The sequence below is a fragment of the Prionailurus bengalensis genome, chromosome D3, assembly GCF_016509475.1.
Source record: "Prionailurus bengalensis isolate Pbe53 chromosome D3, Fcat_Pben_1.1_paternal_pri, whole genome shotgun sequence".
Lineage (NCBI taxonomy): Eukaryota > Metazoa > Chordata > Mammalia > Carnivora > Felidae > Prionailurus > Prionailurus bengalensis.
The window spans coordinates 94,128,281-94,382,655 of record NC_057356.1 but is presented as its reverse complement, the minus strand read 5'-3'; the positions used below and the strand labels follow the sequence as shown (position 1 = coordinate 94,382,655).

The window sequence follows — 254,375 nt, the reverse complement described above, 5'->3', positions numbered from 1 at the left end:
CAGTTCGCAACATAAATGTACAAAGCATACAAAGAAACAATGCAAGCATGAGCAGGGGAGGGGCAGAGAAAGAGGAAGAAAGAAATTCCCAAGCAAGGTCATGCTGTCAGCACAGAGCCTGACATGGGGCTAGATCTCAGAAACAGTGATATCATGACCTGAGCCAAAATTAAGAGTCAGATTCTTAACCAACTGAGCCACCCAGGTGCCCCAAGTTTAAGTGTCTTAAATGTTCACAGGGAGCTGAAGGAAACCATAAACAAGGAACTAAAGGCAATCAGGAGAATGAGCATGAACAGTAGGGAATATCAAAATAAAGGGATAGAAATTATAAAAGGAACCAAACAGAAATTCTGGATCTGAAAAGTATAGTAGCTGAAATTAAAAATTCATGAGAGAAGTCCAGCAGCAGATTTGTTCAGATCTTTCTGAAAGGATTGACAAACTTCACTATAGGGCAACTGAAACTACCCTGTCTGAGGGGCAGAAAGAAAAAGAATGAAGCAAAAAGAACAGAGTCAAGGAACTTACAGGACATTATTAAATGTATCAATATACACATTATGGGAATCCCATAAGAACAGAGAGAGAAGGGGAGAGGAAAATATTTGAAGAAATAAAGGCCAAAACCTTCCCAGATGTGATGAAAGACATGAATCTACACATCTAAGAAATTCAATGAACTCCAAGCCAGATAAACTGAAAGAGATGTACAATCTACAAACTATCAAAAGACCAAAGAGAAAATCTTGAAAGCAGCAAGAGAGAAACAACCTGTAACATACAAATGATCTTTGAGAAGGCTAACGGCCAATTTCTCATCAAAAACCATGGAAGCCAGAAAGCAGTGGGATAACATTTAAATAATGTCAGCTAAGAACTTTATAGCCAGCAAAATTATCCTTCAAGAATGAAAGAGAAATTAAGACATTCTCAAATAAGCAAAAGCTAAAAGAATTCATCACTAGTAGACCCATCCTACAAAAGAAACCTAAAGAGAATTCAGTGTAAAACAAAAGGAACCTAGATGGTAACACAAAGCCATACAAAGACATAAGACCTCTGTAAACATACAAATAAATAAAAGCTGGTATAATTGTATTATTGGGCTATAACTCCTCTTTTTGTTTCCTAAATGATTTAGAAGGCACAGGCATAAAACAATAATTATATATTTATATAATGGGCACACAACATATAAAGATGTAATTAGTGACAATGACAGCATAAAGGGGGAGATGATGCTTGATAGGAGCAGAGTTGAAGTATGCTGTTGAAGCTAAGTTTGTTTCTATCCCATCTAGAGTCATAAATTTAGGATTTAACTCTAATCCCCAGTTTCACTAAAAAAATAACAAAAAATTATATAGAAAAAAATGAAATAAAAATCAATCTAATATAAAAGGAGACAGCATTGGAGGAATTAAAAAACAAAAAAATAATAAATATAGAAAACCAAATAGCAAATGGACAGATCTGGAGAGCCTAGCTGGCTCACTAGGTACAGCATGTCACTTGATCTCGGGGTTGTGAGTTCAAGTCCCACGTTGGGGGTAGAGATTACTTAAAAATGAAATCTTTTTCAAAAAATTGACAGAACTTGGGTGCCTGGGTGGCTCAGTTGGTTAAGTGTCTGACTTCAGCTCAGCTCATGATATCACAGTCCGTGAGTTTAAGCCCCATGTCGGGCTCTATGCTGACAGCTCAGAGCCTAGAGTCTGCTTTGGATTATGTGTCCCCACCTCCCTCTCTGCCCTCCCCTACTCACATTATGTCTCTCTCTCTCTATCTCTCTCTGTCTCTCTCTTGAAAATAAACATAAAACAAATTTAATTGACCGAACTAAGTCCTTCATCATCCATAATCACTTTAAATGTAAATGGATTAATCTCACCAATTAAAAGGCAGATATTGGCAGAATGGATTTAAAAACATGATTCAACTATATAAGAGACTCAATTTAGACCCAAAGACAAATAAGTTGAAAGTGAAATGATGAGGAAAGATATTCCATTCAAATAGTTACCAGAAGAGCTGAAGTGGCTATACTAATATTAGACAAAGTAGACTTAAGTTAAAAAATTGTTATAAGAGAGAAACAAGGGCATTACATATTGATAAAAGGGTCAATTCATCAAGAATATATAACAATTATAAACATATATGCACTAAAAAGGTGGAGCCCCAAAACATAAGTAAATATTGATAGAATTGGAGGTAAAATAAACAGTTCTGCATTAACAGTTGAAGACTTCAATGCTCCACTTCAATAATGGATAGACCATCTATACAAAAGATCAACAAGGAAACAGAATTTGAACGATATTAAAACTGAAGCATCTGACTTCAGTTCCGGTCATGATCTCACAGTTTGTGAGTTCGAGCCCCACATCGGGCTCTGTGCTGACAGCTCAGAGCCTGGAGCCTGCTTCAGATTCTGTGTCTCCCTGTCTCTCTGCCCCTCCCCCACTCATGCTCTGTCTCTGTCTCTCAAAAATAAATAAACCCTAAGAAAAAAATTTTTTATCAATTAAAGCTAATAGACATATACAGACCACTCCACTCACCAACAGCAAAATACACATTCTGAAGTGTACATGGATCATAAAATTTTAAATCAACAATTGAATGCCTGCTCTTTTGATCAGTTGGCTGTTGGTAAGAAAAAAATAGACTTATTTGGGTCTTTGCAACTATGGGCAGTCCTTATTTCTAATACTTCCAATGTGCTTTGAAGACAGCCTACAGTACAACATCAAGCACAAACAAGCATTTCCTTGGGTGTGCAGTTTCTTGATGTGCATGAAATCATGTAGAATGATTGTTGATAAGTGTAACATTGTATTTGAACTAAAATTATACTGCTGTTTTCCCACTTGCCGACTTTTTCAGAGGGAGAGACATACTTCTCACATTAGGAACGTGAAAATTCAGTCTTTGACAAGTCCACTGTCTCTACTGATACCAGCATAATAAAGAGGTCATGAGGTGGGCATCCCTGATCCATCATTCCAGAGTCAAGCCTAGTTAGTGCTTTCTCCTTGAATACCAGGAATTCTGGAGAAGGTGCTCATTTCAGGTATAACTAAAAGGAGGTAAAGCTCTTCTGCACGCATGAAAAGGAGAAAAAATCACTTTCTTTTTTGTTAACATTTATTTATTACTTAGAGATAGAGACAAAACACAAGCATGGGAGGGGCAGAGAGAGGGGGACACAGAATCTGAAGCAGAATCCAGGCTCTGAGCTGTCAGCACAGACCCCGACGTGGGACTCGAACCCAGAGACTGTGAGATCATGACCTGAGCCAAAGCCGGACACTTAACCAACTGAGCCACCCAGGCGCCCCCAAAATTAATTTTATTTATTGACATGGAGGTGAACTTGAAAATCTAGGGAACTGACACTATGGTGATGCATGAGGGATCTCACTCCAATCCATTATTATCATAAATCTATTTGTTCATTTCTAACTCCTTAGGCCTGGAGATTTCTTCCTGTATGCTAAATCAAGGAAGTTATGGATCTCAAATTCATTTATTGTGGCCACCAATTACTCCAGCTATTAGTCAACCAACAAAGCAAACTGTAGGAGTCACAACCAGCTGCTCATGCTAACAACAAATCCAGAATATTTGCTTAGTACCTCTATATCAATACATTCAGCTCAATCCAACATTGCTCTACTCCTTATTATCAATAAAATCACTTTCAAACATTTTACTCAGGATTCTTCTGACAATAACTACAAAAAAAAATCTTCATATATGCCTTTTTACCTAGGTTAGACTTTGTATTCTTTTTCCATGATGTGCAGGTAATGAGTTTAGAGGCAACAAAACGTGGTGGGATGGGAATAGCATTCTCTTGCAAACTAATTACCTTAGTGAGAACATACAAAGTCTGCAACAGGGAGGCAGAAGTTCATTGTTCTCATATTCATCAGAATCCACTCAAAGATCCCCATTCCAATTCTTAGGGCTCCACGTTTCCCCAGTCAATGTCCTAACTTTTGGTAAAATGTCTGGAGAGGCTGTAGTGTTCTCCAACAACTTGAGGGGCTCCTGGCCAACAACTTGAGGGGCACCTGGGTGGCTCGGTGGGTTAAGCGTCTGACTTCGGCTCAGGTCGTGATCTCATGGTCCATGAGTTCGAGCCCCGTGTCGGGTTCTGTGCTGACCGCTCAGAGCCTGGAGCCTGTTTCAGATTCTGTGTCTCCCTCTCTCTCTGCCCCTCCCCTGTTCATGCTCTGTCTCTCTCTGTCTCAAAAATAAATAAACGTTAGAAAAAAATTAAAAAAAAAAAACAACTTGAAAGATAAGATTTGGGTCAAACAAAGAAGTGCGCTCTTTTATAGCTTGGGGTCCAGCCCACTTGCTGGAACAGCTTATGAAAGTTTAATCAACTTGGTGTCCTTGGAACTCTGTGCATACGAAATCCCTGCCTAGCCTACGGAGCCCCTTTACCCATTAGCACTTGCAAGGCTCTGTCTCCCCAGGGTACTCTCTGGTTCCCTCTCAGCCCCTTTCAAGAACCCCTGACAGCAAAAATAAGCTGGAACATGTGAAAAATAATAAGCAAAAATAAGCATGGAACAGTTCTTAAAAAGCCTGGAGCAGGCTTGAGGTTAAGAGAAGAAGCAAATTTAAAGAAGCAGAGTGCAGTCACTCGTGTTCCTTGTAGCCTTATTTTGTCGGGTTTGTTTTGCTTACAAATAGAAAGTTAAAACATGCTATCATCTGAGGAAGATTTTTATCAGTGACATATTCAGCGCTCATCTTTCCTGGGCCACCCCAGGCAGCAGCTCAGAGAACAGCACCCTATGTAGTCCCCAGGAGGGAGTATCTGGCTCAGTATTTGACACACCTGCAAACTTCACGCCCTGTGATACCAGTGGCTAGTTTCGGAGCACCCACCATCTGCCACACCATGCCAACCACAGTGCTTGAGGCACCCGGCCCTGCTGAGGTTGAACAGGGAATGTTCTGCTTTCTCGTTTCAGCTCCTATCATAAGTGTGTCCTTTCTGTGGCCCATTCGGTGCCACATTTTTTTGTTGTTATTGTTGCTATTGCATTTTTGTGCTTTTTCTTGGTGTTTTCAGTGTTTAAAAAGTCCCCAAGCGTAGTGCTGAAGTGCTTTCTTAGTGTTCTTACATGCAAGAAGGCTGTGATGTGCCGTATGGAGGAAATGTACGCGTTAGATGGGCTTCATTCAGGATGGGTTAGAGCACTGCTGGCTGTGAGTTCAATGTTAATGAATCAACAATATATATTAAATAGGGTGTCTTTAAACACACACACACATAGAACAAGGTTTTGTATTGATCGGTTGCTGAAAATGTTGTGACCAGAGGCTTGTAGGAACCTAACACTGTATTTCCTGAAGAGCGATGGTCCATATTCACTAATTCAGTGCTGGCAGCAGCCTGACAGAGTGCAGATATGACTCCTGACAGACAGCACCAGCAGGAGGGAGCCAACCAAGCAGTTAGCCACCTTGAGCCTGATAGCAACAAGTTCACATTAAAGACTTCTCGGGGGGCGCCTGGGTGGCCCAGTCGGTTAAGCGGCCGACTTCGGCTCAGGTCATGATCTCGCGGTCCGTGAGTTCGAGCCCCGTGTCAGGCTCTGTGCTGACAGCTCGGAGCCTGGAGCCTGTTTCAGATTCTGTGTCTCCCTCTCTCTCTCTGGCCTTCCCCCATTTATGCTCTCTCTCTCTGTCTCAAAAATAAATAAATGTTAAAAAAAAAATTAAAAAAAAAAAGACTTCTCGGTCTCATTTTTGGTCATCTTCCTCTGTATCTAATTTTTCCTCATTTTCCGGGTTTTGTGTGTTCACATCACCACTGAGTAACATCGGGACTTGGTCACCAAAACCTTTCTCCTTATTCTTCCCTCTCCAAGATGCTCTCTTCTCTCCTTGCCATATATATTTTTACATCATGATGCAGTCTTTCAAAATCACCCTCCGTAATTTCAATAACTTTTAGCTTCCTGGCTACTCCAACTCCCTCCTCTCTGCCTTTTCTACCAGCTTCCTTTCCTTCCATAAAGTGCTGGCTCCAGGCGGCTGAAATGGGGGTGATTTCTCTCCATTTACACATCAGGACATACTCCGCATTTGTTTTAAAACACACAAGAAAACGGATTTCTAAATTATTTAGGAGGAAAGTTGATGATTTTCTTTTAAAATAAACTATAGGTGAGGCTCACTTTGAGAACTCAGACTCTGAACCTCAGCTAAGTGTGTGGCTTTCCACGTGAGACACTCCCAGATTCATCCACATCCATTTCTGCTCTGCAGCGCACGCCCGGTGAGGAGGGCAATGACCTTCGGGAACCTTTGAAATTAGTTATTTACCAAAAAGTAAACATTTTGTATGGAGAACTGCATAATACCTAGTTCAGAATTTGTCCATTATCATAATTGTCATGTTTTAATAAATCTTACTGCTTTTCCTTTTATAAAAGCAGAATGCTCACATACTTCAAATAGGTGCCAAGCTTAAAACTTACCCTTTAAGACAGAAACCATTTCCCCATATCTGTCTCCATCATTACGTATCTCACACACAATCCTGTCTGCACCATGCAATGTAATTTTATATGTGTCTGCTCATTTCTTTTTGCTTTTAGTGATTTTATCTTACACTTCTCTTTTGGCTTTACTGTCCTTTATCCAACTCCAGATTATAAGATTAGAAGTGAACATTTTTTCTGGCCTTGCCCTGGTACACGGCCAACGCTCAAAAATAACAAACACGAGAGGCGCCTGGGTGGCTCAGTCGTCAAGCGTCTGACTTCAGCTCAGGTCACAAGCTCGCGGTTCATGAGTTCCAGCCCCATAGCTCAGAGCCTGCTTTGGATCCTCTCCCTACCTCTCTCTCTCTCTCTCTCTCTCTGCCCCTCCCCCACTCATGCGCTCTCGCGCTCTCTGTCTCTCTCTCTCTCTCTCTCTCTGCCCCTCCCCCACTCATGCGCTCTCGCGCTCTCTGTCTCTCTCTCTCTCTCTCTCTTTCAAAAATGAATAGACGTGGGGCGCCTGGGTGGCTCAACCGGTTGAGCATCTGACTTCGGCTCAGGTCATGATCTCACGACTCATGACTTCACACCCCGCATCCGGCTCTGGGCTGACAGATCAGAGCCTGGAGCCTGCTTTGGATCCTATCTGTCTCTCTGTGCCCCTCACCCCCTCTCAAATATGAAGAAACATTAACAAAAAAGTTTAATGAATAAACATGTTTTAAAAATAAAAAATAATCAACATGAACAGTCCACCCCTTGTAAGGTTGGGTTTGTACCACGATTCTTAGCCATTCTGGAACACAGCTGCACAGGCACGGGCAGCCGCGTGCCCGGTGAGGGGTCCTCTCTTGAGGGTGTGGCCGTGGAGGCGCAGAAAACAGGCAACCGGAGTCGCTAGTCCCGTCTTAGGTCATCCGACAGTGCCGCTGAATGGACAGACTGCGACAGACCCAAACCCCGTACCGTGGAAAGACCCGGGGCTTTCTTTCCCTCCGCCACCACGTGAACAGTGTGTGACTACACAGTGTCAGCTTTAAAACTGTCAGAGCTTGCCCTGTGCCGTTGTAAGGCCTGATCTTGTCCTGGACGTTGAGTCCGTTCTCTTGGAAGATGCAGAGGGGCCCTGCAAGGGTGGGGTCAGAAGACGACGGCCGCGAGCGAGGTGTGAGGGTCGCACCTGCCCCCCGCCGGACCCTCCCTTCTTCTCACGGCACTTCGGGCCCCCGGGTGGACACCCACACTCCATTTCTTGGGCCCGTCCTGGCAACTCCACTCTGCGTCCAGTGGGTCGAAATAAGGCGGGGCCTCCCGGAGCTGCCCGCCGTCACACACCCGTCCCACCTGCGAGGGAAACCGGGAAAGAGCCGGGCTTGCGGTCAGAGGGGGTCGGACGGGGCATGCGCGGCGGGGCGCCCGTGCTAACAAGGACGCTGGCACGTTCAGCCCACGCACTGTATCTCCTCTGGCGATAAAAACTCGGGGGCAGGGGAGGGGTGGAGGAAGGCCTACCTGGCTCCATGGGGCAGGAGGACCAAAACAGCCCCAAGAAACGCGGAGTGCTCTGACCTACCCCAAGAGGTTCCCAGGTCCGCCTCCACGGCTGCCTTTGCTGTCTACACCCCTCACTTCCCTGGCGGGTGGACTCTGCTCCGGGCCTCGCCCTGAGCTTTCACTGCGCCAGGGAGGCCGGGCATAGATCGGGGGTGCCCGCCACGGCCGGGCTGCACTGCCGGGCTCCCTCTGTGTGGGAGCCACCGCTGCGGTGCTGAAGGCCACTCACAGGTGAGCCACTGAAAGGAGTCCTTGACGCCTGCTAACCAGAAAGTAGGGAACCCACACACGCCACGCCACTCCAGGGGAGCAAGTATGGAATGCCTAGAAACCAACACGTCAGGAAAACCACCTCATGAGCAAAAGAGAACATTCGGGTCAAGAAAAATTGCTGCAAATCTCTGAAATGCTAAATGTTCCGGTTTTCTCTAAGAGACCCCTTCCAAATAGAGATTGGAACATTTCAAAAGTAATGGTTTGTGTCAAAAGACATGCATTTTGCGATGCCTGCCTGGCTCAGGGTTGGGCACACGGATCTTGATCTCAGGGTCGTGAGTTCAAGCCCCACTTTGGGTGTGGAGCTCACTTAAAAAAAAAAAAAGAAAGACAGTCATATTTTTTGCAGATAACAAACAATAAAAAGGACGGATGCCCAACTATGATCGACTTGGCCTTGGAATAATTGTCATCGACATTCTTATTAACAAGCTTTCATCTGTAAAGAAGGTCACGGGTCACATGATTATCAGGTATGTGGGGCCAGGATCTAAGCCGGAGGACTGGGGACATCCCATCACAAAGGAGGTGGAGCCATCGCAGAGAAGAGCCCCACGTCTGGTCCAACAGAGGTATGGGCGATAAATGCCTTCCCTGTGCAAGCAGCCGACCCAGCCCGATGCAGAGTGAGGCCACGATGGATGGAACAAAACACGTGTAGTTTAGGAATGTTTCCATTCTCAGGGGCTCAGATTAAAAAAAAAAAAAAAAGGCATGATGCACTGACTGTATCACTGGAAGACGGTCATTACGATGTTCTGTGTATACAGCGAGTCTAAATCACAATGTCTAATCTCTGTAGAATCCCTCCCCAAGCATTCAGACACAAAACTTACCAATATACTTATTTCACCCCTGCCTAATGATTTTAAGGAACAAATTTTCATTTAGAAAGCCCAAAACTCAATACTCACATAATTCTCTTCAGAGAATACAAATTTGGAGAATCCTGAAAAATAAAGAACACTGTCCTATCCAAAATCTCCCCACACTTCTTTGACAACAGATATCGTTCGCTAGGGTTGGGCGAATTACATAAGCTGTTTTCACTTCTGACCCGTCTTGGAGGAAGGACAGGTAGGAACAACGTTCTCCCTGCTTAAAGAAGCAACTGAAACGCGGTCCTGCATTGTTTCCTCCTCTGACTCAGGGGCTGCGGAGGTGGTGGCCGGGCCTCACTAGATGCTGTGTGCCCCGCAGGCCCAATTTGCACAGCTGCAGATCCCTAGCATGACCAAAAGGAGACCACGTCCCAAGGAAACACCAGCGTACACTAAGTAATGGCGTGTAATGCAAATGTTTGGTTTGCACCTGGCTCCGGCCTGCTTCCCCAAAGGCGAAAGATCAAACTGCAAACCCTCAACTCCACATATGCCATTAGCAATACATTTCCAGAGGTTTCAGACCAGACTTCTTGCTTTTTCATTTAAATTTAAGACTTAGGATGTTTATGGTATCATAATACAAAGTTTTAGTCTTGTGAAATTTTACCATTTTCGGAAGTATCCCTTTGAAGTATTTTTTATGTGTATTTATTTATTCTGAGAGAGAGAAAGAGACAGTACCAGCAGGGGAAAAGCAGACAGAGAGAGAAAGAGAGAGAGAGAGAGAGAGAGAGAGATACCATGAGCAGGGGGGAGGGACAGAGAGACAGAATCCCAAGCAGGCCTGCCTGTCAGCACAGACCCTGACCAGGGGCTCGAACTCACACACTGTGAGATCACAAGCTGAGCCGAAATCAAGAGTCAGACGCTCAACCTCTGAGCTGCCCAGGTGCCCCATTTTGAAGTATTAAAATTATATGTTCAACGCAATAGTGGGGTTGGCTCAACGCAATGCCAAGAGAGAACATGACACGTTTTTGGGAGGAAACACGTTCACATCTTCCACTATCCGAAGTGCAGAGCCCACGCTGTGTCAGCGGTCATGCCACAGATGTCCTGAGCCACAGAAACTACCTGGTCAGAATCAACTGCTTGGCCAGCTAATTTCTGACTGAACACAAAATGGGAGCCCTCTAAGCAGAAAACTTAGTTTCAAAACATGATATTTCTTTAGAGGTTTTGGGAGTTTTTCTATGACCACAAGATTAGGAAAACTTGCTTATTCCAGGTTACCTTGTTAGGTACCATCATATTTCTTGATATTCCTGATGATTTTTTTTATTTTGAAGTGTATTCATTTTGAAAGAGAGAGCATTCGCGCGCATGGGTGGGGGAGGGGCAGAGAGAGGGGGAGAGAGAGAGAGAGAGAGAGAGAGAAGATTCCCAAGGAGGCTCCACACTATCACCGCAGAGCCCAACGCACGGCTCAAACTGAATGGTGAGATCACGACCTGAGTCAAAACCAAGAGTCAGACACTCAATCGACTGAGCCCCCCAGGCGCCACCCCCGCCACTGGATCGTTTTCTTCAGACCCATCTTTGTAAGGTGTGAGTTTACACAGCACTATTTTCTTCTCTCCTACTTATTAGAAAACCAAAAAAGCAGAAATTTTTCTGATCACACACATAGTTTTGGAGAACCCGCCAGGAACGCCACCCCCTCAGCTGTCATTGCATGTTGTTTCTATGAAACTGTCCCTTCCCCTTTATTTATTGAACTACTCCCAGGCAAAAAGGAAAACAAAAACAAAAGTGCTGTGCTCCTTGCATTTTTCTTAAGTCAAGCCAAACTGGTAGCAGCATGAAGAGCCCACGTACAAAGCAGGCAGTGAAACTTACAGGAAGCCACTCAAAATATCACCAGGGCAAGTCCACCTGTGATTCAAGTTCTTCAGAACAAATAACCGGAGAAACTGAATAAACATCCCCTCCTCTTCTACCTTCAAAAAGAAAAACAGAAGGAGACTTAGCCCCTGTGTCACAAACGCGCCCGACCCAGCGGTCGCAGGACACGGAGCCACCACCAGAAAGCTTGTGTGTGTGTGTGTGTGTGTGTGTGGCCACCCTGCCTCCATCCGCTCTGCTTTGCAGCTTGAGAGCTGTTTCTCATTTTGATAGAAAAAACTCTTCCGGGAATTTTCTGTACCGGGTCCGTCGGTCCAAAGGACACAACCAAGTCCGTATTGGGCCCCCAGAGAATTCGGCCCTGGCTGGATATCAGCTCTCATTAATGCTGGTTTTAGAGCCGACTCTTGGATGTTACGGAGCACACACACTGATTTTAAAACCGTGTTGAAGAAATTCATCTTCGCAATGACCATGCTGCTCACCACGGTGACTCTTCCTCACTGCCCCTCGACGCTGGGACTCAGACGCCGGGCACACTGCCACACGTGGCGTGGGGGCCACGGAGAACGCACTGTGACTCCAGCAGACGCCGGTGAGCTGCTCCCCGTGAGGACGCCCACCTGCACCCCACGACCACCTCAGTGTGGGAGAGCACATCACCGACAAAGGTGCTTCCACTCACTTTGATCGTCACCCATCCCACAGGAGAAAAACAATTCCGTTTCCTTTTCTTTGACTACAGTCGCCTCCTGGAGCATTTGCTTGCGAAGACCAAGTCCCCCACGGGCACCCCAGGGGCTCTCTGGCTCCCGGTCCTCAGTGAGCATCACTCTGGGCCGCAGGGGGGCTGCCCAGGATCTGAAGGATCAGCCAGGACGGTCACAGGGTAGGGCCACCCCCACAGGCTCCAGAGAGCCTCTGACCTGGACAAGGGCATGGGGCTCAAAAAATCAGTCCGCGAAGACACTGCCCACTTTAACACCAGGGGGAGTGTGAGGTTGGCACGGAGGAGGGTGCCTCCACCTGCGATTGCCAGGAGACTCGACGTGCAAACATGTGACTGCCCCCCTTCAGTTCCCCGCAAGCGCGTCAGGATGGATTGTTGTATCCCGACTGATGGTCGCGGGATGTGATGGCATGGGGATTTTTTTGAATGTCATGTTCCGATAGGAGGAAAATATTTTCGATATTTGGGTTTTAGGGGCGCCTGGGTGGCTCAGTCAGTTGAGCATCTGACTCTTGATTTTGGCTCAGGTCGTGATCCCCAGGTCATGGGATGGAACCCCGAGTTGGGCTCCATGTTGGGTATGGAGCCTGCTTGGGATTCTCTCTCCCCCTCAGGCCCTCTCCCCTGTTTGTGCGCGCACTCTCTCTCTCAAAATAAATAAAATAAAATGAAATGAAATAAAACAAAATAAAACAAAACAAAATAAAAATTTGAGTTTTAGTTAAATGAGTATGTATTTAACTTAACTTAAAACAACAATACAATACCCAAGGCCAAGCACCCATATCCCATTGACTTTTTAATCCCTCAAAGGGAACTCCTTTACATTATAAAAACTTTCTTGAAAACTTTAATCTCTGAGCTTCCAGAACTTGAACCTCCCCTGCCCCACACCCTCCACAACCTCCTCCTCCAGAAACAGGCCCCGGGGGCTTCCTGTGTCTCCCTCCGGACCTCGGGACCCTCGTGTCTCTAGGGGAAAGAGCTGGGGCTCAGTGGGCCTGTCTGAGGCAGCCCCTCCCTCTGACCTTCCTGCACCCCGCGAGCAGACACCCACTTTCCAGGCCAACGGCGCCGACTGACTGCAGAGAAGCCGCTCCTGCACCTCCCGCTGCGGAAGGAAACACACAGGCCGCTGTGCTTGCTCTGCGGGAACCCTAGGTTTCTCATTCCCAGATCCTAGGGTTTCTCATTCCCAGATCGTAGGCTACACAACGACAAAATAGGTTTCAAATAAACAATAAAAGAGAAGGAAAAAGGAACCGTTTCCCATCTTAAGAGGATTATGTAAAAAATCAGTCTTTAAAATGTTGACTTTCAGAACTTCAGCCACAGCAAAACTGGAAACCAAACACATCCTGTTTCCACACAGTCCCCAAGCCTGACGGTGCCACCTCCAAGAGAGGGGCTGCCTGACTCCACGGGTCGGAAGCCACCGAGGTCCCTGGGTGTGCGCCTGCGGGGGGAGGGGGGGCTGCCACCCCCACCCGCCCCACCCCCACCCCTCTAGTTGGCCCCGTCCGCCCAGAATTCCAGGTCTTCCCCCTGCCCAACACCTGGGAAACCCTTCAGGTTCCGCATGGCCTTCAGGGCCCGGCGCTCGGCGCTGGCATCCTGGTCAGGGCGGCCTCGGCTGGGCTGACCCCCGCCTGCACCCCCGAGGCCCCGTGGGCCTGTGTTCTGGGGGGCAGGAGCGCAGGTCGGTCTCGCAGTTCGTCCTTCCTGTCCAGCCCCCCGGGGCGCCCCCTTCACGGCCCAGTCCTCACGGCCTACCCTCCACCACTTTCTCCCCTTTCCAAAGTAATGGAGAATCATCACCGAAGACAGAAAAACAAGAGAAAACAGAATCGCCTGAGCCTACCTCCCAACCCTGCGGTGTGTGATTTGTACCACCTGCCCGTGAGTTCTGCACGGACCGGAACTTTCTGTGGCTCCCACGTGCCTGCGCGGGCGTCTGCCGTCGGCATTCCGGCTGGTGAAGTTCGTCCCTTCAAAGCCGTGCCCGTCCAGGTTCCAACTTTGACCAATTCTTGGGAGCTGCAGACACCGGTGAATTCACGAACAGCGAGGCCCATGTGGCTGCTGGCCTGCTGTCCCCGCACAAAAGGCACAAACGCCCTTCTGCCTCTTGTCTCGTGGGCCCTCCCCATGTCTGAGGCATTTTAAAAGCCAGTTCTATCATCAGAGTGATTCAGTACACCCACACTACAGAAGGCACTAACTCGGCAGGCAGCCTTGGCCACAGGGGGAGGGCGCCGGCTCGGGGTCCGTCAGAGCTGATGGAGGCCCCGGGTCAGGGCCCAGCTGAAGGAGAGGCACTGAGCAGATCATGTTCACAGACCCGCAGCAACTCAAGGTGTGGGGACAGGAAGGACTGCAGACAAACACGGCCTTTTCTGCCCCACGGAGGCCGGCCGGCTGGGAGATCACCTGCAGACGGGCCTCCAAAGTCACCAGTTACAAGGACGAAGCTCGGAGGTGATCACCAGGGATGGGGGCTAGAGGGACCCCTGAGAGACTCACAGGTCCAGAAGACACTGCCAGGCTGCCATGTCCCTTGGAAAAACACGTCCCCCCACGCTGGCCGGGACCGCCACAGGGAAGCTGTGTGAGCCGGGGGTGGGGAGGCTCTGGCTCCTGGGAAGACCTGGTGAGGCTGGGAGGTGCAAAAGCACACCGACCCTCACCTCACACAGGAGCCAGGCATAGAGAAGGAGCACCCCGGCGGTACATGCCCCCGGCCCCCGCTCAGCAACACGGCTCCCCCGGGCCCAGAGCAGGGTCCCGCCCCCGCTTGGCAGCCATGTCCCCTTAGTTTAGTCACCTCTCCAATAACTTTCTGCACAAAGTCCCACACTTTCGATGCTTCACTGAAGATTTAGATAATTGTATTTTTTATTTTTATTTTTTTTGAGAAAGAGAGAGAGAACAAGGAGGGGAGGGGCAGAGAGAGAGAGAGAGAGAGAGAGAGAGAGAAAACCCCAAGCGGGTTCCGCACTGTCTGCGCAGAGCCCGATGCAGGCTCCATCCGAGGAACCATGAGATCATGACCTGAGCCAAAATCAAGAGTCAGGCACTCAACCGACCTAGCCACCCAGGCATGCCTGAGATTTAGATAATTTTAAAAGCATCACATACTAGGAGCATCATCCTGGGTAAAGGACAAATGTAAAATGTCACTCCCGAAGTGCAATAACCTCCCTCAAAATCAGCGTCCCCTGGAGAGGGTTCCCGACGAGTGTAACTCAGGTCTGAGGCTCCTGTCTGCTCTGTGGCCGAGGGGCTGGAGGTCGCGGTGGTGGCGCTCCTGGTGCTGGGGGGAGGGGGGAGGGGGCTCACCGCGCCCGGGGGGGCCCGCTCTGACAGCGTGAACGCGAACGCAGGCGAGCGGGACAGCCCCTCCGCAGCTGGGGCCACCCAGGCGCCCCGTGCACACTCACACCCGTCTGCACCCTGCCGGGGACGCGCCAGCTCCAGCGGCCAACGTGCCTGGAACCCACCACCTCCACGACAGGCGGCTCCCGGTTGGCCACGCGGCTTTCACACTTCCGATAACCTATTCTCCACGAGGCAACCAAACTGCCCCGTCAACCACCACCAGGGAGCCACAGCTCCCACCACCAGGGCCCGGGGCCTGGCAAGGCCGACAAGACCCCGCCCGCCACGACTGCCTTGAACGGAGGCTCTTCTCTCAGCAGGGGCACCGTGGGCAGCCTTGGGGGGGGGGGGGAACACGATGCAGGGGTGGAGTCCCGGGTCTGAGCTCGGGCCTGAGCTCGCCACGAGGGGGCCGGGGATCCGTGGGGGAGGACTGTCCCGTGGGGACCCCCACGCTGCAACCCTACGGGGTTAGGAACCTGAGAGCCTGGGACTAAAGGCGTTGTGCGCCTGCTGCGCAGACCCACCCACGGCTTCCCGAAGCTGCTCTCCCTCCCTGGACGTTCTGCAGTGGGGAAGAGGGAGAAAAAGCCGACTGAGTTCTAAGAGCTGGGTGGCCACGGAAGGGCTAGGGAGGGGCCGCGGGGACACGCACACGACCTACGAGCAGGGGTCCCGGTGTCAGCACAATGTGGGTTGGCCAGACACAGGAAGAAACAGCTTTGGGAAGATGATTCCTTCCAAGCCCCCACCCCCCTCTGCCTTCTGCGTTCCTCCTGCCGGGCTTGGACTCCTGCAACCCCAGAACGACCCACCTGGCTTCACCCTAGCCCCTTGGCCTGGTGCTCTGGGTCCAGGAACCCTGAAGCTGGGTGTTTATGGGTCTTTTGGGAGAAGCGGACCCCAGCTCACAAGGCATTCCCAAGGGCCTGACCGAAGACAGACTCAGAATTCTGCAGCTGTACCCAGCCTGGCTCTGGCAGACGCGGTGGTCCAGAACCCTGGGGTGGGGCACCTCCTCCCACAAGTCTGCCCCCAACTTCAAACCATCCCCTTCCTCCTCCTTTACACAATGGACCCCGCCTGGCCCTAGCCCAGAGCTTCGGCTTCTGGATGGGGCTGGTCACCAGAGCCCAGCCAGAGCAGACGCCTGGGGCCTGCAGCCCCGCACCCGTCCTCAGGGAGGGGAGGGGGCTAAAGACTGAGTTCATGACCCATCACGCCTCCTCCACAAAGATCCCCAAAGTGCGGGGTGCGGGGAGCTCCTGGGTTGGCGAACGCACCCACGTCCCGGCAGGGTGGCCCGCTCCCAACTCCACGGGGACAGAAGCTCCTACGCTCAGGACCCGCTGGGACCTCACCCCATGTGGCTCTTCATCTGGCCGTTCCCCTGTGTCCTGTCAAATCCTTTATGACACGGTAAGCCACTCAGCGTAAGCAAGAGTGTCCCTGACTTCCGGAGCTGCCCTATCAAATGATGGAACCCCAATCGCAGCCGGTCGGTCACAAGTACGGGGGACAACCTGGGACACCCCCCCCCCCCCGTGCCTGAGGGTCTGTGTGTGGGGTCTGCACGAATCCCAATGGTCAGTGTGAGTTCTGAAGTGAACTCAAAGACTGCCGGCTGGTCAGAGAGCTGCAGGATTGGTTGGTGGGGTGCGTCCCACACATCTGATGTCAGCAGAGCTGTGAGTGGCTTTTGCTTTAAGTGCTGGGGTCCACAACTCTGCCCTCCGTCACTGCCGCCCCTGCGTGCATGGAGCTGGTCCCGTGTCTACTTCTCCTCAGCTCAGGCTGGGAGCCTTACCACCCTCCTGCCCTCCTGCACCCCTCTGTGTCCCCCGCAAGGCCGGGGGCCTGCATCCACCAACACCACCTGCCGCACCCGAGGCCGGAGCTGACCGCGTCACCTGCACTGCCCAGCAGGCGGCTGCCCCAGCTCAGCTCCAGGCTTCAGGGGGCTCCGGGGCCCCTACCTCAAGTCAAGCCCCGCAGACTCAGAACTGGAGCCTCCGCTGCACTTGCAGGAGGCCTTGTGCCTCCCCACCGGGTCCTGGGCAGACAGATGCCTAGTGGGGCACCTCCCTGGCCTCCCCTGTCTCAACCAAGGGCCCCTCTGCCCTCCCAGGCACAGGAAACCTGCTGTGTCATCTGTTCTGTCACACCCGGCACCCAATCCAGCCACAGGTCCTGCTTCAAAGTTCATCCTGGATGGCCAGCTGCAGAATCTAGGGCACGAGAACCCCCAGAGTTGCGCTGTCCGATGAGGCAGGCTGCTTTACCAGTGCTGTCTGAGTTCCAGTTAACTCAATAGGATACAACTTAAAGTTCAGTCCCTCAGGGACAGTAGCCATATTCCAAGTGTCCAGAGATAACATACGGCCAGGGGCTGCCTGGCTGGACACAGAACATTCCTGTGGTGCAGAAAGTCCACAATGGATGGGTTGTTCCAGAAGCCACATCTCCAGCCTTTTCAAAGTAAATTTCAATTCAAAAAATAGGGAACCTAGGGGCACCTGGAGGGCTCAGTTGGCTAAGCATCAGACTCTTGATTTCGGCTCAGATCATGATCTCATGGTTCATGGATCTGGCCCCACGTCATTCTCTGTGCTGACAGTGCAGAGCCTCCTTGGGATTGTCTCTCTCTCCCTCTGCCCCTCCCCTGCTCTCTCTCAAAATTAAAAAAAAAAAAAAAAAAGCATTAAAAAAAATAGGAACCGGGGTGCCTGGGTGGCTCAGTCGTTTGAGCATCCGACTTCAGCTCAGGTCATGATCTCGTGGTTTGTGGGTTCGAGCCCCGCATCGGGCTCTGTGCTGACAGCTCAGAGCCTGGAGCCTGCTTCAGATTCTGTGTCTCCTTCTCTCTCTGCCCCTCCCCCACTGGTGCTCTGTCTCTGTCTCTCAAAAATAAATAAATGTAAAAAAAAAAGATTAAAAAAAATAGGAACCTGGAAACTAACAGATTTAAGAAGCATCGACTAATTGCAATATCTGAACCTTTTTTGGATCTCATTCTGGTAAACAAACTTCTTAAAAAGCCTCATAGGCATCCCTGTTCATGTTCCTGACCTTACGGGGGAAGCTCTCGGGTTTTCCTGGGAAATGGATGAGGTCAGCTGGGGGTCTTTCAGATATGACCTTTATGACGTTGAGGTATGTCCCATCTATCCCTGCTTTGTTGACGGTTTTTATCAAGAAAGGATGCTGTATTTTGCCAAATGCTTTTTCTGCATCTATTGACAGGATCAGATGGGTCTTATCCTTTCTTGTATTAATGTGGTGTATCACATTGATTGATTTGTGAATAGTGAACCAGCCCTGCAGCCCAGGAATAAATCCCACTTAACATGGAGAATTATTATTTTAATACGCTGTTCAATTCGATTTGCTCCAATCTCGTTGAGAAATTTTGCATCCACGTCCAGGGGTATTGGCCTATAGTTCTCCTTTTGAGTGGGGTATTTGTCTGGTTTTGGAATCACGGTAATGCTGGCCTCATAGAATGAGTTTGGAAGTTTTCCTTCCATTTCTTTTTTTGGGACAGTTTGAGAAGAATAGGTATTAACTCTTCTTTAAATGTTTGGTAGAGGGGCGCCTGGGTGGCGCAGTCGGTTAAGCGTCCGACTTCAGCCAGGTCACGATCTCCCGGTCCAGGAGTTCGAGCCCCGCGTCGGGCTCTGGGCTGATGGCTCAAAGCCTGGAGCCTGTTTCCGATTCTGTGTCTCCCTCTCTCTCTGCCCCTCCCCCGTTCATGCTCTGTCTCTCTCTGTCCCAAAAATAAATAAACGTTGAAAAAAAAAAAATTTAAATGTTTGGTAGAATTCCCCTGGGAAGCCATCTGGCCCAGGACTCCCCTTTTTTGGGAGATTTTTGAGAACTGATTCCATTTCTTTGCTGCTTACGGGCCTGTTCAAATTTTCTATTTCTTCCTGTTTCAATTCTGGTAGTTTAGATGTTTCTAGGAATTTGTCCATTTCTTCCAGATTGCCCAGTTTGTTGGCACATAATTTTTCATAGTATTCTCTTATACTATTATGAATATAATACTATGAATAGGGAATTGGAGTATTTCTGTGGTGTTGGTTGTGATCTCTCCTCTTTAATTTGTAATTTTATCTATTTTGGTCTTCTGTCTTTTCTCTTTGTTAAGTCTAGCCAGGGGGTTATCAATTTTCTTTATTCTTTCAGACAGCCAGCATTTAGTTTTGTTGACTTGTTCTGTTTTTTGTTGTTGTTGTTTCTATATCATTTATTTCTGCTCTAGTCTTTATTATTTCCCTTCTTCTGCTGGCTTAGGCTTCATTTGCTGCTCCTTTTCTAGTTCCTTCAGGTAGGAACTAGAAAGGGTAGTTGTGTATTTGGGATCTTTCTTGCTTCTTGAGATCGGCCTGCATTGCAATGTATTTTCCTCTTAGGACTGCCCTTGCTGCATCCAAAGTGTTTGCACTGTCATGTTCTCACTTTCATTTGTTTCCATGTATTCTTTTATTTCTTCTTTGATTTCCTGGTTAACCTATTCATTCTTTAGTAGGATGTTCTTTAACCTCCATGTATTTGAGGGCTTCCCAGTAATATACAATGAAACATTATTCAGCAATCTAAAGGAATGACATCGTGCCATTTACAACAATGTGGATGGAACTGGAGTGTATTATGCTAAGCAAAATTAGTCAGAGAAAGACAAGTATCATGATTTCACTCATATGTGGAATTTGAGAAACACAACAGATGAACATAGGGGAAGGGAAGGAAAAATAAGATAAAAAAGAGAGGGAGGAAAACCACAAGAGACTCTTAACTACAGAGAACGAACTGAGGGTGGCTGGCGGGGAGGCGGGTGGGGGAGGGGCCGGATGGGTGACGGGCACTGAGGAGGGTGAGGCTGGGATGAGCACCGGGTGTGGCACGTAAGTGACGAATCACCGGAGTCTACTCCTGAGACCAATACCGCACTGTGTGTTTACTGACTTGAATTTAAATAAATAATGTAGTCTTAAAAAAAAAAAAAGCCTCCTAGGAAGTAACCACGTGTGGAGATTTCACACTAATTAGCTTGACTGCAGTAATCATTTCACTGTGAAAGTCGCAGGCGAAATGTTATGATGTCCGGGGTTCGCTTCAGAGCAGGTCAGGGTGAGGGAGGGACACGGGAGTGGGGAGGTGGTGGGTGCCAGTGACCAGGAGTCGTTAGTAGTTAAAGCTGCTGGCGGGAAGGTGCGGACCCGCTGAGCTGTTCTACTTATCCGAGCGTCAGATGACAAACAGAATGGACGGTAAAATATACAGAGCTAAGTAAACACAGCGGGAACCCTGTGCAACCGCTTCTCGGTCCCTCCACGCCCCACCCCTCCCACCTGGGTCCCTGTAACAAGCGCGTCACCCACCCCTGCACCCCTTGGCCCTCCCCATTTTCCAATCACAAACAAAGATCGTTCCAAACAAAAATGTGCATCGACACAGTGCTGTCCTTCTGAGCGTTCTACGAACACCTCCCTTCTGTCAGAGCCAGTGCAGAAACTCCTCCACACCCCAGCTGGTGGCTTCTAGACATGGCCTTTGGAGGGCCCCTCTGGGGGGCCAGAAGCTTTAAGTACTTCACCGGTGAGGGAAGGGAAAGGACAGTCCCTGCCGGGAGTCAGCGTCCCTACAATGCTGGAAGAGGAGACATTGGGGGGGGGGCCCTTCCTGCCAGCCGTGTCTGGTCTTATGTAGGTCCCTACACCTGCTGTGGGTGACCCTGAGCCTCAAGCCCAGGAAGGGACCACAGAAATCCCAGGGCTGTGCAGAAGGTACGGATCTCGAACAGAAAGGCTGCACTTGGGGAAGCTGAGGAGACGTGCTCCAGAGCGTCCCCGCAAACCTTTTTATATAGCTGCAAGAGGCCCTGAAGGGGCAAAACAGAGGGGCCACGGGCTCTTGAGGCCAGACTCGAGGTGCATCCCAAGCCCTAGAGCTGATTCGGATCCAACAGGATGGTGGGGGGGGGGCACCACCTCACCAGCGCCACGGAGCAGAGCAGGACGCCTCGCTCTGAGACCCACTGGTTGGATGGGCTCTCTTGGGACGGAGAGACTGGATGAGTTAAAGGAAGGCAGACTCTTAGAAGGGTGGCGAGTCGACAATGTTACCCAGGCCCAACGAGAAAACCTGGGGAGTTTTAAAAAGGATGCACTGGGGAGAAATCGTTCAAGCTGAGAACTGTTTCACCCCCCACTTTTTCATTTCATTAGGGGATGGTTTCATGGGTACTTTAATGGACTTTAACGGACTTTAATGGACTTCCCAACGCAGCAGTGGCCACCAGTGGAGCTGCTGCCCTGTCAGCTCTGGGCGACCAGGGTCCCAAGGCCTGGAAGAGAGCTGCCCAGGGTGGGGGCCAAGTTCACTCTTCTTGGCCCGAAGGGTGTTCATCTGATGCGCTTACCTTGGCGTCTGCGGGTTGGGACACGTTATATGTTAAAATGTCGCGGAGCTGACATGGTTTCCCCTTCAAGGGAAACAGCTGATGAGTCCCAGCTGCCTCTCAGACTCCATGTTCCTAAAACAAGGTGCGCAATTCTCATCCCCTCATCCCATTAGAAAACCACAAAACTAAAATATACACAGATGCCAATACCATGATTTTCCCAAACTAAAAAAATAAGGATTGAGTTTAGGAAGCTTGGAGCCCTCTCATTTTATGCGTCCCTCCCGTGCCAGTTCAAGTGCAACAGGGTCCACGGAACCCAGATCATGCCTGCGGTCTGTGCTGACCAGCAGGGAGAAGAAAGGACCGCACCGCGTGCAAGGTGACGCCTATGAGGACAGTGGCCGGCTTGCTCCCGTCAGCGTCACAGTGCTGATGACGGACACGGACGAGCTGGCTTCGGCTTGCTCCCACACAGGGATCGCAGCCAGTTTACTCAAAGACTTGGTGCCGATGGTAAAAGGCTAACAGGCAAGCTCGGGGGGCGGCGGGGCGGGGGGGTGCTCCATTTTCTCCAACAGGCTGTCAGAACTGCAGACCAGCAACCAGTTCTGTGCCAATTCACCAGAACCCCAGGGCCTGGAGGCCCCACACAGGAATCACCAAAGGTGACCAAGGTCCAGAGGGTGTTGAGGAAGAACGGTTAGCAGGAGAGGGCCGGGAAGAGGTTTGACTGCCTGCCAGTACTGAGGAGTTGGCAGAAAGACATGAAACTGAAGGAGAAGTTCCGGAACACAGGGACGGCCACCATCTTTTTCAAGGATCAGAAATACGGATGTGAGTGAGGCTCACGTCCGGGACCTACTTGTCCAAGGCAAATCTGGAAACTAGAAATGGAAGCATTCAGCAAACACTTGAAGCTCCTCTAATTAAGGGAATGCACTGATGCGTTCAGGGTCTCTAATCCACAAATCCAAACTGCAGAAAGCTCTGGAAACCGCAAGTCCTTAACTGACAGCAAGACACGTCCCACCGAGAAACCAGTGTTATTATTTATACGTTCAAGGGTCTCTTCGTGTTGCGCTACAGAAATTGTATCACGTTTGATAACGGGTTCGCCTGGAGCCTGCTACATAATGTCCAGTCTATGTGCACATCCCTGTTTTAAAATCCAAAACATTCCAAAGTCTAAAATGCACCTGGGTCTGGGCTCCAGGTGAGGGAGGATGGGTCTCCATGATATCTAGGGGGTGAGAATTGCACAAATCCACTAATGCATCAGGAGGCCATGAAAGTTGGTGGTAAGGGAGTATGTGACCACTATTTCCCTAATCCCAACAAGCACCCAGACATAAACACGACCTGAGGAATCCCCTTAAAACATCCCGGAAGCACTCTGAGGGGCTAAGATCAGGGGGCCCGCCCACCTTTAGGGCTCACACACAGTAAGCCGCATGACGCATGACGTTTTCCGCAAGAATGGAACTGCCACTTACCCCGGGGGAGGAGCTGTGAGGTAATCTGGGGTACGCCGGTGTTGAGGTGCCTATTCCTACCCTGGGGAGAGGTCCTCCTGGAGCATTAGGGAAGCATCTTTCAACCATCAGCTAAAATTTTAATAAAGGCTACAGTGAGATCATTGTGTAATTGGAAAAGGCTTTATGTTGAGTTAGTGAAACCAATTATTTATTATCCTTGATGGTGTTTTTTTTTAGTTTTTTTAAGTTTTCGTTTTCTTAGTTTTTTTCAATGTTTATTTATTATTTTTTAGTTTTTTTAATGTTTATTTATTATTGAGAGAGAGAGAGCACGAGCAGGGGAAGGGCAGACACAGAATCTGAAGGAGGCTCCAGGCACAGAGCCCGAGGCGGGGCTCGAACTCACAAACCACGAGATCACGCCCCAGCCGAAGTCGGATGCTCAACCGACTGAGCCAACCAGGCGCCCCAGATGAAGACATTTTCTATAAAAGTGTCTTCTATATAATTTAGAAGATATTTTCTGGAAGTTTCTATCTCAATGTAAATTCCTAACCGGGAATTCTCCAGGTGGATTTTAATCCCCAATGCAGGGTGGGAGGGCGCCTAGCAGAAGGAAAAAGGAAAAAGCCTTAGTCTACTCGGTCCCGCCCTGGCCTGGGGGTGGGGGGGGGGCCTCACCGGGAGTCCAGGCACCGGCATCAGGAGCTGGAAGGTGAGGCCCTCTGAGGAATGACCCCACACCGCGGGGTAAGAACCCTGAGACCCAACAGAGATCAGCCACCCACGCACAAAGCTGGCGCGAGCAGAGGCACCGACCCCCACCCCCCCCGCCCCCCGCAGGGTCGAGCGTGGACGCGCGCACGGTGGGCGACCCAGGCCGCCCCGCAGGGCCTCTGCCAAGGGACCGAGCGGCACCCGCGATCTGAACAGGCAGGCTCAGGGCTCGCTGACCTGACCTGGGGCGAGCCCCTTACCCTTCGGAACCTCCAGCTCTGGCTGGTGTCGCGGGGACTAGCCCGCGCCCGCACGGACCCGCACGGCCGAGGCTGCGGGACCGCGGGAACCCCCCAGCGTCTTCCAGGACTCGCGGTGTGGCCGGAACAACCAGCCCCGGGAGAGCGCAGCCCTGCGCGCCAGGCCTGCACCTCCTCCTCTCCGGCCGCCGCCACTGACCCCGGCCCTTCCCCCGCTTCCCAAGCCCCTGCCCCGCATCCCCCGCCCCTCGGCCACCCACAGCGACCCCGCCCCTTCCCCGCCCCGTCCGCGCCCACACCCGCACACCCACCCACCCCCTCCGTCCGCCCCCTCACGACCCCGCCCCTTTCACGTCCCGGGCCCGCACCCCCGCCCCTCTGGCCGCCCCCACCGACCCCGCCCCTTCCCCGCCCCTCTCGCGCCCCGGGCCCGCATTTCCCCCCCCCTCCCCGCCCCCCGCGCGCCCCTCCGGCCACCCCCACCGACCCCGCCCCTCCCCCGCCCCGTCCGCGTCCCGGGCTCACATCCCCCGCCCCTCCGGCCGCCCCAGCGATCGACCCCGGCTCTTCCTCCCACTCCTGCTCCCCGGGCCGGGGTCGCTCTGCAATTTTGAAACAAACGGCTGGAACCCCAAAGCCACGCCTGCTCCCAAGTGGACTGGGGGGGTCCCAAACAGCCGAGCCGAGCGGACGACCTTCACCTCAGCCCCTGGGCGCCCGCAGCGCCCGCCCGAAGCTCACGCGGGCCGGGGCGGCCTTGGGGGGGGGGGCGTTGCCCCGAGGTTCCAGCTTTGCGCAGCCGGTGCGCGGACTTGGGTGACTGGGGTCGGATGGAGTCTTCTCGGACCCGAGGGCAGCGAGAGCGGCCGGAGGGGACGCTGGTCCGGAATGTCCCGACCCGGGGTTGCGCACGCCCGGCTCCGGGGGCGCCAGGTACGAAAACGTCGGTAAACGTCCCTCTGCAGCTCGTGGGGCACAACGTGGGCGTGAGGGTGATGGAAACACAGGAGTTTCTTGCTACTGAATCGTTTTCTCCTGCCTTTTGTAAACGTCAGCAAAGGGGGTGGGACTGGAAGCCGCTGCGGGACAACCTCGTTCTGGGGGCGCCTGGGTGGCTCAGGTCGTGATCTCAAGATTCCTGAGCTGAAGCCTTGCATCGGGCTCTGCGCTGACAGCTCGGAGCCTGCTAGGGTTCTCCGTCTCAGAATAAAATAAATATTAGGAAGGAAGGGAGGGAGGAAGGAGGGGAGGGAGGAGGGAAGGGGAGGGAGGGAGGCAGGAGGGGAGGAGAGGGAGGAGGGGAGGAGAGAAAGGGAGGGAGGGAGGCAGGAGGGGAGGAGAGGGAGGGAGGGAGGAAGGACGGGAGGGAGGGAGGGAACTTCGTTTTGGTTCTCTGACCTGATTCCTGAAGAAGCCCTTTAAAAGGGCTGGTATCACAAGCAAGGAAGGCAGGCCCCAGAGGGCCAGCCAGGGTGGGCTTCTCTGAACTGGCGGTTGTGAATCCAAACCATCCACTGTACGCTCTGGTCTGAGCTGTAAAAGCCAGGAGCCCTTTGCTTGGCTTTACTCCCGTATCCCCTGAAATGGTGAGGCCGCGTATCCAGGTGAAAACTGTGTGTTGCGAGGAATGCCTCATGTGGATCTTTGCCGTGAGCTGAAGCCTGGTGAGAGTAACATCCGACGGGTGTAGACATCAGTCCTCACAGGCTCGAGTTTTGCCTGACGCCAGGGGCCGCGATCTGGGGCTGGGAAGGGTCAGGGCGCCCTTCCTTTTAGGTTGGGTCTGAAGGGGAGGGGAGGGTGGGTGAACCCACCCACAACAAGAACCGTGAAGAAGGAGAGAGAATGGGGCTGTCTTCCACACTCTCGAGGAAAACAGATATGGAACCAGAGTACAAGACTCTCAGGACTTTACGGTTTTCTAATTCCTCACATTTACAAGTATTAATTCCTTGTCTTCCCATAATAATTAGCAGTAAACCCCTTATACCGGAGGATCTTGGGAGGAGGAGGGACCTGTTTTGTTTGTCAGGAGCTAAATGCCCAGAGGGGGTGGGGGTGTCGGCAGCCTGTGCGGGAGGTGGTCCAGCCCCAGGCCCCCAGGACAGCAGCTGAGAAACAGTGAGTTACCATATCCAGAAAAATCCACGAGAAACTGGCATCTGTGGTCTGGATGCCATTTTAACAGGCCATGAACAGGGGGAAAGGGGTTTATGGATGCAAAACGAACAAGACTTTTTTTAAATTAAAACAAAAACAAAAAGTTTTATTGGAGCCCAGGTGAGGACAGCTCCCGGGGACACACAACCTCCACAGAGAAGCCAGTAAGTGCTCCGGGGAAGGAACGTTTGCTGCAGGGTCATACGTGTGTTTTACATAAAGAGTTCCAAATCATCAGGAAGAAAGACATTCTGGAAAGTTACAGACAGGTTTTTACTATGTGCACTATGTTCGGGGCTGTGTGATTTTAATCTCACGGGAACCAAGGAGGTTTTTTTCCTCTTACTTACTTTATGTTGGATGCTATTTTGATAACGAAGCACACGTGCAGTGTGTGCCCAGGGCAGAAATACAGCCACAAATCTGAGGTTTTGCCAAGTCTTTCTGACCTTGGTAAATGTTACAGTGTAGCTTCTCTGGGAGCCCAGGAGCAGGTCCCACAAATAGGAAAACTTGGAAACTTCCCTGATCAGGTCTGAGGTGGGAGTGCCACGGGCAGGGCTGCAGGATCTCAAGGCCCCCTCATGCTTTGAACCAGCCCTGGGAGGCCTCTGCTCCCTTACCTGGACCTGTGTGGGCATCTGTGCCTTCCTCCTCAAACCCCTCCTCCTGATCCTGTATTTCTGTCCCTATTCTTACCCCTTGTCCCAGGTAATTGCCCCTCATTCATTGACGTAAATACACCTGTGCCCCCTCCCTTTCAAGGCAGCGGACAGCTTTAAAAGGACCTGTGATTTTTTTTTTTTTTGTCTTTGAGAGAGAGAGCACACACGTAGGGGAGGGGAAGAGAGAGAGGGAGACCCAGAATCCGAAGCAGGCTCCAGGCTCTGCGCTGTCAGCATAGAGCTCGACCCGGGGCTTGAACCCATGAACCGGGAGATCATGACCTGAGCCGAAGTTGGACACTTAACTGACTGAGCCACCCAGGCGCCCAAGGACCTGTGATTTCTCATCTAACACCTAGACTTTCCTTCCTGGACATGAGAGTAAGCTACAAAGCTAGACTTCTGTTCCTTCGAGGGGGTCCGGGTCCTTGGAGGAGCCAGCGACTGTACCACACGGGACACTGGAAGACTTGGCCAAGGGAAGTCACCCACAGAGCAGGGACTCTCCACGCCAGCCTCTCACTGGAGCCACTAGGACCTTTGTCCAGGCAGGACCTGGCCCCACGCTGCAGATGCACTGGTGTGGGAGGGGCCTGGGACAGGGGTCTTCGGCAAGCACCCTGGGGGCTTGGGTGTGCGGCTGAGGTTGAAAGTGGCTGTTGGCCGTGGCTTCCCTTCTTGTGGGCGCGTCCAGAGGACAGCGAAGCTCCCCTCCTCTCCCTCGAGGTGCCCTCGTGGTTTGCACAGCGTGCTTCCTGAGCTGGCAGCGTGGGCACCACCAGGCAACGGAAAGGCAGCCGCGCAGCTCGCGGCCGCTGAATCGGGAAGGCCGGGGCGGGCCAGGGTCTGGTTTAGAAGCCCCCCCGGAGACGTGCACTGAAGCTGGACAACCTGCCCTGCCCCAACAAAGTCACGGGTGGCGAGACAGGCGAGTCCGTCGGATTGCACTGAGCAAAGCGAGCGCCCACAGAGCGGCAGCCTCACACCCAAAGGCAGCTGTAGGAAGTCAGAATGCGGACGAGCTCACTAGCCTGCTCCCGGGGCTGGTGTGAGGGTTTCGCTGGGCCAGTGCTTCCCAGCCTCCTCGTGCGGGACGTGCGCGTGAGGCATCTGTGGAGCCTGGACGACCCCCAGGTGCGGACTCGCCCTGGGAATGGGGCTCTAGCTCCCGCGCTTCTACTGGGGCCACCCTGCGAGCGGCGAGGGTCTAGGGAAACTTTCTCCGAAACGTGCCCGTGCGTTGTCTCTTTGGAGGCACCGGCATCCACTGTTACGGGCACGGGCTCTGACCTGGGCGCCCGGCGAGCTCACCTCTGCCTGGGCCTCAGTTTCCGTGTTCGTAAGATGAGCACTGGTCTTGCAAGCCCGCACCCCGGCATGGCGAGTGGCCTGGGGCTCGCCGGCCAGGCCGCCTTTCTGCCTCCCCCCATCACCCCCCCCCCGCCCCCTTTTGTCTTTTCCCCGATTTTCTCTAGTGTCCCCACTACCCCAGACACACTGAGCCTGTCACATACTGGAGGGGACCTCCAAGAAAACACGAGGGCGACGACCTCTTTCGGCAACCGGAAAATTGCCAGAATGTAGTAACCGGCTGGCCTGTGGGCTAAGTGCGTATCGGATGCAAGGTTGCACAGTTCCGGCCACGGCCTGGGCTCTTCCCCTTGCCGGGAGCCCTCGCCCCATCCCAGTGGGGCTGGCCCGGTGGCCAAGCTCTCTCTACCCTGGCAGGAGGCGGGTGTGGGAGCCGCGGCCTCTCGCGCTGAGGGGCTCCCCTGCCCACAAATAAGGGGTGCAGCAGAGAAGCGCGGCTGCAGGCTGACTCTGGCTCTGTGATGGGTTACGTCGCCTCTGCCTCCCAGGATTAAATGAATACAAAGTGCTTCCAGTCATGCCAGAAGAACACACGGAGCGTCGTTGCCAATCCTCTGGCGACATAGGCTCCTCTTTGCGCTTCAAGATGGCAGGTGGTTGCCCAAGTGACTCATTAGCACTGAGGTGTTAATGGCGAATAATGGGCTGGCCCACACCCCTTCCCGGCCACAATTCCATTTCAGTTGGGGAATCAGGATGCTTTTAAGGGCAATTAACAGGACTAAGTGAATTTGTTTTAACAACACAGATACTTCTCATTTCGCCCAAGAGGAGGACAGAGACAGGACAGTGAAGGAAGTTCACTCGCAGCTCAGACAAGCCCAGGCCATGGTTTCCTATGCGGTCACGTCTGCCCGGCACATCTCCGATCAAGTGTCCAGAGGCGGGCAAAGGGGCCTCTCCTCTTGCCCCCTCGCCTCTCACTGGCCAAGTGCCCATTTCTAAACCTGGCGCTGGCGGGGACGGGGCCGCCTCGATGCCTTGGCTTTGAGGAGGTCCACGTGTTGCCTCAGCCGGATTCTGGAAGCCTGGGCAGAGGTAGGGGACCCCATCGTCGCCTTGCTGTAATGCCTCAACCCCAAGGAAGGCATCGGGACCAGTGGAGCCTCAGTTGAGCTGGAGGACGATCCCAGAGCCGCTCGGAACCTCCGCATCTTCCTCTGTACCACGGGCTGCCGGCACCCGCAGGCGGCTGTGAGGGGTACGGGGCTGTGTCCACACAAAGCACAGTTTGCACCGTTCGAGCCTTCAGTCAGCGTGTGGTGAATGTCAACTATCACGATTATCATTACCTCCTTTTCCCCCAAAGTCCTTCCTCTGGTGAAGCTACTCAATGTGAACGTTTAAACGTTTAACAATGTTTTTGATACAATGTGCTGCTTCAGACCCTAAGGATTTCAGGTAAGGGTTTGCAGACCTGTGTATGTTTTTCACAAGTATTACAAATGTAAATCAGATAAAACTTTACCTCTTTCTTGAATCTTTGAGCGATATTTGTACTTTTTTTCCCATTTCATTTTCTTCTGATTTTTTTTTTTTTTTTTTTTTAATTTTTTTTCAACGTTTTTTATTTATTTTGGGGACAGAGAGAGACAGAGCATGAACGGGGGAGGGTCAGAGAGAGAGGGAGACACAGAACCGGAAACAGGCTCCAGGCTCCGAGCCATCAGCCCAGAGCCCGACGCGGGGCTCGAACTCACGGACCGCAAGATCGTGACCTGGCTGAAGTCGGACGCTTAACCGACTGCGCCACCCAGGCGCCCCTCTTCTGATTTTTTAATTGTGGTAAAATACACACAACAGAAACTTCACTGTCTAAACCATGGAAACATACATTTCAGTGTAACGGACTGACGTGCAGCTGTGACCACCATCCATCCGCCCCTGTAATCGCTTCCGTCTTGGAAAACCGAACCTCTCTGCCCACTGACACTAGCTCCCTGCTCCCCCAGCCCCTGGCACCACCACAGGTATGACGGCGACTGCTCTAAACACCCAGTGTAAGTGGAATTCTCTAGGATATGTGTTTTTGTGACTGGCTTATTTCACTTAACATGGCCGTATCCTTGCCAATACTTGGATTTATTTTTTAATTAAAAAAAAATAACCTGTATTTTATCACATTTAGCAGAAACTATGGTTCCAAATGACCTGGTGCCATTTTAAAAAGTTTTTTTTTTATTACATTTATTTATTTTTGAGAGACAGAGTGAGACAGAGCACGAGCAGGGGAGAGGCAGAGAGAGGAGACACAGAATCTGAAGCAGGCTCCAGACTCTGAGCTGTCAGCACAGAGCTCGACGCAGGGCTCGAACCTACAAACCGTGAGATCATGTCCTGAGCCGAAGTTGGTCACTTAACCGACTGAGCCACCCGGGCGCCCAGACCTGACACCACTTCTTCTAACATGTATGAGTTTTCTATTGTATGGGTGCAGTTTTTTGTTTGTTTTTTGTTTTGAGTAAACTGTACCTCCAATGTGGAGCTAGAACTCACGACCCCAAGACCAAAAGTCACTCGCTCATCAATAAAACCATCAGGGACAGGGCTTTTCTCTGTAGAGAGTTTTGGTTACTGAGTCAATCTTATTTAAGTCTACTCAGATTTTCTAATTTTTTGTAACTTAGTCTTAACAGGTTTGTGTCTCTAGGAATTTGTCCATTTCATCTAGGTCATCCAATTTATTGGTGTACAAATGCTCATAGTGAAAGGGCGGGCCTACGCCGGCCGACTCCATCTTGTTCTGTGTTCTCCACCTTGAGTGACTTTTTCCCCACATGACCCCTTTTCCGGGAAAATCGCAGAAACCTCAGATCGCGCCTCCTCCCCTTGAGTAACCTCCCGCTCACCTGGTCAAACTTGCTGATCAAAACACGCCCAGCGACCTGCGTAACAGGACTCTGACCCTTCCCCAGCCAATCGGCCGAGGCCACGACCCTTCCCCAGCCAATCGGCTGCCCCTAGACCCCTATAAAACCTTTGCGCTTTTGAAACTCGCTCTCTCTCCCCGGTATCTCACCGCTGCGGCGGTGCAGGTAGGGGACTGAGCTCGAGCTAGCTCGAATAAAGGCTCTTTTGCTTTTGCATCGGACTCGGCTCCCTGGTGGTCTTTGGGGATCACGAATTCTGGGCATAACAATAGTACTCTTAATAATCCTTTTTCTTTTCTTTAGAACTGATAATTTCTCCATTTTCATTTCTGATTTTAGAAATTTCAGTCTTCTTTTGTTCATCTAGAGTTTTGAGGGGGCCTGGGTGGCTCACTTAAGCGTCTCTTGAGCTCAGGGTCCTGAGTTCAAGCCCTACATTGGGCTCCGTGCTGGGTGTGAGGCCTACTTTAGAAATAAAATAAAGTTTTGTCAATTTTGTTATCTTTTCGAAGAACTAACATTTATTGGTATTCTCTACTTCATTCGTCACCGCTCTAGACTTCATTTCCTTCCTTCTCCTAGCTTTGGGTTTTTTCTGCACGTCCTTAAATTGTAAACTTAGGTGGTTGATTTTCTGCAATCTTGACTTTTTTAAGGTCAGCATTTACACCTATAACCATCCGTTTAGCACTGCTTTTGCCGCATCCCGTAAGTTTTGATGTGTTGTTTTCATTTTCATTCATCTCAAAGTCTTTTTTAATCTCCCTGTGATGACTTCTCTGTTGGTTACTTAAGACTGTGTTGGTGTAATCTCCAATTTTATTTGTTACTGATTTTGAACTTCATCCCATTATGGTGATAGATTGCAGGACAGCCTTGTTTTTAAATTCTTGAAACTTGATCTGTGGCCTGACATACGGAAAATGTCCCACGTGCCCCTGAGAGCAACGCACGTGCTCTTGTTGGCTGGTGTCTGGTACGTGTTCGCTCCAGTTGGCTTATCGTGTTAAGTCCTCGATTTCCCTGCTTCTGTCTGGTTCATGTGCCCACGGTTATGAGAGGAGTATTAAGGTCTCCGACTATCATTGTAGAACTGTTTCTCCATTCAGTTGTGTCAAGTTTTGCTTCACGCATTTCAGTGGCCTACCATTAGATGTGTAAATGTTTATAATTGTTATGTATTGTTTCACTGAAATTTGTATTTATAGTGCCCTCCCTTATCTCTTGTAATTTTTGAAAATTTAAACACATTTTTATCTGATATTAGTGTAGCCACTCCTGCTATCATTGGTTATTATTTGCATGGAACATCTTTTCACATCCTCTCGCTTTTCACTATTTATAGCTTTGGATCTAGAGTCTCTTGGAGACAGCATGTTATTTGGATGATGGCTTTTTATCCATTCTGGCAATCTCTGTCTTTACATTGAAGAGTTTAATCCACTTGTAATCCACATGTAAGATAACTACAGAGAAGGACTTTTGTCATTTTTCTATTTGTTATGTGCCTTCAGCTTCTTTTTGTCCCTCATTCCCTGCATTACTGTCTTCTTTTGTGTTTAGTTTGTTATTGCCGTTGTTTAGTAGTGAAACATTTAAATTCCTTTCCCATTTCCTTTTGTATATATACACTACAGCTGTCTCCTTTGTGGTTACCGTGAGGATTACATTCGACACCCTGTATTTATACCAGCTTGATTTCGGTAACACACACACACTCTCCTTTAACGTCTCTGTCCCCAGCCCTCTCAGTTGTTGTCACAAAACATAAATTAACAAGTATTCCGAACGCACTAGTCTCTTAAATTACGTAGAAATCAAAATGTGGAGTTACAAACTGTCCTAAAAATACTAGTTTTTATCATTGGCCATATATTTTTCTTTACTGAGATCTTTATTTCTCCATACAGCTTTAAGTTACGCTCCACTGTCTTTCATTTCACCTGCAGGACTTAAGCATCGCTTCAAGGGCAGGTCTAATAGTAATGCCACTCCCTCAGCTTTTATTTACCTAAAAATGTCTTAATTTCTCCCTCACCTTTGAAGGACATTTGCTGAATACAGAATTCCTGGTTGAAAGTTTTTCTTTTCAGCATTCTGCATATGTCAACCCACTGCCTCCTGACCTCTGGTTTCTGATGGAAATCTGTTAATCTTACCTGGGATTCCCTTATATGTATTGACTTACTTCTCTCTTGCTGCTTCAAGATGCTTTGTTTGGCTTTTCGCATGTTTATGTGTCTGGGGCGCCTGGGGGGCTCAGTCGATTAAGTGTCTGACTCTTTTTTTTTTTTTTTTATAAATTTTTTTTTTTTTCAACGTTTATTTATTTTTGGGACAGAGAGAGACAGAGCATGAACGGGGGGAGGGGCAGAGAGAGAGGGAGACACAGAATCAGAAACAGGCTCCAGGCTCCGAGCCATCAGCCCAGAGCCTGACGCGGGGCTCGAACTCCTGGACCGCGAGATCGTGACCTGGCTGAAGTTGGACGCTTAACCGACTGCGCCACCCAGGCGCCCCATTAAGTGTCTGACTCTTGATTTCTGCTCAGGTCGTGACCGGGCTCTGGGCTGGCAGCACAGCACCTGCTTGGGACTCTCTCTCTCTCCCCTTCTCTGACTGCCCCTTCCCCACTAATGCTGTCTGCCTCTCTCAAATAAACTTAAAAAAGGGGGGGGGGCACTCCTGGGTGGCTCAGTCGGTTAAGCATCCGACTTCAGCTCAGGTCATGATCTCACAGTCTGTGGGTTTGAGCCCCACGTCAGGATCTGTGCTGACAGCTCGGAGCCTGCTTCGGATTGTGTCTCCCTCTCTCTCTCTGCCCCTCCCTCACTCACACTCTGTCTCTCTCCAAAATAAACATTTTAAAAAAATTAAAAAACAAAAAGTTTATGTGTTTTAGTGTGGGTCTCTGAGTTCATCTTGAGAGTTCACTGAGATTCCTGGGTGTTTCCTCAAACTTGGGAAACGTTCAGCCATTGTTTCTTCCAATACTTTCTCTCTCTCTCTCTCTCTCTCTCTCTCTCTCTCTCTCGTCTCCTTCTGGGACGCCCACAATGCATACGTTGGTCTGCTTGGTGGGATCCCACAGGTCCCTTAGGTCCCATTAACTTTAACTTTTTTTTTCTTTCTGTTCCTCAAACTCAGCTTCCTAGAGCTGTACAGTATTCAAATTAATGCTAACAAGTCGCACAGGCGCGTGCTCACATTCTTCAAGATAAACCTGAGGCCGGAACGCTGAGCCTCTGTTCTCACAGCAGGATTTTAGGGTCCTAGAGGGACGTCTTCACCTATGAAGCTCTGTGTTTGTTGCTGGCAGACACATGTGACTTCCAATAGAACAGACTTTGCTCTCCTATCATCTTGGCGTGTCACCAAGACATGAAAACCTAGCCGTGTCCGTGGGGCCACACTGCAGAGGGCCACCGGGCCTCCAGTGCGAGCACGTGCTCTGCGCGTCCTCGTGAGGTAGGCCGTGCACACCCTCCACCAGACACTGAATGAACGCTTCCCCTCGATCCCTTTGCTCGTCAATAAAACCAAGCTCCTAAGCAGAAGGGGAATACAAAGCACGTGCCAGGCTCCACTAAGTCGGCGTTCACGCATTTCAGTATACCCTCACTGACCTTTGAAGCGGATGCCGTTCTCCCCACGGACACCGAGGGTGCTGAGCACGGAGGTCGCTGCTGGCGGACTGAGTACTGAGCCCAGAGCGGCAGGCTTCAGAGCCAAGCGGACGGAAAGTCCTTCCCTGCAGCACGAGGCCGGCATCTGTTCTCCCTGAATATACAAAAGCTGCACCTTGCCTTCTTCCTGTTTCTTTTAACCCGAAGCCCTGGTTTTCTGCTGCAATCTGGTCACAGGTGGCTCTTTCTCAGTCTTCCTTTTGGCCGTACGTTCTGCTTTGCCTCAGCTTTTCTCAGGCCCAGGGTGAAAAAGGGCCTCAGGCCACGCCTGCATCTACTGCCCACGTTCTCCTCTGAGCCAGCGCTAACACCTACCCCTGACTCGAAGCAGACCCCGCCGGTCCATTAGTCGATCAACACGTATTATACTCTGGCCTGGGAAACCTCATGCAAGAGGCAGACAAGACGCTGACTCAGCAATCAGTGCAGTGAGGTCGTAGCTATGGGAATTTAGGGCACCGCAACCGAAATTGGGCATTCACAGAAGGCTCCCCAAAGGTGGCCCCCTCCCCGAGGTGAGGCAGAAAGGGGGAAAAAGCACGTGCAAACATGACGTCACAGGAACGGGGGGGGGGGGGCAGGTGACGGGTGGTGCCAAGTGAGGCTCTGTTACAAGTGATGCCACCAGGGTCCTGAGAGAAGGGAGCCCGGAGGCTGGTGTGGGTGGGGGCTGGGCTCATGACTGCAGGGGAAAAGGGCTTAAGTGAAAGTGGAAGGATGCTTAGCAAGAAGCTCTGGCTCCCAAGGCAAACCTACAGACGCAAGGCCGACTCTGACTTGGAGGGGGTGCGGGTGGTGTCCAGGCTGGGAGTTCAGGGTCGAGGGCACTTTGAATCTGCCTCGTACTTAGTGTCTGCTGTCGGGTCCGTCTGCTGTCGGGTCCCGGCCGGGGTGCCCCGCTGCTACGGGATCACCGCACCACTTCTGGAGGCTGCCTCCCCCTCCCCCTCCCCTCTGGCCCTTCCCACTACGGAAGTCCTAGGTTCCAGGAACTGAACGTTAGACGACAGCTGTGTAGACTGTGTAGACGAGTACAAGGCAGGGCCGGCCTCCCTCCATGGCCTCCTGCCACCACCTCCCCCCTGCCTCCGCAGCCACACCGGCCACAGACTGGTTAGGACACATGCTGCAACCACCAGACTGCTTTCACTGACGGTGCAATGCTGCAGTTGAATAATATTTTAAATCTTAATCACAAGAATTTACATATAGCCCTATCAAGCTTCACTTGATTAACTTTGGTTCTACATCTCAACCTACCGAAAGGCTATTGTGAGTTCTATTTTGTCACATGACACATTCTTCCCAGTTCTACACTTTATGTAATTTCGATAGCCTTTAAGTAAGAACTGAGCAAATCCTGGGACACGGGATCTCAGAAACAGGTCTCCACACCTCAACAGGAGGGCGTGGAACACAAGGGAAGTAAGGGCCGGAGGAGCACAGGCTTTTCTCCCTCCCACGGGGTGACAGGGAGCAAATGGATCATTTATTTCACTCTAGAGCTTACATGTGTCATAGACTTAACTCAGGCACGTTGAATATGCTTTATTCTAAGCACTTTTCAGTTTCAAAAAAACAATGCATGTATCACAAACTCTTGAACAGAAAAGGTGCCGTAAAAAAGTTGGAGATATCCTCGGGGCGCCTGGGTGGCTCAGTCGGTTGAGCATCTGACTTCAGCTCAGGTCATGATCTTGCCATTCATGGGTTCAAGCGCCACGTCGGGCTCTGTGCTGACGGCTCGGAGCCTGGAGCCTGCTTCCAATTCTGCGTCTCCCTCTCTCTCTGCCCCGCCCCTGCTCATGCTCTGTCTCTCTCAAAAGTAAATAAACATTAAAAAAATTTTTTTAAAAAGTTGGAGATATCCTGAACCTTACTGATAGGACCTAAAAGGCCAAGACGTCAGAGGGAAGACTCGAGGGAGGAAACCCTTCCGAGCATGAAGTGAGCGTTCAAAGACTGAAAACGATGGTCTTCCGGGCAGTCTTCCCATGGAAGCCTGTCAAATTTTCTGTCCTGTTCGGTGTTTCAGCTGCTTGACATGTGGTTATTTTCAGTTCTGTTCTCAGGCTACTCAGTCCTTTCCAGGGTGGGACTGCTGGCTGCCAGCTGAAGCTCCCCCGTAGACGCCCGGCTTGTACGAGAGGGAGTGGCCTGGGATGAGGCAGAAGAAGGCGGCGCCAGGAAGGCACAGAGCTGCCAGGCCCACCCCAAACCTCCACACGACAACCCAGAAGCTCCGTGAACACTGTGTACCTGAAGTTCCAAGTCCTTCTAACAAACGCCAAGGTGAAGTAGGAAGCACTCTCTGCACTCAGAGGTCCTGTGCTTAGTGAGGGTTCTTTCCACCCCAAAGAGAAGATGAACCCTTACAAAGGTACAGAGTACCAAAAGCCAGCAGCTAACAGAGATGCTGTTAGCGTGACCTTTAACCCTGTAAAACCAGTCCACACCACCAGGCAGCCCCTCGGTCTCCGATCTAGTCTTGGCCCCGTTTCTGGTCTCCAACTGTACTTACAGGGAGAACCTAAGACAATCGGTAGGAGTACGGAGCACAGAATTTCCCGGTCTGAAAACACACCTTTTTCCTGCCGTTTGTTGACTTTTGGAAGCACAGGTGGAAAAGAGGAAAGAAAAGAGCAGGCCAGCACCCTGCACCGGCCTCTCCCAGTGCCCGTTACTTGACACACAACACACGTCCACGGCACACTGAGCTCACAATCCAGGAATCCAGGCTTGTTCCCGCTGCTCCGCACGGACGTCTGGACACCTTCGGCAGTGGAGACCAGATCTACGGTCAGCAGAACGGGCTGCCTGGTGCTGCAGGGTCCTGTATCAGTCAGGGTTTTTATACCGTGTATTTGTGATGTTATGACATCACGGGGGCCTTGCTGGCTGCGGAGACACTGCCCCTCCCAGGGCTAATTCCTACAGACAGTGAACCATTCCCCTGTAAACTCACATTTTATGTACAGACCCACAGATCCAGAGCCCACACTCCCAACCACCTCCTTCATCTGGCTCTTGCACACCAGCCAGTATTTCCTCTGCCGCACATCCCCCAGGGCCAGGACTCAACATGCAGAAAGCACTCCTATAGCCCAGAGCCTGCTGAAACTACTCACACTATCCAGCCTCGGCCATTCATTCCTGCAGAAGCCACACGTTCTCCTCTCCCTCAGCCTCCCGACCGATCCTGGAGCTTCCCCAAGTGGCCCTGCACGGCATGTCCCCACCTCCCGGGAATGTGGTGAATGAACTCCTCTTTCCGGACAGCAGGCTCAAGGTGTGTCTTCCCACTCCTGGTTAGAGCAAAGCACGTACATTTTCACAAGCTGACAGTTTGCATGCCAGCAACCGCACTCCCAGGTGAAATGCTCCACACACGCGGCTACGAGCACCTTCCGGGGCAGATGGGATCACCTGAGTGCCACCTGGGCAGCTACATGCCTAGAGCTTCCCAGTGGTCCGCCCGTGTCCCATGACAGGTCCCTTCAACAGGGGCTGCTGTGCCCACAAAGGCGGCATTGCCGGTGCCGCCTGCCTGCTGGGCACCGGCCCTGGTACCAGATGCCAGAAGGTGCCCAGGGGACAGCAGTGCTTCCTTCCTGACACTGTTTACAAAAGCCAAGTCCCGAGCCTCCTTGCTCCACCTCACTAGCGCCCGTCTCATCATCCAAGCCACGCTGATGCCGTCCTCAGCATCTCGACACTGATGGCACTGGGGAAACGGAGGTGCCCCTCGTCCGGGAGCAGCTGCTCTAGGTCACACGTGGAGCAGGGTTTCTTTCACTTCCTTCCAACAGTGCTGTGACGCCCCTGACCCACACTCCCTGCATGGCAGCGGTCCTGCCTGGGGGAAAACTAGACGTGGGGCCATTCCAAGTCCGCCAGGAGGACAGCGATTAGGGAATGAGCGGGATCACACACAAGGCGACGCTCCGCCTTGCTTGCTGGGAGCCCACGAGGGGTGAAAAGCGGGACAAAGACGCCTGACTGTCCCCACAGGCCCCCTTCCTTCTCAGGCTAAGGCACAAGGCTGCCCGGGCGGTGGGACCGTGGTTCCGCCCAGCAGAGCCTCACACCTCACCCCCTCTCCGCCCCTCAGTCACCTCCGCCCTTCCTGCCGCCCCTCGGAAGCCATCCAGGTCAGGGTCCGGGTGGCTGCTCGCTGCCCCCGACAGGTGGTTCTCGCAGGAGAGGTCGCCATCTGCGCAGGGTGTGGCTGCCACGTTTCCCTCTCGTGTGTGTGTCAGTGGAGACTCCGCGGGGCTCTCGCTCCTGCACCCTCGCTCTTTCCTCCTCTTATATTCCATGATCTGTTTGTTGAGCGCCTCGTGATCAATCCCACACAGACTTGAGCAGGCGGCAGGGCCCTGGGTGCTGCATGAAGGGGCGTCCAGGGCCCCACAGCCCCTGGAGGGGAGAAGAGACGTCAGGTGAAGCGTGGGTGAAGCCGGGCGGTGTGGGGGCTCCTGGCCACCTCCTGGTGGACCCACTGATGTCCGAGGGAGGCTGGGGGATATGGCACGGGGAAGGGGCTCCGCCCCCGTGTATGGTGCAGCCCAGGACAGCTTGGACACAGCCCTCCCGTCAGATGCCCTCTCAGTTGCTTTTCCCCAAATACAGCCAGCGTGCTAGGCCCGTCAGGCAGAATTATGGGTATGGTGCTTTACATGTGCCACTCAGGGTATTTGTCAAAACCCAAACATGGCCGTGTCCTGCCTCTGACCCCCCTCCTGCTCAGCTACGGAAGGCTCAACTCCCTACTGGTCCGGGATGTGGGCACTCACTGCTGCCAGGGGCCCTCGGGGCGCAGCGTCCCCTCCCCTGGCAAGCAGGTCTCTGGGGGCCCCACCCAAGTCCTGACAGTGCTGCCCCTGACGCTGATGCGCCTGCTCTGAGAACACAGGCTCAGGACCTGCTGAAGCTCTTCCGGAACCCGGAACGGGGCCCCTCCACATACAGCTCACGTCTCTTTCTCAGCTGCAGCACCGCCCCCACCTCCTGACCCCCCCCCCCCACCGGAAGGGGTGTCCTACATGCCCTTCTTGACACACAATCATCTGTGGATTCACTGCTCCCTGTGGGTCTCCGCCAGCAAAATGCAAGCTCCAAAGACCCCAATGTCTGTTCTATTCACATACGTATTGTACATGCTAGAACAGAGCCACAGGACATGCTCAGTAAAAATGTGCCGGGTGGAAAAACAGGGCGAGGGAGAGACACCTGTCCCCTCTCCTGGAGTTACCGTGGCGATGGCAGATGCCATGGGCTCCAGCACTGTCGGGCAGACCACCGAGGCACTCCGAGCAGCCTTGCTGAGTACTCAGAACCACTGCAGACTGCCCCCAGGACCCGCCACAGGTCACTGCCAGGCTGCTGGGGCAGTGCACGGCCAGGGGTGCAGAACTGGGCAGCTGCCGTGGGAATCACACCAGGGCATTTGCCCAGGACAATCAAAACCATGTCCACGTGTACCTGGCATCACTTTGCACACGGTCTTCTCTTTCCTCTGGGGGCCCAAAATCAGCATTTGCCAGTAACCAATCAACCTGGAAAGGGGCATAGAGAGCAATTCAGTAAGCCACACCTCTGTGCCACCTGCACCACGGCCCAGCTCAGACACAGGCCTTCCAACTGTCCTCCGTGCCCCTCCGGTGACATCCCCCAGGGATGAGGCCATTCACCAGTCTGTGTTTTCAAACACCTGTTACTTAACAATCACATTTTCTCTAATAACGAACCGAGACTTTCCTAAAACTACACTTAAAACTTGTAAATTTCAGTCAAATTTATGAAGAAACCAGTTAACTATTAGCTCAATTAAGTAACATTTCCTGATTCCGAATGAAGTTGTATAAAACACTTAAACTGAACTTTGCCACAGAACTTGTGTGTTTGGGAAAAGAAAGCCTCCTGGCATAGCAACAAAGCCACAGTCAGGGGCGTGGCATGCGAATCCAGCTCCAAGGTGTCTGAGGGGCCCAATCTGGAAACAAGAGCTCCCCTCGGTGGGGGCACGCACACCACTGCTGAGCCCAGGGCGCTACACAGGCCCCTGCTCCCCGGATACCGGGGGCGGCTCCCACCTCTACCTGCGTGCCCAGGACACACACCTGGACCCTACCTGGCCACAGTGCCGGCCCGGGACGGCCCAGATCCGGGACCAGGGCCCGGCGTTCTGCAGCAACAGACTGCATCATCGCAAACCAACGGCAGAACCGAGGGAAAAGTCAGTCCACAGAAAATACCAGAAACAGCACTAACGATGCCACAACACGAGGACCAAGCGTGGGTCTCCCAAGCTGGCTGGGAGAACGTGTGCTCGCACCCGACAAGGACAGGACGCGTGGCCATCCTGTGAAGGTCCACCCTGAGCACAACTCACAAGACTGGGCAAAAGACCTGGTGGGACCTGACGAAACAAGGAAAGGCCACCAGGCACAGGGGAAGGTGCTCGACTAGCCATCGAGAAGACACACGTGAGCCACGCCACGGCGCCCCGCTCACCTGCAACCGGCGGCTTCCTCACAATTAGACACTTGCCACTCCTACGTGCTGACCTAAGAGACACAGAAACGTCCATCCACACAAAAACGTGTACACACATGTTCACAACAGCTTCACTCAGAGCAACCGAGAATTAGAAAGACAGACAAACGTCCGTGAGAAGGTGAACAAATGAAACATAGCGTATTCGTATAATGACCCCACTTACCAAGAAAAAAGGAACCACTCACACCGAAACAACGTGAATCTCGAAAACAGTGCTGAGCAAAAGCAGCCAGGTGCCAAGACAACGTTCTAGGTGTGAAATTGCAGAAATCTAACAAGGAAAACTTGGGGCACCCGGTTGGCTGGGTCGGAAGAGCATCCAACTCCTGACCTCAGGGTCATGAGTTCAAGTCCCACGTTGGGTGTAGAGATATAGAACTTAAAAAAAAAAAAAAAAAAGATGGGTGGTGGGAAGGGTGAGGACGGGGCGGGCCTCTGGGTAAATCCTGCCGCACCAAAGCTTTCGTTAAAAGTCTTAACAAAGAACCAATGCAGACACCACAAAACCCTAACACGTCAACACAGGCTGCAGGGCTGAGTCCCAGCCGAACTCCGCATGCACAGAACCTCGGGCGAGGACGGAAGCGGCTCAGTGCCCACCCCAAGGAGAAGTCCAGGCTCTAGCATGAGGCCCGTGGGGCGAGGCGAGCACGGCCCAGCCACGCCTGCTCTCAGAAGCGGGGAGACCAGCAAATGTGAAATAAATCCCAATGCTGGGAACACAGTTTATGTATTTTCTTTAAAAATCTATTTTTCGTCCTTTGTAAATATGACAAAATCGACATTGTACAAACCCTTTGACTGAAATGTAATACACGGGAAAAGCGCAAGGACATCAAGGCATACGGCTCAATGACATGTCACAAAGGGACTGTGCCTGTGGACATCCCCCTGACGTTTAAGGAGATGAACCCCAGGAAACTTCGAGCCCCTCCTGCCCACTCCCTGCCCAAAGACAGGCACTATTGACTTCCGTCACCACAGACCGGTCGCACGTGTCCCTGCACGTCCCACAGACAGAATCACAGGGACCACGGCCTCGCCTGGGGCTCCGCATTCACCCCTCCACGGCTGAATCAGAGCTAGGCACTACAAGAAACCCCAACACCAGCACCCGCACACCTCTGGCGGACACGCGTTTCCGTGGGCCCCCCCGCGGGAGCTCTGGGTCACAGGATGTGCGTGCGCGGCTTCCACGGGACCACGGGGTGGCAGGGCCGCAGCCCCGTGATTCCTCCACTGCTCGGTATGGTCACCGTTTAATGTCAACCGCTGCGGGGGAAGGGCACGTGCCGTACCTCCCTGTGGTTTCCGTTCCCGCTTTCTTCCCGACACCAGTGACGTCGGGGCCTACCGGCAGTGACGGCAGCGAAGCCAAGTGCCCCTCGGGGCTCGGCCTGGACGGAGCTGGTGCCTCTCTGCTTCCTGACACCGCAAAGTACGCGCTGCGACCACCGCCGGCCGCTACCACTTCCCACCACCCGCGACGCCTCCACGCATGCAGCCCACACGACACACACGTACGCTGAGGGTACGAGACTCCAAGTTTCACCCACAAACCCCAACTTCAAATCTGCGTGTCTATCCAGATTACTTTGCCACTGGCTGACTTCAACTCTCTTACAAACAGACATAAGGGTCTCAAAACCCCCGCACTGACTTCCGCAAGAGCCAGCCAATAATGACCGTGATGACCGTGCACTCGGCTAGCCACCTGCCCCCCTCAGAGACCCCTCGGTCGGGCCCCTGCTTGCTTCTAACTACAGTGACAGCGAGCCTGGCAGAAGCCTAACTCTGCCCCCGGCACAGGAAGGGCACAGAGGACAGACGCGGGGCCTCCACCGCGAATACCCAGCAGCAGCATCTCTAGAGAAAGAACCGCTCCAGGATGCTTCGAGCACTGTCTGCGCCTCCCTCCTTCCAATCACTTTTTCTAGAAAGGAGCCCACGGAGCCAGGTAGGACCTCACTGGCGAGAGAGGGACAAGCCTGGGATGGTGAGAGCAGAGGTACTTCCTTCCACCAACTCAACCGGACGTGCACGCGTGAGCTCCCTGCTGCACTCTCCCCGGCAAACGCCTAACCTATGCTCTCCCGGGTTCTCTAAAGCTGGCACTGGTCACTTCACTCCTCTGTCTCCTTTTGTCGCTAGGAAAAGCCCCTACCTATCAAGGTTATTGTTTGTATAAGGTTTTCAGTGTTGCTTGTATAATGAATAACAAAGATAAAAATGTCCGACTAGACTTGTTTTCCTCTGTGGCTCTAAAAACTACCTAGTCCTGCAGTGAATAACAGCTACCTAATTATAATCATAAGTGCTACTTACTGGGGGTTTTGTAAACTTTTAAAAAGTATGACGTATCTTAATGACCACCAGGTAACACCACACAGATACAAATACATACACGCATATACTTACACACAGGTTTTAGACCTCATAATTCACAGTATTTAAAGTAAGGGAAATTATACAAAACGGTTACAGAAGTAACCTCTGGTGTAAAGTAACTGCAGACGGTCAGATCCAGGGAGGGAGGCAGCTTTGCCTGCATCAACTTTGTAAGACAAGAAACAGAGACTTGGTGTCCTGGTGAGAGATACAGTGGTAAGCAGTTAAAATTTGAAGCCTGAAGAGTGGTTCCTTCTGGGGAGTCTGGCCGGGACAGAGGCATGGGAGCCTCACTTTTCATTTGTACCCGCCAAGGGTTGCTTCCTTTAACTGTACACATCATCTGAATCTCTCAAAATTAAATCTAAAATCTTACTCATATAAAAGCTCATTATGGAAAGTCACTTAGCCTTACCTCAGCTAGAGCCGCATTTCCTTTGTCCTGAAGAAACACTATCGGCGGCATGTTCCTCAGGGTCTGCTGGGACATCAAAATGTGCCTGGAGAGAGACAAGGCACACTGTGTGTTGCAGGTGACACTTAGCGGACAGAAAAATATACAGTAACCTCACGGAGAGGTAAGACAGAAGATCTGCTTATCACGTTACTCAAAACACCAACACGTCAGCCCAGGAAAGTCTTCCGCAGGCAACCGCCACATCACAAAAGGGATACAAAACACATCATCACAACTATTTTTAGCTGCCTGAATGCAACTCTTGAGATCCTAACGAATAATCTAATCTTCGCTTAGACGCCTCCCGGGCAGCACCGTGGCAGTGGGCTGCGTGGTCTGGGCACCGACAACCCGCCTCGGCTTCGTTCCAGTGGACATCCACTGGCACCAAGGCCACACAAGTGCACCGAGGTCCTCAGCCATCCTCAGGCACATGTCATTCTCTGCATCGGTCACTGATACAAGCAGACTAAGGTGAACTGGCTGCAGCCAGTCCGCGGCGAAAACACTGGTGAGCACAGCCTCTCTGCACACAGTGACAGCAGGTCCTGGCCCGTGATTACAGGAGAGCCTCTACACCAAACCTCAGGTGAGCAGAAGAGCTGCAGAAAGGGACGGTCTGTTCGGTTGGATTTTCTGATTACCCAGAAACTCATCAGAAAGCAATGCTGTTAGTACAACACTTGTCAGAAATCTTTTTCTTGTTTCTGTTAACAAGAGAAAAGTGAAATTAACTGAGCACTCCTTGATACACAATTAATACTCTCCTCTAAAGAGACTCCTAGGGCCTCCTGGGAATGATGTCAGCTGAGCTGAAGCAGACGGTATGTGCAAACCCTAGTTCCACATAGGATTCCATCCCCCTCTCCTAAAAGTGAAGTGTGAGGTACAAGGGAGAGGCGAGAGGAACAGAGAGAGGAAGGAAGCGGGAAGGAGGGAATCCAGTTCTGAGTGCTGCTTGGTTAGGTTTCTGCATTTCTTAAGACTGGGGAGAAAACACAGTAACTCCTTTCCTAGCACCCACCTCGGTAGTTCTCAACTTTTTAGTCTCAAGACCTCTTTATACTCTTAAAACTTACTGAGCACACCCAAGAGCTTTCGTTGATGAGTGCTGTATCTATCTGTATCTACTACACTATAAATTAAAAGTGAGAATTTGAAAAACAGACATTCATTCATTCAAGATAACAAACCTATTAAATGTTTACGTGGGATTTTTAATGAAAAATAACTAAACCATTGAAGATAATTATTCCCAAAAAAATGATTGAGAAACGTGGCCCTGTTTACATAGTCACGAATCTCTCTAATGCCCAGCTTAATGGGAGACATTCTACCCGCTGCACCCAAGCTGCTCTGTTATTCTGGCTGGACTGGAAGATCCGGCCTCACACTGCCCTGTAACTGGAAAAGGAGCAAATGAACACCACTCCAGAAAAGAATGGATCTTCTCCGACACTCCACAAAAACTCAACAAAGGATACTGTTAAAGTTAGTTGCAGCGTGGAATCTGAAACCAGATCAATGAGTGTCACTGTCATATTAAAATCCACTGGTGTATCTTGACCTCGAACGGCTCTTTCCCTATGCTTGAGTTTGTAACTTCAGGCGTTAGTCATTTGGAAAACACTGGCTCACCAAATTACCCAGATTTGCAGAATGCTGACACACTGAACAGTATGACACTGCATTTGTCAACATGACCAACGTTCTCATCGAGAGTCTTTAAGTATCAGAAAGCTACCAAAATCATGGTGGTGGATACAGGTTTTCTAAAATCAATTTTCACTTGAAAGCTTGAATTTTATCACTGGCAACAAGTACAGTCAGTTGTTTTCCCTGAAGGGACAGGTTCACTTTGCTCATTTTAGAGAAAATGTGTCAAATACCCAAATCTGAAAAAACCACAGCTTGTGGTTCACTTGTCATTTCCAGTGAACAGTGTCTATTTCAGCTCACAATCAACTGTGTGTTTCCCAGACAACCACATCAGCACAGGTTATTTTAGGCTTCCTTCCCACCACACAGAACATTACAACGACAGGTACCCAAGACTTAGGATTTAATAAAATTAGTAACTTTTGCTTATTCATCATGGATAGTTTTTTGTGTTTTTTTTAATGTTTATCTATTTTTGAGACAGAGAGAGACAGAGCATGAACAGGGGAGGGGCAGAGAGAGAGAGAGACACAGAATCCGAAGCAGGCTCCAGGCTGTCAGCACAGAGCCCGACGCTCACAGACCGTGAGATCATGACCTGAGCCGAAGTCAGAGGCTTAACCGAATGAGCCACCCAGGCGCCCCATCACAGATATCCTTAAACCGAAGTGGCATTGTGTTTTACTGGGAGCACATGGCATGAAGCTACAATGACCACAGGGACACCTGGGTGTCAGCAGTCCCCAGAAGTCTGGGGCCACACTGTGAGAACTGCTGTCCAAGATGACGTCTCACGTGCAGATGTAAACTACATCTTGAAATTTAAGAAAATGCGTCCAAAATTTTCCTTCAAAGCAAAAAAACTTAATGCAACAAGAGGGAAACACAAGGTGCGTGCGGAAGCAGACACGAAGAGCGCGGTCACCTCATGTGCGCGGCGCTCCTCCGCAGGACGGCTTCCGTGTGCGCGTTCTGCTCGGCTGAGACGGTCGTCCTCCAGTACACACGGCAGGCCGAGAAGTCTGAAGTCAGAGACACCTGAGTCCCACCCACCCCAGCCTCAAGTCACTGTCCGCTTCCGTGGGCTTCCGCGGACCACAGGCCGCGGCTGAAGACCAGCTCATCGGCAGTCTTCAGCTCCAGGCACCCACCACCCAGAAGCAGGCGCTCCCGCGGGCACCGCGACAGGCCACCATCTCCGGCCACACACTCACGAGGGGTGAAGCTGGGCCCGGAATCCAAACCCTCATCGTCCCTGACCCCAAGCCCACAGCGCACATCAGAACCGCCGGAACTACCACTTATTTCCCCATTTTCCTCCAGCTCAGCTCGCTCTAGGGACAGGGAGACTGCAGGGAGGCACCTGCTGTCTTCTCACCAAGACAAACGCACACGCGTCCACCCATCGTGCTTCCTGGGCATCTGACGACGCCCTCAGGGCTTGCACACCACACACACATGTGCACACGTACCCTCCGTCTTCACAACTCGAACGGTCCCACTTGGCATCACTACAGAACTTCAAAGACCCTGAGTCTCGCACGGCGTCTTTCTAACCACTAGACGCAGGCCTGCGGGCCTCACCCCGATTCCTCCCACCCGGGCCCAGTCTACCTTGGAGAGCTGCACATTCAGGTCACAGATCTCCTGGCTCACTTCAGGGGTGCACAGCAGATCAGTCAGCGCTTTGTAGAGGAGGCCGTTCAGGGCCCTCAGGCGCACCTGGTCGTCCTTCCTGGTTTTCTTTGAGGTGGTCTTCGTTAGGAATTCCAACTGGGACGGCTTGTACATCTCCATCAAGAAGAACAGACAGAAAGGCCACCGTTACAACTGTATGTTAAACTTGTCCTAATCTACAAAAAGGGAGCTGGGAAGGACTTAGCACCTTGAAAAACAAAAACCAACGTTACCCTCAACCATCTCAGCTTGATTCATTAAGATACAATTTACAGACCTGGATCCTTCATAGATTTTACCTAGCGCCCCTCCAAAATTAAAAGTACTGTCAGTATATATTTTTTCCTCCCCAAAAATCTCATTGAAACATAATCCACATACCATAAAATTCTCCCTCTCTAAAGATACACAATTCAGTGGTTTTTAACACACAATGTAATTTTTCTAACAAGAACCATTTATTATATAAACTTTTACAGCACATCTACACGTGTCATGCACACACACTAAAGACCACTGTTAGTATCTGATAACAGAGACAACATTCCAGAAAACTTTAGTATGACTTTTTTTTTTTTTTTTTTTTAAGTCAAAATTCACTCTACCAGTGTATCTAGTCCCAGCCTGCAGACCTTGTGCATTCAAACTTGGAAATGGAAGGATGGCCAGGCTGGAGTTTTGCCGACTTCTGGAACCTCACGCCCACCAGAGTCTACAGCAGCTGCTACTCTGGACTTACCAAGTGAGAGCCCAAGGAAGGACCTTCATACCAAAACTTCTTTCTGTGGGGAGAAAGTAAGAACTATAACACTGAAGGCAAATGAAAGAAAAAAATATACACACCAACTCAATACTATGATACAAAAATTCTTTTTTTATATTTGCTTAATGTTTATATATTTTTGAGAGAGAGAAAGAGACAGAGCACGAGCGGAGGAGGGGCAGAGAAAGAGGGAGACACAGAATCAGAAGCAGCTCCAGGCTCTGAGCTGTCAGCACAGTGCCCAACATGGGGCTCAAACCCACGAACCGTGAGATCATGACCTGAGCTGAAGTCAGATGCTTAATCGACCGAGCCACCCAGGCGCCCCAATACCAAAATTCTTTTTAAGGGGCTAAACTTGGGCACAGAAATTATGTCACTGGGATGCTAAGGAATTTAGAATCTAATCAACAAGGGTTGTAGGGGAGACAAGACAGTTTTCATTCAACCTTCTGATGTTTACTTAAGGTCTACTTCCAATCCCGAAGGTGCAGAAAGAGAATCTTAAAAAATGTCTACCAAGCTGCACTGAGCCCCGTACCACACTTGAGAAAGCAGTTTCCCAGGGCCGCGCGGCCATGCACGTGCTGGGGTTGGACGAGTAACAGGGTGGTGGAGGGGAGGCCGGCCACCTGCTGCAGGGGGAGGTTACAGATAAGCGAGGAAAGGGCGCCAGATGAGCCATGTGGACATCAGTATGGGCTCGTCTCTCTGTGTACCAACACGGTGGTCACGTATAGAAACGTTTACAGGCAAGCGTATATACAGAGTTAAAGTTAACGTACGTTCTCCTTTGTCAGCTGAAAAAGTCTAACAGACAGGCCAGCTCTCAAACCATCGTTTCTGATGGCGTTCTGCACTAACAGCAACCAGAGCCCCTTGGAGCAATGGCTGATTCTTGGGCCCAGAAAGGATGTGCCAGGAAAAAAGGGCACAAAAGAAAACTTTTTTTTAAACCCACCACAAAACCCACAATGATGAGTGTGTCTAAATGAAAGAGCTAAAACAATCTGAGCAAAATAAAGTAGTATTAGTTAACACCTGTTAAGTCCACACTGACATAAATTAGTAAACGCAGGACAAGAAACGCATCTCTCACAGAATTCCAAACAATTCAAGAGTATGACTCCCCCTCCTGAGGTGTGGGTTGCACACGGTGAGGTCCCCCTAAAGAAAATAATATGGGGGGGGACACCTGGGTGACTCGGTTGAACGTCTGACTTCAGCTCAGGTCATGATCTCACGGTTTGTGAGTTCGAGCCCCACGTCGGGTTCTGCTCTCAGCCTGGAGCCTGCTTTGGATCCTCTGCCTGCCCCCCTCAGAAATGTACAAACACTGCAAAAAACAATAGTATGGAATGGGGAGTAGGTCTTTCCTTCTACGGTCTTCCGCCCAAGAACCCACAATGCCAACATAATCGTTAGAAGAAAAAAAAATCACACAAATCCAAAGAGAGGAGCAGAAAATATCTAGAAATATGTAGAAAATATCTAACCGTAACTCCTTGAACCCATCAAGGTCACAAAACAGACAGTCAAGAGCAGTGGCTAAATGTAATGGGGTCCTTGGATAGGCTCCTGGGACAGAAAAAGGGTGTTTTTACTAAGGAAACTGAGGGGCACCCAGGTGGCTCAGTCGGTTCAGCACCCAACTTTGGTTCAGGTCACGATCTCGCGGTTCATGGGTTCGAGCCCCGCGTCGGGCTCTGTGCTGCCGGCTCGGAGCCTGGAGCCTGCTTCCGATTCTGTGTCTCCCCCTCTCTCTCTCTCTCTCTCTCAAAAATAAATAAACATTACAAAATTAAAAACAAAAAAGTTAACTGGAACAAGGCATATGCTTCAGTTAATAATCACGTATCAGTACTGGCTCCTTAAGGTGACAAATGTGCCCCGCTAACATGTTAACGTAAGAGACGTGGGGTGTGGTTACGCGGGAACTAACTGTACTCTGCCAAGTTTTCTGAAAATGTTTTTAAAAATTAATCTATTAAAATAAAACAAGCACACAACCCTATCTACCACAGTCAGAACTGAAAGCGTGCGACGAAAACCAACACACTGTATTCTACTTCTCTCACGGTAAGAAAACTATCCTCAAATTAGGCCAACAAAGGAAGCAGTAACATGGGAAGAAAACGCGCGCGCTTTCTTCCTTCCCTCTGATGAATCTACAAGAACCACCAGAAATGTCCGCACCACTTTGCTTCGTACGTTCCTGACGAAGCGGGCTGAGTGGGGACACGAGCAAATGCTAACCAGTGAGTGCGACTGCCTGCGAGTCTTCCGTAAGCATCGGTCTAACGGGCCGACCGCAGCGAGGGCCCCAGGGCAAGGCCTGTGCGTGAAGCCCCGCCCCGTGGACCCATCTCCGTGGGCACCAACCCCCGCCCCACTGACCCATCCCCGTGGGGACCGACTCCGCCCCGTCGCCCCCCCCCCGCCCCCTACCCACCCCAGGGACTCCCCCCCCGTAGACACTGCCCCCTGCCCCCTGACTCGAGAGCGTCGCCTCGGCTGCATGGGCACCGCCCCCACCCCGGAGCCCCTCAACCAGACTCGGTGCGCATTACTTGGTTTTCGAAGCAAACTTCTTGAGTAGGTTCTTGCCACACGGGACTGGTGAGCTGTGCACGCCTCGGACACCGCCCGGAAGGAGAGCCGCTTGCCGTCCACCGAACGGCGCCCGAAACCTCTCGCGAAGCCCCCACACTCGGAGGGCCGAAGCCCACATGGCTGCCGGGAGAGCGCCGGGGCGGGGCGACGTGGGGCGGGGCGACGTGGGGCGGGGCGACGTGGGGCGGGGCGACGTGGGGCGGGGCGACGTGGGGCGCGCGTGGGTCTGAGCGGAAGCGAGCTGAGTGTGGCGAGTTTGAGAACGCGGTGTCACCTGGAGGGGGCGACCCGCTTGTAGAGCGACATGGGGCGGGGCGACGCGCCTCCGGGGACACTAGGGGAGCGTGGTCTGCGTGCATAGCGGGGCGGGGTCTAGAGGCCGGGGAGAGGCGCTGTGAGGCGACGGCCCGCCCCCGAGCGCGGCTGGCGGCGTTCGTGGTGGTGAGCACTGGGGCGGGCCGGGAGCGCGGTTCACGCTCCCTCACGGAGCTGGGGAGGGCGCATCGCAAGGCCCGTGCCCCTTCCCCGCCCTGTCGCGTGAGGAAGGCAGGGGGGCGGCTTGAGCGGCCTCGGGCGCCGGCAGTGGAGCCCCTGCCGCCTCGCGGGTCTCCCCTCCGCTCCAGAAAGGAGGCGCGCCCATTCCGGGGCCTGCCCGCAGACCCCGGCTTAGTGCCCCGCGCTCCTGTCGCCCCCACCAGCGGGCCAGCCCCCCATTCCGGGACGCCGTTCCCGCGGAAGCCCCGGAGCTTCGAACCGCACGCGCGCGCGGCACTCAGACGGTGCTCAAAAACTGCCGGTGGAATAACGGAAAAAAACGAGGGGTTCGGGCTCCAAGTGTCACGGGTACTGGGGTCCGAGGAGCTACGAGAGTTTAACGGGACGGAAGGCAGCGTGGCCCACTGGGAAACGCGCAGACCTGGCCCAGGGTTTTCATCCAAGACCGAGTATTTGCAGGCTGCCGGGACCTCAGACAGGGAATTCTCGGTGCTTCATTATGAAAACGGGGGGACTTCGCTCAGAGCGGCCTGGAGGCTGCGGCGGGAATGGAAGAGAAGCGCCTGCCAAGTTCTCAACAAATGTTACCGCTGTTCTTAAGGCTTTTCGCCCAAAAGAGTATTAATCTGCATGATGGGCTTTAACGTAGATACACAAAACTAGATTTTTTTTTTCCATTTAATCTGCCACGTGTCATTTAATCTGCCACGGAATTATCCCAGTTCAGTCGCACTTCATTAGGAATGGGAAGGCCGTGGAGAGAAGCCAGGATGCTTGCAACCAAATTTTCCATCACCTGTCGCCTGGCTTGATGAGTAGCACTCCCAGCGTGAGGTGTCAGAGTAACGTTCTCCAACTTCAATAAAGGATGATCTCTGAAATGCAGATTAATGAAAACTATTCCACATTGTCTGCTCTAATTCCATACTCTGGGTTTCTAGCCCCACGCTGAGAAGGGGCCTTATGGCATATTCTAAATTATACCTAGGTATGACCACCACTCATCTAACCCCACTATGGGGGGCCCAGCATTTTTTGGGTGCAAAACATGTATCCTAATGGCACCCCGGCCATTAGCACACAATAGCACAACATATGTGGTGGTTTAGACAACACTGGTCCACAAAAATGAAAAGGCTCCCGGGGATATGGGTGCTAGTCTAGGCATCATGCGATAAGCTGAATGTGCCTTTAGTGAGTGGTGACATTCAGAGGGAAAATATTTATGACCTAGAATTAGATGAGAGGGAGTTCTCTCCCAGGAAGAAGGGAGAGGATGGGAGTCAGCCTGGGAACATAAGGAAGTGTTAGTGAAGTGATCCACCAGACTGAAACGATGGAAAACGCTAGAAACCAGCATGATGAAAGGGCAGTCACCTGCCCAAACAGGACCTCTTGACTTTTAATTCAAAGCCCAAAGCAGACAGGCAGCAGTAACCCTTAATCGTACCTGAGGCTCAAGGAGCACACCTCTGGGACTTCCCCCCAAACCTGTGGAAGTTCCTTGGGGCACTTGTAATTTATACCAACACTCTGTCCTTGCCCCCAGAATTGACTGAAATTAAGATACAGCCTAGAACACAGCAAGGATAGGAGCTATTCTGAAAAAAAAAAAAAAAAAACAAAAAAACCCCACTTCTGTCCTCCTAATAGGAAGGAGGTGCGCCCTACTATAACAGCACATATTGAAAACCAGTCTCAGTATGACACAGTGAATTGAGACAGGGTGACTGGTTTTGTCTCTCAACTGACTTGGAACTCAGAAATAACTGAATCATGGCCAATTGTAACAACACCTGTCCATAATATGAGGCGTATAGGCAAGAGCCAACTCTGTTAAGAAGGCGTAGCAAATACCTCTGTAACTGTCACTGGTTTGTTATATAATAAAACTGAAAACTAGTGAATGAAGCGAATAAAATCTCATCTTGGCAGACTAGCCAACAGGTGAGCATTAGACTTCTAGGTTTCTAAGTTGACAACTGTCTAAAATGCTCAAGTTTCTTAATTTACATTGAAAAAAATTTCTATTCTACGTTAGTGGTTCCCAAACATTTGGTTTTAGGACCTCTTTACACTCTTAAAATTGAGAACCACAAAGAACATTTGTTTACATGGGTTGTATCTATCAACATGCACTATGTTAGAGATTAAAAATAAAAAAATTTTAATACAATAACCTTGAAGCACACATTTCATTAGTTGTCAGAGTGATAATCACATGTCATTAGTCTCTGGAAAACTCCACTGTACAATGTACCGAAACATGAGTGAAAAGGTAAATAACATCTTACAATATTGTGAAAATAATTTTGACTTCACATAATAATAATTTTGACCCCTTGAAAGGGTCTCCAGACCATGTTTTGAGAAAGGCTGTTCTAGATAAACTATCGTTTTTCTCAGAAATGTAAGTTCTATGGTCAATCTTGATAAACTTAGATATTAAATTTGGTTGTAATGGCAAACATTCAGACAGTAATTTGTTTACCAGACAAATCAAAGCTGGAGGAATCAAACCTGGGAATCGCTAGCTTAACGAATGACAGAATCAAGACTGTAGTCCTAATGGGCTGGATCAATGGGTCAAAACACACAAGCAAATGGCATTAAATGCACAGAAGTGTAAAGCTCCACACATGTACTTAAAGAACAATTGGAAGAATAATTTAAGTTCTTGCTGACTAAAAACGTAATGAACTAAGGGTGCAATGAGGCTGCTGATACAACTTCTGAGCAAGTTTTCTGCGTGGTCAGGCCACAATGTGGACACTATGCTCCATTCCTGAGAGCACATTTTCAAAGGCCCTTTAAAACTGCAGTGCCAGAAGGCAACAATAATGACCAGGTGTCTGGAAATGCTATCATTTAGGCTGTGATTGAAGGATATTTAGGGGGGAATAAAAGAAGAAACAGGGGTGCCAGGGTGGCTCAGTCAGTTAGCCATCTGACTTCAGCTCAGCTCATGATCTCACGCACGATTCATGGGTATGAGCCCCGTGCTGGGCTCTGTGCTGACAGCCTGGAGTCTGCTGCATATTTTGGGTCTCCCTCTCTCTCTGCCCCTTCCCTGCTCACAGTCTGTTTCTCTCTCTCAAAAATAAAGAAACGTTAAAAAAAATTGTTTTTAAAGTAAGATGAAACACAGTGGTTTCATCACACAGAAGGTGTGTAAGAGAGGAGAATGATCAGGGGCAAACTGGAGTCAGTGGGTAAGGGAAGGACTATTTTGGTTTGATCTGAGCAAGAATATTCTGTACAGTCTCCATCCATGGGGACTGCTGCCTGTGGGCCTGGAGCTCCCTGTCCATGGAGGTGTTGAAACAGACATCTGATGATCTGCAGGACTGGACAGGCCACCAGAGCCCTTCTCCGGCCCCTGCATGGCCAAGACTCGACTACAGGTCTGTGACAACACATCTGAAAAAGCCCAAAGCAGTGACTATTTGAGGACACCCTACGTGGACCAGGAGGAATGACCGTTGGGGACTGCCCTGCGTGGACCAGGAGGAATGACCACTGAGGACAGCCCTACGTGGACCAGAGGATGTAGATTCTGTCCAGCTTTCTTACCTGGGCAGGGGCTCCGGGTGCGTCACGTCCAGTGCTGCTCCTTTAATAACCCCAGTCTGAAGAGCCTGCACCAGGGCGTCCTGATCGACTAACAGACCTGTGTCAACAAGACAGTTCCTCTGCAGTCGCCACCATTAAGAGTACATGGGATAGATGCTTTGGTCACATTAGCTGCTATTCCAAACACATCCTGATCTTGTCAAAGGTCTGACAAAGAGCACGTGAGTGTCATTCTGCCAGTTCATCATCAGACATTGTGAGCCCACCACATACTAGGCAGCGCACTCAGGCCTTCACCGAATCCTCCACTAACCTGGCAAAGTCAATATTCATTTTATACTTGAGGAAACTGAGGCCCTTAGGTTACAAACACCCAAAGTCACACAGCTTCTAACATATAGACTCAGATCTGAGCCCAGGTTTGTTTGACCTCAAGCCGGGGCCCGTCTCATTTTATTACACCACCTCCCAGCACCACCTAGGAGTTCAGGCTGAGGACACAGCCCCCAGATAGCTGTATATGCACACGAAAAAACTAAGCCACAAGCACGATCCTGTAACTGTCATTTCAAATACAGAAAAGCAGGACATGTTTGAGTAGAAGCTGAGAAGAAAGCCCTTTCCTTCCAGCAGAGCCCTGCAAGGGGCCCAAAGACTGAGGGTGCCTCCTTTCTGCTGATGGGCTGGGAGCGGCCGGCCCGCCGGTCGGGACACAGCCCTGTTATGCTGGTGCTGCTGGGGGAGAAGCCCAGTCCCCGAGGCTTTCCTGGGGCGTTTGCTTCTCCAGAATCTGTAGTGTGCTCGCCAGCCTCTGACATTCCTGAAGGTACCTAATACGCACTGGTCCTTCCTGCTCACCTAGATGGCCTGAATTTTCAGAGAACTCTGAAGCATATTATCTCTGAAGCATATTGTTGGTCTTTCAACAATTGTTTTAGAGTTCTTGGACCCGGTTCCAAAGTCGGGGTAGGGAGGGTCCCACACACACAAGCTCAGGCAGTTCTCGGGACACCTGCAGGGTGCCTGCGGATTCTGACACTGTCCACCCGGAGGCGGCATCAGATCCTGCGCAGTAAGGGCTCAGTCCTGTAAGATGCCCCCACCCCGACTTCGGACACCGGTCGGAAGTCCCAGGCTGTTTGTTACTCGTGCTTCTGACCAACTGGCAACTTGCTGCCGCGGCTCACAGAACTCAGGGGAACACTGCCGCTCACCTGGTGGCTCAAGGAGGTGACAAAGGCTAAGAATCAACCGCCAGAGGAAGAGATCATAGGGACAGGTCTGGGGAAAGGCTGTGGGGCTTCCATCCCTCCCCGCACAGCACTCTTCCCGATCTCCAGAAGCTTCTGAACCCGGTCCTTTGGCATTTTTACCGAGGCTTCTTTGTATTGCCACAGTTGATTAGATCTTTGCCCATTGGCTGATTCAGCCTCCAGCCCCTCCCCTCCCTGGGAGTCGGGGGTGTGACCGGAAGTTCCCATTGGCTGATTCAGCCTCCAGCCCTTCCCCTCTCCACAGAGGTCGGGGGTGGGGCTGGAAGGGCCAACCTTCTTTTTTTTTTTTCAACTTTTTAAATTTATTTTTGGGACAGAGAGAGACAGAGCATGAACGGGGGAGGGGCAGAGAGAGGGAGACACAGAATCGGAAACAGGCTCCAGGCTCCGAGCCATCAGCCCTGAGCCTGACGCGGGGCTCGAACTCACGGACCGCGAGATCGTGACCTGGCTGAAGTCGGACGCTTAACCGACTGCGCCACCCAGGCGCCCCAGGAAGGGCCAACCTTCTGATCACATGGTTGGTCATCCTGGCAACAGCCCCGCCCTTGAGTGGGGTCCAGCCGACTCCATTAACAAAAGACACCTTTATCACTCTCAACACTTAGTCAATTTGGTGAGGAAAGAGCCAGGAATTATGGATGAAAACCACAACTGAATGACCAAATATGTATTTCTTACAAATTACACTATCTCATGTGGCAAGCATTGTTTTCCTTGTTTTACAGATGATACACGGGTGGCTGTTGTTAGTCATATGTACTCTGGCCCCCCACCCCACAAAGGTGAGTGGCCTGGATGTCTGATGTCAGCACTGATCCTCTACTCTTTATAAATGTCACACCAGCCCACAATATTTGGTATCAGCACAGGGCCAACTCCCTCTTGCCTGTAAACACAGAGCACTACATAAATGCCAAATAACCAAACTAACACTGTTATTTATTTTTTAAAGTAAAGTATCAGAGGGGCACCTGGGTGGATCAGTTGGTTAAGCGTCCAACTCTTGATTTCAGCTCAGGTCATGATTTCTCAGTTCCTGAGTTCCAGCCCCGAGTCGGGCTGTGTGCTTGTGCTAACAGTGTGGAGCCGTTTGGGTTTCTCTCTCTCCCTCTCTCTCTCTCTCCCTGTCCCTCCCCTGCTTATGTGTTCTCGCTCTCACTCTCTCTAAAAATAAATAAACTTAAAACCAAAAGTGAAGGGGTACCTGGGTGACTCAGTTGGTTAAGCATCTGACTATTGGTTTTGGCTCAGGCCACACTGGGCTTCACGCTGACAGTGCAAAGCCTGCTTGGGGTTTTCTCTCTCCCTCTCTCTGCCCCTCCCCGCCTCGTTCTCACACTTAAAAGAAATTTTTTTAAAGTGAAGGCTCAGAAACTGTATCCCCATAAATTTTGCTTAATCACACCTAGAAGACCAAACTGTGATGCCCCAAAGTAGATGCCCTAATTGGGATGTGAAAACCCCATACTGTACTATTCTCATCCTTTTTGTTACTAATTTGAGGCTCGAAATGATGTGAAAACAAAAATCAGAAATATTTCTAAATAGACACTCCCTTGAGCTCATCACCCGCCAGTGCACACGGACTCTCTGGGCCCACAGCTGTCCAGGAGAAAGTCGAGCTGGGCCGACTTTGCAGACTTTGCAGCCCTGCGGGCCTCCGCACAGACCGTGGTGCAGGCAAGTACCTCTGCCGATGTTGACGAGAATGGCAGTGGGCTTCATCAGATTCAGCTCCCTCTTCCCAATCAGCCTCTGGGTCTGGGGCGTCAGGCTCACGGCCAACAGCACAAAGTCCGATCGCTGAAGCAGGTCATCCAGACTCTCACAGTAAGTGGCCCCAACAGCCTCCTCCTCCTCTAATTTTCTATGAAGGGGACAAGGAAGAAACACCATGTTCTCCAGTCAGGACTTCATCACGGCACCTCAGGAAGGAGTTTCTGAGGGGAGCCAAAGACTGGGCGTGTTGCTGCTGGGTCCAGGATCCTCTCCCACCATGGAAACACTGGGGGCCCCTCGGGACCTCTGAGGCGAGGCCTCTGGGTCTGCAGAATTGCACCCCACATTGAAGCTCCTTGCGGCCAGGAGCTTCTTCTCATTTGAGCCCCCAGAGACAGGTGTGAGCCTGACTGTGCATCGGACATGCACTCAGCAACGACAGAATATTACTGGCAGGAAGTGGGTCCCACTCCCAAGTAAGAGCAGGAGTGTGTACTTCTGTGACCACAGAGCATTGCTGAATGCAGCAAACCCATCACAGTCTCTAGAAAACAAACAAAACAGGAGAGGGCCTTGGAACGTTGCCTATGAAATGCAAAGCAAAGACCCAAGGGTCCGATGCAGGCAGGATTTGTTTAACTCCTGCTCTGGCCATCCCAAACAACTGATTATTCAACAGAAATTCCAAGATCCCGGAGGCCACAGCATGCCGGGTAACCTCCACTGCTATGCAAATATGGAATACATATATGGAATACAAAACACATGTTTGGGTCAGGGGACAGCCCAAAGGAAAGATGAATACGTTGCCCACACCACACACCTTGTCCTGGGAGAACCCTGGCCTCTGTGCCTGCGTGTTCATCACAAGGAAAGTCGTCACATCTACCTAAGTCCCTCCACTGCCCATGGTGCAAACAGTGACTGAAAAACGGGCACAGTTCTAATACACAATCTCTCAGCTCCCCGTACATCCACAAACTGCTCACCGGCCGGAAATGTGTTCCATGTGCAGTGGGAAGCCAGTAAAGGTTGTAAACAATGGCCATCATCTGGCTGGTTTGCAAGGAGAGTGGGAGGTTCAAGAGCAGATGTGAGCAGACTGTTAGGAGAATATGTATTTCAGGTGAGAAAGGACGGGGCCTGAGCCCAGTGGCATCGATGAGGTGAGAGAGAACAGGCAGGTCTGAAGGCTATTTGGAGACAGAATCAGTAAGACCGGGTGTCAGGCTGAGGGAGGAAGTGCACATAAAGGAACCAAATTGCTCAGTGGGTATGGAAAGCTTCCTTGAAAAAAAACACTTTAGAAATTAAAAAAACAAAAAACAAAGCTGTGAGTTAAAATCTCTTTTTTGGTGAAAATTTTCAATAAAAAAGTCACAGTCACATTCCTAGGTAATCATAAAAATATCACAATTTTTGTGACAATCAGTCTTTTTTTTTCTTTTTCTTTTTCTTGACAATCAGTCCTATTTTTTGGAGAGAAAGAGTAGGAGAGTCTTATGAAAAACAGAGGGCTCCTATATCCAAGCCATTTTAAGGCAGTGATGGTATACGTTCTGCTCAGTTAATTTCAAGTCCATTTTCCGAATGTTTACCTGCGTTTCCTATTGTGATACAGAATCTTCATTTCGAATGCTCTGGCCCTCTGAGCAATCTTATAGCCAATGCTGCCCATGCCGATGATTCCCAGAGTGGCCCCTGTAACTTCTTGACCCATCCAGTATGTAGAAAAGTTCTCTGTATCCGGTGCAATAGCCAACCTATGACCTAAAATATACAAGGGACAGAGTGGTCAGAGCGGATGTCACCAGACACAGAAATCCACAACCTTACTGGGGCAGAGTAGTGAGTTAGTGGGTGCCTGTGGCAGACACAGCCCTCATGCATCTCTTGACAGAAGACAAGGGTTTCTGCAAGGGGTGAAGGAAAGGGACAAAGACGGTTTCCTCATAACAAAACCAGAGCGTCCTGGTGCAAAGCTTTGAAATACCAACTTCTTTTACATTACGGCAGGATTTCTGGTTAAAACTTGCTGGTGTTGGTATGTTGGTGTGTGTGCATGTGCGTGAACCTGCAACCAGAATCCGAACCAGAGCCTGATTCCTGTCTCCTCTTTCCTCAAGCCTCTTCGTCAAAGCTTCATCTTCCTCTTTGCTCAGAGCTCCATCAGGAGGATTGGGGGACTGAGGGGTGTTGAACTGCTGCCCTGCCTTTCCTGGGGATATTCCCAGAGATGTCCCCTGTGTGGAGAGGTCAGATTCTGCCTATTCGCTCATGGGTCTTTAACCAAGAGTAGCATGCTGACTGACCAAAGAATCACCCCAAGGGCATTTCCATAGTAATTTCGATGTTGAAATTACTCCACACACACGTTTACTGCCTGTGAATGAGAGGAATCTGGTGGGGGAGAAAATAGCCGATATGTGCTGGGAAGCTGGGCTCAGGCACTAAGTACGCGGCAAAAGACTGAAAGTGACCAATTCTCAAGTGCAACAAAGTCCTGGAAGAAATCAGGGCCCAGGAAAGACCTGTAGTTTGAAGATAACATTATGTAATCATCTGTGTTAAGTATCTGTCATCTGCTCTCTTTGGAAAACCAGCATCTCCAAGGCCTGGGTACCTTCCACGACTCTGCGAGCTGCGGCCAGCAGTAAGGCCATCCCCATGTCTGCTGTGGGACTGGAAACCGCCTGTGGTGTGTTGGCCACCTTCACACCACAGCTGGCAATGAGCTTCAGGTCCAGGTGATCTAGACATGCTCCTGCACTGGCAATTATCTTCAAGGAGGGCAGACTCTGCAGGAGCTCCTGGGTAACGGCTGGCTTTCCGCCCCAGACGTATACAGCTTGGACCTTTGGACCGAATCGTGTGTTATTTTCCAAAAATTCTTGCAGAGTAATGAGAGTAAAGTGTTTCTGCAGTTCTCCAATGTGATCCTCACATATACCATGAGGTCCTTCCAATCCAGACACCAAAATGCCAGGTAAGTCCTGATCCCCCATGGCCTGCAGGAAGAGAAGCACAATTTCTGCTGTCAAAGACAGTCTTTAAGAGACAATCAATATGCTCCTCTGTTGCTCTTTTAAGGTTCTGAGCACCAATTTCCAAGTCCCCCACCCGCAACTCCAAGCAGTTCTCAGGATCCCAGCAGCGTGTCCCAGAATTCAATTCAATTCTGACACTATCTACCAGAGACACCATCACATCCTACGGGTTAAGGACTCTGTCCTATAAGATGCCCCCTCCCAGCCCCCACCTTCAGACTCTAGTCACAGGTACCAGGTACCTGTGCCTCTGACCAACCGGCAGCCGATTCTGCAGAATCCTTGGATTCTGTTAACTTGTCGAGAGTCTCACAGAGCTCAGGGGAAGGCTGACCTGTGCTTACCGGTTCCTTAAAGATACAAAGAGTGTGTAGCAACTCGCAGATGGGAGAGATCCACAGAGCGAGGTGCCCAACTCGAGTTTCAGCCCTTATGGAGCCTGGGGCCCGGCCCACCGGCACACGGAAGAGTTCGGGTGCCGAAGTGTGGGCCGTCTCCAGAAAAGGCTTTTATAGAGGCTTCTTTGTATCCCCACCATTTATTAAATCATTGGCCATTGGCCGATTCAGCCTCTAGCCCCTCCCCTCTCCAGGAGGTCGGGGGTGGGGCTGGAAGTTTCCATTGGTTGATTCAGCTTCCAGCCCCTCCCCTCTATGCAGGCGTCTGGGGTGGGTCTGGAAGTTTCCATTGGCCAATTCAGCCTCCAGCCCCTCCCCTCTCCGCAGGGGTGGGGGGTTGTGCCGGAAGTTCCAACCCTCTGATCACCTGCTTGGTCGTCCTGGCAATAGCCCCGCCCTTGAGTGGGGTCCAGAAGTCTCCTTCATTAAGACATCCTTGTCACCTTTCTGGCTCTGAAGTGTTCCCAGGAACTATGGATGAAGACCAAATATATCTGAGAAGTAGTTTGGTCCTCTGAACGATGAAATATGTATTTCTCATAAATCATTATATTGCAGTTACTCTAGATTTTCTAAATTACATCAACACTGGGATTCATTTTATTTCCTGGACAAGTCCCTAAAAAACCTGAAGGACAAGAGACCCACCCCTCTGAAGTTACCAATGTCTCCATCACACCCACTTTCCTCCCTATTCTGCCTGAGTCTTTATTTCTGCCCTTCAGCTGTGATGGCAGCCTCTCAGGTGGCCTCCAAAGTCCTCCTCCTGTTAATCACACCTTTGTGGGACCCCCAACCCCGGTGCTTCTAGTGAAGAGAATATGGCAGAAGCCACGGGAGGTCACAGCTTGGGCTCTCTTCCTCCCTCTCCAGGGGGGAGCCAGGGCCAGGCCGGAGGCTTCCCTGTGCAGAGGCCTACATGAATGAGCTTGGAAGCTGATCTGAAGAGGCCTGACACCAGCCTGGCGAGCCTTGAGGTGACCACAGCCCTGGCCAACCCTCAATTAAAGTTTCATAAGATCTGGGCAGAACCACCTGGACAAGCTACTCCTGGATTCCTGACCCAAAAACCTGGGAGGTCATAGAGTTTGTTTTTACAGCCACTGGAATTTAGGAAAATTTGTTATGTATGCAGCAATAACTAATACAATTGGCCATTTTTTACTGTGAAAGTAAAAGATGTATGTTATTGTCTGCAAAATGGACTAAAGGTTTTATTTATTTTTATTAAGATGACTATTTATTTTATTTTTTTTAGTTTTCTTTAGTTTTGAGAGGCAGAGAGAGACAGAGTGTGTGTGTGGGAGGGGCAGAGAGGGAGACACAGAATTTGAAGCGGGCTCCAGGCTCTGAGCTGTCAGCACAGAGCCCGACACGGGGCTCAAACTCACGAACCATGAGATCATGACCTGAACTGAAGTCAAATGCTTAACTGACTAAGCCACACAGATGCCCCAAGTTTCACTATTTCTACCTCAAGAGCATAAAAAAGCTCTTAACCACTGACTTGCAAAAAGTGAGTATTACCAGTAGTCACAAAAGATTATTTTAAGTTTTATTACTGTCCAACCTACCCAGGGTGCTCCATCAAATTCAGCCCAGCAAGAATCCAAATTGCCAGAATCTCTGCTGTATTCAGTTGGAAGTTACTGTATTAAAAAAATAAGAATTTGATAAAACTGGATTTAATTTTTAATTAAATTTATAACACATTTAAGTTATAAATGTTATTTAATTATTTATAACACATGCAAGTTATAAAAATAATAATAAAATGAGCCCATTAAGTGCCGCCAAGCTTAATAAATGTACCACTACCATTACCACTCCCTGCTGCTCAAGAGGTATCCCCTACTTGGAATTTAATGATCTCCAAGCACACCTTGGAGATATTGCAAGTCTGGTTCCAAACAAACCACTGCAATAAAGTGAATATCGCAATACAGCAAGTCAAGTGATTTTTATTTCCCAGTGCATATAAAAATTATGTTTACACTATACTGTAGCCTATTAAGTACGCAAGAGCATTATGTCTAAAAAAAGTTCATACCTCAATTTGAAAAGCTTATTGCTAAAAAATGTTAACCATCACTGAGCTTTCTGTGAGTCATCATCTTTTTGCTGGTGGAGGGTCTTGCCTCGGGGTTGACGGCTGCTGACTGATCAGGGTGGTGGTTGCTGAAGACTGAGACAACCACGACAATTTCTTAAAACGAGACAGCAGTGAAGTTTGCCACACCACCTGACTCTTCCTTTCACAAACGATTTCTTTGTAGCCTACAATGCTATTTGATAGCATTTTACCCACAGTAGAACTTCTTTCAAAATTGGAGCTAATCCTCTCAAATCCTGCTACTGCCCTATCAACTAAAGGTATGTCATCATATTCTAAATCCTTTGTTGTCATTTCAACAATTTTCACAGCACCTTCACCAGCAGTAGATTCCATCTTGAAAAACCAACATCTTTGCTCATCTGTAAGAAGCAGCTCTCCACTGGTTCAAGTTTCACCATGAGATGGCAGCAGTCCCGTCTGCAGGCTCTACTTCTCGTTCTAATGCTATTTCCACCACATCTGCAGTTACTTCCTCCACTGAAGTCCTGGACCTCTCAGTGTCATCCATGAGAGCTGGAGTCAGTGGCTTCCAAACCCCTGCTAATGTTGATATTTTGACCTCTTTCATGAATTATGGATTTTTTAAAAATGCTAATTCCAGTGTAGTTAACATACAGTGGTCTATCAGTTTCAGGTGTACAATATAGTGATCCAACGGTTCCATACAGTACTCAGTGCTCATCAAGTGTTTTTATCCCCTTCACCTATTTCACCCATCACCCCATCCAACTCTTCTCTGGTCACCACCAGCATGTTCTCTATAGTTAAGAGTGTTTGGGGCACCTGGCTGGTTCAGTTGAAAGAGCATGTGACCCTTGATATCGGGGTTCTGAGTTTGAGCTCCATGTTGGGTGTAGAGACTACTTAAACAGACAAACTTTTTTTAACTTTTTTTTAAAAAAGGAGTATTTTGGTTTGTCTTTTTTTCCCTTTGTTCATTTGTTTTGTTTCTTAAGTTCCACATTTGAGTGAAGTTATTATATGGTATTTGTGTTTCTCTGACTAGTTTATTTCACTTAGCTTTATACTTTCTAGATCCATCCATGTTGTTGCAAATGGCAACATTTTGTTCTTCTTAATGGCTGAAAAATATTCATATATATATGAATATGTGATATATATATATCATATCTTCTTTATCCATTCACTTATCAATGGACACTTGGACACTTGGATTACTTTCATAGTTTGGCTATTGTACATAATGTTGCAATAAACATAGGACAAATCCCTTTGAATTAGTGTTTTTGTATTCTTTGGGCAAATACCCACTAGAGCAATTCCTGAATCATAAGGTTTCAGTAATTAATTTTTTGAGGAACCTCCATTCTGTCTTCCCTAGTGGCTGCACCAGTTTGCATTCTCACCAACAGTGCACAAGGGTTCCTTTTTCTCCACCTCCTCACCAATACCTGTTGTTAAGTCTTGTTTTTGATCTAGTCATTCTGACAGGTATGAGGTGATACCTCATTGTGGTTCTGATTTGCATTTCCCTCATAATGAGTGATGTTGAACCTCTTTTCATGTGTGTGTTGGCCATCTGGATATCTTCTTTGGAGAAATGTCTGTTTATGTCTTCTCATTTTTTAATTGGATTGTTTTTTGGGTGTTGAGTTTTGTGTGAGTTCCTTATATATTTTGGATACTAACCCTTTATTGGACATGTCGTTTGCAAATATCTTCTCCCATTCAGTAGGTTGTCTTTTAGTTTTGTTGGTTGTTTCCTTTGCTGTGCAGAAGCTTTTTGTTTTGATGTAATCCCAACAGTTTATTTTTGCTTTTGTTTCCCTCGCCTCCGGAAACGTATCTAGAAAGATGTTGCTGTGACCAATATTGGAGAAATTACTGCCTGTGTTCTCTTCTACGATTTTTATAGTTTCAGGTCTCACATTTAGGTCTTTAATCCATATTGAGTTTATATTCGTGTATGGTGTAAGAAAGTGGTCCAGTTTTCCCAGCACCATTTCCCAACACCAAAGAAGAGACTGTCTTTTTTCCCATTGCATATTCTTTCCTCCTTTGTTGAAGATTAACTGACCATATAAATGCGGGCTTACTTCTGGACTTTCTATTCTGTTCCATTGATCTATGTGTCTATTTTTGTGTCGGTAACATGCTGTTTTGATTACTACAGCTTTGTCATATAACTTGAAGCCTGGAGTTTTGATACCTCCAGTTTTCTTTTTCTTTTTCAAAATTGCTTTGGCTATCTATTCAGAGTCTTTTGTGGTTCCATACAAATTTTAGGATTGTTTATTCTAGTTCTGTGAAACATGCTGTTGGTATTTTCGTAGGGATTGATTTAGATTTGTAGATTGCTTTAGGCAGTGTAGACATTTAACAGTATTTGTTCTTCCAATCCACAAGCACAAAATGTCTATTTCTTATGCATCATCTTCAATTTCTTTTATCAATGTTCTATAGTTTTCAGAGTAGAGGTCTTTCACCTCTTAGGGTAAGTTTATTCCTAGGTATTTTATTTGGGGGGGGGGAACACGAATTTTTTTAAATTTTTTATTCAGTTTTGAGAGAGTGCAAGCAGGGGAGGGGCAGAGAGAGGGAGACAGAGGATTTGAGGTGGGCTCTTTGCTGACAGCAGCAAGACCAATGTGGGGCTCGAACTCATCGTCTGTGAGATGGTGACCTAAGCCGGAGTCGGAAGTTCAACGGACTAAGCCACCCAGGTGCCCCGAATCATAAATGTTCTCAATGGCATCTAGAATATTAAATCCTTTCCAGAAGGTTTTCTATTTACTTTGCCCACATCCATCAGAAGAATCACTATCTATGGCAGGTATAGCCATACAAAATGTATTTCTTTTTTTTTTTTTAACATTTATTTATTTTTGAGACAGAGAGAGACAGAGCATGAGCAGGGGAGGGTCAGAGAGAGAGGGAGACACAGAATCCGAAACAGGCTCCAGGCTCTGAACTGTCAGCACACAGCCCGACGCGAGGCTCGAACTCACGGACCGCGAGATCATGACCTGAGCCGAAGTCGGACGCCCAACTGACTGAACCCAGGCGCCCCAAAATGTATTTCTTAAAAAGATCTGAAAGTTGAAATTATCCTTGATCCGTGGTCTACAGAATGGATGTTGTGTTCGCAGTCAGGAAAACAACACTAATCTCATCGCACATAGCCATCAGGGCTCTTGGGTGACCAGGTGCATTGTCAATGAGCAGCAATGTTTTAGAAGGAATCTTTTTTTTCTGAGTGGTAGGTCTCAACAGTGGATTTAAACTATTTAGTGAACCATTTTGTAAACAGGTGTGTTGTCATCCAGGCTTTGTTGTTGCATTTCTAGAGCAGGCAGAGTACATACAGCATAATACTTAATGATTTTCAGAAAGGACAATGAGCACTGGCTTCAACTTAAAAGTCACCGGGGACTTTAGCCCCTAACAAGAGAGCGAGTCTGCCTTTTGAAGTGTGAAGCCAGGCATTGACTTCTCTCCAGCTTAAAGTCCTAGATGGCATGTTCTTCCAACAGACGACTGCTTCATCTACATTGAAAATCTGTTGGTTAGTAGCCACCTTTGTAAATTATCTTCACTAGATCTTCTGGAGAATTTTCTGCAGCTTCTACATCAGCACTCGCTGCTTCACCTTATACTTGTATGTTATCGAGATGACTTCTTTCCTTAAGCCTCAGAGCCAGCCTCTGCTAGCTCCAAATTTTTCTTCCGCAGCTTCCTCACCTCTCTCAGCCTCCACAGAACTGACAAGAGTTAGGACCTTGCTCTGGATTAGGCTTTGGCTTAAGGGAATGTCATGGCTGGTTTCACTTCTATCCAGACCAAGCTTTCTCTGTATCGGCAATAAGGCTGTTTTGCTTGCTTAACATTTGTGAGTTCACTGGAGCAGAACTTTTTAACTTCCTTCAAAAACTTTCCTTTGCATTCACAACTGGACTGTTTGGCACAAAGACGCCTAACTTTTGGTCTACCTCAGCTTTCGAAACGCCTTCCTCACTAACCTTAGTCATCTCTAACTTTTGATTTAAAGTGAGAGTCGTGCGACTCTTCCTTTCACTTGAACACTGAGAGGCCAGAGTGTTATTAACGGGCCTAAGCTCAATATTGTGGTGTCTCAGGGAATAGGGAGGCCGGTGGAGACGGAGAGAAATGGGGAATGGCCAGAGGGCGGAAGAGTCAGGGTACACACTTTCGCCAACGAAGTTCACCACCTTATACTGTAATGGAACCCACGTGTCTGCCCAGCACACAGCAGACACAAACACTGAGACACCAAGTATGCAGCCAGGAAAGAGTTTGCCGGAGGGGCAGCCAAACAAAGACGTGGAGGACAGCCTCCCCGTCCGTCTCCCCAAAGGAGGGGTCGGAGACATGTAAAGGCACACAAAAAGGTCTGGGCGCAAAGTTGCCTCTGTGCGGATTATCCGCAGTCTCCCTTTGGTTACTGGGTTCAATACGGGCACAGATCACGGTGCTCCAAAACATTACAAAAGTAGCATCAAAGATCACTAATCACAGATCACCACGACAAATACAATAATGAAACAATCTGGACTATTGCGAGAATTACCAAAACACGAAAGACTGGAAGTGAGCAAACGCTGTTGGAAAAATGGCACCGACAGACTTGCCACAGACCTTCCATGTGTACAAAATGCAACATCTGTGGGGCGCCTGGGTGGCGCAGTCGGTTAAGCGTCCGACTTCAGCCGGGTCACGATCTCGCGGTCCGGGAGTTCAAGCCCCGCGTCGGGCTCTGGGCTGATGGCTCGGAGCCTGGAGCCTGTTTCCGATTCTGTGTCTCCCTCTCTCTCTGCCCCTCCCCCGTTCATGCTCTGTCTCTCTCTGTCCCAAAAATAAATAAACGTTGAAAAAAAAATTAAAAAAAAAAAAAAAAAAGAGAGAGAGAGAGGTAAAAGTAGCCTAAACAGCATGTGGCTTGGTTTGGCATATTTTTGCATTTTATGTTCACGGAATTACACCTTGTGTAGCCTTTGGTGATCTGCTTCTTCTAAGTTTATTAGTCTGTGAGATTCATGCCTGTTTATATGTGGAGGTACACTCTTTCCTCTTTACAGCTATATGTGCCAATAAGTACGCCTCAGTTTATCCATTTTCCTGCAATGGGATAATTGCATTTCTCTTAGTATAAGGTTGAGCATTGGCCACTTTCATAGAGAACATACTCTATAAATTGGAGAGTTTCTCCCAAGAGTTCAACTCGGGTCCCTTCAGCAGGTCTGGACATAGAGATTTCTACAGCTAAGCAAACTTTCGCTACTAGGTGACAGGGTCTTTCCCTCCTGACCATCTCCTACCCAAAGTGAGGAGGTCTTGGGGCACCTGCGTGGCTCAGTAGGTTAAGCATCTGCCTTCAGCTCGGGTCATGACCTCACAGTTCCTGAGTTCGAGCCCTGCGTTGGGCTCTCTGCTGTAGCACAGAGCCTGCTTCAGATCCTCTGTCTCCCTCTCTCTCTCTCTCTCTGTCCCTCCCCAATTCTCTCTTTCTCTCAAAAATAAGTAAATAAAAGCTTTAGAGGGGCACCTGGGTGGCTCAGTTGGTTGAGCGTCTGACTTCGGCTCAGGTCATAATCTTGCTATTGGTGAGTTCGAGCCCCGCGTCAGGCTCTGTGCTGACAGCTCAGAGCCTGGAGCCTGCTTTGGATTCTGTGTGTCTCTCTCTCTGCCCCTCCCCTGCTCCTTCCCTCTCTCAAGAAAAATAAACATTAAAAAATTTTTTTAAAGTGAGGGATTCTTTTGGGGCTCCTTTGCTTGGCTTGAGGTGGGGTGGAATACCCCTTTCTTTTCCAAAGGGAAGAGAATGCACATGGCAATACACATGTGCACAGCTTCCTCCAAAGAAATGATGTCACACTGTTCCCCAAAACATTTTTGCACTTCCTCTTATGTATCCTAAGGAGTGATGGACAAACAATATGCAAATTATTCTTTCCTCTGCAAGATATGGAGAAAGCCAGTGTGGCCTCTTGCTCTGAAACATGTAAGCATTTTATTTTATTTAAAAAATTTTTAAGTTTATTTATTTTGAGAGAGAAAGCACAAGGGGGGAGTGGCAGAGAGAACCCCAAGCAGGCTCCACGCTGTCAGTGAAGAGCCTGATGTGGGGCTGGAACCCACAGACTGTAGGATCATGACCTGAGCCGAAATCAAGAGTCAGATGCTCAGCCGACTGAGCCACCAAGGAGCCCCTGAAACGTGTAAGCATTTTAAATCATTTATTTTCAGTTTGGGGCCTCTGCTGAAATTTGAGAGAGAGGAAAGTCTCACTTTAACATTGTCTTACATCTGACTTAAAACATTTTTTCTTTTAAAAATGCAAATTCCTCTGGGAGGGTTATAAGGCTCTCCAGTCACTTCTCATCAGTAACAATTAGTTCTCTTCCTCAACTTAGGCCAGTTGCTCTGAAGGAAGGGGCACTCTGTTTAGACACATGTATCCTTTCACAATTCGACACACAGGGACACCTGCTCCTTCCAAATATCTGTCTTGCTCTTGAGAATTCCAGAAAGCAATACTTAATGCTTATGTTTAGTCATTTTTTAAATGAAGAATTCAATTTCTAACGATAAGATGTAATTCAAGCAGTCTGATTCACTCAGAATGATTTAGCCTACTTATTTCCATTTTCTAGATGATCGGATATGTTGTGAATGAATGGAAGGAAAGATGAGGAGCTTTGGCCAAATAACCAATTTTTCTTGCCTATATTGTTGGCTTTTCAATTCAGTCTATGGGGCCACTATCAGCAAAATCAAACAAAGACAACAAGAAAACTACACACTGATATGTCTTACGAATTAGACACAAAATCTTCAAAAAACACTAGCAAACTTATTCCAGCAATATATTGTTAAAAGTTAATGTGACCTAATAGGATTTTTCCAGGAATGCAAATTTGATTTAACATACAAACGTCAATGGAATACTCCATATTAAGGGAATAAAAGACAAAACCCACATGATCATCTCAACAGAGGCATAAAAAGCATTTCACAAAACCTAACAACTTTTCATAAGAAACAAGACAAAAAACTCTCAACAAAATAAGAACAGAATGTCCTCAACCTCATAAATGGCATTTGTGAAAAACCCGTAGCAAGCCTCATACTTAATAGTGAAAGTCTCAATGCTTTCCCCCTAAAATCAGGAACAAGAGATGCTTGCTGTCGCCACTTCTATTCAACATTGTACTGCACGTCCCAGCCAGGGCAGTTAGGCAACGAAAAAAAAAAAAAACATCCAGACTGAAAAACAAGAAGTAAAACTGTGCTTATCTCCAGATGGCAAGATCTTATATAGGGAAAATCCTAAGGAATGCAAATAAAGAACTTTTCCAAGTAATGAATGGTTCACCAAGATTGCAGAATGCAAGATCAGTATACAAAAACCAATCGTATTTCTGGGGCGCCTGGGTGGTTCAGTTGGTTAAGCCCCCGACTTCAGCTCAGGTCATGACCTCATGATTCTTGAGTTCCAGCCCCACATCGGGCTCTCTGCTTTCAGCACAGAGCCCACTTTGGATCCTCTGTACCCGTCTCTCTGCCCCTTCCCTGCTCTCAAGCACATGCGAGCTCTTTCTCAAAAATAAACAGGAGAAAATAATAATAATAAATTGTATTTCTATACACTACTCATGAATAATCTGAAAATATTTAAAATAACAATTCCATTTAAATATCATCAAAAAGAATACTTAGGGATAAATTTTACCTCCTCCTAAAAAAAAGTGCAAGATGTGAACACTGGAAAATATAAAAGTTGTAGAAATAAAGAAGACCTACATAAATGGAAAGACATCCTATAACCATGGAAGACTTAACATCATTAGGATGGTAATATGGTATTCTCTAAATGGTGTACAGAGTTAGCACAATCCCTATCAAAATCCTAGGTACCTTTTTTTTGCAGAAATTGACAAGCTAATCCTAAAGTTCATATGGAAATGCAAGGGACCCAGAACAGCCAAACCAATCATGAAAAGGAATAAAGTTGGAGGACTCACATGTCCTAATTTCAAGACTTACCACAAAGCTACACTAATCAAGACAGTGTGGTACTGACATAAGGCTAGACATATAAACCAATGGAATAGAACTGAGAATCCAGAAATATATCCTTACATTTAAAGTCAATTGATATTCTGGAATGGAACAAAAAAACCCAGAAATGGACCCACAACAGTATGGTCAATCAATCTTTGACAAAGCAGGAGAGTATCTAATGGAAAAAAGACATCTCTTCAGCAAATGGAAATGGGAAAACTGGACAGCAACATGCAGAAGAATGAAACTGTACTGACAGGGAGAAGTCTGTTATAAGACGGCTGACAGGACAGGGGGATTCCAGTCCCTGCCTAAAGACTCCCCTTCCAGGTTTTTCTTCCCATCCCACTTGCCACACTCCAACAGATTATAAATCATCCGGCTGCTGATGCTCTGGGCTCAGACCTCTGGAGAATGATCTCCTCTGAGCCCACCGGTGTAAAACTAAACCTCCTGCCTTCCAAGATCTCCGAGTGCTGCTTGGTTCTTCTGCCGGGTGATCCAGACCAGTTTCCAAAACAGTACCACTTTCTTACACCATACACGAAAGTAAATTCAAAATGGAAGAAAGACCTAAATGTGAGACAGGAAACCATCAAAATCCTAGAGGAGAAAACAGGAAAAAATCTTTGTGACCTCAGCCAGAGCAACTTCTTTCTAGACACATCGACAGAGGCAAGGGAAACCAAAGCAAAAATGAACTATTGGGACCTCATCAAGATAAAAAGCTTTTGCACAGCAAAGGAAACAACAAAACTAAAAGGCAGCCTATGGAATGAGAGCAGATATTTGCAAATGACATATCTGATAAAGGGTTAGTATCCAAAATATATAAAGAACTTATCAAACTCAGGGCGCCTGGGTGGCTCAGTTGGTTAGGTGTCCAGCTTCAGCTCAGGTCATGATCTCACGGCTTGTGAGTTCGAGCCCCACGTCAGGCTCTGTGCTGACAGCTCAGAGCCTGCAGCCTGCTTTGGATTCTGTGTCTCCCTCCCTCTCTACCCTACCCCTGCTCATGCTGTCTCTGTCTCTTTCTCAAAAATAAATAAGCATTAAAAAAAATACCAAAAAAAAAAAAAAACCCATATCAAACTTAAAACCCAAAAAACAAACAATCCAGTTAAGAAATGGGCAGAAGACACAAATAGACTTTTTTTCCAAAGAAGACATCCAGATGGCTAACAGACACATGAAAAGATGTTCACATCACACCTGTCAGAATGGCTAAAATTAACAACACAAGGCACAACAGATGTTGATAGGGATGCAGAGAAAGGGGAACCCTCTTGCACTGTTGGTGGGAATGCAAACTGGTGCAGCCGCTCTGGAGAACAGTACGGAGGGTCCTCACAAAGTTAAAAACAGAACTACCCCATGACCCAGCAATTGCACTACTAGGTATTTACCCAAAGGATACAAAAATGATGATTCGAAGAAGACACATGCACCTCAATGTTTATAGCAGCATTATTAACAATAGCCAAACTATGGAAGGAGCCCAAATGTCTATCAACTGATGAACGGATAAAGATGTGGTGGGATGCATCTCAAGGTTCATGAGACCGAACCCCACGTTGGGCTCCATGTTGACAGTGTGGAGCCTCCTTGGGATTCTCTCTCCCCCTCTCTCTGCCCTTCCCCCAGTCATACATATGCATGTGTGTGCATGCTCTAAGTGAAAAAAAAAAAAAAAAAGACGTGATGTATGTATATACAGTAGAATATTGCTCAGCTGTCAAAAGGAATGAAATCTTGCCATTTGCAATGATGTGGATGGAGCTAGAGTGTATTATGCTAAGTGAAATAAGTCAGAGAAACACTAATACCATGATTTAACTCATATGTGCAATTTAAGAAACAAAACATATGAACATATGGGAAGGGGGAAGAAAAGAGAAGGAAACAAACCATAAGAGACTCTTAAATAGAACAAACAGGATTGCTGGAGGGACATGGGTGGGGGATGGGCGAGATGGGTGATTGGCATTAAGGAGGGCACTTGTCATGTTGAGCAGTGGGTGTTACATGTACGTGACAAATCACTAAATTATACTCTTGAAAACAGTATTACACCATATGTTAATTAACCAGAATTTAAGTAAAAATTTGAAGACAAAATATAATATTTAAAACTATTTTCAATTAGGGCCACCCACTGGTGGTGGCAAATGAAAATTTTGATGATCAAGCTTAAAACCTATGAACATGGTTCATACCATGTTCAAATAAAGAAAACAATGGAAATTTTTAAAACAGCAAAGAGGTTCAAACCTGCTTTGCCATTTACTAGCTGGTTATCTTGGAAAAGATACGGAAACACTTGGGGGTCTGGTTTCTCCATGCAGTCATTTCATCTGGGGATGATAACCATAGCACAATTATCTTATAGGGCTGTTGTGTGGGTTCCATGTTCCCACACAGAGTTCCCCTATAGAGTACTGTGAAGAGTGCCTGGCACATCATATTGTGTTTGTTAGCATGGAAAATAAAAATATTTAAAAATTTAAAAATAATATAAAACAATAAAGTCAATTGATTTTCAATAAGGGTGCCAAAGCAATTTCATAGGGAAAGAATAATCTTTCCAAAAAATGGTACCAGAACAACTGGATGGCCACATGCAAAAGAATGAAGTTGGACACCTTATACATAAAAGTTAACTCAAAGTGATCATAGACCTAAATGTAAAAGTTAACGGGGGCACCTGGCTGGCTCAGTCTGTGGAGCATACAACCCTTGATCTCCAGGTCTCGAGTTCAAGTTCCACATTGGCCTAGAGCTTACTTAAAAAAAAAGGTTAAAATTATAACACTCTCAGAAGAATGCAGGAGGAAATGTTCACAACCTTAAGTGAGGCAATGGTTTCTTAGATATGATACCAAATGCACAAACAACTAAATAGACGAATTGGACCTCATGAAAATTTAAAACTTTTGTGCTGCAAATGATAGCAATAAAAAGTGAAGTCAATCAACAGAATGGGAAGAAATATTTTTAAATCATATACCTAATGAAACTCTTAAAACTCAATAATAAGGGAGGCTCAGTCTGTTAAGCATGCGACTCTTGGTTTCAACTCAGGTCATGATCTCATAGTTCATGAGAGGTGGAGCCCCTTGTTGGGATCTGCACTGAGTGCACACAGCCTCCCTGGGATTCTCTCTGTGTGCCCCTCTCCCTCCTCTCTCTCACAAAATAAACAAATAAACTTTAAAAAAACTCAATAATAAACATAAGTAATCCATATTTTTATTGGGCAAAGGATATGAACAGACATTTCTCCAAATGGAGAAAAAGTACATGAAAAATGCTCTCTATATTGCTAACCATCAGGGAAATGCAAGTCAAACAACAGTATCACTTCATATCTACCAGGATGTCATAATAAAAAATACACAAATAACAAGTGTACGTAAAGATGTGGAGACATCAAACCCCTCACACATTGCTGTTGGAAACGTTAAAAGGTGCAGCCACTTTTGAAAACAACTTGCAATGCCACAAAATGTTAAACGTACTCGCTATAAGACAAAATGATTCCACTCATATATAGTCAGAGAAATAAAGCTTATATCCATACAAAAATTTATACACATTGTTCATAGCAGCATTATTCATAATAGCCAAGAAATGGAAACAACCCAAATGTTAATTAGCTGATAAATAAAATGCAGTGTATCCATACAATGGAATGTTAACCATCAATAAAAAGGAACTAAGTCCTGACGGCTGCTACAATATGAACCTTAAGATCATTATGCTAAATGAAAGTAGTCACGGGGGCGCCTGGGTGGCTCAGTTAATCACCCCACTTCAGTTCAGGTCATGATCTCATGCTTCCTGGGTTCGAGTGCTCAGGGATTCAGCTGTGCTGACATCTTGGGGCCTGGAGCCTGCTTCCGATTCTGTGTCTCCCTCTCAAAAACAAATAAACATTAAAAAAAAAATTTTAATTAAAGACTACATACATTTCCATTCGACCCCTTGAGATGTCTAGAATAGGCAAATCTGCAGAGATGGAAACAGGTTAGTGGTCATGAGGGAAATGGCAATGATGCCAAATGGGTACAAGATTTTTTTCAGGATGATGAAAAAGTTCTAAAAATAGATCATAATGTTGGTCCCACACTTTTTTATTTTTTTGAGAGCGAGACAGAGAATGAGAATCCCAAGCAGGCTCCATGCTCAGCAGGGAGCCCCCACACAGGGCTGAATCCCATGATCTGGGGTCATGACCTAAGCCAAAATCAAGAGTCCAAGGTTCTAGGTTCCACGTTCCACCAGCTGAGCCACCCAGGCCTCAAGGTTCCACAACTCTGGAGAAAAACCACCTTAACTTGAATGAATGAAATCTTGTAGCATGCAAATGAGATTGCAGCAGAATTTGTTAACAAAGAATTATTATCTGGAGGTGGATGTTGCACCACAACACGAAGGGGCTTAGTGCCGCCGAGCTACAAGCTCAGCTCAGGTGGTGCGGTCGGAAGGGTAACTTCCACGTTGGCTCTATCTCACTGCAGGATCTGACCCTCCGCGGGGAGTGCTCTTCTGAACACATCGGTTTCACATGTCAATCAACTGCATTTATGTCCAGAAAGCAGGATCGCCCTGATTAATTTGGGGACCTGGTGTGGGAGTGAACAGGACAAGCCTTTCTCCCGATGTCATCCTCTGTGTCCAGCGGTCCTCCAACCCCCAGTCACGGGGGTCATCTCTGTCCATCCCGTCCCCCCTCCCCCCCGAGTCACGGGGATCCTCAGTCCAGCTCCCATTCCCACACCTCAGGTCAAGTGGTCCTCTCTGTCCAGTCCCTCCCCCGCAGTCACGGGGATCCTCAGTTCAGTACCCCCTGCCCACCCACCCCCCCCCCCCCCCCGCCCGCCCGCCCGCCCAGCGTAGCGGGCGTCCTCTCCGTCCAGACCCGAACCCTTCTCGTTGGTCCGGTCGGCCCCCTCCCACCCCCGGGGTCACCGTGGCGGCGCGGTGAAGTTGGGTCTCTGACGGGACCGACAGCAGGTCTGGTAAAGACAGGCTCCTCTCAACCGCGGCGGCTCCCCGGGAAAACCCCGCTAGCGCGGCCCACGCGGAGACCACCTACCCGCCCGCGCACCGCCAGCGCGCAAACTCCAGACCCCCGGCTCCGGACGTCGCGCCCAGCTGCGCCGGACGCGCGCCGCACGTCGGCGGGCACGCGCACGCTCACGTCGGCGCGCACGCACTGTCCGGCGCGGGTCCACGCCCGGAAGGACCGCAGCGCGGGACTCTCTAGGTGTCAGAGGTGCGTGCGGTTGGAGCGGGAGTGGACGGGGGTCCGGGGAGGCAGGGGGTGGGGAACTGAGGTGGGGGGAGACCCCCTCGGGGCCCCGCTCCCGGGCGGTGGCCCGCCGGGCGTCCCCTCGGTCCAGGCCCCCTTCCGAGGGTCTCGTGCTGGCCCTTGCGCCCTCCCCGCGGCGGGACCGAGGGGTGAGGGCGGGGGCGACGCGTGGCCCCCCTGCCTGCAGTGCGGTCTGGCCTGAAGGAGCGGGTGCGTGGAATTCCTGTCCCGCAGGTACCCGAGCGACCCTGAAGATGTCGTACATGCTCCCGCACTTGCACAACGGCTGGCAGGTGGACCAGGCCATCCTTTCGGAGGAAGACCGGGTGGTCGTCATCCGGTTTGGACACGACTGGGACCCCACTTGCATGAAGATGGACGAGGTCCTGTACAGTATAGCCGAAAAGGTAACGCAGCTCCGCCGCTTCGTGTTGCGTTCCGTGATCAGCTTGCTCATTTCACCGGCATTGCTTTTGCTTGTCTGTTTGGCGGTAGAATTTAAAAGTGAGGTTAGAATCCGTCCAGTGCTCCTTCCTCGTGCCTTTATTCCTGGCGTGCAACACATTCGCTAGATTAGCACACGGATTCTTACCTTGTGGTGGGAGGCTGTGGTCCTGAAAGTATACAGGATAGGTCCTGTGGTTTTTCTGGGAGAAGTTTCCGCAGATTTTCAAATTTTAAAAATGATTCATGATTCCTTCTCTATAGTGCCATGAACAAACGCCTACAGATTTTGGCAAGAACGATCGAGTTTACTTAAATAGTTTAGTTTAAAGGGTTGTCCATTTTTGCTACCTTGTTTATTGTACTCGTAAAGCAGAACTTTCATGTTAATCTGGTTTTCTTCTAGTCTTTTTTCCTCTTTACTCCACGATGCTCTTTGTAAGTCACTTGATTTATAGCTTAGAGTGATTCATTTGCAGGAGATGTTAGGAGAGAATAGAATTGTGCTTTGTGGTACTAGTTTTCTTGATGTTTAGTGTCAGTCCCCTGGCTATTCAGTCTTGCTTGATAACAGAAGTGCAGTCATTGGCACTATTGTATAACGGGGGGCTGAGCGCTTTTCTAAATTTCCGCATGGCGATTTTTTTTAAAGGTATGTTTATTTTTGAGAGAGAGAGAGAGGGAGAGACCGAGTGTGAGCGGGGGAAGAGCAGAGAGAGAGGGAGACAGAATCCGAAGCAGTTCCAGGCTCTGAGCTGTCAGCACAGAGCCCATCGTGGGGCTCCCCGCCAACTGCCAACTGAGAGTAAAAGTAATGGAAGCGTTGAAGCCATCTTTTCTTAGGGATAAGGGGTTAAAACAACACCTTTTAGTAGATAGCAAAGATGTGAGGATGTATTTTGTATTTAGGAAAGGAAAAACTATCTGACCTTCAGAACGCCTGGCTGGCTCAGTAGAGCATGCGACTCTTGATCTTGGGGTCATTAGTTCGAGCTCACAATTGGGTATAGTTTACTTAAAAAAAAAAAAAAAACGACTATCTGGAGGCACCTGGGTGGTTCAGTGGTTTGAGCAGCTGACTTTGGCTCAGGTCATGATCTCACAGTCTGTGGGTTCGAGCCCCGTGTTGGGCTCTGTGCTGACAGCTCAGAGCCTGGAGCTGCTTCGGATTCTGTGTCTCCCTCTCTCTCTGCCCCTCCCCCACTCACACTCTGTCTTTCTCTCTCTCTCAAAAATAAATAAACATTAAAAAAAACTATCTGATCTTCTATTGCTAATTTTTACTGTTTCCTATTTGGTAAGAGAGGCAAAGTGAGATGGGGTGATGGCATTGGGGACATTAGGGACCATTCCTGTGTGTGTCAGTCATCATGAGTGTCACTTGGGATACTTCCCCAAGTGCATCTCAGATATTCTGATTCTTTTGATCTGGGGTGAGGTCCAGAAACAGGCCCAGCTCCCCTGGGAATTCTGATGTCACTTTCAAAAACCCCTCAACAAGGGCAGGATCAGAATATGGGTGCTGTGATTAGCAGTCATTCCCCTCCTCTTCCCCAAGGAGCTTGAGGAGGTGCCTGGGGAGCTCAGGAGAGCGGCAGTTTTCTGACGCTGGGGGTCCTCCCATTTGGGGTCAGAGGGCATAAATGAGGTGGTGCCAGGGGGTCACGCCTCGCTTAGGCTATGGTGGTCAGGGGCAGACACTAGCCAGTTGAGTCGAGAATTGCCTAAGGGCACTTTTCTGAGAAGCAAAGTGTCGCTCTGATGGCTTTGAAATAACTTCGGGTGTGTGCCCCGAATTCTGTGTTGCGGGCGACCGTGTGAACACCAGGCGACGTCCAGCTCTCGCCGCCCTCAGTGCGGGGGTACGGTAATTAGAGATGTGAGGCTCGTTTGGCTTCTCATATCTGAGCAAAACCCAGCAAAATGCTTTTAGCTAGGAGACAGATTTTGTGTGTGAATGTAAGTTTTTAGGGACTTTTACCAGAGCTGTTCTTTTCTCATCCGTTTCTGTCAGTTACAGACGGAATCACTGTCGCTGGTGGACGTCCTCTTTCTGGTATTGAACCTGTTGATAAGAATGGCTTAATTGGGCTCATTTTGAGTATTTTTCTTTGTTTTTTTTTAAGGTATTTTTTCTTTTGTCCCAAAATTTGGATTTCTGTCCTAATAAACTTTTAATATAATGTTATAGTATAGTTATTAAAAATGCAAACTTGAAATGCATCACAAGATTATTGTTTTATTTTTTTCTTGGTATAAAGGCAAAGTATGAGTTTAGAATTCTGGAAGCCCTTTTTGGGGAATCTCAACAGGAATATTTGAAATTTAAAGTTTTAGTATAAAGAACAACTTAACTCTCTATTTAAAAATCTCCCTCTGCAGAAATGGCAGATAGTGGGGGATCTTCCTCATCTTGTTACGAGCCCTGTTTGGATACCCCAGCTGTTTTAAAGTGAGTAAAAGTTGCGCCGTTTAGGCTGGACTTGATTAGATGGTTCTCCTGGAATGTAGTGTGTTGACTTGATGCTTTGACGTTGCCGACCTCCCGACCCCACCTCATGCCGGAGTGGTCTGGAGCTGCTCTGAAGACGTAAGAGATGTGCTGAACGATTTGACAGATGTCTGGAGCTTGCTGGGGTGGTAATAAGCAAAGCTTCCTGATTAACAGCTGATTTTATGCACAGCTTCAAAGAGAGACTGTTTGGTGTGTCTCTGAGCTGTCTTGAGCTGTCTTGCCGTTTTGTAGGAAGTTTGTGACAGCTCGCTGTTACCGAAATCCCATAATGGGGAAGAATAAACGGGACATTTCATTTTTGTGTGTTAAAAGCCCAAATAAGTAGTTTAAAATACGCAAAACTTCGGGGCGCCTGGGTGGCGCAGTCGGTTAAGCGTCCGACTTCAGCCGGGTCACGATCTCGCGGTCCGGGAGTTCGAGCCCCGCGTCGGGCTCTGGGCTGATGGCTCAGAGCCTGGAGCCTGTTTCCGATTCTGTGTCTCCCTCTCTCTCTGCCCCTCCCCCGTTCATGCTCTGTCTCTCTCTGTCCCAAAAATAAATAAACGTTGAAAAAAAAATTAAAAAAAAGTATGCAAAACTTCAATGATATCATTGACTCATGAGCATACATTCTCATTAAATTGTATATAAGACAAATATATGTATGGAACATTTTAGAAATGACTTTAGAGAAGAGCATTTTTTTTTTTAATGTTTATTTTTGAGAGAGAGCATGAGCGGGGGAGGGGCAGAGAGCAAGGGAGACACAGAATCCGAAGCAGGCTCCAGGCTCTGAGCTGGCAGCACAGAGCCCGACGCGGGGCTTGAACCCACGAACCACGAGATCATGACCCGAGCCAAAGTCAGCCGCTCAACCGACTGAGCCCCCCAGGCACCCTTAGGGGGATCATTCTTAAACCTCGCATAAAGTAAGTTGAACTCTACTGGAAGTTGATGTTCTCATAAGAGCCAACAAAATGTGTATGTTTGCTCTGGATTTGTGTTTCTGGAAATAACAGTCTTGCAGCTAGGAGCAAGCTATGGGGGGCAGTAAGGGTAGAGACCAAGCTTGTTCCTGCTGCTTACTACCCGTATGACCTTAAATAACTTGTCTGTGTGCCTCATTTTACTCATCTGTGGGAAAGGGGTGGTAGTGCGTAACCCAGAGGGCAGTCATGAGGATAGAATTAATATAAAAGACTTCCAGAACACTTCTTCTCTCAGGTAAGCAGTATGTTCCATAATTCTTAGCCACTGTCGTTAGTATCGTTACCACTCACATCGCAGAGTTTGCGAGAGTTGTTGTTGAGCTAATCGGGCAAATGGTAGTGGGGGAAAATAAAGTTATCGCGCAGTTTTTTGATGGCTTTGACATGAATTATCTAAAAATTGACTTATAAATAAAATACATAGTGCCGGTTGGCAGCCCATAAGATTTTTTCCAGCATTTTAGTGGGTTCTTAGCCAGAGGAGGGGTCCCGTACAAGAGGGTGGAGTGGTGGCTGGGGTCATGTGCCAGCCTCAGTCTCAGTGATGTGCAGGAGTTACTTTTTGGAGGCAAGTTGAGTGGCTTGTAGAAGGCTACCGAACAGTTTAATCAGCGACTCGGTGACGAAGGAGGGGTGCTTATAAAACGTGTAGGCAGTCGGGTTGGAAATCATAGTTACTGTTGTAGACAATCAAAAGAATGTGTACAGTAGGAAACAACCTGATAATAGAAATGAAATTTGTACATAGAGTCGTTGGTTTTTAAAAGACACTGTCGAACAGCCAATTAAAATTACCGCAAATATAGCAGGCAAAATACTATTTTAGACATAGTAGACTTGAGCGAATCAGTTTAAAGTGCCATTTAAAAAGATGACTCCTGGGGCGCCTGGGTGGCGCAGTCGGTTAAGCATCCGACATCAGCCAGGTCACGATCTCACGGTCCGTGAGTTCGAGCCCCGCGTCAGGCTCTGGGCTGATGGCTCGGAGCCTGGAGCCTGTTTCCGATTCTGTGTCTCCCTCTCTCTCTGCCCCTCCCCCGTTCATGCTCTGTCTCTCTCTGTCCCAAAAATAAATAAACATTAAAAAAAAAAAATTTAAAAAGATGACTCCTAAAAAATGAAATAAATAAATAAATCCTGTGGGTAGAGAGGCAAGGAACCTAAAAAACAGGAAATTCTCATGGTTAAGGAAACTTCAGAGACACACACATTAAAATAGTGTGCTATCGTTTCTTAGATAGAGCAGAGCTAAAAAGGTGAAAGTTAATACTGAGGTACCTGTAGAACGGATCTCCTTGCAGGAGGCAGTTTGGCATCGTGTAAAAAGCCTTGAGAATAGTCATACCTTATGCCCAGTAACCCCGCGTCTTCAATAGACGAAGTTTTATGCTCCGCAAGACCTTTGCCATAACTTCTGTCATACCTGGAAACAACAGCAGTGTCTCATGATAGGAGAACATGGTGATGACCGTGAGCTCTAGCGTTTGAACCCTGAGACGCATCCTGTTGCCAGGTGGGAAACAGACCTGTCCTGTGGTCCTCACGATGGCTCCCAGAGGTAGGTGCTGGCACGTAGTTTGTCCAGGCTCAGAAACAGACGGTTGGGATTTAAACTGGGAATGTCCTGTTCACGGGATGGAATGTTATGTGGCTGTTAGAAGTTATCTTCTAAGAGCTTCTTCAATAACATGGGCATCGGTTAATGACGTCAGCTGGAGAAAGCAGAATGTATATGATTTCCTCACAAGTGAGCTTGTGGGTCTGGGGAAAGGGAAACACTTTTTGCTTTAAGACACCCATACTATTGATTTTTTGACTGTCCTATATTTTTAAGTTTGGGGTTTTTTTTTCCTTTTAGGTAGCCTGTATACCCCACATGGGCCTGAACTCCCACCCTCAAGATTAAGAGTTGCACGCCGTTCTGACTGAGCCAGCCATGTGCTCCAGCCCAGTGTTTTTTAAACAAGTTGTATAACTTAAGGGCATCTGGCTGGCTCAGTGCGAAGAGGATGCAACTGTTGATCTCAGGGTTATGAGTTCAAGGCCCACATTTGGGGTAGAGTTTGCTTAAAAATACGGGACTGGACACATAGTAGTGGTTTTTCTTTCTTTTTTCTTTTTTAAAAAAAATTTTTTTTTTTATTAATTTTTTTTTTTTTTTTAACATTTATTTATTTTTGAGACAGAGAGAGACAGAGCATGAACGGGGGAGGGGCAGAGAGAGAGGGAGACACAGAATCGGAAACAGGCTCCAGGCTCCGAGCCATCAGCCCAGAGCCTGACGCGGGGCTCGAACTCACGGACCGCGAGATCGTGACCTGGCTGAAGTCGGACGCTTAACCGACTGCGCCACCCAGGCGCCCCTAAAAAATTTTTTTAATGTTTATTTATTTTTGAGAGGGAGAGAGACAGGGTGTGGGCAGGGGAGGGGCAGGAAGAGAGAGGGAGACACAGAATCCAAAGCGGGCTCCAGGCTCTGAGCTGTCAGCACAGAGCCCGACGCGGGGCTCAAACCCACGAACCGTGAGATCATGACCTGAGCCAAAGTCGGACGCCCAACTGACTGAGCCACCCAGGCGCCCCAGTAGTGGTTTTTCCACTCCATGTCTATACTTTCAAAATGAACATTATTTGTTTATGTGTATTTTATTTTTGAGAGAGTGGGAGTGAGGGAGGAGCAGAGAGAGAGGGAGACAGAGGATCTGAAGCAGGCTCAGTGCTGAGAGCATAGGGCCCGACGCGGGTCTCCAACCCACAAACCCCAAGACCACCACCTGAGCCAAAGTCGGACACTTAACTTGCTGAAGCACCCAGGCACCCCAAAATGAACATTTAAAAAAAATTTTTTTTAACGTTTTATTTATTTTTGAGACAGAGAGAGACAGAGCATGAACGGGGGAGGGGCAGAGAGAGAGGGAGACAGAGAATCGGAAGCAGGCTCCAGGCTCTGAGCCATCAGCCCAGAGCCCGACACGGGGCTCGAACCCATGGACCGTGAGATCGTGACCTGAGCTGAAGTCGGACGCTTAACCGACTGAGCCACCCAGGCACCCCTGAACATTTTTTTAAATGGAGAAAATACAGTAGACTCCTAGCTTCATTTCACTTTTATAAAACATACACAGACTTTTAGTTAACTGTAGGTTCGTCGGTGGGTGTGAAACGTTCAGACCATGTGGAAAGCATCACGACAATTCATGTAACCCGCATTAGAAGCAGCTTGGATAAATGGTAGCTTTTCCAGGGGAAAGACTGGGTAGGTTGCACAGGTTTCTAGGAAGGCCCCTTGGTGCCGCGGGCGGTTCTCATCTGGCCGCCCAGATGGGTGAGCAGCCCCTTGCTTTCTGCAGGTGTTTGAGCTGCAGGGGCTTGAGAGCCTCCCGTCAGACAGAAGTGGCACCCCACCAACCCTGAGGGCAGGTCTGTTTGAACTCAGCGTTACGTGATTAAGCTCACACTGTCCAAAAACACATTTTTAGTGACATTAATGTGTTTCCTGTATTTCAGAATACAAGCTTATTGTTCAAATTCACTCGATAAGCATTTACTGGTCCCGTGTATGAGTCAGGTACTGCTTGGCTCTGAGGACACATCAGTAAAGAGAACAGACGTGGTTCCTAGCCTCGGGAAGCCTTAGATTTCTCTGGAGAACGATAGTGTACTGTACATAGAGGGGAAGAGAAGAATTAAGTACTGTGCTGTCGTTAGTTGTTTTACTTCTGAACGAGCTACCGTTTTCTTCCTCCTCATTGAAGGCAAAGGGAAGTAGGGCCTGCTCTCAAAGTCTTGCTGTAAAAACCAACGTTTATAGTGAAGATTATATCGTTGAGTTTGGGTAATTGAATATCTTCATGTATAAAACAGGTGGTATATTTTGATCACTTTAGGAGGACGTGGTTTCTTGTGTCAGTTTCTGCTTTAACTTGGGAGATGTGGAGGTTCTAGGAACTGGAGCCAACTGGCTAAATAATTCACGTTGAATCCGAAAGGCATCTTGGGCTCTCACTGCATTGGCAGTTTACGCTTTAGGGGACAAGTGGACGTGTTTGTTTGGTTTTACTGTAAGGTTAACATCTGTCAGTGTAAGTTGTGATAGCTCTGTTGTATTACATGGAAAGCAATAACGGAATAATGATAGAGTGAAACGTAGGGGTAGGCAGCACCTACGGATGCACAGGGTCCCTTTTGCCGGAAAGCTCTGCAGAGGCGTGTGCTGTGCTCCGGCCCTGCCGTCTGAGGGCCGCGGCAGTATGAAAAGAACACTTGCCACAGAGGCCATCTGGACACGCGGAGTGTGGCACACTCGATTCCACAGCCGCCTTGTCTCTGTCACCAGGAAAGAGGGAATTGGGGGGTGGCCAGGAGGGGCCCCAGCCCCATGCCTGGGTCCCTCAGTAACTTCCCTCCTTCCGCAGCCAGGCTCTTTGTGGGACATGTGCATATTTAATGCCTTCTGTTGGTCAGACCTCAGCCCTGCGCCGTCTTGCACTGTTTATTTTGAGAGAGAGAGAGAGAGAGAGAGAGAGAATGAATGAATCCGAAGCAGGCTCCACGCTGTCACCCTAAACACATGAACCATGAGCTCATGACCTGAGCTGAAAGCAAGAGTCGGACCCTCAACCAACTGAGCCACCCAGGCGCCCCTATAGGGGCCATTAAAATGTCATGTCTTTTGTTGGGGAGATTCTATTTTGGGAATTTGTTCTTTGGAAATAACGACATATGTACATAGATTTAAAGGTAAGAATGTTCACAGGTGAATAATTGGTACTAATGAAAAATCTGAATTATTTATTTTCAGGAAAAATCAGAAAATAATGGAAGAATGATAAACTAATGACATAGCTGTTTGATGAAGTATTATGTAGCCCTGAAAATTGTGCTTTGGGAAAGCATGTAATTTGTATAAGAGAATGCTCATAATGAAAGCAGGATATAAAACACTGTGGCATGGAATGATCACATTTTGTTAAAACAGTATAAACAGATTTATATGTGTGTGTGTATGCCAGAAAAAATGGGAAAGAGTTTACCAAAAATATATTTGTAGCAGGGCGCCTGGGTGGCTCAGTGCGTTGAGTGTCTGACTTAACTCAGGTCATAGTCGCATGGTTCGTGGGTTCACACCCCACGTTGGGCTTTGTGCTGACAGCTCAGAGCCTGGAGCCTGCTTCAGATTTCTGTCTGCCTCTCTCTCCCGGTCCCCCACTTGCACACACACACTCTCTCTCAATAATAAACATTAAAAAAAAAATACATTTGTAGCAATTCTGGTGGTTGGGACTGGAGGTGATTCTGTCTTATTTACAGTTTTCTGAGTTTTCTAAATCTGCTATGATGAATCTGCAATTAGAGAAAAAAATGAAAGAAAATTTGTTGTGTATAGTGTTATTTGGAGTAGTAGTCTTAGTATCTGCATGTGTGCACCCCTGAATCAAAAAGGCAGGTGTGCAGCAGATTCTAGCAGTGGGTTTTAAAATAGTGGTTTCCTGTGTGCAATTAAGTATTTGTAGAAGTACAAATCTGGAAAAGTTGAGACAGGTTATTACTAGGTCAGCATGAATAACGTACCTGTGGACGTTTTCTGTGGGACTCTCATAACTTGCTGTTGTGAAGATGGTAAGGCGAGGTGTAAGCGGCCAGTTGTCAGGAGCCCGAACGTGCTGAATCATCTCCCTGTGTACTAGCTCTGCTGGGAAAGAATGTTGGGGACTCGGTTTGAAAATTGTCCGCTTACGTACAAATTCTCGTGTTTGTTTTTAACGTGCTTTTGCAGAATAAAAAAATGGTGTGTTACTGTACAGGGTTGTTTCAATCTCTCCTAGGTGAAAAATTTTGCAGTTATCTATCTTGTGGATATTACAGAAGTGCCTGACTTCAACAAAATGTATGAGTTATACGATCCATGCACCGTCATGTTTTTCTTCAGGTATGTTCTCTTAAACTTGTCATTTCAGTTGAATATCGTTGGTCTGGAAGTTTGACGTAATCAGGAGATCTTTATATTTGATGGTACTTAGGTAGTAAAGTCAAGTAACGTCGTGAATTTTAAAAAAGTTCTGTCGTGGAGATTTAATTTAGAAAGGAATCACCATTTGATGTTTGGTCAAAATTTCTTACTGTTTATTGTTAATACAGAAGTTGGTAAATAGCAGTGTTAAGCCTCAGACCATGCTCCGAAAGTAGAGCTCCCTGGCTGGCAAGGAATGTTTGCGTGGATTGTATAGGGTGTGGATTAGCTTTATAGTCTGTGTAACAAACGAGCACAAGTTGAGTAGCTAACACAGCACCACTTATGAGCTCAGTGCTGTGTCAAGGTTCGGGCAGGCTCAGTGGGTTCCCGCTCAGGGTCTCACCAAGTCAGAATCAGGGGCTGGGCCCTTACCTGGACCATCAGCCTGGGAAGAAGCCACTTGGCTCACTTGGGTTGTTGGCTGAATGCAGTTCCTGGTGCTCACGGGTCTGAGGTCTCTGACTCCTTGCTGGCTGTACGCCGGGACCCCTCCCTGCTCCTGGAGGCCCTTCCGCCTTTGAAGTCTGCACAGTCTCTGAGATTTCCTGTTCTGCTTTTAAGGGCTGTGATTGGAATAGACTCATCCAGATAATCCAGGATTATCTCCTTATTTTAAAGGCAATCGATCAGAAACTTTTGGGACATCTGTCAGAGTCTTTATGCCCCATCATATCACAGTCCCAGGGGATCGGGTGGGAAATTCACAGGGTTTAATGTAGGATTTTGCCTACCAGTCTGCCCTCTGGCTCCGAAAACTCACATCCTTCTCATGTGCAAAATCAGGTATGGACAAGGCTTCTTAGGCTCCTGGACACCACTTGTCTGTGGCCCCAGCTCTCCCAGCACACAGTGTGGGACAGCATAGGAAACAGGTCTGGTTTCCCAAGGGGACATGAGGAGGAAGGGGGCCGACGCCCCAGCCCTGGGAGGGTGCTTGCCTGGATTTTCCTCCCTTTTTCATGAAAGGTATTCGCAGCTGGGCCATTTTCCAGCCTCCTTCAGCCAGCAGCACATTGGGTTCTGTCATCTCCTTCCGCTCTACCCTCTGTCCCTTGCAGCCGAGTCCCTGGCCTGGGCATCGGGGAAGACCTCTCTGGTGACTGAACGTTTTGGCCTTTAGGGCTTTCCTGGGCCTCAGCAGTAGGTCGTGTGGCTTCCTTTTCCCTGTACCCCCCATTCTGCGGCCGTTTCTGGATTTCAGCACCTTCTGCCATCCGGAGAGGCTGAGAATTGAGTCTTTGTTCGCAATTCTCACACTAGGTTGTCTCTCTCATTTTGCTGTGAGCACCAGGGAGAAACCAGACAGCACCTTCAAGACTTTGCTTGGCTTTCCTTCAGCTGAATATCCAAGGGCATCAGTCATTGCAAGTCCTTCCCACAGAACCGCAGGATCCCATCGCGATGTCCTGCCAAGTAACAGGGTCCCTTTCCTCCACCCCCAGCAACGCGAGGTCCTCCCTTCCTTTGGAGCCGGCACCAGCTGTGCTCTCCAAGTCCGTGTTTCTTCTCACGGGCTCTTGGAGGCAGTCTAGGCCTTTTCTGTCGTGCTCTTCGAAATTCTCCCCTAGCCCTTCAGGTGGGAGTGAGGCTGAAAAAAAGAAGCCCCCCGCCGTCTGTGCACATGGGTGTTTTAGGACGGAGGCTGCACCAGAGAAGACAGAACGTCTCTTTCCGCCACCCAGAGTTCTAAGACGAGGCGTGGTGGCACTTCAGTTAATGTTTTCACTAAATGTATATATACTGAGTCCTGCCAGGTTTTGTGGTCTAGTGCTGGGACACGGATCCTGCCATCAGGGAACTTTGTAGGTTGGGAACAGCTGAGTAAATTAGCAGAGGGAAACAGGTGCCAGAGGGCGGGTATTTATAGGCACACAAATAACTGAGTCAGGGTGGCGGGAGCTAAGTGGCAGCTGGGGCAGGTTTGGGATGAGCTCCAGCTTTCTGGGGGACGGGCACACGGCATGAGCTTCATGCTATGTTTGGGAGCCCGAGAAGACACGGAGTGGCTGGTGGGTGATGGTGGGAGACTGGTGGGGGAGGGGGCGGGAGGGAAGGGTCCAGACACCCAGATCCCCCCCGCCAGGGAGGGGGAGGGGCAGGGTCCAGACCCCCAGATTCCTGGGCCAGAGTGAGGATGTGGAATGTTATCCTAGAAGTGAAATTTTGTGGCAGAAAAGGAACATCGGATTTGCCTTTTGGAGGCTCACTCTGGTTAAAAGGTGGCCAAAGACTGCAGGGTGAATGGAGCACTTCATTCTTAGGGAAGTGAGAAGTTAAAGTAATGAAAACTAATCAGTCTTCAGCAAACCTGGAAAAATTAGTGCATCAGGGACAACCAGGGTAAATATCTTCTATAAAGTGCACATATAAATCATTGTTAAAAGTAGCCTCTTAAGAAATACATTTGTAAAGAATTGTCTATGTCTCTAATCATAAAAATCCAAAACATTATTAATTTCACAGTTAGTAGGATTTTTAATGAAATGTATACTAGGTGCTCACAAGAGCACCGTGAAAACTCATCCATTGTGTTTCCTGAGTAAATTAGTACAACCCTCTGGGTCCAAGTGACAAAAACTGTGTCCTTTGAGCTTTCGACTACCCTGTAGGGTATTTGTCCTAAGGAGACAGAGAAGAGTACAGAAAGAGCTTGCTCCCCACGCAAGCTGTGCGTTTTTAAATAGCATTTAGGTTGTTTTCATCTTCTCCTGAATCATGGTGGATCCTCTTGACTGTGTGTTCTTCTCTTAAATGATGTTTAACGAGAGTTTGTAAAGGTGCAAAACAGAAGGCCTCTTCATGGAACTCTTTTTTAGAAGGATTTTTGTGAGCATTGACCCCCCTGTTTCCTCTTTGCAGGAACAAGCACATCATGATTGACCTGGGTACTGGGAACAACAACAAGATCAACTGGGCCATGGAAGACAAGCAGGAAATGATAGACATAATCGAGACCGTGTACCGAGGCGCCCGGAAAGGTCGGGGCCTGGTGGTGTCTCCAAAGGACTACTCCACAAAATACAGATACTGAGCTCTCAGCCCATTCTCTGTGCATATAAATGTTGTGGAGTCCTTTTCATGTGGAAATACCTTGAACTATTTAAAGCCTTAGAGCATTTGGACACGAAGAAGTAAGGGTTGCATGGCCTCAACTTTCCGGCCGCCGGGCCATTGTATTTTTATATTAGCAAATATCTGTAAATACCTAGCTGAGATAAATAAAATACGCAGTGATGGAAAGCCACGATTGCTTCTTTCTTGAGAAACTTGATATACAGATCACTGATCTTGGTAGTCAGAAATTCATCGTAATCTTTACCGTTGGGAGCGGAATTCGGGCGCATGTCCTATGGGGCCGCCGTGTTTTATACGCCTGGCCGTGGGCGTCTCTGAGGCCTGCCGTAACAAAGTACGCAGACGGGGTGACAACGGAAGCGAGTGGGCTCGCACATCCTGCCGGCTAGGACTCCAGATCCAGGCGTGCTCGGGCTGGGGTCTTTGGGGCTGTGATGGAGAATCTGTTCCCTGCCCTTCCCCCGGATTCTGTAGTTTCTGGCAATCTTTGGCTTGACGCTTCACCCGGATCTTCACGGGGCCTCCTTCCTGTGTGCGGGTCTGTGTCCAGATTTCCCCTTCTTACAGGGACACTGGTCATTGGATGAGGGCCACCCTTCCCCAGCACGACCTCATCTTAACTAATTACACCTGTGATGACCCCATCTCCAACTAAGGGCACATTGTACTGGGGGTAGAACTCATAGGAATTTATGGGGGTCACAATTCAACCCACAACAGAGTCCAAAGGCTTGAGTTGAGAAAGAATAGACACTTGGGGGAAAAAGTATTTTTTAGTCTTCTGGCTATAAAAGCAGTGCAATAAAATAATGAGTCTTATTTTCCTTTTAAATATAAAGAGTAAGAAGTCGTTTCTTTTTTTTTTTTAATTTTTTTTTTTAACATTTTTATTTTTGAGACAGAGAGAGAGCATGAACAGGGGAGGGGCAGAGAGAGGGAGACACAAAATCTGAAACGGGCTCCAGGCTCTGAGCGGTCAGCACAGAGCCCGACGTGGGGCTTGAACTCACAGATCGTGAGATCATGACCTGAGCCGAAGTCAGACGCCCAACCGACTGAGCCACCCAGGCGCCCCAAGAAGTCGTTTCTTATTCCTCCAAACATCGTATCTAACGAACTTAAGCAGGCTGTATTTTCTGTAGAAACCACGCTCTTCAGTACATGCAGCTGGTTTCCTTATCACAGTGTTGAGTGTCTCTCACCCCAGCAGCATGTTGATGGGTGGGTGGTTAGGATCTTCCCAGGAACATCTTGTGGGGAGCCGGGGCCACACCCTGCAGCCCTGTCTGGTTTCACCGCCAGGCTCTGCCGCTTACTGTGGCAAGTGGCCTCCTGGAGCTCCGTTGTCTCTGGAGTGTGGGGGTGGTAGTGTCTGCTGTCCCATGTCTTGGAATAGTGTCTTTGGATGGTGCCTGCTGGGCCCTCACTGCTGTGACCAGATTGACTGTGGTTGGAACACAAGTACAAAGGAGGTGTGCTTTAAATGGATTTAAAACTCAAATGCAGGGGCGCCTGGGTGGTGCAGTCGGTTAAGCGTCCGACTTCAGCCAGGTCACGATCTCGCGGTCCGTGAGTTCGAGCCTCGCGTCAGGCTCTGGGCTGATGGCTCAGAGCCTGGAGCCTGTTTCCGATTCTGTGTCTCCCTCTCTCTCTGCCCCTCCCCTGTTCATGCTCTGTCTCTCTCTGTCCCAAAAATAAATAAACGTTGAAAAAAAAAAAAAAAAACTCAAATGCAAATCCTCAGCTTCATTCCTCCAGCCTAAACTTGCCCATTTGCAGAATAGGGCGTATGATCCCATATCAAATGAGAGGCTAGTGGGAACATCAGCACGACCCCAAGTACCTGACATAATAGACAGTATTCTACTTCAGACGTGTATCCAAGATAGAACAGCCAACAATCCTAGGAAGAGCTCGCTGTCATTACTCATCAAGGAAATGCAAATCAAAGCCAGGAGATGCCACTTCACGCCCACTAGGATGGCTGTGAGTAGATTCAAAGGGTCAGATTACTACATGTGTGGTCAAGGACGAGTAGATTCAAGGTCAAGGACATGGAGGCGTTGGAGCCCTCGTGCACTGCTGGTGGAGAGGTGGAACGCTGCAGCCACTTTGGAAACCAGTCTGACAGTTCCCCAATAAAATCGGGAATTACCGTTTGACCCAGAAATATCAGTCTTGCCTATATGCCCAAGAGAACGAACACGTATGTCCACACAGGACCTTGGACAGAACATTGGTGGCAGCGTTATTCATGATCGCCAAAATGGGGAAACAACTTGTGTGGCCATCAACTGAAGAACGGATAGACAAAATATGGCACAGCCATGCAATGGAGTATTAGTTGGTCACAAGTAAACTACTGATGTGGGCTACAACATGGTGAACCCTGAAAACGTCAGGGTAAGGGAAAGAGGCTAGATGCTACGTATTGTGTGATTCCATTCATAGGAAATATCCAGACTAGGCGTAGGGACAGAAAGTAGATTAGTGGTTGCTTGAGACTAGGAGGAGGGGAGGGGGTGCGGTGGTAGCTAATGGGAATGGGGTTTCTTCTTGAGATGATGAAAGCGTTCTAAAACTGTGATGGTTGTACACATCTGTGAATATAGCAAAACCAATGAAGTGTGTGTGTTGACTGGGTGAATTGCATAACATGTGAATTATATCTTATTGATAAAGCTTTATTGCTATTAACAAAAAAATAAGCAAAAAAAATTACACTCCACATTTGTAAACTTACTCTGTACTTGCTGTAAACTTGTATTTATAAGTTGTAATAAGTTCATTCACATTTGACTTTAATAACTATCTTTTTCACTGGAAGTGCTTTGTGACTGCAATATAGTTGAATTTATAATAGTTTGGCCTCTTCATTCCAAGTTTATGTCTTATCATTATGTACCTACTGTTTACCTTGCCCAGAGCTAAGTGATTTGCAAACCATTTGCAAACCACCTGCGAGGTGGATAGTTTGTAGAGAAGGAAATTAAAGCTTAGGTTGCCCAAAGTTACAACTCCTTACACAGGGCACGAATTCAAACCTAGATCTGCATGGCTCCCGAAACGTGCCTCATCACTGCACCAGGTTGTTTTATTCAAGTTGAAATTAGCTAGTGCAGAAAGTATACCAGTACCCTTGGTTCTCTGAATCTGAATGATTTCTGTTTCCCATCCTCCCCAGGATGGTTTTTATGCAAAGCCCAGGAATTAGTCGTGGCAGCTGACACAGAGGCAACAAGCCTAGAAGGTACAGAATATATTCAGGGACCCAGTAAGTAATCAAGTACCCCAGGGAAACTGACACAGAGGAGATACGCAAGAGTGTTTATTGCAGTATAATTTGGAAACAGTACTGTCCAGTGCAAAACAATTCAGAAGGCTATTACACAGCAGTTAGTGACTCAAGTAGAGCTACACACATCAACATAGATGAATTTGAAACTACTGACTGGAGAAGCTGGGCACAGGATACTATGGTATGATGTCATTTACATACAGTCCTCAGACATTCCAAACAAAGATCCGAAACATTAAAACAACCAGCAACCTTGTGTGTTTGCGGTAGATTGTTACGTGTGGGTCCCCAGACTGCCTTTTTCTAACTTCTGATCCTATGCAGAGGAGAGAGGAGTTGCTCAGAGCACTGACAAAATCAAAGCTACAACTACTCTAAAACCACACCACTGATATTTCTAAAATCTGCACCCTAAATGTCGTTTCTCAAGCTGCTCAGTTAAAATATAGGATGTGTTCGTGGCCTCACCAGGTTTCGTTTCGTTTCGTTTCGTTTCGTTTCTTTTCTTTTCTTTTTAATTTTTTTAAGGTCTGTTTATTTTTGAGAGAGACAGAGCCTTTTTCAGATCCTCTGAGTCCCTCTGTCTCCCCCCCTTCTGTGCTCTCTCTCAAATATAAACATTTTAAAAAATATTTAGGGGCGCCTGGGTAGCTCAGTCGGTTAAGCGTCCAACTTCAGCTCAGGTCATGATCTCACAGTTCGTGGGGTCAGGCCCCGCATCCGGCTCTGTGCTGACAGCTCAGAGCCTGGAGCCTGCTTCAGATTCTGTGTTTCCCTCTCTCTGCCCCTCCCCGACTCTGCTCTATCTCTCAAAAATAAATAAAAATTTTAAAAATATATGTTTAAAAAGTCTATGGTGATAGGTCAGGCAAGAGACCATAGTTGTAAAGAAAGGATATTAGGGGCGCCTGGGTGGCTCGGTGAGTTCAGCTTCTGACTTTGGTTCAGGTCATGATCACATGGTTTGTGTGTTTGAGCCCCGAATCCACCTCAGTGCTGACAGCAGAGAGCCTGCTTGGGATTGTCTCTCTTCCTCCCTCTCTGCCCCTCCCCCACTTGTGCTTTCTCTCTCTCAAAAATAAGTAAATAAACTTTAAAAAACAAAAAGGAAATTAAATGTGAGAATTAAACCTTCAGACAATTGCATCCGGAAATGCTGCCTTACAAAGTTAGCCCTTTGTTATTAAGCTTGGTGTTCTCATAAGTTCAAAAATGTTGTGTTAAATGAGTTTTAAATTGCAAGTATATGAATACAGCATTTGATACTGAATTCGCAACATTTCACTTAAGTATCCTGTGAATAAACTGCTTGCTACTGAAGTTCCGTATCAATCAAGTTTAGATTGGAATAAGCATGGCTAAGCACGTGGAAACCCATGTGCTACGTCCCCCTTTTTCCTTATGGAAGCATTTGATTTCTTTTTAATTTTTTTTCAATGTTTTTATTTATTTTTGGGACAGAGAGAGACAGAGCATGAACGGGGGAGGGGCAGAGAGAGAGGGAGACACAGAATCGGAAGCAGGCTCCAGGCTCTGAGCCATCAGCCCAGAGCCCGACGCGGGGCTCGAACTCACGGACCACGAGATCGTGACCTGGCTGAAGTCGGACGCTAAACCGACTGCGCCACCCAGGCGCCCCTTGATTTCTTTTAAATATATGTAACAGGGTGCTGGAGAATAGCAATCCTTTATAAAAATGTTAGGAACACGTTGAAACAGGTATGATATTCTAAAATGTCAAATAATCTCTCTAAAGGTTTGAATGAATCATTGCGATGTTTAATGTCAGACTGTTAAAGAGGATCCACAAAGAAGTTAGTATTTTTTGGACAGTATTACTGTTTTTATTTTATTTTTTAAGTAGGCTCCATGCCCAATGTAGAGCTTGAACTCACGACCTCGAGGTCAAGAGTCACACGCTTTACCAAATGAGCCAGTCAGGTGCCCCTAGTGTTTTTATTTAGTTAATAACTAACAGAAGTTTTCTTTTCTACCTACTTTAATCTCTTAAAAATCCTGGATTTTAATTGTGATCTATGTTATTAATGAGGACTCAAATCTGGTTTACTTCAAATATCTACTATAGTTTCTGCTAAAATTATAATAGCAGCTAAAATGCTTTGAGATTTTTCACATAATCCAATAGAACTATCCTGATTTTAAGTCTCCAAGAATACTCAATTAAAATTTTTTTTTAAATGTTTATTTATTTTTGAGACAGAGGGAGACAGAGCGCGAGTGGGGAGGGGCAGAGAGAGAAGGAGACATAGAAGCTGAAACGGGCTCCAGGCTCCGAGCTGTCAGCACAGAGCCCGACGTGGGGCTCAAACCCACGAACCGTGAGATCATGACCTGAGCTGAAGTCGGACGCTTAACCGACAGCCACCCAGGCGCTCCAGAATACTGAATTTAAATGATGCCATTTTTAAACTTTGGATTAAAAAAGGAAAGACATACACCACTGTTGGGAGTATAAAATGATGCTTCATTTCTTAAATGCATTTGACGAATGTACTCGGTCTTCAGTCACACTTCTGACCCTAATGAAACATGCAGAGAATTCACGGTAACAGTGTTCCTTACAGCATTATTTATAGTAGCAAGATGGTGGGAAATATCGTCAATGTCCAAGGAACAGTCAAGGAAATGGTTAAATTATTACATCCATATGATAGAATAGCAGTCAGCCATAAAAAAAAATATAAGAAGTGTGTGAAATTTTCAGATGGAAAAATGTTTATGATATGAAGAGAACAGGATATGAGATTATAAACATCATCAACTGTATATAGAATTGTATGTACAGAAAAATGTTTACAGTGGCTAATTCAATTTAAATTGTAGAATTATGGGTGGTTTTGACTTTTGTATGAAGAATAAAATCTATCTCATATGCAGGAATCGTGTTATTTTTACAATGAGAGCCTATTACCGACCCTGTTCTGCTTTACTTGGGCTCAGAGAGGCAAATTGGATAATTATTTGAAAACGTCTCTACATAACCTGCAGAATAAGCTGAGCTGTGATCTTTGTGCTTCTTCTTGGTGACCACCTCCTTAGGAGCAGAGTGGGCAAGGGTGACCTGGGACGAGGCGGGCTGTTTTCCTGGGTTTTGTTTGGTCTGGAGAACATTGCTGTCAGAATGTGTTTGGACTAGACAGAGAACCATATGACTGGAAAAGCTGAGTTAGAATGCACGTATTGAAAAAGAAATCTCAATCACAAAACAGCTTATGATGTTTTTACAAAGATCTATCTAGAACTTAATTCAGGAAAAAGAGCTGACCTGATATAGCTTATGCTTCCCTCCCATGACTTGTAAATACTAGGTATGCGTTGAAAGATGTTCTGCCATTTTAGAACCATCTGGGTCAAGTGGTTAATCGCCTTCTAAACTATGTTCTTATTGCATTGTTCTTTTAATCTTTCACTTCATTAAAATGAATTTTTAAATTAAACAGTAAAAACCAGAACACATACTATGCAAATTGTCATTCAAAAAGTACAACTTTGACTTTATCATATTTTCAAGTCTTCAGGTCTGTAAGAAAAAATTTGAAAGAGGTAATGGTTGATTTATATACCAATTAATGCACAGTTAAATTACCTGGAATCCAAAGCTTTCAATAAAATACCTTAATTTCCTGTAATTAAAAAAAATTTAATGTTTATTTATTTTTGAGAGAGAGAGACAGAGAGAGCACAAGTAGGGGAGAGGCAGAGAGAGAGGGAGACACAGAATCCAAAGCAGGCTCCAGGCTCTGAGCTGTCAGCACAGAGACCCGCATGGGGCTCAAACTAACAAACTGTGAGATCATGACCTGAGCCGAAGTCAGGGGCTCAACTGACTGAGCCACCCAGGTGCCCCAATTTCCCTTAATTATTAAAACATTTCGCGGATAGGAAAAATTGAGTGTATAGAAAACCACAAATTTTTCATGTTTGACAGATGGAGTCAGTGTGGATTCACAACTGCAGGTGAATAAGCGGCACGTTCTCTTACCGAAACGTGACTCCTGTATCCGTATTCCACCGCGGTGACTGAGCACACAGTACCCCAGAGGGAAGCGCCCTGCTCCCTCCACCCACACACTCACCGCCTATCTGTGCCTAAGTAATTGCGGGAAAGGTGTTACAACGTCATTTAATGGGGAGACCGACAAAGTACCAGATCTATCGGAATACAGAACAGTAGTTTTTAACATCTTGGGTTCCCCACAACTGGAACACAGGTTTGAGGGGTGTGCACGATCCCCTGAGATTTACAGCACAAGCCAGCCCCGTGTTAACCCTGACCTAGTGTGACCAAGCACAACCAACAAGTACAGATTTGTGCAAACATCTCAGTTTGTTTAGGTCTTTTCATTTAGAAGGCAGTACCACTTTGAAACACACTTGGAGATCTGACCTTCTCTCAGGCTGCGTGCACATCACGTAGTGAGGTTTCCACACCCACTTGATCATTTAACTTGATGCCTAATATTTAGTGGTTTCGACCAAATTTAAAACGGCAGCTAGCTCTGAGTGATGGAGGGCAGGGACCTGGTCACCTGGCTGCATCCCATGCCTGCAGTGTGCCAGATCTCTTCTGGGCACTGGGGCTTCCTGCCCTGAGGCTCTCCTCTTCTCACTCAGCCCTGCAGGGGGGCAGGGGAGGGCTTGCTCGCCCGCTTCAGGACTGGTTGGCCCTGATGGGAGCCTGATGGAAGCTATGTCTTCACCTCAGAGACAGAGCGTCCTCTGCAGCGTTTTACGGTGGCAGCGGGACGCAGGTTACGATAACCTTTGTTACCAGGATACCAGATGTGGGTATTTGTAAGTCGCTGATAGGTGAACTGGCCTTGATTTAGCAGGATTAAGTGGGGATCATTTGCCAGCTGACTTAGGATAATTATAAAAGAGACAGTGAAACTAGGGAAACAAAGACACCTAATCGTTCAATGAGAATAATCTATTATTCTTATCTATCAGAATAAAATAGACATAAGTATCTTAATGAAGTTGTGAACCTCCACATATAGCACATGGATACAGATCCAGTCTGAGACCTGAAGCCAAGCATTTACTTGCATCTTCAAGATTAAATGCAACATTCCACTGGAAAGGTTTGCATTGTGGGAGGCCAGGATGGACGGCCCATGAACCACTGAGAAACGGGTTGAGGGCTTAATGCCCGTATGTCTTCTTCAAATGGTTATATAAATATATTGTCTGAAACAGAAACTACGTTATAATCCCCAGTCTCCAATTCATCATGATTTGTGTTTTGATAGAAGACTAATTTGCGGGGTGGTTGTGAAAAGCACTTTAATAACATCCATTTTTTTAAATAGTAGAGCTTGTCATTTAAACTGTACACTTTTTGGGGCGCCTGGGTGACTCAGTCAGTTGGGTGTCCGACTTCGGCTCAGGTCATGATCTTGCAGTCTGTGGGTTCGAGCCCTGCGTTGGGCTCTGTGCTGATGGCTCCGAGCCTGGAGCCTGCTTCAGGTTCTGTGTCTTTCTTTGCCCCTCCCCTTGTGCTCTGTCTCTATCTCTCAAGAATAGATAAACATTAAAGAAATTTTTTTAAATAAATAAACTGTACACTTTTTAAGGAACTATGACGAGGAGTGTTTCTCTTAGTCTATTTTTAAAAAAAAATTTTTTTTTCAACGTTTATTTATTTTTGGGACAGAGAGAGACAGAGCATGAACGGGGGAGGGGCAGAGAGAGAGGGAGACACAGAATCGGAAACAGCTCCAGGCTCTGAGCCATCAGCCCAGAGCCCGACGCGGGGCTCGAACTCAGGACCGCGAGATCATGACCTGGCTGAAGTCGGATGCTTAACCGACTGCGCCACCCAGGCGCCCCTCTCTTAGTCTATTTAGAAAAGAGCATTTGTAAATGTCTTATTATTCCTGAAGACTTTCCATGAAGTACAGAGGCAATAATCCCCACAGTGAACAAATACGGGATTGTATTTTTCAAGATGAAAGCAATCAAAAGATATGCAAAAGACAAACATATTTAGTTTCCTAATAATGGCCTTACCATTTGTTCTTTAATAGAATTTTCAATCCCAGCTTGCACCATTAAGTCATTCACATTCTTCTGTAAATCTTCGATGCGATTTCCCATTTCTTCCAGTACAATGTTAAGGAGAATTTTACACAGGGTACAGAGCACCAGCCAGAAGGTCCTGAGAGATCCTTCAGATTGCAGCTACTCGTCGAGCCTATTGATGAAATGCCCCGGCAGTGCAACACTTAAAACGAGGGATTCAAAGACTACGCATATTGGGGCGCCTGGGTGGCGCAGTCGGTTAAGCGTCCGACTTCAGCCAGGTCACGATCTCGCGGTCCGTGAGTTCGAGCCCCGCGTCAGGCTCTGGGCTGATGGCTCAGAGCCTGGAGCCTGTTTCCGATTCTGTGTCTCCCTCTCTCTCTGCCCCTCCCCCGTTCATGCTCTGTCTCTGTCCCAAAAATAAATAAACGTTGAAAAAAAAAAAAAAAAAAAGACTACGCGTACTAATACCTTAAGGTCAGTGCAAATTAACTATTCCCCTGAGGTTTTTGGAGCGTGTCTTTAACCTCTGAATTGTAAGCTCAGTTCTTTTTTCTTTTTTAATTTTTTAAAATGTTTATTTTTGAGACAGAGAGAGGGAGATACAGAATCCGAAGCAGGCTCCAGGCTCCGAGCTGTCAGCACAGAGCCCCACAGGGGGCTTGAACCTACAGACGTGAGATCATGACCTGAGCCGCAAGCGGATGCTGAACCGACTGAGCCACCCAGGCGCCCCTTTTTTTAAACAATTTCTATGGAATGAATTCAATTAGTAAAGTGAGCTCTAGCGCTCTAAGTCTTAGGACCGATATTACAGCTTATCTGGATTTGCTCAAACTGGAAACAAACATTTTACTCTAATTCTGTTTGAATTCATGTCTTAAAACGGCTGCTGAAGTTGCAAAACCAAACAAAACAAAGGTCAGGAGAGCCATATATAGTATCCTCGGTTGAAGACATTCCATGTGATGTTTGCAAGTTTCTGATTCCGTGGAAGTGCATGCATGGTATTCAGCAGACTACTCAGATTTAGTAGTCCGTAGGCTCAGAAAGCCCCACTGGGTAGTATTGTGCATTGCGTCCTCGTATCGTATTGCTCTCGTACAAAATGCCCTGTATGGCTGGCCAGGCAGGAAGTAATTACCTGTGGGTGGTAGTTAATGCACCAGGGTATCATGGAAAGGCACAGTGTAAACACCAGGACATCGTAGGTCAACAATTATCCGCTAATAGCAGACAAAAGATGTTCCTTGATAATATTACAGTTCAAAAGCATTATAGTATTTGTTATAAGATAGAAAGGATATTTCTGAGGTTCAGAGTTGCAGTTAGAGCTTGAAAATGTTCTTGAAGTTCCTGAAATAGGTTTTCTGCCTGAAAAAAATGAACCATAAGACAATTGAATATAGTATTTACTCTTGATGTAGGGCCTTTTAGCATCATGCAATAGAACCTCCATATAAATATATAGTTAGTTAGTTAGTTAGTTAATTAGTTAGATTTTGGACAAGGTGCCCAGAGCTTTCTATTCAAAGGCGAAGGAAAATCTTTTGAAAACAGTGCTGGGACAATGAGATAGCCAAACACATAACTAACTAAATAAGCAGAGGTACTTCACACCATACCCCAAAATTAACTCCAAATCATCATACACCTGAATGTAAGCACTGAAACTATCAAATGTCCAAGAGAAAGTATAGGAGAATGCCTTAATAACCTTGAGGCCCTCAAAGAATTCCTAACTAGAGCTGAACCAGCCATCCAGAGCACACGTGGGCCTCACGTCTCCCCTGCACTCTGGGGTAGTTACCAGCTGCGGTGGGATGGCAGGATTTGTTGACCAGGCCATATCGGTATTGTTGGTGACGGCAAGCCATATTTGCATATTGCCTCCTTGTGGCTTACCAAGTGAAATCTGGAACCAGGGATAATTGCCTCCCCGCACCTGTCTCTGTCCCCATTTCGGAGACGAGAATACAGAGACGGGTGTCAGTGCGCAACCCGCACGTGCGTATGAAGGTGCTGCGGCCTCTATCGGGAGCAGTTTCCCTTCAGAGGGTTTGGTGTTTCTGTTTCACTTTTGTCAAGAAAATGTAGCCTCAAGTATGTATAACGTCTAACAAATTCTTTTCAAGAAGACAGACTAGCGTTTGAAGTCGCTTCCTGACCCGCAGCCTGGCGCTCCTGCTCCGGGAGCTCCTCCCGGCGAAGGGGGGTGGCGCGAAGGGTTTGCGCCCCATGGGGGGTGGGGGACGCACAGTCCGGGAGGAGGTGCGGCTCCCAGACGGTGAGGAGGGTGAGGAGGGACGCGGAAGAGGGGAGGGGGGCCCCACTCACCGCGTCCCGCAGCGCGTCCCCGCCCGGGGCTTTGGGGCTCCGCGCGTCCATGTCGGGTGATCCGGGTGGTCCTGGTGGGTCGGCGTCCCGGTGGTCCAGGTGGGTCGTGGGGGGGAGGGGGGCAGGTGGTCCAGGTGGGTCGTGGGGGGGAGGGGGGCAGGTGGTCCAGGTGGGAGGGGGGGCAGGGGGGGGAAGGTGGCTGTGGCGGATGGGCCGCACCTCACCCACGCAGATCCCGGCGGCGATGACGGCGGCGGCTGCAGAGATGCTCGGGCTTCGGAGGCAAATACTGGAAGAGCCTGGATGTTCGTACTCCTGACCCCCGGACGCTGGAAAAGGGCCCAGAAGGGAATCCCTGGGCAGGGCGTGGCTGTCCGCGCCCGGCACCCTGGGTACCGGCGTCAGGTCCTGGGAGGAGGCCCGGGGAGGTGAGGGCTTGGGGAGGTGGCCGCTCCAGCCCGGCAGTCAGCCCCCACCCCCGGGGGAGGGAGGGGAGACCCCGTGCAGGGAAAAGGTAGCTCGTCCAGTTTGACGGCTTCCCCTGCGCAGGACTGGTTTGCTGTGCTTTCATTGCGTCAGAGACGGAAGAGGGTAGCTAGAGAGTGAGCATCATCCTTTTACTATTATGACAAAGCATACACAGTATAAAATTTACCATCTTTAATTTTTTACTTTGAGGGGCGCCTGGGTGGCGCAGTCGGTTAAGCGTCCGACTTCAGCCAGGTCACGATCTCGCGGTCCGTGAGTTCGAGCCCTGCGTCGGGCTCTGGGCTGATGGCCCAGAGCCTGGAGCCTGTTTTCGATTCTGTGTCTCCCTCTCTCTCTGCCCCTCCCCCGTTCATGCTCTGTCTCTCTCTGTCCCAAAAATAAATAAAAAACGTTGAAAAAAAAATTAAAAAAAAATTTTTTTTTTTTACTTTGAGAGAGAGAGTGCGAGCAGGGGAGGGGAAGAGAGAGAATCCCCAGCAGACTCCCCTCTGTCAACAGAGCCCCACGAGGGGCCAAACCCACAAAACCCGTGAGATCATGACCTGAGCTGAAATCAAGAGCCTGACGCTTCACCAACTGCGCCCCCCCCAAGCGCCCCTGACATTTATCATCTTAGCCCATAACCATGTGCAGGGTGCAGGGGCAGGGAGCACCTCACGTTGTGTCACCAGCACGCACCTGCACAGCCCCTCCCCAGCCCCTGGCACCCGTTGTCCTGCCTTCTGCCTTTAGGTTTCCTCCGTTTTTATGCAGTGTGGTCACTTCTCTAGTGAGATCACGGAGACCCTGGGTGACTTAGCTGCAGCCTGCACGTGGCCTCTTGTGCATCCCCGTCCTGGGCCCATAACCACCCAACCACCAGACAGCCAGCTCTTTAAATCTCCGCCATTTCTACGGTCAACTTTAAACCTAAGGACATGATCAAGTCCTGGCACACCGCCAACACTTGTGTCCCCGTTCTGATTTTACTGAAGCCCTGGAAGGAAGGTCTCATAACCCATTTCTCTCCTGGCACCCTTCAGGCCTGTCTGGATTGTGGCTCGTGGGTCACTTCATGGTGACCCCCAGGACCCTGTTTTTAGCAGGTACCTGTTTTGGTTATGTGTCTGTACCCTTCTGGACTCAGAGCTCTGTGGGGCGGGGCTGTGTCTGTCTGGGTCACCCCCGTGTCCCAGGGCCCCGCCTCATCAGGAGAATGCACATCAAAACCGCAATGAGATCCTACCTCACACCCGCTACGATGGCTAGAATCAAAAGACAGACAATGAGAGTGTTGGCAAGGGTGTGGCAAAGTTAGAGCTCTTACACACTGCGGGTGGGATGTAACATGGCCCAGCCAGTATGGAGAACCTCTGGCAACTCCACGGAAAGCTACACATGAAGTCGCCGTATAGCCAGACATAGACACGAGAGAAGTGACAGCATACACGTGACACAGATGTTCACGGCAGCACCGTTAACAATAGCTAAGGGGTGGAAGCAGCCCAGGAGGCCACCAATAGACAAATGCAAAGAAAATGTGGTCCATCCATCCGGTGGAACGTTACTCAGCCATAAGGAAGGAAGGAAGCACTGAGGGGCGCTATGACGTGGGTGAACTTGGGAACTTCATGCTAAGAGAGGGAAGCCAGTCACAAAACTCCACATATTGTGACTGGCTTCCAGTTACATGAAACGTCCAGAATTGGCGAATCCATAGGGGAGGAAAGCAGAGTGGTGGTTGCTGGGTGTTGTGGGAGGAAGGGTATAGGGAGAGACTGCTCAATCGTTAAGGGGTTTCTTTGGGGGGCAAAATAGTCAAAAATTAGGTTATGATGATGGGTGCACGACCCTGTGAATAAAGTAAAAATCATTGAATTGTATGCTTTAAAGGGCGGATTTGTGGTATGTGAATTATATCTCAATAAAGCTGTTAAAATACCTTTTTAAGGGTGCCTGTGGCTCAGTCGGTTAAACGTCCGGCTTCGGCTCAGGTCGTGACCTCACAGTTTGTGGGTTGGAGCCACGTCTGGCTCTGCAGGGATTCTCTCCCTCTCCCTCTCTCTGCCCCTTCCCCCACTTAAACACGGGTGTGCGCGTTCTCTCTCTCTCTCTCTGTCTCTCAAAATAAATAAACTTAATAGCTTTTTTAAAGCATGGCCGTGTTGCCACTTTTCGTGTCTTTTTAAGGATCTTTCAGGGACTGAGGAGGAAGCCTTGCAGTAGGGACCTTGGCCCAGGGAGAGGGGGGTGGCAGGAGGTGCACTGGCTAAGCCCTGAGCTTCAGTCTCCTCTCCAAGGATGGTTCTCAGGTGAGGAATCCTGTCCTTCTGGTTTCTCTTTGAAGGATGTGGAGGTGGAGAGGCCTCATGCTGGGTGATCTCCGGGTTCTCCCTCAGCCACTAAGGACTCAGGGAAAACCTGCTCGGCCAGAGGGCCCAGCCCGGATTCTCTCAAGACCGGACCCACCTTGTCTGCAAGGGCAGGTTCCCTTGTGGAAGCAAACGGCTCCCCAGACGCTCCTTCACACAGGGCAGGGCTGCGTGGTGCTGGACACTTCTGACATTCTGTGCAGAGCTAGGCTGGGGTGGGCCTTGGGAGCACGCTGGGAAGCACGGATTCCCGAGAGGACTCCCGGTGCTAACAGCTGATCCTAGCTGAAGGGCCGCGTTAATGTGCACGCTCACACCCCACGCAGGCTATGCCTTCCTTGTTTTTAATTACAGACAGTAGACAGCAGGCAGGGAGCACGGCCTGGCCCACGGGAGCCTGGAACTAGACACACAGAAGAGCAGAGGCTCTTGTCTCTGAGGCCACGGGCCTCTCTTCTGCCTGTGTTTCTCTCCTCCAAGGAGCCTCTGTGAGGCTGCCCAGCCTGGCCTCGAGTGGTCTTCAGCCCGAGCTTCCAGGAACAGCTTGACCAAGGCAATTGGAACCTGCTGCGCCCAGCAGGCCACTGGGACATGAGTCTGAGAAAACAAAGACAGGCCCCCAGCTCAGAGGGTGGCTGGAGGTCCGGGTGGGTGATGGGCTTCTCTCCAGGTAGATCTGGTAGAGGCGGCCCGGCACTACCCTTGAGGGGACAGAGCCTCTGAAACTCCCACCAGAATCTGAGGCCTGGGGGCTCCCTAAGAAGGGAGGGGGCTCGGACCCAGTTCCCTCACTCAGTTGGGAATGATAAGCAAGCAGAGGCAGTGTGATGTGAGGGCTCATGCGGTCACCAAGAAACAGAACCTGTAAGGTATGTAGGAAGATTCTAGAAGACCAGCTGTTAGGGGCTCAGGTGGCAAAGATCTTGATGTGGTCATGGAAATAGGTGGTTGTCCTGGAACAGAGGCAGAAGTCACCGGAGGTGGGATGTTCAGGGTCTGGGTGGTTAAAACGGCGCATCCTAGCGGGGTTCTCAAGCCACAGCATCCATGTCACTCGGTGCCCTTCCCGAGCCCAAGAATCTACTTTTTTTTTTTTCAGTTTGAGACAGAGAGAGAAAGAGAGAATGCATGTTCAGGTGAGGGGGGCAGAGGGAGAGAGAATCTTGAGCAGCCTGTTGTAGGGCTCAATCCTATGACCCTGGGATCATGACCTGAGGCAAAATCAAGAGTCGGATGTTCAACCGACTGAGCCACCCCAAGAATCTGCATTTGGACAAGCACATCATGTAATACCTTTGCTCACCCATGATGCTTGATAGTGTTGGGCCAGAGTGAAAGTGAGCTCGATGACTTTAGGGGAGAGGAAAAGAAAGGCCTAGTCCCGTGTTTGGGGTTGCAAGCACTTCCAAGTTCCCAGGTACTCTAGGGGTACGGAACTGGGAGACAGACAAGGTGTGTCAGCTGACTGGGAAGGGCAGGAAAAGTGTTATAGAAAGGGGCATACCCAAATGCTATTTCTGGAAGAGGGGCTCATACTTTTTATTTCCACTTTCTCATTCATCTCCACAATAACACACGCAAGGCAAATATTATTGCCTTGCCACTTCACACACGGGGCCCTAAACTTCACTAAGTTGTTTGAGATTATAGTACAGGGCCAGGAGTGGGGTGTAGCACCGAGAAAGTCCATCAAAGGATACTATCAACAGAATGAAAAGGCAACCTTCAGAATGGGCGAAAATATTTCCAAGTCATCTATCAGATAAGGAATTGATACCAGAATATATAGAGAATTCCTAAAACTCAACAACAACAAAAAATAAACAACCTGATTAAAAACGGGCAAAGGACTTGAACAGACATCTCTCCAAAGAAGACGTACAAGTGGCCAACAAGCACGTGAAAGGATGCTCAACATCACTGGTCACCAGGGACATGTAAATCCAAACCACAGTGAGATACCCTTTCACATTCATGATGACGGTTATTATCAGAAACACAGAAACAACAGGTGTGGGTGAGGATGTGGAGAAACTGGAACTCGGGTGTACTGCTGGCCAGAACTTAAAAGGGAGCAGTTGTTGTGGACGGTGAGGCAGCGGGTCCTCAAAAAATTACAAATAGAATCACCATGTGAATCAGCGACTCCCCTTCTGGGCACATGCCCCCAAAAGTGAAAGCGGGGTGGGGGGGTGCCTGGGGGCTCAGTGGGTTAAGCATCTGATTTTTTTTAAATTTTTTTTCAACGTTTATTTATTTTTGGGACAGAGAGAGACAGAGCATGAACGGGGGAGGGGCAGAGAGAGAGGGAGACACAGAATCTGAAACAGGCTCCAGGCTCTGAGCTGTCAGCACAGAGCCCGACGCGGGGCTCGAACTCACGGACCGCGAGATCATGACCTGAGCCAAGGTCGGCTGCTTAACCAACTGAGCCACCCAGGCGCCCCAGCATCTGACTTTTGATTTCAGCTTAGGTCATGATCCCAATATCATGGGATCGAGCCCTGCATCGGCTCTGTGCTGATTGTAGAGCCTGCATGGGATTCTCTCTCTTTCTCTCTCTCTCTCTGCCCCTCCCCTGCTCTCTCTCTCAAAAAAAGTTAAAAAAAAAAAAGTTGTTTAAAGTATATTTTTTCCAGCTTCAAACTCTAGGCCAACAATTCCAGGACCAAAATGAACAAACAAACAAAAAAACATACAGTTTCAACTTAAAAAAAAAAAAAAAAAGAATTGCAGGAGCTGGGAAACCTGTGATTCTCTTTCGCCTTTGTGTTTTTAAACACACGTTTTATGTTTCTGAAGTGTAATCTCTCTGGTCCAGTGAGAACCTACTCAGAGAGTCTCTGAGAACCACCCCCCTCCCGCCGGAGATATAGGATCTGTCTACATCTAGCACCCGGGGGGTTTTCACCTATGCCGGTTAGTTAGGGAGCAAAGTCTTACTCCTGCATCCGTGTGAGACAAATTCATTAATACGGAGGCAAGCATCACTTAATAGAAACCCACTTTAGGAATATTACATTTAAGGAACTAGGTTTGGGGAGAAGAATCCTCTAATGTAGCTCAGGTGGGGCATCCACAACATGAGAACCCTGAAGTGTGCCAGGAAACTGCAGACATCAGATGCTGTGGGTGACGTCTCGCTGGTCCAAGGCTAGATGGATCGGAAAAGAAAAGAGGCAGCAGAACATATTTATGGAACCAAGGACGTGTCCATTTAGCTTCCTTTACAAGCTAAAAAGGAAGCAAAGCTTTATCTCAGTTGGAAACTAAAATTTTGAGAGATGAGAGCATCACTGTCTGACCAAATGTGAGAGGCAGTTCTGTGCCCGAAGCGTCAAGGCCAGGGAAGGCTCAGGTGCCCCGGGCTCCATGTGGGGCCTTCACCGCAGGGCCTCACCTGTGCAGGCTGCGGACCCAGGCGCCTGCAGCCGCTGCGTCAGGACAGGTCAGAGTGCTCTCTTTCGTCCTTGTCTCGTGTTCGTTAAAAGGGCTCTTTTATAGGTACCGATGCAGAACGCGGGATATGGGGCTCCCAGTCTCCCGTCTCTACCTTTGATATGTTTGCAGATTCTCATTTATAAAATCTGTTAGAAAAGGGGTTCTTTTGGGGTACAGATTTGGATACACAGATTTGAGTAGAAGGTTTCTTGCTTTTTATTCTAAAATAGTGGCAACATTTTCATAATTTTGAATACTGTTTATAATTATTTTAGTTTCATAACTTTTTCATGTTTTAATGCAACATTATCCACTATTTTGTAATCCACTAATTATTTACTGTGCCATCTGGCCCCCTTTGTTTAAGTGTCCTCTCCTGGAAGCAATTCTCCTAAGCCATGAGGACTTCCTGCACTGGGTGTGAATTTGAAAAGAGTGGCTCTCCAACCTGGCTGCACGGTGACCAGACTCAGCACTGTCCTATTTGTCAGTGCTCTGGGGTGGCTTTAAATGTTTTTTGTTTTTTGGTTTTTTTTGAGAGAGAGATCGAGCACGTGCGTGAGCAGGGGAGGGGCAGAGTGAGAGGGAGAGAGAGAATCCTAAGCAGGCTCTGCACCGTCAGCCCAGAGCCTGACCCGGGGCTCCATCCCACAACGTTGAGATCATGACCTGGGTGGAAACCAAGAGTCAATGCTTAACAGACTAAGCCCCCGGGTGCCCCTGGGGTGGCTGTAAAGCCTCCAGGGTTTCAGTGTGTGACCAAGTGTGCAAAAGCTGTGAGTGAGCAAAGACCTGGGGAAACAGGAGAGAAGGAATTGAGTTTAAGCCCTGCCCCCGCCCCCCCAAGCAAAAAGACCTTCACTGTCTCTGATTTGGATACAGACTAATGAGCCACTGTGAGTTGTCTACAATTTGAAACAGGACAGATTTTCAAAATATTGTCTCCTTTGTGTGCTCAAATCTGCCTTTGATTTATCTGGTGAATTTTTCATTTCAGGTGCTGTAATTTCAGCTCCAGAATGTCTTTTGGTGTTAGGTTTTCTTTCTTGTTGTCAGTAGTTCACACACTGTCTTCTTGACTTGGTCACTCTCCAGCTCTTTGAGCATCTTTAAGACAGTTGCTTTAAAGTCTCTCAAGTAGATCTGACACCGGGTCCTTTTTAGGGACAGATTCTGTTGAATTATCTTTTTCCTTTCAATGGGCCGAAGTCCCCTGTTTCTCTGTGTGCCTTGCGATTTGCTGAGCGCTGGACATTCGAATCTCATGATGCGGTTACTCTGGAAATCAGATTCTCCCCCTTCCCCAGGGTTTGCTGTTTCGTTGTCGTCGTTCTTTTCTTGGTTGCAGGCTCTGTGCCGGGGGTCAACCTGAGGTGTCCATTGAATGTCTTCCCCGGTCTTTTCTGAGCCTTTCCTTGGACATGTGCCGTCGCTTCCTAACTTCCCCCAAATAGGCAGCTGTTTTTCAGTGTCCTAGTCTTTAACGTGTGGCTCCCAAAAGGGGAAAAGCGGAAAACAAAAGGGGGATAAGAGGGCACTTACCCCCTTGAAGTCACTCGAGCTGGAGCTGGAGGGGTGACAGCAATGGCCGCCAGCCTCTGAGTCCGCACCCGTGTGGTCAGAGCATGGCCTCCTGCCGTTTGGGGGACGGGGTCCTTTTCGTCCACCTGGCTTCTGCGGGCTGCTCCAGAAACACGTGCCCGCTGCCTGCCACATGGCTGGGGCGCGGGACGGGTAGGTGCTGCCGTGCTGCGAGCTGGAACGGACCAAAATCGACGACTTCTCCCGGACACGTGGCAGGCCTCGGGCAGAGTCCACAGTCCCAAAGCAGTCCCATCACACAGGTTCCGCCCCTGCTGTTGTCATCTGGGGGGGAGAGATTCCCGGGGCCCCTGCTCTGCCGTCTTCCCTGAATCCTCTCCAAGGTTATAAGCACCTTAAAAAGAGTGAGATACATAATTCCAAATGGCCCCGACAAAGGCTTCCTCATTTCGCACCTTGACCAGCCTCGTGTCTGGTTTTTATTCTGGACTGGGCACCACCAGTGTGGCTGCAGTCTCCTCTCAAAAGCCGCCCCGAGGAGAATACAATAAAAAAGTAGCACTCTTGGTTTTTTTTTGTAATGTTTATTTATTTTTGAGAGAGAGAGCATGAGTGGGGGCGGGGCAGAGAGAGAGGGAGACACAGAATCCGAAGCAGGCTCCAGGCCCTCAGCTGTCAGCACGGAGCTGGATGCGGGGCCTGAACCCACGAACCGTGAGATCATGACCTGGGCCGAAGTCGGACGCTTAACCGGCTGAGCCACCCAGGTGCCCCTAAAAAGTTGCATTCTGTGTAGAGTAGAAATAAAATCAGTTCTGCTGTTTCTGTGGATCAAACACGGTGACACGGTGCTCAGGAAACTCAGCATCTCGGGGTGCCTGGGGGCTTAGTCGAAGCACCTGGGGACTCAGTCGGTTAAGCGTCCAACTCTTGGTTTCGGTTCAGGTCCTGATCTCGGGGTTTCGTGGGTTTGAGCCCTGCATTGGGCTCTGCTCTGACAGCCTGCTCAAGATTCTCTCTCTCTCTCTCTCTCTCTCTCTCTCTCTCTCTCTCCTTCTCTTTCTGCTCCTCCCTTACTTACTCCCTGTATCTCTCAAAATAAATAAGCTTAAGAAAGAAAAACCAGTGTCTTCCCATTAATCTCTTTAGGTGGAAACTCTGGAGCTTTGGCCTGGCTCTTGGCCATCAGTCCCTCTCCCCTTAAGTACCTCCTCCCTGTCCGTGGGTCACAAGTGTCTTGGGGACAAAACCCCAAACCTGAGGAAAACAGTTCTTTTCTTTCAGATGAACAATTCATCAAGTCACAGCCTTAATGAGGAGAGCCAAGGAAGCAATCACACGGGCTGGGGCCGGAGGGCACGTGTTCAGCTCCCGGGGGGCTGGGGTGCCGGTTCCAGGCAGAGCAGGGGGACCCCAGGAACGGCTCTAGCACACTGAGTGGGAGGGAGGGAGAGAAACCTGTAAGAAGGAAGAGTCTCGGGGACTTGGTAGCCAGTCGATGTGCATTTGGATTAAAGTATTCTCTTCAGTTCAATTTATTTTCCTTTCCTGAACGGTTTTGCAAACGTAAGAATTGTGCTACTTTTTGTCACTGCTCAGACCAAGATCATAGGATTTAAAATACTTTAAGGCGTGTGAATAAAAACAGAAAACTAAAGCTGCCTGAAGCTTTTCTGGAGCCCACCCAGGAAGGCGAGTAGGAGGGAGGCTCTCAGGGGGCTGGAGCTGGGCTTCCCTGGGCAGCGGGCGGGGGACGGACCGGCCTCCTGCTCCCGCAGGTTTCAGCGGTCACATGACCCCCATGCGAGAGGCCACATACCAAAGGTCACATGTCCTATGATTCCGTTCATAGGAAACAGCCAGAAAAGGTAAATCCCCAGAAACAGAGAGCAGATTGGTGGTTTCCAGGGGCTGGAGGGAGGGGCTTGGGGAGGAGCGAGGTTTTACTTTGTGGCGATGAAATGTGTGGGAACTGGACAGAAATGTGCGGGCAGAGCAGCGTGACTGCGCTGACTGCCGCCGAACTGTGTGCTTTAACAGTGCCGATTCTGTGTCGCACGAATTGTGCCTCAATTTAAAAAGAAAAGGGGAAGGTTCATAAGCGAAACCGCGTGCTTCTAGAGCTAGAAAGCCCCTTGTGCGTGGTGTGCACGCGTGCGTGTGCACGCGTGCGCATGTACGTGGCTTGGACAGGCACTGGCTTCCTCGGTTCGCTCTGGTCGTGTCTCCCCCGGGCGCGCTGCTTCTCCCCAGCAGGGGCTCTTCCGGCCCAGGGAGCTTCCCTGGGTCACACGGAGTCCGCACAGACCGGTCGGCTTCCGCACACCTTCCTCCCTGTCTTGACTGCTCTGTGACTTCTCGTTTCCTTCGCTGCTAATGCCTTGGGCTCACTCTGTTGTCATCCCTACTGTCCCGAAACAGCTCCCTTTGCAGAGTCCCATATTTCTGCTAAATAAGCTCATGGGGCATCTTTTTCTTTCTTTCTTTTTTTTGGTACAAGATCTCACATTCATTTTCCAGTGGATTCTTAGCCAAAGACCGTAAATGAGAGTCATGTTACAATTTCTTTATTTGTTCGTCTCGTGTGTGGCTGCCATCTTATTACCCAGTTTTTGTTTGAAACGGTCTCTATTCCAGTTATTTAACGGAGAGTTTTGCTCGCGAGACGGCCTGGTGTATCTTCTCTCTCTTATCCTTCCTGCTGATGACCCTCCGGCCAGGCAGCAGGACAAGCCAAGGATGCGGAATTTCCATTTCACTTTTTGAAAAGTAAGTAAAGCCCTTCCTGGGTCTTTGAGGATTTCTTCTTTAAAGTAATCTCTACACCTCACATGGGGCGCAAACTCACGACCCCAGTATCCAGAGTCACATACCCCACTGACGGAGCCAGCTGGGCGCCCCGGTCTTGGGACTCCTGATATGAGCTCACCGGTGCTTTGAGCTCCGCATGTGCCGTGTCTGGACTCAGCTTCTGCGGGTAACTGTACCCGCTCCTTCTGGTCTTTTTAGATTCGGTCAAATTCTGGCTGTCTTCTCTCAGTTTAATTTCGTAATGGGTTATTTTTCTCTCTGAACGTTTCATAAAATAATTCCTTGAAAAAATTTATAATCATTCCGTAGAACTCTCTCGAGCTTTTCTCTAGCAGATGGCCCACCCGTGTAGGGTTAGTTTCTTCGAACTGCAGTTACACCCTCGAGCCCAGCCTCTTTCTCAGAGAGTGCCTTGTTGGGTAGACAGTTCCCGTGTCCTTCACCCAGCCTCCCCTAAAAACGTCTTCCACAACCACAGGGCGCTGTCACCACCGGGGACCCAGGACACCAGGACATGGGGCACTGCTGTCAGCTACACTGCACACTTCATCCAGACTTCCCTCCTTCCCTCCCTCCCTTCCACGTTATATACTATCATCATCTGACAAATTTTAAGAATTGCGTGTGTTTCTCTGAAATATTTCATCTATTTTAGTGTTTATTTATTTTTGAGAGAGACAGGGAATGAGCAGGAGAGGGGCAGAGGGAGAGGGAGACGCCGAATCCGAAGCAGGCTCCAGGCTTCCACTGTCAGCACAGAGCCTGACGTGGGGCTCAAACCCACGGACCGGGAGATCGTGACCTGATCCAAAGTCGGAGGCTTAACCGAGGGAGCCCCCCAGGCGCCCCTGAAGATATTTTAAAACAACACACACCCTCTGCTGCCCGGTCACTGATGTATCTGTCACACTCTCGGGACAGTTAGGTTTGCATAAGAAAGGTGGCGAGGTCCCAACAAGGCGGTGGTGGCTGTCAAGCTCCCAGGTGCTTCATGAAAACCAGGCTCTGGCCTGAGCCCCGTGGGGCGTCACCAGGCACCTCTGCTCTCCCCCCCGGTGAGGCTCACAGATGCTTCCGAAGTAGGATTCACGAAGATCTCCTACACTGTTTTGGGCTGTTGTTTTCTATTTTCTCTTTGTTGACTAGTTCTGGAATGTTCCTAGCAGCAGCCTGTCAACCTTGTTCCCCTGCTGCAAGTTAGGGGTTTCATTTTTGCAGCTCAGATGCCCCGCAGCTGGTGTTACCCTGACTCTCTCTGGACCTGGGTCCTCACTTCCTCCTCTCTATGGCCCGTGCAGGTGGCCTGTCTCCACACCCCAGCGGCTCGGAGCTCCCGCTTTCTCCTGGTCTCACTGCAGGAGGACTTTCCATTTCTGCTACTGTTCTCACGGATTTGGGGAAAGGGGAAATACTTGTCACGGGCTGGTGGCTCTGCCTGGACTGGGTTAGTGCCTTCTCACCAGGAAAAGCCATGCAGCTTCGTGAACAGGAGCTGATCGGGGCACCTCTTAGGGCCCACCCCTTTTCTTTCCTGTTTTTCTGAATATTTCCTCCCTTTTGTTGTCCTTTTATCTATCTTCATGATTTTGATGTTCAAAACTAAAGCGGTAACAATGTTCCTGCGTGGGGTCTCAGCAATCTGTCAGCCACCTGGACATTCCTGCCCCAATGGCTGAGCAGGTCCTTGCAAACTCAAGTAGGGTTGAGAAGGGTGGTAATACCCTTGACCTCTGGATGCCAGGGGCCTTTCCTGAGTCCATAAGAGGCCAGAGAAGGCCTGGAAGGTCGGACCACCGTTCCCACGGCCCAGGGAAACGGGACAGGCAGTAGGTCTGTGGTGCTGGAGTGTGGTTCTGTCCTCCCCGTAGGCGATCTGCATTTTAAGAGCCATCTTTTAGGGGTGCCTGGAGGGCTTGGTCCATTAGGCGAAACTCTGGGTTTCAGCTCAGGTCATGACCTCGCAGTTTGGTGGGTTTGAGCCCCGCATCGGGCTCTGCTCTGGCAGGTGGGGAGCCTGCTTGGGATTCTCTGTCTGCCCCTCCCCCACTCATGCTGGCTTTCTCAAAAAGAAACAAACTTAAAAAAAAAGAGCCATCGTTTATGAAATTTAAAATCGTTGCAGAGCTGCTCTGCTGGTGGAGTCTTAGTGGGAGGTGCCAACCAGGTGGGAGCTGCGTTTGGTCCACGTCGGGCTGGGCAGACGCTGCAGGGCTCACAGTGGCTCCTTTACGTAACAATATGGGTGTCGGCTTGAAAGATTAGAAGTGGGCTCAATTGGGTTTTTAAGAGTCCTCAGTCTGGGGCTTTGTGCAGTGTGTGCGAGTGTGGTTAAATGCCATTTGGGAAGTGGTAAGGTGGTGGACATTTCAGAATTCGATTGTATGTTACAGGAAGTAATGCTCATCTGTAATGAACAATCCCAGATTCCAGTGGTTGAGCCCAGTGAAACTCATCGATGTCACAGTCCGACATGGGGGCTCTGCCTCACGTTGTCAGTCAAGCGTCACGTTCCATCTAGCCGGGAGCCACATCCTAGGCCACATCCCAGTGGATTCTCCACTGTCTTGTTTGCACCTGGTCAGCAGGTGAAGGCAAGCAAGGAGGGTCCGGTGGAGGCCCAAGGGGTCAGGCCTGCAGGTGGGGTGAGTCAGTGCCCCTACCCTCATAGGCTAGAGCTCGGCCACTCGGCACCAGTGCAGGGTGAGGACACAGAGGCCGGTGGTGGGCCCAGCCTCGGCCACGGGTGGTGAGCTGCCCGAAGGAAAGGCTGAGCTCAGAGCACGGGCACACAGACGTTCTTTGCCCCACTCCACCAGGCGAGGGCTACGGCTGGGTCGACGAAGAAAGCCGGGGTGGGGGTGACAGTCATCGGGGGACCAGCACCAAGTGCTCTGGGGCTGGCGCTGGAAGTCCGTGTTCCGGAACTTTACAACCCAAGTTCCTTGAGCGAAGCCTCCGATCTGTCTCCTTGCAGGTTTCCTGGACACGGGGGCAGGCACAGCAGCGGAGGGGGGCAGCCCCGCCTCTTCTCTGCCCCTGACGCTGACCATCTTGTTAGTCCCTCCCTGGGGACTTCTAGATTCGCTTCCGGTGGTGGCTGTCACCACACACTGCCTGGCGGAAAAAGCAGACATGTGTTCTCTCGCAGTTTTGAAGGCTAGAAGTCCAAAATCCATTTTACAGGCCCAGGTCAGGGTCCTGGCAGGGCTGTGCTCTTTCCGGAGGCTCCTGGGGACAGTCCCTCCGGTGCCTCCAGCCTCTGTGAGCTGCCTGTGTCCCTTGGCCTGTGGTGGCCTCTGCTCCTTTGTCTTGTCTCCCGCCTTCTTCTTGTAGAGACACAGGAGATGGCATTTAGAGCCCACCTGGGTAATCTAGGGTGATCTCCCTACCTCAAGATCCTTTTTGCAAAAAAAAAAAATTATTTATTTTGAGAGAGAGAGAGAGAGAGAGAGCATGAGTGGGGAGGGGCAGAGAGAGAGGGAGAGAGAGAATCCCAGGCAGGCTCCGTGCTGTCAGCACAGAGCCCAACACAATGCTTGATGTCACGGACCATGACACCGTGACCTGAGCTGAAATCAAGAGTCAGATGCTTAACCAACTGAGCCACGCAGGCGCCCTGCTGTCTCAAGATCCTTAATGTAATCACATCTGTATTTTTAAAAAATAGTTTATTTTGGGATGCCTGGGTGGCTCAGTCGTTTAAGTGTCCAACTTCAGCTCAGGTCATGATCTCGAGATTCTTGAGCTCGAGCCCCGCGTCGGGCTCTGTGCTGACAGGTGGGAGCCTGAAACCTGCTTCCGATTCTGTGTCTCCCTCTCTCTCTGCCCCTCCCCTGCTCATGATCTGTGTGTGTGTGTGTGTCTCAAAAATGAATGTTAAAAAATATTCAAAAAATTTTATTTATTTTTATTTTTTAAAAGGTTTCATTTTTTGAGTAATCTCTACACCCAACATGGGGCTCAGCCTCCTCAACCCTGAGATCAAGAGTCACACACTCCACCAACTGAGCCAGCCAATGCCCTGCATTTCTTGTCCTCCTCCTCCTCCTCCTCCTTCTTCTTTTTTAATAAGGTAACATTCACAGGTTTCTGGGGATTAGGGTGCTATACTTGGGGGCCATTTTCTGGCCTAGCACAATTTGGCTTCTTTTGTTTGCGGGAAGTCATGTAACACATTCACCATCTCAGATGAGCTGTCCTCCCTTCTCCTGACTGACCGACGGTTCTAGACCAGAGAGTGCCACTCGGATTCCAGACAGTTGGTGTTTAAAACGATTACAAGCCCACTCTCGGTCATCAGCTCACTTTCGGGGTGAAGTCCTGGGCCAAGAACGCAGGATTGTATCCACTTAGCAGGCTCTGAGACGCGCCCTGATGGATCCAGGGGAGTGGGCGGCTGGGGGCGGGTGAGCAATCTGCCCGCCTTTGCCAGCATGAACGGGACCAGTGGACGTGACTCCACGTGATCCCGTGAGAGTAGGAGGGGAGTCTGTCACTCCACCCCAGCCTCCAGGACAGAGTGGAACGCTCTCGGGCCTGCAGGGTTCAGGAGAGGCAGTTAAGTAGGAACGCCTACTTCTCTCCTCCCAGTCTTGCCGCCACTTCCCTCTGTGTGTGTGTTTTCCTTTCCCTGTACATTCCTGCTGCTGTGTTCTCAGTTGTTCCCTGTGGATCCTCTGAGTAGCTGTGACTCAGAAAACCTAACAACAGCCTGGGACACTGGGGGAGGTAAGCACGACCCTGTGCTTTAAGGAGGCCCTTCTCATCACACCAGGCTTGTTTGGGACTTAGTCTCAGTGAGGTCCGTGCTGTTCCCATGATTTCTCACAAAATCTTCCCGGTAGGAAGCAGGAGACCGGGTCAGACCTGCAGGCGGGAAAGCTGGCCGGCCGGGTGTGTGCCCCCAGGGCCACCTGCTCTCATCCACCGGGCCTTCCCTTTTGGGGTGTTTCAGGTCCCACCGCACTGAGATGGGAGCGGAACCCTGAGGCCCTGCAGTTCTCTGCCCTGAGTCCCTCCTGCAAGAGGCCTGGGCCCACAGGGCTCGCTGGCTTCTCACAAGGGTCCTCACGGCTCACCATCCCACGGGGCATAGGGCTCCATGCACACCCAGACCGCCAGCATGCAGGCGCGGTGCACCTGCTAGGGCCCGTGGGGGCTCACCTCGGTCGGGGAAGAGCTCTGTGAATGGGCCGAGGCTGGGAAGCACTTGGCAAGTCAGGGAGCGGCATGTCCAGCACGTCCTTCGGTCCTTCGGTCACGATGTGTCTGAGAGACTGCGCCCCGACCAGAAGTCCCGGCTGCCGCCCTGGGCCTGGGGTACCTGCGGTGGGAGCGGAAGGCGGGCCTGCGGAGGCTTCGGGCACACGGTGGGCCTGTTTCCGCCTCACCGGAGACCAGGTGAGGTTCCTGGCACGGCTCACTTCTGCACCCTGCTCCTCAGGGCCCCGCCCTTATCGGGACGGGCAGCCCCCACCCCCACCCCCCGACTCCCCAGGTCGTCGGAAAACGAAGGTGCGGAGGGACCGCCGGCATCCCCGGGGGCGGGGGGAGGGCAGACCCAACCCGGGCCCCCACGAGGGGGGTCCCCAGGCCTCGCGCAGACCTCGGCCGTGGACGGCACCCTGTCCTCTGCTCTCCGTGGAGGCGCACCGCGTCCACACGGCCCCTCGCCCAGGCACAGGTCGGGGGACGCGTCTGGTGCGTCCCTGGCTCTCGAGGAGCGGTCTCGCCACGCAGGTGTTTCCTAACCGGGGAGGGGCGGGCCGGGCCGGCGGAGCAGCATCGCCGCGGCGACCCCCAACCCACGACTTCGTTCTCGGTCTAGCTCCGACCCCTCCCTGACGGACAGCCGCGCTCTAGGACCCAGCGCCTCTCGGCCTGCCGCCTGGGTGGGCGGGTCCCCTGTATTGTGACGTCACTCGGAGGCGGGGCTGCGGCGCTGGGACGGACAGACGGAAGGTGCACGCAGAACTGACCGGGCGGGGCCGGCGCGGGCGCGGGTGCGGGCGCGGAGGGTAAGGGCCGGGCCCCGGATCCGCAGGCCGCGTGTGGACGCGGGCGCGGCGCGGGGACCGCCCTCCCCTGGCTCGGGGCTCGGGACTCGGGGCGGGCGGTGGGTCCCAGGACTGAGTGTGTCTCCCCACCCCCGGGCCGTGCGTCCCACCCCAGACCGAGCCACCTCACTCTCCTGCTGGGCGCGCCCCCCGGGCCTGAGCGCGCCCCCGGGGCCGAGCGCGACCGCAGGGCTGAGCGCGCCCCGGGGCCGAGCGCGTCCCCAGGGCTGAGCGCGCCCCCGGGGCCGAGCGCCCCACCAGGGCTGAGCGCGCCTCCAGGACTGAGCGCCCCACCGGGGCTGAGCGCGCCCCCGGGAGTGAGCGCGCTCCGCCCCACCCCGGCCGCGTGTTCCCGCTGGGACGCAGCCATCGCCCGCCCCCGGACTGAGCGTGCTTCCCAGGCCCGCGTCCACCGCCGTGCGCCCCGCGCCTCTTTCCCCCCGCGGGTGCCGGTTCGCGTGCGCAGGGCTCCCGGAGGCGCCGGTGTCTGAGGAGGGGGTGGTGCCGCCGCCGTGAGCCTCCGCGGGCTTCCGCGAGCGCCCTGGGAGCGCGCCCCTCGCTTTGCCTCCAGGGCCCTGCGCCGGAGTTCACCTCCTTTCCTCTCTCGCCAGGCCCCGATGGTGGAGGACTGCACAAGGTAGCGGCGGCGATGTGGGGGTGACCGTCAGCGCGCGTTCCAGGACCGTGAGAGCGGAGGGCCCCCGGGCCAGGTGGACGTCAGTCGGGATGGAAGCAGAAGGCTTGGATTGGCTTTTGGTCCCCTTGCACCAGCTGGTGTCCTGGGGGGCAGCCGGGGCCATGGTGTTCGGAGGGGTCGTGCCCTATATCCCACAGTACAGGGACATCCGGAGGACTCAGAATGCTGAGGGCTTCTCTACCTACGTGTGTCTGGTGCTCCTGGTGGCTAACATTTTACGGATCCTTTTCTGGTAAGTTGGGAGCTTTCTGGGGGGGTACTTCCAGGGTGATGGCTTTCTCTTTTTGGGGTTTCGGAGTGGGGTGGTGGTGCAGGCGGCTGTACTTCCTAGGAGGGAGCTGGTGAAGTGGGCGGGACTGTTCCCCGGGGAAAATGGTGGGATTGGAGTGGAGAAACTTACTGTAGTCTCACGTCCGCGTCTTCATTTTCTGTCCTTCTTACGTTGTCACGTATTTTCCCACGGACTTCTGTGTGCTGGATAAGGTCCTAGACCTGGGTCCCTGTCCTTAGAATTTGCATGGGAGTGGGAAAGAGAAAACAAGGAATGAGTAAGTGATTAAGATGAAGAAAAAGGGATGAGCTGCAGGAAGGGGACCTCACAGCCTGACCACTGACCACTGGAGCCCCTTAGGAGGGGACATCACAGCCTGACAGGAAAGAGCATTCAGGGGTCATGTACAGGGACGGTGGTCCCCTCAGCCTTCCTGTTGTGTGTACGGTTTTGTTTTGTTTTGTTTTGTTTTGTTTTGTTTTAATAGGAAAGTCAACTTTCTGGATAATACTTAAGAGACTATTTTTTCTTGCCACTCCCAGCCCAGCTTCCTCTTATTATCATTTGCATTCGGGTAAGGAACCGGAAATTAATTTTAACAGTTGCTAAAGCGAGACATGTTTGGGAGGGGGAGTTTTTAGAGGAAATGAAATGAGATCTTGGAGCCTCATTCTAAGACTAAAAAGGTCTGGAGCTTTCCTTTCTACTTGGTGGCATCCGGACCCTCTGTGAGCACAGATAGTGAGGAAAGTTGCTCCGGAGGGTGGGTGGGTATGGAGGCCGGATAAGGGCACCAGGCGGGGGTGTCCAGAGCTCTGCTTCTGGCCCTTCCTTCTGACTTGTTCGTTACTGAGTAATCACGTTTTTTGCTAGTTCTTTTTCTTAAGTTTATTATTTATTTTGAGAGAGAGAGAAAGAGAGCGATCAGGGGAGAGGCAGAGAGAGGGAGAGAGAGAGAGAGTCCTAAGCAGGTTCCACACTGTCGGCTCAGAGCCTGGTGCGGGGCTTGAACTCACAAACTGAGAGGTCATGACCTGAGCTGAAATCAAAAGTCAGACTCTTAACCGACTGAGCCACCCTGGCTCCCCAGCTAATTCATGTTTGAGTCCGCCTTAGGGAGGTACGATTTTCGTGGAATAAAAGCATCCATTGTAAGCGTCCAGTTCGATGAGTTTTGACAACGCCCCCTTCCCGTCACCATCACAACCGAGAGATGACTGTTCTGAGTCCCGAAGTTCTCTCCTCTGTGTTCCATCCAGCCGTGGCCCCATGCCTTTGATTTGTGTCCACTGTGTGTTAGTTTTGCCCTCGTCCGGGGCTTTTAAAAGGTGAGCTGGTAAGTTGGCTCCTCCCCGGAGAATGTGTCACACCGCCAGGTTTGTCTCTGGGCCAGGCTGCTTTGAAAGGAGGGCCAGTGGGTGCGTAGTTTTTTTCTTTGGCACGAGTTGAAGAACCCCATTTTGGAGATTCCTCTTTCTCCTTTGGGGACAGAGCTCACTCACTTCAGGGTGACACGTGGCTTCCCTTTTCTAAAATGGCCTTAATCCAGTCTAAGGTTGAGCGGAAGCAGGTCCCAAAATGCAGTTGCCTCTGACACAGTTGTTAACCCTGAGTGCACTGGAGGGCGCTCAGGGAGCCCCTGGCCTGCCACCTGCCTGGTGTCACAGCGTTGGCCAGGAAGGGCACTTCATTAGGCGCTGGAGTGAGTTTTCTCTGGCAGCGGAGGGGAAGTGCCCGAAACTGGCTTCCCCTATGGGAAGGGGGGGGCGGGACGGAGAGCAGTTGAGACATCTTTTCCTTAAGAATACTCATCCTTTGGGGCGCCTGGGTGGCTCAGTTGGTTGAGGGACCGACTTCGGCTCAGGTCGTGATCTCGCGGTCTGTGAGTTCGAGCCCTGTGTCGGGCTCTGTGTTGACAGTTCAGAGCCTGGAACCTGCTTCGGATTCCGTGTCTCCCTGTCTCTCTGCCCCTGCCCCATTCATACTCTCTCTCTGTCTCAGAAATAAATAAACATAAAAAAAAAAAGAGTACTTATCTTTTACGATTGCAGAGAAGAGAATAGGGTATCTAATCTATGTCCAAATACCTGGTTTGGAGAAGGCAGAAGTTAAACTAATTTCTTGAAAGCCAAGTCACCAGGGCGTCTGGATTTAACTGGCATTTAATGCGTTTGGACTAGAAGTTCTCCCTTCACTGCCGGGCCTGGGACTTTGAGAACGAGTGTGTGCTCTCTCCTAATTCAGCACAGGGGGCCTTTAGTGATTCTCAGTTTTGTCCATGGGCCAGCGTATTTCTGTGCATCTGATTGGTCCTTCCCCGGAGTCTGCACCCTGAACCGTCCTGGGTCACTTCAGGGGTCCTGTGGCTGCCGTGTGAACCCCAGCGCTGCCTTCAGGCAGTATTCTGGGATGAAGGGGGGCTGGCAGAGGGCACTGGTCCCTCCTCAGGAGTCTCTCTGGCCTGGGCATTTGCTTCTCACATAGGGCAGTACTTGGATTTCACGGGGTGAACCCCAGCAGGCAGGCTGGGCTCCGCCTGTGGCTTGTGACTAACATGTACCTCTCTGCCCACCTAGTCCTAAGACCCCACTCCTGGGCCTCCTCCAGGCTTCATGGGTTAGTGGCCCACATGATTTAATAGGTTTTAGAGGGTTTCCCATGTTCCAGACGCTGCAGATGCCGCAGGGTTTACGCTTCAGCAGAAGCATTGTGTGGAACGTACCATTTACACACATACGGGTCATGGCGGGCGCCCCCTGAGGGGGAAGCAGGGTCTACACTGGAACAGTGGTGAAGTTAGAACTGAAGAGTGTGTTTCCTAGAGCTGGCTGAGAGCGTGGTCCTCAGAGCTCCAGGCTGGGAAGCCCCCTGCAGACTCGTGGAATGAGCTCGTGGGTGGCCCTGCCGCCCAGGGAGGCCAGCGGAGCTTGTGAACCCCAGGTTCCTGAAACTCGTGAGACCCTAGCGCTTTATTTCTTACAATTCTTTTTTTTTTATGTTTATTTGTTTTTGAGAAGAGAGAGAGAGTGAGCAGGGGAAGGGCAGAGAGAGGGGTACAGAGTTTCTGAAGCCAGCTCTGTGCTGACAGCAGAGAGCCCAACGCGGGGCTCGAACTCATGAACCGGGAGATCATGACCTGAGCTGAAGTCAGATGCTCAGCGGACCGAGCCACGCAGGCGCCCTGATTTCTTGCGATTCTTATCATCCTTTTGCAAAACTAGCATTCAGCAGATTATATTCTATAAAATGCTGATGTATAGGATTTTGCCTCTGTGGTGTCAGGAGAAGCCAAGAGAAAGGCTAAATGATGCCTCGTAGCTCATATTTGCAAGCTTGTGATTTTGTAGAAGGGACGAGGGGGGAGGGGCCACGGTGCACGGATGATGTTGCAAGCCCCCCCCCCCCCCCCCCCAGAACTTTGTGCCTTGGTAGAGGTAGTTCTCAAGCTCCATTTGTATTGGATGAACACACTGCATCAGAGATACGGTAACGTTGGATCAGATGCGTAATAACATTGTATTGGATGCAGTGACGTTGTATCAGGAATGTGGGCACACTTCAGCCATGTAGTGACACTGTATCAGATGTGGTAAGGTAGCATCATCTATCAGAGATGTAGTAGGGCTGTATCAGAGATGTATTAACACTGTATCAGACATGCAGTAAACAAAGTAACTGAGATGTGATAACACCGCATTGGAGACCTGCCTTAGCGCTGCACTGGATACGGCAACGTTGTGTCAGCGACGCCGTAAGCTGTTTCCGAGGTGTGGTAACACTGTATTTGGACATGCAGCCTGACACTGGATGGGAGATACAGGAACACTGCCAGAGATACCACACCGTTGAGGACGTAGTAACATTTTGCTAAGGGTGTAGCCACAGGGAAGTAGATACACAACTTCTTTCCGCTTGAGCTTTACTCTGTAACTTTGAAGACTCGGAGAAGGTGATCTCTGTGGAAACTTTGGATGAAATGTTGCCTGTCCCCTCGTCGGTGTGTACCTTCCTGGGGGGTGAGACCTAGGGACACTGCAGTTAAGGGAGAACTTTTTTTATTTTACTGTATTTTTTTTTTTTAGTTAAAAAATTTTTTTTGATGTTTTTATTTGCTTTTGAGACATGAGCTGGGGAGGGGCAGAGAGAGAGGGCGACAGGAACTGAAGTGGGCTCCGTGCTGACAGCAGAGAGCCTGACATGGGGCTCGAACTCCAGCCGTGAGATCATGACCTGAGCCGAAGTCGGATGCTTCGCTGACTGAGCCTCCCAGGCGCCCCGAACCCTTTCAGAGTGGCTGTGTGAGCGGCAGGCCCTTCACCTGTCCCATCATTTGTTCTAAGAAAAAGTTGTGCCAACCCATATCGTCAGGGACAGGAGAGGGGAAAGTGCTGTCACGACATCCCCGTCGGTACAGATTATTAGCATCAAAGGAAGAAAAGCTTAACTAATTTGACAAGTAAAAAATGGTATCTTTGTATTTTAATTAGTTTATGAAATTACTAATGACCTTGAACCTTGTTTCATATTTATTTTGTCTCTTGTGTATCTTTTGTGGAAAGTTGTGCTTTTTGAAATTTTGTGTCTCAGCCTGTCTTCACCCTAAGTACTCACCTCTGCTCCCTCTCACTTCACTTTAAATGGTCTTGTTTTTACTATAAATATTGAGTTCATCTGGATTCGATTTTTGGTGGTTTTTTTTTTTTTTTTTTGGATGTTTGTTTACTTTTGAGAGAGAGAGAGAGCATGTGCGATGGGGGAGGGGCAGCGAGAGGGGGACAGAGGATCCCAAGCAGGCCTGTGCTGACAGCAGCAAGCCTGATGTGGGGCTTGAACTCTCAAACCATGAGATCGTGACCTGAGCCCAAGTCGGACGTTTAACCCACTGAGGCACCCGGGCGCCTCTTTAGGTGTGTGGTTTAAGGAGAAGTGCAAACCTTGATTTCTTTGCCCAGTTTTTCCAGTCATTGTTTCTGTTGAGTATTTAAAACGTGAAAGTGGCCTTTCTCGCTTGATGAGCTTGGTGCGAGAGGCCCCAGAGCAGCTTATTTATTGTGGTTCTTCCCGGCCTGCTTGGGAAGGAAGCATCTCCAGTCTTAGTAGGCTGACATCTAGCTTCTGCTGGCCCCTTGTCTGACCTTCACCTATAGATGAGTTGACCCCTGGGGTCAGCTGGGTAACCGTGGGATCCAGTTCCTAGAAATGACTGGAAACGTCCTTAGATAGTCCCCGGTGTTATAGTCTCCCTCTACAGCAGAGACGAGGTGCAAGGGCAGTGGCTCACGGGTGCCAAGGGCCTGGAGACCGTGTGAGCCTACGGAAGCGCCCCCAGCCTGTGCCTCTGACCTAGAAAGCCCCAGGGCACTGTCACCTCTTTCTTCTCGTACCTTCTCTTCACCCAGGCCTGGCTCATCAACCCTTTCTTGCTCCAGTCACTTAGCATTTCCTTTGCAATTCCTGAGGCACCTCAGGAGAGGCCTGACGAAGCAGCGGGGTCCCAGGTGAGCCGAAGTGACATTTCCTGGGGAGGCAGGAAGAAGCTGGTGGTCATGGAGCCGTCTGCTGTGTCCTGGCCCCTCTGCCCTTCCTGGACCCAGGTGGCATGGGCCTGAGCCTCTGTGACCTCAGGCCTGCTCTGTCCTTTGCTCAGAGGACATGGGCCTTGGCGTCAGGAACCAGTACAGAATGCCGGTCCTGGAACCGGTGTCTGGAACCCCCACTCCGCAGGGAACATCTGTTTTTTCCTGGTTGCTTGACCTCCTGTCGGAGCCTCAGCTAGTGTGGCTCCCCTCCAGGTGGCACATTCTCACCTGCTAGGCCGGCTCACCGTGGCTGTGGTCGTGGCAAATCCTCATCGGAGGTGCTGTCTGCTCTCTCCTGAGAGGCAGGTGATCCGAGCTTGGCGGTGAGGTGCTCACAGACGTGGGCTTGAAGACGCCGAGTCGGCCCTGGAGCGGGTGCAGGGGTCAGTGTCTCTACCTTGGGGACATCGCTGTTTCTTTACCTTGTAGGTAAGACTTGTTAGCATAGGCACAGCTTCCAAAGACATGCCCTGGCCGGCGGGGAGGGGCTGCCTCTGGTCTCGTCCTTTACCACGAGCCCGGCCGCTGAGTTTTTGTCCCGATTTCTCATTGATTTGGTGCAGTCCCAGGGGTGGCCCCTCAGGGAGCTCTGCCCCAGCTCTGTGTTGTGGGCGTGGTTGGCCCCCCCGGTGAGCCCTCTCTGCAGGGGGAGCTGGGTGTAGGTTCAGGCCTGAGGGAGTGAGAGGACATGGGAGGTGGGGCCTGGGTGGTGGTCTCTGTGTTTTCTTGTTTTCGGGAGCAGCTGGGAAATCAGACTGCAGGCTCTCCTGACTTAGAGGTGCTGACCGCCAGCCCCAGTTTTGGGAATACCCTTCAGGCCATGTTGTAGGCAGACCTAGCGGGGTTCCTTCTCCAGAGCAGCTGGGCTAGAATTGGGGCTGGGCCTTGAAAGAGCACGGTGCTGTGCCCTGGCCTCGTCGATGGTAGTCCCGCAGGCCTGCGTGGCCCGACCAACGGGTCATGGCTCTGGTGGTTCTGGTGGCCGTGGCGGAGACCCCGAGCTGCCCCATGAAGGGCCGGGCTGTTCTCAGCCCCTGGGGTTCGGGTTCTGCCGACAGGCCCAGCCTGTGCTAGTCACTAGATTGCGGTCTTACCTCCTCGAGCTTGTGGCCGAGTTGGTGAGAAGTTCTGCCCCTGGAGGGAAAACCAGCAGGGAGGATGTGAGAGCCGGGCGGGGTCGGGGCCCGGACAAGAGCGCGAGCCACAAGGCCTCGGCTGGGGGTCAGCGAGACTTGGGTGGGGAGGGAGATTGGGCAGAGTGGGTCGGGGGGGGGGGGGTGTCAGGGCCTCAGGTCGGGAGGGGGTTGTGCCTTCAGCTGCCTTCTCCTCTCTGGGGTGGGGGGGGGGTGCCCTGGCCCCCTTCACTGGTCTGCTCACAGCGTGGGCTGCTCTGGCCTGCTGACCCCACTCGTCTTCGTCGGGGGGCAGGGCTTCCTGTCATTCCTGGACTCCGGAATGCATCTTCCCAGGGCATCAGGTGGTCTAGGTGCCTCTGCAGGTGCCTCTGCAGGTGGGGTGTTGGGCACCTGGCTGTGAGGCGAGGGAACGGGGAGTCCCGTCCACACCCTCATCAGCGGCTCCTGGGGAGGTGAGTGTGGCTTTTGAGGAGCCGTGCACATGATTCTGAGAGGTGTCCCCGCGCCCAGCCGTCCAGGAGTGTCCCTGCTCACCCAGCTCTGTGCACCGTGGAGCCCGAGGCCGAGGCAGTCGGTGCCAGAGGCTGTGACGGATGTGAGAGGCCCTCTGGGGGCTGCTCAGGATGTGGCCGTGGGGGCCTTGGTCGGGACCTGGGCAGGGAGAGGCGGTGAGGCCCCTGGTGTGCGGGGGCCCTCCTGATGCCGTGGTCTCTTTACCTCCCCAGGTTTGGAAGGCATTTTGAGTCGCCGCTCCTCTGGCAAAGCATAGTCATGATCTTGACCATGTTACTGATGTTGAAACTCTGCACCGAAGTCCGCGTGACAAATGAGCTGAACGTAAAACGCCGTTTCTTTGCAGGTTGGTGATCTGCAACTTTGGGAATAAAGCACTAAATCAGCAAGCAAAATCATCCTGTGCTCGTGGGTGAAGTAGGGAGCCGCGTTAGTGTTACCCGAGCAGCTTTGAATCCACCAAATGCTCGGTTGTGTGTAACCGATGTCCGTGTTTTCAGCACGTTAAATGTTTACTAACTAATCTCAGTGTGCCAGCCTCCTCTGTGATGATTACGAGGGGATTCTGAATTGGGACAGGGTCAGGTCACAGAAAGATGCTGTCTGAGGAGGCAGTTTGATCTGTGTGTGTGGCTTGTACATGAGACATGCCCTTCACTTGTACCATTTACCTGTGGCCGGGGTAGCGGGGATCTTCTCACACACCTTACTGAACATTCACCCAGAGTCATGCTGCTGTGGGGCCAGGTGGGTTGTCCCCTGGAGCGTGGGCAGGACGGGTTACATGCTCGGCCCGCGCTGCTCCGTGACTGTTTGTGGCTCAGCAAAGAGAAAATTCTTCTCGTTTTTGCCTTTTCCTTTGAAAAAGCTCTTCCTCAGCTGATGTTCTGTGTTTGAACACGCAGGGGGTTAATGCCTTACTTCTGGTTTTCTTCTAGTTACTAAATTGAAGACAGCTCTCGCTTTGATTTTGTCTGAAATAGTGTGTGTTTATCTCCACTGTTGCTCAGAGAAGCGTTTTTGCTAGTCTGTTTACTTTGGGGACTCCTGTGGACTCGAGGTCTCGCCCCTGAATTTTATTCCTGTCGGTGATTTTCTTTCCGTTTGAGCGGACCCTTTCCCCCTGTAGCTTCTGTCTTTAGAGACGAAGGTATGCTAATTTCAGTCTTTGTAGAAAATAGGTCAGCCTCCAGCTCTGACGGGTGGCCTGGACCGATTAGTGTCACGTCAGCTGTAGAGATCAGCACCGTGTGCTTCTGTTGTGTGTTTGTTCTTTCTTGTCTCTCCCTCTTGTGACCTGGGAAATCGCACCGGAGGCGGGGCTGCTTGTATCGCTGGTCCTTCCTTGAGAGCGGGCGTGTCCGGCCGGTCCCTTAAGAGGCGAGGGGCTGGGCCCTTTACTTGCTCTTACCTAGCAGTTTTCTCTGCTGGCACCGCTCCCGCCCGCTTCTGTCTGTGACCTGGGAACCCCACCTTTCGTGTGCGCGGGGTCTCAAGGGCGGCTGCAGAGCGCCGGTGTGGGGGGGCGTCGGTAACGGTCCTCCTGCCCCAGGGACAGAGGAGCGCCGGGAGCAGGCACGCGGTGCCCACAGTTGCTTGGTGTCCTGAGCCTCAGGCTTTGAATCATGAGCCTGGGTTTTGTGATCTTGTGTGAGATGGGGTGTAAGCTCGGATGAAGTGGGGTGCCGGATATCCTGCAGGTGTGCGAGCGTCCGGGCCCTGGACAGGCCTGGAGTTTAACATTTATGTGACCTTGCTGAAATACGGGAATGTAGGTACAGTGAGGGTGAGGCGGGGGCTGACCTTGTCAGCGGGAAGCCGGGCCTCTCCTCTCCTGTCCCGGGGGTTCGTTCTGTCTTGATTTCCAGTGCTCTGTGTAGATTCTTCCAAAAGCAGCATTTCTGTTCTGGTTAACTAGAATGGATTGGGTTAAGACCGTGAATCCCGGTTTCCAGGGATAGGGCTGCCGTCTGAACTTTGGCAAGTAACCCTCTCTGTGATGAGCCAATAATGGATCCCGCTTCACCCACACTTGGCAACCGTGGTGCCACCTCGCGGGGCACAGGGGCTGCAGGCAAGGTGAGTGTGAGGCCTCGGAGGCGGGGGGAGGTTGGCCTGGACTGTCTGGGTGGACCCAGGGTCCGCCGGGCCCGTGGAGTGGAAGAGGAGAGCCCGTCAGGGATGGACGTCAAGAGGATGTGGTTCTGGCCTTGGACGTGGGGGAAGGGCTAGGGGCCAAAAGCACAGCAGGCCTTTGAGGCTGGAACAGCCTTCATCTTCCAGCAGCAGGGACATGGGGGCCTCGGCCTCCGGGATCCAAATTCTGCCAACAGGTTGGATGCACGGGAGGACCTGGGTTCTTGCCTGGAAACTTCAGAAGGAATATGCCCTGACTTTAGCCCAGTGAGACCCATGTCAGACTTCTGGTCTCCCAAATAGTGAGGTGATAAGTCTGTGTTGTCGGCCGCCGAGTTTGGGGTAACCTGTTATGGCAGCTGTGAGGTCTGCAGCGTCTGGCGGGTGTCTGTTGGCGGGCGTTGGCAGCTGGCCAAAGGGCTGGCTGGAAATCCGCAGACGTACAGGTGGGCGGGGCTGCAGGGGCTTTGACCTTGCAGCAGGGAGCAGCCGTCTGCTGGTGAGGGCCAGGACTGTGGGGGCAGTTGGCCTGCCCTGCCGGCCTCCGCTTTGCCGGGGCTCTGGTGGGGTACGGAGGGCCAGGCTCCTGACCCCTGGGCTCCCTGCTGGGCCCCAGATGGCCTCAGGGGGAGAATCTACCCTAAACTCCGCATCCTGGGATCGTATCCTGGGATCCGGGATACAGTGTTTGAGAGATCTTGAGATTCATACTTAATTGTTTTTTTTTTTTTTAATGTTTATTTATTTTTGAGACAGAGAGAGACAGAGCGTGAGTGGGAGAGGGTCAGAGAGAGAGGGAGACAGAGAATCTGAAACAGGCTCCAGGCTCTGAGTTGTCAGCACAGAGCCAGACACGGGGCTCGAACTCACAGACCGTGAGATCTTGACCTGAGCCAAAGTCGGAAGCTCAACCGACTGAGCCACCCAGGCGCCCCTACTTAATTCTTGAATGGAATCAGGGTTACATCTATTTGCGTCTACCGTGTGTGAGGTACACAGCACACTCATCAGGAAGCTTTTAAGAAACCTAGGGGCACCTGGGTGGCGCAGTCGGTTAAGCGTCCGACTTCAGCCAGGTCACGATCTCGCGGCCCGTGAGTTCGAGCCCCGCGTCAGGCTCTGTGCTGATGGCTCAGAGCCTGGAGCCTGTTTCCGATTCTGTGTCTCCCTCTCTCTCTGCCCCTCCCCCGTTCATGCTCTGTCTCTCTCTGTCCCAAAAATAAATAAATGTTGAAAAAAAAAAAAAAAAAAAGAAACCTGTGGGCTTATTTCCTCTCCTTTGCCAGAAGTGGGAGGGTGGGGTATGAAAACACCAACCAGTTCGGGCTGGAAAGCTCTGAGGTCGCAGGAGCGGCTGCGCCCTGGGCCTTGCCGGGGAAGGCCTGCGGTCCCCGCTTCCTGGAGGCTGTCAGTGGGGCGTTGGGGAGGGTGCTGGAGGCACACCGAGCAGGCACATTCAAGTAACTTACGAAGACACGTTCAACAGCCACATTTCAGGGTTTCCATAGGACAGTCAGTCTAAAAAATAAAATAAAAGCTTAAATGTTTTACAGCTGTCTTTTATAAAGGTTTTTAATTTTGAAGGTCATCAGTTCAGCTCAGAAGTTAAGGTTAAAGAAACAACTGGAATTAAAGGAGAAAAAGCCGGTTGCTTATCAAATTAACACGTGATCTGTTATCTGATTACGAAGAGCAGTACATGGTCATTTTTTTTTTTAAAGATTGTATAATTTTTATTTATTTATTTTTAATTTTTTTTTTAACGTTTATTTATTTTTGAGACAGAGACAGAGCATGAACGGGGGAGGGTCAGAGAGAGGGAGACACAGAATCTGAAACAGGCTCCAGGCTCTGAGCTGTCAGCACAGAGCCCGATGTGGGGCTCGAACTCACGGACCGTGAGATCATGACCTGAGCCGAAGTCAGCCGCTTAACCGACTGAGCCACCCAGGCGCCCCAGTACATGGTCACTGTCGACATTTTGGGGACGAGAGGAACGTGAAGTAAAAGCAAAGAGCTTTCCACCCAGCCGTCCAGAGGTGACATCGGGGGTTCCTTCCGTGCCCTCGCTCATACCCGGGGGAGGTCAGACTGGGCTGTGAGTCCGAGGGGGCCAGGCCCACAGGCTTCAGGGGGAGATCTCCAGAAGCTGCTGTGGACTCTCCGTGTGGCCGCACAGAGGGCGTGAGGTCCAAAGTGGCTTGCGTGTGCTGTATGTTTCCTTTTCGTCCCTCGTGTTTTTTCGTGGAGAACCTCAAACACACATGGAGTCGGGGAGAGCGTGTCCGAGCCCCCCCCACCAGTGATCACACCCGCCTCCAGCTGTCCCGAGACACATCGCCTGCCTGCAGTTTTTGAAGCAAATTCCAGACATAGTCTGTATATAGTTCATAACGGATCTCTAATAGATAAGGACTTGAAAAACTATCCATAATACCATTCTCAGCCGTAAAAAAGTAACCCCTTAATTGTCAAAGACCCAGTATTTGTGTAAGTGTGCGGCTTCCTCCTCACTTCCCGATTCGGGGCTGGTTTCTGTCCGCGGGCCGCAGTCGAGGCGGCACGCCGAGGTCAGCTGCAGGTTCTCCCTGATGTCCCTTGTTCCTCGAAACGTGTCTGCTGTGTCTGCCCTGCACGTGGTGCCTGCTGTGCACCGGCCCTCCGTCCGTGGCCTGAGCGGTACACGCGGGGAGTGTGGGGATGCGGAATTGAGACCCCGGCCCTGCCGCCAAGCCACGCCTGCGTGTGGACCAGACTCCCACGGCTGCACGGAGGTGGCCCCGCCTGGCTTCTGCCACACCCCGCGGTGGTGCGTTGAGGCTTCCTGTCTCCGGGACGCCCTGTGAAACACGTTTTGAGAAGCTAATTGGATCCAGAGGTCTGGTCAGATCTAGGTCTGGCTCCTTTTTGCCGGACTGTTGTTTCTTCCACAAGGGGCACATCCCGTCACCTTGGCTGACTTTGGCTGTGGGTGGTGGAGGGTGCCCACCTTGGCTGACTTTGGCTGTGGGTGGTGGAGGGTGCCCCGTGCCTAAACCCATCAGCCGTGGGGCTGCAGAACACCGAAGCCCCGTCAGCCTTCGCTCGGCTGTTAGCCACGGGGCTTCTCCGAAGAGGAACTTCCCTGGAAATGCTGTTCTAGCGGTGCAGTTATCCAGGGTGTAATTTATAAATTAAAGGCAGGGCGCTGCTTCCTTCTCTTTATCTGCCAGTTCTCAGAATTGGTCCCTCACATCCTGCAGCTGCGTTCACGTTTGTCTTTCCACTCTTCCGAGGTGTGGATGTGAACATACTTGATGTGTTCGCCTGATTGCCATTGTCGTGTCCCTTCAAGGCCCCGCGGACCCGCCCGTCTGCCAGCGGGAGCCTCTCCGGTCAGCTCTTGACTTTTCGGCAGAGACGAGTGGTCCCTCGGAGCCGTGTCCCTGGTGTGACAGGGTGCTCTGGGCGCGTCATCTTCTGTTCCTGCCCCAGACCTGGACTCGGCCGTTTCTCCCAGGAGCGCTTGTGGCACTGGGCTGTGGCATGTGGAGACCACGGTCTGGCCCCTGGGACAGCTGTGGATTGGGGTGGGTTTTGGCTTTTTCAGTGGGTGGAGCTGGGAGATTCGTGGCAGACGAAATAGTTCAGGTGTGCGTGCTGACGCGTCCTGTGACCCTTCACCGAGCTCTTCGGTCGTGGCTCTGATCTTCCACGGGCCCAGAATGAAAGAGCCACTTGCTTTGTCCCTGCTCGCAGGGGTCTCGGTGAGGAGGCTCCTGGAACGCTGTTTTGTCGGGGGTCCCGGGATGACATGTTCTTACCGCCAGATGACGTGGCTTATCGGCTCTGGGAATGGTACCTACCACCAGCGGCACACAGGGGCTCACTTGTTCCTTCTTCAAGAGAGAGAAATTGTCTGCGACTCAGTCACATTCACTCGACGTTTGTCCCAAGTCTCAACAGTCCGCTTCCAGAATGGAGTTGGCTGGGGAGGCGGGTGGGGGCACGGGGGGTGCTGCTCACGGAGACGGGGCTCTGTTGTGGGGGACGGAAGTGTTCCAAGACTGCGGTGGTGGTCGTACAGGTCCGAACATGCTAAAAACCACTTGATTGTACACGTTCAACGAGTGAATCCTTTATGATATGTGGTTACGTCTGCATTAAAGTAAAAACTTGGGCGGGGAGGGTCACATTCCATTCCGACAATGAAAGCTGAGGACCCCACTCCCACTCAGTACAATGTTTGTCTGTAAACCATTCTGTATTTTCGAGGGCTTATTGATGCCCTTGGACGTGAGGCTACAAATCCTGACCTGCCCTGTCCACAGCCACGACCCTGACGTAGGTCTTGTCTCTCCTTGCCCGGACCTCCGCCCGGTCCCCTGGTCTCTAGGGCATCGTGTGAGCCACCTGTGGCCATCGCCCCCCCAACCCTCGCACACTGCAGCGGCTCTCACACTGTGACAAAGCCCAGAAGCCCCTGGGAGCGGTTGATGGTCTGGCCTCTGGTCAGCTCACCGGCCCTCCCTCCTGCTGTCCCGTGGCATCCAGGACGGCCACTTCTCCTGTCTGAGCTCGTCCCAGACTTCTGTCCCGTCAGGTTCTGTTCCAGTCTCTGTGGCTGCTCCACAAGTAACCCCAGGCTTGGTGATTTGCAAGGACGCAGTGACGCTCACGAGTCTGGCTGGACAGCGACAGTATGGTTGGCCGTTTGCTGGGGCCCTGCCTCCCTCCCTCTTTCTGTGTCTTTCACCCTCTAGGTCCCTCCCTTTCTCTCAGTTGCTCCCGTGTTGGGGGGTCTTCTGGGAGATCTTCACGTGGCCTTCTTGTGTGGCCTAAGCTTCCTAGCTTCCTCGCGGCATGGCAACCAGGTCGCAAGGGGAGCGTGAGAGGGAACCAGGTGGAAGCCGTGTCTGTGCTCTGGTCTTGGGAAGCATGCGTCGCTTCTGCAGAATGGAGTGGTCACAGGCCCCCTGTAATCAAGGGGCGAGGACATGCACGCCGCCTCCGATGGGGACGATGTGGACACGTTGCTGAGGCTGTTTCTGGACCTTGGTGCCTGGAGTGGGTGTTCACAGATGCCTGAAAGTATGTGATTGTGGACGATGCCCCTGGTCTCTCAGCCTGGGGACTGGCCCTCCTCCCGTCTGTCCTGCGCAAAGATGATTCTCTAAGGTGTAGGCCTGATCTCACTACTTTCTAGCCGAGAAGCCTTAGGTGGCTTGACTCTGTCCTCTGGAAAGTCTGACACAGGGCAGACTTCCCACCCTGACCCACACCCCCTACCAGCTGCTGCCTTTCCTTCCCCCATCATTGTGACCCGAGAGGCCCCCGGCCGCACTCTCCCGCTTCGGGCCTCCACCCTGGCCTTGCCCTGCTGCCTGGCGTGTTTCCAGCTTGTGTGCCGGGCACGATCAGGCCCGAGGCGAGAGGGGAGACGGCATGGGTGTGTCTGAACTGCACCAGAGCCACGGTGAGCAGTCCCTCCCGCGTCCCCTTCCTTCCCTCCCCTTCCACTTTGGGACCCTGATCTTTAGAGGAAGTGTCGGTGAGCAGTAAACTTGGCCTCAATCAAGAAACAGATGCAGGAAGCTGAGGAAGTCCAGCTGAGTCTGGCTATTCAGAGCCCAGCGGTTCCCGGAGGTGGTGCTGCTGGGTCAAGAAACCCTCAGGTGGGAGGGGCAGCGACTCCTGGTCAGCAGGGTCTGTGGGCATGTGCCGTCCCCAAGCCCACATAGCCAGTCTGGCATTTTCTTTTAGCCGTTTACTTGCAAAATGTCCATTTGTAGGCGGAGCCTGCCTCGCTTGGGGCGGATGACACACACCTGCCCCCCGTTCTGTGGCCAGGTCCAGTGCCTGCCTGAGTCTCACTCTTCCCACCGTGGAGGGACTCTTCAAGGGCCACGGACTGCGTCCTGGGCAGTGCGGAGCGGCAGGGGGGACTCGGGTGGGGCTGGGCTCCCTCTGAACGGAGGCCTCGCGTGCTTGTCTTGGGTGCTGCGGCGGGGCTCAGGGAGCGGTCAGGGTACCGCGGTACCCCCGATGTAACGGGCCGTCGCCTCTGAGCCGCACGCTTGGCCAGTTCACATGCTGCACTAGCTGCCTGTTCCCAGAGGGCATTTTGTTGAGTGTCCTCTGAAAACGGCTTTATCAGGCAGCCTTCTGAAGAGCTTTGACCTGGGACAGCTGTCTTGCAGTCAGAGCTTGTGTATGGACGAGCTTTTAGGGGAAATGGGGGTACCGGCTGCTGTCTCTGTCAGCAGAGCAGGCAAGCCGTGGGCTTTATGCCATCTCTGACCTTAGAAGTTCAGTGAAAATGTGGTGACTTTTCGTTTTGGCCCGAGAGTTCCTCCTCCTTCCCCGGGGACTTACATTGGAAGAGGGTAGGTTTGGAGGAAAATCATTCAGAAAGTAAACTTCCTCAAACTCAGACACCAAGATCTTGTCCTTCTTTTCCGGTGTTTCTTAAAAAAGGAAATGCAAAATGGACTGGGAGACACAGCCGCTTGCCCGTGTTAAAATCGGTCTGTTTTTCTTTTCTCTTCCTCCTTTCTGTTTTTCTCTCTTTTTAAATGTAGCTGCGGATACCCAGGATGAAGCAATCAAGCCCCCGCCCCGGCGGTCATATCTGGGTACGTACCACACCGCACCAGGCTGCCCGCCCGCTGGAGCCCCTGCTTCGTTCATTCTGTGCGGCTCTGTCCCCGCTCAGCCCTCACGGCCATGCTTGCCCCGCGCGTGCGCCTCATGGTACCAGCGCGCCCACGTCCCCAGCAAACTAACCAACACACAGCCTGCTACTGTTAAGCATGAACTAGTTCCTAGAAACCTGCCCATCGTGTGTGTGTGAGTGTGAGAGAAAGAGGGAGGGAGGGTAGGAGAGAGGCGGGTACAAGGAGGTGGTCGGAGTTCAGGTTTCCGAACGCTTTTAAGTCTGTTCTTTTTGCTGCCGTGGCGAACGGGATTGTTTTCTTGATTTCATTTCGCATTGCATGTGGCTATCTCCTAGAAATAAAATAGATTTTCATACGTCGATCTCGTATCCTGCAGCTTCGTGCGTCTCGTTTATTGGTGCTGTTAGCTTTTTAGTGGATACTTTAGGACTTCTGTATGTAAGATTACATCATCCGCAAATAGAGATACGCTTACTTGTTCCTTCCCAGTCTGGATACTTTTTCTTTTTCTTGCCTAATTACCCTAGAGTCCGAAATGGCTACAACGGTGAGCCTGGCCGAGCTGGTCTTGCTCCCTAGTTGAGTGAGACGGCATCCCTTCGCCACTACGTGTGATGTCAGCCGTGGGTTCTCACAGATGCCTCAGATTAGCAGAAGCAAGAACCTTTCTGTTCTGAGTTTGTTGTTTCGTTTGTTTGTTGTAGTCCTGAAACAACGTTGAAGTTTGTCTACTGCTTTTCTGTGTCTGTTGAGATGATCATGTGGTTTTTGTCCTTTATTCTACATTGACTGATTTTTGTATGTTGAACCAATATTGCGTTCTTGGGATACGTCCCACCTGACCATGATGTGTAACCCTTTTTATAAGATGCTGGATTCTGTTTGCTAGTATTGTGTTAAAGATTTTTGTGTCCATGTTCACAAGAGATATTGGTGTGCGTGCGTGTGCGTGTGTGTGTGTGTGTGTGTGTGTGTGTGTGATGACTGTGGTTTTAATATCAGGACAGTACTGGCCTCGTAAGGCAGGTTGGGGATGGGAAGTGTTCCCTCCTCTTCCATTTTCAGTTGTGAAAAATTGGTATCAATTCTTTATTAATTAAAATTTTTTGAGGTGTAATCGATATATGACATCACTTTCAGGTGTATGTTATTGGACGCTCGTATGTACTGTATATGTGGTGAAGTATGTTGTGAAATGCGTGTGTTGTGCATCGTGAGTCTAGTTGACGTCAGTCATCTGACATGGTTACAAGATATTTTCTTCTTAGGATGAGGACTTTTTTTTTTTTTAATTTTTTTTTCAACGTTTTATTTTATTTTTGGGACAGAGAGAGACAGAGCATGAACGGGGGAGGGGCAGAGAGAGAGGGAGACACAGAATCGGAAACAGGCTCCAGGCTCTGAGCGGTCAGCACAGAGCCCAATGTGGGGCTCCAACTCACGGACCGCGAGATCACGGCCTAAGCCGGAGTCGGATGCTTAACCGACTGAGCCACCCAGGCGCCCCCACAGTATCGTTAACTATAGGCACCATTCTGTCAACTACATCCCCATGGCGGACTTATTTTGTAACCGGAAGCTTGTACCTTTTGACCACCTTCACCCATTTTACCCATCCTGAACCCCCACCTCTGGCAACCACCAGTCTGTTCTCTGCGTCCATGGGCTTATTGTGGCTTTGTGTTGTTGTTGTTGTTGTTGTTAGAGTTCCACATATAAATAAGCTCATAGGGTATTTTTGTCTTTTTCTGTCTGACTTCTTTCACTGACAATGCCCTCAAGGTCCATCCTTGTTCCAGTGGCAGAACTTCCTTCTTTTTTCTGGCCGAATAATATTCCACCGTACATATTTACATCACATCTTCTTAACCGACTGAGCCACCCAGGCGCCCCCACACCACATCTTCTTCATCCATTCACCTGTTGGTGGACACTTGGGCTGCACCCCCATCTAGGGTACTGCAAATAATGCTGCCGTAAACACAGGGGTGCACACATCGTTTTGAATTATCGTTCTTGTTTTCTTTGGATAAATACCTAGTAGTGGAATTGCTGGGTCATGTGGAGTTCTAGTTTTAATTTTTTTAAGATTATTTATTTATTTGGTGGGGGGGCGTGCAGAGAGAGAGAGAGAATCCCAAGAAGGTTCCTCACTGTTAGCACAGAGCCCGACATGGGGCTCAATCCCATGAACTGTGAGATCATGACCTGAGCTGAAATCAAGAGTTGGACGCTGAACTGACCTAGCCACCCAGGCACCCCTGCCCTCCTTTATCCTTTATGATTGATTTCCTTTAGTTCTTTGAACGTATTTATAATAACTGTTTTGAAGTCATTTCTGGTAAGTCTGGTAGCTGTTCCCTTTCAAAAGCAATTTTGTTTTTTATTTTATTTTTATTTTTCTTCTGTGTGCAGGCCACTTTCCCATTTCTTTGCATTTCTCAATGTTTTGTTGAAAACTGTATTGCAAAATACTGTAGCAACTCTAGTTACTGATCCCTGACCCTGGCTGCGGGGAGGCTTGTTGGCTTATTTGTTTCGTGACCTGGCTGGATGAGCGCTGTCTCTGCACCTCTCCTCCCCCAGGTGAGGCTGTGGTTGGTTGATGTACTTGGTCCCCTCCAAGCCCCTGGGTGATCTGCCTCCACTGCTGTCACACTCACCTGTTAGCCTCCTCTAATGGCTAGCTGGTTGCTCTGTTGGTTTTGATGACACGCTGGGGCGTGCACAGGTCTGGTCCAGTTGAGGCCAGGCAGGGGGTCAGGGGGTGTCTTGAGGGCAGTCTTTGAGAACTGCTGTGTCCCCAGGACGACTCTCCTTGGCTGTTTGTGTCTGGTAAACGTCGACCGGGTCTGTTGCCCTTGTTGCCATAGTGGAGCTTCCAACTTCCTGTAATTGCTCAGGTACCGGATTCCTCACTGTTCTGTCAGCGCCCTTAGGCTTGAACTTGTTCATACTGTGTTCTAAGCAGAGGTTCTCCCTTTCGGGAGAGCTGCAGAACTGGCTGTTCTCACCCCCCCCCCCCCCCGCTTCCGGGACAGAACCTCTGAACCCCTGCTCTGGCACCCGTGCTGGGGCGGCGTGCTGCTCCTCCCACCGTGGGACCCGTAAACCCCGTGAGCTGGGTCGGGACGGTGCTCTCTGCTGGCTGCGCCCGGGGTGGAGTGTCTGTCCCGGTGGGCAGGGAGCCCTGACTTGTCTGCCCTTCTTGCCAGGAGGAGAGCGGGAGCCCAGCCAGAGGTGAGAAGTGTCTGTGCCCGCACTGGGAGCGCTGGCCGCCCCACCCGGGGTGGAGCTCTCGTCACGCGGGGTCATGTCTCAAACCCTCTTTTCTTAAGTAGATGTTTCTTCGTTGCTGCACGGCCATAGGACACTTTCCAGAGATTGTCAATGGTGGTGTTTTAGAGTTCACAGGGGTTCTCTTATTCTGCCGGGGAGAGCGTCTGCAGAGACCCTCACGTCGCCACTCTGTCCCATTCACTGGGTTACCCGACTGGAGCCCTGGCAGCCGGGATTACACGGGATGTTTCGGGCCAGGAGAGCACGGTCTGTTCTTATTTGGAGCTTCCCTGAAGGCTGGACTCGGGGCCTGGCCGCTTCTTGGTTGGTTTCGTGTTCATGTGAATAGGACATGTCCTCCGTTAAGTTTTTAGAGGTAGCCTTCAAACTGTAATTGTAAGTGAAGGTGCTGTTTTGACTTCGGGTAAAACTATGTCCCCATCCCTCTGTGTCAAGGCCTCCCTTGCTCTTTCCGCCGAGTCCAGGGTGCTCGTGTGGAGAGTCACTGCTCAAGCACTTGTCTGCGGGGCTGTTGGCCGGGATGACCGGCCTCCTGCTGGACTGTTGGTGCAGGGCACGGGGGGGCCTCAGCCTGTGGCCTCTTGACCAGTGTAGGATGCCCACTAACCAGAAATTAGCAGCAAAAGAAAGAGCCAGAAATGCAGTAGGATAAAAGGAAAAGGCTGCTGCAGTTGAGGGGTGCCAGAAAGGCCAGCCTGCCACGGAACCCAAGACAGGCTCATCTCTGCTGAGGGGTCAGCCACGAGGACGTGATGGGCTTACTCTCTGAGAGCATTTTGCAGTGAGGGCCAGTGCTCTGGCTCACTGCTCAGTCGTGCTCAGCTCCCTCGGGTGGGTTGGGGCCTCTGGACCCCTGGATCTGTGTCTCACAGCAGCGGCCCGCTGGTCCCCTGGCCCGCCTGGTAGGGGTGGGTGTGGGCGGACGGGGCAAAGGTGGCTCAGTACAGTGAACCCTGGCTCTGAAGGCTGACGAGGGCGTTTGCAGTCCTACAGCCAGATGGCGCTGTTGTCTCTGCTAATCCTGTTTCCCTGTCCAGGCAGAGTGGTTGCAAGCCACCTCCTCCCCTGCCCTGTGGCTTCCCTCCTGCACAGCAGGAGCCCCGCAGACCCCTGTCCTGAGCTTTCTCTGGTGGCCCCACAGGCGCCACATGCCCCCCCAGAGCCTGGCGTCCCCCTATTCCTTGTTGGAGTGTGAGCTCGGGGACGTGGGGTCGTAGGTCAGGGCTGTGTCCCTGTGTCCCTGGATTGAGCAGGCACTCGGCAGGGTCACAGAGACAAGCACAGGTGCTTGGGCAGGGGCGGGGGACGGGGAGCTTCCAGGAGAGCAGTGTGGTGAGAGCTGAGTGTCTCTTTGACCCGGGGTGGTTTTGTTTTCACGGAGAGTTGATTTTTAAATATTTAAAATTTTTTTGAGAGACCGTAGAGTTAAGGTGGGAATCTGGTAGTGTGTTTTCGAGCTGTTGGAGAACAAGTTGCTGACTCAGTGCTTGGTGACACCCACGTCCTCCAGTGTTCCCTCTGGAAGGCAGGACCTTGCCTCCACGGCCACAGCGCGGCCTGGCCCCACGAGCCTGGCGCCCGCGGCCTCACCACGCCAGAGCCGCCCTCGCTGTTGGCCGTCCGCTCCCAGGGCTCAGTTCTGGACCTTTGTCCTGGGGGTCCTGGGGCAGCTTGGCTGAAGGTCCCCCGTGCTTCCAGTGCTGGGGGCCACACGGCGCTGTTCCACCGGCCCCCACGCCTCTGCGGGTGGTTTGTACCCTTTGGTTTGGGGGACACTTTGAAAGGATGTAAAGAGCCCGTTCCCCCTCAGTCTTTCATCCTGTTCCCGTGTGTGATGGCCATGACAGGGATGCGTGGCCTTGTGCCTCATTCACTGACCAAACCCCGTATCTGGTTGGCCTGCTGCTGAGTCCCCACGTCCCGTCACCTCAGGGTGCCGCGGGTGTGTCTGGACTCTGCCAGTGGGGAGCCGGCTGGGAGGGGGCGCCGAGGGAGCGGGGACCTGAGTGCAGGGAGAGGCCTGGGCTGGCCCCGAGCCCCACCAATTTCTGTTCTCTTCATCAGAAACTGGTGATGGGCAGGTCCCCTGCTGGGCTCGGTGGGGTGGGGGGTTGGTGAGCTTTTAATCTCAGGAAGCGGCACAGCACGACTGCCATTGGATGGAGCTACGAGGGGTGAGGGGTGAGGGGTGAAGGCCACCTGCTGCCTGGAAAGTGGCCCCTGGCCGCGGGGATTTTGTTTGGTAGACCACGTAGCTGATGTTCAGTGCTCAGTAGGTGCCAGACGCCGTTTTAAGTCTTTTACGGGAATCGGTCGTTTAATTTTCGTGCCGGCCTGTGCACAGTGTGCTGTGCTTCCCCCCTTTACAGGCACAGAGAGGTTGGATCGCTAGCCAGGAAGGCACACAGCAGTAAGAGGCCGGCTGGGGCCCCAGAGCCGTGTTCACAGCAGGACCACGCGCCCCCCCCTTCTTCGCTGGCAGCCTTGTGTGTGTTTGCTCCTGGGTCACCCTGGGGCCCTGCACTCTCCGATGGGTGGGCTCTCACCGCAGGTGCAGCCCCCCCCCCCCCCCCCCCCCGCCCCGTCTGCGTGTTACTTCTGCCCTCGGTGGTTCTCCTGCCGGCTGTGCCCCCTTCCCACTCCCGCGGGGACCCCAGCCTGTGGACCCCGGCCTGCCGCACACACCGGGGCGGAAACCGTACAGTGTGGAGCCACAGCCTGTCTGCGGGATGGGGGCGGGGGGTTGTGTGCCCAGGCGCGGGGGACACCAATGGACCAGGCAGTGGGAGGGCCCACAGAGTGACCGCGACAAGTGGGGCGCTCGGCTCTGTTCCTGGCGCCCACCGCGTGCAGCGTGTTGTCTCTGTGGCTGCTGTACGAGGCCCTCTGGGAACCTGCCTTCCCCCCTTGGGCAATGGCCCTGCTCGCTCTGTAGCTGCCTGCCTCGCGGGATCAGGGCGTCCTCTCCTGTAGGACAGAGCTAGCAGCCCCGGCCCGCCCAGCAGCTCAGCCCTGGCTGGCCCGCTTTACTTTGTCACGGTGTGTGTCGCGGACCCTGGGAGCGCCCCTGTCCCCTGGAGGGCAGCCCTCCGTTCACGGCCTCCCCTTGGTTTGTGGGCATCTGGGGGCAGGGGCCGGGGAGGCCGGGAGCTGGGGTCCGGGACCGGCCACGGTGGCCAGAGCCCCCAGCATTGTCCATGCCGCTCGGGGCACGTGGGGGTCTTTTGAACGTGGCTCGTGTGGAGAGCCCGTGGCTGTGTGGTTCACAAGACTTTCTCCAACAGCTTCTGGTTGTGGTTGTGGCCTCTGGTGCTGGGCCTCCCTCCACCTGCGGCGCCCAGGCCTGAACCCTGGGCCCCGGGGTCTCTTGCAGTGTTTTTCCAGCAGGAAGGACTTTGCCTGCACCGGCGGGGACAGGCCACACGGGGGTGCTGGCGGGCTTCGAGGTCTGGGAGGCGCAGGGACTGCTCCAGGTTACGTAACTGTTCCGTCATTAATGGGGTCTGCGATGGACCCCTAAGAGGTGACCCGAGAGGGCGGGGGTCTCCTCCTCAGGGAAGGCTGGGGTCTCTGCTGCCCTCGTTCCCTGGGGTGGAATGAGACAGCTGACGAGGCACTGGTTCTCTCAGCAGCCTGACCACCAGCTGCCTCCCTGGGGTCAGGCCACAAGCTGCGGGGCTGCACTTGGCCTTGGTCCCTGCCTGGCCAGGCCCCCTGTGACCCCACGAGGCCCGGGGCTGTGTGGAGGGGCACCCGGCTCCCTCGGTGGCACGCTGGCTTTCCTCAGCCCTTGGCTGAGAGACAGGAGGTGAAGCTGCATTGGCAGGATCCCGTGACAGCACGTGGTCTCTGGGCCACCATGGAGTCCCTCAGCCATGCGGAGGCCGGTGGCTGCCCCTGCCCCACCGGGGCACAGAGGAGGGGCGCCCTGCCCCAGTGGGGATACAGAGGAGGGTCCCCTGCCCCGCCGGGACACAGAGGAGGGGCCCCCTGCCCCAGTGGGGATACAGAGGAGGGTCCCCTGCCCCAGTGGGGGTGCAGAGGAGGGGTCCCCTGCCCTGACGGGGATGCAGAGGAGGGGCCCCCTGCCCCGACGGGGACGCAGAGGAGGGGCCCCCTGCCCTGGCGGGGACGCAGAGGAGGGGCCCCCCTGCCCCAACGGGGATGCAGAGGAGGGGCCCCCTGCCCTGGTGGGGGTGCAGAGGAGCCCCCCCCCCCCGCAGTTTGTTCAGTGGGAACTCCCACGGCAGCTGTAACAACCTCCTTTTCTCTGTGAAATGTGTCTTCGTGATCTGAGAGTGGAGTTAGTGCATGGAGGTTGAAGAAGGGGGTCTGTTATTTAAAAAACGTCTCCATGTACAGTTTACATACAAGAAAATGCTCCCTTCTAGGTGCGCATGCCCATCAGGGTGGTCACTGGGGGCACTAGAAGGGGGTTTTGTTTGGTCGGTGGGGGTGGTCCCTGGCGCCTGCCCCTCCCGTGTGCCGTGAGCCTGTCTGCCCCTGGGGAGTGTAGACCGCGGGGGCCAGATGCTGTTCCTGGTTTCTCGTCGTCAGAGGAGCATCGGGGCAACTCCTGCTTCTATCGGCCAGTGAGGTGTTGGGATTCGAGGTTCTTGGGGTCCCATCCAGCTCGAGGGACTGTAATTCCCATGTGGTGGGTCAGAGGGCCCAGGGCCAGAAGGACACTGACCGGCCTCCTCGTCCTTGTGCTGGGCCCACTGGACTGTGTGGTGAGGGAGATGAGGTGCCATACCGCACACACCCCCATGCCGGTGCCCAGGGCCCCCTGGGTCCCTCTGAGACCGCGGCCTCCTGGCCGAGCACCTAAGTGCATGTCTCGGGAAGAAGGCGTGTGGGTGGCTTCACCACGAGGGCTGCCGAGGGTGGGCCGAGCTCGTTCTGTGCCCGTGGGTCTTAATTACCAGACGGCGTGACCTCGTGGGGCGGCGTGGCATCCTGAGGCGCTGTGAGGTTAGGCCCTTGTCTCAAGGTCACACAGCTGGGGTGTGTGCATGCCCGATGCTGGCGTGGTGTCAGCACTTGGGAGGGACTGGCCGTGACCCCAGCAGCAGGGGCTCCTCCCCGGAGCACCTTTTCACTGGAGCTGGCTGTGCGCGACCCTGGCTGTCCCCTGGGGACGTGGCCAGGTCTGTAGGCCTGCGGGGGGGCTGTGGCGAGGAGAGGGCACCCGTGTAAAGGACTTGCCTGGTGAGGAAGAGGAAGGGGTCGGTAGAAAGGGCTAGAGTTTGCTCTTTGGAAAAGTTCACGGGTTCAGGGTCAGCAGAGGGGAAAAGGAGCTGGGGGGTTCCTTCCACCTCTCGTACCGTCTGTGGCTCGTGTGGCCACTGCACGGGGCAGGCTCCTGCAGTGACTCTGGGCCAGCTGTGGTCGCCTCGGCCAAGGCGATGCTTCCATCATCAGGGTGACCGTCCGGGCTGCGGAGGGAGTCCGCTCCCGCAGTCAGAACAGAACCGACTCTAATTCTGGCGCCCTCGGCTGTAAAAAATAGCTTCTGTGCCTTCTCACACCACACTTGATGGATGGTGGTTAGAGTCAGTCCCTGGGAAGCCTTCTCTAACCTGATCTCCTGCCTCAGGGGAGGCCAGTAGAGACAGGGGGCTGGGGACAGAGGGGGGACTAGGGGACAGAGGGGGGACTGGGAGACAGGGAGGGAGGCTGGGGACAAAGAGGGGGCTGGGGGACAGAGGACTGGGGTCGGGGGGAAAGCGAAGACAGATGTGGTGAGGCCGGTGATGGGGGGGCTTGGGTCTGTCTGAGCTGGCCTTGGGGGAGGGGCTGCCTGGGTGAGGGTAGGGAGGTGGTCTGGTGTGGCTGAAGCGTGTAGTGTGTGGGGCACGTGGGGTGGGGGTGTGACAGTTGAGGGAAGGCTTTACCACTCAGCCTGTCTTCTGGGGGGGGTCCGCTGGGGGCTTGTGAGGCAGTTAGTGTCACCACGGCCCCTTCGGGCTCCGGGCTCCGGTGGGAAACAGCTTCCGGGTACAGCTGTCTGTTCGCATCTGGAGCCAGCATTGCGGTGTTTTTCGTGCACTTTCCTCCTGACTCACGAGCTTCCTCAAAGTGCCTGCTCTTTTCACGTGCGGCTTGCTCAGCATCCTCTTAGAAAGACCAGATCTCTTTCGTCGCCTTTGGAGCATCAGAACGCCGGCGGGTGAGAAATCGGGTCCCTGTGCCCATCAGGACGCCGTCTCCTGGTGCAGATTCCCTGTCCGCGTTCCCCAGACGGTGAACCTGGAGGGGGTGAGGCTGAATGGGAATTCTCGTGGGCTGCGGGCAAGGAAGGGGTCAGTCTGCCAACCCAGGGAAGCCGCTGCCCTGACAGGTAGGGACTTCCAGACGTTTAAGTAATGAGGAATCCCTCGTGGCTATCGGCCGTTCTCTGAGCAGCAGTTAAGGGGCAGGGAGGGCTGACCTGTGGCTGGGAGGAGGCTGGCCTGTCCCTCGCCCTGCACACATCTGTTCAGCGCTAAACTCCTTGCTTTCAAGTCTTGTCTAGAAAACACCCTGTGGGACCTAACACATCCCATCTTGGTCGGTGTGCTCGGTGTGCAGGTTGTGAAAATGCTGAGGGGGTGTGACTCGGGTTGGCCCTCCCGTGTCGTGTCCCGGCGCCTGGAGCGCAGGCTCCTTACCCGCACCTCTCCCGGGACACTCACTGCAGGTGCAGGGGTCACCTCGGGGGCTCCTTTTGAAGAGTGGGGCTGCCTTCCCCTGTGCCCGGGTACAGCACCTGCTTTTCCTGAGAGGGAAGCCAGAACTCTCTTTAAGTTTATTTTAAAATTTATTTTAGTATTTATTAATGAAATTGTGTGGACATAGGAATCTCTCAGAAGTGTAGAAAAAGTTTGGTTCTATCTGATACAGATCAGGAATCTGTACTTTTTAAAAAGCATCTTCTGTGTTCCTCATTGCAAATCTCATTTCGTGCTTTCTGTATTTACCCAGTATTATCCTCGGCTGACATTTTTGCTTATCTAGTTCCCACTTTTCTCTTCCTACCGCTTGGTTTAATTCACTGCTATGTATCAGTTACACCTGATGGGTTCATGGGTTGCTGAATTTATTTTAAATGATCCGGGATACAAAGGACAGCACCTTATACTTGAAGTTTAAAAGAAGTATTTTAACTCCAGCATTAGAAAATATACTTACTAACATGGCTGTTTATATCTGTATTTCTCTCTATAAAATATCATATACGTTAAAACTATTTTGTTCATTAAAATTTGTCTTTTGGGGTATAATTCACATACCATAAAATTTACCCTTGAAATTTTCTTGAGATAAAATTCACAGCAAATTCACCATTTTAATCACCTTAGAGTACACAATTCAATGGTTTTTAGTACCTTCACAATGTTGTATTATCATCGCCACTATCTAATTACAGAACATTTCTTGGGGCACCTGGTTGGTTCATTCAGAAGAGCATGTGACTTTGGAGTTTGAGTTCAAGCCCCATGTTGGGTGTAGAAATCACTTTAAAAAAAAAAAGGTTTAATTATGGAACGTTTCCATCACCCCAAAAAGAAACCCCATCCCTCCCAATTTCCCCCTGACCCCAACCTTGGGAAACCACTCCTCTGTTTTCTGTCTCTGGATTTGCCTGTTCTGGATATTTCACACAAGAGAGTCTTACCAGATGCAGTCTTTTGTGACTGGCTTCTCAGCGCCCTGTTTTCCAGATTCATCCATGCGGTAGCCGGCCTCAGGGCTTCGTTCCTTCCCAAGGCCAAGCCAGATCCGTTATATGGATAGACCGCGTGTTGCTTATCCATTCATCCATCGAAAGACACTTGGATTCTTTCTACCTTCAGGGATAATGCAGCTGTGAATACTCGTGTACGAGTCTGTACACGATGCATGGTTCAGTTCTTTGGGCACGCACATGGGAGTGTTGCTGGCCACAGGCAGCTCCGTGTTCAGTCATTTGAGGCACTTCCAGAACGTTTTCCGATATTCCCACCAGCTGCACATTACATTCCCAGTTTCTCCATGTCCTCACCAAAAGTTTTTATTGTCTTGTTTCGTTCCCGTCGTAGACGCTGTGAAGTGGAATCTCAGTGACGCTGTGATTGCACTTCCCTGACGACCTGTGATGCTGAGCATCTTTCCATGAGCTTCTTGGTCATTTGTGCGTCGTCCTTGGAAAAATGTCTACTTAGGTCCCTTGCCGTTTTCTAAATTGTGTTGTCATTTTATTGTAAATCATATATATTCAGAAGGAATATTTCTTCTTCAACTGTCCTGGGAATGCTGAATGATGTTTATTTTATAGATCGTTAAAAGTGTTCAGTTTTTATTGGTGCTGCTGTCTTAGGAGATAAACCTGGGGACGTGTGCGTTTTCCCCGGCAGCAGCCCTCAGTCTTCCCCGGGGTCTCAGGATAACTGCCTTGGGACCGGCTCGGTGCCAGGAGGGGTCAGGTGGTGGAGACTGAGCTGCTCTCTGGGGTCCCCTGGTGACGGCCGTCACACTGAGGAGGTGCTGAGGACACGCCCAAAGGAGGCTCTGCTAACTTCTGGAATCCAGAAGGCAGAGGCAGTGGACGAGGCCCCTCTGGCCTCAGGTCCCTCACTGGGGAGTCGGGCCCAGGGGCCTGATGAGCTCCAGAGCTTGGCACTCTGTGCACACCCCACTCCCCTTGCCCTTTGCGGGAGCTCTGGCCCCGGAGGGGCTGACACACGTGGCCATCGGGCTGGCCCTGCCGGGCCTTGCCGCGTGCCCGTGATTGAGGCTCTGCGGCGGAGCCCTTTGCCGCCGAGCGGTTCGTGTGTTTGCAGGTGGGTGACGCTGTGGTGAGAGCACTAGGGCGCTACCAGACCTCCAGGTCGGCTCGTGTGCACTGTGCGCACGCTGCTGGGTGTACTAGTGCCCGGGGCCGCTGCCCTCATCGCGGCTTCCGTGGGTGCCATTTTTATGTTCCTTCAAGCTTCGGCTGTCTTGTTTTGTGTCCTTAATGACGTTCAAAAGCGTGTTTGTCTCACACTCTTGGGTAAAATTACTGGTTGGGCTTAGAAACGATCCTTCTCAGGTCGCTTCTGCTGCAGATGGAAATTCGATCCTATCTGGTGGTCTGCCTTCATCTGGTGGTACAGGTGCAGGCAAAGTAAGCCAGTCCTGCCGGGGGCTGCTGATCTGCAAAGTTTAGCGCAGGCAAGCTGGTCTGCACGGGGGCTGAGATCTGTGGAAACCTTCAGAGCTGCAGTTCTGTTGAAGAAGGAGGCTTTAGGGAAAATCCAGCCTTAATCTAAGAAGAGACTGCTGTGTCCTTCGAGTGCCGTTTTCCTTGTTAAAGACGTTTGTGCGCAGAAGGGTCTGGGACAGCCCTTGGTAATCGGCGTTCTGCACTGAAGTACCTCCTGGCTGCTGTTGGCAGAGACTTGTCACTGGTGAGGATTGTCATGCAGGGTCCCCAGGTCGTGTGGGACAGTCCCCTCCTGCACTGTGTGTGGGGAAGGACGCGGGGCACTAGGGGTGCAGAATTTCTTGGTGGGGAAGAATCGGGAAGGATGGTGCTGCTGGGGGCCAGGCGCGCAGAGGGGCTGTGGTGGTGGGAGCGGCGTCAGGGGCGGTGTCCTCGGGGCCAGGGGCCACCCTGGGCTGCTTCTCATGTGTCCCTGTTATGTGCTCCGTGGACACGCTGTTTGAGTGCTCTGCCCGTGAGCACAGAGGCCGGAGTCGGGAAAAACCGGGAAGCCCTCCGTGTCCTCGGCTGTCCCTGCAGATGTCCGAGTTGCTTGGAGGACCCGCTGCCTTACCGGGGGGGGGGACGTGTGCGTGGGCCGTGATGCCTCCCCCTGTAACTCCAGGTTAGGAAATGGTCCCACAGAAAAGGCGAGGTCCCCCACGTGTGAGGGACAAGGAACGTGAGCCCAGAGGCTCTGATGGCTGTTTCCCACAGAGGTGGACGTGTGTCCTGTGGTCTGGGGAACGTGGCTCCTAAGAGCCCCATGGCGGCAGGAGAGCAGCAAACTTGAAAGTCCTAGGCTGTGGAGGTGATGCTGCTGGGCCCCCTCGGGTGGCTGTGCGGCCTGGGGTGGGTGTCACCATCACCATCACGTCACTGTCGCTGTGGGAACGACATGGGCCCCCACACAGCGCTCCTGCCCGCAGGCACTCGCCGCGGGGAGCAGAGGGGGCAGGCTCGCATGGCAGGGTGCATGCGAGGGGCGCCTGTGGGCTCGGGTCCCCCGCGGGCTGGAGCGTGTCCCTCCAGCCACCCAAGGAAAGTGCCGTGACCTGCGGAGGTAAGGCCTGGGACCCGGCAGTAGCCTGGGTCTCATCTTGGAGGGGGATAAAGCTTCGGCAAAGCTTCGGGGAAAACTGCCGTCATATTCGGTTGACCGTGGGCAGGGCTCAGGAGGCTTGGGGCTGCTGTCACGGGCGGACGGGCGCCCCGCCGCGGTGCCTGAGGACTGGGGGGCCCTGTCGTCCTGGTTGTGTGGCTCTGGTGCGCCCTCGGCCCCTGGAACCTTCTCCCTGAGCTTCGGGCAGCTCAGCTGGCTTTTCGCAGCTTTTCTGCGGTGTGATCAGTGCGAGGTGAACACGTGTTTAAAGTGTGCGGTTTGGGTAGGTTTTGACACGTGTTCACCATGGAACCTTCACCCGTGATCTGAGACAACGTGCTTCTCACCCCCCAAAATTTCCTCTTTGTAACCCCCACCCCCCCAAGCAGGCAGCTCCCGTCTGCTCTCCATCCCTACACATTCGTCGCCTTTACTAGAATTGGGCGTAAATGAAATCACACGGTGTGTACTCTGTTTTGTCTGCCTTCTTTCACGCGGCAGAATTATCCTGAAATTTGTCCACGTTGCAGCGCGCGTCAGTGGGTCCTTCCTCGTTAGTCCGTCTTGATTGTGCTGCCGTTTTTCTGCTTACTCACTGGGGGCGGACATTTAGGTCACTTCCAGTTTTTGGCTGTTACAGATGAAGCTGCCGTGGCCATGTGGGTACAGGTCTCTATGTGAACGTATGCTTTCTTTTCTCGGGTGTGTACCTAGGAGTGCACGGGCTGGATCCTGTGGTAAGTGCGTGTTTAACTTTTTAAGAAACCGTCCGCCGTCTCCCCAGCAGTGTGTGGGTTCCTGCTGCCCCACCCCCTCGTCTACACCGTGTAAACCTGTCTTTGGTTTTAGTCGTCTGTGGTGGGTAGTGGCAATCTCATTGCGGTCTTCGTCTCACGAAGGATGTTGAGCATCTTGTCCTGTGCTTGTCTGTCATCCTGTGTCTTCACGGTGAAGTGTCCACGTCTGCCAACTCAAAAATCGTTCGTCCTGAGTTTTGAGTTTCTTTATTAGTTTGGACGTAGGTCCTCCGTCAGACGTGTGGTCGGCAGTATTTTCGGTCGGTGCTCTTTTTGTTCCCTTAACATTACCTTTGGCGAGCAGAAGTCTTTCAGCTTTTAAGAAGTCTGCTTTATCAGTCTGCTCTTTTGTGGGATTGGGCTTTTGGTGTCCTAGCGGAGATGTTTGTACGACTGTAGTTTCAGGTTTTACGTTCAGATCTGTGATCCACTTTGGGTTAATTTTGTCTGATGTGGGCACAGGCCCAGCTTTGTTCTTGCGTGTGGTCGTCCAAAGACTATCTTTTCTCCACCAAGTTGCCTTTGTGTGCTTGTCGGGGATGAGCTTCTGTGGTGGGGGGACTCTGTTCTGTTGCACTGATTGGCTTCTCTAGCCCTGGGCACTGCCACATGTCTTGATTACTGTCGCCTGGTAATAAGTCTTCGGATCGGGCAGCGTTAGTCTTCCAACTTTGCTCTAGACGCTGTGCGTTTCTGTATGGCTTTTAGAATCAATCTGTCAATTTCTACAAAAAACATGCTAGGATTTTGATTAGGATTATCTTGGATCTTAGATTAGTTTGGGTAAAGTTACGATTATGCAGAAAGTGTTAACACAGCAGCCTCATAACTGTGGTCTCTGGAGAGGCCCGCTTGCAAAGGTGGCCCCTGGCTGGTGTCCGGGAACTTGCATGTAGGAGACTTTGCTTCATTCCCAGAACCGGTGGAGTGGCTCTCTGTGCCGGGACTGTTGGCCCGACATGGTAGACAGTGGACACCTGCTTCCCTTCTGGAAGTCTGGGATTTTGGTATGTGCCAGGCAGAGAGCATCTACATGGCTGGCGCCCAATGAAAACTCCGGACCTTGAGTCTCTAATGAGCTTCCTTGGTCGACAACGTTTCACACGTTGTCAATAGTTCTTTGCTGGAGGAATTAAGCTCATCCTGTGTGAGTCCTTCTAGAACAATCGTCAGACCTGGGGATGCTCTGGGAACTCTTACACATACAACATTGAGACTTCTGGACATGAGCACTGTATGTGTCTCCGTTTATTTACGTTTTTTAAAATGTCACCACTGCTTCCCTCCCAGTCTTCACGTACTGGTATTGCACATTGTCAGATTTATCCCTAAGTATTTCATACTTTTTGAGGGTATCATATATGGTATTGTTTTCTAAATTTCCGTCTCTTTTCTCTTGCTTACTCGCCACAATGAGGCGGGTGTGGCGTCGGGCAGAAGGTGGCACATGCACTTGCCCTGTGTCTGATCTTGGGGAAGGGCATTCGCTGCTCCCCACGAGGACGATCGTTGCCTGCAGGTTCTGTGTGGGGTTGTTTTTTCACAGGTTGGGGATGTTCCCTTTTATTCTTCAGTTGTTGAGGATTTTTATCAGGACCGAATGTTGAATTTTGTCAGATGCTTTTTTTCTACATCCGCTGATGTGATCCTGTGTTTTTCTTCTTTAGTTTAGTATGATATAGTGCATTACATTGGTTGATTTATGGACATTGGCACAGCCTTGCGTTCCTGGGACAAACCCTACTTGGTCATGATATACTAACCCTCTTACATATTGTTAGGTTTTATTTGCTGAAGTCTGTTCAGAGTTTTTACATCTATGATCATGAGTGATATTGGTCTGTAGTTTCCTTGTAGCACCTTTATTTGGTTTCTGTGTCAGAGCAGTGCTGGCTTCATGGAATGAGTTGGGAATTATCCCATACTTTTCAATTTACTAGATGAGTTTTTGGAGGATTGTTATTTTTTCTTCTTCAAATATTCGATAAAATTCCCAAGGAAAGCCCTCTGTGCCTGACGTTATCTTTGTGGGAAGTTTTTAATTCAAATTCAGCGTCTTAATGGATATAGGGTCATTTGTATTACCTTTTTCATTGGGAGCGCATTCACACCTTTTTTGTTTTTCCTAATCATTCTGGCTGGAGGTTGATCCATTGTATTGATCTTTTCCAAGCACCAGCTTTGGTTTCATTGATTTTCTCTATTTTTCTGTCTTCTGTATATTGGTTTCTGTTATCCTTCTTATTTCCCTTTATCTGTTTCCTCTGGGTTTACTTTGTTCTCTGCTCACCCCACAGTGTGCTTGCCCTCCAGTGTGGGCATCGAGGGCCATGCGTGCGGCCGCGAGTCTTTCCCAGCACTGCATTCAACTTGATGTAGCTTTTTTGTTTCAGTCGGTTCAAAATATGTTCTAATTTCTCTTTCCTAATTTCTTTTTGAGTTCTCCTTCTAACACATTTATCTATCTATCTACTATCTATCTATTATTTGAGAGACCATGCAAGTGGGAGAGAGGGGTGGAGGGAGAGAGAGAATCTTAAGCAGGCTCTCTGCTCAGTGTGGAGCCTGATGGGGCTTGATCCCATGACCCTGAGATCATGACCTAAGCCAAAATCAAGAGCAGATGCTCGACTGACTGAACCACCCAGGTACTCCCTAATTTTTTAAAAACATTTATTTATTTATTTAGAGAGTGATCAAGCACGAGTGGGAGAGAGGCAGAGAGATTGGGAGAGAGAAAATCCTAAGCAGGCTTCACAGTGTCAGCTCAGAGCCCAATGTGGTGTTTGATCTCACGAACCGTGACATCATGACCTGAGCCAAAATCAAGAGTCAGACACTTAACTGACTGAGCCACTCAGGTGCCCCTCTCTTTCCTAATTTTAAGTTTTCTTTCTTTATTCACGTGTTGATGGGCATTTGCTGTGGGTTTATGGTCCACCCTTACCTTTGTCTGCCTCAAGTGACGTCCTGCCACCTGCACATGCTGCTGAGAACCTCACCTGCAGGGCGTCACTGACCCTTCCTGTGCCTGTGATTGTTTGGCATATCTAGCTTTATATATGCTAAAACTCTACTGTTTCTTATATTTGTTTGGTAGTCAATTGTGTATCAAAGAGATTTAAGTTACAAGAAGAAAAATCAAATACATTTACCCATTTAGTTACCATATCTTAAATTTTTTTTTTAATGTTTATTTATTTTTGAGAGAGAGAGAGACAGAATGTGAGCAGGGGAGGGGGAGAGAGAGAGACACACACACACACACAGAATCTGAAGCAGGCTCCAGGCTCTGAACTGTTAGCACAGAACCCAGCACGGGGCTCGAACTCATGAACTGCGAGATCATGACCTGAGCTGAAGTCAGATGCTTAACTGACTGAGCCACCCAGGTGCCCCAATCCATTTAGTTACCATATCTAAACTGAAGATGTTAGATCTGTATTTCCATCTGGTGTCGCTTTCCTTCTGTCCAAAGGACTTCGTTTAACATTATACAGAGTCTTTAATTATCAAAAATATCTATATCATATAAACAGTTAATTTTGGTTCATAAAGATATAAAATAGCCATACCTTTGAGTGAAGAAATCCTAACTCTGGTGAAGCCTTAAAATAGCAACAGGAAGTTAAAAAAAAAAAAAAAAACTCATGCATTTGAATTAAAGAAGGTATCTAATAGGTATTATTTGGTAAATGTGAATAATGTTATTTAAAGCCTGCTATCTATTATATACTTCGCTGAAATACTTAAATATCTATGTATATGATTTAAGTGTGCATAAAAGACTTGGGCATTTTTCTTCCAGACTCTCTACATCATTCAGCACACAATTCAAAGTATTATGATGTATCCGAAACATTCTCAATTATAAAACTTTCAGATTATTGCTTTCAGCGCTAAGGAATAATTTTTCTTTTCTTTACAAGAACATTTAATGGTTGTGATTTCTGGAATACCGTTTTCAATATCTCAAAAATTAGAGTAACAAAATTTATTTTTAAATTAGGATTATGATTTAGAGGCAAAGTAGAAATTACTACTTATTTAAATTATAAAATAGAAAATAATAAAATCATTTCAAGATAATGGTGAAAGAGTTCTTGCCTAAGAGTCTCCGACTTATTATTTGGCTCTGGTTGTTATTTCAGGTTGAAACGGCATCACTAGTATTGCTGTCTTAGAGCATTTTGCTTCTGGGAAAAGCCTTCCCAGATTCATAGGTGTTGATCATAATGGCCCAAGCAGGAAGAGGTTTAATTAAACGGGGAATGAGTCCTGTAAATAATCCTGCAAACCCATTCTTAGCAACAGTGTTCTTCATGATAGTTCACGTTGACATATGCAGAGGCATAGAAATTTTATGACATTCACATATCCAAAGTTGTGTCTGCTTTTGTGTTTTTGCCACGTCAAAGGGCAAAGCTGCAATAGCTGCAGAAAAACCAGACGATGCCCCAGAAGTATAACCAGACAATGCCCCGGAAGTATAACCAGACAATGCCCCGGAAGTATAACCAGACAGTGCCCCGGAAGTATAACAAAGACTACCCCAGAAGTAAAGTGGATCATAAATGTTGGTTCATATAAACCAGATTTCACACACAGCGGCTTCTTTAAGACTTCATAATTATACCAGTTGATCTGGCAACAATTCCAGCAACAGTTGATATATGACTTTTATTTTCTCCTAATTTTGATTTCAGAAAATTAATTGATCATAGCAGGTAAACTAAATGACTGTGGCAGGAACTGCCATCACTAAAGTAGGGGGAAAGCCACTCCACAGGGATTTAATGCCCTCATTTCGAATGGTTTTCAAAAAGGCATCCAATGGGAACGTCCTGGCTTCTTATACCATGCTTTGTTGCCTTCCGCTTCACAAACACATAAATGATCCATAAGTCCATTACTCTACACAAAACATTTTCCTTTGGAGAATGGGTTGCATTGGGCTTGGAGTTGAAACTTCACAACATCCAGAGGAGTTACCATTAGTGATGTCAAGATAGCTCCAGCACGAGAGGCAAACACTTGTTGAAGAGGTGTCACTTTGATAATCTGTGGTCCCTGTGATTCAGGATCCATATTTTTAACTGACTGAAGAAAAATCTGGTTTAAGTCTTTTCCTCAACTCTGTGCTCCATTATTTTATTGTTTGTAACATCAGTAGCTGAAAATCTGGTGAAGGAGGGCAAGAGGTCCCGGCAACCCTAGTAGGCGGGAATGACCCTTGTAGCGGGTTGGGCTAGCCTCCTGGGCTAACTGTATTCACTATGTTAGGTCAACAAGGAGCCACAAGGACTCTTCACGGTAGTGGAGGGACCCGAAGCCACCGGCCTTTTTAAGCTGTTAAATGTGAAAAAAATCTTCATTATCTGCCTTCATGTTGAACAATAGTTTCATTAGGTATAAAATTCCAAGCTGACACATTTTTTTTTCAGTCTGTTCAAGACGTTGCTCCCTTGCTGTCTTGTCTTCTACTGATGAGCAACTTGACATTATTCTTCTTTGTTCCTCTGTATGTAATATATCCTTTTTTCTTGCTGCCTTTATAATTTTCTTCTTATTACTGGTTTTGGTGAGAAGTTTGATTATGTTGTGCCCTGGTGTAGTTTTCTTCATGTTTCTTGTGCTTGGGATCCGTTGCACTTCTTAGACTTACGACTTAACGTTTCCATAAAATTTGGGAAGATTTTGGCCCTTTTTTTCCTCCAGCAATTTTTTCTGCCTTCCCCCAACCCTGAAATTCAGGGACTCTAATCACACAAATATTATGTGCCTTGAAGTTGCTCCACAGCTTACTAATGCTCGGTTGATTTAAAAAATTCTTTTCTCTTGGGGCGCCTGGGTGGCGCAGTCGGTTAAGCGTCCGACTTCAGCCAGGTCACAATCTCGCGCTCCGTGAGTTCGAGCCCCGCGTCAGGCTCTGGGCTGATGGCTCGGAGCCTGGAGCCTGTTTCCAATTCTGTGTCTCCCTCTCTCTCTGCCCCTCCCCCGTTCATGCTCTGTCTCTCTCTGTCCCAAAAATAAATAAACATTGAAAAAAAAAATTTTTCTTTTAAATTCTTTTCTCTTTTTTTTTAAATTTATTTTTATTTTTAAAAATTATTTATTTGTTTGTTTATTTATTTATTTATGTATTTATTTTTATTTTTTTTATTTTTTTATTTTTTTATTTTTTAAAAAATTCTCTTTTCTCTTATATTTTGCAATTTCTCTTCCTATGTCTTCAAGTTTCCTAATCTTTTCTTCTCCATCTAATCTGATATTAACCCCATCCATATATTCATTTTTCATCTCAGATGTTGTGATTTTTATCCCTAGATGGGAGGGAGTAGAGTCTAAAAATATGTATATAATTTTCTGTATCCCAACCTAACTTTTGAACAAATGGAATATAGTTATAATAACTGTTTTGATGCTCTTGTCAGTTCTAACATTCATGTTGGTTCCAATTTTTTTGTTGTTGTTGTTTTTTCCGGTTGGTCTATTTGTCTCTTCATTATAGATCACATTTTCCTGTTTCTTTACATGCTTGGTAATTTTTGAGTGGATGTCAGACATTGTGAGTTTTACCTTGCTATCTGCTGAATATTTTTAAGTTTCTATAAATATTTGTGAGCTTTGTTCTGGGGATGTGGTTAAGTAACTTGGAAACAGTGTGATCCTTTTAGATCTTGCTTTTAAGATGAGTTCGGTGGGAGCATTGCTCAGCCTGGGCTAGTTACTCCCCACTGCTGAAGCAATGTTCTACCCAAAGCCCTGTGAATTTCGAGGTTTCCCATTCTGGCTGAAAGGAAGACACTGCTCCTGGCCCTTTGGGAATGCTGCACCCTGTGAATGCTTACCTTTTTCGGTGGTTCTTTGCCCGGTCTTGTGATCGGTGCTTGCTTTGTCCTGCAAACTCCAGCCGCCTCATGTCCTAGACCCAGCTCCATCTTCCCCACTGTGGGTTTCTGGGGGCTTGGCCTGGTTCTCACTTCATTTTCTGCGCCCTGGAAACTCCAGGCCGAACCTGGGACAGTTTGGGGCTCACTTCACCTGTATTGCATCTCCTAGAGATCCCTGTCCTTTACTGCCTCGTGTCCAGTGTTTTGCAGACATCTATTTTGCCCAGTTTGTGGCTATTTGGACAGTAAGTCTGGTCTCTGTTGTTCCATCTTGACCGGAAAAAGAGTGGCAGCTCAGTTTTCATTTTCCTGACTTTTGTATTCCCTTAACCGCTCCTAGCTGCTTGTATGTGTGACTACCCATCTGATGTGGGTTTTTCTTCCTCGTCTCGACACTGGACTTTGCCCAGAGTGGAAGGATGCCTCACCCTTCCTTTGGGAAGCAGTGGTGACCGATTGGCTGTTCCTTTTGCCACCTTTGCTTTGTTAGAATCGCTGTCCTGGGCAGCATTAGGGGTCTGCTTTCCCTTCTTTCTTGTACCTGTCTTATTTCACTCAGTATCATGCTCTCAGTTCATCCAGGTTTTAGCACGTTGCAGAATTTTCTTCCATTTTAAGGCTGAATAATTCTCCACTGAATGTACAGACCACATTTCGCTTATGCATTTACCTGTTGGTGGACCCTGAATTGCTTCTGTGTTTCAGCTATTGCCAATAACGCCGCCGTGAACATGGTTGTACGAATATCTGTTTGAGTCCCTGCTTTCAGTTCTTTTGGGTGTATCCCCAGAAGTGGAACTGCTGGGTCATGTGATTCTGTGTTGAATTTTGTGAGGACCCTCTCTCTATACTGTTTTCCACAGCGGCTGCACCATTTCACATACGCGCCAGCAGTGCACAGGGTTCCAGTTTCTCCCCGTCCTTCCCAACAATTGCTTCTGTTTTTTTGTTTTTAATTTATTTTGAGAGAGAGAGAGAGTACACGAGCACGAGCCAGGGAGGGGCAGAGAGAGAGGGAGAGAGAGAATCCCAAGCAGGCTCCAGGCTCAGTGCAGAGCCCGACGTGGGGCTCGATCTCACAAACTGGGAGAGCACGACCTGGCCGAAATCAAGAGTCGGATGCTCAAGTGACTGAGCTGCCCAGGTGCCCTGTGTTGTTTTGTTTTGTTTTTAAAAGCAGCTGTCCTAATGGTTGTGAAGTTGTGTCTCATTTTGGTTTTGATTTTCATTTCCCTAATGATTGATAACATTGAGTATCTTTTCATGTGCTTATTGGGCATCTATAGATGTCCTTTGGAGAGATGTCTGTTCAACTACGTTGCCCCTTAAAAAAAATTTTTTTTGAGTTGTAAGCATTCTTTATATATTCTGGATACAAGTTCCTTATTGGATATCTGATTCACAAATATTTTCTCCCATTGCATGGGTTACCTTCTTACTCTGTTGATTATTATTTGAAACAGAACTATTTAAAAAATTTCATTTTTTCAGCTTTATTGAGGTATTATTGACATATAACCTATTTAAGATGTACAAGGTGATGACTTAATACGCTTGTATTTGTGGTATAAGCACCACAGTAAGGTTCATTAATACTTCCATCCCTTCACATTATTTATTTATTTTTTTTTTTTTGGTGGAGGTAACATTTAAGATCTACTTTTTTTTTTTAATGTTTATTTATTTTTGAGGGAGAGGGAGAGCATGAGTAGGGGAGGGGCAGAGAGAGAGGAGGACAGAGGATCCGAAGCAGGCTCTGTGCTGACAGCAGCGAGCCTGTGGGGCTCGAACTCCCGAATCGTGAGATCATGACCTGAGCTGAAATCAGGTGGTGAGCTGACTGAGCCACCCGGGCACCCCAGGATCTACTCTCTTAACACCTTTCTTTTTTTCCTTTTTTCTTCTTGAAGTAAACTCTGCACCCAACATGGGGCTTAAACTCATGACCCCGAAATCAAGAGTCGCACACTCCACCGACTGAGCCAGCCAGGTGCCTCAGCCACGTTCAAGTGTGTAATACAATATTGTTGATTATAGTTACCATTCTGTACATTAGATGCCAGAACTTATTCATCTTACAGCTGGAAGTCTGTGCCCTTTGACCAACATCGCCCTACCTCCCCCACCCCCAGTGCTGGCAACCGCCATTCTGCCGTTTCTACAAGTTTGGCTTTTTTGGATTCTACATATGAGTGAGAATACACAGTGTTTGTCTTTCTCTGACTGATTTTACTTAGCATTATGCTCAAGGTTCTCAAGGTCTATCTATATTGTCACAAAAGCAAGATTTCCCTTTTTTATGGCTAAATAATAGTCTATTATATATATATACACCAGTCGTCTTTCTCCATTCATCTCTTGGTGTGGACGCTTAGGTTGTTTCCATGTTTTGGAATAAATAGCGCTGCTGTGAACGTGGGGTGCAGATGTCTCTTCAAGATAGTGATTTCATTTCCTTTGGATAAATGCCCAAAGGGGAATTGCTGGATCATGTGGTGTTTCTATTTTTAATATTTTGAGGAACCTCCATGTTGTTCTGCACAGCGGCTGCCCCAGTTAGCGTTGCCTTTTCTCCACATCCTCACCAACGCTGATCCCTTTTTTTTTTTTTTTTATTCTAGCCATTCTGACAGGTGTGAGATCGTATCTCATTGTGTTTTGATTTGCATTTCCCTGATGTGTGATGTGGGGCATCTTTTCATGTGTCTGTTGGCCATTTGTATGTCTTCTTTGGAAAAATACGTGTTCTAGTCCTCTATTTTTTAATTGGATTGTTTTGTTTCGTTTTTGTTTTTTGGTGCGGCTACTGAGTTGTATGAGTTTTGCATATATTTGGGGTATAAACCCCTTATAACATGACAGTCTGCAAACATTGTCTCCCATTGTGTTGGTCTCCTTTCATTTTGCTGGTCGTTTCTTTTGTTCTGCAGAAGCCTTTCAGTTTGATGCAGTTCTCCTTGTTTATTTTTGCTTTGCATTGTTGGTGTCCTATCCAAAAATCGTTGCCAAGACCAATAATTTCAAAGAGTTTTTTTTTCCTAGAAACACAGAAGTTTATAATTTTGATACAGTCAAATTGGTCTATTTTCTCTTCTGTTGCTGTGTTTTTGTTCTCATATCTAAGGAGCTGTTGACAAATCCACTGTCCTGATGCTCTCCCTCTGTGTTCTCTGCTGAGAGTCTTACCGTTTTCTCTCTCATGTTTAGGTCTTTTTGAGATAATTTTTGTGTCTGCTAAGGTAAGGGTCCGGTCTCAGTCTTTTCTCAGAAATTTTGTAATAAAGGTATTCTGTTAGTCATTTGCCAGTTGACCTGCTCCTTGAGAACCTAAAATAGACTTGTGACCGATTGACCTCAGACCCTGTTTCCTAAAGCCCCCTGGACCTCACCTGGTGTCCTCAGCTCGTCTGTTCGTAGTCCATCCCTGTCCTGGCCCAGGTTCTCGGTTCTGACCCTGTTTTTCCACTCCTTGGGCACAAAGTCAGGAACTTCATCCGGGTCTGAGATCCGCCCCCTTGTCACATCCTCTCATGACTTCATATTCTCTGTAGGGAACACCTCAGTGTTTGCCCCCAGCTCCCCTGCACGCTCAGGCCACCCCCGTGTTACAGCTGGGGTTTGTTCCTGAAGCGAGCCTGGCTCATACCCTGCCCTGCTCTAGGAGGTGACCCCCACTCTGGTGTGACGTCACACCTGCAAACCATGCCCCGCCTCCTGCCTGCGCTCCCCCTTTCTAGCTCAGACTCTGGGCAGTGTTCTCACGCAGAGTGAGGGAATGGAGCCTGAAAGGGGGGGGGGGGGGCGGGGCTGGCAGGACAGGCACATGTGTGCAGGTTGACTATTTCCCTGCCGGCACTTCCCGGGCCCTGGAGGGCCGGACCCGCCACCCCGTACTGGCGCCCATGCCTGCAGCCCTTGCTGGGTCAGTTTCCTGGCAAGGCGCCCTGGCTCCAGATCCTGCCATTCTAAGGGCTGGGCCAGGATCGGGTGCATCCTGCACCCTCAAGCTCTCTTTCTATTTATCCCCATTTCCCTGACCTGCCCTGACGCCGCTGCTGTCCCCAGGACCTCCTGTGTTTATCTGCCAAAGCCCAAGAACTTCACGTAGTTTGCCGATTTGTGAGTGCTTATGGATTTGGTTTCGGCAGGACACATCTATCTGTCAGGCGAACGATAACATTGTATCAACTGTGTAGTGATGATAAGTACATACTTTTATTGGCCCTTATTATGGGCTGGGCACTTTATTGGGTTTGTAAGATTAACTCACGTAACCGTTAGAATAACCGTAGGAGGTAGGTTACCTTATTCCTTTCACACCTGAAGACACCGAGACACCTGGTTAACTGATCCACTTGTGGAGGAAGGGGTGAGGATTCTAACCCAGGGAAGAGACTTCAGAGGCTCCGGTACAACCCCTGCACTATACTATCACAGGATTTAAGGATTTTAACGTCTTTACGGTGACTAATATCAAAGCTCCCTCACAAGGGCCCTGCCAAGAGCACACGGAGCCCCACGGCCCACGTCCATCTCACGTCCATTGACTTTGACCTCCTCGCTCCGCTCACGTCCTCTCCTCACGGCACCCTGACCCGTACGCCTGGCTTACCTTTGTCTCGCCTCTCGCCCTAGACTTTGACCCTCGCCACTTCTGGCACTGGAGCAGCTTCGGGGACTACGTGCAGTGTGTCGTGGCCTTCACGGGCGTGGCGGGCTACATCACGTACCTGTCCATCGACTCGGCCCTGTTTGTGGAGACCCTGGGCTTCCTGGCCGTGCTGACCGAGGCCATGCTGGGTGTCCCGCAGCTCTACCGCAACTACCGCCACCAGTCCACTGAGGGAATGAGGTAGGCGGCCCCTGCGGCTCTCGCTGGACCCAGTGGTGGGTGCCAGTGCCTCCAAGTTGGTAAGAACGGAATGTGCACGCACACGGCTGCCGTGTTTTCGGTCACGCTTGTGAAACCGCCGGGTAAAGAGCGGTGTAGGTTTGAGCACGTTGGCCCTTGATGTCTGGGTGTGTGAGCAGAGACGTGAGCGTGGGACGGGTTGGGGGAGGCCACGGCCCTCTCGCGAGGCAGGTGTGCGGTGCGGGCTCTGAGCGCCGCTCTTTCAGGCTGGCCCTGAAGCATGACGGTGGGAGGGACGTGCCGAGTGCAGAAGGGGGGGCGAGGGGACAGCGCTCTGGCTGCAGAGCACAGAGGTGCACTCAGCGGTGGGGGCCCTGTGTCATGGGATTCACTCTTGTCACGGCGGAGCAGGTGTGCCGATGCCATCCGTGACTTCAGATGTCCTCCGAGTAACGGGAGGCCGGTGGGGCGCAAGTCTTGAAGGCGTTGGGTAGGGCCCTCCCCTGGCCTGGCCCGATGAGAGTCACCTGTGCCATTGGACGGGGTGTCCGTTGGAATCCCAGGGGCCCCCCGGATTGGCTGGTTCAGAATCTTTGCCATTCCTACTGGTTGTTCCTCTGGCACTTGCTCGCTTCCTGCGATGGGGAGCTCCCTCCCCGTGCAGCACTTACAGCTGTGCAGGGCTCTCTTCGAAGCCTATAGTAGTACCCGAACCTCTCATGCATTCTTGCCTAGATCCATGCAGAACCTCAGCCCCTCCCAGGATGGTTGTGTGTGTGTGAAGGCAGCATCGTGACCCTACCTCCCTGGGGGCCTCTTCTCACCCTCCTCAGGTGCATTGGCTCCCTCTCCCGTGATATGGCTTACAGGCCCTTCCCTCCCCATTTCTCCCTGGATGGATGTCTATTCCACTGAAGCATGACAGAAGACGACTAGTGTGCACTTTCAGATACGAATGTGCGGCGGGAGGCCTGTCCGGTGGCTGGGGCATGGTGCCCCCTCCTCTGGGGACCCTTGGCACCTGCGGACTCACTGAGGCTGACCACCTGATTTGTGGCCACAGCGTGCCTAAAGTGGGCTCATGTTGATCCCACACCTGCTGCTTCCAAGCCCACCTGCCTGTATCTGTGTGGTTGCTGCACCTGCACTGTCACTGTTTGCTGGTCAGATCCTGTAGGCAACTTACCGTATCCGGCATGTAGGGGATACCCGGGCAGTTGAATCCAACATTGTCTCAATTTTCCAAGTTCAACTTCTGTGATGGGAAAGAACTCTTCATGGGTCAGAGGCAGGCCAGAGTGGAGGCTGCCAGCGCCCAAGGTTGGAGGCCGTGATCCACGGAGAGGAAGCTGGGTCCACAGACATCGCCAGAGGCAGGAGATTCAAGCTTCTTAATGTGGGAAATGACACGACGGCTTAATTCCCCCAGTGCCACCAAGAGCAGCTTGCAGGACGCTCGGGAAATTACAAAAACAATTCTAGTTATGGTAATATTAAGAGTGTAAAATACTTAGAAATTAACTTAACCAAGGAGGGGCGCCTGGGTGGCTCAGTCGGTTGAGTGTACGACTTGGGCTCAGGTCATGATCTCACGGTGCGTGAGCTCGAGCCCCACATCGGGCTCTGGGCTGACGGCTCAGAGCCTGGAGCCTGCTTCGGATTCTGTGTCCCCCCACCTCTCTCCGTCCCACCCCTGCTTGTGCTCCGTCTCTCTCTGTCTTTCAAAAATGAGTAAACCTAAAAAAATTTTTTTTTCTGAAAAAAAATTAACTTAACCAAGGAGATAAAAGACTTGTACAATGAAAACTACAAAACAGTCTGCTGAAAGAAATTTAAGACATAAGTAAATGGAAAGACATCCCATGTTCATGGACTGGAAGACTCAATATTGTTATAATGTCAGTATTACCCAAAGCAATCTCAGACTTAATGGAATCCCTGTCGAAATCCCAGTGATTTTTTTTTTTTTTTGCAGATATAGAAAAACCAGGCCTAAAATTCATATGGAACATTAAGGGACCCCCAAATAGTCAAAACAATCTCGAACAAAACTAGAAGACTCATACTTTCAGATTTCAAAAATAACTAAAAAGTACAATAACCAAGACAGTGTGTTATTGGCATAAAGACAAATAGACCAGGGGTCTAGAGAGTCCCGAAATGACATTTACATATATGGTTAAGTGATTTTCGGAAAGGGTGCCAAGACCATTCAGTGGAGAAAGGACAGTCTTTTCAACAAATGGTTCTGAGAAATGGCATATCCACATGCAAAAGAATGACATTAGACTCTTACCTGGCACCGTATACAAAAATTAACTCAAAATTGATCAAAGATCTGAATGTAAGACCTAAAGCAATGGAATTCTTAGAAGAAAACAGGAGAAAAGCATCATGACATTGGATTTGGCAGTGATTTCTTGGATGTGACCCCAAAGGCACAGGAAACAACATAAAAAATACATGTTGGGCTTTATAAAATCTAAAAGTTTTGGGGCACTTGGGTGGCTCACTCGGTCGAGTGTCTGACTTTGGCTCAGGTCATGATCTCACAGTTCGTGAATTTGAGTCCCACGTCGGGCTCGCTGCTGTCAGCCTGTCAATGCAGAGCCTGCTTTGGATCTTCTGTCCCTCTCTCTCTGCCCCTCCCCTGCTTGCACTCTCCCCCACGTCCCCCCTATCCTGGTGGGTGTCACGTGGGATCTTGTTGTGGTTTTGATTTACATTTCCCTAATGACTAATGATGTTGAACATCCTTTCATGTGCTTCTTGACCATTTATACGTCTATGGAGAGATGTCTGTTCAGACCTTTTGTCTGTTTTTAAATTTGGTTGTTTGTCTTTTTATTACTGAGTTGTAGATTTCTTTATCTACACTGGATGCTGGAACTCTGTCAGGTATATGATTTGCAAGTTTTTTCTCCCATCCTGTGGATCGTCTTCACTTTCCTGATATTTCCCTTTTCAGCACAAAAGATTTTTAGATTGAATGAAGTCCAGCGTGTTTGTGTGTGTGTGTGTGTGTGTGTGTGTGTGTGTGCGTGTGTGTGTGTGTTGCTTATGCTTTAGTTGTCATGCCCAAGAAACCATTGTCTGACCTAAGGTCACAAAAACCTACTCTTTTGGGATGTGTTTTGGGTGGAGTTTGATGGGTGGGAGGAGGGTAAGGTCTGGGCCTGGGCTCGTGAGGGGAGGGCTGGGGAGGCCACAGGGCTTGGCCTGCCTGACCTGTGTGCTGTGGGGGAGGCTTTCTGGACTGCGGGGCAGGGCAAGGATGAGGTGAGAGGTATTTTAGGAGTAGTCTGAGAGGAAAAAATGCAGGAGCCAAGAATGAGGTAATGGGAGCTGGGATTAAAATAGTGGGAGGGGGGTAGGGATGGCCAGGTGTGGGAGGAGCTGGTGGCCTGACCAGGACTCCAGCTCCCAGGCTACCAGCCTGAGCAGGAAGGACATGCCCTGGGGCCTGGGAGGCGACCAGCTGGGCTTCCTGCCTGGTGGAAACCCTGGGCTCCGTGTAGGAGGAGGAGTCGGGTCTCCCTTGGGTGGCACTCCAGACACCCCAGACATACTGAAGGGTGATAGCCCGACCTCTGCGGCTCGCTCCTCCATCCCATAGCTGCTGCAAGTGATGGGAATTCACAGCTCACTGAAGGTCCTGGGAGTCTTGGGGGCAGGGCACCACACAGTCTTGGGGTGACAACGTGAGCTTGTACATCAGAGTCCTTGCTGTCTGCACAGGGGCGTTCCTTCCTGATAAGCAGATTGCTCGGGGTGTTGGTTTTCTCCTGCACCAGACGGGGCGGGAACAGCTTGGTTAATATTTGACCTAGGCGGCTGGTCGTGGGACCTCAGCGAGGCTGTCACATTCCTGACCCTGAGCCATAGCTGACTCAAGGGCCGAGGCTGGGTGAGGCGTCTGGTCTGTGCGGCTGAAAATGTTCTTTACATCAGGTGACCTCACGTCTGAGCAGTGACCGCACGTCTGCACGTGCACCTGTGCACTCAGGACCCAGAGGGGCTCTGACAGGGCGCCAGGGGAGGGGTGGCCTCGGGTCCCGGGACTGACCTCAGCTGCATTTTCTGCCTGCCCCATAGGGAGTGCCGCTGTGTGGAGTCCTGTCTCTCCCCGAGCCACCAGTGGAGGGAGGGGCCAGCTTCTGGCCAGGGGGCCGTCGAAGGACCGGCACCCTCACCCCAGGAATGGCCTGGCCCTGAGGGGCTGGGGACACAGGGCTTTTCCAGGCTGGTGTCACTCCGGCTTTGGCTGCAGCCCCAAAGCCCCACTTGAGAAGGCTCCAGCCCCGCCGTCTGCCCGACCCTGCTGCCTGAGCTGGAACTGTCTCTGTGGCTCGTTAGGCTTTCCTTGTGTTTTGAGGAGGGTCTGTCAGTCCCCTCCTAAACTTGGGTGTCTCTGGGGGAGAACGTGCCTTGAGCTCTGAGTCCGTAGAATGGAACGAGCCTCTTCCTCTGAGCGCCCGTTGCTTCCTCCTGTCTTCATGGCAGAAACCTCACTTGCTTTTGGAGCTTCTCCTTGAGGCGCTTGCTTTGTGGCTGTGGGTTTTCCTCGGAAAGTGTGGTGTTGTGAGTGTGGGGGCTGTGAGCAGCTTGGACAGGCCGGCCCTCCGCGGTGCCGTTCACTCCGTGCACCCGGGCCCCAGTCTGGCAGGTGCCTGCGGCCTCCTGGTGGCCCAGCCCAGGTCTGGAGGGGACCGCGTGCTGTCAGCTCTGTCCCCCGTTCACCCCGCTTCCCTCACTCAGCTCGTCTCCGTGGTGTGCCCCCCACCTCCACGGTGCCCCCGGTTCTAAGGGTGCCATTAGCCCAAGTCCCTGCCCTGCGGCCCCACTGAGGCCCTGAGCCATGATGCCGAGTCACCCACAGACAGACATCCCCAGCTGGTGCTCCAGACCAGGACAGTTCAGACCGAGAGAGAGGCACGGGGTGGGAAGTGGAGGGTTTTGATTACCGCAGGTGACAAATCCCCATGGGAAATGTCACAGCAGCCAGCACCGTCCCTCCTGCTCCTCGGCCATGCTGCCCAGGGTGGACCAGGTCCGATGTCCACAGGGACCAGTCGGGGAAGGCGGCCAGTGGCAGAATGCAGACCCAAACTTCCAATCTCGGATCTTTTCCACGAGGCTGCACGGGGCAAGCCCATCTCTCCCCCTGAGCACGACTGCAGGCCCGGACAGAAGGCACGGAGCAGATGTGGGGACTCCAAGAAGTCAGCCGGCGCGGGCAGGTCACGGGAAGGAGACCGCAACTTGACACGTGGATGACTGCCCTGAGTTCCGTTTTCCCGTCCATCCCTGCCAGCCTGGAACTCAGCACTGTGCCCTGGGTAGGGTGGAAAGAGCCCCACGAGGGGCCTTCTCCACTGGTCCCAGCGTGGGGCAGGGCCCCCTCCAGGGCAGAGAGTGAGGAGACGCCCGAGGTGGTTGTCGTTGCTGTTTTGGCCTTGCTCTTATGTCCTGGCTCCAGGCAAGTCCCAATCCTGAAGGGCTGTCTGCCGAGCTGGGGCCGTGTGAGCGGTGGCTGGACAGACACCTGCCCCTGAGAGTAAAGGGGAATCCTGTGGCTCTTTCCCTCCACCCTGCCACCACGTGGACCTGGACACTAAAGCCCTGGCTTTCCAGCCAGAGGACCTGGGAAAGGAGTGTCCCCGAGGCACAGAGTCAGGGAGATGGACAGGAACATCTTGGGACAGGGATCCTGTAAAGTTGCATGTGACTCCTGGGCTCACGCCAAGCTATGCATGCGTGGACTTGGCCCTAGCCTACATCCCAGAGGCGTTGAAAACTGAATGTTGGGGAGGACCACCACCCACATCCCAGCCCGGCCACTGAGTGCTGCCTGCACAGTCCGGACCCAGGTGGCTCTGCAGACGCCTTGAAAACTGAGCTGAATTGACCTGCAGCCCACATCAGCTGCTGTTAGAACACAAGACCCGACATTCTCCATAGGGTTTAATAAGGCATACAGTCTCATTATATGTTAACAATGTCCAGGATACAAACCAAAATTACTCAACATATGAAGGAACCAGGAAGATCTCAGCAGCTGTCAAAGGACACGGGAACCAGCTGACAACAAGGACCGTGAACCAGGTGACAGAGGCCCTGCGGTCGCTGGAAACCACTCTAGAGAGCGAGAGCGGACACTCTGGAGATGAATGAAAAACAGAACATCTCAGCAAAGACGTGGAAGCTATGAAAAAGAACCACATAGAAGATCTTCAATTAAAAAATACAGAAAACCAAATAAAAATGTACTTCGTGAGTTCAGTAGCAGAATGAAGGTAACGGGAGAAAGAGTCTGAACCTGGAGACAGATCGATAAAAATCGTACATTCTCAACAACAGAGAAAAACTGGGGGTAAAAGTAGGGACAGGACCAAAAGATCTAACATTGATGTCGTCTGAGTTTAGGAGAGGAGTGTGGAGCAGACAAAAATAGTTAAAGAGATAATGGCTGAAAATTTTCCAAATTTGATGTTAGATACACACAGATTTCAGACGTTTGGCAAATCCCAAACATGTATCACATCACAATCTGCTAAAAACCAACGTTAAATGTGGAAAGCAGCCAGAAAAAGATCTGTTATATATAATAAATCTGGATTTTCGAAATGCAGAATTAGTTATCAGCTAACTCAGAACAAACATTTTGAAATACTACGTGAGCCAACACTACAGGCCAAGTGAGATGTATCCGTGGGCTGTTTGGATGTGGATGCCTGCCCACAGACAAGCTGGATGGAGCTCGGCCTTAGGCCATCTCCCCAGCGGCCGTCCCGGAGAACCTCAGGCTGTCGTGAGCGGAAAGGTCAGGAGATTTCTCCGCTTCCCGTCGGTTCTGCATGGCCAGTGTGACACTTCAGCGGGCGGAGGATGGGACCAAGAGCAGTGTTTGAGCGCCTGCGGCCTCCGTGCGCTGGGGTTCAGGAGACGGGGCTCCTCACCCCGGTTCTGTCAGAACCAGCCTGGGGCTTGAGGTTGTCCGAACGCCAGGGCTCTGGGGTGGAGGAGTGCCCACTTCCAAGAGCCCACAGCGCCTGCCTCGCCCTCGACGTGAGTTCTCCTCGGTCTGGTGCTTGCGGCTCTGACGGGCACCCTGTCTGCTTGGGGAACTTCACTGTCCTTCCTGCTGCCTGGTGGCACCACCCCCAAACTCTGTGGCCTGGTTTCATTAGTTGGAGAAGGTTCGGCCTGCTGGCGGAGGTGGTCCGATTTAAACATAGCGTACGCGGGAAGGCACAGCGCTGCTCCGCTCGTCGCTCGGGGAGCCAGGGCTCGGTGGTGTGCATGTGGGCTGTGGGCAGTGACGTGAGTGACAGTTCCCTCTTTACTCACCAAGGGTCCCTGTCCCCCTACAGACGGGTCTGAGGTGTCTGAGGGGGGTCGGCGTCCATGACTAGGAAGGGAATCACCCTCCAGTGAGCTTTCGCGTGGGGAGGTGGGGTCTGGCCGGGCAGGGGTTTCCGAGAGTGGCCGGCTTTGCTCCGCTTCTCCTGGCAGCCCCTGCTTTTGTCCCCTGGGTGCAGACCGGGGGCTCCGCGGCCAGGAAGAGAAAGCTGAGGCTGAGGGGGCCACCACCTGTCCTGGGCAAGGCTCCTGTGGTCGAGTGCGGCCGTCCTGAAGTCCTGTGGCTGTGGCTGCTGCCCCTGCCTGGTCGGCCCCCTGGGATGCAGCGTGGGGAGGGGTGGTCTCCCCTGTCCTAAGGCCACGGCGAGTCTCCTGAGGGGCACGCGACAGACGTGCCCGCAGCCGCGAGGGGCAGAGCACCTGTGAGGCCGTGGGGGCCCCACCGCTGTGTCGGCCTTTTCCCGCCCCGCACAGCTGAGGCCCCTCCGGCCGGAGGGCCTCCCTGTCCCCGTGGCGGGGCATGCAGGGCCCTCATGGCGAGGATGGGAGGGATGGGAGGGACGGGTTGGGGCCGGGTGTCCCCTGACTGCCCCGTCTGCTGAGTCCCCAACCCCGTTTTGTTTCCTGACCCCCGGCTGGTGTCTCTGCAGCATCAAGATGGTGTTCATGTGGACCAGCGGGGACGCCTTCAAGACCGCCTACTTCCTGCTGAACGGCGCGCCCCTGCAGTTCTCCGTGTGTGGCCTGTTGCAGGTGCTGGTGGACCTGGCCATCCTGGGACAGGCCTACGCATTCGCCCGCCACCCCCCGAAGCCCGCCCCCCACGCGGCGCACCCCGCCAGTGCCAAGGCCCTCTGAGGCAGCCGGGGAGGAGGACAAGGACGCGTGGCGGTCTCCAGCCGCAGGCGCCGCCCGGCCGCCCGGCCTCCCCGTCGGGGCGGGCAGGCACCGTGGCCCCAGAGGGGTCTCAGCCGTCGGGATCTCTGTCAGCCTCTGTGGGTCTGGGGTGGGCCGGTGGGGGGGCCTGGGTGCCGGCCTTTGTGCCCGCCCGCCCCGAGGACGGGCGCCAGTGGGGTTCACAGCGAGGGCTGGGCTGCAGCTGCTTTCGGGCGATGGAAAAGCGACTGTTCTCTTCCTTCCTCTCACAAGACGCCTGTCTGCAGCCTGGAACGCGCTCACAAACCCGGGAAAGGCTGACCTGGGGCTGCGACAGGACAGAGGACACCATGAAGCCCCTCCGGAGTGCAGAGCCCGGTCTCAGAAGGGCCCGGGCGCAGAGCCCGCCTGATACATGTGAAAGGAGGCTGTGAGGACGCACGTCACGAGCATTCTTGATTATCCGGCCAGAGTTGGCCCTTTCGGGGCCACCTGCAGTGCAGCTGCCTCATGGGACTCAGGACTCGGCCGTCAGCTCGGCAGTGGGGCCCAGGGCTGTCCCGTGGGCCCCCTGGGCCTCACTGCTACGCTGGCTTCTTCCTGGCAGGCACCGGTGTGGACCCTGCTGGGGCTCAGGGGTGTGGTGGGGTGTCGGTGGCCCGCGTGTGCTCCCGGGAAAGCCCAGGGGCCCGCGACCGGGTCCCCCAAGGAGGGCTGCCTCGCGGGGCGTTTTCCCTGTATCCTGGGGAATGCACGTGTCTGCAGCACACAGCCTTCCATCTTCAGGACAGGGGGCCGGTCTGCGGGCCAGGAGTGGGGACACGTGTGGCCCGTGTCCCTGCTGCTGAGCCAGTCCCACACCCCACACTCTGGGCCCTCAGGCCTGGGGTGACCTTCCGGGGTAGGGGGCCGGGCCCCGGCATCTCTGCCCGCCGAACCCCTGGTCCTCCACATCCCCTGCATCTGGCTGCGGTGGGGGCTGCTGGGTGACTCTGGTCGCCCCGTATTTCCCCCCTTCACTGTCACGTGAGCATCTCAGCCGTGCCCAGCAGCCCTGGGCAAGTTCCCAGGCCCCCAGAGCCTGTGTTCTGGATGCTTCCACGTGGCTTCCCTTCTGCTGGGCAGAGGGGCAGCTCTGGGGGGGGGTGGTGACCGGGGTGCCACAGCCCTAGTGGTGTCTGCTGTGCACAGCCGTTCCCTCCTCCAGAGTTTTCCTCAAAAACTCCTGTGTGTTTGAGCGAGGATCCTGCCGAGTTAATGGCCTGTGAGATGACCTGGAAATGCTTAGTTTGTAAAAATGAAGGGACATGTCTGCAGCAGTAATTGCCTCCGAATTAAAACGTCACCGATTGCAGTGGTGACCGGCCGCGCCCAGGTGGGGGGTGGGGGGGCGCTCCGTTCTGTCAGTGTGGTGACTGTGAATCAATAAACTGCTCGCGGATCCAGTGTGGCCTCGTGAATGCACTCGGGAGCGAGGGCCCAGGACAGAGGGAGGAACCGGTCCCCGCCCTTACTTCACCTCAGGGTCTCCAGGGAAGGGTGGACGCCCCTTCCTTGGGGTGCGGCTGTCCTTGTGAGACCCGGGCTGTTCGCTCAGGTGCCCCCTCCCCAGGCAGGCCAGCCCCGGACCGGTGACGGCCCTGTGCCGGCAGGGCCCCGACCGTGGAATGCTTTGGAAGGGCGGGAAGTGCCTTGTTTTAGGCCAAGAGCTGTGTCTCGAGAATAATCGACAGTTCTGTATGGCGAGTAGGGACGAAGCTGTTTGCACTGAGCAATTTTCTTTTTTTTCTTGGAGACAATTTACACTGGGGGGCAAGATACAAAAAATGTCAAAACGATACACAAAGTGAAGGTACGTGGAAGTGATAGTTTAAGTTTTGGGATGTGTCACCCCCCAGCCCTGGATTCTAGTCTGAGAGTGAGTCTGGTCTGGGCCGATCCAAGGTGGTGACACAGGTGTGGCCCTCGTTCCGGCAGCAGACATCCCCGGCGTGGGCCCTGGGGGCCGCTTACTGCCGCAGGACAACAGTCCTGCCTGGCGGTGGCTTTTTATTTGCTTTCTGATCATGTGTTACCTAAAATCAACTTAATTAAGTTAATGCATGCAGTGAAAACTTCCACAGTAAGATGAAAGGCGGCAAAATATACAAAGGTGTCTTTTTGGGAACCCATCTGTGTTCCTGAAAACTCACCGGCGGCCTCTTCCTGCGGCTCCACTGACGAGCAGGGCAGTGACACGGAGAGTGCGCCGTGTCCCTCTGAGGAGTCTCCGAGCAGAGAGCCTCTCGGAGCGGAGAGCCACGGGGCCATTGTCGCCCTGGCCGGGACAGCACGTGCCCTGAGCCCTGGACACAGCTGTCTGTCGGGGGGAGGGCACAGCTTTGAACGGCCCCAATTAAAAACAGGTGAAGGCCACCCTCCGCAGCCTTAAGCCTCCTGTTTGTTTTCGTGGCCCTTCCTCTGACAGGACCGCATTTGGGAGGTGGGAGCAGTGCGGGGACGCTGTCACAGCTTCCGGGGGGAGCGCCACAGTCTATCTCATCCTGCTGGGCCTCGGAGAACTTACACACATGGAGGCTTGTGAATGTGCCGTGGCCCTGCCCACGGCTCTGGGGCCACTTGTGCTGTCCCGGTCTCCAGCTGGCCAAGGACTGGAGGAGAGAGAGAGAGAGAGAGTGTGTGTGTGTGTGGGGGGGTGCGTTTTTCCCAAAAGCAAAGTGTGTAGGGATTTTTTGGGCAGCAAGTATGGGGGAGGGTTTCAGACTCCCCAACACCGATGCTGGAGCTGGTTCCGTCCTGGGGCTGCCGTGCTCGGCCCGCACGGTTCTCCAGGTTGTCCAGAAGCACACAGTTCAGCCAGGGTGGGTGTGGGGGGAGCGGGTGGGTGTGATGGGTGTAGGTGGGGGGACGAGACAGGGCTCAGGTACAAGAGGGGAAGCACTGCATATACACAAAGCGGCCCCGAGCGTAAGGGGGGTGGTTTCTGGAACGTCACGGCCCCAAATCACACCGCTTACACACTCAGGACGGTTTCTGGTGAGCCAGAGGCCTCTGGCTGGCCTGCTGGTTTGGGACATGTCACTGACCAGTGATCATAACCTGGTGTCAGAGCCTGCCTCCCGAGTCAGTGATACTCCGGGAGCTGCACAGAGCTCTCCGCATAATTCTGGAGGTGATAACGGCCACATTTCCAAACTGCCCCCCTTCGTTGCCTTTGCGCATTTCGAACAGATTGGCAAGGTCAGCGTCACGTGTAGGGCTCGCACAATTCTATCCCACAGCAGATGTTTCAGTACAGATTTTGTCAGAGTGTGTGAGGGGGCAGTTGGTGGGGACCTGGCGAGTTCCCGGTCCCTGACCCAGAGGGGGAAAGTGAGGCCACAGGCGGCAGAGGCCTGCCCGGTGCCCAGCGGCAGGAGCTCGGACTGTGTGGAAGGGACGGCGATGGGGCTGGGGGGTGGGGAGGCGGGGTGGCTGGTACCGTGGGGGAGGGGAAAGCAAACCTGGGGCTCGCTGGGAAAAGTGCACCCCACGCAGAACGGCTGACAGGTGCCCCTCCTTCCTGGGACCTGTGGTGTTCCACGAGCTCTCCTAGTCTTGGGGGGGAACTCCTGGGCACCCACAGAGCCACTGAGGCCCTGGGCGAGGAGGACAGGGGACAGGTCCCTCAGGCCATCCACCACCTCTGACCTGGTCCTGGAGAGACAACTCGGGTAATTTCTGGAGGTCTTCATGGTGATGCTGAGCGAGCCCCACGGCACAGGAAAGCAGTTTGCCCCTGGGGCTCATCGGCCGAGCCAAACGAGGAGCAGAGGGGTGGGCACCCTGAGTGTGGCCTCCACGCGTGGGAACCCCACGGGCACCAGCTACGGCACCCGGGTTGAGCAAGACCCAATGCTGTCACTGCAAGAGCGTGGCCACCCTTGGTGTGTTTGTGGGTTCCCGAGCCCCATCCTCTGGGGGTTCAGCTAACCTGGCACATCAGGAAGAGGCAGGGCTAGGCTTCCGGGTTCAGTCTGCCGAGAGCCTGCACTCAGGGGGGCTCCCCTGGCCCCCAGTTCCCTGCCCTCTCTCCTGGCAGAGCCCTGCTGGCCTCTGCTTGAGTACGTGGACCCAGGAAGGAAGGAGCAGGGGAGCCTGCCCCAGGGAGTGCGGGTTCCAGGGCAGGAGCCCAGCCTCCCACCTGCCAGGAGCCTGCCCCAGTGAGAAGCTTGGGCTGGGGGGGCAGGTGTCAGGCCGGGTGCGGATGGCCTGGTCTACTGTGGACAGAGCGTGTCCCCGTCTGATACAAGGGGACCCTTTCTGCCTCGGAGCTGATGTGAGCATCCATGCGCGAGCAGACGGTGGGAGACAGCCTTCACCTGCATGTGGTTTGGGGACCCTCAGCTCATTCTGATCCCAGAACGTTTCTTGGCTGCTGGTAAGACCGTTATTTCAGCCTCCCTACTCCTCACTGCCCTTGCCCACTTGACACTGACCTATAGACTCCAGCGGTGGAGCCCAGGTACTTGTGTGTTTGTGAGTGTGTGGAAGTGAGGCTGGGAGTGAGGAGGAAGCAGATACAGGGGAAACTTGTCTGCCGAGAGGCAGTCCACCCTGCCCCAGAGCTGGGGCTTGTTGTGTAAACCCTGCAGTTCCAGCCCCGGGTTCTATTCCAGCCTGGTTCCCAGAGAACGACCAGCCCCCCCGGGGGGGTGGGTGTCACAGTGTGGTTGCAGATTTAGGTACAGGGCTCTTTGCGGTAGGACTCGGAGGGGTACAACCCGGCTTTGCATGCGAGGGCTTTGTCCAGGCAGAGATGCCCCACCATCTGCACACACGGACTTCCCTGCGATGGCAGGAAACCCCTTCCTGGCCTGGGAGCCCCTGTGCCTGGGGCAGACGCCGGTGCTGCCCACAGGAACTCAGCAGAGGTATGTGCAGGAGAGGTGGCACTTTTTATTGGTTGCGGTAGCATCTTAGGAAATGTCCCTAAGACCAGGGACAGAGCAAGGGTCCCACCCCAGCCCCACCCAGCCCACCCAGCCTGTCCTGGCTCTGGCCTCGCACCAGGGCCCCTGCCAAAGCTGTGATGGTGGCAGGGTGGGTGCGGGTGTCAGCAGGTCCTGGGGCCGCGGGGGGGGGGGGGGGCGGGGGGAATGCTGCGGGTGATCCTCCCAGGGGCCTGTGGCAGCAATGTCTCCCATGTCATGGCCCGACTCATTAACATAAAAAAGTACAAAGTAACACGATTCAGAAAGTTCCATTCCTTCATGCCCGCAGCAGAAACAGGCTCATGCTTTGGTGAGGACGGGGTTCCAGCGGCTGCACACCCAGCCCCTCCCCCACGGCCCTTGGAGAACCAAGGGGTGTTCCTGAGGCACCCCGGAGGGTAAGCACGTCCAAGGCCAGCGCAAGGGCCGGGAAGCATGCAGGCCTTGAGCTTTGCAGAGTCTTTTTCAGGGAGAGCCTGTTGGGGGAAGGGGGGGGTGTCCAGGAAGCCCCCACGGAGCTGGCCTGCGGGAGGAAGGTCAGAGGTCTGGGCGTGGGTGGCCGTGTGGATGTGACACCTCTGCCCCTGTCCCTGTCGGGGGTGTGGGCTTCAGCAGCGCGCCATGTGCAGGCAGGGGCTCCCTCGCGGTGGGGCACGGCCCCTAGACCCCCTGCGGCCGGCTGCTCCTCAGGGAACTCCCCTACCCGCCCCCCCCCCCCCCCCCCCCCCCCCCCGCCCCGGGCCGGCCGCAGAGCCTTCTGGCATTTGCTGTAAGCTCGGAGTTTCTGGGCCAGAGGCCGAGCTCCAAAGGGAAGGCGGAAAGCAGATGAGGGAACGACCGGGCTGGAAGCGCTGTTCGCCCGCACCTCGCTGGCTCGAGCGACATGCAGTGGACGGCCCGCGGCGGGGGGGGGGGGGGGGGGAAGGGCGTGGGGCGGCCGTACGGGGTGGGCCCTCCCCTCCCCTCCCCCGTCTCCCCGCCCCCCCCCCCCCCCCGCCGGGTCGCGCGGCGGGCGGGAGGAGAGGCGAAGGCTCTACTTCTGCAGAGGCTCTTCGGGAGCGGGCCCCGGGCCCGGGCGGCAGCCGTGGCCGCCCCCGGGCCCCTGCGCGCCGTCCTCCGTGGCGGGGGCCGAGCGCGTGCTGTCCGAGCGCGTGCTGTCCGAGCGCGGGGCCCGCTCGGGGCCGACGGCGCGCCGCTGCTGCTCCTTGAGCTCCGAGTAGGAGCGTGAGAAGGTGTGGAAGATGGACGTGGCCGGGAAGGCCATGAGCAGGATGCCGCTGAGGATGCTGCTGAGCGCCACCACCTGGCCGGGCAGGCTGCGGGGCACCATGTCGCCGTAGCCCACGGTGGTCATGGAGATGACGGCCCACCAGTAGCTGGCCGGCACGCTGGAGAAGTCGCGGCGCGCGCCCAGCTCGCGCTCGGCCAGGTGCACGAGCGGCGCGAACAGGGCCAGGGCCACGCACAGGAACAGCAGCAGCAGCCCGAACTCGCGCGCGCAGCGGCGCACCGTGAGGCCGAGCGAGCGCAGCCCGAGCGAGTGGCGCGCCAGACGCATGACGTAGAGCACGCGCAGCGCCCGCAGCAGGCGCAGCGCCAGCCCCGCGCGCTCCAGCAGCGCCGCGCCGCCCGCGCCCGCGCCCGCGCCGCCCGCCGCCAGCCCCGCGAGCAGCGACACGTAGAAGGGCAGGATGGCCAGGATGTCGATGATGTTGAGCGGCGTCCGCAGGAAGGCGCACTTGCTCTCGGCGCGCAGCGAGCGCAGCAGGACCTCGAAGGAGAACCAGGCCACGCACACCGTCTCCAGCACGAACAGGCTGCGGCACTTGGGGGAGCACTCGCCCTGCGGAGGAGAGGGGGCGGGGGTCACGCGCGGGCCGCCCTTCCCGGCGGGACCCCGACCCTCGCCGGAGCGCCGCCGATAGGGGCGGGGAGGTGGGGGGGGGGTGGGGCGGGGGGGGGGGTGGGGGTGGGGTGGGGGGGCGGTTCCTGTGCCGGAAGGTCCCGATCCCGCAGGAGGCGGCTGGCTTCCAGATCGGGGGCGGGGCGAGGAGCTCTGCCCACGACCCCCAGCGCCGCTGGGAAATGTCACTGAAGCCTCTGCAAATGCGGCCCCGGGGCAAACTGCAAATGGAACATCTCTTCAAGAAAATGGAAGAAGTTTCGCTTAAAAAGGCGAGAGGAGGAGCCCCCCCCCCCCCCCCCCCGGGCTCAGGGAGGACACCCCACTGCCCAGCGCCACGGGGCTCCCCCTGGGGGAGTGCGCTTGAGGAGAGGGGCGCCCTGTCCCTGGGCTTGTGGGGTCGCTCCGCGCCCCGCCCTCAGCCCAGAGAACGGGAGTCACCAAAGCCCCCATTCCCAACTCCCCAGCCCCTGCGCGGAGGTTTTGCCTGGGGGCAGAAGCGGGCTCCCAAAGCAGCTCATTTCTTGCACAGGCTTCATTTGTAACACGGTAGGGAGAAGTTCCACTTTCGAGGGGTTCTCCGGAACCGTGCGGGTGGTGGTGAAGGAAAATGGGAGGCCATTCAGACCGTGGGCGTCCCCAAACTGTGCCTCCGGAGGGGCAGCATCAGGGGCTCAGCTCTGTGTGTGTCTGGGTGTGTGGGGAGGGCAAGGATATACTCCACCAAAACAATCCGGCCAATCACTAAACAAATGGGCAAATAACAGTAGCCCTGAAAAAAAGTGGGGGGGGGGGATTACCCAGGGCTGCTACAGTGTACTATGTAAAATGCCCAGTTTCCAATGAAAAAATCATGTCAGGCAAAGACACAGTAAAGTATGATCCACACAGCAGAAAAAAATCAGGCAACAGAAACTGCGTTTGAGAGGCCCCAGTGTCGGATTTTTCAAAGGAGCGTCACCGATGTGCTCACGGAACCAGAGGCAGAGGGAAGAGGTGAAAGGTGCGATGACAAATCCATTGCATCGAATGGAGAATATCAACAAGGAGAAACTTTTTTTAAAACAACCACATGGAGATTTTGGAGTTCAAAAGTACAAGTAGATATCACGGGAGGAGCTCCACAGTAAGATGTGAACCGTCAGAAGTATGAACTGGTGAACTAGAAGATCATGCCGAGAAGAGAGAAGGGGGACCGAGGAGAGTGTGAAAAGTGTGGGGCGAGTTTGGAAAACGCCAGTGCCGGAAGGAGCGGGGAGAGGGAGGAGACACACGCTTTTAGAAACAAATAAGAGCTGAAAAGTCACCAAATCTATGGAAACACAGTGACCTGCACATCCGGGAGCTCCACGGATCGCAAGCAGGCTAACTGCAGAGCCGCCCCACCCCCTACCCCAACCCCGGGCAGGCGGAAGCAGCGTGTCCTCGCAAAGTGACTCGGATCAGGCTAACGTCTCAGCAGAAGCAGCGCAGGCCAGAGTGCCGTGGGGAAACGTGTTCAAAGGGCTCGGGAGAGGTGGCCATCGAGAATCCTGTCCCCGAGCAAAGCCGACATTCGAGGGTGAGGGTGAAATACAGACTTTCCCAGAGAAGCAAAAACTGAAAGAATCTGCTTCTAGCGCAGCTGCCCTGCAAAAATTCAGAAGGAAGCTCTTTAGGCTGAAGATCCCAGCATCTTCATGACCTTGGATTTGGCAAAACATTCTTAGAGATGACGCCAAACACATGAGCAAGAAAGACAAAATAGATACATTTACTCAAGATTTAAGACTTCTGGCTTCAAAGGACACTGTACGGCCTGAATTGTTTCTCTTCAAAATCCGTATGTTCAAGCCCTGACCCAGAGCACCTAGAAAGGGGACTGTGTTTGGACACAGGATCTTTTTTTTTCTTTTTTTAAATGTTTTACCTGTTTTTGAGAAAGAGAGAGAGAGAAAGCATGCATGAGTGGGGGAGGGGCAGAGAGGGCGACAGAGGATCGGAAACAGGATTTGCACTGATAGCAGTGAGACCCAGACGAGGCTCGAACTCACGAGACCATGACCTGAGCCAAAGTCGGACGCTCAACCGACTGAGCCCCCCCAGGTGCCCCTGGACATAGAGTCTTGATTAAGGAGGTGACTCAAGTTCAATGAGGTCACGAGGGTGGCCCTAATGCAACATGACTGACGTGTCTATGAAGAGAGGAGATCAGGGCACAGTCTCACACGGAGGACATGGGAAAGAGATGTCTACAGGCCACAGAGAGAGGCTTCAGGAGAACCCAGCCCTGCCGACACCTTGACCTCAGACTTCCAGCCTCCAGACCTGTGAGAAAATAGGTTTCCATCGTTTAAGCCACACGGTCTGTGGTCCTTTGTTACAGCGGCTGGAGCAACTATGACAGACACCATCTGAAAGCAAAGGATGACCCAGAGGACGGGAGAAGATATTTGCAAGTGATACATCTGATGAGGGAGTTGTGTCTAGAATATATAAAGGATTCGTACAACTCAAAAACTAAAAGCCCCAATTAAAAGACGGGCAAAGGAATAGACATTTGGAGAAAGATACACGGACAGCCAAGAAGCCCGTGAAAGATGCTCAACATCATTAATCATCAGGGAAATGCAAATTGAAACCACCAAGAGATACCGTTTCCCTCCCCCCGGGACGGCTGGAATGAGCCCAGCGAGTGTTGGGGGGCGTGGAGGAAACGGGGCTCTCACGCACAGCTGGTGCGGCATGACACAGTCCAGCCACTTTGGAAGAGAGTCTGGCACTCCTTGCGCAGCTGAACACGGCATTCCCACATGCCCCAGCGATTCCACTCCTGGGTGTGCGCCCAAGAGAGGTGAGCACACGTGCACACAAAAGCGTGCACCGGCGTTCGCCACGGGGTGCCGCACGAGCCAACCCGAATGTCCACCGGCGGACTGAAGGGTAAACACAACTTGCTGAATCCATACAGTGGGTACCACTGGGCCATCAAAAGGGACGAGTACTGATTCGTGTGCAACACGGGCAGATCTTCACAGATGTGACCTGAAGGATGCCAGCCACGGAGGGCCTGCTGTCTGATGCTGCTCCCGCCGGAGCCCAGGACACGGAACGCGTGAAGACAGATTAGTGGCTGCGCAGGGCTGTGGGGGGAGGGGGGGAAGGGGGCTGAGTGCCAGAGGCACCGGTCTCCCTTGGGGTGATAGACACGTTCAAAAATTAGATTGTGGTGATGGGCGCACAGTGCTGTGAATGTACTAAAGACCACCGAATCGCTCACTCTAAATGGGTGAATTGTATGGCATGTGAATTATAGATCGGTAAAGCTGTTTTGAAAGAACACTTAGTCTCTAGGCAAACCTGAGTGTGTGGGGGGTCCCAGTGCCGGGGCCTTCCCGGACATCTGCTGATGCGGCGGAAGGCAGAACGTGCGGACCTTCGCAAGCCCCCAGCTGCTGGCGGGCCCTGGTCCGGCCCCGTCTCACCTCTGACCCTGAACCCCCACCTGGAGTGAACCCCCTCCCCGGGGGCTGGAGAGAACACTCCAGACTCAGCCGATGCCCGCGTGCTCTCGTGGACCCACCCCATGCTGGAGGAGAGAGGGACCGGGGGCCTTGCGCTGTCCCCCACTGGCTCACGTCCCTCACACTTGACACTTGCCCAGCTCCTGAGCCCTCTCCAGGGGGCCAGTCCTGGCGAGTTTCTGTCACCCACAGACAGCTGCTGCTGCTTCCAATGGGGACAGGTGGTGGCTTGCGATCAGTTTTTACGCACTGCAAACATTTACCGTAGCGTTGAGCTCGGCGCTCTGGAGGCCAGCGGTGAGTAGGACCCCATAGGGCTTCTCCCCAAGTCCTGTCTCGTATGTCCAGGGCCAGGCGCCGATTCGTCGTGGGTGTTCAAGGAACCCGAGGCAAACTGGGCTCCCGCAAACCTGTCTCCAGTCTGTACTCCCAGCCAGAGGCTCACTGCCTCAGGCGGTGTGTTTGCACCCAGCAGAGCTCAGCCCTTCCATTAACGAGCTGTCAGAGCCCAATGCCTCAGCCGCCTCATTACTCATAGTCTCTGTTTGGCGACTGGAAATAATGGCCACGCGCTTGCTGCTTTCTGACTTCCACATGCCTGACTGCAGGTGCACAGCTTAGGTGTAAGTCCCCTGAACACCACTTGGCAGGTCTGTCCCGAACAGAGGCCGTGGTGCCTCAGCCCAGATGAAGGGGTTTTCGGACCCTCTCCCGGGGTGTGCAGGCCACCGATTGGGGATCCTCGACGGCCCATCTTTCCAAGAGGCTTTTTCCTCCCAGGACCGGTGGTGTCTCGGCCAGTCCAGAGACTTCCCAGGGGTCACCTGGCCCATCCTGGCTCAGGAGTGGACAGCTAGCTCACTGCAGGTGCCAAAGGTGCTGCGCCTGTCCCAGAAACTCCTGTGGTGTCTCTGCTGCCCTTGATTTATTTATTTATTTATTTATTTTTCAACGTTTATTTATTTTTGGGACAGAGAGAGACAGAGCATGAACGGGGGAGGGGCAGAGAGAGAGGGAGACACAGAATCGGAAACAGGCTCCAGGCTCTGAGCCATCAGCCCAGAGCCTGACTCGGGGCTCGAACTCCCAGACCGCGAGATCGTGACCTGGCTGAAGTCGGACGCTTAACCGACTGCGCCACCCAGGCGCCCCTGCTGCCCTTGATTTAAAGACAAGCGGGGGCTGCAGCCTGACTGGAGGGGCCCAGCTTCTTTGTGGACAGGTCTGCAGCACAGCTTGGGGGCCTGAGAGTGTCCAGTCTGTGGCGTCGTGGCAGCCCCTGTGCCTGTGTCCCTCTGTCGCATGGAGAGAGCAGAGCTGGGATCAGGGGCTGCTGCCCCAGCCATGCTCTGGGGGTGTCCTGGCCTCTCCACCTGCTCCCACCTGTCAACCTCAGCCCTGCAGATCCCGGGTTCCTGGAGAACACCAGTGAGGCGGGGATATCACCCGCTGGGCTCCCAGGGTGGGGTGCCAGCTGCTCTCCCCCCGCAGACGGTGTTGCAGGCTGGCTCTGCTCATGCTCACCCGGTGCCGGCTGGCGAGGCACAGGTCCTGGCAGGAGGGCACTCGAGGGGGGAGGCCTGGTGGGAGGACAGTCCACAGTGACTGGGGGCACGGACACAGCGAGGGCATCTGCCGTTCATCCTTCCGGAAAGTTCCTTAGGACCAGGGCCAGCTCCCATTTATTTTCTGCAGGACTCCTGTCCCAGGTGTGCAGAATTTGGCATCACCAGCAGCCGACCGTGGCCGCTGTTATCCCACGGGCTCGGTCGGGTCTCCCCAGCGCTGCTCCGTGCCAGTTGGCGCTCGAGGCACCAAGGACCCCTGCTCCCAGAGCCACCCTGCCCCCAGGTTCGGGTGGGAGTTTTGTCCCAGCTCTTTGTGATGCTTATTTATCCTGATGGCAGACAAGTCGAGGCTGGTTGCGCTGGGCGATGGCGGAAGGGCTCTGAGTCCTGAACCCCAGGGGGCAGGCGAGCCTGGGGGACATACCCTCCCCAGGATGGGGTCCCGCTGTCACACCCCCGGTGTGGAATCAGGCTCAAGCTAGGTAGGGCTCAGGGAGGTCACGGGACTTCCCCAGGGCAACACGTCAGCACCCGGGCTGGTCAGAGAGCCTGGGGCCTCAGGAGTGGGAAAACTGGATCCAAGGGGGAACCCGACTGACAAGTTTTCAGTAAAGAGACGCCGGCCGGGGCCCACGGGGGCCAGTGTGGTTAGAAAAGTCCCAGCTTGTGGAAGGACCCGGGACGGGGCGGAGGAGGGTGGCTGAAGTCCGGCCCAGAGCCAGGTCTGGAAGGTGAAGGCAGGACTCTGAGGACCGCGGCACAGGGACGCTCGGTGTCCTGCGGCCCCAGCCCCACCCGCACCCCCATGAGGCCCCTCATCCGTCTGGGCCGACTGTGGCCCAGCCCCCACCACCCCGGCCGGCCAAGTGCAGCTGTATGAGTCCCCGTCCGGGCGTGACCTCCATGCTCAGAAGGAGCAGATGTAGAGACCCTGGGCCCCTCGGGGGGTGGCCGGGGAAGGCTGTCCCCCAACCCCGCGCACGCACAGTGACCCCAGTATGCTTGCCTGAAGCCAGCCCGACCCCGGTGGGTTCGAGATGACACAGCTTGTCAGAGCCCACCAGAGCCCTGCCCCCGGCTGCCCTCTGCTTAAGGACCAGCCGTGGAGGTTAATTGGAAGGAGCTATTTCTGGAACTTTAACCCAGAAAACAGACCCTGATTTATCATAATTTGACACATCTGGCCTGTTTGGGCAAAATCGGGTCAGAAATGAACCCACATTCGGCATGGCTCACCGAGTTTTGAAGGGCTCCCTCTCATTATCTGCCCTTGTCTGGGCTCTGCTTCTGTTTTCATGGACGTGTGGAGCTGTGCCCAGGTCACAAACCGCACCCGAATGGATATAACACGTTTGCGCACCAGCCCTGCTGAGCGGCACAGGCCTGCTGGCTGTCCCCGCCTGCCCCGGTGGGGCTGGGGTCCCCGGACCCCTCTCTCTGCCAGGGCTGGGCCGATGCCTTTTAACCTCTGCCTGCTTGGCTCTAGGCTGCAAAACACCGTCTGTCTCTTTGTTGTGGTCACTCCCTGCTCCCACTCGGGAACTGGCCTTCGGGAACTGGATGGGGTGTCCAGCCGACGGCTTCTGACCGTCCGCTCGCTGTCGGGGGCAAGAGGAGGGGGCTGTGGCCCTGGGGTCTTGGAGACGACGCAGGGACTCTGGTACAGACACTTGTGGATGGACAGAAAGCGGACCCCAAACCCTGAGATGGGTCTGGGCAGCACCGGTGCTTGCAGACCCCCGGGGAGTGTGGGGGCCGCTTGACCCCCACACCCCCTCCACGTGTGCATGTGGGACACATCGCCTCCCACGTGCCAGGAGGTGCCAGAGAGCCCCACATATGCGCAAACCCCCTCCCCGCCGCCCCCGGCGAAGGCAAAGCGGCTCCGGAACCCATACGCGCTTCACCTCCCAGCCCCGTGGGAATATAAAGTGATAATAAGGGGATCCCAGGAATCAGAGCTCTCTTGCTCTGGCCACACGGCTGCCGTGCTGGGGCCCCGGCCCCACGGCAGCCGCAGCGGAGGACGAAGCCTCAGTGAGTTCCCTTTGCCGACACGTGCCGGACGGTGCCGTGGGGCCGGTGGACGCCAAGAGGGACAGTGACAGGTGCGGGGGCTTCTCATCAGGGGTACAAGCGTCAAGCTGGGGTGTGTCGGGAAGGAGGGGCCCCTGCGGGCGGGTGGAGGCCCTGGGACACAGGTGGAAAAAGCAGGGGATGTCTGGGCCACGTGGCGCCAGGCCTCAGCTCCTGTGGATGGAGGCAGGGACGTGGGCGGGGAGGGGAGAGCCAAGCCGTGAAGCAGCGTGAGACGAGAGGAAGTGGCAGGAGGGCTGGGGTCCGGAGATGGAGACGTTAGGGTCGGGGGGACGGTCCCAGCCCAGACGGGGGTGGTAACGGGGCGGCTGGAGCAGCGCGGAGTGGACACCCCTGCAGGAATGGCCAGGAGCTGTGGGTTATGCTGCACTCAGGAGGGTCAAGGCTGGTGTGGGCCTCCGCTGCCAGGACTGGCCCCAGGCAACGACAGGGAGCAGGTGGCATCCAGGCTGTGGGGGAGGGGCTGAGGACCAGGAGAGCAAAGGCGGAGGAGACCCGGCCTCAAGGCCCAGACAACATGAGGCCGGGGCCAGAGGTCACGGCCCCAGCACTGGACCCACCGCCAGGAAGCCTGGGGGGCATTAGGTGGGGGTGGTGGTGCTGGGGAAGGCGAGGCCCAAGGGTCCACTGACGTGGGGATAGGCCCGTGGTTGGGGGAAAGAAAGAGCCCCAGTGCAGGGTCATCCTCGGGGACAGCAGGTTGGGAGCCACAGCTGAGTCAGCACACAGGCCTGCTCCCAGCAGGGGCTGAAGGTAACAGAAGGGCCCTAACTCTCTGAGCTCCGGGACGCAGAGCCCTCCTGCCAGGAGCCCCCACGGTCATCCCGACCCCTCCTCCGGAGACGGGCTTGGACACCCTCACTGGGCTCCTCACTGGCAAACTTCCCTTCTCGGTGAAAGGCCACAAGACACTGTGTGCCCTTCCCCAGTGGCCGCCCGGGTCTGGGTATCAACCTTCAAAGTCAGCACGTGGCAGGGAACAAAGTCACCCTAGCTGGCACCTGAGCCCTTGGGCCGTGAGTCCGTCCTATTTTTCTTTGGTTTTCTTTCTAGGATAGGAACTGGCATCCTTCAATGACTTGTGGCTCAAGAATCAAAGGTCAGCTGCCTACAAGGGAGCCAGCTCAGCTAGCACGTTCCGCAACTTCCGTGTCCCTGTATGTCCAGGCACTACTAAGCCGAACATCAGACTGGGAACATGTCTTTAAACCTTAGGTAGATGTTATCACTCACCATCACCGAAACAAAACCCACAACAACAACAACAAAACCCAACCCAGGCAAACGAAACTGGGAATATTCTCGTGTGCACCTGCTAGAGCTTGTCTAGGGCTTTCCTGCTTTGTCAGGTGGGACGCTTTCACGTTTGTCAGCAATTGCTGAATTGTTCCCCTAAGTAGCTACACAGATTGAACTCCCTCCCCCAGGCCAAGGGTCTGGAGGCCCTGGGTGGTTCCAGGTAGATCCCCGGTCACTGGGCAGAGAATAAATTTGTACAAATTCTCACAAATATATTTTCAAAGCCTTCAAAGTGTGTGTACATTTGACCTGGAAATCCTGGTCTGGGAAATGGATTCTCAGGAAACAGCGGACACGTGCCCACGGATTTACGTGGGAGGACGCGTGCTCCTTCCGGACATGCGTCGAGGCCCGCGAGCACCACCGTGGTCCCCGCCATCTCTGTGCCACCTCTTTGTAGCCAGACTGTCCCCACCCCAACGTGGCAATCACTGATGCCCTTTGTCCCAGAAATGGAATTATGCCAGATCTTTGCATCTGGCTTTTCCCACTTAGTATAATCGGAGACTCGGTCATGTTGTTTGGGAATCAGTGGTTTGTTCTTGGTCTCTGACTAGCACACGTACGCACGTACGTTTGTCACACTGCTGGTGTGCGTTGTGTGGTTTCCAGTTTGGGGCTGTTGCAAATCAGCCATACGCACCTTCCTGTACCGATCTACGGATGGATGCACGAGTCACTGCTCCTGGGTGAAGACCCAGAGTGGGCTGCTGGATGGCATGTGAGCGTACTCACGTCCTTGTTCTTCAAGCTTTTTCATGCATTTAAAAATCTATAGTTTTCTTTCTTTCCAATCATTTACCTATTATTTCTTTTTCTTGCTTCATTGCACTGGCTAGGACTTCTAGTGCAAGACTGCCAGGCTTTGCTCCCGATCTCGGGGGGGGGGGGAGGGTTCCATCTTTCATTACTGCGTATGTCATCAGCTGCAGGTGTTCTCGATCACGTGAAGGAAATTCCTTTCCATTTCTATATTGTTGAAAGTTTTTGTTTTAACCATTAATGGATATTGAATTTTTTCAAATGCTTTTTCTACATCTATTGAGATGATCACGTGACTTTTCTTCTTCAGTGCGTTAATATTATAAATGATACTGATTGATTTTCAAATGTTGAACCCGGATGGCTTTCCTGGGAAAACTCATCCTGGTCATGATGTGGTACCCTTTTTATACGTTGCAGTTGATTTGCTAATATTTGTTGAGGAGTTTTGCCTCTATGTTCATGAGATGTTGGTCTGTATTTTCTCTTTTCTTGCAACGTCTTTGTCTGGTTTGGCACCAGGATAATACTGGTCTCACAGAGTGAGTTGGGAAGTACTCTGTCTTCCTCTATTTTCTGGAAGATAGTGTGCAGAACTGATATTATTTCTTCCTTACATTTTTGGGTAGAATTCACCAGTGAAACCACTAAGACTGGAGTCTTCTTTTTCAAAGATTTTAAACTGTGAATTGAATTAAAAAAATTTTTTTTTTACGTGTATTCATTTTTGAGAGACAGAGAGAGACAGAGCACGAGCGGGGGAGGGGCTGAGAGAGAGGAAGACACAGGATCCGAAGCAGGCTCATCTCCGAGCTGTCAGCACAGAGCCCGATGTGGGGCTTGAACCCATGAACCGTGAGATCACGACCTGAGCCCAAGTCAGATGCTCAACTGACTGAGCCACCCAGGTGCCCCTATCCACGTCTTCTTGAGTGAGTTTTGGTGATTGAACATGTTTTTAACTTTAATTGTCTTACAAAACGAACACATGTATATAATTAAAAAAAAAACTCGATAAATACTAAAAGGCTTATTGGAAAAAAAGAGTACTCTCACCCCAACTCTTACCTCCCGGAGGCAATAATTTTCTATTTTACTCGGTTTTTCTGACAGTCATTTCCGTATTTTTATTTCATAATATGTGTATCTGGCTCCTTACAGGCATACTAACTTCATACATTTATGCTGACTTTGTGTTCAGGATCTGGTTCCCTTACCTCCCCACCTCACCACCCCCGCCACACCCCTGACCCTTTTCCTTCAAAAATAGTTTTGTCACATTCTGGGGTAAAATCAGGAATGATTAAGATAATGTAAATCTTGTTCACTGCTGGCCCCAGGTAGTGGTGTACGATTACGGCTTTTTCCCTCATAAAGTGTTTTCCTTTTCTTAAAGTTTTATGGCCTCATTCTAAAATTGCTTAGCTTGCTATTTTGAAGCACGGTGTATTTTTTCCAAATGCCCAAACACATCAAGTTGTTAACGGGTTCGGTTTGCTTTCCGAGCCCCGCCTGCCCTGCGGGGACCCCGGCCCTCTTGCTGCACGCTGTGTCTGGAGTTTCTCCGCCGCTGATTTGAGCTGCTTAAACGCTGTGCCCCCCACCCCCGCTGTTTGGTTTATCCCATTACTCTGTTGAGCTGTAGCCTTCACTTCTCATGAGAAGCGGTCGTGGGGGGGAGCTTTTTGAGCCTCTGCACGTCTGGGAAGCCTTTGTTCTACCCCCAGCCTGGATTGCTATGACAGTTCGATGTCGAACGATGGGTAGAAATTAATCCCATGCAGGATTTTGAAGGTGCTCCCCGTTATGTCCAAGCTTTCCATGTAGCTCCGGAAGTTTAACATTCACTCGGAAAAGCACATAAACCGTGTCAGTGCGGTTCCAAATGGAGCCCAGATGGGAGGCAGAGGCCCCGGCCGCCCACGGTCCAAGGCCACCGCGACCTTCACCCTGCACCTGCAGCCCGGTCCTCTCCCTCTCTCCACGAGGCAAACAGAGGCTGCGGGGCCCTCGGCACACGGAGTTCGGGCGAGGCCACGCCGCACAGCCTCCCATCTCTGCCCTGTTCTCGTTTCAGAGCACCGAGCGGTGAGCTCTGCGGGCTCCACCACACTCTGTGCCGTAACTCGCGTGGGTTCAACCGGAGAGTAAGGGCGTGGGGCGGGGGCCAGGGGGGCGGGTTTCTCTCTGCAAGCCACACAGCAAGGGCACCTCGGGGCTCCCGGCCTGAAGGCCCATCACCCTGGCGTGAGGGGTGTGACAGCAGTGAGGGTCTCAGCAGAGACCCCGAGGCCTGCAGACTTGCCCTGTGTTTACCTGGCGTGTAGTTAAATTAAATGGTCACGTGCCTTTGCCGCCTGTGTATTTTCTGGACACCGATGCCCATCTCGCTGTTCATGGGCCCGGTGTAGGCGGCAAAGCAGTCCAGGAAAGCTGGTGTCCTCAGCTGCAGGGCTGGGTCAAGAGTCCACCTCCGTCCCCACACCGGCCACCGTGAAGGACACACCCTATAAAAAGGACATACCCTTATTGACTTATCTACTCATTCGTGAATGACTTTGTGTGCAGATTTTATCTTCAGCCTCCCATAAGTGCCTGAAAGAAAATATTTATTAACTCATTTCACTGTGAATTTATAATAATTTGACTTTGAACTGAATTGGGATTTATTCTTTCCGATTATCTATGGAAAAAGGTTCTTGTGGTGCAAATAGAAAAGTGGGAGAATATTAAATCTACTTCAGAGAACAGACTGTTTAAAAATAGCGAACATTTACATAGAGATAATGAATGTATTCATTTCAAATTATCTCCACTGAGGCAGGGTGTCAATTCACGTTCCTGCTATTGCTCCGTTGACTAGTTTCGTGCCGTCTTTCGAAAAGAAATGGTTCCAGCTTCACTGTAAAGTGTTCCATACTCTGCCCGCCCCTACTTGGAACTGGCCTGGGCTTCCAAAGGGCCCCGGTCTGGCGTCTGTTGGTTTCTCCTGTGAGCAGCGTCCTGGACTGAATGCCACGAAGGGTCTCTACACAGACGAGGAAGGGCCCACAGTTTGGTGCCCTGAGCAGGGAAGGAGACTGTGCGGTGCCACAGCCTCGAACACACGTGTGCCGAGGAGTGTCGTTCGTTCAGCACATAATTTGCAGCCACTGTCCTACATTTGGGGCCTTAGCTTCCCAGACACGCAGCACCAGTGACCCAGGCGCAGTGCGTGGGTTCAGTGGCGAGCACACTTAGGTGTCTCCAGTGGCCTTCCCCTGTGGGAGTCCCTCCCACCGGACGCGAGGGTCGCGCGGAGCTCGCAAACGCTGGGTGCGGCCGATGACCTCCTTTCGTCTCTGCTGGTAGGAAATGTGCTTCTCTGTCTTTTTTGAAAGAAACTAGACTATTTTTAATTATTTATTGATTTCAATTCTCGTTTTAATAACTTTTTAAGTTTACTTGTTAATTTTGAGAGAGCTAGAGAGAGAACCAGCAGGGGAGGGGCAGAGGAGGGGGACAGAGGATCCAAAGCAGGCCCTGCGCTGACAGCAGAGAGCCTGACTCAGGGCTTGAACTCATGAACCGCGAGACCACCACCTGAGCGGAAACCAAGACTCAGCCCTTAACCGACCGAGCCACCCAGGCGCCCCGGGGGAGTGATTTTCTCATTCGAGAACGTGATGTGCCTGTCTCTCCTCATTCAGCCATTTTGTGTCACACAGTAGAGTTACATTGTTTTTTCTGTTATAAATATCCAACCTTTCTCGCTAAGATTATTCCTGGGCATTTCGTGTGTTTTTTATTAGTGACCAGGATAGTTTTTCCATTAAATTTTCTATTACTGATAATATATTGAAAAGCGGCTGACATTTACATGTTTATTTGGAAGCCAGCTACGTTGACAAATTCATTCACTTATAACAACTTCTCAGCTAGTCCTCTTGGGTTTCATTTGATGTGCAAAAAACGCAGCAAATTAGCTCTCAGTACAGAACACGGACAAAAGCCTTCCACCTGGTGATGCAGTCACTCAGCCGTGCGGCCTGAAGGGGCAAACGGTGTGTGTGCGAAATGGGGCTCGACACAGCTGTCTGCAACGGGTCCGCCGATGCTCGCGCTCGTGTCCTCGTCTCCCGCAGCTCCTGGACGTCACGGCTGATGGCAGTGTGTTCACAGATCTAGATCCATGTTCTTTATCACTTGGAATTTTATGTGTGAAAGGAACATTTACGTTTACTTTACCATTCACATTTTATACTTCCTAAGTAAAGAACTTGCTTATGCCAACTGTACTAATCGCTTATTAGAAGTAAACGCGTCTGTGGTCCGTCTTCTGTCACCTGCTAACCAGATGCAGTGTGTGCACGGAATCGCCACCCCTCAGGCCTGGTGCCGGGAGGAGCACTGAGGTCAGAGGCAAGGTTCTGGGGAGCCAGGTGACCACAGGGAGCTTGCAAAGCCACACCGGATGACGGGCAGCGGGAGGTGGGCACTCAGAGCCGGGGCCTCGTCCCAAGTGTGTGCCCCACCCTCAGATGCGGCTCTGCCCCGTCCGGCAGCCTCCCCCTGCAGGTGTGACCTCGGGTGCCCTTGGGGCGCTGGGACCTCCGAGCGCATTCTGAGGCTGTGTCTGTGCCCGCCTGTGCCAAGGCCACGTGGTTTCGTCCGCTGGGGGCACAGGCTGTGCCTTTCCTTGGGCTAAATCCCTCCTTCTGGATTCCCAGGGTGTCTCTTGGGCCAGGGTAGCGGCACCCTCACCTCACAGCCGTCACTCGCATCTTTCCCGTGAGGACCCGCCGTGCGTCTCTTCACTGGGGCTCCTGGGCGTGAGGGAGGCACAGCCAGACACATGTCAGGAGGGTGCTAGTGCCTGCTGTCAGTAGGTGCAGAGGATGATGGGGGCAGCGCGGGAAGGCTTCTACAGAGGTGGCCTTGGAGGGGCAGCCGCAGGACCCCCACAGAGAGGCCACCTCGGGCGTGGTGACGTAACGGGACAGAGGACAGAGGGGCCCACGAGGGCCAGCAGGGGAGGAGGGCACAGGCAGCGTGAGGCCCCTGGGGACCCTGAATGTGGCGGAGGCTGGAGGCCATCCTCCCCGACCCCATGGCGGGTGCGGGGCCACTGGGAAAACAGCTGCTGTGCACACAGAGCGAAAAGCAAAGCCACAAGCCAGCGGAGCAGAAGAAAAGAAACCCTCAAAGTGTAAGTGGTAAGTAAACATGTGGCCGGGTGTTGGCCTCCGGCTGATGGAGTGCGCGTCCCACCGGGAGCCGGCTTTCTTTGAGACGCAGGCGAACTGTTCGAGGACACGGCCCAGCGTTCGGGGACACGACCCGTGAGGTGCTCACGTGACCGCACGGGGCCCTTTGGGGCAGAAGTGGGGCCTGCAGCGTGACGGATGAGAATACCCAGGAAGCAGCCAGCAGACGGTGGGAGGTCTGTGAGCGAGAACATTCATCCCAATGTGGCCTTATGTCCGCAAAGAACTAGAACCAAAAGCGGTGAGGAGGGATACTCAAGAGTTACAGAACGACGCGACTGTTCCACGCTGCACTGTCCGCGGACTGCATGCTGCTTTGCGACGGCATAAAGAGGCTCTGAGAGGCAGGGCAGGAAGGTTGCATGAGGCTCTGGACCATTCTGTAGGCAGCAAGTGGCATGCTTAGCCAGGAAGGCACTTGTGAGGAGCTGCAAATTCCCCAGGCTGGTGGCAGGGGTGGGGGGGGGGCAGAGGGACAGGCCGCCCGGGGACCCCTAGGGCTGCAGTGACAGCGCAGGAGGCAGGTGGGAGGCACCTGACGCACCTGTCCCGGGACAGGACCCCAGGCTCGGCGGCTGTGTTCCCCCAGCTCCGCGGCACCCTGAGCGCACAAAACCGCTCTCGGGGAGGAGCCCGGCTCTGTCTCGAGATGGACATTTCCAGGCCAACTCAGAAAACATCCACCCCTGTGAGTCCCGCCTGGAAACGCAGCTCCGACAGAGCCCGGGCAGCACGGGACCCCGACTGCTCCCCGCAGAGGGCCCAAGAGCCCCCGGTTTACAAATTTCACAAATGTATTTCCTGCCGGTGTCCCAACTCCAAACCTTTAGCAAACTACATGTGTTGATAAATTAATATTTTTGGTAAAATAAACAGCAGAAGCTCCTCATTTGGGAATAGCCATTTTGCTGAATTAGAATAATGTATTATTATTAAAAATATCCCTTCATGGGGCGCCTGGGTGGCTCAATCCTTTGTGTCTGACTCTTGGTTGCGGCTTAGGTCACGATCTCAAGGTTTGTGAGTTTGAGTCCCGCTTGGGATTTTCTCTCTCCCTCTCTCTCTGCCGCTCCCCTGCCCATCCCTTCTCTCTCTCCCAAAAATAAATAAACATTAAAAAAAAAAAAAAAAACAACCCTGATGTCATACTTAATATTTCAGGCTTAGGTGGAGCCTAAAATCATCTGAATTCTCAGGTCTGTTCTCCTGGGTGGTGATGCCTGATGAATGTAGGTCCCTTAAAAATGCAGCTTCTAAGTCAAAATACTTCAGTCCTATGAGGGCAACGCTGGGAGGCAATGAGATTATATACACTTGGAGAGATCTTTCTATTTCCACTTATTTCCTATAAGCATTTAATATTCTCATAGCTGCCGGCAGCAGCAGGGAAAGAAGGGACAGAAAGACTCCTTCACTGTGCAGTAACAGTAAAGCCCACCTTCTCCCTCTTGGACTGTGGGGAGTGGGGGAGGGGGGTCTTGTCTGCCGGCCGGTGGGAGTCCTGCTCGAACCCGGGCTGCAGGCAGTCCCGGGGCTCCCGAAGGGGCCAGGAGGGAGGGTGCGGACCTGGCCAGGTGCTCTGAACCCCAGTGAGCACCCGGAGGGGAGGCAGAGGCCAGAGCGGTGGCCACATCTGGGTCGCATCCTAGGCGTGACAAAGCACCTGCTGATCTCCATGCAAGATCGGGCGTCTGGTTTGCTGATGTCTTTGGATTGGCTTTCTCTGCTGCTCCACAGACCATTTACAGAAACCAGCTTTGGGAGAAGAAGGCTCTCCTGGGCACTGCCCCCCACCCCCCCACCGCTGCCATATCCTGCACACAGTTTAGTACCCTCGTTCGCAGAAAGGCAAAGAGAGTGGCCACATATTCAATTCTGTGTGCAAAGCACCATCCAAAGTAATTTACATGAATTATTCAGTTTAATCTCACTAGCTCTGAAGTGTCTGCATCTACAAGATGAGGTGGCCGCGGCTCTGGAAGGAGGCAGGAGTGTTGCAAGGTCTTGCAGCTGTCGGGCGGGAAGTGGGAAAGGCCCTGCTCTGTGTGTAGAGCCTGAGAATTGAACAGGTACCCAGTTTTGCCTCTGACGGTGACAGGGAAGGAGAGCCTTGGACAGGTTCTGGCAAAAAGAACCTGGGAGCTTGTCTCCAGTTCTGCACCAAAGGGTTTCATCCTACCAATTAAAAGCTGAACAGATGGAAAGATCGGCGGCTCTTTTGGAATCCGGGAGAAGGGAGAATGTGGCCCCAAGACCGGAGAGACAGCAGATATGCGGAGGCAGACGCTCCAAACCGCCGCGGGAGCCAGCGCCGGGCAGGAGAACCCAAACTGTGATCGCCAGACGGCTGGACACTCAGCGTGGGCAAGTGTGCGAGGCTCCAGCCACGGGGTGGCCCCACCACGTGCTCAGACCTGCCTCCAGGAGCTTGACCACGTTCTCACAGACGATACGCGGATGGCAAGTAAGCGCAGGAAAGCACGTTTCACATCGACGTCATCAGGGAAATGCAGATTAAAACGACGACCAGATGCCACACGCACCTGTCAGAATGACCAAAATCCAAAATACCGACACCGAATCCTAGAGAGGACGCGCAACACCAGAAACTGTTATGTGGCGTAGTGGGAATGCAAAATGGTGCGGCCACTTTGGAGGACAGTTTGCTGGTTTTTGTAAAGCTAAGTGTTCTCTTAGGTTCGATCGCACAATTGCACTCATCAGCTATCCAGATGAATTGAAAACCTGTATCTACGCAAAAGCCTGCACACGATAAACACAGCAGCTTTATACATAATCTGTCTACTCCTAACTGCCAAAACTTGGAAGCAACCACGATGTCCTTCAGTAGATGATGGATAAATTGTGGTCCATCCAGACAATGGAATATTATCAGCAATAAAAGGAGATACGTTATCAAGCCACGAGAAGCCACGGGAGACCCTTAAATGCCTATTCTGAGTGGAAAAAGCCAGTCTGAAAGGCGACATCCTGTGTGATTCCAAGTATAGGACACTCTGGGAAAGACAGAACTGTGGAGACAGGACGACCAGTGGCTGTGGGGGGTGGGGGTGGGGGGATGGACAAACACGCCGAACACAGTTTGTAGGGCAGTGAGACTGCTCTGCGTGATGCCATAACCGTGAATATGTGACCTTCTACTTTGGTCCCAACCCGCAGAATGTACACCAAGAGTGACCCCTAATGTCCACCGCGGACTTTGGTTGATAATGACGCATCGGTGTCGCTTCATCAACAGGGACAAATGCACCACTCTGGGGGGATGCTGGTGATGTTGGAGGCCATGCGTGTCAGGGCAGGGGTCTAGTGGAAATCTCTGTGCCTTCCTCTCAATTTTTCTCTGAACCTGAACCTGCTCTAAAAATGGTTTTGAAAAAAAAGAGGGGCGCCTGCGTGGCTCAGTCGATTAAGTGCCCAACTCCTGATTTCCACCCAAGTCATGATTTCACCGTTGTGGGGCCAAACCCTGCGTCCGGCTCCACTCAGGAGAGAGAGTCTGCTTGAGATTCTCTCTCCTCTCCCTTCTGCCCCTCCCCTGATCATGCTCTCTCAACAACAACAACAACAAGAATCTTGAAGCCTCTATTCTAGGCATTTGAGTACAAGGCTTTTTTTTTTTTAATGTGTATTTATTTTTGAGAGAGACCGAGCATGAGTGGGGGAGGAGCAGAGAGAGAGGGAGACACAGAATCCGAAGCTGCTCCAGGCTCTGAGCTGTCAGCAGAGCCCGAGGCGGGGCTCAGACTCACAAATGGTGACACATGACCTGAGCCGAAGTCAGACGCTCAACGGACTGAGCCACCCAGGTGCCCTGAAGTCTTTTTTCCAGACTGAAGCACAAATCCCGCATTTTTCCTGCCAGATGTGTCAGAGGCGGAGCAAAGTCCTCACATTTATCTCCCGCCACTCCTGGCTGTTTCCAGCCTGTAAGGCTCTCGCCAAAGGGTCTCCTGCGAAAGCAGGCAATGGTCTCTCCAAAGCGGCGCGGACGACGGCCTGAGGCCTTGGACCGGAGTTGTGGGCAGGCTGGTGGGGCCGCTGGCACCCAAGACAGCAGCCCCGGAGGAATGATCACCTAATTTTACCGAGAGGAAGGTGAGCCAGGGCCCACACCGGGCATGTCTGTCCCCCAGAACAGGCGTGGTTCGCTGCACAAAATTTTCCACTGGAGTTAGCTGATCATCGGATCAGATCTTTGCAAACGGGAAAATAAACCAACCAAACTCATTCTCTGTTTCTGGGGGGTCCTGGAAGCCTCTTCTCCTGGCAGTGGTCCTGTGGCTTCCTTGGCCACCAGGGGCAGGCACTCCCTGTGCTGTTCTCCACCGTCTGTATCCCTCAGCCGTGGGGAATCCCGCCACAGTCTGTCGGCCCGGCTGTGGTGGCACAGGCTGCTGACCTGTCTTTCCTTCCTCCCATCAGCAAAGAGCAAGCTGAGTGTCACCTGGGCCTGTGGCCGCCCGGTCAGGACAGCGATCCCAGCCCCTCCACGTGTGTGCACCAATGGCACGTAGGACACGGGCCGCTCCCTGTGCAGCTACATTTCCTTGTGGAAGCCACCTGTCCCCTGCTGGGCGGGGCCGGAGCCTCTCGGGACGAGGGGGGCATTGCACGCTGAGCGCTCACAGCTGCCCGTGGCCCCCGCTCACCGCCCCTGGATACGGAGGGGAGACGCCCGTCGTCTGGCCCTCTGGCAGCGGCCCTGGCCGGCACAGCTGTCTCGTGCCGGACAGAAAACTCTGGTGAGAGCTCGAGAGGAAAGCCCGGTCCCTGCGCTGTGCTCAGAGCCCGGGGTTCCTCCGCCTGCTGGCCTTGTCCGTTAGCAGTGTGACAACCACAGAGCGGGGGCCGGGTAGCAGACATTTGTTCCTCAGGGTTCTGGAGGCTGGATGTCCAAGATCAGGGCGCCTGCAGGTTCAGTGAGGGTCTGCCTCCTGGTTTGTAGACGGTGTCTTCTCGCTGTGTCCTCTTGTGGCAGGAGAGGGGAGGGGGGCTCTGGCCTCTTTTTTAAGGACACTAATGGGGGCTTAATCGCCCCCTTGACCTAATCGCCTCTCAAGCCCTGACCCCCTAAAACCATCCCCTTGGGGTTGGGATTCAGTATGTGAGTTTGGCGAGCCAACCGCAGTTCCTGTCCTTCCCACAGGCGAGACTCCTCCATTCTTTTTTTTTAAATATATTTTTAACATTTATTTATTTTTGAGGGAGAGAGAGAGTGTGAGTGGGGGAGGGGCAGAAAGAGAGGGAGACACAGAATCCAAACAGGCTCCAGGCTCGGAGCTGTCAGCACAGAGCCCGACGCGGGGCTCGAACCCACGGACTGCAAGATCACGACCTGAGCCGAAGTCAGTTGCTTAACCGAATGAACCACCCAGGCGCCCCAAGACTCATTCGTTCTATCCAACAGCCCCACAGTCTCACGTCATTGCAACATCAGCTCCAAAGTCCAAAGCCAAAGCCTTGCTGACCCTTGTCTAAGGAGGGGCAGGCGATACTCCAGATGTGATCCATCAGGGCAAAGTGCCCCCCCCCCCCGCCCCGGCTGTGAACTGTGAACTGGACCAGGTATGTGCTCCCAAAATGCAACAGTCGGCCGGGGACAGGACAGACATTTCTGTCCAACAGGAAGAAAGAAGGAGGAGAGATAGGTCCCCTTTCGTTGGCTCCGATTCTGTTTCTCTGGAAAACCCTAACAAAGCTCACAAACAGCGAGGCTCTTACTCAGAGCACCTGGCAAAGCTCCGTGTGTGTGTCACGGCCACATGCAGTGGGAGCTTGGCCACCAGCTTTTCGATGCTGTTGCCAAAATGTTCCTGGTGAATTCAGGCTGCAATCACAGTCATGAAATCTGTAATACGCGGGTCTTGTTTTGATCATGTGGGCTTTAAGGACAAAACCTGACTTAGCCCAAGACCAGCACCACCTCAGAGCGAGTGACGGCTTTGACACGCACCGCCTCCCCGAGCGCCTTCCCCAAAGACACCCTGTTCTCCGACAGTCTGCTGTGCGTGGCCCGTGCCCACGGCCAGCCGCGGGGTGGGCGCTCAGCACCGTCTCCCAGCAACACCCCAGCTGCCGCCGCACAAAAGGAACCCAGGAGCCATTTGCCGGAATTAAACTTCCTGTGGCCCGTCCTCCAGTTTGGAAGCCTCCGCTCCGAGCACGGAGTCGCCAGAACCGAGGTCTCCCTGCCAAGTCTGGCTACAGCCCACACTCAGCACGGCCTTGGCCTCTCCCGGCCACTGGAGTGAGCTGGGCCTCGGTGACCTTGCTCACTCCTGATGGAGGGTCGACACAGTAATTCAAGCGCGTGCTCACGGGCGCCCCCACGTGGGTGTGTGGGCACCACAGCAGAAGGGGCGAGGGAGACGGGAGAGCCTCCACCCTGCAGGTGCAGACCACAGATGCCACGGGGACTTGCCGAGCCTTCTAGGGAGAGGGAGCTTGGAGACGACCCTCAGCCTGGGGCCTGGGGTCTCCTTGTAAACAGCGGCGACAGCACCACTCCGGCTCTGTCCCCCCCCCTCACCCCACACTCCCTGCGAGCTCCTGGCGTCAGAACGTGGACTCATCTGCCGAGTGGAGACCCTCCCACGTGGTCCCAAAGGACACCTCTGGATTCTCACTACTGTGCTGTGTGTTCTGGGAACCGTGGGAAAGAGAGGGTATGCACTGGGCATGTTCTGGTTTAGTATTTTTTGGCGATCAGAGAATTCAGTGTAACTTTCTTTGGCCATGGATGTTTATGTTACCAATGTTGGTCTCTGCGCACAAGGTGGAACCACCGGGCAGATTGCCCCAAGACCTGGCCACGAGTTTTGAATTCAGGATGCCACCAAGCCTTTCGTCCTGGGACTCCACAGCTGCCCGTGGACCAGGTGCTGGGGAATGAGCCCCGCTGTCGGCGGGAGCCACGGGAGGGGGGGGGCCAGCTCTGAGCTGCAGACCTTCTGGGGCCCGGCAGGGTAGGTCCTGCAGGTGGGGGCCAAGAAGCCGGCGGCCGTGGCCCTGGGGGCTGCTATTTGGCCGGGGGGATGCGGGGTGCAGTGGGGAAGGGGCGGGGTGTGCTCGGAGAGGCCCCTGAAACGAGGAAGCATGCCTCAAAGAGCTGTCGGTGACACATGGCGACCAGCCCACGGATGAGTTAGGGTTGGGGTGTGGTCCACAGCGCTCTAGGCGGCTGACTTCCCGTTACAGACACAAGTGCCCGAACGTAAGGTCTTCACTCAGTACAGGTTCACCCTTGCCTCCCCCCGCAGACTCTGCAGGGCTCAGGTCTGACGCCACGGGCCCAGCTACCACTTTTCGTGGTTTTCAGGCCCAGACGCCCTCCCAGGAGGGGGGTTCGTTACTGGAGGAGGAGCTCTCGCCCATCTGCTCAGCGGAGATTGTGAACACAGCACAAGCAGCCTGAGGCAGCAGCTCACAGCGGCGTTTACCGTCCCCTGGGCACAGTCCTGGATTAGGGGCCCGATGTCATCCAGGGTCCTCACGAGACGGAGGCCTGAGGAAGGAGAACACGAAGGGGGCAGAGGCCACTGACCGGGAGCACACCTGCCCTGCAAGCTGCAGGGGGAGGCCAGGGCCGTCCCGGAGCCCCCGGAGGCTGGCCCAGCCCACCCCAGCGGTCTGAGTCCGGCGGGCTGGGGGCCAGGACTGGGGGGAGCCACGTGGGCGTTGCCACCAGGCAGTCTGTGGCACTTCGTTTCAGGCCACAGGGAGCACACGCAGTGACCCGTGATGCAGCCAGAGTCAGATACGAGGTGCTCCCCATGAGCAGCACCCACTAACTGGGCCTGACCTGGGCCTGACCACGCACAATGTCGCCCTCGGAACGGCAGGGTTTGGCGCCTTGGGCTAAGCCCTGAGGGTGACTCCAGCCATAGGAGGGGCCCTAGAGTCCCCTGGCTGCACTCCTCGCCCTGGGGTCATGTGGGGCCAGCACTGTGGCCTGGCCCAGTCCCCACCTGCTGCTCGGCCTGACCTGGGGTCCTCTGGGCACCGGGGTGCTGGTGCTTCTATGCCAGCATCTGGACGGTCACGGGCCACCGAGTTGGGGGAATAGTTCTGTGCCCCCCTGGCCCTCCTCTTCTTAGAGGGAAGGAGCAGGAGGCAGGGATGAGCTGGGAGGGGGCTGTGCGTCTTCTCCGGCCTTTTGGGAGCAGCTCTGAGGGGCTGCCTGCTGGGGAAGTCCCTCTAAGCTCACGAAGGCCCCCAGAACTCACTGTCACTGCGGTGGGAGAGCTGAGTGGGGGAGGGACGCTTCCCGGCCCGGGTCCTTGGTGTGTTAGGAAGTGGGGCCCGTGGCCCTGGGCAGAAGAGCCTGGCTTCTGTGTTGCCCCAGGCCCCACCCACCCGATGGCAGCAGCTAGTTCCAGAACATCGTGTGCCCCAGGGTGAGTGAAGGGACTCCAGAAGGGACCGGAGAGCAGGAGACCCCGGGACCTCTGCTGAGCCAGGGCAGCTGTGGCACCAGGTGACCCCGGCCATCGTGCAGCTCGAGTCTCCAGGTGCTTGGCTTTCCCCAGCGTGTGGGGAGGCACCTCTAAGCCCTCGGCCTCACGCCAGGCTGACGAGCACTCCCAGCACAGGGGTGGACGCGGGGACGGGTGGACAGACAACCGGGGCAAAGGGCGAAACCTGGCCAAGGCCCCGGGGTCTCTGCTACGTTCTCCCACCCACACAGGCGAGCAGATGACTTCACGCGTGCGTATGCGTAAAATATGCGAAGCATAACATTTACCACCTCAGGCCTTTTAAGTGCACGGCTCAGGGGCGTCAAGTACAGGCACAGGTTCGGCCAGCTGCCCGCCCCCCGCCCCCGCCCCCGCCCCCTCCGGGCCCCAGAGCCCCGCCCCTCCCCGGCGGCTGGGTCACTCGGCCGGCCGCAGAGCCCCAGCCCGCCTCAGGGAAGGGGTTTCTGTGTGGCAGTTAGTGACCCCGTGATGCCCACAGGAGGATCCCGTGTGGGGCCGAGACAGACGTGGACGGAGACGGCCTCCCCAGCGCTGAGGGCTGGGACCCCCGGCAAGGGCACTCGCTCAGTCACAGAGGCATTTTAGGGACCAGCCCTGGGAACCACACAGCTGTTCTCCTGCAAGCCCTTTAATCCTGGGGAACGATGCTTTCTCTCCTCCGTGCTTCTCCGGGCCAATACGTGAAAACGACCGCTGATGCTGGCACTGCCGGAGAGGAGACGGCTGATGGGAAGCACTTACACTCACCTCTGCTTCTCCAGGCCACGCCCCGCTCCCCCAGCGCGTTTTTCCAGAAGACACTGGGTGCCTGTGGTCAGATCGTCCACTCGAATGTGGTTCAGGAGAAGCAGTTCTGTGGCCCACGCACATCAGAGCCGGTGGCCCACGGGCCTGCCGACCCGGCCTCGGAGGGCTCACTGGGAGCTTCAGAACAATGCTTCCACTTTAGAAAGAAATCTCTTAGCCACTTGTTTAGAACCAGAGATCACACACGGAATATTTTAGCCCTGTAACTTTCAAGTTAAATTCTACTGGAAAAGGCCAACAAAAAATAATCAAAGGCTCCCAAGTTTCTCTCTTCCTCTCCGCCCTCCACCCCGTCTGCCTTGTGCCTGGAAAGAGTCGGTGGTGCAGCCACGGCAGAAAACAGTCTGGAGGCTCCCCGGAAAAGTACACGTAGAATGACCGTATGGTCCAGCGGTTGTACTCCTGGGTGTCTACCCAAAACGACCAAGAGCAAGGACTCAGGCAGATGTTTTTACGTGAACGTCCACGGCAGTATAATGCGCCGTGGCCCAAAGGTGGAACCAACCCACGTGTCCACTGATAGACGAGCAAATAAGCAGAAGTGGTGTACGCGTACCACTGAAACGTTATTCAGCCTTAAAAAGGAAGAAAGCATAGACACCTGCTACGACATGGAATAACCTTAAGGGCAATACGCTCAGTGAGATGTCAGTCCCCAAAACATAAACGCCGTCGGATTCCGCTTATGTGAGGCTCTCAGAGGAGTCGCAGTCCTAGAGACATGGCAGATGGAGGATTCCAGGAGCCGGGGGAGGGCGCCCGGTGGGGAGCTCATGTTTAACTGGACAGAGTTGCGGTTTGGAAAGGAGAAAAAGTCCTGGGTATGGGTGGTGGTGACAACCACACGATGTGAATGTATTTAATACCACCGGGCAGCATACTTTAAAATGGTTAAGATATTGGTACATTTTGTGTATATCTCATCACACCTAGAAAGGTGACGAGCGACAGCACCTGCTGTTTATTCAGCACCTGCCACGTGCAGCGGGCCAGATGCTCCGTCGGCGTCCCTCACGAGGCAACGGGGAGCGCACAGACATACGTCACCACGTGCTCACCGACACTGGATTATTACCCCGCAGTCCGATAACTGATTTGGTAAAACAGGACCTGGGCGGTATGAAGTGACGTTTCAGGAGATGGGGAGGGGGGCTGGCGAATGTGAACAGTGGGTAACATGGAGGCCGGTGGATGCTCTGAGAGGGCCAGCTCGACTCCTGGGATGATGTCACGAACCGAGGCACCTCCAACTTCCCTTGTGTCCTGACTCTCACGTAAATGGCTCCCCTCCTATGTGCTGTATGGCGTTACCGCCATTTAGAAAAACCTAAGCACAACCGGGAGCCACGGCTCAGGAATGGGACGCCCAAACAGCCACGGGAGCCAAACCAACTTCCCGACAGTTACATTTACACGCGATCTGTGGTCAGGGTCGCCCTGCTCTCGGTCCAGCCGGCTACTGCCTAATGTTTCAGCTCTCCACCGTGTCTCTTGGTAAGGAGCTGACCCCACCAGATGTGTTCCAGGCACGACCTCCTGACCTCTGAAGGGCTGTAAGCTTTGACGGTGAGCTCTCTGCCCAAGAAAGGGGTTCGTTCGGTCAGAGCCTCTGTGCCGCGCCTGGAGGGCGGGGCAGGGGGACTGCTGAGGGGTCATCCCCACCCCCCAGGAGGAAAGGCCGCGCTGGGCTCTGTCCTGCAAACACTGCGGTGTCCTCTCGCCTTCCATCCCTCTCGCCCCAGACAGCACACTCCAGGCTTTCCCCGAACGTTCCCTGAACCTTCACGGTGCACTCAGTGCACAAACGCTGGTGAGCGTGGCGACATCCTAACCCGGAAGCAACATTTCTGGCCACACGAGCTGGGTGCTGACATTGTCACAGACCAAAGAGGGGCGGGAAGTCTACCATTTGCTGGGAGACAGCCCCCAGCACCTCAACAGACCGGCAGACTGGGTCTGCCTCAGCAGACGCCCGTCCCTGGCTCCCGTGACCCGCAAGAATGTGGCGGTCACGTCCCCTTGCTTCGAGATGACGGGACTTGGGATCAGAGCACACAACTCCCTAGACCTTCAGGACACAACGTTTTAGCTCCAAGTTGTCCAGGCTTTGAAGGCCCGACTGTTGGAGAGGTTCAGGGAAGGCCTGCTGACCAGAGAGAGGCCTCTCACTGGGTTTTCGAAACTGTCTAGTCAGTCAGGGCACGGCAGCCGGTCCGATGTGGGGGCCTCCTGGAGAAGGCCCACTCGGGGTGCCCTTAACCGGAGCAGGGGGGCGTCTGGCACCTGCAGGCGCCAACCACCCAGCGGGGGAGGCGTGTCACGGACCATGGCTCGGCTGGCTCTCCCTTGGCCCGGCTGCCTCCAGCCCCCTCCCCCACCCCGGCTGGCCCCAACCTCCCCCGCCGCCGCCACCACCGCCACGGGGTCCCCCCCCTCCCCAGGCCGCCCCCCGCGCCCCCGCCCGCGCTCACCCGCTCCTCCTCCGCGCGGATGTCCGGCATGGTGCTCAGGCACAGGCCGACGGCCGTGGCGGCCACGAAGGCGACGGACACGCAGGCGAAGAGCTTGCCGGCCGGCCCCGGGCGCGGGTCGTCCAGCAGGTCCCGAAGGCGGCGGCCGGGGCTCCCCGGCGGCCCCGCGCGCGCCTGGGCCGCCTCCTCCTCGCGGCGGCGCAGGCGGCGCAGGCAGCAGCGCTCCAGGCGCGCCTCGTCGATGCCCCAGTAGGCCAGCTCGTCGCGGAAGGCCAGCGCGCACGGGCCGCGCAGCAGCCGCAGCTTCCCGGCGCGCAGCAGCGCCACGATGGCGCGGAAGGCGCACGGGCTGCGGTCGAAGAAGAACTCGTCGCGGCCCGCGTCGTAGTCGTCGCACACGCGCAGCAGCTCGTCGCGGCCGCGGCAGGCCCGCAGGCGCTCGAGGCGCGCGAGGGGACAGCGCGCCAGCGCCGCCCAGGCCAGGCGCACCCTGCAGCCGCCCACGTTGATGGTGACGACGCGCCGGCCGCCCGCGGGCTCGGGGCGCAGCGCCATGGCCCCGGGCGCCCGGCCGCGCTCAGGACGCAGCGCCTGCGAAGGAAAGGAGGCGTCAGGCGGCGCCGGGCGGGGGGGACCCCGCCCGGGAAGGGGCCCTGCTGCCCCCACGTCCGTCCGCGGGGGGCCCGCGGAGCAGACCCGCTGCGTGTCCTGGTGACCGGCACCAAGGGCGGCCGCCCCGGAGGTGCCCCGCCCCCAGGGGATCCAGGCCGGGCTCACCCGATCCTCAAACGAGGTCGAGGGAGGAGGACCACCTGTGGAACAGGGCGTAGGTGGACTCTGGAAAGCCAAGCTGGGTGCTGGATGTGACAGAGGGTGACCAGAACTGAATCTTGTGGGTACCTGTGCGTGCATTCCGGAGATCACGAACACCTGGGGAGTAGCCTCGCGGCACCAAGGACATGGCTCCTTGGAGTCACAGTTTGGGGTAGGGACAGCCCGGCACCCCCAACTGCAAGGTGAGCTCTGTGTGAGAAACGGGGTGGGTGGGGGTGCTCTGGAGGGCACCAGCGAGGTCCGGGGCAGCCGGGAGGGCTTCCCAGAGGCAGCTGAGTGGGCAGCAAGTTGGGGGAAATGTGGAAGAAGTTGTGCTGGAAGAGACAGACCTGGGTTACTTAAAATCCAGTGTTTGGGTGGTGGACACTGGGTGCCACGATTTCCCAGCTGCTTCCTCAAATCGGAGACCCCGAGGGGCTCGGGCTCTGAGGGTTCCAACTCACACCAACTCCAGGGCTCACAGACTGAACTTCTTAATGAGGCAACGGGACATCTGAACACACGCACTTGAAACTGCGGGGACTCAGCGGCGGCAGCACTGTGCCCGGGAAGCCTCGTGGGGGTGGCCCGTGGCCCTTCTGGGAGACTCTGTCCAGTCCCTGGAGCCACAGAGGCCGGCTGGTTGCAGTTCCGGGACAGGCTCAGGAGGTGCCGCGCCCCGAGTCTGTGAGCTAAGGCAGAGGTGAGCCTTTGTGTGGATCAAGAGCCCCAGGGGGCGAAGCCCACACGCCCTCTCCTGGGGCTGCTGATGTCGCAGGTGGGACGACAGTTTCTGCCTGGAATACAAGTCCGGCTTCACCACGAGGGCCAGGATAACCCGGCTTCTATAACACACATGCTGGAAAGCCTGCTTGGGCTGCACGTGGCCTTGATCCCTCCCCCTTTCCAGGCTCCCTGCAGTCAGTCACACAGGAAATTTGCGGAACAGGAGGGAGGATTCCATTTGTGGCTAAATCAAATGTGTGCTCCGAAGTCTCTTAGGCAAATGGATAATCAGTAAGAGGGCCAGAACCTGGAACTCCTGTAAACAGTTTTCTTCCCCCGAATATACACTTAGAAATATAACTATAGGGCTCCTGGTTGGCTCAGTCGGTTAAGGTCCGGCTCTGGATTTTGGCTCAGGTGATGACCTCACAGTGGAGAGACGTAGCCCCCAGGTGGGTTCCAGCTGGGTGTGGAGCCTCCTTGGGCTTCTCTCTCTCCCTCTGCCCCTCCCCCAATTTGTGCACGTGCTCCCTCTCTCTCTCGTCTTCAAAAAAAGAAAAAAAAGCAATACAATCATAAATCATATGTGAGTCTGAAAGTGGTTTAAGTCAACTTCCTGTTGACCTAAGAGGCTGCACAGTCACTTCCAAGCAGCCTGCACACACACACCCTGTTCCCAACGTGCAGCGTGTAATGCGGAGGTCTGAGCACTCTGTTGTCAAGGGTGTGGGCTTGTCAGACGCGCCCACCTCTGGTAAGTGGGTTCGGCCGTTAGGACAGCTGAGGGCGTGAACTGACCGGGCCTCGGTTGGGCTACGTCTTCAGGGAAGAGAAAAACTGGGAAACACGCAGCTCCCAGTAGAGGAAGGTCGTGAGAGTTCTCTGCCTGGCTCTAGGAGAAAAAAGACAGCATGGACCTAAAAGCCCACCTGCTGGGGACGCAAACTGGTGCAGCCGCCCTGGAAAACTGGACGGAGGGTCCTTAAAAAGTTAAAAATAAAGCTACCCTCTGACCCAGCAATTGCACTACTCTTTATCCAAGAGGTAAAAAAAGGCTCAGTCGAAGGGGCACGTGCAGTGCTATCGGCAGTAGCCGAAGTAGGGAAAGAGCCCAAATGTCCATCGACCGACGAATGGATAAAGGAGGTGCGGTAAATATATATATAATGGAATATCACTCGGAAATCAAAAAGAATGACATCTTGCCATTTGCAACAACGCGGATGGAACTGGAGGGTGTTATGCTAAGCAAAATAAGTCAGTCAGAGAAAGACAAATATCGTGTGTTTTCACTCATATGTGGAATTTAAGAAATCGAACAGATGAACCTAGGGGAAGGGAAGGAAAATAAGATAAAAACAGAGAGGGAGGCAAACCATAGCAGACTCTTAAATACAGAGAACAGACTGAGGGTTGACGGAGGGAGGTGGCAGGGGGATGGGCTAGATGGGTGACGGGCGTTAAGGAGGGCACGTGTTGGGATGAGCACTGGGGGTTGTGTGTGAGTGCTGAATTACTAACTCCTATTCCTGACACCATTATGTTAACGAACTTGGATGTAAATTAGAAAAAAAAAAGTCCACCTGCACAATGGTTTTGAGGTTGGAATTTTGGTTTGTGAAACTCAAAGCCAGGAAATGACCCCTCACGGTGGGCAGTCCCAGGAAGTCACCCCCCTGCAGCCTGTGTTAGACCCACACACTGGTCTAGAGCAGTCGCTCACAGCCTGCCCCAGGGGGCATGTGGCAAGGCCTGGAGACATTTTTCATTGTTGTGACCGAGTGTGACCGACAACGGTAGGCAGGGACCGTGGGTGCCGCTAAGCCCTCCAATGCGCAGGACACCACCAGAACCAAGAGCTGGAAACCAGCCCCAGTGTCAACAGAGCCACTGGTCTAGAGGGACAAACTCTCACCTCCAGTCTCCGGGATTCCCACAGATGAAGCCCCAACTAAGATGAATTTACAAAACAAAATTATAAAACACCCAGGGCAATAACCCACATGAGCCACACGAAGAAGAAAATTGGGCTCCTGGGAACTTTAGATAACACAATTTTAAAAGATATGTAAAGATGTGGAAAAAGGAATTAAAACACCAGAGAAAAAGGACATCTTCAAAGAGACCAGGAGGACCTGAACAAGAAATCGAGTCTCCCTGGGCCCCACATCCCCTGGCTTCAGGCCCCTTGGCCCCCAAGTCTCCCTGAGCTGCACATTCCCCTGAACCCATGTTCCTCCCCGTCCACAATCTCCCTAGACCCACATCCTCTGGTTCCATGTCCCCTGGCTCCAGTCTCCCTGGTTCCCATGTCTTCCTGGTCAAGTCCCCCTGGGCCCCACGTCCCCCTGGACCCATGTCCCTTAGCCCCCAAATCTCCTTGGGCCACACGTCCCCCTAGCTCCCCTTCCCCCGGGGCCTGTGGGCACACTGGGTGAACACCCAGCTGCAGCACCTGTGTCTCTTTGCCTGGGCTTCTCTGGCTACCAGGCCTGCCCTGCCTGCCCCGCACAGACCAGGGATACTTGAGATTCAGTGTCCCCAGGGACAGCTCTTGCCAGGACTGAGAAGCCGGGGTGAGAGACCTCTGGAGCCCTCTGGTCCTGGGAGGGGCCTCTCAGGCTGACCTGCTCTGCATTCCCTTCCTGGTCACTCCTGACTCCCAGACTGGCATTCCTGGGGTTGCTTCCTGAGTAAGCTGCCTGCTTCTGCACCCCTGCCCTAGGGTCTGCCCCGGAAAAACTGAGCTCAGACATCTGGGAAGTGTGAGGCCAGCTCTGGGTTTGGAGTGCACAGTTGCTGGAACTTTAAAGAAACAGGAACATGCAGGGAAAATGGTCTAAAAGACAACGTTATCAGTGGTTTCGTTCAAGCATGCATCTGTCCCTCTAACTAATGATTATTCAGAGCGTCCTCTGTGTCACACTCTTTGATTCAAGAATGGAACCTTCTAGACCCAATGCTAATATCATCCTCAATGGGGAAAAACTGAGAGCTTTCCCCCTAAGGTCAGAAACAAGACAGGGATGTCCACTCTCGCCACTGTTATTCAACACAGTATTGGAAATCTTAGCCTCAGCAGTCAGACAACACAAAGAAATAAAAGGCATCCAAATCGGCCAGGAGGAAGTCAAACTTTCACTCTACACAGATGACATGATACTCTATATGGAAAACCCAAAAGATTCCACCAAAAACTGCTAGAACTGATTCATGAATTCAGCAAAGTTGAAGGATATAAAATCAATGCACAGAAATCGGTTGCATTCCTATACACCAACAATGAAGCAACAGAAAGAGAAATCAAGGAATCGGTCCCATTTAAAATTGCACCAAAAACCATAAAATACCTAGGAATAAATCTAACCAAAGAGATGAAAAATCTATACACTGAAAACTATAGAAAGCTTATGAAAGAAATTGAAGAAGACACACAAAAAAAGGAAAAATATTCCATGCTCCTGGAGAGGAAGAACAAATATTGTTAAAATGTCAATTCCACCTGAAGGAATCTACATATTCAATGCAATCCCTATCAAAGTAATACCAGCATTCTTCACAGAGCTAGAACAAATAATCCTAAAATTTGTATGGAACCAGAAAAGACCTCGGATAGCCAAAGCAATCTTGACAAAGAAAACCAAAGAAGGAGGCATCACAATCCTGGACTTCAAGCTGTATTACAAAGCTGTAATCATCAAGACGGTACGGAACTGGCACAAGAACAGACACTCAGATCAATGGAACAGAATAGAGAACCCAGAAATGGACCCACAAACGTATGGCCAACGAATCTTTGACAAAGCAGGAAAGAATATCCAATGGAATAAAGACAGTCTGTCTCTTCAGCAAGTGGTGCTGGGAAAACTGGACAGCAACCTGCAGAAAATGAGCAACCTGCAGAAAAATGAGCCTGGACCACTTTCTTACACCAAACACAAATATAACCTCAAAATGGATGAAAGACCAAAACGTAAGACAGGAAGCCATCGAAATCCTCGAGGAGAAAGCAGCCAAAAACCTCCTTGATCTTGGCTACAGGCAACTTCTTACTCAACACGTCTCTAGAGGCAAGGGAAACAAAAGCAAAAATGAACTATCGGGACCTCATCAAAATAAAAAGCTTCTGCACAGCGAAGGAAACAATCAGCAAAACTAAAAGGCAACCGACAGAATGGGAGAAGATATTTGCAAATGACGTATCAGATAAAGGGTTAGTATCCAAAATCTATAAAGAACTTATCAAATTCAACACGCAAAAAACAAATAATCCAGTGAAGAAATGGGCAAAAGACATGAATAGACACTCTCCAAAGAAGACAACCATTTGGCCAACTGACACATGAAAAAATGCTCAACGTCACTCATCATCAGGGAAATACAAGTCAAAACCACCATGAGATACCACCTCACACCTGTCCGAATGGCTAACATTAACAACTCAGGAAACAACAGACGTTGGCAAGGATGCAGAGAAAGGGGAACCGTCTTGCACTGCTGGTGGGAATGCAAACTGGTGCAGCCGCCCTGGAGAACAGTATGGAGGTTCTAAAAATAGAACTACCCTACGATCCAGCAATTGCACTACTAGGCATTTATCCAAGGATACAAGAGTGCTGTTTCGAAGGGACACATGTACCCCAATGTTTATAGCAGCACTATCGACAATAGCCAAAGTATGGAAAGAGCCCAAGTAGCCATCGCTGGATGAATGGATAAAGAAGATGCTACACACACACACACACACACACACACACAATGTAATATTACCCGACAATCAAAAAGAATGAAATTTTGCCATTTGCAACGATGTGGATGGAACTAGAGGGTATTATGCTAAGCAAAATTAGTCAGTCAGAGAAAGACAAATATCATATGACTTCACTCATATGAGAACTTTAAGATATAAAACAGATGAACAGAAGGGAAGGGAAGCAAAAACGATATAAAAACAGGGTGGGGGACAAAACAGAAGAGACTCTTAAATATGGAAAACAAACAGAGGGTTACTGGAGGGGTTGTGGGAGGGGGGATGGGCCAAATGGGGGAGGGGCATTAAGGAATCTACTTCTGAAATCATGGTTGCACTCTATGCTAACTAACTTGAATGTAAATTAAAAAAAAAGAATGGAACCTTCTGCTTTTTGTAGAAAGAAAGGGGATTTAATGCCATTACCTTGGCTGGTTTACTGGGTCTTTTATAGGAGCTGCTGCTGTTTATGATACTGTTTCTGCGAACCTCGCAGTGCCAACTTCTGCCCATTACCTTCCTCCCCTGTGCCACGTAGCCTATCCTCCAAACTGGGGCACTCTTCAGAAGGCAAGGGTGCTGTTAACAATGACCAGGGACAACAGAGTCAACTGAGAGGGATGTTACCCCGCCCCAGGGGAGCAGAAGGGACCCGGGCAAAGCTCTTGGTGCCCTGCGGAGGGTCCCCTGGGAGAGGCTGGTGCATCAGCTGGAGTTCATGCCCTGGCGGTCTGTTTCCCACCCGATCTCGAGACGGCCGGCTTGGTAGCTTGTGCAGAGGGGATGCGGCCCCTGGAGAATCCCGAACTCGTTTACTGGCGAAAGCAACAGAACCCAGGCCCAGAGGAGAAGCACGGGGCGGAGGAGGGAGAGGAAGCCGGACCAGGGAGGCACTTCTCACCCTCGGGAGCAGGGCAGACATCAGGAGCTGGGGGTGGGCACGGTCCAAGGGCAGCGCCAGCTGCTCGGGGGACCATCTAAGGGCTTGCGAGGTGGGAAGACTTCTGTGAATACCGTGTCATTTCTGTGCACCGGGACCCCAAGAGGCAGGTTCTGTCGGCTGCGTCTTGTAGGTTGCAAACCGAGTATCACGGAGGCTGAGTAGTGTCCTCACTGTGGAGTGACAGAGCTGGGGCTCTGGTCCTGGTCTGCACTGGCCGCTGGCCACCCCCACACTCACCTTGCCCTGCTGATTCATCAGTAAAGGGTCCTGCTAACCTGTCTGCCTTCACCTTTCTGCCGGATCAACTGACATGTGGTGGTGTTTGCTTAGCCGCCTGCTCTTTCGGCGGTCAGCGGGGGCCCACAGAGCTGTGAACAAAGGCCACGCCGAGCGGGGCCGGGTCTGCAGGCCGAGCTGTGCTGCCTCGTGGCGTCCTCCGGATGGAAGGACGTCCACGTTTTTTACCCGTGCTTTGTGACTTGGCATCTCTGTGGCGTTTACTGCTGGCAGCGGCTGGCACGCCGCTGGTGGCTGGGCACCGTCCGCGTCCTGACGGCGGCCCGGACAGCAGTGAAGCCGGGCCCCGTGTCCCGCTCTGCCTCCTCAGGGTGGGACCCTCAGGGTGCGTGGGCTCCTGGACGCCTCCTGGGCCCCTTCTGGTGCCGGAAGGCCTGTTCACCCCCAAGTCTCCCACTGGTATTCTTTGACTCCTCCTCAAAATTTGAGAAGACTATAGTTTTGAGACTCGACAGCATTTTCTGGACGTTTTATGTGTGTTGTGGAACGTGTAAGAAGGCCTTTGCTTCCTCGCTTTAAAATCCAAGCATACTTAGGAAAGCTCACAGAAAACAAACAGGAAAGAGCTCCCAGCTAGCCTGCTGGGGGCCATGGGACGATGGGGGCCGTGCTCCAAGACGATCCCAAGAACTCGGGAGCTGGTGTGGACGCTCAGTGGCCGCACTCAGGAGGTGCCTGGCCTGGCGCGCTTCACCACACAGTGCCTGACGCCTGAAGCCGTGTTCTGTGGTTGTGACACGGGGCCCCCAGCCCACGTCTGTAACGCACACACACTCCCAAGGCCGGCTGCAGAAGCGGACATCGAAGCTGGCCTTGAAGCTCACGCACTTGCGTCCAGCTCAGATTCAGGGGAATGAGGTCTGTGCTCCTGCCCTTACGGCACTTTATAGGCCTGGACCCGCAAGGCCGCGCACTGGATGAAGAGGGCCCAGACCCCCGTGCGCCAGGAGGCTCACGGCGAGGACAGGCCAGCTTCCCCTTGAGTGGCGTCGGCCCGCGGGAAGGAGGCCGCGTCGGCGCCCAGCAGGCAACGCACCCCGACCTCCTCGCTGGCCCGGGCAGCGCTGGCGGCAGCCTCCCAGCCGTCCCGTGGTCCCAGCCGCGCCAGCTTCCGCGAGAACCGTCCAGCCTGGTCATGGCGGCGGGCCGCTGACACCACGGGCCTGACCCCGGGGGGATTTCCTGACTGGTGTGGACGGCCACCGCACGGCTCTGAGCCACCACCCCCTCCTGCCAGGACTGCTGGTAGCCGCCCCGACGGGTTTCCTTGCCAGCCCCCCGCCCTCTGCCGCCTGTGCCCAGCACCACAGCCGCGGGGGCTCCCGAAGCCCGCCCGCCCACCATCCCTCCCACCGACCTCCACGCTCCGGGTCTGTTCCCGAGGACAAGGCTGCTCTCCACACGGTGCTGGCGGGGTCGGTGCGCCTCCCGGCACGCTCCAGCTAGGGCTCCCTGTGCTGGCTGTCCCCCTGCCCCGAGCACCTGCCCAGATGCCGCAGCCACAGCCTCTGTTCACACTGTACCTCTTGTTGGGGCCTCCCTCGCTCAGTTTACACCACCACCCACACCCACGTCCTTCCCCAGCCGCGCGCCTGCCGAGTACTTTCCTGGCTCCGTAGCACTTTTCTCCTCCTGAAGGAGCAGGTAATTCGTTGTTTCACCAATCGCTTATTTTTTTTTTACTCCTGCGAGAATCTGAGCCCCGTGAGGGAATGGCTGTCATTCTCCTGTTTTGCCCAGGACGTATCACACACCCCAACACCATCCCTGGAGCATAGCGGGTAGTCAGGAAATATTTGCTGAAGGGACAAGCCAGTGGATGAATGAGCCTCAGACTTGCCCCAGATGTTCCTAGCACATATGGCCCCGACACGTCACCTGCCCCTTGAACGGTGGCAAGAGCGGGTGTGAGTGTGGCTGTCCAGTCCACGGACACAGGAGGCTTCTGTTGAACCGCTTTGAACCGACGCAGGGTTGCCCACGAACGGAGCCCACGTAATTTCCCTGGAAGAAGCCACAAGGGTTGTACTAGGGCGGGAGCCAGGGTCCTCACCTGTGGCACAGAAAGAACACCGAGCGGGGTCAGGGGCCCGGGGTTGACCTGTGGCTCTGCTGCGATCGGCTGGGGCCCCACCGAGGAGCTCTGGTCTCCTCACCAGTGAGACGAACACCCGGCTCTGACGGGCCACAGCCCACCCTGGCTGGGGGAGCCCTGAGGGGCGTGAAGTGTGTGACCGTCACCGGTGTGGGGAGACCCAAGGTGGCCAGGGCACAGGCAGGGACGCCAGCAGCCTGCAAACAGGGCTCCGTATTCTCCTCCCGTGACGCTGCTGGGTAGTGCCACATTATCCGGGAACACGTCCTCTCCATTAACTAACGTCTGAACCTCTTGGGTGATTCAACACGTCCTGATTCAACACGCGGGCTCCTGGACATGATTTAATATCGCAGAAATAGAGCGAGGATTAAGTTAATACGAGATGTTCCTCAGGGAATGAAGCGTTCAGACCAGCGTCTCTCTGAGCGGTAGGAGATTCGTGGCGCCTTACTGGAAGTACCACTCGTGGCCTCATCCCCGTGAGAAGGGAGAAAGCTTACTCCTTACGTAATGTCACCGAGGGAGTGGACAGTCGATTTGGTGGCAACCACGGCAACTTGTAATGCCCTCCGTTCCAGCCACCACGGGACAGGTGGAGCCCACGCTCAGGGCATGACGGTGGCCAGGCGGCTGGGCCGACACCAAGCTCCTGCCCTCAAGAGCCGTGCAATCTCAGGACGTCACTTGGTTTTGCTAGAGCCACAGATCCCACGTGAATAAGCCGGAATAAATAACAGTACGACAGCACCCGCCTTGTGAGGAAGGCAAAGGCCACGTGAGCGTTTAGGACAGTCTTGGCACGGGAGTCCTCCGCCCATGTTAACGCGTACGTGTGCCTACGCGTTGTTGAAAGTGTATTGCAAAGGGCCTCTTGGCCAAGAGCAGCGTGGTGTCTGTCCTCATCAGCTTTGTGCCGTAGCTGTCCTCTCTGGGGACGGCACCTCAGATCGGCTTTTGAGTAGGACACAGAGCAGGAGGCCACTCCGTCCAGCGATGCTCCTTCCGTGGTGGATGCCGAGCTCTGGGGTCTCTCGAGACAGGCTCCCACTCTCCCGGGAACCTCGCCGTGGGGCCCGGGTGCCACATGTGAGGAAGCCTGGGTGACACAGGGAGGCCACACGCGGGCTTTCCAGTCGCCCGCTGAGGCCCCGGGCGTCGCGGATGCCGTGCCGCAGAGACGTGAGCGTGTGCTGGCATCATCTGTTCCACAGAAGGGGTGACCACACGCTGGCGAGGGAGGGCTTGGGGTGCCCCGGGCCCGTCACTGCCCCTGGGCCTCCACACCTGCACGTGCGGCCCCTGTCCCTGACCGTGCCCAGGCTCAGGCGGTGGGCGGCCGGGGAGGGACACGTATCTCAGAGCCAAGAGGGGGCTCCTGTCCACTCACAGGCCGGCCCTAGGAGGGCACGCTTGTGTCCGTGTTGCTGCTGTGTCTCGAATGCCCAGAACACCACCTGCACTTAGTAGGTGCTTGGAAAAAAAGTCTGAATTTGAATCAAGGCTAAGGGTGGACCAGAGTCGAGTAAGTACTTCCCAGGGCGTCCCTGGCGTTTCCCACATGTGTATGTGTGTGAACAGAAGGGTGTGGTCACCCCAGTGTCACCGAGGCTTTTTGGGAGATGTAACAAATAAACAGCAGGTGCCGGGACATCATGACATTTGCAGTTGTGACCGGAGTGGCTCAGCCCCGAAAGAGCTCCTGTGGGCCCCCCCCCCCTGGTTACAAGGGATGCCTTCCCCCAGGGGGCGCCCGGCAGGCGTGCCTGTCCTACGGGTTAACACGCTTCAGAGGGCGGCCCCCGGGAAACAAGGTCATCGGTCCTGCAGCAAAGACAGACCACGGGGCCCCCTGCGTGGTCCCAGGGCCGCGGGGTGCCATCTGCTCACATTGTGGGTCACCACAACCGGCACCAGAGGTGGAGGTCAGGGCTCCATGGGGTACAGGACGTCCACGGCAAAGAGCTATTCACCCAAATGTCAGCGGTGCCCAGGGGAGACCCCGTTCGAACTAGCCCGTCTGACTCACGGAAGCAGCCGTGCAAGGAGAGATGGTACAGCCTGGCTGAGCCTGGGGGCGTCCCGACAGGGGCGTCCCGGCGAGGAGGAAGCTCAGCGTGGTTTGGCCTCAGCTTACAAGCCATTACTTTAGGATCTAAAAATGTTTTCACACTACAGATGTTGCAAGATAATTAATGCAGCAATTAAAGCCTTTGGTTGTTGCTCCTGCCTCACTTTTGGTTCCGGTGTCTTCACGGAGCCGACTCCCTCTCTGCTCCTCACCTGCCACCGCGGCCTGCGCTGTCTGTCCTCGGGGCAGGGGCGCCCGGCCTTCCCAGGCCCCCTCGGCCCTCCCGGCGTGTCTGGTCCTCTCCCGGGCACACACGCCGCCTCTCAGTCCAAACACTTAACCTCTGAGATGACCCAGTTCACCAGAGCAGACGCATGAACCAGGCCCTGTGACAGCAGGGACACATGATGCCCTTCGGCCGGCCGGCTCCCATGGGACGGTGGCTGAGACCGCCGAAGCCCAAGCACCTCCCCTCGTGACGCGACGGCTCGCAGGCTAGTACTGGGCCAGGAGCCGCTCTGTCTTTAATTCTTACTGTCCCGCCAAGTAAAGGTAAAGATGAGTTAAGGTAAAGATCACCTATCAGTTAAAAACAAAGAGCCAACTGTAAATAAGTAATTAAAACATTTTGTTTAATGTTGACTGATTTTCGAGAGACAGAGAGCAACAGAACACGAGCGGGGCAGGGGCAGAGAGAGAGAGGGAGGCCCAGAATCGGAAGCAGGCTCCAGGCTCTGACCCATCAGCACAGAGCCCGATGCGGGACTCGAACCCAAGAACCGCGAGATCATGACCTGAGCCGAAGTTGGACGCTTGACCCATTGAGCCGCTCAGGTGCCCCAAATAACTAATTTCAAATAAAACATGATTCTTCGGAGATTTTCATAGTCTTAAAAATTAGTACTCTTAGGATCATTCCTATAATGCCTTTCTGATTTTCAAACCCACATGTGTTCAGTTATTTTGTTTTGAAATGGATTATTTTCTATATGTCAAAGCGACACAACTTAGAAAAGTCTCTAAAGTGTATCTGAACAGACCTGAAGATGTGCTAATTAAATGTATTTGTAGCCGTGTCATCGACGGAAAAATCGACGATTATTCATGATGTATTAGAACTACATATCATCTCCAAACCTGTAAGACACGTGGAAATCTGGCAACTAATTACCTGCACAGCACAGCTGCAAACAACTGCCTCGAAGGTTTTTTAAAATTAAACTTTTAAGATTGCAGCGGCCCCGTGATGCCAGGCAGTGGCATCGTGCAAACTTGCAGGCCCGTCTCACGGCCAGGGTGTCATGTGGGCACTGACCCGGTCAGAACTCCAACCAGCAGGAGGCCCCTGACGCCCCCTCCCTCCCGCCCCTCCCTTACCCTGGACTCAGCTCCCTCTCCCCTCCCCTCCCCTGGTCTCCGCTCACCCGCCCCTCCCTGTCCTCCAGTCAAACCCCGGAGTGGCGGGCGTCTTGATGGGCCGTTAGGAAGCCGTCCAGGACTGGCTCCCTTTGCTCGGCATCGGTCTCTGGAGGGTCATCCACGTTCCTCCTCCTCCTGGTGACGGCTCGTGGCAGGGAGGGGCCGCAGTCTGTTAACCACCCACAGGTTGTGGCTTTCTTCCTCGTTCTTCTCTTTTTTAAATGTTTCTTTATTTGTTTTGAGAGACAGAGAGAAAGAATCCCAAGCAGGCTCCTCGATATCAGCCCAGAGCCAGATGTGGGGCTCCAGCCCACGAACCGTGAGACCACGACCTGAGCCACCAGCCGAGCCACCCAGGCCCCCCCGATCTGGGGGAGTTTTAAGTCATTATTTCTGCAGGAACTTTCAGCCCCACCACTCTTCTCCCCTTCCGGGACTCCGACAGCATGAGCGTCGGATCTGGTCATGGCACCGCAGTCTCCGAGCCTCTGTCCATTTTATTTTCGGTCCGTGTCTTCGCGGCTTTTCAGGTTGGGCGAATGCGGTTGTTCTGCTCGGCGTCCACGACGCCTCTGTCCTTCCTGTTGGAGGCCGAATCCACCCACCAAGCTTCTCATATCACGTATCGTGTTTTTCTGTTCTAGGGTTTCCATTGCCTTCTTTTTTATGTCTTCTCTTCCTTCACTGAGACTTTCTACGTCTTTGCTGAGACTCTCTTTCCGTGTCTGCTTCAGGCATGTGTGTAACCACTTGTTGAAGCGTTTTTACAGCAGCTGCTCAACTAATTCTGTCATCTTGGTGTTGGTGTCTGCTGATTGTCCCTCATTTGGTTTGCAATCTTCCTGGTTCCTGGTGTGATGACTGATTTTCCGGTGAAACCTGGAAACGTTGGGTTTCATGTTACGGGCTCTGGATCTCGTTATAACCTCCTGCTGTAGCCGTTCGGGAGAGGAGAGCGAACACTCCCCACGTAGCCCATAAGATCACACAGATAAATGCTAACAACGCACTTAGCCATCAGGGACCGGTCCTTCCCACCTGAGCCGCGTTCGCCAGAAGTGCCGATTCCTGAGGGGAGGCAGGCAGAGTCCGGGGTGGGAGCTCGTGCTTTGTGTCCAGAAGCAGAGAGGCACTCCGGTGTGAACAGGCACACGGAAGGGACCTACCGCAGATGCCAAGAGTCTAGACACGGAACGACTCAGCTCCTTGTAAAACATTAGCAAATAGAGGCCGCGAGTCTGTAGTGACGCAGGAATAAAAGAGAAACAGAGAGGAGGGGAAAAACCTTCGCCGCCATCGGAGGGCGGGCGTCTGCACTGCGCCGGCTACCCAGCCTCCGAGAGGGGGACGTGGCTTTACCATGAGTACGTTTGGGCTCACCCCTTAATCCGGTAGCACAACTCAGCACGGCCATCCTGACACTACGTGCCTCGAACGTGACGCGACGTGCAGAGTGACTGGCCCCACGGGCAGCCGTCTGGCTCTGCCCCGAGTACACACTCCGATCAGACACGTAGACCCACACCCCAGGGTCCAGAGAATACGGGGCGATAGAGAAACACCACACAGAGACGAGAGCAAAGGCCTTCCTGCAGAATGACTCCCGCATTCTTCACAGAGTCAGTGATGTGGGGGATCAGCCAGTGGGAGGAATGTTCTAGAATCAGGATGGCCTGATTCTCTTTGATGGAGTCAAAGCGATTGAGACGTACCAAGCGATGAAGTTTATAAACCAGATTCATTTCATCCAAAAAATCTATAAAAGACAGTGTTCGGACAATTGGGGAAATCTTCAGTGTTACGTGGTATTGTGGCTATGGAAAAGAGTGACCTTATTTTTAGGAAATCCATACTTAATTATTCAGGGATAAATGTCTTGATTTCTGTAAGCTAGTTCCAGAATGGTTCATTATTTCATTTTATATGAACGCACACACGTTTCGTGTATGTACACACACATACATAGGTTTCCATCACACTACTCTTTCTGCTTTGTGTATGTTTGAATCTCGGTGAAAAAAAACCTGGGGAAAAACAGCCAAAAGCAAAACAAAACAAAACACAAACTCCAAACCGACCGAACGTAATTCTCGTGATGTTACTTTCTGGGTTGGGCATCCATACCCTTGACCGTCTGCTGTGGGTCACGAGGGTTTTCCTTTCTCTCTCGATCCCGCTCAGTCTGATGGATCCAGCCGCCACCTGCAGCCTTTGGATGGAGCCCGGGTCCGGGACACAGTGTGGCCCCAGGCCAAGGACCCAGCTGGGGTGCGCGCTCGTCTGCTGTGTCGTATGTCCGCTCCCGGGAACCCGTCGACGCACAACACTGGTCTCTGACCAGACAGGACAGGTTAATCTCGTGAAAAGACATTCACACTGATCTGTCCCTTTCATTCGTGCAGCACGCGTTGACCTGCGCGGCCTCTGTCCATCCGTGGGTCTCGGTGAAAGTGCACTTCTGAAACTGTTGTAGCCAGATCTGGGTTTCGTTCTCTCAGGTCCTGCTTTCTCACTCCCCAAACGCCACGCGGATGCGGGCGTTAAATCAGAATCACACGTGACACCGTCCGCCACAGGACCGGTCACATCAAGGCGCAGCAAGAGACTCAGGTGAGACGTCAAGAGACCTGAGCTAGGCCCGGAGCCTGAGGCCCGCAGAGACACCACGGCAAAGGAAAGTCACAGGGTATCCCTCTCTGCCAAATTCTAAGGGACACGAAGCTTCCACCTTCCCTGAGGAGGGGGGAGTCCGGGCTCGCAGCAGGGGGGGCCCAAGTCTATATTCCGGCTCATGACGACCTGCCTCCCACGGGGCCGTGGGGAAGGGATGCCCCCTTGAGACCACGCTGAAACGACACGTCCAAATGCTGGAGGTTCCCTGCCAGCCGGGCGCTGTGCCCAGCAGGACTCTCGCCGCCCAGGCGGGGAAGCCGGGGGATGAGTCAGAGGACAGGGCTGGGAGACGCGTCCTGGCTGCGACGGCTGTGTATCTGGGGCCCGTCACCCGGATCCCTCAGGGTCCAGGTGGTAAACCCAGGATCGAATGAAACTCTCTACCTCTCCTCCAGATTTAAGGTCTGTCAACGCCAGGTAAGAGTGGATGGCAAGGGAGCCGTGGTGTTTTGGAAAATAGCAGACTGGGGAGGAAGAAAGTAGCAGCAAAGACTGAAGAGGGGAGGGGCTCAAGCTTGTGAGGAGAGCCTGGGGGGCAGGCAGTGCAGGTGAGGGGGGGTGTAGGTGAGGGACCCCCTGGGGGGGCAGGTGCGGGACCTTGGGGGGGGCGGGGAGGGAGGGGGTGTAGGTGAGGGACCCCCTGGGGGGCAGGTGAGGGACCCTGGGGGCGCAGGTGAGGGAGGGAGTGTAGGTGAGGGACCCCGGGGGATAGGTGAGGGACCCTGGGGGTGTAGGTGAGGGACCCTGGGGGACAGGTGAGGGAACCTGGGGCGCAGGTGAGGGAGGGGGTGTAGGTGAGGGAGGGAGTGTAGGTGAGGGACCCCGGGGGACAGGTGAGGGACCCTGGGGGTGTAGGTGAGGGACCCTGGGGCGCAGGTGAGGGAGGGGGGTGTAGGTGAGGGACCTCGGGGGACAGGTGAGGGACCCTGGGGGTGTAGGTGAGGGACCCCGGGGGCAGGTGAGGGAGGGGTGTAGGTGAGGGACCCCCGGGGGGCAGGTGAGGCAGGTTGGCACGGAGCTGGTTGTGAGCTATGACATCATCCCTTCTCCGGGTGGTGAGCACCCCAAATCCCCTTCAAGCCTTCAGTCTGGGATCTTGGGAGGGGCTGGAAGAATAAACAGTCCTGTGGGGGATGGGGGAGGCTGGAGCCTTGGGGACTCATAGGACAAAGGATGGGGCTGGGGGACAGCGGACACAGGCTCTCTGGGGGATCCCAGTCCATCCCGCTCTGCAGTTAAAACTCAAGCTGGCACCCTTGACCGCCTCCTGCCGGCCTTCCCGAGTAGCCCTGGGCTCCGGGGAGCCATCCTGAGGGGACAGGTGTGCAAAGTGGCCTAGCTCAGGACACAGGTCATGGGCTGGCTCCTTCCTATGCCTCACCTAACCTCTGAGGAAATCAGTGCGTTTGTGGCATCGTATGGTAAGGTTCTTTAAATGAGATGGTTTCACCGAAAAGATCAGCCTCCCAGTTTTCTCGGGAGAGGGACGCTGGGGACAGGCACGCTTCTTACCTCCTGTCGGCTTCCCCGTGCGGGGGCTCATCCCAGGCGGCCCTTTGCGAATGCTGCCATCTCATCAGACCCCTGCCAGTGCTTCTCAGGTCCCTGAAACGACACGTCAAATCCCCCTTTAGGGCACGGCTTCTTGACCGTGGTTGGGTCATGAACTTGTCAGAGAATGTGACCACAACCCATCTCCTCGGATATAATCTACATCAGCACACACATAATCGTGGCTCGGCCTGGGCCCCCCCGGCCCTGTGCGTTCCACCCAAGGTCATATGGACCGGCGTGCGGTTAGGACAGAGAAGCCGGGTCCTGGCTCCTCACCTCTCTGCACCTGGTGGCTTCTGACCTCCTCCCGGACGTCTGGGCACCGCCAGTGCTCGCCACATCCTACGCGCCCAGAGCGTCTCCTTCCCTCCCCCCGAGAACCAGCCGCCCCTGCATCGATGAAGCTGCTGGAACACAAGTCGCTGTAACCGGGGCGCCTGCTCCCCCTGCCTCGGTGTCCCCGGTCCAGCCGACCCCAGGTGTGCACCACGTCCCCTCCGGGTCAGCCATACCGCGGGGCCCCACGAGACCCGTGAGGGGCAGCCTGGGCCCCCCCACCCGCGGTCCCATTAGTCTGCAAAGACAGACACACACGCCCTCGTATGTGCCTAACACACCCCTCTCTGCCTGGTGCCTATTTTTGAGAAGACGGGCTGCTCCAGTCCAATTGTAACTGCTAAATCTGTTTCAGTGTATAGGTAAGAGGATTATAATTAGCACACTTGTATGCAAATGTACCGTCAACTTCATTTTTCCTCTGAAGCAGCTATTTATGGAAGTATTTTTGCTTGTGGAGTCCAGAGAAGAGAGACTTCCCTCCGCCCACCACACTCCAAGCGAGCGCTGTGAGCAGCGGGCAGCGGACGGGTGGGCAGGGGAGTCGCCCATCTGCTCGCCGGTGCTTTCCGGGCCCGCAGCTTGCAGGAAACGCAGTCCTGGAGAGAGTGGCTGACACTCTTAGCATTTCCCAGGTCCTCCCTGAGCACCTCTCACCCGCGGTGAGAACCTGTGCAGCCCCTCATCCGGGCAGGGGCTGGAACCTTGGCCCGTCCAGGGCACGGCCCTCAGGGCGCTTCTGCCCGTCGGTTTCTAGCCTGGCGGTGGTGCTACACACGACCCACGTGAAAACCCAGCTCCTTGAAGGCCGCGGAGACGTGTGAGAGCTGCTACCCTCAGCCACTGAGTCCCCTGCCCTGTCCCGGCCCGAGCCCCCGCTCCATCCGGACGCCACGGCCCCGGTGCGGCCTGGCCCTGGCTTGCGGGACAAAGCCACCGAAATAGCAGGGGAAAAAACGGGAGCTCGGTTTGAACTTCCCATGGGTTCCGGTAGTTTCCCTGTTCCCGCCCTCTGCCCACCGGCACCCCCGGCACCGGACAGGCCGGGGTGGGGGCTGCAATCCGAGGGCACAGGGTCTGTTTCGGACAAGCTGCCAGGCTCCACTCTGGCTGCACGACCCCGGGGAGTCTCTGCCGAGCCCTCAGTGAGGGGTCCCCAGGCTGGTCCTCAGGCCTCTGTCGCGTCCCCATCAAGGACCAGCGGAGACCAAAGCGGGCCCCCCTCCCCACCCCAGTGACAGCAGGCACAAACGGCAAATCTCGCTGACCCCAACAGGAAGGGAGCAAATTTCCCAGATGATTTAATTTTACTTTTCAATCACGACAACTCTTAATTGGTAATTTCTTTTCAAATCAATTTTATAAAACAAGCGATTAATCACTGCTCTGCCCCTGAAACAGAACGTAGCGCACATAATTCAACTTTCCGTGAGAAGCCGTGTGCACGGTTGTGAAGTTGCCTCGCCGTGGTGCCAATGGCAAGTGTGCGGGTGGCGGGGGGGCACTGATGGCCCGATTTCTGAGTGGCCGTCATTTCCCCGCAGAGGGGACAGCACGCCTCCACGGGGTCTGGTGCTGCCCGCTTTTGCAAAAATAAGTCTTCACGTAAAGTCGGAAGCAGCAACCTTCACGTGGAGAAGTCACCATCCAGGGTTCCCTCAGCCAGTTTGACGAGAACGCTGTCCCACTCGCCCCGGCTTTCGTGCGCCGACACCGCGGGCGCCCCCTCGCTGCCAGGCTGGGGCAGATGCGGACCCAGGGGGCACGTCCCACAACCTGAGCCCACAGAGCCACAACGTCCCCTTCAGGGAGCTTCCTTTCTGCGTCGCTTTCAAGACAATCTTTTCAAGCCTGGGCAACGATAGGGGGACAGTCGCGTCCTACAGGTTTGTATGTGATGAGAGGGAAACCCCATGAAATGGTGATGTGATACATCTACCTTTGTGAGACGTCTGTATTGGCACGGAACACCCCGGTATTTGCTCCGGAAGCTGTGTGAGCCGGCAGCAGGGATGGTCAGAGCCTCCCCGTCGCTGGGCTCCCGTGATTCCCAAGCACTGAAACTACTTTCACGGTGGGCAGTTCTCCAACCGACAGCACGGAAGGGGCGTTTCGTAAAACCACACGCTGGCTTATTCTCTGAAAACTGAGGGTGAACAGTAGTCTGTAACATGTTGCTTTGAAAATAAACATGCTTAAGATTCTAGGATGGCAGGGGCGCCTGGGTGGCTCAGTCGGTTAAGCGTCTGACTTCAGCTCAGGTCATGATCTCACAGTCTGTGAGTTCAAGCCCCGCGTCGGGCTCTGTGCTGAGAGCACGGAGCCTGCTTGGGATTCTCTCTCTCCCTCTCTCCCTGCCCCTCCCCACTCTTGTGCACACGTGTTCCCTCTCTCTGAAAATAAATAAATGAACTTAAAAAAAAATACTAGGAAAAGTGGAATTTATTCCGGGAATGCAGGACAGGTTCAATAGCAACATACACCATAAAAATAAATTGAATCTGATTATCTCCATAGACACCAAGAAAGCCTCTTAACAACGTCAAGAAGCTGAGGAGTATTTCATTAACACATAAACTACCACGTGAAAAGCCAGTCTCTGGTTCAGTACGAGAGGTTTTCCCAGAAAAAGCAAGGGAAAGATACCTGCTGTCTCTGAAATCACTCACCACCCTCCTTGAGGCGTGAACTAGTGAAATCGCACAGCAACATGAATTAGAGGAGGGGGTACGCGAAGGAGGGGAAGCCGTGTCTGCTTGGAGACGACAGCACACTCGGAAAACCGCAGGGAACCAGTGGTAAAACTTCAATGACGGAACAAAAGAACTGAGTGAGGTGGCAGGCCACAAGGCCAACAGTTTTCTCCACACACACAAGAAACAGAGGATGTGATGATCGAGAAGTCCATTTACGACAGCAACAGAAGAAAACCAAATACGTGGGAAAATGTTTCCCCAGGAATGTGTACAGCTTTTACAAGGAGCAATGGAAACACACTCCAGAAACGCAAAAGGAGAGCGGAACCCAGGGAGGGCATCCCTGGTTCTTGGACAGGACAACCCAGCATTTTACACAAAGAAGTTTTCCCCTAAGGTCGGTTTATATGTTCAATTCAATCCCAGTAAAAGAGCAAGCCTTTTATGGAGTCAGTCATGTAACGCTATGATTCAGATACACACGCGTCGTCAGGAACACTCCGAAGAAGAAGTTAGGAGAAAAGCCAACATATAAGGAACTCTTACAACTGAGGGACAGAGAACCACAAACCCCATGGAGAAACGAGGGAAAAAACATGAAAAGGCAATCCACAAAAAAGACAAAAATGGCTCTCAGACGTGTGAACAAATGTTGACGCACACTCATCGTCAGAGAAACAAAAGTGAGACGTCATTTCTCGTCCGGGAGGCTTGAACGATTTACAAAGCCAACCGCACGGCACCGTGAGGCCGCCTTGCAGGTGCAGCCCCCGGAGCGGGTCTGCAGAGAACCTTAGAGCGTGCAGCGTGGGTCCCCCGCAGCAGACACCGGAAACAGCCCAGACGCCTGTGCGGGGGAGGGACCGCACACACCTGGGGGTCCACACGTGGGGTGTTGCCGGGCGCGGAGAATGAGGAAGGTCCCTAGACCTGGTGTGCGCTCCGGGGCAGGCCGTGAGGCGAAACGCAAGGGGCAGAGGAAAACGCAGAGGGCGACACGCTTTGGGTGACACAGAGGTACGTGACAATACACACGTGTCTGACTACCGGAAGAAATTCGGGAGGGTGACCCCCTCGGAGCGCCCCCTGCACGGCTACGACCCTTAGAAACACGGTGGTCTCCACAGCCCCTCAGATGCCACAAAATAAATGAGACTTCAGCTCACGTGCCACATAAAGCACGATGTCACTGCGGCTGAGGAGGCGGGACCCGACCCGAGGAGCCGTGGGGACAATCCAAGGCAGTAAGAGCTGTGCACAGAGGGCCGGCTCAGGCCCGCACCTTCTCACGGGCTGACAACGGCCCTCTTCTCAGCCAAGGGGCAGGGGACAGGCTGAGAAGGCCACGCCGAGTGTGCTGTGGGGGCCCGGGCAGGGGCCTGAGACAGACGTCAGCGGGACGTGGGCACAGCCGAGGGAGGCTTCCAGCCCGGTCAGTGTGCAGGACCAGCGTCCACGGCCTGGTTGGGTCACTGTGTTCTCGTCAGGTGAGACGTGACATTAAGGAGACGGGTGAGAAGGCCCTGTACTAATTTTGCAGCTTTTCTGTAAGCCTAAAATAGTTCAAATAAAGCCTTTTTGTTTTTGGTTTTTTTAAATCTAACTCTTCTGCTTCAACCCTGGGGCACTGGAATGAAATGTCGTGAGTCGGCATTTGACCAGTTTTACTGGAAACCTCACATCCTCCCCCAAATATTAGTGCTGGGAGTTTTGCACAGGCCAAACCTACCAGGATGTTCAGCCCACTTCTAGGATGGCCTCTCAAAACCCCAACGGTGTTTTCTTTCCAGAAATAGAAAAAACCTATTCTAACATTCATGAGGAACATTGGGGACTCGGAATCGCCAAAATAACCTTGAAGAGAACAACAGAGTTGGAAGTCTCGCACTTCCCAACCTCCAAACATACCACAAAGCTACAGTGATCAAGAGTACGGCCCTGGCAGACGCACAGACACACTGATGAGTGTCACGTACCAGGAAGTCCAGAAATAAGTCCTCACATCCGTGTTCTGCTGATTTTAGACAAGGGTGCCAACACCACTCAATGTGGAAAAAACAGTCTTGTCCGCAAATGGCACTGGCAAAACTGGGCGTCCGCATGCAAAAGGGTGAACTTAAATCCCTACCTCACACCATTGACAAAACTTAACTCAAAGTACATAAAAAATCTAAGTTTAAGAACTAAAACTATAAAACTCTTAGGGAAAAACACAGTGTGAAACCTTCACAGCTTTGGATTCGGCAGTGGTTTCTTAAATATGCCACAGAAGCACAGGCAACAAAAGGAAAAATAGATCAATTGGGCTCTATTAACGACGTTTGTTCTCCCATGGACACTATCAGCAAAGTGAGAAGACAGCCCACGGAACGCAGAAAGTATTTCCCCATCACGTACTCAGTAAGGACTTAACATTGACAATGTGCAAGAGCCCCCACAACTCCACAACAACAAAACAGCCCAGTTAGAAAACGGGCAAAGGACTGGAAGAGACATTTCTTCAAAGAAGACATACGTATGGCCAATAAATGCCCAAAAAGATGCTCACCGTCATTAGCTATTGGGGAAACGCAGATCACAGCCGCAATGACATTTCACCTGCCACCTCAGGGATGGCTAGAATCACAAAGACAGAAAGCAACAGGTGTGGGTAAGGATGCGGAGAGACCAGAACCCCGTGCACGGCTGGTGGGATGTAAAGGTGCAGCTGCTGTGGAAGAGTCTGGAGGGTCCTCAAAAATTAAACATAGAATTATAATATAACCATGCAATCCCACCCCTAAGTAATGCTTAAAATACTCGGAAGTAGGGACTCCAGCAGATACGTGTAAGCTAGTGTTCACAGCGGCCTTATTCACACTCGCCAAAAGGTGGGAGCATCCTCCAACGGATGGATGGATAAAGACAATGGTATATTTGTACAATCTTCTGTGTTTTTTTTCTTGAAGTTAAGAGAAGAAATGAAAAAATAATTATAGGGTAATTTAAATTAAACTACGTATTTTTACCAAAAAAAAAAAAGAAAAAGAAAAAGAAAGAAAATGAGGTCTAAACATGCACTGGGATGTTTTCAGCCGCAAGAAGGAGGGAGGTCCTGATCTGCACAGCGACACGGACAGTCCGCGAAAACACTGTGCTAAGTGAGTAAGCCAGACACAGGGAGGACAGACAGCGCGTGAAATGGCTAGAAAAGGCAAAGTTGTGGAGACAGAAAGTAGCTTAGAAGTTGCCAGGGAGGCTGGGGGAGGGAGGGGGACTTAGCGCTCAGTGGGTGCGGCGACACGTGCTGCCGACCGCAGTCGCTGCCGCCACGTAGGAAAGTTTGGAACGGCTGCCACGGCAGCGTCTGTGTTCCGCAGGGTGGACGCGCTGGCTCTGGCCCTGCCGGCCGAGCCCTGAGCCGCACCCCTACGTCCACCTGCAAGGTCGTGAGCGCCCGTGTGGCCACGTGCCGTGACGCAGGGTGGAGGACGCGCCGTCCAGGGGCACCGGGCTGCCCGGCATCCCTCTGCAGACTTCTTCCCCGGCCTGCGTCCTGTGGGCACGTGGTCTGCGCCCCTGCCTCCCGGCACGGCCACCGCCCCTGCCCGGCCTCGGTGGGGGGGGGGGGGGGGCGGGTTAAGGGCTCAGTCCCACCCCAGGGCCGCACGGCCAGCTTCCCCACCAGGGCCGCGTGCACCCAGCTGCTCCTTTCCTCTGTCTTTCGTTTCCTTCAGCTCCTTGCTGTCACAGGCGCCTCAGTTTGTCATCTGACACACCGGAGCGTCTACCCCGGCCAGGTGCCGGGCCGGGCCCTGGGCTCTGAGAGGCTGGACCACTAGTCCTCGGTGATGGCAGCCAGACCCCGGGGCCACGGCGGGCCATGGCTCGGTGCGGCCAACTGGGGCGCCGTTTTCAACGGCAAGGCTGCCAGAAACCCACCTCGGGGCAACTGGGGAGCGGCCCTCCCTGCAAAGCATCCGCAAGCTCGGCGCTGCAAGGAAGGTGCCTTCCAGCCGCTTCTTCCAGGAGGCGTTTCTCCGTCTCGGACACAAGGGGCTCGGGGCGGGAGGAGCTGCTCCTTGGAGACACAGAGCTGATCTGGAGCCCGTCTCCCTGACATAAAGCTACTTAACTGCTCCTGAAGGCACCTGCACCCTCCGAGGCGCCATCAGGACGGCGAAGGGGCCTCCAGGCAATCCGCCTGTGGGCTGCTGTGACTTTCAGGCCTCAGAAAGCAACATTTTTAAAAGAAATTCTGCTTTCTGTCAGCAGAGCGAAGGCTCCCCCCGCCTTCACGTTTATCTCCAGCTGCTACCGTTCAAAACGAGTCAAATAAAGCCAACGTCACGGTCCCGCAAAGTCATCAGGGCCCCCCCCGGCAGCCTGGAGTCGCGGGTGTGCCGTCCCAGCCCTTCTTCAACAGCGTGGCACCTCACCTGCCAGAGGCCGCGGGGGTCAGGGCGGGCCACGGGGTCGGTGACTACCACCGCTTCTAACGACAGCGATACCTTCCTGGAAAACACCTGTGCCGCTTACGTTTTCTCCTCCAGGAAGTCAGTCCTATGGTGGCACCGGGGCGCTAGTGATAAGGAGCCGGGGGGGGCGGCGTCCCGACTGCTGTCCTCAACTCACCGGACAGGTCCAGGTTGGGGGGGGGTCCGCCCATGTTTGCAAAGCTTGGGGGACCTCGTGGCAGAAGCAGAGCGAGGGAAGCTGGACAGCAGAGGCCCCAGGAAGCAGGTATGTGTGGGGCGCGGCCCTGGACCCTGAAGAGCCCAGGCCGTTGTAAGTGAAAGATGACTGCTCGTATGATCGCATCAAACAGGATAAAATACTTGGGAATACACCTGACCACGGAGGTAAGTTTTCTCTGAAAACTACCAAGGCTGCTGGATGAAATTAAAGATCACACAGCTACTAGGAAGTACACCCTGGGGTGCGTGGAGGGCTCAGTCGGTTAAGCGTCCGACTTGGGCTCAGGTCGTGATCTCACGGTTCGTGGGTTCGAGCCCCGCGTCGGGCTCTGTACTGACAGCTCAGAGCCTGGAGCTGCTTCGGATTCTGTGTCTTCCTGTCTCTCTGCCCCTCCCCTGCTCATTCTCTCTCTTTCTCTCTCTCTCTCCATCTCTCAAAACATAAATAAATAAACATTAGAAAACAGTCAAAAAAAGAGGACGTACACCCCACGTTCCCGTACTGGAAGACTTACTGGACGAAGGTGTCTACACCACCCAGAACGACCTGGAGACCCAGTGCAGCCCTATCAAAGTCCCAACAACATGTGTTTGCAGAAACCGAAGAAACCTATGTGAGATCTCTGAACAGCCGAGACAGTCTTGAAAACAAACCACGTTGGATGTCTCACACTTCCTGATTTCAAAGCCACCACAAGTAGAGTTCTGCTGGCATCGAGACAGACTCACGGACCAAAGGGTTAGAGCAGAGAGCCCAGAATGAAGTCACCGTGCTTGGTCACGGATGCTGGTGAAGACACCGAGGCCATCCACTGGGGAGAGGACGGTCTTTGACAAGTGGCGCTGGGAACGCTGGACGTCCACATGCAAAGAAAGGGGCTGGACCCTCGCCGCGCGCCAGACCGAAGAACTGACTCAGCACGGACCAATGGGCTGAATGTAAGAGCCAAACCTTAAAACTCCTAGAAGGAAACAGTGCCTTCACGACACCGCGTTTGGTGATGAGCTCTCGGAGAGGACACGAAAGGCACAAGTAACAAAAGAAAAAATCCACTAATTGGACTTCCTCAACCCTAAACCATTTTGTGGACACACAACAGTATCGACAGTGGAAAGGCCCACAGATCAGATTGAAGGGAGAAAGTGTTTTCAAACCATATATCTGATCAAGGATTAATATCCAGAATACTCCACGTATCCAGAGAACACAGCAGCACCAACAAAACACCTGTAAACGGGCAAAGCATTTGAATAGACGCCTCTCCAAGGAAGATACCCAGATAGCCGATAAGCATGTGAAAAGATGCTCTAACATCGTTAATCACTAGAGAAATGACGCCATCCACACCCGCTAGGAGGGCCGTTCCAAGAAAACACACAGAACGTAACAAGTGTTTGCAAGGAAGCGGAGGCCTGGGGCCCTGGGAGCGTAAACGGGTGTAGCTACTGTGCACACGGTGTGGAAATTCCTCGAAACGTTAAAAGTGGAACCACCACAGGGTCCAGTAAGTCCGCCTCTGGGCATCTGTCCCAAGATGCAGTCAGACATTTGTACACCCACGTTCACAGCAGCATCACTCACAACAGCCGGAAGGTGGAAACAGCCCACGTGTCCGTCAGCGGGTGAATCGAGTGCAGAGTGCGGTCTATCCACCCGCTGGAATATTATTCAGCCTCAAAGAGGAACGCGATTCTGACCCCTGCAGAAATTCACGAGCCTCGACGGCGCCGCGCTGAGTACAACGAGCCGGTAACGAGAGGCGCACTGAGGTGCCGGCACCCGGGCAGGGTCTGGGGCGGGGGCAGCGCGCTGCCGTTTAACGTGCTTGGATGAGAAAGGTCCAGAGACGGATGGTGATGGCCCGACAACAGCGTGAATGTATTCCCGCCCCCGAACCGCCACTTAGAGGCAGGTGAGCGGCACCTGTCACGTGATGTGTATTTTACCACAGTAACAACCCTCCAAAGCCGTGTAGTTGCTTGTGGCCTTGTCACCGAGTCGTCCAGATCACAGGGATCACAAAGAAAGCGCCGTTCACACGTCCAACACACCCCACGTGGAGTCCTGAAGCCACCCTGGCTACACCTCATCACCCTCCTCTTGGCCACACTTGGCACGAGGAACCCCCCAAATTCTCAGGTGAAGCGCCCTCCTCAGGAGACTCGCTCAGAATTTCCCGAACAGACCACAGGTGGCCGACGCACACACGGGAGTCCCCGGAAGTACCCCCTCTGTCCTCTGTGGCCAGGCGCCCCCCTAGAAGCTGGGTGCCCTCCCCGCCGAGACCCACCCCTCGGCCCGTGGTCTGTGGCAGTTGAGGGGCGTCAGGGGGCCACAGCCGGCCACGGGCCTCTCCCGGGAGGGGCTGGGAGCCCAGAGGCGGAATCAGGGTTCAAGAAGATCCCGAGGCCGTAGGGGCCATCCGGGCACACCACTTCCAGCCTGGCTGTCTGCAGAGGACGTCAGCTTTGGGTCCCCGAGGCTCCCCTCACGGCCATCCGTCTTGCTGAGATGCCCTCCCTTCCTGCCCCAACTCTGTCCGCACCCCGTCTTGCTCCTGCTCTGGGTGGAGCCACACTCAGAGGTAGGACACCTGCCCGGGAACCCGGGTTTGAACATGCGAACAACTTCTCCGCTGACTCCTCAGTGATCAGGTCACAACCAGCCGTGTTCCTTGGCGATGGCGTTTGCTGTGAAGACTCGGGGTGACGGGCTGCCGGGTCGGGAGGAGGAAGGAGCCCCGGCCCCTCCAGCTTCTCCGAGGCTCTGGAATGCAGGAGCACCTGGCGTGGGCGGGCATGCCTCTGTGCTGGGGTCCTCGCCCCGTGCACGCCCTCTGGGGTGACGGGAGCTCTCGCTCCGAGAGCTTCCTCTTCGTGGCCTCTTGCAGGCTGGCCGGCTTGTGGGTCCCGGGGTGGGGGGGTGGGCTGCCCCCCCTTCAGGGTCAAGGATGAGGCCTCGAGAGAGATGGGAAAGGTGGTGGGGGTCCAGGAGCCCCAGGGCAGGGGAGGCTGTGGACATGATGATGGGGAAGGGCAGAGGACGGGGCATCCCAGAAAGCTCTGTGCCCACCCAGTACCTGCTGACCCTCAAGTATGTGACGGCCTGTGCGACAGCTGTGCGGGACCCCTGGGCGTGACGACTGTGGCTTCAGGGAGCCAAAGAGCCACTGGAGCTGGGTTACTGCCCACCTGTCTGCCCCCAGGCATCTGCTGGGTTCAGGAATAAAATCCGCAAATTCTGTATGTGTGACGGCCGTGTTTCTGCGGTCCTTGCTTTCTCTCCTCATGGTGGCCGGGCTGTCCCTCTGCTCGCTCACATGCTGGCCCTGCTGATGCGTGCATGGCCTTACTCAAGTCAGCAAACGTTCCTGTGGGAACGTCTCGCTCCCACACCGTCTACGTCTAGCTAACGCCCAGCATGGCGACTGACCTGGGGGCCACCCAGGGGTGGGGCCCCCCAGCAGATACGACACTCTTCTCTGTTCTTTTAGCCACAAGAAGGGTATGTTCTGGTTTCTCTTATTCTTCTCTACATTCATTCGCCTAAATGAGTCTTAGATGTTCAACTTCATGAAAAAACATGTTCCAATTATAAAAGTAACCCATGGGAAAAATGGGAAATCGCGCAGTAGAGTAAAATAGAAGGAAAAGCACACCTTTAACCCCAGCGCCCCAGACAGCCGTGGGAACCTGGGCCTTCTTCCTCGTGGCTGGCTGACTCCGTATATGGGCCGAGGGGCTCCGGGTCAAGGGCAGAGAGGGGCGGGGCTGCACACTGGGAGGACGGGTCGCCACAGCAGGAAACCCCTGGGGCAGGAGTTCGAGGGTCCTCAGATTCGTGTCCAGGGCTCTGCTCTTTCCTCCCTCCCCAGAGGAAGTCAACAGTCAAAAAGGTCAAGCAAGACCTGCGAGGACAAGTTTGGGGTCCGTGCCGTCTGGTTGGACGGGACGGACGGCCATGAGTGTGATGATGTCCACGCTTCTGGTAAACGGTGGTTCTCTCACTGACACTGGGAATGCAGTATAAACATGGCACTGGGGCTTCTTCGACGCCATTAGAAGCCACTCCGCCACATTCGTCTACACCGCTGGCGAGCGTGTTTACGGAAAGCGTGCATACTGTCTCAACCCGAGGATGCGTCATGACTTACTTCGGCGAGTGGACAGTATTTCAATACTAACCTACAGTCAGACACTGTGGACGCTCCCGCGCTTGTCCTGAGATGCTTTCCTCATCCCAACTAAGTGTCTCTATATTAGCATTTACAACAGCCCCCGTGTCCACCGTCCCCTTCAAATTCAATCCAACACCCACAGGTGACTTTCAAGGTGACACATTCGCCCAGAGCTCTTACTAAACCTTTCTATGAAATATTTGCATACTCATTCTGAAGATAAAACTTATTTTGAAATATCTGTGGCTTCATATGCAATTGAAGCGCTAATACAAGGACATTCCGCGTGCCCCTTACCTAGTTCCCCCGTGTTAAAACCACCGGGATGTTGACACTGATGCCCCATATGCGGGACGTGCATCCTGACACCCAGGTCCCTCCCCGTCCCCGCCTCCATAACCCCTGGCAACTGTTAATCTGTTTCCCATCTCTGTAATTTGTCATTTCGAGAGTATTATATAAATTGGAATCGTTAGATGATCATTTAGAGATTCGCATATTTTATTCAGCATAATTCCCTGAAGATTCATCCAAGTTGTTGGGTGTGTTAATAGTTTACTCCTTGTGGTACCCGGGTGGCTCAGTTAGTTGAATGTCTGACTTTGGCTCAGGTCATGATCTCACAGTTCATGAGTGTGAGCCCCACATGCGGCTCACTGCTGTCAGCAGAGATCCCGTTTCAGATCCTCTGTCTCCCTCTCTCTCTGTCCCTCCCCCACTCACTCGCTCTCTCTCTGTCTCTCAAAAACAGACATTGAAAAAAAATTGTTTACTCCTTCTCACTGCTGAGTACTGTGTCGTGTGAGGACGTCCGTGGTGTAAGCATTCACCCATAGAGGGACATCGGGTTGCGTCCGGTTTTCGACTATTACAAACAGCACTACTATAAACAGTTGTGTACAGGTTTTTGTGTGAATAGAAGTTGTCATTTCTCTGGGATAAATGCCCAGGAGTGTAACCACGGGGTCACGTGGTAGTTCCGTGATTGATTAGAAATGGCCAAACTATTTTTAGAGTGATCATATCATTTTCCATTCCTATCAGCAGTGTATGAGAGATCATTTCTCTACATCCTCACCAGCATTGGGGTTTATTTTTATTTCAGTCACTTTGATAAGTGTGTGATGATAACCTCTTTATGGTTTTAATTGCATTTCACTAATAGCTAATGATGTTGGACACCTCTCCATGTGCTCATTTAACATCTGTATATCGTCTTCAGTGAAACATCTTTTCATATATTTTGTTCATTTAATTGAATATTTTGTGTTTTTTTTGGGGGGGTGGATTGCTATTGAGTTTTGAGAGTTCTTTTTATATTACAGATTTTGGTCCTTTATTGGATGTGTGGTTTGCAAATATTTTCTCTCACTTTAGCTTTTCCTTTCATGCTCTTAAATGGTCCTTTGAAGGGCAGTTTTTAATTTTCATAAGGTCAGATTTATCAAGTCTACTTTTCATGGATCATGCATTTGGTGTCAAGTCTATCGCTTATTTATTTTTGAGAGAGAGAGAGGCAAAGCGCGAGCAGGGGAGGGGCAGAGAGAGGAGACACAGAATCTGAAGCAGACTCCAGGCTCCGAGCTGCCAGCACAGAGCCCGACGTGGGACTCAAACCCACAAACCGCGAGATTGTGACCTGAGCCGAAGTTGGACGCTCAACCGACTGAGCCACCCAGGCGCCCTGGTGTGAAGTCTTAAAACTATTTGCCTAACCCTAGATCCAAATGGTTTTCTCTCATTTTTTTCTAAAAGTCTCATAGCTGTACATTTTACATTTAAATTTATGATGCATTTTTAAAAATATTTATTTATTTTGAGAGAGAGAGAGAGTGGGGGAGGGGCAGAGAGAGAGAATCCCAAGCAGGCTCCATGCTGTCAGTTGTGGAGCCCCACCTGGGGCTTGATCTCACAACTGTGAGCTCATGAACCAAAATTAAGGGTCAGACACTTAACCGAGGTTAAGTATGAGGTTAGGTATGAGGTTCTTTTTTTCCCCACCTGTGGATGACCAGTTGCTTAACTGTCATTTGTTGTGATGACTCTGCTTCCTCCACTGACCTGGCTTTGCAGCTTTGTTACAGATCAGTTGGACATACTGGTGTGGGTCTGTATTCTGTTCCTTTGTTCTGTGCATCTCTCTGTCTCTCTGCCAGCATCACATGGTTCTGGCTCCTGGATCTATATAATGAACATTAATACTGGGTAGTGAGACCTGGTTTTCAAGATTGTTTGAGCTATGTTGGAGCTCACGCCTTCCCATATGAATTTCAGAATAAGCTGCCTATATCTACAAAAATTCTTGTTGTGATTTTGATAGAAACATCATCAAATCCACAGATCAATTTGAGAAGAAGAGATAGGTAAACTATATAGGGTCTTCCAATCCATGAACATGGTATATCTTTTCATTTGTTTAGGTGGTTTTGGGGGTACATGCCTTGGAATTTTCTACACAGATAATCATACTATCTGCAAAGAGGAACAGTTCTATTTCTTCCTTTCCAACCTATACCATTTTTGTTTCCTTTTCCTGTTTTACCTACCTTCCAGTACTAGGTTGAGTAACAGTGGTGAGGGTGGACAGTTTTGTCTTGCTCCTGATCTTAGGGGAAAACATTCAGCCTCTTGCCATGTGTATGCTGTTAGCTTTAGGCTTTTTGGAGATGCTCTTTATCTGGTTAAATATCTATTTCTAGTTTTCTGAGAGTTTTCATTACAGGTGGGTGTTGGACCTTATCAAATGCTTTTTCTGCACCAGCTGATCTGATTGTGTATCTCTCCTGTGGATGTGGTGGATCACACTGGTTGATTTTTGAATACTGAGCCAGCCCTGCACACCTGCAGTAAATCTCACCTGGTCCAACAGCTTTATACATTGCTGGAGAAATCTGCTAATATTTTGCTTACAATTTTGTGTCTAAGTTCACAAAAACCACTGATCTGTAGTTCCTTTTCTGTGCTGTCTAGTGTGGTCTCCAGGTAATGCTAGCCTCAGAAAGTGAGTTAGGAGTTCCCTCCTTTTTTGTTGAATGTTTGATAGAATTAAGTCTTCTTCAAATGTTTGGTAGAATTTTCCAGTGAGACTACCTAGGCTTGAATATCTCCTTTCTTAGGAGTCTTAAAAGAATTTATTCCATTTTGTAAGTTGTATTAAGACTGGTGGGGCCCGTTTCAGCCCAGGGACAGGGCAGCCATGCAAGGCTGACTGAGCGAGCGGTGCAGGACTAGCCTGGCCCAAATGCAGGTGCCTACCTGGGGCACAGACCCTGGCCACGTGCTCAGGATCTCTCACGACCCCTGCAGGCTGGGTGCCCACAGTGGTAGACGAGGAGTTTGAAGCCCAGAGCAGTGAAGGAGGCAGGGAAGAAGACTCGTGAAATCCCACAACTGCGGTGGGCCAGGGCAGTTAGTGTCATTCTGAAGCTCTTGTATTTTCTAGAAGAGAGGAACAGCCTTCTATTCTAGGGCGGCATGCCACAGTGCACCGTATGAGATGATTCGGGGGACATGAGTGTCCTCCTTGCTGTGACTGAGGGTCAGGACAGAAGCCCCACAGAGCACTGGTACGCCCAGGCACCCGTGTGTGGCTGGAGGCAGATGGCACCAGGCTCTCAAGTGCAGACTCAGGATGGGATTTGGGGCATCACAACCGGGACCAGCTTTTCTGGCCGTGGTGTGATGGGGGCCAACCGCGTGAGTGGCTGTGGACCCGTGCCCAAAGTGCTGCCAGGACCCAGATGACGGGAACAGTCAGGAGGGAAGGGGGCCATCTGGGCCTGGGACAACAAGCTGGGAAAAGGGATTTTGAGTCAGAAAATGTCTTAGTCATTTGACTAGAAGATGTGTGCCCTTGAGCCCATCACTCAGTATGTTTCTCCTCTGTTGGAGCGAGCACACCTGCTTCAGGGTCTCTGTGAAGGTGAGTGCGTGATGTGTGCAGAAGGCATGAAGTTCGGGCGCCCACAATGCTCCCCTGGAGCCTGAACGTGCACCTCAAGGGCTCACTCAGGTGACAACACGTGCAGGCAAACAGGGGTGCGGGGCAAGTTGTGAAGTGTCTCGCGGGATGCAAGGAAAGCCCCGCGTGCGAACAGCCCTTACACGATGCACCCCTCGGAGACCCCCCTTTGGGGGAAGAACAGAGAACGAGAGCCCGCAGCCCTGCCCCTGACGCACCTCTGCGTTTCCAGGCGTGGAGCCGTGGTGCAGGCCAGCACGTGGGCCCGAGCCCGCCGCGCCCTGGGTCGACCCCTCTGGCTTGAAGTGAGCGCTGGGGCAGCGTCCCCAGAGTTCTTCCCAGGCGGTCCCAGGTTGGAGGCTGATTCTAGTAATGACCCTTAAAAGGATGAGGGAGTTCAGCCCTGATGGAAGCCTGACGCCCGACACAGAGCTGCGAGCCTTGGGGAGGGACTGAAGAAGAGAAAATGATGCAAAACCCCCACTTATTGTTAATTTCTAATTCTGGCCCCAAACCAGTGCGCGTTGGGAACGCAGGCCCCCCGGGAGGGAAGAAGCTGTTTTCCTCGGTGTTAACTTCACCTTCACCTGCCCCAGGAGGCTCCCGAGCACTTATTTCTGGGCTCGGCCCGAAAGGGGGTCACCATGGTCTCGGGGCGAGTGCCGGCACCAGACAGCACAGCGAGGGGTCACTGCCGTGGTGAACGGAGACGGAGACGCCGTGAGCAGAGAAGCGTGTTCTGAAGCTTCCTCCCAGCGGGTGTTAATTGTGCCGACTTCTGAGAGCAGACGTCTGGTTCCGCGAGCTTTCTTCCCCAGGCCTGGCTAAGGTCAGAGAGCACGTCTGAAGAATCCCAGAATAATTCGCATTGGCGAGGGCCCCAGGCAATGCGCCAGCGGCTGGCCGAACACATCTTAGGAGACACCCATGTGATCCCGCCAAGCCCAACGGACCCCAAGCCCGGAGACGAGGTGAACAAAGCCCTTGCTGGCCAGACGGCCTGCAGGGCGGAGCCACCCCACGTGGGGTCAGAGGACGGGCGGACCGGCACGTCCGAGTGGGCACGGAAGGCTCCTTCGTGCATGCTGCCCTTCGTCCCGGGTGATGACGAGACTCTCGGCGGCAGGTGTGCGTCCCGGGAGACAGGCTCCCCCCGCTCGGCGGGGACGAGGCTCGAAGTCGCCCAGGACACTTGCGTGTCATAGTGCAGACATCAGGAAGACGGATGAGGGCGAGACACAACACGGACCACCCAGCTCAGCGTGTGCAGGTCAGACTCTCGCTGGGGACTTGAGCCCTGAGTCAGCTCTGGGTCAGCACCTGCTCGTCAGGACACGCCTGGCGACTTTTCTGAAGGTCACCCCTGCGCCCCAGGCTTGTGTATCCGCGCACGTGTGTGTGCACGTTCGTACACATGCATGCGTGTGCACTGGAGGCTTGTACATCTACCTGTATCTGTCTACGGCTCCTCCTGCCCCATGATTACACTTGAGATTTTAGAGGCTTGAGACACGTTTTCTAAGTCTGAGCAGACCCAGGTCACTCTAAATGCCCAGCCACGTCTCCTGACTCAGGAGGGTACATGGGTCCCCACGAGCGCAGATGGGCCCGAGGACAGCCGGCCAAGCGTGGGTGCTTGCGTGCTGGGCGACCCACCGCAGGCTGGAGGCAAATGCAAACAGTGTCAAGGGGGGGTGGGCACACAGTGTTCTGGGAACAAGTGCACGCCAAAACAGGGCACAGGAGAGCATCGCAGAGAAACTGAGGCCAGAGCAAGAGAAAGGTCAGCCTTCCCAACAGGTAAATACGACACTCAACGCAGCAAGGGCTTCTGAGAACACACCCAGATAAGCCGGTATCTCCTGTGCACAGACACGCGTGTCCATGCACGTACTCACGTGTGCACACGCGACCCGGGGCCCAGAGGGACAGGGCCCGGACAGCAGCATGTACCCCACTTCACACGTTCTGCCCGTGAGGATGTCTCATAATGAGCATGTGTGACTCACAACCAAAAGGCATTCACTTTGGCATCTGAAGAGAGGAGTGGGTCGAGCAGGAGGGTGTCGGGGGTGCGGGCCCCCAAGGCCCCGAACACATCTTGACGTGACGTGACACGTGACGTGACGTCACGTGACAACATGATGTTAGTATCACGCGCCTTAGGCGTTGATGCCTTGTGACCCAATTCAAAGTTTTTCAAGCATTTGTGTACAAAGATGCTATGTCAGTGGTCCTTAGAATATGGACAAGCTAGAAACAATCCACGGGGCCAACCGCAGGACACACGGACAGGTTCCGAGAGATCCGTGCAAAACGTGCTCAACAGAACAAGTGTGCAGGTGACACTGTGTGCCGCTGCTGGTAGGTGGGGTGATTGATTCTGCGCACAGACACCGAGCGACAGGGGAAACGTCCTTGTCAACCCGGAGCCACTGCCTGCGGAGAGCGGAAACCACACAGGGTTTTCAAACGTATGCTTCTCTTTACTCTCTGTCTCCGACGTGGGCTTGTTTCGAAAGGAGGGAAAAGCAGAAACAGGTATTTTAACATCGAATTCGTTGCATCTGGAAACACGACAAACTGTACGAGTTCCTGGGGCCCAGTGCCGGCTCACTGCCTTTGCTGGGAAACGGTCCCCTCACAGTTCCCAGAAAAGAGCGTCAGCCCAGACATGACCCACGCGCCGGCCCCACCGGGAAGGGTGGCCCTGTCCTTAGGCTCCTGCCAGATCCGGGGACGTGGCCTGTGCGGGACCAGGGTCCGTCCACAGCTCTGGGTCAGACCGTGGCGCCCATGCCGCCCGAGACGGGTGCGTCTCAGCCCCAACCCCGGCCGGCGGGAGGGCCCCTCGGGAGCCGCCGACGTCGCGGGCTGCTTGGAAAAACAACGTGTCACGACTACCAGAGGGAAAGAGTCCCCTTGTGTCTCCTCAGCGCTGCCCACCGGCTCCTACACCTGCACTTCCTGCAGGCCCTAGAATTTTTCTATTTCTAAAGCGTTGACTCCTGAGGAAGCCAGCGAAACACGTTTCTTATCTTTCCTCATCTAAATGATGTCTTTGTCTTCTTCGGTGGAAAATTGCAGGGGAATTTGTTCACAGTCAGAAACTGTCCTTTTCTTGAAGGAAACACGGAGCCGAGCGAGTGCGAGCTCAGAGAGACGCCAGAAGTCGGGGCGCTGCCTGTTCCTGACACCACGGTCGAGCCTCACAGACGCCAAGTTTCCCTCCTGTGACCGAACAGCCACGCGGCACAACAAGCACTGATTTTTCATGCACTTTATTTTACCAAACATTTCATTCCGTTGCATTAATTGCTATGATGTGAAATAAAACTCGTCGTGCGGCTTACCTTCCCGTTAATGCGCACACGAAGACGCCTCCTCCACACCCCCCAAGAAGAGAGAAGGGGAACAGGAAGGGAACCCTTTTCCTGGCTTTACCAGACACGGGCTCGCCTGCCTGCTCTGGGGGGTGATCAGAAACCCCGCTGGGCTGCACCCGCGACTCCGCCCAGCGGGACCCCCCGAGCCTGACTGCGAGCGGAGGAAGCACGACTGTGTGGGGAGCCTGCCAGGCGCCCCTCAGCAAGGGCAGGGCCCGACCTCAGTGCTGGTCCCGGCCCCTTGTGCTCCGGGACCCCTGCCAGCCTGGGCTACCCAACTGGGAGCTTTTGGAAATTTCTACAGCTAAGCGCAGAGACAGACTTGGGCGCCTCAAGGCACACACGGTCAGGGGACTGTCCTTATTTTGAACCCACAGTAAGAAATACATTGAATATTGTCCACACACACAAAACCGCACCTGTGAGATACCAAGTTCTGATACCTTCTCTTCTCTATCTTGTTACAGAAATGCCAGTCACAACCCACAAACGAGCATTTCCAGCCTTCCAAATGGTGAGAATTACCCAGAATTCGTGTTGAGAATCTGAATCCCCGGGCCCCACCTGACCCACCAGACCGGACCCGAGAGAGGTGTCCTGGGGGCAGGCGTCCACCCAATGCACTGATTTCACGCCCCTCCAGGGCCCAGGGCGTGTGTGGGGACAGCCAGCCAGGGGCACAGAAGGTCCTGGAAGCCACACCAGCGGGTGGCAGACGCTCTGTGCACCCAACCCTCCCGAGTGCACCGGGGCCAGGCGGTGCAGGTCAGAGCCCAGTCAGGAACGTGACCGCCACACAGGCTCTCCCACGGGTGCTAAGCCTTTACAGAAATAAATCTGCCTCTTCAGGGTACATTGTGTAAAAAGTGCTGACACTCAGATTAGACTGAGGGTTTCTGAGGCTCCACTGGGCCTGTAATTCTCGCCTTTGATTTTCGTGTGCCCAACACACTCAAGCCTAATCTGAGATTTAAACTTCATTGTTCAAATATCTGAGAAGGTTAAACATATCCAGGAATTTCATTAAATTCTGGGAACTGCCACCCAGGGCTCTGACCACGCCAGCTTGTCCACGGGAGGCCGAGCCGAGGGCTGGGACAGAGCCGCTGTGGCCTGTGGCACGGTGCCTGGGGGCCGATGGGAGACACTGCTGGGTCTACAGGCGCCGTGAAGTCCCCGCCCCGTGCTGGGCAGGAGCGGCTGAGGGGCACTGAGCCTGGCCCCTCAGGGGCACCCCTGGGAGCTGGCCCCCGCATTTCTGTGAATTCTCTCTCTCTCTGTCTTACCTTCCCTAATTGGACAGAGCAACGAAAAGGTCTTCTGTGCTATTTAAACATCATACTTCAATTAGCCTTTTCCTAAGCATAAATCAATAAAATACTGGTGTTTCCATTTTGAGTGAATATATTCCTAACTTCCTTTTTCAGGATGCAAGTTTCTCCTCCAAATATCAGAAAGCTAAGACACGGCTCGTCCCAGCCCTGTCATCTGTGGCGGGAGGAATCAGAAAACACAAGCAGTCGACGACAGACTGGCTGACATCTCCCGTCCCACGAGGCCCAGGACCTCTGCGCTGGCCCTCCCAGGAACGTGCACCCTTAGCCGTTGGGGGGGGTCTTAACAACAGGAGCCAGTAAGCAGTCTGTGCACCGCCGTAAGTCTGGCTTCACCTGTCGCAAGAAGAGGCCGAAGCAGCCCGTTCACAGGGTTCCTTCAGGAATTCTGTGACTGCGGGTCGACCCAACTCGGCCTTCCCCTGGTGATGTCTTTACACTTGGCATTCGGTCCGCTTGCTTCTCAAAGTGGTTTCTGACTTAAGTTTGCTCTTACGAACGAACCTGCCTGTTAAGTGGAGCCCAGCAAAGACTGCAGCTGCCCCTAGGTGAGACGCCGAGCCAGGAGCTGGCCTCAGAGCCCAGGGACAGGAAGTGCTGGATGGCTATCTCTTTAACCTCGCGGTGGCCCTGCGTGCCTCTCAAGCTTGAAAGCGCCCACTAAGCTCACGAAAAGGCTGCGTGGGGTCCGGGAGCCTGGCTGCAGCCCTGACCAGTTCCAGGGCCATCCTCCGCACGGTGGGAGAGCCGGGTGCCAGGAGCTGGCCCTCACCTGGCTCCCTTCACTGTGTCACTGTCCTCAGAGACGGCCCGCCCAGGCTCCCTGGTGCCGCCCTTACTCGGTCGGACCGCGAGCCCTCAGGCAGCGGGGGCTCCCCGGCTTCGGCCCTAAAATATCCCTGTTCCTCACGCAATTGCCCGACCGTGCACAGGTGCTCAGGTACTATGACACACTCGGCCACGCGTCTTGGACCCCCCCACCCCCCGCACCCACCTCATCTGGAAAAGCCCACCTTCCCCATCTCTCAGATCCTCTGCGGCCTCCTGATCCCCCAGCACCCCCCACCCCCCACGGTGCTGCCCCCCCCCCCCGGCTCCCACCCCCACACACCCGCACTTGCTGCAGAAGCAGAGAACTCCCTCCCACTGCAAACACTCCTCAGCTAGTCCTGCCCTCCTGGCGCCTGAGTAAGAGGCGCTGCAGCCGGAACCGTGGGCCAGGAGGAGGAAGAGGCTGCTGAGCCCTGGGCTGCCAAGTCCTCCCCAGACACTCAGACCCCACCTGCTCGTGCCAGGGCGAACCCCAACGCCTTACCGCTTCCCATCAGCCTGTGTGTTCCACACGACCTACTAATTACAGCACATACACCTGTAATTATGACAACGCAGCTCCCAGCCACACACGGGGTAGGAACTCTTAATTGCAACTCCAACAATTAATCAAGCAGCACATATTTTCTGAGCATCTGGCATGCGCAGGACTCGGTGCCAGGCATAGAAAAGGAACGCCTCACAGCCTCCCGGCTTCTGAGCCAGCTAAGAACACACTTCCCTCCTTTTCTCCCCATGCCTACAGAAACACCCATTTTTTCTTGAATTATGGAAATCTCAAGGTATAAAAAAAAACTTTTGCAAAGTGGAATCTATAAATTGTAAGAGGAAAGAGATCAGAACGCTATTTGGCACTGGCCTTGGAAAGAATCTCGAAGTTGATTTCTTAACCTGTCTCCAGTTAAGACACAAATATGTCTTTTCTTAGCCACAGCGTGTGATTCTTAGTGTGTGTGTGGCCGGTGCACGCCAGGGAGCCACAGCTAAGTGGATGTCACCCCCCAGCCGCAACGCGCCCTCCCCACAATTCACAGTTTAAGAGAACCCAGAGCAGGGCACCTGGCTGGCCCAATCGGTCACGCACCTGACTCTTGGCTTCGGCTCAGGTCACGATCTCCCGGTTTGTGAGTTCGAACCCCGTGTTGGGCTCTGCGCCGATGGCACAGAGCCTGCTTGGGTTCCCTCTCTGCCTAGTCTGCCCCTCCCCTGATAGTGCACGTGCTCTCTCAAAATAAATAAACAAACTTAAATTAAAAAAGAGAAAAAAAAAAGAGAGAACCCAGAGCAGTCCCATCCCATTCACTAACTGGGACTGTCAGGGACAGGGAGCCCCGGGAGGACAGCAGCACCCACTGCACAACCCCAGAGACGGTGCCGGCTGTCGGGCCACGCTGCGGCTGAAGCGCGTCTGGGCTTTGCGGGCTCCATCCTGGCATCTCGGCAGAAACAGAACCATCTCGTGACTCCCTCCACTGGGTTTTCCTTCCGGGTAGACAGGATGACCTGGGAGCGCTCCCCTAACTGACCTCAGCAGCAGCCCCCTCCCCTCCCCGGACAGGGCTGGGAAGTGAACCAATGCTGAACCACGGAGGTCGGTCGTTCTGTGACGCTTCAACAGAGTCAAGTCCATTTTACAGCCACTACTTGGCCCAAACACCGACCTTGAGCACACCCTTGAGGAAACCAGGGGGTCTTTGCAGCCCAGGGAAGAGGGAGGAGAAAGGGAGGCCTGGGACCGGGGAAAGGACTTTCAAGGGATTCTAAAGACCACGTAGAATTCACTGGAGTCCACCACGCGCCTGGGCTGGGGTTTCAGTCCGGGGGACAAAGGGAGTAACCGCCCGGGGCCGTGGCCCTGTTCAGGGGCCAGAAACCTCTGGAACAGGGCAGGCTGGAAGAACTCCACCGTGACCCCCAAACCGCCAGGACACAAGCACACGCAGGCGCATGCAACGCCCTCAGCACCGCGCCCCTCATCCCCCCCCCCCCAACCCCCGCCGACTGACCCAGGGCCGCTTCCGGCGCGCCCCACGGACCCCGCGCCCCAGCCGCTGATCCGGGCTCCGCGGGCGAGTGCGGGCGCCCCCTCGGCCGGCTCGGGCAACTGAGTTTGCAGAATTTTCGGCTGCCGGAGCCGGGGCCCCCTGGGGACCCCCGTTCGGATCCGCGCCGGGGCTGCGGCTGGAGAAGGCAGGGCCGTGCGTGCGCGCGTGGAAGGTGTGTGAGTGTGAGGCGCGCGTGTGAGGCGCGCAGGGGTGGGTACGAGGGGCAGCAGGAAGGGGTGAGGAAGGACCCCCACGAGCCCCGCGCTCGCCCGCGTCCCGACTCGGGCAGCGGGAGCCGGGGGCGCCCAACCAGCAGGCGGGGGCGGGCGCAGGGGGAGCCCCGGCCACCACCCCTCCGGGCGCCGCCTGCCCCCCCTCCCCGCCCCGGGCTCCCGCGGACCCGACGCGGACGGAAGGGGCTCCGGCCGCGGCCGCCCAGACCCCCGCGGAAGTGCCCAGGGCGCCCGGAGTCGGCCCGTCGGCCGGCGGGGGGAGGGAGGACTCGGGTCGCGGCCGGGGGCTGGGGGCGGCGCCCGGCACAGCCCCTCCCCGGCTTCGGGGGTCCCTGGGCGCGGGGAGGGCTCTCCAGACGCCCCCCCCCCCCGATCTCCGTGGCCCCCGACCACGCGGCGCAACACAGTAGCAACTGCGCGCGCGGGACCAGCGCCTGCGCCCCCCCCCCCCCCCCCCGCGTCCCCTCTGGCCGCGGAACCTCCGTGTGGACACCACCCCCGTCCCCACTCCGCCCCGAGAGGCTCCCGTGTGGACCTCTTCTCCGCGTCCCCCCCCTCCGCCCAGAACACTCCCGCGTAGACCCTCCTTGTCCCCACGACCCCCCCGGCTGTAGGTCCCCTGCGTGTTCCCGGCCCCGCCGCGCGCGCAACTTTACCTCGGGGCCGGGACCCCGCGGGCCGCCGCTCCGCTCGTCCGGCCGTGGCCTCCTCGGGGCGGAGCGCGGCGTCTCCGGAGCCCGCAGCCCGCGGAGTCCGGCACCGCCCCGCGCGCCGCCCCCGGCCCGGCTCGGCCCCGGCGATCCGCCCCGCGGCGGTGGCGCGGCGCCCCCTCGCGCCCGGCCGCAGGTCCCCAGGGCCGGGTCCGCTCTCAGCGGGCGCTCGGGGACACGCGAGGCCCGACCCCGCGCCGCGCGCGCCCCACGCGCTCACACTCGCTCGCACACACTCGCGCTCACACACACGCACACAACGTGGCGCCCCTCCAAACCACACCCGCAGCAACCCTGTGGTAGAGGGGAGACCCCGGGCCGTCCTCGTGGGCGCGGCCCCGGGAACCCTCGGGAAGGCCGCTCGGGTCTGGAGACGGCGGGTCCCGCGCCAAGAGGGCCTGCCGTCTGGCCAGCATCCCAGATGCGTCCCTGTCATGAACTTGGGTGACCCGCGCAGCCTCGGGTGAGGACTCGTTTCCTGGTTTCCATTGCCGGGGAGGAGGCGCTCCCCCCAGCCTGAGCCTGAACACGGAGACCTTGGAAAGAGGGTTCTTCTCCGTAGAAACCCTGGTTGACTCTCAGAGCAGGAGAGGCCTGGCCAGCGGCCCTGGAAGGCCACCCTTCCCTCGGGACGCCATGACTTGTCACTTGCCATGGCTTGTCCTCGTCGCCTCTCCTAGCAGTCTTCCCCAGAGCCAGCAGAACTCTGCCTCTCCGGAGCAGGTACCCAGCTGCCCTGCAGAGGCCTCCGGGAACCATAGCACATAAGCCTCCACCCGAGAACACGCACTGAAGGGCCAGTAGGCAAACGGATAACTCATGGAAAGTTCTCGTGCGCCTGGCACTCAGCTGGTAGTTTTATTTACACAGGTAAGGATGTGGGTGGGTTTGTATGACTTCTCAGGCTGAACGTTACTCAGTCCCTTGCAGTTCCTCCCGGAGGAATTTTCCAGACCCAGCTGCACCCTGGCTGCCTCTTGCAGACCCTGCACCTTTTAGCGAGTGTCTGGGTTTCCGTGACTGTGCAGAGTGGGACTGGCCCGTCACCTCCCTTTTCCAGACGCTAGACCCCTGTTCATCTGGGCTTTTCTGACACTGCATCACAGTTTCGGTCAACCTTGGCTTTTTAGTCAACAAAAATCTCTACATCTAGTTGTTTTTTTATTTGTCCTGATCCATAATTTGCAGTCATCTGGTTCTTTGCAATGAAGAGTCTCAGAAAACCTAATCCTGTCGTGTAACGTCTTGCTCCTTCCTCACCTTGAGCCGTAGGCAAATCCACAAGTCCAGGGCACGGATACAGTCACCGCTGTCGAAGGCAGGCCGTGCCGGAGGTCCTGGAGGGCTCACGGAGCTCTGCCTGGGAACTGGTGCTGACCGGCGATCAACTCACCGGGCCCGGCCATCTATCTCCCGTCTGGACTGTTCCAGCAACTCACATCTCCCATTTTGTTTGGCGTGCATCAGCGGAGACATTCTGGAAAGCCTTTCAGGAACGCGATGTAACTAACCAGGCATCCAGTGGGCTCAGGGCCGCTGTGCATGTACTTCCGTTTACTTCTTACTCCACATCCCCTTTGTTGTGTGTCTTTTTCATGCCAGGCTGGTCTGTAATTTCCCTCCTATGTGTCTCCTTCTCTCCTATTATTTGTATTGCCTTGTTTCCCAACCCCCCAGTGTTTCATCTGTGTTTCGATTGTTGTCGAAGTCACAGCTGGGCAGCGTCAGTAAAGGGCTGACGCTGGGGGCACTGGACCCTCTTGCACAGAGGCACAGACCCTGTGGCACAGACCCACGTCTGGGGGGGGGGTGCTGTGTGGCTGGTTCACGAGGACAGGAGCCCGGGGCGGGGCTGCCAGAGATGGTGTGCACCCCCCAGTAGGCTCCCTGTTGCTTTTGCTAGGTAACATTACACTCCTGTCCCGGTTTACGCATTTGCACTTTTGTATAGCTTCGGTTTTCTGGAAGGAGCAAACATTTACAATAGGTAGATGACGTGCTCGTTGTAGAACATCAGTGAACTTTCTGTGAAAAATCCAAAGGAGAAAAGAAGAACCCCCCTGCTTTCCCGTCCCCATCGCTCAGAAATCATTACTGCCCCTCTTTTGGTCCCTAATTTTTGTACCAAAACATTTTGTCCTTTTTTAAAGTAACAATATATTTTTGGTTGTTTATATACAAAAATAGCACCATAATGTATGCCACATTTTCACCACTTAACGAGAAATGAACATCTTTGATGTTTTCCAGACTCCAGCGTCATTCCAAGTGATGGCGTAGAACTCCGTCCTGTGGCTGGCACCATGCTGTAAGTGACACTCCATTATTTGGCTGTTCTATTGCCTTGAATTTTTCCCTATTATAAAATACTCTGCCATAAGCAGCTTTGGAGGCATGTCTTGACCCACTTGCCTACAGCAACACGGTGGTGAGTGACACTGGCCGCTGTGCTCTTAGGTCCTCGCGTGAGTGGAGCTGAAAATTCATTTCTCTGAACGAACAGAGTTTGTGTGTGCCTTCACTTACCTCTGTGAAGCCCGGAAGCCCGAGTGTGAGCTCAGTGGACGTCTCCCGAGTGTGCAGCTGAGGAGGCGAGTGACACGTCTAATCCCTCGCTTCGCTAATATTTCCCAAAGTAGTCGGTTTTTCTAGATATTTCTAAGTTTCATGAATTTTCACTTCTTGGCTGCTTTTCAAACCAAGAGATGATACATTCCTTCTTTTTTTTTTTTTTTGGTCACAGCTTCCTGGCGATAGAATTCAGACCCCGGACGATCCGCCCATTTAAAGTGTGCCATTCAGTGGTTTTTAGGATGTTCACGGAGGCGTGCGGCCACTGGCACGTTCGGTTCAGGGCATCTTACTGCCTTGCCTCCCCGGCCCGGTGGCCCTTGGGGCGCGGGCAGCGGGGGCTGGAGCTGGGCGGGGTTCCCGCGACGTCCGGTGCACCCCGGCACCCCTCGCCGGCAGACGCGTGTGTTCTCCTGCTGACCCGCTGGCTCTCGGTTCTTGTTTTGTGCCGCCACCACAGAGGGCACCGTCTCTGCCGCCCTCCCTCTCCGCAGCCGTCTCTGCGGCCATGGGCTCTTCCTCGAGCCACCACCTCCTCCACGGCGCCTCTCCCGGCTTCGCTCAGCTGCCACTGCCAACGCTTCTCTTTCCGCGTCTCTGCTCTCAGATCTGTCTTTCTCTCGAGTGTTCGCAGCACTTATTCTCCTGGTCGCGTTGCCCTTGCCCCAAATGCCCGGAGACCCGCGTCCCTCCCGCGGGCCTCTCTTAGCTCCCACGGCTTTGTCGTCCCGCTTTTGATGGATCAAGCGGTCCCGTCAGTCACCGGGAGCGCCCCTCCCTTTGAGCTCCTCCTTTGTCCGCTACTTTTGATCCCAATCCCCTAGCTCTGTTCCCGCACCTTAACTCGAGCTCCAACTGGGAAGCCGTCTACTGAGATGCGAGGTTCCCGACGCAGCAGAGGCGCCCCGGGAACAGAGGAACAGAGCGGTGCTCCAGGCGGAAGGCGTGCGCAGGCTTCCATTTTGTTACTCAGTCCGCACGGGATCCGTCAGGGTGAGCTCGGATCAGAGGCACTCGGTGCCCCGTGAGAGCGAGTTCTTTCTCAGCTGTTGGGCGACGGAGGGGCTGCATGCGTCCACTTGGGGTTTTTTTTTACAGGAGATGACCTGTCAACTTGGTTTCCATACAACACCCAGCGCCCCTCCCAACAGATGCCCTCCTCAGTGCCCATCCCCCACCCCCCCTCCCTCCCACCCCCCATCATCCACTCGTGTTTAGCCGGCTTCTTCGGTGTCTGGACCCTTGCCTGTGTCTAAATGCTGGTAGTCACCATCTGCCTGAGCTGGTGTCCTGGGGGCGGGCCCAGACGCCCAGACCCTTGTCGGCTCAGGTCAGAAGTCTCTCCCGGGCCGCAGATCGCACGCCCGGCCCCCTGCAGACGGCCTCCTGTTGTCCGGCTGTGCTGTCCTTCCCCTAGTTGTCTTTTTAAGGACGTGGTCCGTCTCCTCCGAATAAACAGCAAGACCGCGGTTTCTAAGAACGTGTAGTATTTCAGGTGCGATTGGCCTTTTGTTAGAATTTTTCCCGGGATTCATTGTCAGCCTCACACCCTTGCTAAGGCTTCCCTTGCACAAACTCCGCCCCGCCGCGTCTGGGGGCGGTGTGCCTGAGGTCTGCCGGCCTCCCTTACCACACCAGCGACGTGGCTCCAGGGCTCCCGCGAGGGACCTGAGTGGGTGTGAGCTTCGTGCTCTACCCGCTTCTGGCTTCTGGGCTTTGCTAACGAATGACATGAACAGCCCCTGAGGCCTGAGGCGCCCCCCGGTTCTGACTGGTCTCCAGCCTCTGGCCGGCCTGCTGACACCTGCCGGGAAGGGAGTGTGGCCGCTCCCAGTGGCGTCCCCGCAGGTCAGGCTGAACGTGGCCAGAGCAAGTGCAGTCCTTCCTGGGGTATGAAGGACACACCACACGCAGGTAGCTTAGGGGTTTCCACACGTCCCGTGGGACCAGAAGGAGATCCAGGACGAGACGAGGCCCCCAACACAACAGCATCCGAAGCGCCCTGCACCCCTGCAGACAGCGTGGTGACCCCGGAGACGCTGGGAACTCTGTTCCCGGGGCCTCTGTGGTGGTCGCGCCGTGTGGGTCAGGCCGGGGCTGGATGCCACCTGTCCTGAGCAAAGCGATGCCGTGTGGCAAGAGCCTGTCCCGGGCCCCACGGACACCCCTTCTGGGGCCCGTCCCAGGAGCTCTGACAGGAGCGGCCCGTGAGGGGTTGCCCTCGCCCCTGTACCTACGCGTGTGCGTGCACACGATCCGTGGCATTTATCAGGTGAAACATCACTTTCTTGGTGGTGGGTTTTGGAAATTCCGAGGGCATTTTCCCATGAGACACTTGTGCTATCTTCCGCAGTTGGAAGAGTGACATCAGTCTGACCTGGGTCCAGGGAGGAAATAGGTGCACAGGCGGGAGCCATCCGTCCCTGGAGGCTGGCAGACAACCATGGAGCAAGCGTGTGCCCACGTCTCGTTCCCAAGGCACAGCCTTCCCTGCTACGCTCGCTGGGACTTCCTGGTCCCTTCACACGCGCCACCTGATGGGTTTTAACCTTGTGTTGTTCATGCGTGTTTGAGCGATGTGCGTGCACATGCCCGAGGTGTGTGTGCACGTGAGGTGTGTGTATGTGCATGCATGTGTAAGCACGCACGGATGTGCACGTGTGAAGTGTGTGTGCACACGTGTGACGTGTGTGTAGAGTGCACGTGTGTGCATGTGTGTGCCTGGCCCCCCAGCCCACCCCCGTGTTGGAGGGGAGACGCCAGGTGTCCTCACAGAGGCTGGGAGGGAGTCCTGCGTGTGGCGGGTGCTGGGTTATACTTGTGGCATTAGTTCGGCAGCAAAGCCTGGGGTCCGGTGGCTGTCAGGCTGCTTCCCCTGCTCCCCATTCCTGGCTTCCGGCCCGGAGCCTCCAGCAACGAGGACACGGGAATTCGGGGCAGCCACGCCCGGGGGTGGGTGAGGGTCTCCCCCATTCCAAGAGGTGAGGAACTGTCCAGAAGGGTGGCCCCAGGTGAAGCTGGGAAGGAGCGAAGGGCCAGAGGATCGATGCTGGAGTCTCCTATTTCTGGGGCCACCGGAGACGGATGGCGTGGCCCCACTGCCGTGGCACGTGGACCATACTGAACAGGAGGGCACAGTCCTGTTGGCTTGTCTCTCAGGCAGGAACCAGGACTCTGCTGTGTGTTATGGGCCACCGTCCGTTGCTACGCTTATACAAGCTTTCTGAAGGAAAAGTAACTTCTTACATTTTGGTAGCAAATCAGTCATATTTCTTGCATTTGAAACAACTCATTGGAAAACATTTAAACTCAGTGCAGGGGAGGAGATCATAGCCGGCTAGAGGTGGTCAGCTAAAACATTCTCTTCCGTTTAGGAACTGCCCTGTTGGAGGTCGCTTTGTATCCACTGGGGAGTCTGGCAGGTGGAAAATGAGGAACTCCTCTCTTCCCCCAACGGCACTTGAAGAGTCTCCGAGGTCTTGGCTGGTGGCCCTTTGTCGTAGCGGGGACTTTGTGGCGGTGACAGGGCTGGTGGAGGCCGATAGATGTGATGGGTCGGCTTCGATGCCCAGGGAGGGACAACAGGTGTCCTCATGGGCCCGGGAGGGCTCTCCTCTCCCAGAAAAAAGGCTTCAGCAGAAATACCACAAGTGAGATGAAAGCTGTCTGCCAGACCCAGACTGGAGCCTGGGGGCCTGGGCCCTGTGGGGTGGGGGTGGGGGGTTAGGGGGGCCCAGGGGCCTTGTGGGGTGGGGACGTGTGGGGGTTAGGGGGGCCCGGGGCCTTGTGGGGTTGGGCATGTGTGTGGGGCTTAGGGGGCCCGGGACCTTGTGGGGTGGGGCGTCTGGGGGGCTTAGAGGGCCCAGGACCTTGTGGGGTGGGGTATGTGGGGGGTTAGGGAGGCCCGGGGCCCTGTAGGGTGGGGCGTGTGGGGGGTTGGGGGGGCCCAGGGGCCTTGTGGGGTCAGGCGTGTGTGGGGGACTTAGGGGGCCCGGGGCCTTGTGGGGTGGGGCGTGTGTGGGGGACTTAGGGGGCCCGGGGCCTTGTGGGGTGGGGCGTGTGTGGGGGTTAGGGAACCTGGATGTCTGTGGGGTGAGGGGGGTGGGGGTTAGGGGGGCCTGGGGCCTTGTGGGGTGGGGCGTCTGGGGGAGTTTGGGGGCCTGGGGCCTTGTGGGGTGGGAGTGTGGGGTGTGAGGGGGTTAGGGAGGCCCGGGGCCCTGTGGGGTGGGGTGTGTGTGGGGTTAGGGGGGCCTGGAGGCTGTGGGGTGGGATGTGTTGGGGGTTGGGGGATGTGGGACTCCTGTGGGGTGGGGGGGTGTGTGGGGTTAGGGGGTCCTGGGGGCTGTGGTGTGGGATGTGTTCGGGGTTGGGGGACGTAGGACTCCTGTGGGGTGGGAGGTGTGTGGGGGGTTAGGGGGGCCTGGGCCCCTGTGGGATGGGGTGGAGGTGTGGGGGTTGGGGACCTGGACCCTGTGGGGTGGGTGCATGTGGGGGTTAGGGAGGCCTGGGGGCCTTGTGTGGTTGGGGCCTTGTGGGGTTGGGGGACCTGGAGTTCTTTGTGGGGTGGAGGGTGGGGTAGGGCGAAGCCTGGGCTCCTTGTGAGGTGGTGTGTGTGTGGGGGGGGGACCCAGGCCTCCTTGTAGGGTGGGGGGGGGTGGAGGGGGGCCGGGGCTCCTTGTAGGGTGGAGTGGAGGTGTGGGGCGGAAGGGGACCCGGAGCTCCTTGGGGGCTGTGTGGAGGGGTGGGGTGGAGGGGGGCCTGGGTTCTTTGTGGGGTGGTGGGGTGGGGTGGAGGGGGAACTGGGGTTCCTTGGGGGGTGTGCGGAGGGGTGGGGTGGAGGGGGAACTGTGGCTACTTATGGGGTGGGGTGGAGGGGTGGGGTGGAAGGGACCCGGGTTCCTTGGGGGGTGTGTGGAGGGGTGAGGTGGAGGGGGGCCTGGGTTCTTTGTGGGGTGGTGGGGTGGGGTGGAGGGGGAACTGGGGTTCTTTGGGGGGTGTGTGGAGGGTGGGGTGGAGGGGGAACTGTGGCTACTTATGGGGTGGGGTGGAAGGGACCCGGGGCTCCTTGGGGGGTGTGTGGAGGGGTGAGGTGGAGGGGGGCCTGGGTTCTTTGTGGGCTGGAGGGGTGGGGTGGAGGGGGTCCTGGGGCTCCTTGGGGGGGGTGTGGAGGTGTGGGGTGGAGGGGGACCCAGGGCTCCTTGGGGGGTGTGTGGAGGGGTGGGGTGGAGGGGGTCCTGGGGCTCCTTGGGGGGGGTGTGGAGGTGTGGGGCGGAAGGGGACCCGGGGCTCCTTGGGGGTGTGCGGAGGGGTGGGGTGGAGGGGGGCCTGGGTTCTTTGTGGGGTGGAGGGGCGGGGTGGAGGGGGAACTGGGGTTCTTTGGGGGGTGTGCGGAGGGGTGGGGTGGAGGGGGAACTGTGGCTACTTATGGGGTGGGGTGGAGGGGTGGGGTGGAAGGGACCCGGGTTCCTTGGGGGGTGTGTGGAGGGGTGAGGTGGAGGGGGGCCTGGGTTCTTTGTGGGCTGGAGGGGTGGGGTGGAGGGGGTCCTGGGGCTCCTTGGGGGGGTGTGGAGGTGTGGGGTGGAGGGGGACCCAGGGATCCTTGGGGGGTGTGTGGAGGGGTGGGGTGGAGGGGGTCCTGGGGCTCCTTGGGGGGGGTGTGGAGGTGTGGGGCGGAAGGGGACCCGGGGCTCCTTGGGGGTGTGCGGAGGGGTGGGGTGGAGGGGGGCCTGGGTTCTTTGTGGGGTGGAGGGGTGGGGTGGAGGGGGAACTGGGGTTCTTTGGGGGGTGTGCGGAGGGGTGGGGTGGAGGGGGAACTGTGGCTACTTATGGGGTGGGGTGGAGGGGTGGGGTGGAAGGGACCCGGGTTCCTTGGGGGGTGTGTGGAGGGGTGAGGTGGAGGGGGGCCTGGGTTCTTTGTGGGCTGGAGGGGTGGGGTGGAGGGGGTCCTGGGGCTCCTTGGGGGGGGTGTGGAGGTGTGGGGTGGAGGGGGACCCAGGGATCCTTGGGGGGTGTGTGGAGGGGTGGGGTGGAGGGGGTCCTGGGGCTCCTTGGGGGGGGTGTGGAGGTGTGGGGCGGAAGGGGACCCGGGGCTCCTTGGGGGTGTGCGGAGGGGTGGGATGGAGGGGGGCCTGGGTTCTTTGTGGGGTGGAGGGGTGGGGTGGAGGGGGAACTGGGGCCGCTTGGGGGTGGGGGTCCAGGCACAGACACGGCCTGGGGCTCCGGGGCGGCACCGGTGTGGTTGGGCGCGGCCTCTGGACGACTTTTGCTGGGGAAGGGTAATTCCCGAACGGAGGGTCACTGGGCGCCCAGGGAGCGTCTGAATCACAGGTGTCCCTTGACTGGGCCTCCCTGGCCGGTGCCCGTCTGTCCCCTCCGTGCTGTGTGTCCTGTGTGGCAGGGGTCCGCACTCTCAAGGTTCTAATGGTTGGGTGGGGCCCTTGCCATTGTTTTCCGCTGAGAATCTCTAAAATATCCGCCCGTCAGAGTAGCTGTGTTTTTACCTCTCAGCGCAAACAGATCTTTAGTGCAGCTTGCTACAAGCGTCCCCAACGGTCCTCCACAGCAGGCCGTGGCCCTGCTGCGCTGTGAGGTGACCACGAGGCCAGCTTAGCTCCGTGGAGGAGAGAGGCGTCCGGCCCACTGGCCGGAAGCCACACCTGGCGGGCAGAGGCTCTGGCTTCTCCCCACTGGGCTTGGCGGCCTCTGCCCAGCTTTTAGTCTGTCGTCTGTCCGACGAGAGCAGTCAAGAGCGGCTTCCCAAGGGACTGAAATGGAAGTGACAAAGTGTAAAAATACCAACAAGCACTTGGAGACGCCGTTGAGGCTCCCTCGAGACGATGTCTCTTCCCATCAGATGCCCTCTGCACAGGTACCCTTCTCCGCTGTCCCAGATGGGAAGGGGTTGGAACGGAGGGGTCTAGGTCCCAGGATGTTCACAGGAGCTGGATTCAAATATTGCAAAGTGGGAAAATGGGGAGCCACCAAGCTCGGCTGGCTTCGTGGGTCGCGGTGGGGGACGTGGACAGAGATGCTGCACGGAACACTATTGCCATAAACGCCTCATGACGTTGCACGGCCCTGGCGCCACGACAGGTGCAGGGGGCGGTGTTACACTGCCTTTGGGTTAAAATCTGCCAAATGCGATGCGAACCGGTCTCCGGTCAGGCCGCCTCGGGGGTCCCGCTTGCGGGGCAGGTGCCGGAGGACGCGGAGGTTCGGAGGACGGCGTCGCACAGAGCTCGCCGTGCGCCTCGCCTGCAGATCTGAGCACTTCGTGCTTCTCTGTA

At 52.8% G+C, this 254,375-nt stretch overlaps 6 protein-coding genes, 3 long non-coding RNA genes and 1 pseudogene across 16 annotated transcripts; 3 read left to right on the top strand and 7 right to left on the bottom strand.

The window, feature by feature from the left end:
* Positions 1–24,561: 24,561 nt before the first annotated feature.
* LOC122470897 lies at positions 24,562–30,503 on the top strand. Its single transcript, XR_006294034.1, has 3 exons — positions 24,562–24,982; positions 28,994–29,646; positions 30,087–30,503. It is a non-coding gene; the product is annotated as an uncharacterized LOC122470897 (long non-coding RNA).
* Positions 30,504–36,334: 5,831 nt separating this feature from the next.
* Positions 36,335–51,075, bottom strand: RBFA (ribosome binding factor A). The gene is made up of 7 exons (XM_043559149.1): positions 50,877–51,075; positions 48,283–48,325; positions 47,481–47,657; positions 46,792–46,904; positions 44,166–44,250; positions 40,286–40,359; positions 36,335–39,220 (listed from the first exon to the last, which is right to left on the bottom strand). The coding sequence occupies exons 1-7, from the start codon at positions 51,035–51,037 to the stop codon at positions 38,884–38,886; spliced, it is 990 nt and encodes a 329-aa protein (XP_043415084.1). The 5' UTR covers positions 51,038–51,075; the 3' UTR covers positions 36,335–38,883.
* A 999-nt stretch (positions 51,076–52,074) lies between these two features.
* Positions 52,075–76,777, bottom strand: LOC122470893 (probable 2-ketogluconate reductase). Of its 4 annotated transcripts, XM_043559145.1 has the most exons (8): positions 76,686–76,760; positions 63,003–63,077; positions 61,796–61,899; positions 60,607–60,991; positions 59,582–59,753; positions 57,953–58,131; positions 54,988–55,084; positions 52,075–52,289 (listed from the first exon to the last, which is right to left on the bottom strand). In XM_043559145.1, exons 4-8 carry the CDS (start codon positions 60,986–60,988, stop codon positions 52,112–52,114), a joined length of 1,008 nt encoding a protein of 335 aa, XP_043415080.1. In that variant the 5' UTR covers positions 60,989–60,991; positions 61,796–61,899; positions 63,003–63,077; positions 76,686–76,760; the 3' UTR covers positions 52,075–52,111. The 4 variants fall into 4 exon arrangements, with proteins under 4 accessions (XP_043415080.1, XP_043415082.1, XP_043415081.1 ...); XM_043559147.1 differs by lacking the exon at positions 61,796–61,899 and having other exon boundaries at positions 76,687–76,726; XM_043559146.1 differs by lacking the exons at positions 61,796–61,899; positions 76,686–76,760 and adding an exon at positions 63,940–64,145.
* A 1-nt stretch (position 76,778) lies between these two features.
* Positions 76,779–90,085, top strand: TXNL4A (thioredoxin like 4A). 2 transcript variants are annotated; one of them, XM_043559150.1, is made up of 4 exons: positions 76,779–76,865; positions 77,136–77,308; positions 86,654–86,757; positions 89,701–90,085. In XM_043559150.1, the coding sequence occupies exons 2-4, from the start codon at positions 77,156–77,158 to the stop codon at positions 89,870–89,872; spliced, it is 429 nt and encodes a 142-aa protein (XP_043415085.1). In that variant the 5' UTR covers positions 76,779–76,865; positions 77,136–77,155; the 3' UTR covers positions 89,873–90,085. The 2 variants fall into 2 exon arrangements, with proteins under 2 accessions (XP_043415085.1, XP_043415086.1); XM_043559151.1 differs by lacking the exon at positions 76,779–76,865 and adding an exon at positions 79,728–79,797 and having other exon boundaries at positions 77,195–77,308.
* LOC122470896 lies at positions 84,527–86,511 on the bottom strand. The gene is made up of 2 exons (XR_006294033.1): positions 86,400–86,511; positions 84,527–85,316 (listed from the first exon to the last, which is right to left on the bottom strand). It is a non-coding gene; the product is annotated as an uncharacterized LOC122470896 (long non-coding RNA).
* An 8,635-nt stretch (positions 90,086–98,720) lies between the features above and the next one.
* Positions 98,721–101,737, bottom strand: HSBP1L1 (heat shock factor binding protein 1 like 1). Its single transcript, XM_043559143.1, has 4 exons — positions 101,597–101,737; positions 100,567–100,633; positions 99,248–99,342; positions 98,721–98,750 (listed from the first exon to the last, which is right to left on the bottom strand). The coding sequence occupies exons 1-4, from the start codon at positions 101,645–101,647 to the stop codon at positions 98,745–98,747; spliced, it is 219 nt and encodes a 72-aa protein (XP_043415078.1). The 5' UTR covers positions 101,648–101,737; the 3' UTR covers positions 98,721–98,744.
* A 14,775-nt stretch (positions 101,738–116,512) lies between these two features.
* LOC122470891 lies at positions 116,513–118,034 on the bottom strand. The gene is made up of 2 exons (XR_006294032.1): positions 117,394–118,034; positions 116,513–116,766 (listed from the first exon to the last, which is right to left on the bottom strand). It is a non-coding gene; the product is annotated as an uncharacterized LOC122470891 (long non-coding RNA).
* Positions 118,035–118,140: 106 nt separating this feature from the next.
* Positions 118,141–171,109, top strand: SLC66A2 (solute carrier family 66 member 2). Of its 4 annotated transcripts, none has more exons than XM_043559140.1 (6): positions 118,141–118,191; positions 118,898–119,215; positions 126,695–126,828; positions 135,179–135,232; positions 161,210–161,426; positions 169,439–171,109. In XM_043559140.1, the coding sequence occupies exons 2-6, from the start codon at positions 119,013–119,015 to the stop codon at positions 169,644–169,646; spliced, it is 816 nt and encodes a 271-aa protein (XP_043415075.1). In that variant the 5' UTR covers positions 118,141–118,191; positions 118,898–119,012; the 3' UTR covers positions 169,647–171,109. The 4 variants fall into 4 exon arrangements, with proteins under 4 accessions (XP_043415075.1, XP_043415074.1, XP_043415077.1 ...); XM_043559139.1 differs by having other exon boundaries at positions 118,165–118,247; XM_043559142.1 differs by lacking the exons at positions 118,141–118,191; positions 169,439–171,109 and adding an exon at positions 162,260–162,983 and having other exon boundaries at positions 118,519–119,215.
* LOC122470890 lies at positions 153,848–154,800 on the bottom strand (annotated as a pseudogene).
* Positions 171,110–175,593: 4,484 nt separating the features above from the next.
* On the bottom strand, positions 175,594–244,586 carry KCNG2 (potassium voltage-gated channel modifier subfamily G member 2). Its single transcript, XM_043559138.1, has 4 exons — positions 244,465–244,586; positions 220,091–220,183; positions 202,792–203,382; positions 175,594–176,480 (listed from the first exon to the last, which is right to left on the bottom strand). The coding sequence occupies exons 3-4, from the start codon at positions 203,344–203,346 to the stop codon at positions 175,671–175,673; spliced, it is 1,365 nt and encodes a 454-aa protein (XP_043415073.1). The 5' UTR covers positions 203,347–203,382; positions 220,091–220,183; positions 244,465–244,586; the 3' UTR covers positions 175,594–175,670.
* Between the last annotated feature and the right edge of the window lie 9,789 nt (positions 244,587–254,375).

Excerpts from the sequence above, each read along its gene's own strand:
- RBFA (XM_043559149.1), bottom strand. The coding sequence starts at position 51,037 with ATGTGGGCTTCGGCCCTCCGAGTGTGGGGGCTTCGCGAGAGGTTTCGG. Across the intron at positions 48,326-50,876 it reads AAGTTTGCTTCGAAAACCAA|AAAGAAGTTTTGGTATGAAG; the intron begins GTAATGCGCACC and ends TTCTCCCCACAG. Across the intron at positions 44,251-46,791 it reads AGGAGCGCCGCGCACATGAG|GCACATTTTGATGTCCCAGC; the intron begins GTGACCGCGCTC and ends GTCTCTCTCCAG.
- LOC122470893 (XM_043559148.1), bottom strand. The coding sequence starts at position 60,988 with ATGGGGGATCAGGACTTACCTGGCATTTTGGTGTCTGGATTGGAAGGA. Across the intron at positions 58,132-59,581 it reads TATCACAATAGGAAACGCAG|AAAATTAGAGGAGGAGGAGG; the intron begins GTAAACATTCGG and ends TCCCCTTCATAG. Across the intron at positions 52,290-54,987 it reads CACCCGGAGCCCCTGCCCAG|AGATCATCCTTTATTGAAGT; the intron begins GTAAGAAAGCTG and ends TCTGCATTTCAG.
- TXNL4A (XM_043559150.1), top strand. The coding sequence starts at position 77,156 with ATGTCGTACATGCTCCCGCACTTGCACAACGGCTGGCAGGTGGACCAG. Across the intron at positions 77,309-86,653 it reads TGTACAGTATAGCCGAAAAG|GTGAAAAATTTTGCAGTTAT; the intron begins GTAACGCAGCTC and ends AATCTCTCCTAG. Across the intron at positions 86,758-89,700 it reads ACCGTCATGTTTTTCTTCAG|GAACAAGCACATCATGATTG; the intron begins GTATGTTCTCTT and ends TCCTCTTTGCAG.
- HSBP1L1 (XM_043559143.1), bottom strand. The coding sequence starts at position 101,647 with ATGGACGCGCGGAGCCCCAAAGCCCCGGGCGGGGACGCGCTGCGGGAC. Across the intron at positions 100,634-101,596 it reads GGGACGCGCTGCGGGACGCG|GCAGAAAACCTATTTCAGGA; the intron begins GTGAGTGGGGCC and ends CATTTTTTTCAG. Across the intron at positions 99,343-100,566 it reads TGCAACTCTGAACCTCAGAA|TGGAAGAAATGGGAAATCGC; the intron begins ATATCCTTTCTA and ends TTAACATTGTAC.
- SLC66A2 (XM_043559140.1), top strand. The coding sequence starts at position 119,013 with ATGGAAGCAGAAGGCTTGGATTGGCTTTTGGTCCCCTTGCACCAGCTG. Across the intron at positions 119,216-126,694 it reads ATTTTACGGATCCTTTTCTG|GTTTGGAAGGCATTTTGAGT; the intron begins GTAAGTTGGGAG and ends TTACCTCCCCAG. Across the intron at positions 161,427-169,438 it reads CAGTCCACTGAGGGAATGAG|CATCAAGATGGTGTTCATGT; the intron begins GTAGGCGGCCCC and ends GTGTCTCTGCAG.
- KCNG2 (XM_043559138.1), bottom strand. The coding sequence starts at position 203,346 with ATGGCGCTGCGCCCCGAGCCCGCGGGCGGCCGGCGCGTCGTCACCATC. Across the intron at positions 176,481-202,791 it reads TCCGCGCGGAGGAGGAGCGG|GGCGAGTGCTCCCCCAAGTG; the intron begins GTGAGCGCGGGC and ends TCTCCTCCGCAG.